The following is a 253,729-nucleotide window of genomic DNA, read 5'->3' on the forward strand; positions in this document are numbered from 1 at the left end:
AGTTTTCGCCCATTGAGTATGATGTTGGCTGTCGGTTTGTCATATATGGCTTTTATTATGTTGAGGTAGTTCCCTTCTATCCCCATTTTGTTCAGAGTTTTTATCATAAATGGCTGTTGGATCTTGCCAAATGCTTTCTCTGCATCTATTGAGATGATCATGTGGTTTTTATTCCTCAGTTTGTCGATGTGGTGTATCACGTTTATTGATTTGCGGATGTTGAACCATCCCTGTGTCCCTGGTATGAATCCCACTTGATCATGATGTATGATCCTTTTGATGAATTACTGCATTCAGGTTGCCAAAATTTTGTTGAGAATTTTTGCATCTATGTTCATCAGTGATATTGGCCTGGAGTTCTCCTTTTTCGTGCTGTCCTTGTCAGGCTTTGGTATCAGTGTGATGTTGGCCTCACAGAATGTGTTAGGAAGTGTTCCACACTCCCTAATTTTTTGGAATAGCTTGAAAAGGATAGATATTAAATCCTCTCTGAAAGTTGGTAGAATTCCCCAGGAAAGTCATCTGGTCCTGGGGTTTTATTCTTTGGGATGCTTTTGATTGCTGTTTCAATCTCTTTCCTTGTGATTGGTCTGTTGAAATTGTCTGCTTCCTCTTGACTAAGCTTTGGGAGATTGTAGGAGTCCAAGAATTTATCCATTTCCTCTAGGTTATCCATTTTGCTGGCATATAGTTTTTCGTAGATGCTCTTATAATCTGTTGTATTTCTGCGGAGTCTGTTGTTATTTCTCCTCTTTCCTGTCTGATTTTGTTTATTTGAGCTTTCTCTCTTTTTTTCTCTGTAAGTTTGGCTAGGGGTTTGTCAATTTTATTTATCTTCTCAAAGAAACATCTCTTTGTTTCATTGATCCTTTCTACCGCCTTTTTTGTTTCGATAGCATTTATTTCTGCTCTGATTTTTATTATTTCTCTCCTTCTGCTGACTTTGGGCTTTGTTTGTTCTTCTGTCTCTAATTCAATTAGGTGTAGTTTAAGATTGCTGATTTGGGATTTTTCTTGTTTGTTAAGATGTGTCTGTATTGCGATGAATTTTCCTCTTGATACAGCTTTTGCTGTATCCCATATGAGTTGGTATGGCGTGTTATCATTTTCATTTGTCTCCAGGTATTTTTTGATTTCTTCTTTAATTTCTTCAATGATCCATTGCTTGTTCAATAGCGTATTGTTTAGTCTCCACATCCTTGCGCCTTTTTCAGCTTTTTTCTTGTAATTAATTTCTAGCTTTATAGCATTATGATTGGAGAAGATGCCTGGTATTATTTAAATTTTTTTAAATTTGTAGAAGCTTGCCTTGTTTCCCAACATATGGTCTATCCTTGAGAATGTTTCATGTGTGCTTGAGAAGAACGTGTATTCTGCTGTTTTTGGATGGAGTGTTCTATATATGTCTATTAAGTCCAACTGTTTTAGCTTTTCATTGAGCTCCACTGTTTCCTTGTTGATTTTCTGTCTGGATGATCTGTCCATTGATGTGAGTGGGGTGTTGAGGTCCCCTAGTATTATTGTGCTATTTTTGATATCTTCTTTTAGGTTTGTTAATAGTTGCTTTATGAACTTTGGTGCTCCTGTGTTGGTTGCATAGATATTTATAAGCATTATATCTTCTTGATGAAGTGTCCCTTTGATCATTATATATTGGCCCTCTATGTCTCTCTTTACCTGCCTTATCTTGAAGTCTGTTTTTTCTGATATAAGTATTGCAACTCCGGCTTTCTTTTGTTTGCTATTAGCTTGGAGTATTGTCTTCCACCCCTTCACTCTGAGCCTGTGTTTGTCCTTGGAGCTAGGTGTGTTTCCTGGAGGCAGCAAATTGTTGGATCTTGTTCTTTAATCCATTTTGCCACTCCGTGTGTTTTTATTGAAGAGTTCAATCCGTTTACATTGAGGGTGAGTATTGATGCATAGGGGCTTAATGATGTCATTCTGTTGCTCGTTTTCCTGTTTTCCTGTGTTTCCTTTGTTTCTCGTCCTGTGTGTTTTAGCCTACCCATTGACTTCTGCAGTTTCTTATGCTGGGTTTCTTAGATTTTTCCTTATTTATGTTTTGTGTCTCTGTTCTGTTTTTTAGTTTAGTGGTTACCCTGAAGTTTGTATTCAGAATCTCGTGTATAACATAGTCCATTTTCTGGTGGTCTCTTACTTCCTTAGCCTAGACTGATTCAGTACCTTTCCTCCTCCCCTCCTAAATTATTATTTTCATCTCTTGTTGCAACTTGTGTTGTGAGTATGTGGTTAGAGTGATAAGATTGTCTTTGCTTTGTTGATTTCCTTCCCTTTATCCTAATGCTATAGTTGAATATTTGCTATCTTATTCTGATTCTATGTATTTGTCTCCCTACTCTGTGTTTTGTGACTCCTTTCTCCCTTTTTTTCTTTTTTCAGGTATGAGAGCCTTCTTGAGGATTTCTTGTAGTGGAGGTCTTGTGGCTATGAAGTACCTTAGCTTTTGTTTGTGTGGAAAAGATTTAATTTCTCCCTCATATCTGAAGGATATTTTTGCTGGATAGAGTATTCATGGCTGATGATTTTTATCCTTTAAAGTTTTGAATATGTCATTCCAAGCTCTCTTAGCTTGTAAGGTTTCTGTAGAGAAATCCACTGAAAGTCTGATAGGGGTTCCTTTTTAGGTTATTTTCTTCTGCCTTGCTGCCCTGAGCATTCTTTCTTTGTTATTCATTTTTGCCATTTTTACTACTATATGCCTTGCAGTAGGTCTTTTTACATTGACAAATCTAGGAGATCTGAAAGCTTCCTCCGCACACATTTCTCTCTCAATCCCCAGATTTGGGAATTTCTCTTCTATTATTTCGTTGAGCACACTTTCTGCTCCATTTTCCTTTTCCACACCCTCAGGGATTCTGATAATTCTCAAGTTGCATTTTCTCATTGAGTCTACTATTTCTCTGAGATTTTCTTCAGTTTTTTAAATTCTTAGTTCTCTTTCTTCCTCTGTCTGGAGCCATTCAGCCTGTCTCTCTTCGATTATGCTAATTTGCTCCTCTATGGTGTCTACATGGGCATTCAGGAAATATGTATTCTGTTTTATCTGATCTGTTGTACTTTTCATCTCTAGTATTTCTGATTGATTCTTCTTTATAGTTTCAATCTCTTTTTTGAAGTTACTCCAGAACTCACTGACTTGTTTCTCTATATTTCCCTTTACCTCATTGAGTTTTTTGATTATAGCTATTCTGAACTCATTTTCACTTAGTTTACCTATTTCCAAGTCCTCAGGACATACTTTTGTGTTTTTATTGTTTTCTTTTTGGACTGGAGCTTTTATAAATTGCTGGATGGTAGAGGAGCGGTTTTTGCGCATGATGCTATCATTCAGTTGCAGTTACAGCCTGTCGCCACTAGATGGGGGTTGAGAGCCGTGCATTCTGAGCCCACTGCCTTCAGCTGTGATGGTGGCCCACAGCGTGGGTTGGGGGAGGAGGGGCACTTTCTCTCTTGTGCAGACCTTGAATCCGATTTTCTCTCACTCTCTGGTTTCCCTGGGCCCTGGCTTGATGGGGTTCCCCCACGTGAAAGATTTCTCCTGTTAGAGGGTTTCCACTGCATGGGCGGTGGGAGTCCTGGACCATCCTGTGGACGGGTGGCCCCTTCCCCGCTCCTTCCTCAGTCTCTAGGGGAGGGAGCGAATTCTCTCTTACCCTGTTCCCACTCCTCTGAGGCCGGCTCCAGCCTCTCCGCCCTCTGTCGTTTGGCTGCTGTGGGTCTCTGACGATTTCTGTTATTAGGATTTTTTTTTTTTGGTTGGAAAGCCTTTGCTCTTTTTGGTTGTAATTTAGAGGGGAGAGAGTCCCAGGTGAGCTCACTCTGCCATGTTGCTGACGTCACTCTTGTGCAGAAGCTTTTTAGTTTAATATAGTCCCATTTGTTTATTTTTTCTCTTGTTTCCCTTGCCTGGTCAGACATCGTACTTGAAAATATGCTGCTAAGACCCATGTCAAAGAGCATACTGCCTATGTTTTCTTCTAGAAGTTCCATGATTTCATGTCTTACATTAAAGTCTTTAATCCATTTTGAGTTAATTTTTGTATATGGTGTAAGATGATGATCTGCTTTCATTCTTTTGCATGTGGCTGTCCAGTTCTCCCAACACCACTTATTGAAGGCACATTCCTTTCTCCATTGCATGTTCTTGGCTCCCTTGTTGAAAATTAGCTGTCCACAGATGTGTGGGTTTATTTCTGGGCTCCTAATTCTGTTCCATTGATCTGCATGTCTGTTTTTGTGCCAGTACCATTTTGTTGTGACTATTATAACTTTGTAGTATATTTTGAATTCCGGGAGTGTGATACTTCCAGCTTTGTTCTTTTTTCTCAGGATTCCTCTGGCTATTCGGCGTCTTCTGTTGTTCCATACAAATTTTAGGATTCTTTGTTCTATTTCTGTGAAAAATGTCATTGAAACTTTGATAGGGATTGCATTGAATCTGTAGATTGCTTAAGGAAGTATGGACGTTTTAACTATGTTAATTCTTCCAATCCAAGAGCATGGAATATCTTTCCATATCTTTATGTCTTCTTCAATTTCTTTCAACAATGTTTTATGGTTTTCAGTGTACAGATCTTTCACCTCTTTGGTTAGATTTATTCCTAAGTATTTTTTTCTTTTTGTTGCAATTGTAAATAGGATTGTATTCTTAATTTCTGCTACATTATCATTAGTGTACAGAAATGCAACTGATTTTTGTATGTTGATTTTGTATCCTACAACTTTGCTGCATTCATTTATTATTTCTAAAAGTTTTTTTGGTGGCTTCTTTAGGATTTTCTATATATAAAATCATGTCATCTGCAAATAGTCACAGTTTCACTTCTTCCTTTCCAATTTGGATCCCTTTTATTTCTTTTTCTTGCTTGATTGCTCTGACTAGGACTTCCAATACTGTGTTAAATAGGTGTGGAGAAAGTGGACATCCTTGTCTGGTCCCTGTTCTTAGAAGGATAATTTTCAGTTTTTCTCCATTGAGTATGATATTAGCTGTGGGGTTTTCTTATATGGCCTTTATTATGTTGAGGTACTTTCCTTCTAGCACACTTTGTAAACATTATCCTTATTGTTATTGCTATGCTAACCTAATTTGAGCTGAATTTTCTGCCACTTGCAGAAATATTTAATATTTTGAGGAACTTCTACACTGTTTTCCATAGTGGGTGCACCAATTTACATTCCCACCAGCAGTGCACAAAGGTTCCCTTTTCTCCACATCTTCCCAACACTTATCTCTTGTCTTTTGATGATAGCCATTCTAACAGGTGTGAGGTGATATCTAATTGTGGGTTTTTTTATTATGATTATGATAGTTTACAACCTTGTGAAATTTCAGTTGTACGTTATTGTTAGTCATGTTGTAGGTACACCACTTCACCCTTTGCGTCCTCCCCCGACTCCCCCTCTAACTGTGGTTTTGATGTGCATTTCCCTGATCATTAGTGATGGTGAGCATCTTCTCATGTATGTGTTTGCCATTTGTATGTCTTCTTTGGAAAACTGTCTATTCAGGTCCTCTGCCTGTTTTTAATTGAATTGTTTGGTTTTTGCTATTGAGTTGTATGAGTTCTTTATATATTTTCAATGTTCACCTGTTTTCAGATAAATGGTTTGCAAATGTTTTCTCCCATTTGTAGGTTGCCTTTTCATTATTAATTCCCTTGCTGGGCAGGAGCTTTTTAGTGTGATGTACTCCTATTTTTTTGTTGTTGTTGTTGTTGCCTGTGCGTTGGTATCATATCCAATGTAGCATATTTCGAAAACACCACTTTAACTGGCTCAAACATTTTGTTTGGTGGTGGAGCCAAATTCTTGGAGCTTTGATTTTCACTGCTTGGTGTGAGTAGGCTATCCATATAAAGAAACAGGTGCTATGCTAAAATTCATTTCAGATGGCCACATATTTACTAATTGATAGGGCTGGAAGGGAACTTGATAGAATATTTATTTAGCTCCTGTCTCCAAGCAGACTCATGCTAGACAAACAGGTAGCAGAACTTTTTCTTAAAAAAAAATACTATTTTTGAATTTTTATTGTAGTAAATGCACATACCTTAAAATATACCATTTTATCCATTTTTAAGTGTAGAGTTCAAAGACATCAAATACATTCACGTTATTGTTCAACCATGACTAAAATCAACAAAGAACATTTTCATCTTGCCCAACTGAAACTGCGTACCCATTAAACATTAACTCCCTATTTGTTCCAACTCCCAGCTCCTGACAACCACCCTTCCACTTTCATATCTATGAATCTGGCCACTCTGAATAACTCATGTGTGGAATTATGTGTATGGCTTGTCATGACTGGCTTATTTCACTTAGGATAACACCTGCACGAATCATCCATGTTGTAGTATGTAGCAAAATTTCCTCCCTTTTTTAGACTGATTAGTATCCCATTGTATATGTATACCATATTTTGGTTATCCATTAATCTGTCAATGGACACTTGTGTTGCTTCTACCTTTCAAGTGTGATAGCAGGCCTTTTAAAGGAACTAGTAGAATTATTTTAAAGAAGCTATGGCATAATGGTTAGGAGCACAGGCCTGGGTTTAAGTCTGCACTCTATCATGAACTGTCTGGACTTTCCTTGTATCTCACTCTCCTCATCTGTAAAGTGGGAATGATGATAGCACCTACCTCACGACCTCATAGCTTATAATAAAACTAAGTGAGCTAACACAAACAAAGGACACAGTAAACACTCAGTAAATATTTACTATATGAGTAAATCACTCCAGTGTTTAATCACATCTTCAGTATCAAAAGCTTCCCTATACTTTTCAATATGTGTTTCTAAACTCATATTAAAGCGGATTAAAAAAGAAGAGCACCTAAGGAAGAATATCATTTGTATTTTACCTGAGGCCATGGAGATAACAGTCTGTTTTCATCCAACAAGTATGTATTGAGCATCTAGAATGCGTCAGGCTCTGCGTGGGGTGAACAAGACAGACAACGTTCCTGATCTCAAAGCTTGTATTTTAGCGTCATGAGAGAGACAAAAACACACAAATAAGCCAAACCAAGATAGCAATAGATTGTTAAACTGCTGAGAAAGCATTAAACAGGGCACTGTAATAGCAAGTAGCTGGCAGGAGGAGGTGAATTTAGACTGGGTGGCCAGGAAAGGGCTCTTTGTGGGGATGACATGTAACCTGAAACTTGGAGGACAAGAATTAGCCAGACACAAGGGGCAGGTGAAGAGACAACTGGTAAGGCATTTCAAGGAAAGGGAGCAGCATGTGCAAAGTCCCAGGTGCAAGCCCTGAAAGAGGGAAGACATTACCTCTACTATATTTCTGTGCAACTTAAAAACAAAGTAAAAGTTATCTCTTGCTAGAGTAACTGAAATCTGCTACCCAGAGGTATCTTTTCCACTATTTCTGTTGTTTTATTTCATTCATGAGCAGATAGCAGTGTTTCATGATTACAGCAAACTATAAAGACTGTGCATGAACAGCAAGAGTTTAGAACTGCAGCAGAGATTAATCTAAATACATTTCATGACATGATCCGGTCAAATGGATCATCAGCACTACTCCTCACACTCATCTTCCAAATGATGCCACCAATCTCTTCATTGCCCAAGTCGGAGCCAGAGAACACATTCAATCACCAAGCCTGATCACCTCCCAAGTCAGTCTTTCATCCATCCCCATTGTCATTAATTTGGTTTGGCTCTTATCATTTATTTCCTTCTGAATTACAAAAAGTTACCTCTTAGCTGGTGTGGTGGGTTGCAGAAACGGCCGCAAATAATTGCAGCTCCTTCCCTCGAGAGATGGAATCTCTTTCTTCAGTCCTTGACTCTGGGCCAGCCTGGAGACTTGCTTTGCAGTCAAAGCAAGATTGTGTGAATTTCAAGTGTGAGGCTCAAGGGACTTCGTGTGCTTCCACTCTTGCTCTGGGAACCCCTACCACCACTGCCATGTGGGCAAACCCGGACTAGCATGCTAGAGGATGAAGGAATGTATGGAACAGAGGTGAACCATCCCATCTGAGCTTTCCTAGACCAGCCAGTCCCCAGCTGACCCAGCCTCTGACAGCAAATGCATGAGCCCAGCCATGTTCAGACAAGCTTGGCCCAGATCAGCAGAATTGCCCATCTGAGCCCAGCCCAAATTGCCAAACTACAAAATTATGAGATAAATGCGTATGTTCCTTCCACAGCAAAAAGCTAACTGATAAAACTGATTTCCTGACTTCTGTTGTTGGCCCCACCACAATCAGTGGCCTTTCTAAAACATGACCTAATCACGATGCTCCCCAACATTTTCCCATTGCCTTTGTGTGAAACCCACACTTCTCGGTCATGTCTCATTTTTTGCCACTCAGCCACAGGCTGTACCAATTTCCTGCAATTGCCCAAGTACACAATATAGCCTTTCACCTTCAGGCTTTTGTGAATGGTTGTTATGGACCGAATCGTGTCCCCTTCCCCCCAAATTCATGTGTTGAAGTCCTAACACCCAGTCCCTCAGAATATGACTGTATTTGGAGATGGAGCCTTTAAAGAGGTAATTAAGGTAAAATGAGGTCATATGGGTGGGCCCTAATCCAATATGAACGGTGTCCCTATAAGAAGAGGAGGTTAGGACACAGACACACAGACAGAGGGACGACCATGTGAGGACGCAGTGAGAAGGTGTCCATCTGTAAACCAAGAAGAGAGGCCTCAGGAGAAACCAACCCTCTGACACTTTGATCCTGTACTTCCAGCCTCCAGTACTGTGGGATAATAAATGTCTGATGTTTAAGCCACCCAGTCTGTGATATTTTGTTATGGCAGCCCTAGAAAACTAATACAATGCTATTCCTTCTCTCAGGAAGTTCCTCCCAATCTCAGTACACCGACACCTGCTACTCTATCACCTGGCTAATTCTGACTTGTCCTTCACACTGAGCCCACCACCCCGAGGGAAGACTGCCCTAATTTCCTTCAGGCTGGTTAAGTGACCCTGGTCTGTGATTCCTCCCCTGTATTAGACTTCTTATTTGGGTGTATTACAATTTTTGTGTGTGTGGTAAGAACACTTAACATGAAATCTACCCATTTAACAAATTTTTAACTGTACAATACAGGAATTTTAACTATAGGCACCAAGCTGCACGGCAGACTTGTAGAACTTAATCATCTTACATAACTGGAATTTTATATCCATTGAAGGGCACCTCCTCATTTTCCCCTCCCCCCAGCCCCTGGCAATCACCGTTCTACTCTCTGCTTCTACGTGTTTGACTATTTTAGAACTTCACGTAGGTGATATCATGCAGTATTGTCCTTCTGTGACTGGCTTTTTTCACTTAGCCTAATGTTCTACAGGTTCACCCGTATTGTCGAATATGGCAGGATTTAATTCTCTTTAAAGCTGAATAATATTCCATTGTGTGTATATGCCACATTTTCTTTATCCATTCATCTGTAAATGGACATTTGGGTTGTTTCCACATCTTGGCTATTGTGAATAATGCTGCAATGAACATGGGAGTGCAGACATCTCTTCAAGATCCTGATTTAAATTCTTTTGGAAAAATACCCAGAAGTAGGATTGCTGGATCATATGCTGCTTCTATTTTTAATTATTTTAGGAACCTCCTTACTGTTTTTCATAGTGTCTGTGCCATTTTGTATTCCCATCAACAGGGTACAAGGGTTCCAATTTCCCCACATCCTCACCAATACTCGTTAACTTTTGTTGTTGTTGCTAATGGCCACCCTAAGAGTTGTGAGGTGATATCTCATTGTGGTTTTGATTTGCATTTCCCTGATAATTAGTGATGTTGAGCATCTTTTCATATACCTGTTGGCCATTTGTATGTTTTCTTTGGAGAAATGTTCATTAAGTCCTTTGCCCATTTTTTAATTGAGTTATTTGTTTCTTTGCTATTGAGTTGAAGGAGTTCCTTATGTATTTTGGATATCGACCACTTATTAGACAGACAGTTTGAGAATATTTCCTCCCATTCTGTAGGTTGCCTTTTCACTTTGTTGATGGTTTCTTTTCTGTGCAGAAGCTTTGGAGTTTGATACGGTCTCAGCCCACTAGACTCTGAACCTCTAAGGCTGAAGAGTGTGCCTTTTATGTCTTAGTCCCCAGTGCTGAAGAGAGTGCCTGGCATGCAGCATATGTTTAATAAATGCTTGTTGGAATAAAATTCTGTCATTTCCTGCTTCCACATCTTCCCAGCTCTGTGTATTTATTTGCTCATGCTGTCCCCTCACTTGTAATGTTCTTCTCCACATCTTCCCAAATCCAAATCATACCATCCTATGAGATTCACCCTAAAAATTATCTTTTAGAGAAAATGTTCTCTGATTGCACCAGCTAGACATAATCTTCCCTTCCTTTGAATGCCCATTGTGCTTTATATGTAGCTCACTTAGGTTTTTGGTTGTCACATTGCCCAATATCTGAACCCCTTACCTCTGTTGCTCATCCTGTAAATTTTTGACAGATCCCACCTTCCACTGCAAAATCTGAAAAGTTGGTGCTTACCTGCCTGATTTCCTTGCAACCAGGGGGCTGGCACATGACTTAGGCTGAGCCAACGAAACACATCTGCCTGGTACTTCATATTGAAAGCTGGAGAGGTAAAGAATGAACAGTGGGGAACCTGTCTGGTGATGGTGGCAGCATCATCCAGTGTCCAGGGCAGTAGTGTCAATGTGCTGCCAGGACCCCATGGTCACAGTCTAAACTGCAGCCTCCAGGAATCACAGGAAGCAGCAGAATGGTTTGTGGGCACAGTTTGCCTTGTTCTTCTGGCTGCCTTGCTTCTCTCAGTGCCTTTCCATTTTCTGAGTGTGACATTCCAGCCTTCCCAATGGCTCTATGAAGAGCTGACGTCCATGGCTAGAGCAGAAGAGCTCTGATTTGTAAAGAATGGTAAGGTCTCTGAGGGTGGAGCTCTGACTTCGTGAAGTCACTAACTCAGTCACAAAGCTCTGTACACAGGAGAAATTCATTAAATATTTCATGGGTCAATGAAAAAATAATTAGTGATTATTATACATAGGGAAACCAATTGTCTAAAGCTTTCTTTTCCATTTGTTAGCTTTTGGTGTTTTTAGTCAATGTCAGTTTTCCTTCATATATGGACACTTACTTTCAACACATTCCATATTTAGAGAAGAGACTTTAATTACTGAAGTTGATTCCATTAAACTATAATGCCTACTATAAATTATAGCACATATATAGGATTGACCCCAGATATTTCACTATTTGATGAAATGGAGGGTGGAGAGAAGTACTTTGATAACAGTTATTCCATGATCTGTGTGGCTGAATATGAGGAAGGAAGAAAGTTGGGCAGAAGACACACCTTTTCCAAGGCTGATCTTTTGTTTCTCCACGCAGAAGCAAATAGAAGGCTACACATGAAGAAGTAATGTTGTATATAAACTCGTGTGCATGCATTTGATTGTAAGCATGGATTTATGCTTCTTAGAGAATATACACTGATTTTAATGCACAGATGGTAAAAGAGGAAGTTTATCTTGGTCAATTTAAACAAAACTGAAGAAAAGACTCAAATAAGAACTTGGATATGAGATTTCCTGGTTTGTTCTCATTTTTATTTTTACAATACTGTAGTAAGAGAAAAAAATGATCCAGGGGGCTGGCCTGGTGGCATAGTGGTTAAATTCGCATGCTCTGCTCCGCTGCCCTGGGGTTCGCTGGTTCAGATCCTGGGCGTGGACCTATACACTGCTCATCAAGCCATGCTGTGGCAGGTGTCCCACGTACAAAATAGAGGAAGATGGGCACAGATGTTAGCTCAGGGCCAATCTTCCTCACTAAAAAGCATACCTTTAAAAAAAAATGAAAAGAAAAAAACATTCAGATGATGCTCATAAAAATGCAAAGCTACAGCAGTTAATTGTGTTGGCCTATGCCTATTATGCAGAAAACTCTGTGAGGCATCTAAGCTATAAAAATCCTCCAGTTATCTGGTTCCACATGAAATCAGGTGGGTCCGAAAGCCCATTATATGCCACTCAATGATAGTTATTAGAAAATAGACTAGAGAGCATCTCTGCTTTGTTCTGGCTCATTAGTTTCTGTTTGTCACTTGCACCTGTGCAGCACTCCCCTCTGTTTCCAGGGCTGGCTATTGCTTCAAACAATTGCAGAAGCATTTTTCTTTCTTGGCTTTGAGAGATCATGGAAGAAGGTTGGTTTGGGAGAATGCAGCATGGTTTTAGTCCCATTGTTTGCTTTTGGCAAAAAAGAGGCATAGAATAAAACCCTCTAGCTTCAATTTTAGTCAGAAACAAACCTAGCTCTTGTCAGGAAATGCATACAATTTTGCCTTTGGAAGATGTTTTAAAAACCACTCCTTTCTTTTCTGAGCTCTTTTCAAAACACACCGTATCAGTTAGGGATACTTTAGACCAGCGCTGTCAAGTAGAGCTTTCTCGAAAATGGATATGTTCTAAAATTCTGGCTGTTCAATACTTTAGCCACTAGCTACATGTGGCTACTGAGGACTTGAAATTTGGCTGGTGCAATCGAGGACTGAGAATTTAATTTTATTTACTTTTAATTAATTAACATTAAAATTTAAATAGCCACATATGGCTACTATATCATATAACTAGGAGCCAGCTCAGGACTGATAAAGCTATCTGGTTATATGATCAAGATGCAATCGTTCCAACATTTCTGCCCTGGTAGCCTTAGCATGCAAGCCTCCATTCTCATGCTCCTTGCTTTGTGGCTATAAATGACTGCTGCACCTCCAACCATCGTATCTGCATTCCAGCAGGAAAAAGGAGGAAAAGGAAGAAGAGACAACTAGAAATTGTCTGTATATTTCACGTGACTACTCTTTGCTGTAGCGGAGATTGGGAAATAGACTCTAGTTTTTACAGCCTTTATAGTAGAGGTAGGCAAAGAGAAAACAGAGGTTGGCTCGGCTAATCTACAACGTCTCAACACCAAAACTTATTAGACTTTCATCCGTTACTGAGAAACTAAATTCATGCTTAAAGAAAAACCTGATTAGGCATCTGCCTGGCACCGGAAGTGACTCAGGTGATCCCAGTATAAAAGTGATTATGCCCATTTTCAGTTTATGAAATCCAAGAGAGTTAAGTGCAGAAAAATGAAGTGGTATGTTTAAGATCATACAGATACGACCTTAAGGAGTAGGAGTTCTCAACCGCGGTTTCAAAGTGGAATTCCCTGGGGAGGTTTTAAAAATCCCAGTGCCCAGGCTGCACCCCTGACCAATTAATTCATTCTCAAGGGGGAGTGGGTGGGTAGAACACAGCTAAGTTTGAGAGCTGTGTTGTGGTTACCTGTTGCTGCATTACAAAGTACTCCAAGACTTTGTGCCTTAAAACAACCCCCGTTTTCTTATGGTTTACTGTGGTGATTCTTCTCTTCCATGGTGCTGACAGCAATCATGCTGTGATGTTCAGAGAGCAGATGGGGTGGTCTGAAGGGTCTCAGATGGACCCACCCATATGCCTGGTACCCTGATGGAAATGATTCTTCAGAGGCTGGGCACAGCCGAGACTATTGACTAGAGCATCTACATGTGGGCTCTCCAGCATTGGGGCCTCAAGATTGTTGGACTTCTTCCATGGCAGCTCAGGTCTCTAAGAGAGAAAATTCCAGTGAATAAGGTAGAATATGACCTAGCCTTGGAAACTGCACAGCGTCACTTGTGCCATACTCTATTGGTCAAAACAGTCATCAGCTCACCCAGCTTCAAGGGGAAGGACATAGACAACTCCTGTCTTAGTCCATTCAGGCTGCTATAACAAAGTATCACAGACTGGGTAGCTTATAAAAATAGAGATTTATTTCTCACAGTTCTGGAAGCTGGAAGTCCACGATCAAGGTGCCAGCATAGTCAAATTCTGGCAAGGGCCCACTTCCTGGTTCATAGCTAGTGCCTTCTCCTTGCATCCTCACATGGTAGAAGGGGCGAGGGATCTCTCTGGGGTCTCTTTTAGAAGGCATTAATCCCATCCATGAGGGCTTTACCCTCATGACGTAAGCACCTCCCAAAGGTCCCATCTCCTAATACCATAGTTTTTAGAGATTAGGATTTTAACATATGAACTTTGGGGGCACACAAACATTCAGACCATAGCACTTCCCAACTCTCAATGGGAGGAAAGTCAAAGTAATTTGTGGCCATGTTTTAAAAACATTGTAGACTGTTACAGAGCAGTGGTTCTCCAACTTTAACATGTATTTGAATGCCCTGGGGTTCCTGTTGAAATGCACATTCTGATTCAGGTCTGGGACAGAGCCCCAGATTCCACAGGAGGAGGATGCCAATGCTGCTGGTCCTCGGACCACACTTTGAACAGCAAGGGTGTAAGAGGATTCAAACCTCGAGCTGGTCAGCTGTGTCTTTCTGACTGGCGTGCCCCACACCAAGCATAGTCACTCAGGATCCTGTCCTTGCTGCCATTGTGAGTGCGTGTGTAATAAGTAATAAGGGTTGTTAGCAAGGAAGCTCTTGCCCCCTCCAATAAAAAGATCAAGATATCAAATTAAGCTTAAATGGTGAGCAAAGAAACAGCAATTGAGTTATCAGCAAGAACCTAATGTTTTCTTAAGTAGTCTCTATTGTTTAGCTGAATGCTTTCCCTGGACAGTCTGGGACCTGGATCAGGTAGTGAAACCTGGGTCCTAATTCTGACTTTTCCACTAATTACCTGTGCAAACATAAGTAAATTACTTTTATCCCTCAGTTTTCTTATCTGTAAAATTAGGTAAATACTGGTCTTCCCTAAGGTCTCTTCTAGCTCAAACGAGCTCAATCCACAGTTTCAGAGAGTGGTTACTCTTGTTTTACTGAAAGGGTAAGTTTGTCTCAAAAATGTAACTAAAGAGACAAAATAGCATATTCTGAGGGAATTTGTTCTGGTTTACCCTCCTGTTGCAAGTGTGCTCCTTGCCTCAGTTGGAAGCACCTGCTGTAGCCTCAGTTCTGGCCAGAACCCTTCAAGGTCAGCCTTAATCCTCTCCCACCACAGCCTCTCACCATGATAGTATAGCCAGAGGTCTCTCAGATACTGAATTAGGGCACTAAATTTTGGTAAGGACAACCATTTCTTCAATCAAAATATTTAACCTCTATGACAGAGTTAATATGAAGGGTAATTAGGTTTCCGCTGTGGTAATGCTGTGTAACAAACAATCCCAAAGTTCAGTAGCTTGCACAAACGTTTATTTCTCACTCACAGGCCTCAGGGTTTGTTTGGGCAGTTCTGCCTCAGGCTGCAGGTCAAGTTCAGATCTGCTCTTTAATCCTCATAACAGCAGCTACACAAGTCATCTTTTCATGGTGATGGCAGAGGCACAAGATATCAAGCTAAACCAAGCAAGCACATTTAAAACCTCTGCTCATGTCATGTCTGTCCACTGTTGTCCCACCGAGCAAAGCAAGTCATGACCAAGGCCAAAGCCCACGGGGCAAGGAAGTCTACTCTACCTACTTTACTGGAGGTTCCTGCAAAATCATATAGCAAAAGTTGTAGAGAGAGAATTTCAATAAGGGAAGGGAGGGGCCGGCCCCGTGGCCCTGTGGCCAAGTGGTTAAGTTCTCATGCTCTGCTTCAGCGGCCCAGGGTTTCACCAGTTCGGATCCTGGGCGTGGACATGGCACCGCTCATCAGGCCATGCTGAGGTGGTGTCCTGCATTCCACAACTAGAAGGACCCACAACTAAAAATATGCAACTATGTATGGGGGGGCATTTGTGGAGAAAAAGCAGAAAAAAAAAAAGATTGGCAACAATTGTTAGCTCAGGAGCCAATCTTTAAAAAAAAAATAAGGGAAGGGAGTAAAGAGTGGGGACAATAATCCAATCTGCTACAATGGGGTATATATAGCTTTTTCTCCCCAAAGTTTTATTATGAAAAATTTCAAACACAGAAAATTTGAAAGAATTTTACAGTGAACACCCCTATACTCTCCACCTAGATTCTATAATTGATATTTAATTACAATTGATTTATCACATTATCCATCTCTCTCTTTATCCATTCATCAATTAATTTTATTTTTGATGTGTTTCAACATAACTTGCACACATCAGTGCATTTCCTCTTAAATACGTAAGCATGCATAAAGTTAACTGAAGTTTAATATTGTTTATGATTATCTTTTTCCTTTGAGGTAACATCTACATCAGTGAAATGCACAGATCTTAAGTGGACTGCTCCACAAATTTTGACAAATGCATACACCTGTGTAACCCAAACTTGCCTCGTGATATAGAACATTATTATCACCCCAGAAAGTTTCCTTGGGACATAGCTTTTCAGTAGTTTTTTTATTTCATAAATTTATCAACTGCAGATCCACATAATGTAGTCAAAAATTGCCCCACTGCTAAGCAGAATACATAGGAATGAGCAGAAACACGATGCTGAGAGGACACGATGCTGTCCTCCCTGGGGCCGCCTGGGGCTGCAGCCGGAGTTACAGAGCACTCACAGAGGGAGGGCGTTTATTTGTTTCACGATGATCTTTGACAGCCCGCAGAGCTGCTGCCACTCTATAAGGAACTCTGTGTGAATTACAAAAATGGTCACCCTCTGGGGAAGTGTAACTCTTCTCATTCAGCTTGGGGAGCTCAGAGGAACTTTGTGCCAATTAGAAAAAGGCCCCCTTTCCCAAACGGAAGCAGCTTCCACCACGGTGCAGGCTTGGGGAGCAGGAGGGCCTGGATTTTAGTTCTGGCTAACCTACTGTCCCCTTGGCGTGCACTCTTGAAAACAACCTGCACAACCATACATGAAACCCGGGGAACCACTCTGTGCCAGGCCTTGTGTGCTAGGTACTGGTGAGCCTGCAGCGAGGAAAGCAGATATGATTTCCAGCCTCAAAGAGCTTACATTCAAGTGGGACCGACTTATACCCTAGAGATGAACGATCTATCCAGCAGCAACTGGGAAATAACAATAGTTAGGAATCTGAACATGTAGTTGATATGCGAGCTGTTTACAGTTGACAAAGACAGACTGAAAATCTTCGAAGTTCAGATACAAGAAAACACTGACTCTGACACTGTTGGAATGGAAATCCAACAGCACTAAGACAGAAACACTTCCCTCATCACATCCTAAGGCTTTCTCTTAACGGAGAGAAATTGGAAATTAACATCTGAGCCACAGGGTGTATTATGTATCGTCTGTTATGAATACATGCATACTTTGGGTCATTGCTAGTAAATCATTTCATAGTGCAAGCTGAGATTCTTGGCTAATTCTCTCCACTCACTTTATTTGTAAAGTCCCAAGTTGAAAGAATCATTTCCAGGGGTAGTTCTCATTAATGCCTTTAGGAGCCCAGTAGGTTCTGTACACACGTGAAGCTCTTAGTGTGAGAAAATACAGAGTGGGGGGATCATGGGAAACTGGAGAGTGCATTCCCCCTAACCATTTTCAAGTACAATAAAGAAATAATAAAAAATAATGACAATAGTATTAATAATAAAATAAACAAATGTGATGGCCAAACAAAACATGCGTATGGAATGGGTTTGGCCAAACTGGGACCTCTGTGGTATATTGATAGAAATGTGCACTATTGCACCTATCAGGCAGACCAGGTAAGTGGCAGCAGCACCTGTTCTGGAACAGGTTATAACCCTGTAGGTAGGTCTGTTCTTACCTCGGAGTGGAATATGTTACTCATGCTCTGGGCTGTACTATCTTAAATACGTTAAAGAACGAAGAATTGTCTGAAGGAGGTTATACTGCTGTATCAATTACAATTAAGTTTGGCTACAAACAATAAGCGCCTCCCCCTAACAAATAGAAAGAGACAATTTTCTCTTCTATTTCTCTCAGGTAAAGGAAATCTGGAGGTAGTCTGTCCACAAATGGTAGAGTATCTTCTGGTTGTCATTAGGGACTCAGTCTCTCCTCTTTTTGCCCTACTATAGTCAGCTCATGGCTTCCATCTTCAAGGTCACCTCACGATCCAAGTTGGTAGATGAGGCGCCAGCCATTAAGCCTGTTTTGCAGGCTGGAAGAAAGGCAAAAAAAGAGGAAAGACAAAAGGTCATACTTTGTTAAGGATCCTACCTGGAAGACCCACCCAACGCTTCCATTCACATTTCACTAAACAGAACTTAGTCCCAGGGTCATACCTTGCTGCCAGGGAGGCCAGGAAATGTAGTTTTTTTGTTTTCTCTTTTTAGCTGGAAACATTGACTAGATTTCAGTTACTAAGGAAGAAAAGGATAAAAGAAGGGGGTATTGAAGGCTGACTAGTTATCTCTGCCTCTGTTGCAAATAAGTGGCTCTTATTAAAACTATTACCGCCAAGGTGGGTTTGTAGGAGCTGAAGAATAAATGCTCTACAAAGATTCTCTGCATAAAGCTGGTCTTAATTTTTCAGCAGAAGGCAAGAGAATACCCTTTTTGGTTGAGTGAAATTCATATAACATAAAATTAACGATTTCAAAGTGAACAATTCAGTGGCATATAGTACATTCACAATGCTGTGCAACCATCACCTCTATCTAATTCCCAAACATTTTCATCACCCCAAATGGAAACCCCAAGCCCATTAAAAAGTTGCCCCCCCTCATTCCCCATTTCCCCCAGCCCCTGGTCACCACCATTCTGCCTTCTGTCTCTATGGATTTACCTATTCTGGATATTCTATATGAATGGAATCATACGATGTGACTTTTTGTGTCTGGCTTCCTTCACTTAGCAAAATGTTTTCAGAGTTCATCCACATGGCAGCATGTGTCAATACCTTGTTTTTATGGCTGAATACAGGAGGAGAATCCTCACAGCAGGTGTAGTACCCTCCTCCATGCCACATTCTAAACAAAGGCCCCAGAAAAAATCAGTTGCCTTATAATGGGGTATAATGTTCCTGAACAGTCTTGCCGAGGCAGACATTAGTCTAAGTACCAAGACCTTGGTATAAGTACCCTCTTTGTAGCTAATGCACCCTCGATTTTCTATGAAGCAGCAGGCTCACAATTGCACTAAACCAATCATGCCAAACCTGTTCCTTGTTTTCCCAGCGTCTTTTGCAGCCAGAGGTGGCCACTTAAGCTCTAGGCAATGTGATCCAAGCAGAAGTGTGCTGGGCCCCAGGGAGAGAGGTCTGGAAAAACTTCTGCCTTCTTGATAAAAGGAGAGAGGCTGCAGGGGCCCTTCCTCTATCTTCCTGCTCTGAACCTAGACCTGATGGTTGGAGCTGCAGTACTGTACTTGTCTCTCCCTCCTAAGGGCCCAGCTATGTGCACACGCACTCCTTACATGCTTGAGGCGCTGAACCCACGCTAGCAGCTTCCTATGGAGAGAATGCCTGTTATAAGAGCAAGATAAATTCCTGTTTGCTTCAGCCATTGGGAGACAGGTTTTCTGCCACTTATAGCAAAAGTATTTCTAATAAACCTGTTGTGTTCCTTCTAAGTGATCAGTTTTCCCGTACATGTCAGGCAGAAGTTTACAGCTGCCCTGGGCAGAAGGATGATGTCTGTGGAGGGGACTCCTAAGGTATAGTGTGGCTAACCTCTGACTGGAGGCTGACACAGCACTTTCGTAACATGGCTACTGAGTCACAAACACAGAGACCCTGTGATTTTGTGCAGGCATGAAGGCAACAGCATCTAGGTCTTCCCCGTGTCTTTTTGCCCATCTTGCATTAAGAAAAGGATCATCTAGTTATACCTGTAGTAGTCAACACATCCACGAAGGTTCCCCAGGGGCTGTTCGACCTTAGCTGTCATCGACTCACAGAATGGTGCACTGCAGTGGGAGCCCTGGACGGAAGCCCAAATTTGGAGGATGCTAAAAGGAGCTTAAAAAAATGCAATACCTACATTTCGCTTACTGCTGTGAGACAGGAGCAGGCAGATGGAAGGGACAAACCTGAACTGTTAATAAAAGCTTTAAGGAGAATCTTGAGCTCGTAATAAGCTCTTCTTTATTTTAAAACATCTTGCTAATAAGGGCATTCTCTCAAGCATTTGCATAAATATTTTCAGATTACTTTAAGATAACCAAAAAGGAATCTGGAGGTTTCCCAAGGCTTTGCTTAAATGACTCACATTTAGAGGAATCTCAATGTCTATAATGAGAAGCATAAAACAAAACTATAAGTGCCTAGAAATGACTTTGCTTTTTTTCTAGAGAATCTGAATTGAGATTGTATTTTGAAATTGAACTGGGACAGATTTTAGGTCTTTAGAAATAGAATAAAGAATGAAGTGCTCTGATTTGGGGATGATAAAATACTGAAAAAAAACCCTAAACCTTTTTTTTAATATTTAAAAGTAACTTTTATTTAATTTGAAACATGTTATAGGGTTATTATAACATTAAATATACAAAAGAAATTGAGAATCTTTTAGCTTCCCAGGACTCCACTGAATTTTAACTATACATATTTACCAACACAGATCAAGTAAGTGAATGTTGCCAGCTAATATTCCATAGAAATACAGCAACAAAAGTAAGAAAGGGACAGAAAATATATTAGACAAAAGCAAATGATAACTTAGAAGATAGGAACTCTAAATGAAGTAGCTGATCAAGAATTCATATGAGGTACCTTGGAAAAATACAGAATTCACAAAATGACTTCCAATTAAATTGCATTATGCGTACATAGCTAAATATTTTAAAAACACATTCTCTGCTTTATTTATATATGCTTAATTATTTATGCAACAAATATTTCTTGAACACTTACTGTGTACCAGGCATTGTGCTCAATGCATTGTTTAGCTAGAGCTAAACAAATAAACAAAAAGCAACAATAAAAAAATACGACAACAACAAAATTCAATCTGTGCCTCCAGAGAGTTTAATGTAAAGTAGGGATGTCAACAAATAATCAGATAATGTGATACAATGTGGGAAGGGTCATGTTACAAGTAAACACAGGCATTAGTAGCAAATATAGGAAACATACCTAACCCAGATTAAGGAGGCTTCCTGGAGTAGGAGGCATCCGAACTGGGCTTTCAACAACTAGCAGCAGGTGCCAGGTCAAAATGATTGATAAAGTAAAAACAGGACCATGTGCAACAGCCCAGAGGTGTAAGATGTGTTGACACTCTTAGGAAAGAGTGAGAGAGTAGGGGCTGTAGCTAGAGATGAATCTAGAGAGGTAGGCGGGGGGCAAGTCACAAATCTATTAGGACAGGCTAGGTTTTACTGTGGTAACAACCCCAAAGTAAAAAAATAAATAAACTCTGCTCCCAGACTACATGTCATACATGGGCTTTTCCACCTTGTAATGCCCCCATCTCAACCTGAGGCTTGGGGATTCACCACTGCAGGGGAGGAGCGCACAGAGAATCCTGCACCTGCTCCTTAGTGCTCTTCCCGGAAGAGACGCTCATCGTTTCTGGTCTCATTTCATTGGCCAAAGTGAGTCATAAAGCCGCCACAAACTACAAGGAGGGGAAAACTGCAACCCTCCCTGTGTTCAGAAGGAGAAGGAGATCAGATATATTGGGGACCAGCAGCAAAGTCTACCGTAGACCTTATGCACCACGCTTAGGAATTTTGATTTTATCCTCAAGTGCAGGCACAATTCCAAGCAGAGGCAAAACAAACACAAAGAATTCAGGGTCACCCGTACCATTGGTTGCCCTCTGACTTTATACTGTGAGTCTCCAGATACTTGAGTCAGAGTCCAGTCAGGAAAACAGAAGCAGTAGCTGTTTCAACAGAGGAGGTATAATGAAGGGAATCAGCTACATAGGTATTGGAGAATTGAGAGAGCAAAAAGACAACTGTGGGATACCCCAGAGAGAATCAGTGCAAGAAGCAGCCACTATCCCCAGGGTGGGGAGTGCAACAGGAAAGGGGTAGGGTTCCCAGAACCTGGGGTTCAGAGGAGAGGCCCTACGGAATTAACATTCGGGCCTCCTAGGAGGCCTGGTTGCTGCTGCTGAGGCTGGTTCTGGAAGCTCTGAAGGAAGCTGGAGTCTGGAGCAAATTACTGCTGCTGGGGCAAAGCAGTCAGGAACAGCAGGAAGCAGGAAGGAAGCCCTCCACCCCTCTTGATGACTTCCATTCTCCCCTGAGGACCTCCCGTTGGCAGGACCTAACAGCACAGCCTGCCATGGTTCCAGCTTCTCTCATGTGCCCCTGACCCCTGGTCGTCGATCAAACTCCCTCCTTTCTTTGTCTCCCCAGTCTAGGGTCTTCCACTTGCTATTCTCTTGGAGTCCATCATGTTCCCTAGATGGTGTCCCAGCTCTCCTATCACCTGTATCACCAATTATCTTCAATAAATTTCCTCTGTTGTAAGTACTCAAAGTGGTTTTTGTTTTTCTTATTAAAGCCTGAGTAAATTAGTAACTCTCCACTTTATTTGCGAAAACTGATCACAGAGCTAATTTTGGACACTTGATTTCCAATTCTAGAAAAACAGTCCCCTAACCGTGATGCTAAGATTTATGCCTGTAGACTTCATAGTACCCTGCGGCTGTGCCTGAACTCAAGGTTTCAGTTTTCCTTTCCTGCCACATCCTGCCACATTTCAGGGTAACTGAAGTCAGGCCGTAGCTCTAGGGGACTTCTTGAGGCCTTAACCACCTCCTTAAACTAACGAATTGGACAAACAAACTAAACCAAACAAACTAAAATTGGAGAATGTCTAAGGCTAACCAAAGGGTTTGTTAACACACGACAGGTAGGAACTATTCAAATTAATGTCCAGTAAAATGTATTTTTTAATGCATGGTTGTATAAATTTAACACATGAACAGATTCCTGGGACCACCACCATAATCAGGATACAGAACAGTTCCATTGCCTCAAAAACCTCCCTTGTGTGGTCCCTTTATAGTCACACCTTCCCTCTCCTACCAACCCCTGGCGACTACTAATCTGTTCTCCATAAGTGTAGTTTTGCCTTTTCAAGAATGTCATAGAAAAGGAATCATACGGTATACAACTTTTGAGACTGACTTCCACTCAGCATAATGCCTTTGAGACTCTTTCACGTTATTAGGTATATCAGTTGTTCATTCCTTTTTATTTTTTATTGTTTTTTAATTAATTTTTTATTGAGATAACATTGGTTTATAACATATAAGCATCATTATATTTCGATTTCTGTGTAGACTACATCGTGTTCACTACTCAAAGTCTAGTTGCCATCCGTCACCGTACACGTGTGCCCAGTCACCCCTTTCACCTTCCCGCCCCTTCCCCTCTGGTAACCACCAGTCTATTCTTTGTATCTATGTGTTTGTTTGTTGTCGTTGTTATTTTTATCTTCCACATATGAGTGAAATCATACAGTATTTGGCTTTCTCTGTCTGACTTATTTCGCTTAGCATAATACCCTCAAGATCCATCCGTATTGTTGAAAATGGCAAGATTTCATCTTTTTTAATGGCTGAGTAGTATTCCATTGTATATATATACCACATCTTCTTTATCCATTCATCCATGGATGGGTACTTATGTTGTTTCCATATCTTGGTTGTTGTGAGTAATGCTGCAATGATCATGGGTGTGTGGATAGCTCTTCAAGATCCTGTTTTCATTTCCTTTGGATATATGCCCAGAAGTGGGATTGCTGGATCATATATTCCTATGGGTTCCCTTTTCTCCACATCCTCTCCAACACTTGATACTTCTTGTCTCTTTAGTAGTAGCCATTCTGATGGGCATTAGGTGATATCTCATTGTGGTTTTGATTTGCATTTCCCTCATGTGCCTGTTGGCCACCTGTATCTCTTCTTTCGAAAAATGTTTGTTCAGATCCTCTGCCTATTTTAAATTAGGTTGTTTGTTTTTTTGTTGTTGAGTTGTAGTTAACTCCTTTTTAATGTTGAGTAGTATTCCATTGTATGGATGTACTAGAGGTTGTTTATCCTTCCACCCACTGAAGGACATTTGAGTTTTTTCCAGTTTGGGGCTATAGTAAATGAAGCTGCTATTAACATTCGTATGCAGGTTTTTGTATGAACATGTTTTCATTTCTCTTGGATATATACCTAGGAGTTGGATCGCTTACTCTTATTGGTAAATGCATGTTAAGTTTATGAGGAACCACCAAACTGTTTTCCCAAGTGGCTGTACCAGTCTGCATTCTTACCTTCACATGGTATTATCAGTACTTTTTATTTAGGCCATTCTAATAGGTGGTAACCACAGCATCAATCTTCATTTCCCTAATGGCTAATGATGTTAAAATATTTTCACATCATTTCTCATCCACATATCCTCTCCTGTGAAGTGTCTGTTGAAGTCTTTTGCCCATTTTTCAATTGAGTTGATTTTTTTGCATATGGATGTCCAATTATTCCAAACCATTTGTTGAAAGGAACGTACTCTCCCCATTGAATTCCTTTTGCAATTTTGTCAAAAATCAGTTGACCATATTTATGTGTGGATCTATTTCTGGACTCTATTCTGTTACATTGATCTATATATCTATTCCTTCACCAATATCACCCTTCCTTGATTGCTTTCTACTTTACTTCATGTAGTAGCTTTATAGTGTCTTAAATTGAGTAATATGAGGTCTCCAATTTTATTCTTCTTTTTAAAAATTGTTTTGGCTATTCTAGTTACTTTGACTTTCCTATTAATTTTAGATTTATCTTGTCTAGATTTCCAAAAATCTTGCTGAGATTTTGATAGGAATTACATTAAATCTGTATACCAGTTTGGAGAGAATTAACATCTTTGCTAGGTTTAGTCATCCAATCAGTGAACACAGTATGTCTCTCCATTTATTTAGGTCTTCTTTGATCTCTTCATCAGCGTTTTGTAGGTTTCAGCATATAGGTCCTGAATATATTTTGTTAAATTTACATCTAAGTATTTCCGTTTCTTTTCTACTACTATGAATGATATATTCAAAAAGTTTTCCTCTCAAATTGTACATTGCTAGTGTATAGAAACATGATTGATTTTTGTGTGCTGACCTGGTATCCTGAGACCTTGCTTAACTCTCTCATTTGGTTCTAGGATTTTGTAGATTCCTCGGCATTTTCTAAGTAGACAATAATGTCGTCTGTGAATAGGAGAAATTTTCTAATACCCTTTGAGAATTCCTCTTTTTTCTTTGCTTTTCTTTTTGTTCCTTCTGGGTTTTTTGTTAGTCTGTTTTCTCAGTATTTTGTTTAAATTTATATATTGTGATTTTGTCATATCTGTATGACTTTTATTTCTTTTTTCTGCCTTATTGCACTGACTAGGAGTTGTGCAATGTTGAATAGTAGTGGTGATAGCGGACATTTCTGCCTTTTTCCTCATCTTAGGGGAAAGGAATTCAGTCTTTAACCTTAAGAGTGATGTTAGCTGTAGTGGGTTATCTTGTACATGCTCTTTATCAGGTCAAGGAAGTTCCCTCTTACTCTTATTTTGCTGAAAGTTGTTACCATGAATGGATGCTGAATTTTGCCAGATCCTTTCTCTGCATCCACATGATCATGTGGGGTTTTTTCTTTAAACAGTTAACATGGTAGATTGCATTGATTGAATATCTCATGTTGAACCAGCCCTGAAATTCCAGGACAAACACCACTTGGTTATGGTATATACTTCTTTTAATACATTGTTAGATTCAATTTGCTAATACTTTGTTGAAGATTTTAATGTCTAACTTCCTGAGATATTGGTCTGTAGTTTTATTTTCTCAAACTGTCTGTCTGGTTTTGGTATCATGGTAACGTTGGCCTCATAAAATGAGAAATGTTCATTCCTCTTATATTTTCTGGAAAGGATCGTGTAGTATTGGTGTCATTGCTTCTTAAAATCTTTGATGGAATTCACCAGTGAAACCACATGGGACAGGTGAGTTCTTTTGTGGAATGTTTTTACTACAAGTTCAATTTCTTCAATAAGTATATATGTTATGCTGAATTATGGCCTCCCAAAAGAAACTATGTCTTAATTTCCAGAACTTGTGAGTATATTACCTTACTGGCAAAAGGGACCTTGCAAATATGATTAAGCTAAGAATCTTGAGATGGGGAGATTACTTGGATTGTCTGAGTGGGCCCTAAATGTAATCACAAGAGTCCTTAAAAGAAGGAGGCAAGAAGGTCAAAAGAGGAAGTAGGAGATGTGACAATAGAAGCAAGATGCTACACTGCTAGCTTTGAAGATGGAGGAAGGGCCATGAGGCAAGCAATGCAGCTCCATAAGCTGGAGATGATTCTCCTCTAGAGCCTCCAAAGGGAACCAGCCCTACCGACACCTTAACTTTAGCCCGGTGGAACTGATTTCAGGCTTTTGTTCCACGTGCACTTAACGACAAGTGTATTCTACTGTTGTTTGGTGGAGTGCTTTATAAATGTCATTTAGATCCAGTTGGTTGATGGTGTTGTTAAGATCGTCTACGTCCTTGTTGATTTTCTGTCTATTAGTTCTGTCTCTTACTGAGAGAGGAGTATTGAAGTCTCCAACTCTAATTGTGGACATGTCTATTTCTCCTTTCAGTTCTGTCAGCTTTTGCTTCATGTATTTTAAAGCTCTGTCGTTAGATGCATACATATCTAGGATTGTGTGGTAGGCAGTCCCTAAGAAAGTGTGTCCCAGTGAACTCACCTCTTGATGTTCGTGCCTTTGTGTAATCCCCTCCCATTAAGTGAGGTCAGGACCTAAGACTTGCTTCAAACCAATAGAATATGGCAAAAGTGATGGGATGTCACTCTCTTGATTAAGTTATATTATACGGCAAAGGTGATGAGATGTCACTCCCGTAATTATGTAGTTTTATGTAAGACTTGTCCCGGAAGACTGGAGTGAGAGATTTCTTTGTTATACTGAGGAAGTAAGCAGCCATGTTAAGGAAACCCATGTGGCAAGGAACTAAAGGCAGCCTCTAGGGACTTCAGATGGCCTCTTATACCTGAGGGTGGCCTCCAGTGGACAGCCAGCGAGAATTCAGGGCCCTTAGTCATACCGCTGCAAAGAAATGAATTCTGCCAAAAACCCAAATGAGTTTGGAAGTGGATCTCTCCTCAGTCAAGCTTATGATGAGACTGCAGCCTTAGCAGACACCTGGATTGCACACACCCTGAAGAAGAGAACCCAATTAAGCTGTGCCCTCACTTCTGACCTACAGAAACTGTGAGATAATAAATGTGTGTTAAGTCCCTGAGTTTGTGGTAATTTGTCATGCAGCAATAGAAAACCAATACAGATTGTAATGTCTTCTTGGTGGATAGATCAGTTATTATTATGTAATGTCCCTCTTCATTCATTTATTCTTTGCTGGAAAGTCTAACCTGTCTGATATTAATAAAGCCACCCCAGGTCTCTATTATTACTGTTCACATGATATATATATTTCCATTCTTTTACTTGAAACTTACCTATGTCAAGATATTTGAAGTGAGTTTCTTGTAGGCACTCATTTTGGGGTCCTGTCTTTAAACCATTATAACAATCTCTCTTTCAACTGATTTGTTTAGACCATTTACACTTAATGCAGTTATTGATACGTTTGGATTTAGATCTACCATCTTATTACTTGTTTTCTGTTTGTTCCCTTTGTTTTTTGATCCTCTGTTTCCCCTTTCCTGCTTCTTTTTGGGTTTCTTTGAACAATTTTTAGTATTCCGTTTCATTTATCTATTGCGTTTTTTACTTTGTCTTTTTGTATATTCTAGTTAATACAATATATATGTTTAAGTTTTTATTATCTACCTAGAATCAATATTTTGCCAGTTCAAGTGGAATATACAAACCATACTAACACATAGGCCCCTTTATCCTCCTCTCTTTATGTTGTGGCTGTTTGTGAATTACATCTATAGTAGTCCTCCCTTATCCACGGGGCATACATTCCAAGGCCCCCAGGGAATAGCTGAAACCGCAGATAGTACCAAACCCTACATATACTATGCTTTTTCCTATACATACATACCTATGATAAAGTTTAACTTACAAATTAGGCACAGGAAGAGATTAACAGCGATAACTTCTCTTTGGCATATCCAAATCACTAGCATCACTACTCGTATGCTTTGGAGCCATTATTAAGTAAAACAGGGGTTCCTGGAACACAAGCACTGCAATACCATGACAATTGATCTGACAACCAAGACGGCTATTAAGTGACAAATGGGTGGGTACTGCACACAGCCTGGATATGCTAGACAAAGGGATGATTCATGTTCCGGGTGGGATGAAGGGGGATGGAGCAAGATTGCATCACACTACTCAGAATGGTGCCCAATTTAAAACTCATGAATGTTTATTTCTGGAATTTTCTATGTAATATTTTCCAACTGTGGTTGACCATGGGTAACTGAAAGTATGGGTAACTGAAACCATGAAAAGTGAAACCTCGGATAAGGAGAGACTACTGTACATACATTGAAAATCCCATTAGACCATGCTGTCATTTTTGTTTTCAGCCAAAGAGCATATATTAAAGAACTGGTGAAGAGAATAACTTCTCAGCCATCTTTTTATAGTAGGTCTGTTGGCAATGGATTCTCTGGTTTCCTTCTTTGGAGAATTTTTTTTTTTGAGGAAGATTAGCCCTGAGCTAACATCCGTGCCCATTTTCCTCTATTTTATATGTGGGACACCTGCCACAGCATGGCTTGATAAACAGCGCACAGGTCCGCACCCAGGATCCAAACTGGTGAACCTGGGCTGCTGAAATGGAACGTGTGAACTCAACTGCTGCACTACTGGGCTGGCCCCTGGAGAATGTCTTTATTTCTCTGTCATCCCTGAAACCTATTTTTGCTGGATATGTTATCTTAGGTTGACAGTTCTTTCAGCACTTTAAAAATGTTGTGTGCTTCTTTATGACCTCCTTGGTTTCTGATAAGAAATCCATAGCCATTTGAATTGTTATGAGCCTATATATAATATGTCATTTTTCTTTCTGCTTTAAATGTATTTTCTTTCTTTTTTTTCAACAGTTTGAATATAACATGTCTGGGCATTGATTCTTTCGAGTTTATCCTGTTTGGAGTTTGCTGAGTTTCTTGAATGTGCAGGTTTATGTCTTTTGCTAAGCTTGGAATGTTTTCAGTTATTATAGCTTCATATATTTTTTCTGCATCACACTCTTTCTCCTGTCCTGGGACTCCACATACATGAATCTTAGACCTTTTGTTATTATCCTACAGCTCTTGTGGCAATGGTCATTTATTGCTCAATTTTTACTCTCTACTGTTCAGATTAGATAACTTCTATTGCTCTATCTTCAAATTTACTGACTCTTTCATCTTCATTCTGCTATTGAGCCTATTCGGTCACTTCTAAAATTTCAGTTATTGTATTTTTCATTTACAAAATTTCAATTTGGTTCTTCGTTATCTTTTGCTCCTTTGCTGAGACTATCTTTCATGCTCTTATTTGTTGAAGCATTTTAATAAAACCTGCTCTAAAGTCTTTTTAAAAATAATTCCAACATCTGTGTTATGTGTCATCTCAGTATTGTTGTCTATTGATCGCCTTTTCCCACTTGAGATTTTCATGGTTCTTCATAAGCTGAGTAATTTTGGTTGCATCTTGGACATTTTTTAAAAAGTAAATGATCCTGATAGTTACTCCATTAACTGGACTTTTTATTTATTTATTTACTTATTTCTGGTTGGGAAAGATTTGCCCTGAGCTAACATCTGTTGTCAATCTTCCTCTTTTTTTTCTCCCCAAAGCCCCCAGTACATAGTTGTATATTTTAGTTGCAAGTCCTTCTAGTTCTTCTGTGTGAGCTGCCACCACAGCATGGCTACTGACAGAAGAGTAGTGTGGTTCTGCACCCGGGAACTGAACCAGGCCACCGAAGCAGAGCATGCCAAACTTTAACCACTAGGTCATCAGGGCTGGCTCTGGACATTTTAAATATCATATTATGGGATCTTGTTTTAACTCTATGGAGGGATATTTATATTTTTGTCTTAGCTTGTAGTCACCATGGTTGGGTTCAGATTACAAGTTCTGACCTGTCTTTTGTGGATCATGGCTCCAAAGTCAATCCAGTTTTAAGAACTTTTGAAGTGCTATTCAGACCTGTCCCACATGTGTTTTATCCAGCGGTTAGCTTGAGATCTGGGTGGTGATCTGTTTCTTAGTTCAGTTATCACAGTCTTTGGTATACTGTTCAGGATCAGATCCACACACTGGTCATGGTGAACCTAGGAATTCATAAATAACTTTATAGGGTTATTTTCCTGAGCTCCTCTCTCTCCACAACCACCTTGGTACTTTGCAGCTCCTTGGACTCCCCCCTTTTCAATCTTTTAGCAAGAAATATGAGTCTTTATTTACTCCTCTCTGCCATGTACTTCCTGCAAATTTGCACATAACTGAGGCCAAGCAGCAGGCGGACAGAGAGAGACAAAAATATATCAGTGGGTGTTTGCCTCCACTATCTTGGGATCATAGCTGTTCCAACCAGAGAGGAAAGTTTCCCCCTGTCTCAACATTTTAGGCACTTGAGAACACTGCTCCCTCCATTGTCACTGTTGACTCAGCTGTCACAGGGGGATTGTCTATTGGCTACTGTGTGAGGGAATGCAGAAAAGAAAAATGGCGTACTTCCCTACTTCCTCTGAACACTAGGAGATCTATTTCTTGCTCCTCTTGGTGCTCTCTCTGTCCACGTCCATGCCCTCTTCTGGGTTTTGGGTTGCCTTGAGTCCAGTCCAGTGGATACTGGAGGGAAAAAATGGTAAATTCACTGCCAGTCCATTTTTACTTCAAATTCTGGTGCTCTTCCTCTTTACTTGGTACAATTTATTTTTTAGAGTCCTCAATAGTTGATCCATGCATTCTGTTCAGGTTTTATAGTTGCATTCAGTGGGAAAGAATGAGTTGAGTGTGATTATTCTGCATTAACTGGAATCAGAACCCCTGTATTGTATAGGTTAGTTTCCATATATAAAGATACATAGATAACGGAGTGTTTTCTTTGGTGTATATTTGTGAATAGTTGGGACTAGTATTTTCATACTCTACCTGAGGCAACTACTTTATACTATAAATACTCTTCTGGTTATCTATTGGTATGGGAGAAATCACCCTCAAACTTAGTAGCTTAAAAAATCAATCATTTTATTATTATCTCACAGTTTCAGGCATTGATTAGTCTCAGCTAGGTGGTTCTTCCTTGGGGGTCCCTCATATGTTTACAGTAAGATGGTGGCTGTGAATGAAATAATTTGAAGGCCCACTCATTCATGTGTAAGGCATTTGAGTTGGGAACATTGAAAATGCTGGGGCTCCTGTGGTTTCTGTCTCTATTGCTACGTGGTCTCTATGTGGTTTCTCTAGCATGGCAGCTTCAAGGTAGCTAGATTTCTTTTTAAAAATTTTTCCAGCTTTTTTGAGATATACTTGACACATTATAACATTGTGTAACTTTAAGGTGTACAATGCATCAATTTGATACACTTATATATTGCAATATGATGACCATTGTAGTGTTAGCTAACATCTCCATCATGTCACATAATTACCATTTCTTTTTTTGTAGTGAGAACACTTAAGACTTACTGTCTCAGCAACTTTCAAGTGTATAGTACAATATTTTTGTCTATAATCACAATGCTGTGCATTAGGTCCCCAGAACTTATTTATCTAATAACTGGAAGTTTGTACTCTTTGACCAACATCTTCCCATTTCCTCACCCCCAAGCCCCTGGTAACCACCATTCTAGTCTGTTTCTACAAGTTGAGCTTTTTTAGATCCCACGTATTAGTGAGATCATGCAGTACCTGTCTTTTTCTGTCTGACTTATTTCACTTAGCTTAATGCCCTCAAGGTCCATCAATGCTGTTGCAAATGGCAGGATTTCTTTCTTTCTCATGGTTTAAAAATATTCCTCTGTGTGTGTGTGTGTGTGTGTGTGTGTGTATCTAAAGTCACATCTTCTTTTTCCATTCATCCGTTGACAGGCACTTAAATTGTTTCCATATCTTGGTTATTGTGAATAAGGCTGCAATAAACACAGGAGTGCAGATATCTCTTAATATCCTATTTTCATTTCCTTTGAATATATATCCAGAAGTGGAACTGCTGGATCATAGGGTAGTTCTAATTTTAGTTTTTTGAGGAACCTCCATACTGTTTTCCATAGTGGTTGTACCAATTTACATTCCCACCAACAGTGCACAAGGGTTCCCTTTTCTCCACATCCTTGCCAGCGTTTGTTCTCTCTTGTCTTTTTGATATGGCCATTCAAACTGGTGTGACGTAGTATCTCATGTGGTCTAGATTTCTTACACGGAAGTTCAGGGCTCCAAAGTGAGTGGAGAGCAAGAGCAAGAGAAAGAGCCAGGCAGGAACTAGATTGCCTTTATGACCTAGCTTCAAAAGTCGCGCAATCTCCATTGCCACATTCTACTCTTTGAGGCAGTCACAAGGGTCCACGAAGGTTCAAGGGGGAGGGAACATAGATGCTACCTCTTGATGGGGGAGTGGCAAGGTCTAGAAGAGCATGTGGAGTTGAAAATATGGTTGTGGGCATTTTTGGAAAATCTGCCACACGTACTAAGAAGTCTGTCCTTTTAAGGTAGCTCCTGAGTTGTCCTCAGTGTGAGCTATAGACGGAAGTTCTGTCTTTGACTTTTGGGAACCCAAGAGGGTATAATATTAAATATAGTGGTCAATATGGCCAGTTTCCAGCAAACATGGATTTTAGTGCGTCCCCAGAAAGTAGATCAAGTCTTCCCATTGTTGTATAACTTTCTCTGTGGTTAATCAAGTTTTCGGTGTTTGCAATTTCATTAGGAACCTGCCTGGAACGTCAAGGTATATGGATTTTTGCAGGGGCTGAGAGACGACAGTCTAGAGAAATAGGGAAAGACGGTAGTTAAAATCCAGATGAAGACATTCGCCTGTAAAGAAGTACTAAGCAGGCTTGGCAGAGTGTTCACCCAGATGGGAACAAGGAAGGCTGCAGTGCTCCGAATATCTTTCCTACCTAATGCCATCTATAACCTACTATCACTCCTTTTAGAGAAGCATTGCTTCCTTCAATGGATCCTCTTAAAAAGGCAAACTCTTCTGGGAGAGAAAACACGGACAGTTGGTACGGATTTCAGAGTGGCTCAATAAACACTTATGAGCACAATGCTAGGCACTGGGAAGTCAGCGATTAATAATTTGCTCTCTCTTTTCTTCCTTGACCAGAAGAACAAGGTTAATTGAAAATTCTAGTCCCTGAGGATTTGTTTCAAGGGGCTTTATCCTCCAGAGTCCACTTTATAATTTGTTTTCCAGAGCTGGGCCTGGTCCTAAGAATCCTTCAAAGATTCTTGATTCCCTGGGCTACCAGAAGGTCAACATAAAAGGGCCACCAGAGTTATCCATCCCCAGGACCACTTGGTGCTCATCTACCTGGAATGGCAAGTCTTCAGTTCCTTCTGGTTCTTCCCCAAGAAGGTTAGTCACACAGCCCAGAATAAGAAGTCAGTCCATTCTCCAAGTGGTAAAGGAGCTATTTTAACCTTCTCCCCTCATTCCAACCCCTTATCGGTCCTCTTTTTGGGTCAGACTAGAGCAGAGGTTTGAATGAAGCCTGGCAGATTCTGGGAAGCCCTGAGAGCTGGAAGACGCTGTGAGGGATGTGGAAAGAGAGGTGTAGGGAGTAAGGTGGCTTCGCGGCTCCTCGCTTCCCCCAGAGCCCCCATTTCCCTGGGCCTAGGGCCGCTACACACTGGTCTGAGATCAAACACTTCCCGGTGGCCCCAGAGACAGGACTTCAGACGGCACCGCGCGGCAATCCAAGCTGATGCTCCTGCCAGGCGCGGGCGACCTCTGGCGTCCCGTTCAGCAAGCCAGGCGGCGGCTGCCCAGCAACCGGCCCCGGGACCCCAGACGGCCTGGCCAGGTAGGCCAGGAGCGGGCGAGGCGCGGGCGGCTGCGGCACACGCTCGGGCGGCGGGGCGAACAGGTGCGCTGGCGAGGGGCGGCGCTTGGGGATCCTGCGCACGGCACGCGCCCCGCCCCCGAGGCCCGCGCAGCCCCCGCCCCGGCGCGAGCGGGGGAGGAGCTGCGGCGGCCGCGGCCACTCGGGCAGGTTGGCGGCGCCGCGGGAACCCACCGACGGCGCGGGCGACTGGTCCCCGCGCTGCGGAGGCGCGGGCGGCCCTGGGGCCATGGAGCCTGGTGACGCGGCGCGCCTCGGCCTGGGGCGCGCGGCCCGCGCGCTGCCACCGCGGCTGCTGCTGCTGCCGCTGCTGCCGCTGCTGCTGGGTCGGGGGCTGCGAACGGCGGCCGCGGCCTCCTCCTCTGGGGCGGCGGCCGAGGACAGCAGCGCCATGGAGGAGCTCGCCACCGAGAAGGAGGCGGAGGAGAGCCACCGGCAAGACAGCGTGAGCCTGCTCACCTTCATCCTGCTGCTCACGCTCACCATCCTCACCATCTGGCTCTTCAAGCACCGCCGGGTGCGCTTCCTGCACGAGACCGGGCTGGCCATGATCTACGGTGAGCGCCTCCCGCCCGCGCCCCCGCCCCGCTCCGCTCCCCTCGGGCGGCCCGGCCGCTGCGCTGCCCCTGCGCTGCGCCCTGCTCCTCCTTCGATTGCCAACGTGTTTCTTTTCCGTTTCCCGTTGCGACGCTGTTGGTTCCCAAGGTCAACTGTCTGCATTTTCTGCCTTTCTATTACCGTTAAAAAGAATTCCACCCCATTTCGATGTTTCTTTATTGGGGAACCGGGAAAATGAAAGGCACGGAGGTGGCCCGCTTCTGTCTCCGTTTCGCCCCCCATCGCGCCCCCGGCTTCCCCGCCCCTGTTCAGCTCAACAGAGTGTGTGCACCGTGGCGGGAGGTGGGTGACTTCCTAGGGGACTGCGCCACCCCAGAAGGCAGGCCACAGCGAGGTTGGGGGCGAGGGCTGAGGGTTTCTCCGCTTGGGGATGGGCTGGCGGGGCCTGGTGGATGTCACATCCATGGTCAACCTCGGTGGGTACCCACTTCTGAGATCTGTGTTCTCAGGTCTCTTTGTTAATAAAGTCGGAGCCTGAAGCGCTGTGAAAGGTGAGCATGGTCCAGGGCCCGTAGTGGAGCGCTGCCGAGTCGGGCCTAGTCGTGGAGAAGGGCACGCCTCCCACCCTTGGGTCCAGGTGGGAAGGTTCACCCAGTTACTTCCATCTCTGAGCGAAGAGGAGCTTTTGTATTCCTCAGATCATAACGTGGACGCGACTTTGGAGATAGATTTATGAGTGCATGAAGAGGAAACGTAGTGGTTTTAATTCTAGAGTCAGCCTTCTTTCGTTGTGATGGATGGGCTGATGCCACCGTCCTTTTCTGGATTTAATGATACACATGTGTTACATGCACCGTGGTCAGCACAAATCTTGTGATTACATGGATGTCAGTTAGCCATAATCTGAATCAACACTCTCCCCTCCCCCACCAAGGCTCTTTGACCCCTGCTTCCCACCATGACTCCAAACTGGAGCCGAGTACTTTGTTTCTGAATTTAATTCAGTGGAGTTAGGGCCCAGGTTGACATCCAAATGTGAAATAAGTGAGCCCACTTCATGACTGTTCCCAAAAGGGAACATTTTACCTCATCACTGATGCTGGAGAGATCTCTCCACTCAGTTTCCGTTCAGGGTTCCCTGATAGAGAATGGAAAGCAGATACCTTAATCTTTAATGTGAAAATTACCTTTGGCTCTGGGCCTTACTTCTCATGGCTCTTGATGGATTGTTGACAGCCTGGGCTCATGGCCACCAAGGTTAGGAAATGCTCAAGAGCCTTCTAGTTTTAAAGACGTAGTGACCTAAACAGATCTTGAATTGAAACAGGACCAGGTCTGAAACTGAGTTTGGTTGTTGCAAATTACAGGTGTGAACACAGACTTTGGCCTCAATACCCAGTCATTCTTGAGCTCTGTGGTATGTGTCAGTCCGTGACAAATGACTGATACCAGGGCTGCAGGTAAGCTAGGAGATTTCCTAAGCAGATAGCAGAGTGGGGAGTTGAAGTACGTGGTCATTTCAGACATTTGACTCTGAGCCGTAATGTAAATGAAGATTGCCTTTATGTGTATATAGATGGCCGTGAAAATATTTTTATTTTATAGCCCCTTACAATGTAAAATACTTTTAGAAGGTAAATTTGACAGGCTCATAAATACATGCTCTAGTGCATGGAAAATAAATGGGGATTTAAAAATATATTTTCTGGGGGTACTCCATGTTCTTAGGAGCTTAGTCACCTTTATCTTAAGGTTTAAAAACAACAGTGGAATTTTCCTACGCTGATATATACTTTTAAAACTCATCTCAATCTTTTAGTCATCGGGGCCATGATACAGTGTACTGTTACTGAAATCTGCTTTAATTGATGGTTGTTCAAAAAGGCAACATCATCTCGTAGCTTTCCATGTAATTTCATTCTATGTCTTTGGGTTTTAGTGTTACTTTGAAATGTATTAAGAAATTTAGTTCGTCAATATGTGATGTCCTAGGTTATGCCAAATATTAATATTTTAATGTTGATTGCCTGTAATTGTGAGAAAACCTTTCTTTCTCTGAGGGATATTTCTCTTCTGTTTCAATCCCCCCCAAATCTGAATTCTAATGTCACTCGATTAGGTAATCATTCATTGTTTTCTGAAGACTATCGGGATAGGGATTCTGATAAATTCAGTGTGAAAATCTTTGAACACTTAAGTGGGTGAAGTACAGATTTTCAAGACTTCTCTTTTTTCATGGTAAGAAACGAGATTTCATTTCTCGATATCAAATAGAGGAAGTGAGTAATTGCCCTGTTGCCTCTGAGTAATGAAGGACAAAAAGACCCAGGGAAACATTTGTTAAGTATCTGCTGTGTGCTGGGTGCCCAGCTTAATTTCTGGAGGTAAACAATTGAACTTTTCAAATGTTGGCAAATTTTTATGAGTGAAAGAGTTCAACTGTGAATTTCAGAACTCTTTAAAATTAAAAAAGATGTAACTTCTGCCACTTTTTAGATATGTAAGTGGCACTTTAATCTGAGAGGGAAGTCTTTAATATTTAAAATAAGTTGTGATGTATATATTAATGTAAATAGTAATATATTAAAATGTTATTGTATATATTTGCTGGTATAGTCATAAAATATCTCTGGAAGGACATGCAATAGACTGGTAACCTTGCTTTCCTTGAGGGAGGAGAGCTAGGTGGCTGTGACATGGGAGTGGGAGGGAGACATCACTGTCTACCCTCTTGTGCGTTTCAATTTTTGAACTACAGAGGTGGAATCACCCAATAGTGTGTCCGTGCCTCCATTCTCTGGTATTGGTGATGGCATTTTAAGATGCTCCTCAAATCATCCAGTTCGACGCCCACTTCTCCCTATTTAAATCGCATAATGTTAGCAATTTTCTGTGACCTTTCAGTTGTTGACTATACCCATGGAACTTCTGGAGCCCTGTGCCTGGAATGGAGAGAAAATGGGCAAAGGGGAAGAGATTTTCCTTCCTCTCCCTCTCTCCTCCTTTTTATTCTGTTATCCCCAAAGAAAGGTTGATGTTACATCAGGAGTAATGTGCACAAATAGATCCCATAATAAGCACTTGCTTGGGTGCAAAGGACCTAGCGACAATAAGAGACACTGTGAATGCTTAACATTTAAGTTGGAAGGAACTTCCCCTCCCACTAAAGGACACTTCTAAGCATTCCTCCCTGCCAGCAAGCCCAGGCAGCTACAAGGGAAGGTGACCACAGACCTGAGTGTCCAGGGCAGTTGAAAGCAGCCCCTAGACCCTGCGATGGGAGCTGCACCACAGCAGGCAAGGCGCTTGTCTGGCACCAGCCTAACCTGTTTTGTCAGGGCAGGGAGCTCCCTGCTGTCTGCCTCTGTAAGTGATTAAGTGCTGTCCTGAAGTTACTGGACCTAGCATGTCTGTGCAGCAGAAATAGCAAGCGTTTGAGGCAGGGAAAGGTGGTATAAACAGACTGTGTCAGTTAGTTGTGGTTCTCTCATGTGTACAGTAGTTCCGCTTCCCCCATAATATTTTTGTGACAACTGATATGAGTCCAAAATATCTAACTTGGCCAGGCTAGCCTACCACCTGCTTCTTGCTCCACCCTCCTCCCAGCCTATCAACTTTCCAAGTGCGTGTTGGTCAGCCCCTCCAGGTTCTGTGCACTGGGAGCGCAGTGTTGCTTGGAGCTGGATTGCTAAGCACAGCCTGAGAGTGGGTTCATCGGCCGAGTCTGTAAGGGGAAAAGATGACTTTTTGCAGTAGCATGAAATTAACATTTTAGCCTGTTTGCAAACATTTCAGAAGTACCCTCTTCCTGATTAATCAAGAGCCCTCATTTTTTTAAGAGCCCCTCACTTTGGCTCCAGTTTGGGGCAGCCCCATATGGTCTCATTTTGGTATCAGATCCCCTGGGTTCAAATGCTGGCCTTTGTTGCTTCTATAGTTGTATAAGGTTGGGTAAGCTCTCTGAGCCTTAGTTTCCTCTTTTCAAAAATGGAGACAATGTCACTCACCTCACAGGCTTACTGTATTACTGAGGTATTATAAAGGTCAAGTGCAGTGTCTGGTACTTCAACACTTGGTAAATATTGGTTCTCATTCTCACTTTAGACTTTGTGGTTCTTTGGCCAGCTTTGCTGCTTGCGGCTCGTTCAGTAGAGGCGTCTGTAACTTTAAGATGCATTAGGATACAGTTAGTGGGGATGAGGAGAATTGTAATTTTTTTGGTGGGCCATTTGTTAATACCTAGAAAAACGTACAATGTATCTATCCTACTCTTTTATCCAGCAGTCTCAATTCTTGGACTTTCTCCTTCAGAAGTACTTGCACTAGCATGCTACATTATATAGATAGCAATATTTCTTGCAGCAGAAACAAGTTGCAATACTCATCAAAAAGGGACTGGTTAAATTACAGCACATTCCCGCTAAGGAGTACTATGCAGCTGGTAAAAAGAGAAGTTTTGAGTTGTCCTTTAAGGCAGCTATCCACTCAGTTTTATGGGAAAAAACAAGGCACAGGGAAGTATGTATAGTATTATCTCATTTATTCTTTAAAAAATTATATACTGTATGTATATAAACATGATGTATATACATTTATGTATGACGTGTGTGCTTTCTGGAAGGATATAGAAACTTAGCAGTGGTTATCCTTTGGGAGTGGGACCAGTTGTTGGGGGAGAGAGAGGAGAGACGTACTCTTCTGAATGGCCTGACATTTCTGTGACAGTGACACATTACTTTTGTAGTTGAAACATTGTTTAAAAATAAAGCAAGCAACTTTTAGGTAGCAAAAAATGCTTTAGAAATAGGAGATTATAATTATGTGGTTAGGTGGCATCAGTTATTTAAAAGTTATAAATGGAAGTAAAATGTGTCATAAAATTAGAAAAATGACTTTTCCTGAAAACGTTTCTTAGAAGTTTTGGAAGTTAACTTTTTTGGAATGATGTAATTAGAAAATCACCGTTTCACAACCTCCAGTGATAATTGATTTGGACAAGGATTTTCAATGGATTCCAGAGCCATAGTTGAGAGGTGGTTGGGGAACATGGTCCTTGCTTCGTGCTGAGTATTACCCCACAGATTGCTTACTTATTGCAAAGGAAAGAAGGTACCTTGACAGTGGGGAGTTCTGGCCGTCACCGTCTTATAACCAAGTCATCAAATTTATCCTTGCTCCCTGCGGCACTATGTGGTATTGTGTGCCTCCTGATATGATGCAATAGGAAGTGTACAGCTTTACCTGTGTGGTATTCCAGATGTTTCATCTGAATCTAATGCAAGGTTTTAGGCACGTCTTCCAGTTTACAGGAAACATACGGGTTAGAGAAACAAGATAGAAAATGCCTTGTGAAAACAATTAGACATAGCCAAAATATGGGACAGTCTACAAGACAATTGTCCTGGTTTCTTCAGAAAGTCCTTCAAGGGAAACAAGAAGGCAGGATAAGTATTTGTTATGGACTGAATTGTGTCCCCTCCAATTTATACAGTGAAGGCTGATCCCCAGTGTGATGGTGTTTGGAGGTGGGGCCTTTGGGAGGTAATTAGGGTTGGATGAGGGCGTGAGGGTGGCACCTCCATGATGAGATTAGTGCCCTTATAAGAAGAGGAAGAGACCAGAGCTCCCTCTCTCTACCGTGTGAGGATACAGAAAGAAGGCCGCTGTCTCCGAGCCAGGAAGAGAGGGCCCTCACCAGACACCGAATCTGCCGGCACCTTGATCTTGGACATCCCAGCCTCCAGAACTGTGAGAAGTAAATGTTTGTTGTTTAAGCTGCCCAGTCTGTGGTCTTTTGTTCTAGAAGCCTGAGCTGACACAGACAGTGTTCTAAGTTAATGGAGACCAATGAGACATAACTAAATGCTCCCCAGGAAACTTGATTGACTCCTGGTTCATGAAAATGAGCTGTAAAAATGTTTTGGGGACAATTAGGGATATTTGAGTGTAGACTTGATATTAGAAGATATTAGAGAACTCCTGTTATTTTTCTCAGGTGTGATAATTGAGGTTATATAGGAGAATGTGCTTATTCTTTGGAGGTGGAGGATGAAGTATTTGGAAGTGAAGCGTATGAGCCCTGATGTTTGCAACTTACTTTCAAAAGTTCATTAAGAAATACATGCACCACATATATAGAGACAACAACTATGGCAAAATACTAGCAATTGTTAAATCTGGGTGGTGGGTAAAATGGCGTGCTTTCTACTCTTCTTTCAACTTTTTTGTATGTTTTGAAATTTTTATTAAAATAGAAGATTGGGGAAGATGTTAACTTCCTCGTTAACCTATTAGCTGGTAACCTGTTAACCTTCCTGTCTGAAAGGTTACACAGGTGAGGCTGTATACAACCCATCTGTTACTCTCATTGAACTCTTTCTGACACTGACTAATGCTGTTTGATATTAGTGTGCATGAGGTGATGTTAGGCTTATATGAGAATCAATAACTTCTAATTTCATTTCTTTGTTTGATTTTTAAGTTCACACATCTTTTGAAAAATTGCCTGTGTTCCACTTACAAGACAATGTATGTTAGGAGGCTTTTCTCTTTTGGTTAGAGAGTGCTATCTGGCTTTGAGTTAATGTGCGATGTTTGTATTAGGGTAATAAGAGCTGTTACAACAGGCCAACCCCAAATTTCAGTGGCCTAAAGTAAGAAAAGTTCAGTTTTTACTTATGTTGGGCCAGTGCAAGGGTCTGGCAGGTGGCTCTCCATGTGGCGATTCAGGGACCAGGTGCCTTCCATCTTGTGGCTACCCCATCCCAAGGGGGCCTTGGAATCCTCCCCCTTCAGCCAATGAAGGAAGAGAGAAAAGAGGATCATGTGGGGAAGACATACGTGCTAAGCCCCAAAGTGTTGCACGTCGCTTTGCCCACTTCTCTTGGGCAGAACTTGGTCACGAGGCCACATCTGACTGGAAGGGAGGCAGGAATGTAGTCTAGATGGAGGAAGAGGGACAGGTCTGGAAAGCAGCTAGCCAATCTCTGATGCAGTATTTGATGAGTACTTCGTCTTACATAATCCAGAAAAGAGAAGCGGTAGGATTTGCGTGTGGGCTTTTGTTGTTGTTGTTGTTGACAAACTACATTTTTTATTGTAAGTAATCTAGTTTGAAGAGGCCATTCGTCTTGAGTTTATGAAGTTGTTTCAGTAGACCTATCAGCATCACCTGGGAGCCTGTTAGAGCTAGCAGGTCTGGCCCCAGACTGACTCAGAGGGTCTCAGAGTGGGGCCCAGAAATCTGTGTTTCAATACATTATTAGGGGTTTGTTTGTAAGTTGAAACACACTGCTAGAGAATGTTTTCACCCTTTAAATACATTCACTATGTTGCTTGTAATTAAGTAATTGTAGAAAAATAGGAACCGTTTATTGAGCACCTGCTATAGTGGCTAGGCCCCTGTTAAGTATTTTGCATACTTTAAGCCATTTACCCTTCACATCAAATGTGTGACAACTGTATTATTGGTCCCATTTTGCCAGTTGAAGAAATTGAAAGTTAGGCCCAGTACCTCATTTGTTTAGGGGTCACATGTTTGAGATTGGTACGTGGGGCTCTATTAAAGGATGAGATCAATATGGTTGAGGATGTGTTTGACCAGGATAGAGCAGAACCTGAATCCTGCCCTGATTACCTGGTTCCAGGGCGTCTCCGAGGGACATGTACGCCTGGAGGATAAAGCAAAGGAAAGTGACCCTTTATTATTAGCTGGGGCTTTGGCCCCAAACTCCCGCGTACCACTGCAAGGGGTGAGGCTGGCCAATTTGGAAGACTCGATTTTCCTATGCTAGATGGGCCTGAGGCCCTTGAATCTAAGTGGAGCCAAAAATGCCTGCTCATTTCCACCCCAAAGGCCACACTCCAGGTGTTACTTCATAGATATGCATTAAGGACTAAATATTTGTGTCCCCTGAAAATTCACATGTTGAAATCCTAATCCCCAATGTGATGATATTGGGAGGTATGGCCTTTGGGAGGTAGTTAAGTCATGAAGGTGGAGCCCTCATGAATGGGATTCGTGCCCTTATAAGAGACCCCAGAGAACTCTCTCCACCACCTTGAGGATACAGCAAGCAGTTGGCAGTCTGCAACCCAGAAAAGGACTCTCACCAGAACCTGACCATGCTAGTACCCTGATCTTGGACTTCCAGTCTCCAGAACTGTGAGAAAAATAAAATGTGTGTGGTTTATAAGCCCCCCAGTCTGTGGTACTTTGTTATAGCAGCCTGAGCTGACTGAGACAGCATGACAGAAGGCTACCAGTTGTTGTAGAGGAAAAGCTGTCAGGGATGCTCAGAGTGGCCGCCCCAGCCCTTCTCAGGTGGGAGCAGTTGCTTAAAAGCTTTCTCATCTCTAGACATCACTATCACTGAGGTTGGGAAGCAGATAGAGCTGGGTCTGTTGGGCTGTCGGGTCTCTCCACTCTTATGTCCTAGTTGTCACCGGCACATCATAGTCTCCTGGAGAGCTTTTCCAGAATACTTTAGAATATAAGCCCTGTGTAGGCAGGAATGTCAGTCTTTTGTTTGCTGCTCTCTCCTCTGCGCCTGGAACAGTGCCTGACAGAGAGTAGGTGCTATGGAAATACTTTTTTAGTGCATTCTGTTTTGTCTAACAAAAAATAAGATGCTGTAACACTGCTTAGCATTAAAGGTCCTTCCTTCAGGTTCTCGTGCCTCAGATTCACACTGACGGTGAAGGTTCTGAGAAGGAAGCCTTTGTGTGTGAAAACATCTGCCTGAATCGCAGCAAACTGCTTAAGGAAGAAGGAAGGGATAGGTGAGTATGTGTTTGCAGAAAATTGTGTATTTGGCTGATAAGCCACATGGTGGGGTTTTTTCTTTTTTTATTGTTAAAATATATATAACGTAAAATTTGCTATTTTAATCATTTTTTAACTTTACAATTCACTAGCATTAATAACATTCATAAACTTGTGTGACCAGCACCACTATTTCCAAAATTTTTTCATCACCCCAGACAAGAACTCTGTACTCATTAAGCAATAATGCCCCGTTCCTCCCTCCCCTCAGCCCCTGGTAACCTCTAATCTACTTTCTGTCTCTATGAATTTGCCTATTCTAGGTATTTCATATATATGTATTCATACAATATTTGCCCTGGCTTACGTGTATCTGACTTATTTCACTTAGCATAAGGTTCAGGGTTCATCCATGTTGTAGCATGTATATGAACTTCACTCCTTTCTGTGGCTGGATAGGACTCTCTTGTGTATATACACTATCCTTTCATCACTTCACAGACATTTGGGTTGTTTCCACCTTTTGTCTATTGTGAATAATGTTGCTGTGAACATTCACATACAAGTATCTGTTTGCGTCCCTGTTTTCAATTCTTTTGAGTATATACCTAGAAATGGAATTGCTGAGTCATGTGGTAATTCCGTGTTTAGCTGTTTGAGGAGCTGCCATCCTGTTTTCCACAGCAGCTGCAGCATTTTACATTCCCACCACAATGCACAAGGGTTCCAGTTTCTCCACATCCTCTCCAATACTTGTTATTTTCTGTTTTCTTTTAATAGCCACCCTAGTCATTGTGAAGTGGTAGCTCATTATGGTTTTGATTTGCATTTCCCTAATGACTAATGATGTTGATCATCTTTTCATGTGCTTATTGGCCATTTGTACATCTTCTTTGGAGAAATGTTCATTCAAGTCCTCTACTCATTTTTAAATTGGGTTGTTTATTTTTTTTGTCGTTGTTGTAGGAGTTTTTTATATACTTTGGATATTAATCTCTTATCAGATATATGACTTGCAAATATTTTCTCCTATTCCATGGGTTTCCTTTTCACTCTATGATAGTGTCCTTTTATGCACAAAAGCTTTTGATTTTGATGAAGTTCAATTTGCTTATTTTTTCTTTTGTTGCCTGTGCTTTTGGTATCATATCCAAAAAGTCATTGCCAAATCCAGTGCCGTGAAGCTTTCCCCCTATGTTTTCTTTGAAGAGTTTTATAGTTTTAGCTCTTAAATTTAGATCTTTGATCTGTTTTGAGTTAACTTTTGTATATGGTGTAAGGTAAGGGTCCAAATTCATTCTTTTGTATGTCGATATCCACTTATTCCAGCACCATTTACAGAAGAAACTCTTTTCCTCATTGAATGGTCTTGGCACCCTTGTCACAAATCAGTAGACCATAGATGTGTTAATTATTCTTTAAATGTTTAGTAGAATCTACTAGTGAAGCCATGTGATCCTGGGCTTTTCTTTGTTGGGAGATTTTTTTTTTTTTTATTAATGTTATGATAGATTACAACCTTGTGAGGTTTCAGTTGTACATTTTTGTTAGTCATGTTGTGGGTACACCACTTCCCCCTCTGTGCCCTCCCCCCACCCCCCTTTTCCCTGGTAACCACCGATCAGATCTCCTTATCATTATACTAATTTCCACCTATGAGTGGAGTCATATAGAGTTCGTCTTTCTCTGACTGGCTTATTTCGCTTAACATAATACCCTCGAGGTCCATCCACGTTGTTGTGAATGGGCCAATTTTGTCTTTTTTTATGGCTGAGTAGTATTCCATTGTGTATATATACCACATCTTCTTTATCCAATCATCAGTTTCTGGGCATGTAGGCTGGTTCCACGTCTTGGCTATTGTAAATAATGCTGCGATGAACATAGGGGTGCAACGGACTCTTGAGATTTCTGATATCAGGTTCTTAGGATAGATACCCAGTAATGGGATGGCTGGGTCATAGGGTATTTCTATTTTTAACTTTTTGAGAAATCTCCATACTGTTTTCCATAGTGGCTGTACCAGTTTGCATTCCCACCAACAGTGTATGAGGGTTCCTTTTTCTCCACAACCTCTCCAACATTTGTCACTCTTGGTTTTGGATGTTTTTGCCAATCTAACGGGTGTAAGGTGATATCTTAGTGTAGTTTTGATTTGCATTTCCCTGATGATTAGCGATGATGAACATCTTTTCATGTGTCTATTGGCCATATTCGTATCTTCTTTGGAGAAATGTCTGTTCATGTCCTCTGCCCATTTTTTGATCGGGTTGTTTGTTTTTTTGTTGTTAAGCCGTGTGAGTTCTTTGTATATTATGGAGATTAACCCTTTGTCGGATAAGTGGCTTGTAAATATTTTTTCCCAATTAGTGAGCTGTTTTTTTGTTTCAATCCTGTTTTCCCTTGCCTTGAAGAAGCTCTTTAGTCTGATGAAGTCCCATTTATTTATTCTTTCTATTGTTTCCCTCAACTGAGGAGTTACAGTGTCCGAAAAGATTCTTTTGAAACTGATGTCAAAGAGTGTACTGCCTATATTCTCTTCCAAAAGACTTATTGTCTCAGGCCTAATCTTTAGGTCTTTGATCCATTTTGAGTTTATTTTGGTGTGTGGTGAAAAAGACTGGTCAATTTTCAATCTTTTGCATGTGGCTGTCCAGTTTTCCCAGCACCATTTGTTGAAGAGACTTTCTTTTCTCCATTGTAGGCCCTCTGCTCCTTTGTGGAAGATTAGCTGTCCATAGATGTGTGGTTTTATCTCTGGGCTTTCAATTCTGTTCCATTGATCTGTGGACCTGTTTTTGTACCAGTACCATGCTGTTTTGATCACTGTAGCTTTGTAGTATGTTTTGAAATCGGGGATTGTGATTCCGCCGGCTTTGTTTTTCTTGCTCAGGATTGCTTTAGCAATTCGCGGTCTTTTGTTGCCCCATATGAATTTTAGGATTGTTTGTTCAATATCTGTGAAGAATGTTCTTGGGATTCTGATTGGGATAGCATTGAATCTGTATATTGCTTTAGGTAGTATGGACATTTTAACTATGTTTATCCTTCCAATCCATGTGCAAGGAATGTCTTTCCATCTCTTTATGTCATTGTCAATTTCTTTCAAGAAAGTCTTGTAGTTTTCATTGTATAGATCCTTCACTTCCTTGGTTAAGTTGATCCCAAGGTATTTTATTCTTTTCGTTGTGATTGTGAATGGGATTGAGTTCTTGAGTTCTTTTTCTGTTAGTTCATTGTTAGTGTATAGAAATGCTACTGATTTATGTACGTTAATTTTATACCCTGCTACTTTGCTGTAGTTGTTGATTATTTCTAATAGTTTTTCTGTGGATTCTTTGGGGTTTTCTATATATAAGATCATGTCGTCTGCAAACAACGAGAGTTTTACTTCTTCGTTACCTATTTGGATTCCTTTTATTTCTTTTTCCTGCCTAATTGCTCTGGCCAGCACCTCCAGTACTATGTTGAATAGGAGTGGTGAAAGTGGGCACCCTTGTCTTGTTCCTGTCCTCAGAGGGATGGCTTTCAGTTTTTGTCCATTGAGTATGATGTTGGCTGTGGGTCTATCATATATGGCCTTTATTATGTTGAGGTACTTTCCTTCTATACCCATTTTTCTGAGGGTTTTTATCATAAATGGGTGTTGGATCTTGTCGAATGCTTTCTCAGCATCTATTGAGATGATCATGTGGTTTTTGTTTTTCATTTTGTTGATGTAGTGTATCACGTTGATTGACTTGCGGATGTTGAACCATCCCTGTGTCCCTGGTATAAATCCCACTTGATCATGGTGTATAATCTTTTTGATGTATTGCTGTAATCGGTTTGCCAAAATTTTGTTGAGGATTTTTGCATCTATGTTCATCAGTGATATCGGCTTGTAGTTCTCCTTCTTTGTGTTGTCCTTGTCAGGTTTGGGGATCAGAGTGATGTTGGCTTCATAGAATGTGTTAGGGAGTTCTCCATCTTTCTCAATTTTCTGGAACAGTTTGAGGAGAATAGGTATTAAGTCTTCTTTGAATGTTTGGTAGAATTCTCCAGAGAAGCCGTCTGGTCCTGGACTCTTATTTTTGGGGAGGTTTTTGATTACCGTTTCTATTTCCTTACTTGTGATTGGCCTATTCAGATTCTTGTTGGGAGATTTTTGATTACTGATTCAATCTCCTTACTTCTTATAGATCTATTCAGATTTTCTGTTTCTTCTTGAGTCAGTTTTGATAGTTTGTGTGTTTTTAGGATTGTGTCCATTTCATCTAGATTACCTAATTGGTTGGTGTACAGTTGTTCATAGTATTCTCTTATAATCCTTTTTACTTCTATAAAGTTGATAGTAATGTCTCCTTTTTAATTTCTGATTTTAGTAATTTGAGCCTTGTCTCTTTCTTTTTTAGTTATCCTAGCTACAGTTTGTCAATTTGTTGGTCTTTTCAAAGAACCAACTTTTGGTTTTGTTAATTTTTTTCTTCTATTTTTTATTTCATTTATCTCCTCTCTAATCTTTATATTTACTTCCTTCTCCTGGCTTTGGGTTTGGTTTGCTCTTCTTTTCCTAGTTTCTTAAGATGTACAGTTAAGTTACTGATTTGAGATCTTTTTTTTTTTAATGTAGGCATTTACAGCTATGAATTCCTCTCTGAGTACTGCTTTAGCTGATTCTCATAAATTTTGGTATGTTGGTTTTATTTTCATTTGCCCCAAAGTATTTTCTAATTTTCCTTGTGATTTCTTCTTTGACCCTTGGTTGTTTAAGAGTGTGTTGTTTAATTTCCACATATTTGTGAATTTTCCATCTGTTATTGATTCCTAGTTCATTCTATTGTGGTTGGAAAAGATACTTTGTATAATTTCAGTCTTTTAAAATTTATTAAGACGTATTTTTTGACCTAACTTATGGTCTGTCCTGGAGATTCTTCCATATGTACTTGAGAAGAATAGCAGAAGAATATTCTGCTATTGTTGGGTGGAGTGCTCTGTATGTGTCTATTAGGTCTATTTGGTGTATAGTGTTGTTCAAGTCCTCCAATTCTTTATTGATCTTCTGTCTGGTGGTTTTATACATTATTGATAATAGGTTATTTTTTATTTTTATTATTTTTTAGTGAGTTAATGATAGGTTACAATCTTGTGAAATTTCAGTTGTACATTATTGTCTGTCAGTCGTGTTGTAGGTGCACCACTTCACGTTTTGTGCCCAGCCCCCACCCCACCTTTCCCCTGGTAGCCACTAATCTGTTCTCTTTGTCCGCGTGTTTAAATTCCTCATTTGAGTGGAGTCATACAGAGATTGTCCTTCTCTATCTGGCTTATTTCACTTAACATAATTCCCTCAAGGTCTATCCATGTTGTTGCAAATGGGACGATTTTGTTCTTTTTTATGGCTGAGTAGTATTCCTTTGTATATATATACCATATCTTCTTTATCCAGTCATCTGTTGATGGGCACTTAGGTTGCGTCCATGTCTTGGCTGTTGTAAATAATGCTGCAATGAACATTGGGGCGCATGGGACTTTTGGAATTGCTGACTTCAAGCTCTTTGGATAGATACCCAGTAGTGGGGTAGCTGGATCGTATGGTAGTTCTATTTTTGACTTTTTGAGGAATCTCCATATTGTTTTCCATAGTGACTGCACCAGTTTGCATTCCCACCAGCAGTGTATGAGGGTTCCTATTTCTCCACAACCTCTCCAACATTTATTGCTATTTGTTTTAGTTATTTTTGTCATTCTAATGGATGTAAGGTGATATCTTAGTGTAGTTTTGATTTGCATTTCCCTGATGCACAGCGATGATGAACATCTTTTCATGTGCCTATTGGCCATCCGTAATCATCTTTGGAGAAATGTCTGTTCATGTGTCCTGCCCATTCTTTGATTGGGTTGTTTGATTTTTTGTTGTTGAGTTGTGTGAGTTCTTTATATATTATGGAGATTAACCCTTTGTCGGATAAGTAACTTGTAAATATTTTTTCCCAATCAGTGGGCTGTTTTTTTGTTTCAATCCTGTTTTCCCTTGCCTTGAAGAAGCTCTTTAGTCTGATGAAGTCCCATTTGTTTATTCTTTCTGTTGTTTCCCTTGTCTGAGAAGATATGGTGTCCGAAAAGATCCTATTAATACTGATGTCAAAGAGTGTACTGCCTACATTTTTTTCTAGAAGCCTTCTGGTTTCAGGTCTCAGCTTTAGGTCTTTGATCCATTTTGAGTTTATTTTGGTGAATGGTGAAAAAGAAGGGTCAATTTTCATTCTTTTACATGTGGCTTTCCAGTTTTCCCAGCACCATTTGTTGAAAAGACTTTCTTTTCTCCATTGTATGCCCTCAGCTCCTTTGTCGAATATTAGCTGTCCATAGATGTGCGGTTTTATTTCTGGGCTCTCGATTCTGTTCCATTGACCTGTCTGTCTGTCTGTTTTTGTGCCAGTACTATCCTGTTTTGGTTACTATGGCTTTGTAGTATATTTTGGAATCAGGGAGTGTGATCCCTCCAGCTTTGTTCTTTTTTTCTCAGGTATCCTTTGGCTATTCAGGGTCTTTTGTTGTTTGTATAAATTTTAGGATTATTTGTTCTATTTTTGTGAAAAATGTTGTTGGAACTTTGATAGGGATTGCACTGAATCTATAGATTGCTTTGGAAAGTATGAACATTTTAACGATGTTCATTCTTCCAATCCAAGAGCACGGAATATCTTTCCATTTCTTTGTGTTCTCTTCCAACAATGTTTTATAGTTTTCAGTGTACAGATCTTTCAGCTACTTGGTTAAGTTTATTCCTAGGTATTTTATTCTTTTTGTTGCAATTGTAAATGGGATTGTATTCTTAATTTGTCTTTCTGCTACTTCGTTGTTAGTGTATACAAATGCAACCGATTTTTGTATGTTGATTTTGTATCCTGTGACTTGACTATATTCCTTTATTGTTTCTAAAAGTTTTTTAGTGGATTCTTATGGTTTTCTATATATAAAATCATGTCGTCTGCAAAGAGTGACAGTGTCACTTCTTTTCCAATATGGATCCTTTTATTTCTTTTTCTTGCCTGATTGCTCTGGCTAGGACTTCCAATACTATGTTAAATATGAGTGGTGACAGTGGGCATCCTTGTCTGGTTCCTGTTCATAGAGGGATAGCTTTCAGTTTTTCTCCATTGAGTATGATATTAGCTGTGGGTTTGTCATATATGGCCTTTATTATGTTGAGGTATTTTTCCTTCTATACCTATTTTTTTAATAGAGTTCTTATCATAAATGGATGCTGTATCTTGTCAAATGATTTCTCTGCATCTATTGAGATAATCATGTGATTTCTATTCTTCATTTTGTTAACGTGGTGTATCATGTTGATAGATTTGCAGATGTTGAACCATCCCTGCATCCCTGGAATGAAACCCACTTGATCATGATGTATGATCTTTTTAATGTATTGTTGTATTCGATTTGCTAGTATTTTGTTGAGGATTTTTGCATTGATGTTCATCAGTGATTTTGGCCTGTAATTTTCTTTTTTTTTCTGTTGTCCTTGTCTGGTTTTCATATCAGGATAATGTTGGCTTCCTAGAATGAGGTAGGATGCCTCCCCTCCTCTTCAATTTTCTGGAACATTTGGAGAAGGATAGGTATTAAGTCTTCTTTGAATGTTTGGTAGAATTCACCAGGGATGCCGTCTGGTCCTGGACTTTTATTTTTTGGGAGGTTTTTGATTGCTGTTTCGATCTCCTTACTGGTGATCGGTCTATTCAAATTTTCTACTTCTTGGTCCAGTTTTGGAAGGTTGTATGTTTCTAAGAATTTATCCATTTCTTCTAGATTATCCAATTTGTTGGCGTATAGCTTTTCATAGTATTCTCTTATTATCTTTTGTATTTCTGAGGTGTCCATTGTAATCTCTCCTCTTTCATTTCTGATTTTATTTATTTGAGCCTTCTCTCTTTTTTTTCTTGGTGAGTGTAGCTAAGGGTTTGTCAATTTTGTTTATCTTTTCAAAGAATCAGCTCTTGGTTTCATTAATTTTTTCTATTGTTTTTTAAGTCTCTGTTTTGTTTATTTCTGCTCTGATTTTTATTATTTCCTTCCTTCTGCTGATTTTGGGCTTTTTTTGTTGTTCTTTTTCCAGTACCTTTAGATGTGCTTTTAGATTGTCTATTTGGGATTTTTCTTCTTTGTTGAGGTAGGCCTGAATTGCTATCAACTTCCCTCATAGAGCCGCTTTTGCTGTGTCCCACAGATTTTGGCATGTCGTGTTTTCATTTTCATTTGTCTCCAGGAATCTTTTGATTTCTCGTTTGATTTCTTCATTGAGCAAATCATTGTTCAGTAGCATTTTCTTTAATTGCCACAGTTTTGTGGCTTTTGTGGTTTTCTTCCTGTAATTGATTTCTAGTTTCATACCTTTGTGGTCAGAAAAGATGGATGGTATTATTTCGATCTTCTTAAATTTATTGAGACTTGTTTTGTGGCCTAATATGTGATCAGTCCTGGAGAATGTTCCACATGCATTTGAGAAGAATGTGTATTCTGTGATTTTTGGATGGACTATTCTGTGTATATCTACTAAGTGCATCTGGTCTAATGTGTCCTTTAAGGCCAGTGTTTCCTTATTGATCTTCTGTTTGGCTGATCTATCCATTGGTGTAAATGGAGTGTTAAAGTCCCCTGCTATTATTGTGTTACTGTCTATTTCTCCTCTTACGTCTGTTAATAATTGCTTTGTATATTTAGGTGCTCCTATGTTGGGTGTATAGATATTTACAAGTGCTATATTTTCTTGTCGGATTGTTCCCTTTATCATTATGTAGTGTCCATCTCTGTCTCTTCTTAAAGTTTTTGTTTTAAAGTCTATTTTGTCTGATATAAGTATTGCTACCCCAGCTTTCTTTTCTTTGCCATTTGCATGGAATATCTTTTTCCATCCCTCACTTTCAGTTTGTGAGTGACTTTAGGTCTGAAGTGTGTCTTTTATGCAGCATATACATGGGTCTGGTTTTCTTATCCAGTTGGCCACCCTATGGCATTTGATTGGAGCATTTAGTCCATTGATGTTTAAAGTAGCTATTGATAAATGTGTATTTATTGCCATTTTGTTACTTTTTTCTTCTGGGTGTTTTAGTAGTTCTTCTCTCTTGCTTTCTTTTTCTCTTGCTGTCTTCCCTTGTGGTTTGATGGCTTTCTTTAGTAATATGATTTCTTTTGTCTTAGTTTTTCCTTACTTGTTATAGGTTTCTGATTTGTGATTACCATGAGGATCCTATTTAATATTCTATGTATATAACAGTCTATATTGAGTTGATAGACTCTTTAGCTTGACCTCTTTCTAAAGACTGTACTTTTTCACTCCCCTCCTCCTACATTTTATGTTTTTGAAATCATATATAGTATCTTGTTTAGTGTGTCTATCCATTACCGTCTTATCATTGAAATAGGTGATTTTAGTACATTTGTCTTTTAACCTTCAGATTATCTTCACACGTAGTTGACCTGCTATCTTTACTATATTTTCACCTTTACAAGTGATTTTATTGCCTGTTTTTTTTTAATCATTTTTTAAATCTCTATTTGTGGTCATCGCTTTCCCACTTAAATAAGTCCCTTCAGCATTTCTTGTAGAACTGGTTTCTTGGTGATAAGCTCCTTTAATTTTTGCTTGTCTGGGAAGCTCTTTATCTCTCCTTCCTTTCTGAATGACAACCTTGATGGATAGAGTATTCTTGGCTGTAGGTTTTCTCCTTTTAGCACTTTAAATACGTTGTGCTATTCTCTTCTTGCCTGTGGGGTCTCGGCTGAGAAGTCTGCTGATATGGGCTTTCCTTTGTATGTCACTTGTGGCCTTTCTCTTGCTGCTTTTAGGATTCTCTCTTTATCTTTAATTTTGGACATTTTAATTATAATATGTCTTGGTGTGGGCCTCTTTGGGCTTATCTTGTTTGGAGCTCTCTGTGCTTCCTGTACTTGGATGTCTGTTTCCTTCCTTAGGTTAGGAAAATTTTCATCTATTATTTCTCCTTTTTTTATTATTCTACTTGTCATATTAACTTATGGACATTTTCAAACACACGTGAAATAGAACAGTGAGCCCTCAAATACCCATCACCCACCTCAATGTCCATTAACTTTCTGCATTTTTTTTTTTGAGTAAGATTAGCCCTGAGCTAACATCTGCTGCCCATCCTCCTCTTTTTTTGCTGAGGAAGACTGGCCCTGAGCTAACATCCATGCCTATCTTCCTCTACTTTATATGTGGGACGCCTACCACAGCATGGTTTGCTGAGCAGTGCCATGTCCACACCCAGGATCCGAACCGGTGAACCCAGGGCCGCCAAAGTGGAACATGCGAACTTAACTGCTGTGCCACCGGGCAGGCCCCTCTTACTTCTTCAAATGAATTTTCTGCCCCTTTCTCTCTCTCTTCTCCTTCTGGGACTCCTATAATCCGGATATTAGCGTGTTTGATATTGTCCCAGAGTTCCCTTAGACTGTTCTCATTCTGTCTAATTCTTTTTTCTTTTTTCTGTTCAGCTTGGGTGATTTCCTCTAGTCTTTCATCTAGCTTGCTGATCCGTTCTTCTGCATCCTCTACTCTGCTTTTGAGTCCCTCTAGTGAATTTTTCATTTCCAGTATTGTATTCTTCATTTCTGATTGGTTCTTTTTTATATTTTCCAGTTCTTTGCTGATGAGCTCACTGTGTTCATCCAGTCTTCTCCCAATATCTGTGAGCATCCTTATGAGATTTTGTTTGAACTCTTTGTCGAGTAGGTCACTTATTTCTGTTTCATTTAGTCCTTTTTCTGGGGTTTTGACAGTTTTTCCTTTCAGCACTTCAAATATATTCCACTTTCTTTCTGGCCTCCAAGGTTTCTGCTGAGAAATCAGATTTAATCTTATTGAGGATTCCTTGTTGTGACAAGTCACTTCTCTTTGCTGCTTCAAGATTCTCTCTTTGTCTTTCACCAGTTTGATTATAATGTGTCTCAGTGTGGATCTCTTTGAGTTTATCATGCTTGGAGATTGTTGAATGTTTTGGGTGTATAGATTATGTATTTCATCAAATTTGGGAAGTTTTCAGCCATTATTTTTTCAAATATTCTTCCTAACACTTTCTCTCTTCTTCTGGCCCTTCCATCATGTGTATGTTGGTCCTCTTGATGGTGTTTCACAGGTCCTTAGCCTCTGTTCACTTTTCTTCATTATTTTTTTTCCTGCTCTTCAGATTTGATCAATTTAATCACCCTAGTCTCACATTTGCTAATTCTTTCTTCTGCCTGCTCAAATATGCTGTTGAGTCCCTCTAGTCAATTTTGTATTTCAGTTATTGAACTTTTCAGCTCCAGAATTCTAGTGCTTCCTTTTTATAATTTGAATGTCTTTATTGATATTCTCACTTGGTCATACGTCATTTTCCTGGCTTCCTTTATTTCTTTGTCTATGGCTTCTTTTAGCTCTTTATGCATATTTAAGATAGTTGGCTTAAAGTTTTGTCTAATATGTCCAGTATCTCAGCCTCTTCAGGGAGGAATGTTTGCTTGTTTGCTGTAAACCTTGGACTTTTTTCCAGAGTTCTGACAAAATTGGTTCTGACAGTTTCTGCTTATTTTTTGATGCTTCTGTGGCAGGATGGGAGTTTGAAGCTGCCTACTCCATCATTTTGCTGATGTTCCTCACCACATTGTGTTTCTAAAAATTAAAATTCTGTGTATTTTCAGACACACTACAATCTCTGGGGAAAGACAGCATTAAGCCTTGTGTTCTGTTAAACTTGTTTACCATGTTACTAAGGTAGTAAAAGTCCTGGGGGTAGTCTTTTAAATTTTAATGTGGGCTCCTATCACATGTTTTTGCTGAGAAGCTGGAAAGTGAGAAAATTCTAATTAGGGTGTAAGTGATCATATTTAGAGTTTAAATTTATACTCAACAAATCTATTCTTACCCCCCTCCCATATCTACCTCTAAAACACATTTTAGGTAAAAACACATTAACCTCAAATTGTCTTGTGTTATTAAAAAAGTTGATTCACAGATTACTGTGTGTTGAGTGTAGAACTAACTAGGTGTAGCAGAGACTTCAGTTAGCTCTCAGTATCCAATCTCCCTTTCATCCTTCTAATAGAACCCTGATTTTTAGCTCAGAATATTTCTGTGCAATGAAAACACTGCGTTTCCTGGCCTCTCTTGCACTTAGGTGTGCTCATATGACCAAGTTCTGGTTAAAGAGTAGAAGAAATGTTGTGTGGCATTTGTGCAAGGTATTGTTAAAAGGAAGGGAACATGCCCTTTTGCCATACCTCCTGTCTTCTTGAACGTGGTGTTATGTCTAGAGCTCCAACAGCCGTATTGGATCAAGAGGTAACTTTGGGAATAGAAGGCACTTCTGGCAATACAATAAGATAGATGGAGCTAGGGGCTCTGATAGATGCAGCTGCCATGCCAGGCTTGAACTGCATACTGCTGGACTCCTTATAAGTGAAGGAAAAATGGGCCTTTGTTATTTACTGCAGAACCTGCCTGTAACTTTCACACCAGGCTCTGAGCCCCACTTGGAACTTGGATGTGACATATGGGACTGTTTCGAGGACTTGATGCAGATGTTCATGACTACAGTGGATATGGTACTGCTTGAGATTCTAGGGGAGGCTGAATGAACAGTAGGCAGTACAGGTCCAGAGAAAGGGTTTGAGGAGAAGGTTAAGATTTAAAGTACTACTTATATTTGGTAACTGTTTGGGGCATCGGGTGACCAACCCACACATTTGGTGATTTGCTAAAAAGACTCATGGAATTCAGAGACATTTGTAGTCACAGCTATGATTTATTATAGTGAAAGGATATACAGCAGGATCAGCAAGGGAAAAAGATGTAATGAGTAGAGTCTGGAAGAGTCTAGATGTGGCCTTCCAGAGTTCTACCTTAGGGGACCAGGGGTGGGGTTTCACAGAACAAGCTTCTTCCTCTGGCAATTAAATACAGCAACACATGCACAGTGTTTCTGCCTGGGGAAGCTTGCCTAAGACTCAGACTTTTTTATTGGGAGCTGATCAGGCACTCTTAGTGAAATTTCTGACTCCCAGAAGGAAAGCAGGTGTTGACCATACATCACATTTGCAAAAACAATCTAGCCAGCACGATATGGCAGAATTCAGTGTACTAAGCACACAAAACAACCTTATCGGTTAGTAGCATAGGGAGTATTTTACAGGCCAAGTTCCCAGGAGCTGTTTCAAGGATCACTTATGCAAGCATGCCCTCCTAGAGGAGTGACATCGGGCCTATTATGTTAACTGTTTCCTGCAAAGTAACATGTGGTGTCAACTGTTAGCTTTTTGTGTTCCTGAGGCTTCTTCATCCATACTCTTATTTTTAAAATTATTACTTTTTTAGATTTATTTTACTTTTTAAATTATCACAAGTAAAATTGACTTTTGATGTACAGTTTTATAAATTTTAAACATATATACAGATATGTACAACCACAACCACCATCAAGATGAACACTAGTTCCATCACCCTAAAAAACTCTCTCATGCGACCACCCCACTCTGACAACCACTCATCTGTTCTCCATCACTCTAGTTTTGTGTTTTCAAATATGTCTAAATGAAATCGTTCAGTATGTCACCTTTTGAGATTAGCTTTTTCACTCAGGATGCCATGTTGTTGCATGCATCTATAGTTAACTTGTTTTTATTACTAAGTCAGATTCCATTTTATGGATATACCACAGTTTGTTTATTTGTTTGCCAGTTGAAGGACGTTTGGGTTGTTTGCAGTTTTTTGTGATTATGAATAAAGCTGCTATAAATATTAGTGTACAGGTTTTTGTGTGAAGGTAAGTTTTCATTTTTCTATGGAAAATACCCAGGAATGGGATTGCTGGGTCATTGGGTAAGCGTTTGCTTAACATTATAGGGAAACCGCCAGACTCTTTTCTCCAGTGGCTGTACACTCCAGCTAGCATGTGTAAGAGTTCTAGTTGCTCCACATTCTCTTCAGCACTTAGTATTGTATTTTTATCTTAACCATTCTAATAGCAGTGTAGTGGTATCTCCTTGTGATTTTAATTTGCATTTCCCCTAATGTTGAACGTCTTTTCATGTGCTTATTTGCCATGCATATATCCTTTTTGCTGAAGTGACTGTTCAGGTCTTCTGCCCATTTTCTAATTGCGTTGTTTGTTTTCTTACTTTGAATTTGAGAGTCCTTTATATATTCTGGATGCAAGTCCTTTGGTAGATATGTAATTTGCAAATATTCTTTCCCAGTTTGTAGCTTGTTTCTTCATTATCTTAACAGTGTCTTTTGCAGAGGAAAACTTTTAAATTTTGATGCAATGCAATTTATCAACTTTTCCTTTTTATTGATTGTGCTTTTGGTGTCATATTTAAAAATTTTGCTTACCTCAGGTCAAGGAGTTTTTCTCCTAAAAGTTTATGGTTTTGCATTTTCTATTTAGATCTGTGATTTATTTTGAGTTAAGTTTTTGTTGTCGTTTTTGTTTGTTCTGTTTTTGTGAGGAAGATTCACCCTAAGCTAACATCCGTTGCCAATCCTCCTCTTGTTTTTGCTTAAGGAAGATTAGCCCTGAGCTAACATCTGTGCCAATCTTCCTCCACTTTGTATGTGGGATGCCTCCACAGCATGGCTGATGAGCGGAATAGATCTGCACCTGGGATCCAAACCTGTGACCCTGGGCCGCCAAAGTGGAGCGTGTGGAACTTTAACCACTCGGCCATGGGGCCGGCCCCTATTTTGAGTTAGTTTTTGTATAAGGTATGAGGTGTAGGTTGAGGTTCTTTTTTTTTCTTTTTTTACATATGGATGTTTAATTGTTCCAACATTTTTGTTGAAAAGATGTTCTTTTCTTCATGGAATTACTTTTGCAGCTTTGTCCAAAATAGTAACTCATATTTGTGTGGATATATTTCTGGACTTTCTGTTGTGTTTCACTGATCTCTGTATCTAGCTTTTTGCCAATATCACACTGTCTTGCTTACTACAGCTTTATAGTGAGTCTTAAAATTGGGTAGTATGAGTCATCCAACCTTATTCTTTTTCAAAGTTGTTTTAGCTGTTCTAGTTCAAATCTATATTCTTACTGATTTTCTATGTAGTTCTATCAATTATTTATCACAGTCAATTTTAGAATATTTTCATCACCCCAAGAAGAAACCCTGTACCCATTAGCAGTCAAACCCCATTTTCCCCCAACCCCTCCAACCCTAGACAACTACCAGTCTACTTTCTGTCTCTATAGATTTGCCTATTTTGGACATTTCATATGAATGGAATTATACACTATGTGGTCCTTTGTGACTGGCTTCTTTCACCTAGCTTAATGTTTTCAAGATTCATTCATGTTGTAGCATGTATCACTACTTCATTTTATTTTATAGCTGAATACTGTTCCACTATATGAATATACTATATCCCTTAAATTGATGGAAATTTGGGTTATTTTCACTTTTGGCTATTATGCATAATATTTCTGCAAACATTTGTGTACAAGTTTTTGTGTGGATGTATGTTTTCTTTTTCTTTGGACGTATATTTTCATTTCTCTTGGGCGTATATCTATGAGTTCAATTGCTGGGCATTCTTTTACTTTTGATTCATTTATGTCTTTCTATTTAAAGTGATTTTTTTGTAGACAGCATGTAATTGGGTCTTGCTTTTTTAAAAAAATCATCTAATCTGATAATCTCTGCCTTTCATTGGGATGTTTTGTTCTTTTACATTTGCTGTGATTATTGATAAAGTTATTTTGCATTTGTGATCTTGCTATTTGTTTTCATTTTGTCCCTTTTGTTCTTTGTTCCCTTTTCCTGCCGCCTTTTTGATTACTCAAGTATTTTTTAAAATGTACTTTACTTCCTTGCAGCTTATTAACTGTAACTCATTTTTCTATTTTAGTTATTGTTTCAAGATTTATAGTATACACCTTTAACTTATCACAGTCTACCTTGAAGTGATATTATACCACTTCACATTTAGTATAAGGATTTTACAGTACTATACTTCTGTTTCTTCCCTCAAAGCCTTTATGTTATTTTTCCTATGCATTTTACTTTCACATGTTGTAAACCCCACAATCCATTGTTATTACTTTTGTTTAAACAATGACCTTTAAAACATTTAAATAATAAGAGAAAACTCATATATTTACATATATGAGTAATATTTACATATATGTATATGCCATTTCCAGTGCTCTTCATTCCAGTGCTTCTTATTTCCATCTGTTACCATGTTTCTTCTGCCAGAAGGATATGCTTTAACATTTCTTGTAGTGTGGGTGACGAGTTCTTTCAGCTTTTGTACGTGTGAATGTCTTCACTTCACCTTCATTCTGAAAGATATTTTTGCTGGGTATAGAATTATAGGTTGATTTTTTCCCGCTTTCTCCATCGTCTTTTTGTTTATGTTGTTTCTGGTGAGAAATCTGATGTCATCCTTGTCTTTGTTCCTCTGTGTGTAACATATCTTTCTCCTCGGGCTACTTTTAAGATTTTTCTGTTTATCACCAGTTTTGAGCAGTTTGATTATAATTTACCTTGGTGTAGTTTTCTTCTGTTTCTTGTGCTTGTGGTTTGGTTTCTTGGGTCTGTGGTTTTATAGTTTTCATTAAGTTTGGAAAAATTTTGGCCATTATTTCTTCAGGTAGTCTTTCTCTCCTTTCCTTTTCTCCTTCAGGGACTCCAGTTACCTGGATATTAGACCACTTCAAGTTGTTTCACAGCTCACTGGTGCCTTTTCATATTTTTAGATTATTTTTTCTCCATGTGTCTATTTTGGATGGTTTCTTTTGCTTTCTATACTCTTAAGTTAACTCATCTTTTTTCCTGCAATATCTAATCTGCCATTAATCACATCTAGTTTATTTTTCATCTCAGACGTTGTAGTTTTTATGCTCAGAGGTTCTATTTGGGCCTTTTATATATTTTCCACATCTCTGTTTAACTTTTTGAACATATGGAATATGTTATAATAATTGTTTTAATGCCCTTCTCTGTTACTTCTAAAATTTGGATCAATTTCACTTGATTGATTGATTATCCTCCTTCTTAGGGGCTGCATTTTCCTGCCTCTTTGTATGCCTGCTAATTTTCAGTTGGATGTCAGACATTGTGAATTTTACCTTGTTAGGTGCTAGACGTTTTTATATTCCTATAAATCATCTTGGGCTTTGTTTCTAGATGCAGTTAATTTACTTGGAAACAGTTTGATCTTTTGGAGTCTTGCTTTTATGATTTCTTAGGTAGGTCTGGAGTGGTGCTCATCTTAGGGCTAATTATTCCCACTACTGAGGCAGGGCCATCCTGACTATTCTACCCAATGCCTTGTGAATTGTGAGTTTTTCTAGTCTGGCTGGTGGAGACAAGTGCTATCCCAGTAGCCAGATGTTGTTCTCCCTAATCCTTTAAGATTATTCTTGCCCCTCACATACCTATGGAGATCTCTCCTGAATCCCTGATGTAGAGACCTCTGTGAATCTCCAGGTTTCTCTCTCTGTTCAGGTTTCCTTTCTGGTACTCTGTCCTATGAACTTTAGCTGCCTTTGTATCCAGACTCTCAGGTTTGTCAATTTAGGAAGTCGGCTAGATTTTGTCTCAGTTTCTCTTTGTTTTCTGGCTTGGAAACCCTCTTAAGGCAGTAAACTGGAGCAGTCATAGGGCTCACCTCATTTTTGCTCATCTCTCAGGGATCACTGTTCTTCATTGCCTGATGTCTAGTGTCTTGAAAACCATTATCTCGTGTATTTTTTTTTGTTTTAGGCGTGAAGATAAATCCAGTCCCTGTTTTTCTGTCTTGTCTGGAAGTGGAAGCCTTAATTCCATCAATGAGTTTTGGGTTTTTTTGGGTCATTGTAAACCCCCCCCCCACACACACACACTGTCTCTTGGTATTTATTTTTCTTGAACTGTGGGTTTCATGTGAGAGTCTGTGTGTTTGTTCAGTTACACATGTTTATATACACACAGACACACATTTAAAAGAAGCCTACTGTGGACTATCTGATTCTAGTCTAGGAATCTGTTGGCTACTGGACATTTTTGCTGCTGAGAGAACTGGGGAAAGAAACTATTACATTCATTAACAGAGTAGGCTACGAGTGAGCCAGAGTGATTCTCTTCAGTGGTATGAATGAGAGAATTGTCTGTTTTCAATAGCGGTGTTGTGCAGAGTGTTTATGATGGCACTGAAGAGAGACGCAGACAAGACGGTGATACTGTAGTGGTTTTTACTCATCGTGGGGAAATCTGGTAAAGGGTGGAGCTCTGATGTGGCAGATGAAGTCCTCCCCAGTCCACTCAGGAAAAAAGAGGCAAGTAGTTCAGTAGGAGGCAACTGTGAACCAAGGCATTGAAAGAGCTGAGAAGCCAAACAGTGCATTGAAGCAACCTAGAGATAAGCAATAGCGGGAAGCCACTGTTGCCTCTAGGGCTGACATAGGGAGAATGTAGTATTACCAGAGCCCAGGAATGAGGTTGACTAGCAGGAAGTGGAACCGCTGTTGGAGCTGCCTAGTGAGACATAGGATCTGGAGCGAGGGCTGTCTGGTGGGAGCTTCAGCCATGAAGATCACATAGCCATTACCTGAGAGAGAATGAGGGACAGGAGAGAGGGAAGGAGCATGAGTGTGTGTACACACAGCTGAGAGGTAAAGATGCTCTGGCTTCTTCTTTTCTCTCACCCTCTAGTCTCTTACCTGTTCTGCCCATTGGATGAATCTAACTGGAAGCCACTTGCAAGGGGGCCTGGAAGTATAGATTACAGGGGTCACCCCTCACCTCTTCCGTCCCTGCCCCCCAAAACATGTAACAGAGCAAGAAAGGGCAGAAAATGGATCTGAGGGCACATAATCCCAGGACTGGCATGATGTCCTTCCTCAAATTGAATGCCTATTCTAGTGTGTAATATATCAAACACCTAGATAAATTCCAGAATGGAGGAGAAAAACTGCATGATCAGGGCCAAAACACCCAATATCCCTATCAGTAGGCTCTGGGGGAAAGGAAGCTAGGTGTTGAGACACAAGCTGGATTTGCTGTGATAATATGTGCCCAAAGGGTGGGACGAGGTAATTATGATAAACAGTTGTTCGTTCACTGCTGGTGGCAGTGCAAACTGGTGCAGCCACTATGGAAAGCAGTTTGGAGTTTCCTCAGAAAATTAAGGATAGATCTACCATATGATCCAGCTATTCCACTGCTGGGTATTTATCCAAAGAACTTGAAAACACAAAGGCATAAAGATACTTGCACCCCTCTGTTCATTGCAGCATTATACACAATAGCCAAGACTTGGAAGCAACCTAGGTGCCCATCAGGGATGAATGGATAAAGAAGATGTGGTATTTATACACGATGGACTACTACTCGGCCATAAGAAATGATGAAATCCGGTCGTTTGTGACAACATGGATGGACCTTGAGGGTATTATGCTGAGTGAAATAAGTCAGAGGGAGAAAGTCAAATACCATATGATCTCACTCATAAGTAGAAGATAAAAATGACAAAAAAAAAACACACCACATAGCATTGGAGATTGGACTGGTGGTTACCATTGGGGAAGGGGGGAGGGGGGAGGGCAAAAGGGGTGGTTAGGGTCACATGTGAGGGGATGCACTATAATTAGTGTTCACGTGGTGAACATGATGTAATGTATCCAGAATTTGAAATATGTACATCCGAAAAAAATAAAAATTAAAAAAAAAATTTAGAAAAATGAAAACAGTTGTTCACGTTGGAATGTTAAGTATATGCATTAAAAAACTCCACATAAACCATTTTGTAAGTCTATCTATCAATGCTGTTTTATTGAATTATCATATATTATTTAGGGAAAAGGAAGTGGTGGTATATCTGAGGAGAGAAGGAAGGACCCTTTTTATAGTATAACTAACATAATTTAATGTACACAACAATCTTTGTAAGCAAAGTGGTAGATATTTCTGTAACAATGTCTTCTTTTCATAGGGCCACCTTAACAGTGATAGCCAGTATCTCTAAGCCCTTTTCTGATGAGTTCAGCCAGGGAAACTGTGCCTGTGGACACTAATCTCTCTGAATCCATGTTATTTAGTTTTACAGTGATGTTTCTTCAATTTCTACAATTCAGGCAGTGTATGGAAAATTCCTGATTAGAGTTGGTTTTCTTAAAGAGGGCATCTCCAGGGGAGTAGGTCAGTTAAGCACTTGCTGTGTTCTCAGTCTCCCCCACTGGTGTGGAGGGCCTAGTTGGGCGAGTGACACAGGTCAAAGGTATGATGCAAGTTTGAGTAGTTTCTTCTACTTCAAAACGCCAAATGGACATCAAGCATTATGTGTTACAAGGACGTATAAGTTAATGAAAACAAATTCTTTCTCATAATTGCTATTATAGCAACTCAAGTAAGAATACCAGTTATTTCAAGCTGATCAGAATCCTTGATTAGATATTAATACTGTAGGAATTTCCAATCTTTCTGTGTTTGATTTACACAATGTTCAGCAAATTGTTATTTAGTACGTTGTAATTTGCTTGACACAGTCTTTCAGTGTTTCCAATATCTAGTGTTTGTGGAAAAAGGCTGCATATAAGATATAAGTACACTTGAAAAACTAATTAACAGCCTTCTGGTTTCAGCTCAGAAATGTCAACTGTAGAGCTTCCATCCTTACAACAAGAAAAAAGCTGGACAGCTTGCAAATTAGTGACTTTTGAACCCAACAGAAAACTGAGGTTTCAGGGCACACAGCTAACCCCAAATCAGGAGAGATACAGGTCCCACTGCAAGGAGAAACAGGACCTGAGCATTTGCTTAACTGGGACAGACACTGTTGAATGTCATAAGCTGGTAAAATTAAACTAGAAATTTTTTTTGTGTGTGAGGAAGATTGACCCTGAGCTAACATCTGTTGCCAGTCTTCCTTTTTGCTTGAGGAACAGTTGCCCTGAGTTAACATCTGTGCCAATCCTCCTCCATTTTATGTGGGATGCTGCCACAGTGTAGCTTGATGAACCATGCTAGGTCCGTGCCTGGGATCCGAATCTGCGAACCCCAGGCCGCTGAAGTGGAGCGCACGAACTTAATCACTATGCCACCGGGCCGGCCCGTAAACTAGAAATTTTTAATGAATTGCTAAAGGTTGGGGGCCACAGGTATAGGAGGTTCTCACCCTCTTGCAGACTTTTTCTTCAGGATCCCCACCAGGTGCTCACAGGGAAGATCAGGGAGTGTCTTGAGAAAGTTTCTCCCATGTGCTGGCTGGGATAGGGGAACAACAGCCACTGCCAGCATCTGCCCAGACATGTCTCCCCATCTCCCTAAGGCAAAAGTCTTAATCTGGGGGAAGAAGGGTACCAAAAACTGAGGGCAGTGTGGAAACGCACTGCATCTGGGCAAGGAGAGCAGGAAAAAGAAAGCAGCTCTGCTCTGGGGGAGGAAAGGAGCACCTGCTGGCCCAGAAGTGTGTTTGGCGGAGGATTGTGCTTATGAAGGCTGCAAGCCTAAGACCCGGAGTCACAGTGCCTGCCTGATACTGAGGATTAACTGGAGCATAAGAGGGTGCCCCCATCTCCCACCTCCCCACTACCAAGCTAACAAACGTGAAGTAAAGATAGCAATAGAAGTGATAAAATGGAATCATGAAAAATGCTCAGGAAAACTTAGAGAAAGCAGAAAGAGCGGAAAAAAGAAACAAAGAACAAACAAAAAGTAGCTAGGAAGGTAGTAGATTTTAATCCCACCATATTAGTAATCACTTTAAGTATGAAAAGGTCTAAAAGACTGATTGTCAGATTGGATAAAAAAGGAATACACAACTGTGTGCTGTTTACAAGAAAACCACTTTAGATATAAAGACATAGATTCAAAGTAAAAGGAAGGATAAAGATATGCTAACACTAAACAAAAGAAAGCTGGAATAGCTGTATCAATTTCAAATGAAGTAGACTTCATAACAAGGAAGATCAGAGACTTGATGTCTGCAAAATCATTTCACCTTTGCCATATAATGTAGCACAATTACGGAAATGCTATTTCATCACCTTTGCCATATTCTTTTGTTAGAAGCATGTTAGAAGTCCCACCCACCCAAAATACAGGTAGTCCTCACTTTACATCAGTCTAATACGTACAGATTTCAGGTACCATGGTTTAGTTAAATAACACCAGTTTCCTAAGAACATGGTTCAAATTTCTAGTACCATGGTATATTAACTGTGAGTAATTGCACAAAGTACAAAATTTATTGGTAACTTTGTTCTAGAAATCACTTGGTAAATAATAAATGCACATCAAGATCAGTGACCAATCATGTCATGTCATTCATCGTCTGTGATTTCTCGCTGTCCATTGCTCACTGTTACTCAGTTCACACACAGCAGAGCATATAGTTGTGTTCCTCCTTGTCCCCCAGTGATAAATTTTACAAAAATGGATGAGCGAAAAAGGGAATTGGCTAACAAAGATGAAAGTGCAGCAAAAAAAATGAAAAGTGATAACTGGAAGAGAAATTTGTAGTGAACATAAATGGAGTTATAGAAGAAATAGCTGACAGCAGAATGTCGGCACTGCTGCCATGTGAGAAACTCTAGATATACAGCCAGAAGAACTTAGTGAAGGGAACTTATGATGTAAATGGGCAAGGTGGCTGTGATGAAAAGGATGACGATATCCCGGAGGAAGTCATACCAGCAAAAACCCTTCAGATTGAAGGAATGCTTGGAGATATTTCAAGACATTGGAGATCCTAACCTAGAAAGGAGAGGGACAGTTTGCCAAGGCGTAGAGAGGATGCTCACTCTATGTTGTGAGAAAAGGAAAGCAAGTACTGTTCAAACTACTCTTAATAAGCTTTTTACGAAGAAATTCAGAAACTTTAATTCTCAATATTTCTGATATTTTAAATTAGTGTACTAAATGAATAGTAAGTTTTACTATTTTTTCATTTCCCTTTATATTTATAGCCAAGAGTAAGAATCTTTAATGTTTTGACAAAATTTTTTAAAGATCATGGAACAATTATATTTTTCCCCATTAAGACTATTGGGATTACTTTTCATGCTTTCAGCGTCCACAGTCATTTTTGCAGTTCCCATTACCATACAGGACTGTCTATCCTATTCAGCAATTAAAAAGATGAAGTACTGATTCGTGCTAAAACGTTGATGAACCTCAAAATCATATCAAAGAAGTCATGCACAAAAGACCATCTACTGTGTGATTCCATTTATATGAAATATTTAGAAAGGCAGACATATAGAAACAGAAAGTAGATAAATGGTCACTGGGCATGGGAGTCGAAACAGGGATTAACTGTAAGTGGGTACAAGGGATCTTATTGGGGCGATGGTGGTGATCGTTGCATAATTTGGTAAATTTACTAAAAAATGTTGAATTGTACACTTAAATTGGGTGAATTTTATGGAATCTAAATTATAACAAAGTTTTTTCCTTAAAAATGAAGGTGAAATCATGATATTCCTACAGTCTTACCAACAGGGCATGTCGTCAAACTTTGGGATTTTTGTCAATCTGAGATATAAGAATGGTGTCCCAGTGTGGCTTTAATTTGCATTTCTCTTACAAGTAACGAGTATCTTTTCAAAAACTTAAGAGCAATTTGTATTTTTTTTCCTGTGAATTGCCTATTTATATCCTTTGCCAATTTTTTTTTCTACAGACTTTTTCTTGATTCTAGGAGCTTTTTATACATTAGGGAGACTAAGCCTTTATCTCTGATAAGTTGCAAATATTTTTTTCAGTTTGTCTTTTTTTTTTACTTTTGATTGTGTTTTTCCCCTGTTACAAGTTTGTTGTTGTTCCTATCAAGTAGTTGAAGTTTTCGGTTTTTTCTTTTAAGATGTCTGGACTCCATCTTTAGAAAAGTGCTCCCCAAATGTACCCCGTTGTCCCACCACCAGTTCCTAAAAAGTCCATGTTGACCCTGCTAATTGGAGATGACTTCTCTGTCATTGCTGAAGACCTCTGTATTTCTGGACTTTATATTCTGGTCCATTCGTATGTCTCTATTCATGAATTAATGCTTCCAATATTAATATTGTACCAATATTAATTAGTACCAATGGTTGAGGCCCTTAGGGTATTTTAAAATCTAGTATGGATAATGCCCCCTCATTGCCCATTTTTTCCCCCCTGAGTTTTCCTGGTTCTTCTTAACTGTTTAGTTGTGCATATGCCTCTAGAATCAACTTGTCTTGTTTGTGTCCAGATACCTATTGGTATTTTTATTGAGATAGCATTGACTTTATGAATCAATGTGGAAAGAATCATTTTTACAATGTTTATCCTTCCTGTTCAAGGACCTCCTATGCCTTTCCACTTTTCAAGACTTTTGTGTTCTTCAGAAGTGAGTTTGAGGGGCCAGCCTGGTGGTGTAGTGAGGAAGTTCGCATGCTCCACTTCAGCGGCCTAAGGGTTCGCGAGTTCAGATCCCGGCTGTGGACCTAGCACCACTTGTCAAGCCATGCTGTGGCGATATCCCACATAAAATGGAGGAAGATTGGCACAGATGTTAGCTCAGGGCCAATCTTCCTCACACACACACAAAGAAGTGTTTTTGAGTTTTCCGCTGAAGTTTTGCACATTTCTTGTTAACCTTTTCCCTAGATATTTATGTATATTTTTGTTACTATTATAAATGGGGTCTTCTTGTCCATTATATCTTTAAACCATATCGTTGTTCTGGATTTCTTTTCTTTTAAATTTGCTTAGCCATGTTATTTTTCATTTTCTTTACTCTCACTTTAATAGCCCAGGATATTTCCTGAAAATTGTAAAATGCTTTTTACTGTATTTCTGCTTTGTAATGAAGCCTCATGAAAATTAATGTAAAAAAATGAAAGTACTGAAAATGGATTAGGGTTTCTAGTGTAAAAGTTGGTAGTGGTGGATTTACCATAAGTGCTTGAAGGCAGAGAAGGGTGAACCCGGAGTGTATTTTGACCTCGGTTTTGTGGAGGCTGGCTGAAGATGAACCAGAGCTTGAAGTCCTGAAAGTTAACAGACTGGTCGCTTGTATTAGGGATACACAAAATAACTATTTTGGCTAATTGTTGAGTGGCAAGTGTTAAAAATCAGTATTTGGCCAAGACCAAACCAAAATATCACCAACTTAGAATGAATCTCTGAGTTAAAGAAATCTGAAATTTTATTCAGGAATACATTATTATTGCAATTTTATTAAAAGTGTCAGTAGTCATATTTTTAAAGTTTGACATTGCGGAGTGTGATTTCTTAGCACTGTCAGCTGCTAGACTGCATGGGTGTTCATTAGGTCCTGTGTGTGACACCGAAGAGATAACTAGGAATTAAGTGCAACTCTAAAAGTGTGTTTTGTAATGTTATGAATGCTAATGCACCAAATAATTCTACTCTTTGTAGAATTACTTTAGAATCTTAATATCTATTATCTTGTATTGTTACTTAAAGTTTTAGATATTTGTTGACTTAACCATATATATTGTTTTTCCTTAAGTTATTTAGTGATTGCACTGTTCATTAATTAATTCATTCAACAAATATTCACTGTTTACCTATCATTTCTTAACATATTCCTTTTTAAAAGCCAGGTTTATTGAGGTATAATTTACATAGAATAAAACTCATTCCTTTTAAGTATACAGTTCAATGAGTTTTGACATATGTATACACTTGTGTAACCACCACCAAAATCAAGATGCAGAATGTTTCTGTCTCCCTGAAAAGTCCTCATGCACGTTTGCAGACCATGCCCTCCTCCTACCCCAGCCCTTGGCAACTGCTGATCTGTTTTCTGTCCCTATAGTTTGCCTTTTCTGGAGCTTCATGTAAAATCACATATTAGGTAACCTTTTGTGTCCAGCGTCTGTCACTTAGCATAATACTTTAGTGATTCGTCCATGTTGTTGGGCGTATCAACGGTTTGTTCCTTTTTTATTGCTGAGTGGTACTCCATTGCATGGGTGTATCACAGTTTACTTACACAGTCACCATTCGTTGAACATTTGAGTTGTTTTCAGTTTGGGGTATTATAAATAAAGCTACTATGAGCATTTGCCTACACGTCTTTGTGTGGGCATGTGTTTTCATTTCTGTTGAATAAATACCCAAGAGTGAGATTTCTGGGTTGCGTGGTAAGTGTATGTTTAACTTTACAAAAACCTGGCAACCTTTTTCAAAGGGCCTGAACATTTTGCTTTCCCAGCAGCAGTGTAGAAGATTTCCAGTTGCTCCAAATCCTTACCAGCTTTTGTTATTTAGAAATTTTTAGTTTTAGACGTTCTAGTGTGAAGTAATATCTGTTTTTTTTAGTTTGCATTTCTCTAATGACGAATGATGTGGAACATCTTTTCTTGTGCTTATTTGCATCCATATACCTTCTTTGGTACTCTTTTCATATTTTTGGCCCATTTAAATTTTTTTTTTAGTCAGTTTTGTTTTTTTAGATTTTATGGGTACAAATCTATCAGATAAGTGGTTTGCAATATTTTCTCCCTGTCTGTGGCTTGTCTTTTCTTTTTCTTAATAGTATCTTTTGAAGAGTAAAAGTTTTAGATTTTGATAAAATCCAGTTTATCAGTTTTTTCCTTGATGGTTTGTATTTTTTGTGTCCATCTTAATACATCCTTAAGAAGTTAACTGTTTTTTATGGAAAAATTAACAGCTCTCTCAGTCAATAACCAAAAGCCAGGTCACAGTGTGTGGCTGAGGTTAGGGCATATGGGGATCAATTGTAGGACATAATAGAGGAAACATATTCAAGGAACAAATTGTGGGCCTCAGTTGCCCTTGTGGGGCTCTGAGGCTCTGTCCTATTAGAAAATGGGTTGGCGTTTGTGAGTGAAGGCTTGGGTTGATTAGGCTTGCCTGAGAATGACGTTGGTCTCCCATACTCTGTGTCCTTGAAAACAGTAGAGTTAAGATAATTGGAGGATATTGTGTCTGCCTTGGTGCTTGTATGGAGCTGCACCTGGCTTGGGGAGCTGTGAATTGGCATGTGGACCTTTGGCCTGCATGAGGGTGGTATAAAAGACTAGTGGGAAAGGGGCTGTGGTTTCTCTGTATCAGCAAGACCCACAAACATCTTGGCTCTCACCGGGGCAGTCACACACCACCCGTGTGGGTGAGGAGACAGAAGCAGCTGTGTACTTGGGTGGCTACTGGGCAGCAGATGGAGCTGCTGTCCCTGATGTATTTTCTGCCCTCTATCCTTCTCTAGAGCTAAGTAAATGTATTAACTGAAAACGTGCTTGGGTCTTGGGAGTCTGGTTGCCAGCTTGAACCCGTCACTGCAGCTGCGCTGCTGCACTGAGCCCTTGGACTGAAAAGTTAGCAGGAGGAACTGGGGAGACGCCGTGAGAGCACTTGTGTCGGGGATGAGGGGGACCCGAGCCATGGTTATAGCAATGAGAAGGTGCGGATCGTGAACATCTGCACGCATGACAAGCGCTGAGACTCCTGTGAGCAGTTCCTGCGGATGGTCTGGAGCAGAAGGGAGACCAGAACTCTAACCGCAGCTCTGGTGAGAGGTCTGAACGGGGCCGAGGCTCTTCTTAGTTGTGTACACATTTTTATTTTATTTTAAGTTTTAAAAATTTAACAAAGTGCTTGATATGTGCCAAGTACCGTTCTGGGCACTTTATAAATATTAAGTCATTTAACTCCTCGTAACAACTCAATACCGTTTACGGTTTACTGGTGAGAAAATTGAGGCACAAAGAAGGAGCTTAGTAAGTGGTGAAGCTGAGATTTGAACCCAGGCAGGCTGGCTCCAAATCCCTGCTCGGAACCCTTGCACTTGCTCTAGCTTCTCTTCCACATTCTTCCTCATAGGAAATGAGTGGAATCGTCTTTTGTTTTTAACGTCATTGTTGACTACTGAGTCGGAACATTCATTCAGGTGACAGCTGCACAGGGTTATGTCATTGGGCAGTTTCTGGGGAGCATGGATTCCTTACATGGTGCACAGGTGAGGATGGCACCTACCCTTTGGCTTGTATCCATCCTACCACCAGGGAAGTCCTGTACTACGGTTGTAGGGCCTCAATTCACATCCGGAGACCGCTTTTCTCTTGCGACAGCCCGTTCCTCAAGCTTCTTGGGATCAGAAGGTATATTTCCCTCCTCTCGGCATCCTTTGCAGGGCTTGCAGCCTTGATGACCCTGCAGGCTCCTGCTTTGCCTCTTCATAGAGGAGTGAGTGAGTTTGCTTTGGCAGGAAATCCAGGCAAGGTTTGAGTAATCAGTGTGCACTTGGGGCTCACTCAGTGCTTCAGACATTGCTTGGTTGTAGTTTTTCGCCTTTTCTTTGAAGAAATCTCACTAATCCATGGGCTGCCCCATCCAGGCCCTTTAGTCATAGCAGAGAAATCAAATTGTTCCTTTTCCAAGATAGCCTTATATTGCATGAATTATTATATTACCTCTTATCTTAAGTCCACCACTTACGTGTGGTGGTGATTTATCTATTTTATTCATCTTTTTTTGACTAGGTGGGTGGATCAAACGGGGCTTTTTCATCATGATTTTTATTCTTTGCTACAAAGCAGTGATTTGGTTTCTAGGTCAACCTTGTAAGCAGCCTCATATTTTCCACAGCGCTCCAGCTTCCTCACGCCGCTGGCTGAGCAGAGGCTGCTGAAGGATGTTGATCAAGTTGCTGGTATTTTCATTGTTGTATTTTGTACCGAATGAAGCATGACACATTCCGCTCTGTGACGGAAGCTGAGAGTGACAGTTATTTCTGTGTGGTGGCTTAAAATGGCAGAAGGTTACCTGCTTACTAAGGAAGAATCTTCAGGAGGTTCCCCCCACACTTCTGCTTTGAGCCCACAACAGGACTCGTGTATGGCATCTAGTAAATTGCAGTCTCATTGTTACAAGGACCCACAGGCACAAAGAAGGAATAACTTTGTCATGTAAAGTTTTGGAGCTCTCAAATCACCTATTTAATATTATTTTTAATGCTTTTATTGGTAACGTGCCTGTGAAAAGACTGTGATCAGCGTCCACCTCTCATTTGGTTACTTTCTTTAATATTCCAATTCTTTATGTGTAATGCTTAAATTAAACATTATAAAGGGGGTTGATAAAACTCTTTTCTTGCCTCACTGAATTTTAGTTTTTCCAAGTAGAAGAATAACTCAAGTAACGGGTTTGGGGAGGAAGCAGCTCTTACTTGTACATGAAAAGCTCTCCATTACTCTCTATCATGCTCCATTTTTCTGCAAATAACTCTCTTAACTAGATTAACAAACATTGTCACGGAAACAAAGTGTCTTTTTCTTAAAACCATAAATCACTGCATTTATATTTACAAAAGCCATAAACAGGCCTTTCTCCCCTAACAGGAGGACTTAAACAGATGTTTAATCATCAGAGCAGTGACGATTCTGAAACATAAGGATGCTCTAAGGCTTTATGTGTGTTTTGTAACCTATATTCATAGGCTCCTTATATGTGGAACACCTTTACATTTTGGGGCAAAGTGCTGTCGAGGCTATTGTTGACCCCGGTACCCGCCTCCACAAAAAACCAGAGGCAGATTTTAATTAGAGCCACAGGATCATCAAAGTAGGTTTTTGGTTTGTCAACCCTCAGACTAGAATAGGAAACCTATGTTTATTCTAGTGTTTGTGCAATTAATAGTTCAAACCATGTAGTTATATGTTGATTGAGGATGTAGGAAACAAGATGGGAAAAAATGCCTCTTGCTGGTGAATGTCACCAACTGCCTTCACTAACTGCACTTAGCGCCGTACGTGCTCATCTCTTTTCGTTTACTTATTTATTGCCTGCTCCTCCCTACCTGCCTTAGACCGTAAGGTCCATAAAGGCAAGGCCCTTGACTGCCTTACTCATGATTGCTCAAGTATTGCTTGCCTGAGAGTCTCTAGTCTTTGGTGTGTTGGTGGTGATGCATGGAGGGGAGAATCTTTTCTCACTCCTGGGCCTTCGCTTCGGAAGCCAAGCTGTGTTGTGATAATTATAATAATTTAAAACTGCAGCATCTGAAGATGATGACTCTCTGGGAGATTGAATTTCGAAGCAAACTTACTTATTTCTTGGAAGCTTAATGGATGAATTAAAAAAAGAGAATCATTTGCTTCTAGCTTTGGAAGCCAGAGAAACCAGAGGCTGAGGGGGTGTGCCCTTTTCCCTCAGTCTCCTATCCTCCTGCAGCTCTGATTTCTATCCAGGGTAACATGACCCAGGGGACTTGTTTGCATCTTTGAAAATTCCACTCTTCTGGCTGATTAGAGTAGTAATGTGGAAACACATCTTGTGTGCTCTCTACCATTCTAGAGAATTATTAATAAAGTCTCTGGCAATTCTCATTAAATGATAATTTTAAAAGTGGAAAGAGCCTTATGTATTGGAGCACTTGAATCTAAGTAGACTATTTTATTAAACTCTGTTAAAAATAATTATTTCCTGGAATTTTGTAAGATCAACTCAAAGTTAAATCAAATTATTTCTTCAAATAGGATCACAAAGATAACACAGTCAGAAAAAATATTTTTAAACTATTATTAATATCATTGACATCACTAATCATCAGGGAAATGCAAATCAAAACCACAATGAGATATCACCTCACATTTGTTAGAATGGCTATCATCAAAAAGACAAGAAAAAACAAGTGTTGGCAAGAGTGGAGAAAACACAAGAAACACAAGAAAACCTTGTGCGCTGTTGGTAGGAATGTAAATTGGTGCAGTCACTATGGAAAACAGTGTGGAGGTTCCCCAAAAAATTCAAAATAGAAATACCATATGATCCAGCTATTCCACTTCTGAGTATTTATCCAAAGAAAACGAAAACACTAATTCAAAAAGATATATATAGCCCCATGTTCATTGCAGCATTATTTGAAATAACCAAGATATGGAATCAACCTAAGTGTCCATCAGTGTATGAATGGATAAAGAAAATGTGGTGTGTATATACATATGTGTGTGTGTTTATGTATATTACACGCAGACACACACAATGGAATATTATTCAACCATAAAAAAGAATGAAGTCTTGCCATTTGTGACAACCTGAATGAACCTTGAAGGCATTATGTTAAGTGAAATAAGTCAGAGAAAGACAAATACTGTATGATCTCACTTATATGTGGAATCTGAAAAAAAAAAAACCCCAACCTCATAGATACAGAGAACAGATTAGTGGTTGCCAGAGGCGGGAAGTGAGGGGTGGGCAAAGTGGGTGAAGGGAGTCAAGAGGTACAGACTTCCAGTTGTGAACTAAATAAGTCATGGGGATGTAATGTACAGTGTGGTGACTATAGTTAACAATACTGTACTGCATATTTGAAAGTTGCTAAGGGAGAGGATCTTAAAAGTCTTCATCACGCTTTTCTTTTGGGGAACTATGTATGGTGATGGGCGTTAACTAGACTTATTTTAGTGATCATTTCACAGTAGATACACGTATTGAATACTTATGTTCTACACCTGAAATTAATATCATGTTATGTGTCAATTATACCTCAATAAAAAATATCATTGTATGTATTTGGACCAGAGGTGATCATCTTACGGGAATGCTGATTTGAAGTCCTTTGTTCAGTCCATGTGTTCTTAAGTTTGGATTTCCTTGTACTGGGAGACCTCAACTTTAACATCCACTTAGGTGAAGCTTTATCACTTTTTTGAGAGATTTTGCTCTGGGAATTCAGGAGGTAGTCTTGGCAGTCTAAATGTGCCGGTGGTTTTGCTTTGATATGTCATCTCAGAGATCCCCAGGGTTTATTTGGATGATAGGCCCCATTGGCTGAGGTCTCCTCCTTTTCCTTTTTCTTGTCTTTTCTTCTTTTTTTCTTTTCTCTTCTCTGCTGATGCTGTGAGACAGGTCTTGGAGGACAGTATTGCCAGGATGATAGCAAGATGTGTGCAGGCAACTCTGAGGTGTTGAATATGACGAGTGTTTGTGTGCGATGGGCAGGTGGTGGTAGGAAGTGGAATTGGAGAGGCGGCGGATGCCAGGTCTTTGTGGGCCTTGAATGCCATGTTAGGGAGCTTAGATTTCTTTTTCAATGGGAGATGAAGTCACTAAAGAATTTTAAGCAGGGCTGTGGCATGACTAGCCATATTTGTGATTCAGAGAAATTAGTCTGGGGGTCGTTGGAGAATGGATAATTAGGGAACCAGGTGAGAAGCAGGGAGGATACTTGAGAAATTATTGTGTCAAGTCCAGGCTGGAGACTTGAAGCAGAGTAATGGTAGGAAGTTGAACTGGGGCCAAGCAGGCAGAATGCTGGAGAAGTAGGGTTGGCAGGACTGGGAAAGGACAGGGTGTGGGAGTGATGGAGTGCTGCTCAGTGGTACCATGTTTTTTTCTTGAATCAAGTAATCACTCAAGTGCTTGAACCAGAGTTGCTTTCTGAGAAAAATCTTGTTTGTGATTTTAGAACCTCTCTTCAGCAGGCAAGAATATACAAATCAAGATCTTTGATTTTTTTTATAACAAGTATCTTTATAACCAACACACCTTGAAACTGTAGCTTATAGACCTTTTAAATTACCAGCTATTGAGGTCCTCAGTAATGACCATAGTCATGTTTGTCATTCGTCCTTCTCATGTCAGAAGCCTGGCTGAAAATTTTGGTATTTGAGAAAGGAATGTTCTTAAGGAATATATAACTTATTAATTCTTAGAAAAATAATTTTAGCCAAAAACATCAGGAAATGACAAATTGGACCATATTATCTTGTCCTGCAATATTCCACCCCCAGAATTGCCCTTACAGAACCAAAGTAACATTATGTCTTTAGTTTTCTCTGAGCGCTACTTATATGTGGAATGCCTTTGCATTTTGGAGAAAAATGTTATTAAGGCTATTGTTGATCTTAGTGTCCCCTCCCCCAATTTCCACAAAAACCCTGAGACAGATTCTTCTTAGAGCACAGGACCAACTAAATGGTTTTTTTAATCTGTCAGCCCTTAGGCTAGAATAGGAAGCTCGTGTTTATTCTTGTTTTCCATTTTATTCTTGGCAAAAAGCACAGAGTTTTAAGCTTATTTTCTATGGTTTTCCTCATAAACTTTTTTTTTTGATTATGACTTTTCTTTTGTCCTTTTTCTTATTTTGTTCATTGATGTTTTAACTGGATTTGCGCTTTTACTTTTACTCATGTTAATTGGTTGGATAAATATTTAAAGTATGTTTCTAAGGAGAATGAAGATTTTAGATGACCCTATCCTATTTATTAGGATATTTAAGGAAAGGACTGCTTAGACTTCCTTGGACAGTATTTTTTTCTTAATGACTTTAAAATAACACCTTAGTACCCAAACATAATATACGTCAACAAAAGAAATATTAGGATGGTTTTTGTGGTACTAAGTGGCATTTCTACTCACTTGACCCCTTGTATAATTAATGTCTATAATATATATGTCCATTTTATAAGACTTGGAGCACCTTTTGAGTATTTTCCAGGAGTGTAGACTGTAGTTGCAACTTCACTTTTTATGACACAGCTCCTGTCTGCAGTGTTCAAGAATGTGACATCCCCATCCCAATTATTTCGTTATTTCTTTGGGAAGAGCAATTGGATTCTTCTGGTGATTGCGTTTTGGTGTAACTCATGTGACCAGATTTCCAAGATTGAGAACCAGGCCTAGGGTTTTTGTTTTGTTTTTGTCCTGGGCAGCCCTTATCCTTTCGGTGAGACTTCTGGCTTTATCCAGAAGCCGACTGACTTCAGGACAGGGTGGTTCCCCTGTTCCCAAAACAGGAAGGAACTGGAATGAGAAACAGAAAAACAGAAAAATAAATTAAGAAAAACTAAATTATGGTCAAAATAGCTTCAAATAGGGTTTTAAAGTCGCTTGGAAATTATTTGCCCATTAATATCGGAGCCATCCCTTCCTGTTTGGGTGTAAATCAGCGAGACCTCCAATTTGCTGCTGCTGCTGATGGATGTTTTGAACCAGAACAGTTAATACCTTCACGATAGGCTTAGACTCCTCACAGTTCTATATTTCAAGTGTTTTTCAAGGTGAGTCGGTGGGGAGTTTGAGAGCAGATGTGGGCAATGTAATTACTTCCCCTCCTCTGTGCTTCTGTCGCACTTGCCTCTGCTGCAGCACTCCTGCTCTGTGCTAGAGCTTCTTGTCATTCTGAGTAGGATCCTACCTTAGTCATCTCAGGGCCCTTAGCATTTAGTGGCTGAGTAAGGCAGGCAACAGGGAGTCCTTTCCTGGTTGATTTTCATTTGTTATAAGCCTGGGTACTCTAAAATTCAGTGTATCTTTACCAGATTTTACTAGAAGGCAGAGCCCTCTGAGGCCCTGCGAATGTGCACTTTCCCGGCTAGCCACTTGAAGATGTGTTGTGCATCTAGTTCTGTGCTTATGAGCACTGGCTTAGGAGTTAGAAGTCTTGGGTCTGAGTCACTGCTTCACTCTTCAGTACCCATCTGCGCTTGAGCAGACCGCTTACTATCTCTAGATTTCAGTATCTTGATTTACAAAATAAGACCAATATGTGTACTGCCTACCTTAGAGGGCTTTTGCCAGGAGCAAAATTAAGTGTTGTGTGTATAAAGACTTCTAAAGACTGAAAAATACCCTATACGTGACATTTGTCATTCTTACATAACCAGGGATGATGATACCTTCACAAAAATTTGATTAGATCTAGAACTTTATATCACTGGACTCATATTTTAATTTGAGATCAGTGGATCATAATATAGGTATTAACAGTGTTGTATGACCATTTCTAAGAGCTAACTGTTCTTGAGCCATTATAGAGGAAAAAGCTCTTCAGTTATAAATATACCAAACCAGTCAAGTGGTTTTGTTTTATTTTATTTTTCTTGCTTATAAACAATAGAAGTTTATTTCTTACGGTTCTAGAGGCTGGAAGTCAGATCAGGATGCCAGCAGGGTCAGATGAGGGTTCTCTTCTGGGTTGCAGACTTCTTGTATCTCACATGGTGGAAGGGCGAGCAGCTGTCTGGATCCTCTTTTGTAAAGCACTTAACCAGTTCATCCACCCTCATGACACAAGCACCTCCCAAAGCCCCCATCTCCTATACTGTCACCTTTGGGGTTCTGATTTCAACATATGAATTTGGGGGAGGGTGGGACACAGACAATCAGTCCATAGCAATCACTATTTTAAAAACTATCTTAACAATCTTTTTTCAGTGTTCTTTCTTCCATTGACTATATATCCTGGTCCTTGGAACCACTTTTACCATTCTGCTTGTTCCCTAATTAAGCAGTTAAATATCATTGACATTTGCTCACTATTTATTTTTTTGAGAATCTTGTTTTTAACACTTTGAAATTCATATTTTGACATAAATGAGAACCTAGAAATAATATATACTGTGGTTAAGCCCCAACCATTCTCCAAATTTAGTCCATGATGTACCTGGTATAATATACAATTTAATTTTAGAAAATTAAACTGTTGTAATGACAGTAATTAAAAGATAATGTTAAGGAATTTTATCTTAATTGCCTTTTTGATGACAGGTAGGTTTGATTAGAAGATGAGAAGAAAGTAGATAGTGGGAGGCATTTGTAGTTATCTGTTCTGATAGAACATTTTACACATGCTCAATACTTTCAGACACTTCATCCCATTTGTTCTTTATTGTCTACACTTAGCTCAGAACTTCTTCTGGTGTTTGTTTCCTTGATGTGAGTGTATTCTGGGCATGACTGTTACATTTTCAGTCATAAGCAGTGCCCTTGGTTACAAATACTAACTCAACATTTTGAGGCAGGTACTCTTATTAACATACCTGCTTTTCAAATGAGGAAACTGAGGTATGAAAAGTTAAGTTATTCACCCATAGCCATCAAACTGGTAGTTGAGAAGCAGAGATTTGAACTCAGGCAGGTTGAGGCCAGAATTCACTTATGTAACCTCACTTAAGCAGAACTGACTGCCAATTTTGGCTTTGCAAATAGAGTTCACTTAACCTTGGCTGCCAGGAGGGAAAATTGAGTTCCAGGAGGGTTCAAGCAATTTGCCCAAGGTTAACTAGCTAATCAGTAATGATTAAGACAGTCAAGTGTTTGTTTGATGCCCACTCTATGCCTGGTACTGTGCTGTTCCATGTGGGAGATATAAAAGAAATCTTATCTATAGACCCAGTCCTCAAGGAGTTTACAGTCTAGTTAGGGATATGGAATAATTTAAGAACTGAGCTAATCTGTGATACAAATACATATTTATTGTTTTAAAATGGTATGTAGGGTAGTTGTTTAGAGAAGTAAGATATCAATGTGAACAAGGAACTTTGTTAGGTTTTAGAGAGTTGAGGTTAAACCTGGGAATGTAATCCAAGTGAAAAGAAAATTTGTGAAGGTACAAAGGTGGAGTAACTGCATCTAGTACAATGTCTGATATGTAGTAAATGCTCAACAAATATTAATTTGCTTGATGAATGAATCTCTTTCGACAAATTTGTCTTCCAGTTTGTCACTTCTCTCTTTCATTGTGTCTAGTCTGCTGTTGAACTTGAAAGTGGAATAAAATTCTAAGATCATGTTTATCTGGTCTAGAGTTTCTATTGCTTCTTTCTAAAATTGCAACCTTCTACCCTACACTACTCTCCTTAACCCTTTCTCTGCTATATTTTTTGCCTAGCACTTACCATGGTTTTTACTTATGTAATTCACTTATTTTATTTTTTGTGTTTCTCCCTCTACTAGAATGTAAAGAAGTTTCATGAAAGCAGGAATTTCTGTTTGTTTTGTTCACTGATGTATATCCCCAAAGACTAGAACAGTGCCTGGGGCAAACAAAGTAGGAGCTCAAAAAAAATTTGTGGAATAAATGTGTGGAGGCACACTTATGGAAGTGTGGAGGCAATAATGAAACCTGTCATATCAGATTGAGGGGGGCGTCCTTGTAGAGCATAATAGGAAATAAGATGGGGAGGTGTTCATTATGGACAGATTATAGAGAGTAGCCTGTGTTGAGGGGAGATTTAGTTCAATACAGTAAGCACATACATTATTTATAGAGCTGAGCAAAAATTTTATGTAGTAATTACTTGTCATCTAGGAGGTATCAGGAAATACTAGAAAGAACTCTGGCTTTGGAATTGAAGTATATGAGTTTGAATCATGGTTCTACAGTTTTTTTGACCAGGACCAGCTAAGTGACCTTAGGCAAGTTATTTACTCTTGAAGACCTAGTTTTGTCTTAACTGTAAACTAGTGTTAATAATCGCTACCTCATAAAGTTATGGTGAAAATTAAAGACATAATGTTGTAAGTAAAACCCATAGTGCAAAGTGGGTATTCAATAAGTATTTCTTATCCTGCACTGATTAATTTGAAACTATTAACTCTTAACATACTAAAATATACTTTTTCTCTTTGGGGAAAGAAGCAAACATCATTAGGGTAGTGTATTGTAACTGTGGTTTAGAAAAAATAGCTACTGAATATGAGTAAAAATGAAAAGGAGATACTGTATTTTGATGTTTTGCAGTCTTGAAAAAAACTCACAGAAATAACCAGTATATTTTCACTTCTCCAAAATGGTTTGAAACCTTGAGTTAATTAGAGGAGAGAGGAAAATCCCCTAACAATACCAGAGTCACTAATAGTATGGTCTCCAAAAGTACCAAACCACAGGGAAGCCACCAGGCTCTAGGGGAGAATTGGCCTTTCCTGACCCATCAGGTCCTCATGGATGTGCCTTTCCTGGCAGGAATCCCACGTTGACGTGATACTGGGGCACCAACCTGACTCTCTGAAAAAAAAGTTTTAATGTAAGTCCTCTTCTTTTTAAAGGTCAACCAAGGAGAACATTCTCTTGGTGCAGCCTTGTGCATTTTCTATAAAACTGATTGTTAAAGACATTAAAGTTTCTTGCTAATTAAGCCTTCTATAAGGGCTCATGTGACAGATTTGTTTAGAATTAGGATTAAACAAACATTTGTCTCTTCTTTTAGGACTTTAATTTTTTAGATCAGTATTCAGTTCACAATAAAATTGAGAGGAAGATACAGAGATTTCCCATATGCCCCCACATATGTATAGCCTCCCCTATTATCAACACTCTCCACTAGAGCTGAGCATTTGTTACAGTTGATGACCCAAAGTCCATGGTTTACATTAGAGTTTACTGTTGGTGGTGTACGTTCTATGGGTTTTGAAAAAAATGTATAATAACATGTATCCGTCATTATAGTATCACACAGAATATTTTTACTGCCCTAAAAATCCTCTGTGCTTCACCTATTCATCTCCTCTCCCCTTCTTCCTGGCAACCACTGATCTTTTTACTATCTCCATAGTTTTATTTTTTCCAGAATATCGCATGGTTGGAATCATACAGTATGTAGCCTTTTCAGACTGGCTTTTTTCACTTAGTACTATGTATTTAAGGTTCCTCTGTGTCTTTTTATGGCTTAATAGTAAATCCTTTTGTCATTGATTAATAGTCCATTGTCTGGATGTATCACAATTTATTTATCCATTCACCTCCAGAAGGACATGTTGGTTTCTTCCAGGTTTGGCAATTATGAATAAAGCTGCTATAAACATCTGGTCCTGGGCTTTTGTTTGTTGGGAGGTTTTTGATTACCGAATTCAATCTCCTTACTAGTAATTGGTCTATTCACATTTTCTATTTCTTCCTTATTCTGTCTTGGTAAGTTGTGTGTTTCTAAGAACTTTTCCATTTCTTTTAGGTTGTCCAGTTTGTTGGTGTATAGTTTTCATGGTAGCCTCTTATAATCCTTTGAGTTTCTGTGGTATCAGTTGTAATGTCTTGTTTTTCATTTATAATTTTATTGATTTGGGTCCTTTCTCCTTTTTCCTTGGTTAGTATAGCCAAGGGTTTGTCAGTTTTGTTTTATCTTTCCTAAGAGCCAACTCTTAATTTGGTTATTCTTGTCTATTGTTTTTCTGTTCTTTATTTCATTTATTTCTGCTCTAATCTTTATTATTTCCTTTCTTCTGCTAACTTTGGGCTCAGTTTGTTCTTCTTTTTTCTAGTTCCTTAAGGTGTAAAATTAGGTTGTTTATTTGGGATCTTTCCTGCTTCTTAATGTAGGCATTTATTATTATGAACTTCCCTCTTAGAACTTCTTTCTCTGCATCCTACAAGTTACGGTATATTATGTTTCCATTTTCATCTCAGGAAACTTTTTTATTTCTGCTAATTTCTCTTTTGAGCCATTGGTTGTTCAGGAGAGTCTTGTTTAGTTTCTATCTGTTCATGAATTTTCCAGTTTTCCTCTTGTTACTGATTTCTACACCATTGTGGTCAGAGAAGATGCTCAGTATGATTTCAATCTTAAATTTTCTAAGACTTGTTTTGTGGCTTAACATATGGTCTATCCTAGAAAATGTTCCATGTGCACTTGAGAAGAAGGTCTATTCTATTGTTGTTGGACAGAATGTTCTATATATGTCTTTTAGGTCCATTTGGTCTATAGTGGTGTTCAAATTTGCTGTTTCCTTATTGATTCTCTGTCTGGATGACTTACTCATTGTTGAGAGTTGGGTGTTAAAGTCCCCAACTATTATTGTATAACTGTTTATTTCTCCTTTTAGCTCTGTTAGTTTTTGCTTTATATATTTAGGTGCTCCAATGTTGGGCATACAAATATTTACAATTGTTATATCTTCTTGATATATTGACCCCTTCACATTATATAATGACCTCCTTTGTTCCTTTTTTACCATTTTTAAAGTCTCTTTTGTCTAATATGTGTATAGCTACCCCTGTTTTTTTGTTACTGTTTGCTTGAACTGTCTTTTTCCATACCTTCATCCTTAGTCTATGTGTCTCTGTGCATCTTTAAGGCTAAAGTGAGTCTCCTGTAGGCAGCATATTGTTGAATCTTGTTTTTTTAATCCATTCAGCCATTCTGTGTCTTTTAATTGGAGAATTTAACCCATTTACGTTTAAAGTAATTATTGATAGGTAAGGATTTACTATTGCCATTTTTTTAATTGTTTTCTGGTTGTTTTGTAGATTCATTGTTCCTTGTTTCTTATCCTGCTGTCTTTTTTTGTGTGCTTTGTTGTCTCTTGGTATCGATATGCTTTGACTTCTTTATTGCCTTCTTTTATGTAAATATTACAGGATTTTCCCATGTAGTTACCATGAGGCTTACATAAAATATCTTAAACTTGTAACACCCTGTTTTAAACTGATAACAGAGTTCATAAACTTTACACTTTTACTTCTCCCTCTGACATTTTAGGTTATTGCTGTTACAATTTACATGCTTTTGATATTGTGTAACTAATAACAGATGATTATAGTTATGGTTATTTTTACTATTTTTAAAATAATTTTCAAACTAGAGTTATAAATGAATTATGCACCACAGTTAGCATATTGCAGACTCTAACTATGACTATATATTTACCATTATCACTGATATTTATACTACCTGTCTTTGTTTTTATGATGTTAATTAGTGTTCTTTTACTTCCACTGAAAGAACTCCCATTAGCATTTCTTGTAAGGCAGGTCTGGTGGTAATGAGCTTTCTCAGCTTTTGTCTGTTCGGGAAAGTCTTTATCCCTCCTTTATTTCTGAAGGACAGCTTTGCCGGGTATAGAATTTTTGGTTAACAGTTATTTTATTTCAATATTTTGAATACATCATCCTGTTTTCTCCTGGCCTGAAAAGTTTCTGTTGAGAAATCTGCTTATAGTCTTATGGGAGTTCTTTTGTATGTAACTTCTCTCTTTTCTCTTGATGCTCTTAAAACTCTTTCTTTGTCTTTGATTTTGACAATTTGATTATAATGTGTTTTGGTATAGCCCTATTTGGGTCCAACCTATTTGAGGTCCTTTGGGCCTCATGGATCTGAATGTCCATTTCTCTCCCCAGGTTCAGGAAGTTTTCAGCCATTATTGCTTTAAATATACTTTCTGTCCCTTTCTCTTTCTCTTCTCTTTCTGGAATTCCCAAAATGCAAATATTGGTTTTTTTCATTGCATTCCATAATTCCCATAGGCTTTCATCACTCTTTTTTATTCTTTTTTCTTTTTGCTCCTCTGACTGGGTAATTTCCAATGTCTTATCCTCTAGGTAACTGATCCTTTCTTTTGCGTGGTTGCGTCTACTTTTGAAGCTCTCTATTGAATTCTTTAGTTAAGTTATTGTATCTTTTAACTCTAGGATTTCCGTTTGTTTTTTTGTTGTTGTTGGTTGCTATTTCCTCGTTGAACTTTTAATTTTGTTCCTGCATTATTTTCCTAATTTTGTTTAGTTATCTGTGTTTTCTTGTCATTCACTAAACTTCCTTAAGAGGATTATTCTGAATTCTTTGTCTGACAGTTCCTAGATCTCCATTTCTTTAGGGTCAGTCATTGGGGCTTTGTTAGTTTCCTTTGGTGGTGTGATGTTTACCTGATTTTTTGTGGTCCTTGATTCCTTGTGCTGGTGTCTGCACATTTGAGTAATGAGGCTTCTCTTCTAGACTCTCCAGGTTTGCTTTGGTAGAGACAGTTCTTCGCTCAGCTCGGGTTTCTGGGGGTGTCTGCTGGTAATGTCCTTGGGCAGGTGGGTCCTGCTATTGTGGTCTGCTTTTTGGTGAGGCGGCTGTTTGAACTCTGAGGATGGGGATGTGGGCATGTGCCACTGGCTGAGAACAGTTGGATAGGACTACTGGCTTGGTTCTCTACCCAAGTGAGGCTGTAGGATGTGCTTCATGGTTGCCTAGATTCTCTGGTCAGCCTTACTAGATGACTGGGACTGGGTACTATATTCAGTAGAAGATGGGATTATGAATTAGCTTCCCTGCCCTGGCTGGGCAGCAGGACAGGACCCAGGGCCTGTATAGCTCATTGTTTGGGGACCCAAATCAGGACAGACTGTGCATTAAATTCCATGATCAGATGAGGCCACCAGTTTTGCTCTGCAGACAGGCAAAGCCATGGGCTGTCCTCTGTGTTCAAGTGCCACTGTGCATAGGGCTGTTGAATGGGCTATGCAGCTTCCCATGTGCTCTGGTTGGGTTCCCTGGTTTGACAGGCTGAAGGCTGTATTCAGCGGGGCTATGAATTAGATTCCCTGCCTGGGTGTAGTGAGAAAAGCAGCTCTAAAGCTGGTAAAACTCTTTGTTTGTTGGCTTAACTCAAGCCCAAGTTCCCTGACCGAACAGGGCCACTGGCTTTTTTCTACAAACTATTGGCTCTGCCTCTCAGCTTGAGTGCTGCTGGTCTGCCAACCTTTATGGTCAGATGGGGCCGGAAGACATTCTGCACAGTGAGTGGGGCTGTGATTCAGTTCCTTGCCTGAGTGTGGGCGTACTGGGCTCTGGGGCTGGCAAGACTCCTCATTTGAGGATCCAAATCAGGCGGATCTACGCCCTGCCAAGTTCCCTGGTCAGATTGTACCCCTGATTTGGTTTAGCAGATGTGCAAAGCTGCTGGTTGGAATTACTTCGTGGGCACTGCAGGTATGAACTTGGTCTGCCAAGATCTGTGTGCTGGTTTTTACAAGCCCCTCCCCACTTCTCTGTCACAGTCAGATTCCCAGTGGTTGAGTCCTTCAGATTCCCCTGCAGTCCTTCTGGGGTGAGACCAGAGTAGGGGCTCCTGCAAAGTGACCTACAGTGCTGAGGAGGGGCTGGTTGTGCCCCCGGGTTCTCTTTTCCCACTGGAGGAACTGGAGGCTCAGGAGAGACTCCTGCACATGGTGCTCTGCTGGCCTGGGGGAGGGCCAATGAGATCAATATGTAGACACTTCTCTGACCTTCCTGCTGCAGTCTGTCCTGGCCTCTGTGGCGCAGAGGGGTGCTTCAACCTCACCCCCAGGATTCTCTCAGTGGTGTCTTGTTCTTGAATAGTAGTTAATTGTTCTTCTTGTGAAGGGGAGCGAAGTCAGGAGCAACCTATGTCGCCATCTTGGTGATGTCATTCCTCCAAACATTTATCTCTCTCAACTGATTTATTTCCTTTTATCAGATAGTGTGAATCAAATGGTATACAATGTTTCCTTTTTGTTTCGGTAGTGGAGAAACCCAGAGCACCATGTAATGCTTTGTTACAATAACAGAAAGTCAAGGAGGACCATTAATTTAATTCCTCCTTCTATACACTTTAGTATTATCAGTTTCCATTTTAATTGGCTTGCTGTAGGGTACCTTAAAGGCTTTACAAAACAACCAGATTGTACCTGAGACTGATCCATATAGTTAACTAGCATTTAACTAATTTAATATTTTGCCTGATGTGATCCAGACACTTTGTAAATATGGTGTGTTTAAAAGACCCAGGTGTCTAGCAATAGGGGAATGGTTTAATAAATGTGTATTCGTGCGCTTCTCTGTCACATGAGCCCTTAGAAGATGCACAGCATACAACTGAACAGCAATGAAGTGCATGAACTTACGTGTTTCAAACATGAGTAACTCTCAAAAAGGTAATGTTGAGTGGGGAAAAAAGGGAGATGTGGCAGAATACATCCAGTAAATGTAGCAGAGAATGCTACTTGTCCTCACTATCTGCTTTCCATTTCTTCCATAGTAATGGACTTTTAGAAGGAGAAATGGCTTCCCAGAAAGAAGACTTTCTTTTCTAGCATCTCTTGCAGCCAGATTCACCCATGTGACCAGGTCCTGGCCAGTGGGGTGTGAGTGGGAATAGTGTGCACAGTTTAGAGGCTGTCCCCATAGGGAAAGGTAGAGCCTTTCCTTGTCCTGTACTCAATTCTCTCTCCCTAAAATGTGGGCCTGATGACGAGGGCAACGCCCCAGGGATGGTAGAGCAGTAAGACAGGGGAGCCACCATTTCACCCCAGGAGTATTTATGCTCTGACTCTTACGTGAGAGAAAAATAAACTGCTGTCTCATTTAAGCCACTATTATTTTGGTCTTTGTTCCAGCAGCCGAACCTGTTTCCTAAATCTATATGATACTATTTATGTAAGTAGAAAGAAGTAAAAGACTATTCTGTATTTGTGGCTATGTATATTTGGTAAACCTTGGACTGGATGTAGACTAAAATGAGTGATGCTTGCCTCGGAGGCAGAAGGGAGGGAATGGGACTAGGGAGGGGAAGAATACTTCCTCTCTGGAACTAAGCCATAAGAGGTTCTCTCTTCTGTGTGGGGTGCTCCGTTAGCTGTGTCAGAGTAGGACGGTTAATTCAGCAATGAATGACGAAGAGTCTGTATGTTTGGTATTTTTGTGATTGCTTTATGCCAACTGGTTTTTGATGGCTTTTAATGGTGACTTTTACCCCTGTATGAAGTAACTGGATTAACAGAAAAAATTGGTATTATCTGGTTACCCTTAAAACAGACAGGGAGGACACAGCCATAGTTGTCATTATAGGAGTGAGCTGTGAAATAGAACTGGGAAAACAGGGGCTGGCCTGGTGGCGCAGCGGTTAAGTTCGCACGTTCCGCTTCGGTGGCCTGGGGTTTGCCGGTTCAGATCCCGGGTGCAGACATGGCACCACTTGGCAAAAGCCATGCTGTGGTAGGCGTTCCACATATAAAGTGGAGGAAGATGGGCACGGATGTTAGCTCAGGGCCAGTCATCCTCAGCGAAAAGAGGAGGACTGGCAGCAATTAGCTCAGGGCTAATCTTCCTCAACGACAACAACAAAAAAACCTGGGAAAACAGGAGCTTTTGCAGTTTGCTGTTAAGGCCTGTGGCACAGATGTTACCAGGAGCAGGCTGGCAGGTTGCAAGAGGCACACAGGTAGCATGTACCTTGGTCCAGACTCTAGACAATGACATTGCCCACTCCAAAGCTGAAATTGTCAGCAGCCTGAGTGACTGTCTCTCAGGGCCAGGCTCGTGTTAATCAGGCTGAGAGAGCCCGAAGCTAAAGCAGAGTCCCAATTTATTAACGTATAATAACAGAGTTGAGTGTTCAGCATAGCAGAATGTATGTTCAGGCAGAGCAGAGTGTTTTCTCTGTGTAGACAAGCAACAGGAGACTCCAGGTTGTTGTCATAAGGTTCCTTAGAGAGGACAGAAGAAGAACAGAGGCAGTTGGTTATGATATGCTTATATAGAGACTGGAAAAGCCTGATGCGTCCTTCTCCTTGGTAGGGCTAGCCTTTTCCCCTCGCCCTGCTGGTCCTGGTCAGGCACTGTATGCTTTCCTCCAGCCAGTGGTCGCACGGATGGTTTCACCAGCTGACTCTTAGAGGTTTGCTTTTCTTCCTCTTTTTTACAGTATGTTTCCAAACTGGATACCACACAATGGACTAAATTTTGCCCACATGGATCTCAGGTACATTCCAGGTGGGTCATCTTGTGGTTTAGGGATTCCCAAGCTCTTCAGGGCACACGAACAGCTAGTTTCTTGGTTCACTCCCAGAATTTGCCAGTCACTTCCAACGTATGGCAATTTTGCTGGCTATCTGAGGAAAACCTTCACTCTCTTCTCTTTGAATCTATGGGAACCCTCGCTTCTGTTCCCCTATTCCAGTGTATGTGAAGACATAGTTAGCACCTTCCATTTTTAAAACCAGCTTCCCTACTGGACATTCTCACTTCTGTAAATGGTATCCACATCATACCAGCCCCCTAAGCTCAAAGCCTTGGTGTTTTCTTTTACTTCTCTTTGTCCTTTTGCCCATTCATGTCTTCTTAATCACCATCTTCCACTGACTTATTCTTCACGATATATTTTGCAGCAGACTTTTCCTTTCTGTTACACTAGACTGCCATCAGCACCCTGCTAGATGGTGAGGTGACCTCCCTGCCCACACAGCTTTCGACTGCCTGGCGAGTCCCCTGGGAACTGTGAGCATCCCACTGCTGTAATAGAACTAGGAGGATGGTGGATGTGTTCTCTAGCCAGTGCTTTCTCTCTTTTCTACAGTTCTCCTTCAATTGGATTATGGGCTCTCAGAGGACGGGAATCATTGTGCACTATTTCTTATGTATCCCCTTTAGTGCTTTACACGGTCTTACACATAGAGTGGGTTCTCAATATATATTTGTCAACTGGTGAGATGAACACTGTTTTTTGTTAGTTTAAGTAATTAAGGTGTGGGCATTTTGATTTAAAAAACATGGACATAAATAACTGGCAGAGAATATAACGGCGAGAAGATGAGCAGATGACCTGCTTTTCTTTTCATTGAAACCTTCTCTTTCCTTGCTCTAATATTGCACCACTGTCCCACCCCAGGCCTCCCACAACACTACTGTGCTCCTTCCCACCTTTATTTTCCTCTTCAGTACTTATAACGTACTATTTAACTTGTTTTTCTTGTTTTTAAAACGTTCTTTCCCATGCTACAATGTAAGCCCTACGAGGGCAGGCTTTTTGTCACTCTTGTTGACTGCTCTGTTCCCAGTGCCTGACGTGCGGTAAGCTGTGCAATAAATATTTGTTGAATGTCTAGCCTGGTGAGGTACCAATTGTGTGTGTTGTCATTAAATTGAGTACTATCACCAATCCTAGATCTCCCTTCATTCTGTTCACTGTTACTTAATATCAATGCTTTGAGGCCAGGGAGACATTTTTCATCTCTCTGCAAACAAGAGCTATCGTTTGGGGCTGAGTGACCGAGAGGCATGTGGAAGGAAGAAATAAACAACATAGTCGATGGTGCTGGAAAAAGACATGTTGGGCTCCACTCTCCCGTGGCTGGCATATTGTCCAAATACTCCCTACTTGTATTTTGCCAACCTATTTTGAGTACCTTTAATAAAGATGATTCATGTCCCTATTTGTTATTCTTACCACAGAGTATGTCCTTTTTCGTGGCTTAATTTCTCCTCCTTTTATGGCTAATACCTCTTTGGATTCCTTTCCTTAGGTGCTGTCACCCTGATATTAAGGAGGAAAATTCTATTTTTCTGGCTACATTTTGCCCATCCAGTCAGCCAGCCACTGTGAATATATAAGCCTTGGGTCCCATCTCCTGTGGGAGCAGTCAGGTAGGACCTGGCATGAATACAGAACTGAAAGGATGCTGGCTGACTGGACCCTGGCTTACCAGCAAGGGCTGCCTCGCCACCCCTCCCCAGGAGATCCCCTACTGGGACTGAAGACGTCAGATGTGAGCTGGCTGTGCCACTCACCGCTCAGATCATTAGCTCTGAAACGGGTTTTGTGTCCTTTGTGAGAACTGGATTTACTAAGATGGTATCAGGAAAACCTCAGGACCTTATAAATGCAAAGAGATCAACAGATTGTGCTTTATTAAGGAGTGGAGGTTTTGTCCTATAGATGGCAGGGAGCCATTGGAAGACTTTAAGCCAGGCAGAGATGTTTATTTTAGAATTACTATCCTTGCGGCGGTTTTGAGGTAGACTGCTTAGGAGCATGAGATGGATTCAGGGAAGCTAGGAGGCTGTTAAAAAAGTTCCTGTGAGGAGAATGGTTGCCACTGTGCAGAACTAGATGGCTGCCTTGGGGGGCAGATGAGATGAGGATGACTCATAGGTGTCTGGCGCTCAAAGGGACAAGGAATGGGGAAGAGAAACAATGTTTATGGGGAGGAGTGAGAGTTACCTCTTAGGCCTGTTAAGTTAGAGGTGTTAGGGAGCTGTCGAGCGGAAATTTGGATGTAGCATTTCAGAGCACGGGGAGGAGACTGTGCTGGACCTGCAGTTACTAAAGCTTCATCTTGGGGGGATGACTTATTTTTTTATTGTGATTTATAATCAGAAATATATATTTCGTCTTGGTTTCTGGCATAGAGCTCCTAAAAGCCTTGGAATTTTCTAAGTGTTAAGAGCGATAAAGGTATCTCGATATTCATAACAAACACCTTTCAACCACACGTGACTTTTGGAAAGCACCTAAGGATGGGGGCTGGTTGCTAGGGGAACCACCTATGTAATTAGAGGGTTGGAACTTTCAGTTCCCCCAACAATCCGGGAAGGGAGAGGGACTAGAGATTGAATTCAGTTTCCAATGGGCGATGATTTCATCCATCATGCCCATGTGATGAAGCCTCCATCAAACCCAAAAGGACGGGGTTCGGAGAACTTCCAGGTTGGTGACCACGTGGAGATTTGGGAGAGTGGTCCGCTCAGAGAGCATGGAAGCTCAGCGCCCTTTCTCCACACCTTGCCCAGTGCATCTCTTTCATCTGGCTGTTCCTGAGTCATATCCTTTTATAATAAACCAGTAATCTAGTAAGTGAAATGTTTCTCTGAGTTCTGTGAGTCACTCTAGCAAATTAATAGAACCCAAGGAGGGGGTTGTAGGAACCTCCAATCTATACTCAGTTGATCAGAAGCACAGTTGACAACCTGCACTTGTGATTGACTTCTGAAATGGAGGAGTGGGGACAGTCTAGTAGGACTGAACCCTTAACCTGTGGGATCTGATCCTATCTCCGGGTAGATAGTGTCAGAATTGAGTTGAATAGGACACCCAGCTGGTGTCGGAGAATCACTTGGTGGTGTGAAACCACACACACACACAGAAGTAATAAACCAAATGCCATGTACCCATTACCCAGCTTTGTTATAAGCTCATGGTCAATCTTGTTTCATCTATACCCCCCACAGCTACTGCTCCCCATGTCATTGACACAAAATCTAAAATTTTATTTGTAAATATTTCAGTATTTATCTTCAAAAGATGAGAAATCTTTAGAAAATATAGCCACAATACATCATCACCCCTCAAAAGTAACAATAATTTAATAATATTTGTCAAATATCCAGTAAGTTCACATTTCCCCAATTGACTCTTTTTTTTCAGTTTTATTTAAGATGCAAATAAGGTCCCTACAACTGCATTTGGTCCATATGACTCTGTCTCATAAATCTGTCTTATTTTATAGATTTGGGTGGGTAACTTTTCAGAGCATTCTGGATCCTATTTGTGTGAACCTGAGATATATCTAGCACTTGAACAAAAGAAAGAGGTGGAGAAATGTGGAATAATGTAGGGATGCTCTTAATTGGAGGAATGATTCTGATTTTTTCCCCCTTAGAGGCATGATGCTTTTAGGAAAACTTGATAAAGTTCTTGGACTTGTAGTCTCTCTTTCCTGCAGTTAATTCTCTCTACTGCTGCTATGGTATCTTTAGGCCTGATTATGCCCCTTCTTATCCCAGAAGTCTCTGAGGCCTCCGTTTCCTATGGGATAGAGTCTCCTCTTGTGAACTTGGCTTAAAGAGAGGGCTCGCCATCTTCCTTGTGCCAGTCTCACTCCTTGACACTGGTGTCTACCCTTCCCCTTTCTCTCAGCACGGGCTACACTCCAGCCATGCTGCTCTAGTTAACGTTCACTTTCCCACCTCATGCTGAGGGCTTTCTCTGAAATATAGTTCACGTCCACTCTTCTTTCATCCATAAGTCTGACTCATCTTGAAAGGCCCAACTGGGAAGTCACCTTTTCTGTAAGATTTTCCTCAACTACTTTTTCACCTGAAAGAATTATTCATTCTGTTCCCCACTGTGCTGCCTTTTTATGCCTCTGTTTTGTGGTGCTTGTCACAGCTTGACTGGTTTTATCATTAGTTATGTGTTCCTAGGCGGGCAAGTGTGTGTGTGTGTGGTGCTGGTGAGGGGCTCAGGAGGGCACGTGCTGTGTCCCAGCAAGCTCCACGTCTCCTCAGCCCCCAGCCCAGAGCCTCCTCCCCCTGGAATGCAGGGTATACGTGTTTGGTACCAACTCCCAGAAGGACAAACAACAGATTTTCTATTGTAGCTTCTCTACTGTATATTTTGTTTTAACACAATTTATCAAATAGACTGTTAAGTATGATACCGTTTTGAGCTGGGCTGAACTAAAACCAGAGAGTAATTGTATTATATTCTGCCCTCATAAACGCATAAAGTATTTTGCTGGGTATGTGGTGTGAAGTGTTTCTTATTGTGTCATTAATGTTGACTCTGGTTGTTGACTTTGGATACTTCCCAGACACCAATTTCATGGCTTAAGAAATTGCAACAAAAAGACAAAACTTGGATCTTGCCAGATACTGTTTTGTTGCCTGCCAAAACCCAGACATAAATTGCAGGGGGAGAAAAGGCATTATGTTAATAATTTCGGGAACTGATGCTTCCATATGTGTATAATCTGTTAATAATTGTAGTCGAATTACAGTTTTTTGTTTTCATTATTTCATTCTTTCAGCAAACATTTATTGAGTGATGACCACATTCCAGATACTGTGCTGGGTTCGGTGGCGCTTGCAGTCTCGTGGGGGAGGACAGACATTCAGGAACAGTTGTGTGGGCACCGACAGCACGAAGGAAGGAGTGGTTCACTTTGTGACAAAGGCAGTGCTGTTTCAGCTGAGTCCTGCAGGTGAACAGAACTGACCAGGTAGACAGGGGAGTGCACGGAGGGCCTGGGAGGCAGACCTGACAGCGTGGACAGCATGTGCCAAGAGCAGAGAGGTAGGAAATGGGCTGATTTGCTTCAATATGTAGCTATCATTTTCATTTTTAATAGGAAATATATATTGCACACGGTATAAAATTCAAATGGCTCAACAATGAAAATTAAGTTCTATCTTTCCTCTGACCTCCAGCCGCCCAAGTCCCCTTCCTAGGGAAAGCCACTGTTACACTTTCTTGTGTATACCCTTGCAGAGAGTTTTGCTGCATTTACAAACCTGAGATAGATTTTCTTTTTATCTCTCATGCAAAAGGAAGCATGCTGTTCAACTTGTTCTGCACCTTGCTTTTTTTCACTTAATGCATTGGATGTAGTGCTGCTGCATTCTTTTTAATATAATGCCTGTAGACTCTGTTATGTGAGGGGATCACTATTTATTTAGCCAGTACCCTTTGGAGGAGACATTTAGGCCTTTTATAATAATGTATTGTTATCCATTCCATGAAGTAGATTGGAATAAGTGAGCAGTAGCCACAGAGTGCAGAGCTGAGGGTTGTAAATATATTCAACACTCAGTTCATATTCTGTTAACAAGCAAAAGGTCAGGCAGATTTGGAAAAGAACCAAATAGAATTTCAAGAAGTGAACGATAGTCATTGAAGTTGCAAACTCAGTGGCTAGGGTAAAGAGGTAAAGAGAGAATTGTCGAACCAAGGTGATGGATCAGAAGCAGTTATCCAGGAAGTGGCACAGAGAGGCAGAAGGGAAATAGATGCCCGTACTGAAATGCTACACAGCAGTGAACCCGCATGAACCAGAGCTACGTGTCAACGTGGACGATGCTCACAAGCATATTTAGGGGTGGAAAAAAGCAAATTACAGAATAATTCACACTATACATAATTCAAAGACATGCTAAATTAAACAACATATATCTGCGATAAAACTCTAGGGGCATAATTAACACCAAATTCATTCTAGTAGTTTCTGGGATGAGGTGAAGGGAAGTGGGGGTCTTGATTGGGAAGGGCGCAAAGGGTGCTTAGCTCTCTTGATAATGCACTGTTGATTAAGCTGCATGATAGCCACATAGAGGTCTGCTCGACCATTCTGATCCTGATAAATTCTTGTGCAATATGTTAAATATATAAAATACTATATATAACTTATATACAGATAAAATAATGGAATAAACGCCTCTGCATTCGCTGTCCTGCTTAAGAAACAGGAAATTACCAGTACCTTTGAATCCCCTGTATATTCCTTCCCAATTATATTATTCTTTATTCTTGTATGTGCTATATCTCTGCTATTATGTTTCTGATGTATTTCATAATAAAGTTTTTAAAAGGGATGCTCTATAGCCTTCTTATGGTTATCTTATAGTCCTATAGTATATGTAATAATCAATTTGAATTTAAATTTTTGTCCCCCTTTTTTAGAATTATTGTATTTGTCATCTAAGTAGAAATTATGTACTGTGTGCATCTGACTAAATTTCTGAACGCAACGCATTTTCAACATTTTCCCAAGTATGTGATGTTTTAAAAGCATTAATGAAAATTACTCTTTCATCCGGCCCCATCAGTTTTGATCAGAGAGAACAGAGGTGCGGTGGTTTCTTGGTTAGTGCCATAGGATAATGCTTTCTACAAAAGTAGGAGTTCATGCCAGGAGGTCAATATGACAAAAGTCTCCTTTGGAGGATTAAGAAAACTCATTGTGATGGTGGTATGGGAAAAGGAAAAACAAACAAAAAACATCTCTGGAGTAGGGGCTAGGGGCCGTGTATTAGAGCAGTGGGACCTTAGCTGTTCATCTGTAAAAGAAACGTTTCCTAGTTGGGAGGGAGAGTGTGAGTTAGCTGGAGGGATATTGTCAATGGTCTAGAGAAGCCAGCGGCAATTTCTCAGAAAGCTAGTGTAGTAGTCAGCCAGGGCTCCCATAACAAAATACCGCAGACTGTGTGGCTTAAATAACAGAAATGTATTTTCTTATACTTCTGGAGGCTGGAAGTCTGAGATCAAGGTGCCAGTGTGGCCAGGTTCTGAGGAGGCCTCTCTTCCTGGCTTGCAGATGGCCACCTTCTCACGGTGTCCTCACACTGCCTCTCCTCTGTGTGTAAGTCCTTTTCTTATAAGGCCACTGATTCTCTTGGATTAGACCCCACCCTTATGACCTCATTTAACCCTAATTACCTCCTAAAAGCCCTATGTCCAAATACAGTCACATTGAGGGTTAGGGCTTTAACTTACGAAGTTTGAGAGGACATAATTCACTCCATAGCAGATAAGTTATTTTGGTTGACAGTCTTTGAATTCAGGTGAATTCTTGAATAGGTTTTGTTTTCTTTAATTTTTAAAAATATACCATCATAAATTAAAATTGGGGTAAGTACAAGCTCTGTTTTGTTCATTTATTTTACCATGTGTTCTCAAAACCCTCCCTTTTCACTTGTGTGTACTCTATATTTGCATTTATTTCAGTTTAAGACTCAGCCATCCCTTAGTGATTTGAGCGACAAGAGCATTGCGTGTCGTTGCTGTTGTGTGTTCCAGTTTCACGCTCTCTAATGGTGATGTGTTTTTGTTTCTTTGCAATGTTACATAACCTCAGAGTTTCTAGGAAAGTAGATTCTGTAATATGCCTCCTAAAACCATTGGAAAGTTTTTAACCTGTGAGAGTACTTGAATTGTGTTCATTAATTTGGGCTAAATTCCAAAGGCTGATAAATGTGAGTATCCTGGGATTTTTATGGCAGATAAGAGGTTGAAAATATGTAGTTGCTTCCTTAGGGGTCAGAACTAAGGCTCTTTTCCTATAACTCATAAGAGGTAATTCTTTGTTAACAGATGGCTACTGGCTAACGTCCCCATGGTCTGCTGTCATTTATTGAGTGTCTAAGGTGGCTCAGATGCAGGGATAGCTGGCCAGTACTCATTGAGCATTGCCAGCAGGAAAATCAGCTCTGGGGGTGAGGGGCAGGCAATTAAACGGCAGTCACAGTGCAGTGCAATCACTATCAGAGACTGTTCCAGAGGTGCACCATGAGCAGAGCTGCCACATAAGGTTGCGTAGGTTGTGCCCTAAACAATTCCAGGGAGCATCTTTCCTGTTGAATCCTCTGACGGCAGCCCTGATTGTGAGGAATCCAATCCAGTCGTGAGGTATTATCAGGAAGGGCTTCCTGGAAGCCCTTCCACTGCCTGGAAGAAGTGATATCTATACTGTGACTTGAAGGATGAGTAGGAGTTAGTTAGCCCAGTGAAGACGGTTAGGAAGGAGAGAGTGGGAAGAGGGTTCCAGGTAGAGGCTCAGAGGAAAGACTACTTTATTTCAAAGGGTAGGTGGTGTTTAGCTGAAAGTCTTGGCCTGGGGCTTTAAGGAGTGGCAAACAGGTCAGGAAAGTGAGTCATAATCTGCTGTAGTAACCATTGTAGTCCAGTCCTTTGGCAATTGACTTGAATTTGATTAATGTGCTTAACTAAATGGGAAATACACAAAACAGCAATTAAAATATGTTGAATGATGACTCAGCCACAGGTACACTGTCCTTGATTTTGGGAAATATCAGAGTATGAGGCAGAAACAAAGAAATATCCACATATCTGATCTAAAAGAAAACTAATGCTATAATTTGAAAAGTCCTTAGACCTAATCCAGTAATCTGCTGGCCTCCCATTATCTTCTGCTCAAACATATCTGTGAATTTTATTTTAAAGTATTTTAAAGAAAATGTATTTAAGAATATGATTGGTCGTCTATATTGTTTGGGTTCAGGAGATTAAATTAGTGATACTTTGTTCCCTATCAAAATTTGGAACCAATTGGGAGATAACGGAGCCAGGTGGATAGAAATAAAAATGTCTCGTTTATTAGCAGCAGAGCTTAGAGAATGGGGTTTAGGCAGGTGGCAACAGTGGGCTTCCTGAGACTAGCCCAGAGTTAGGCAGAAATAATCCCTCCAGGCCCTGGAGGTGTTGAGCCAGCATAGACCCCACCTAGAATGAGGCAAGTGCAGTCAACCTACACTTGGGTACCATCTTGGACTCTTCTAGGTAAAAGTGGAGTCATTGAGCCCAAGTCTGCCTCCTTGGCCCTAGTTTTCAATGAAAGACTCTTCTGCTCTTCCATTCTACACTAGAGTGGGCATCTTCATTTTGTAAAGACTGTCAGAAGGTATGTGGTATGTGGTCACCCATAGAGAAATGCTGTGCTGCCCAGCAATGATGGGAAGTTTTTCCGGTGTCTCACCCAAGAGCTTCATGGACAGTAATGATTTGTCCATGTCTAGTTTTCCCAAGTAGATATCTAAGACCTAAAATAATTTTTCCCTCTTGTTCCTATTACATTCCATATTTGAGGAAACTACTTAGAGTTGATAGTGTTTTTGAATCACATAAACTTATTCCCTCTTGGTTTTAATAAAATCTTTGAAATTTCAGGTATTGAAGAAGAGGGGCGTTGGATTGGAGGTTGAACTCTAAGCTGACGGGCTTGATTTTTACTATTTTACTGTCTCATATGCTAATGGAAGCAAGACAGAACTTTTGTCTTGAAGAGCTAAAGACTCACTTTGTTTCTTTAAAGTCAACCTCTATCAGAGCAGCATTACTCCCAGGCTGGTCGTTTGGAGTCACAAGTTTCCTGTGGTATTGTCAAGAGTTGTCAGAATCAGAACAATTAGAACTCTCCTACATTGCTGGGGGGAGAAGGGGGGATTGTTGCAAAATGGTATAGTAACTCTGTGAAATGTTTGGCAGATTCTTATAAAATTAAGCACACATTGCCTTATGGCTGAGCAGGCCCACTCTGGGTGTTTACCCTAGAGAAATGAAAACACGTTCACATGAAACCCTGTTCATGGATGTTTGTAGCATCTTTATTTGTGATAGCCAAAAGTGGAAAACCAGCCAAATGTCCCTCAACAGGTGAATGGGTATACCAACTCTGGTATATTCATACAATGGAGTACTACTCACCAGTAAAAAGGAATAAAGTGTTATTTCACACACTGCTTGGGTGAATATCAAAGGCAGTGTGCTGAGTGAGAGAAGCCAGTCTCAAAAGGTCACATACTATATCCTTCCCTTTAGTTAACCTTGAAAAGACAAAACTCTAGTAATGGGAAACAAATCAGTGGTTGGTGAGGTTATCTAGGGTGAGGGTGTAACTGGCAAGGGACAGGAGAAGGGAGTTTTCTTGGGAGTGATAGAACTGTTTGGTATCCTCATCGTGGTGGTGCTCACAGAATCGATGCGTAGTTAAAGTTCTTACAACTGTTCACCAAGAGGAAAAAAAATCAATTTTATTGTTAAGACAATTTTAAAAATTTAAGAAAAGACAGGATCAAGAAAGTTTAAAAAAGAAAGAAAAGAGAAAACAAGCCTCAAACTGGGAGAAAATATTTTCAAATCATATATTCAATAAGAAACTTGTGTCAGAATATGTAAATATCTCTTCCAATTCAATGACAACCTGATTTAAACATGGTAAAAGATTGGAATTAATGGACATTTCACCAAAGAAGATATATGAAGGGCCAATAAGCACGTAAAAAGATACTCGATATCATTAGGCATTAGGGAAGTGAAAAGTAAAACCACAATGAGACCACTTAATGTTCTCTAAAATAGATGCAATCAGAAGACAGTAACAAGTGTTGTTGAGCATGTAAACAAATATAACTCTCATGCATTGAGGGTGGGGATATAAAGTGGTACACAGTTTCCCAGATGGAAAACAGTTCAGCAGTTTCTTAAAAGAGTAGACATAGATTTACCATATGACACAGCACTTCCACTCCTAGGTATCTACCCTAGAGAAATGAAAACATATGTCCACACAGACTTGTATGAGAATGTTCATAGCAGCATTATTCATAATAGCAAAAAAGTGGAAACAAACCAAATGCTCATCAACTGGTGAATGGATAAACAAAATATAGTATATCCATACAATGGAATACTATTTGGCAATAAAAAGTAGTGAAGTACTGATACCTTCCTTCCACCTGGATGAACCTTGAAAACATTATGCTGAGTGAAAGATGCCAGACACAAAAGACTACATATTGTACGAGTCCATTTATATGAAGTGTCCAGAAAAGGTAAATCTATGGAGACAGAAAGTAGATCAGTAGTTGCCTGGGGCTGGGAATGGGAAACAGAGAGTGACTGCAAATGGAAATGTTCCCAAATTAGATTGGGCTGATGGTTGCACAACCCTGTGAATATACTAAAAGTCATTCAACTGTACACTTTAAACAGGTGAATTTTCTGGTATGTAAATTGTACTTCAATAAAACTTTTTTAAAAATATTTCACTATGTGTTCAAAACAGCTAACAAAAGTGTTTTGAATGAATTCTCCTTGAAACTAATGTATCAGATGAATAACACAGATGCATAGTAAGTAGCAGAACAAGTAGAAAAAGCTGTTGGAAAAGACTGTAACAGTCATTCTCAACCGGAGTCACTTATATGACCCCCAGACCTGAAAAGTCATCGTCGCTGCTGGGATCCATTCATTCTCTTTATTCTCTGAATTGGAACTAGTTTTCACTATCTTCAGACACTGTAAATAGATGTGCAATGGAATGCTTTCTTTTCTCAGGATTTCAGGTGAGCTTTAGAACTTAGATCAACCCCTACAGTGCTGTAAACAACCCCACAGTGGTGGTCAAACCGAACTGGTGATCATTACTCATATAAGGGCAGGTGAGGTCTCATTAGAGGAGAACAGTGCATCCACGCACCTGTTCCGCAACTCCTTAACAAAGGCTCAGTAACAGAGATATCTAAATGTTGCAGCTGGTGGATGGCTGTATAGAATTACAGCTAACTGTGCCCACCTGTTCAACTATCCTCCCAACATCCTCAGTCACAAAAGCGGGGACTGGCACTAGACCAATAGAGGCGGGTTTCTTTAATGACCTCATGAGATTGTTGAACCACACTTTGTCCATAAATAAATTCCTTCTTCATATGACCAATTTTTGGATGGGCACATACATAAACTGTCTATAGGATTTTGGGGGGTTATGTCTTTCTTTTAAAAATTAGAACAGTTGGCAGTTGTATACCATGAGCACAATATGTAAATACAGTCATGAAGCGAGGTTTTTTTCATACCCACAAGTTGAAATAGTCTTGAATTTTTTAAATTGAAAAAGTCTTGAATTTTTGCGCTTTTGGAGTTCACCACCTTGTTTTAAGCCACATAAAATGTCAAAGTAATTTCATCCATATTAGCTTTCTGTAAAAGTTCAGAACTAAATTTTTTCCTGATATTAGTCATCTACCTATGAAATCAGTGATTCTTTCTTCATCAGCTGACATCTTATGTGCTATTTTTTCTGGTCCACATACATTGTAGATTGTTTCTCTTTGTAATCTGGAACACTATGATGTTGATACAGTAAAATCTTCAATGCCTCTGTCGCTCTCCATTGTTTTTTTGTGAATACTGAACTTTCAAAAAAAATCTAATGTTGTGTTTTAATTCCTTGTAGTTATGACCTCTTTACAGTTTCTTGTCAAAGAATGTCTTCCAGATCTGGTAGATGAAAATAGGCCATTCAATTTTTTCCAAGTATTTATCATTTTCTCACCAGAATACCCCTCGGTAGTCCTAATATCTTATTCTTTCTTGAAGTGAAAGATGCTAAATGTGAACTTAATATCATAGCAATGACTCTGTCCTTTGGCACTGTGGACTACAGTAGGAGTAAGTATGAATCTGAAATGTTTGAGGAGTTACTCAAACTTTACCTTGCGTTAGCAGTGTATACTGTTGCTTGGTATATTTTTCATCAAAACTATCAGGACTGTGTTGACCTTGGATTTCTGCTGTGGTGTTTGATGTTGCCACGTTTTCCACGAGGGGGCAGCATTATCACCTTCACTGTCTCCCTTCCATCTGGAATATGGGTTCATGGGGCCCAGGGAGGGAGGGAAAAGTTTTAGAAGTATATAAAAACAATGTTGATCATCTAATAACACTTCAAATTTGATGATGATTACTGGGAGAGAGTGTAAGGGCATTTCTTGTAATTGAAGAATTTGTCTGCAAATATAAACCTCCTGTAAGGAAAAAATTCCTCTGTTTCCCCTTTACTCAATATTCATACTGAACACCTCTGTGACCAGGTATGTGGGAGTTTTTCCCACACCAAACAATTCTCCAGCTCTCTGGTGGATACTGCCTGGGTGTCCTACAGTTCAACTCAATTCTGATGGTCTCTACCTGGAGATAGCCTCAGATCCCACAGGTTAAGGGCTCAGTCCCACAAGAATGCTACCACCCCACTTCAAATGCCAATCACAAGGCCCAGGTTGTCACCTGTGCTTCTGACTGAACATACATCAGAGGTTCTCATGGCTCTCTCCTGGGGTTCAATCATTTGCTAGAATGGCTCAAAGAGCTCAGGAAAACAGTTTACTTATTATATTACTGGTTTCTTATAAAAGGATATAACTCAGGAACAGCCAGATGGAAGAGATGCATAGGGCAAGGTATGTAGGAGGGGATGTGGAGGTTCGATGCCCTCTCTGGGTGTGCCACCCTCCCCGTACCTCCAGTGTTTACCACCCAGAAGCTCTCTGCACCCCCATACTTCGGGGGTTTTTATGGAGGCTCCATTACATAGGAATGGTTCATTGAGTCATTGGCCATTAGTGATTAACTCAATCTCTAACCCCTCACCCCTCCCTGGAGGCTGGGGGTGGGATGGAGTTGAAAGTTCCAACTCTCTAATCACAAGGTTGGTTCCCCTGGCAACCAGCCCCCATCCTGAGGCTAATCCAGGAGCCCCCAGCCGCCACTCTTCTCATTAGCATACAAAAAGACACTTAGTACTTTGAAGACGCCAAGGGTTTTAAGAGCCAGGGAACTGGGACGAAGACCAAATATATTTCTTATTATAAATCACAATATCACACCCTCTTTTGTTAAAGTAGTATTCATTGTGAGGACCCTGTGCTAGTATGGTTTAATTTTGTAGGTAGCTCTGCTGATAATGAGGTGAGAACTGTAAAGAGACATTGAGTTGTGTGAAGCAGCTATCGATTGGGGAGAAGGATAGTTTTCTGTAAATGACTTATTTTGGTTTCCTGATGAGGACATTTAAGTTAAATCATGACAGGTAGCTTCCACCAGACTACAGATTATCCTGTATTACGATGAGTATTGAGGGACCACAGAATCATCTATGTCATGTAAAACTTCATCAGAAAATAACTGCCTAACCAGGGAGTGAAAGAAGAATTAAAAAAAATACTGAGTTCCATCTGGAGCAGACAGCAGCCCCAGAGAACCCTGAGCAGGCCCCTGCCTCCAGCGGCCTCATTTCCATCACTCGGACCAGCTGGCCCCAGTCACCATGCCCATTGCTGCAACCATGAGCATCAGGGCTGAGAGCCGGCAGCCTCCTGCCACCCCTCCTCAGTAGTAGCCCACCAGCAGGGAGAAGGTCAGAGCAACGCAAGTTTGGGGGTTAGTAAAATGGTTCTATGTAAGAAACAGATATGGTTTCATCCAAAGGAATGACATCAAGCAATATATATTTGTACGCTAGACTGCCGTAAAGAAGAATGACCCCCATGAACCACCTTTGCAGTACTGGGAGTAGAGAAACTGTGGAGTTCGATGTGGTTGAAGGAGAAGAGGGTACGAAGGCAGCAAATGTTGCAAGCCCTGGTGGATTTCCAGTGCCAGGCAGTAACTGTGCAGCAGAGTGAAACCATCATAGACGTTATGGATGTCCTCCATGTGCTCACCAGCAATATTACCAGAAGAATGAGAATGGGAAAAAGAAGGAGGGTTCATAGAGTGCCCCCAAACTCCGGGCCCGACAGCCCACTGGCCCAACAGCGCACACCTTACTCCACGAGGAGACCCTGTGAGTGACCTTCATGTGCAGCGACAAGTCATGCGAGTGCTGACAACCAGGGTGAAGGAAAACAAGGTAGACCAGGGAGACAGATTATCTCTTGGGATTATAGACCACAATTCTCTAGGCCCCCTCCTCACCTAGGGTGGCAATGAAGAGGAGCAGGAAAGTCAAGGAGAAGAGACCCAAGGTCAGCATCCACCTCAATGTGGGTACCCCTACAACTTTACTTACCAACACATCCAGAAAACCCTCAACTGTTACCGAACCAAGTGGGTTCACCTCCTGGCAGAGTTAAAATCAGACTCTTGACCAGAAGTAGTTGTCACACAAAGTAGAACTAATTTGTAGTGGACAGGAGGCCACACGGAATCATTTCCAAAGTTGTAGCTGTCCCCAAACATGAGAAAGCAGGGGCCTTTTATTTTGGACTGGGAATGAATATTCGAAAGAGAGAGGAGGGTATTTACTCAGGCTCAGTTGGAAAACATGCTTCCACTTACACTGCAGGTTATGCTAATAAGGCCCAGAGAGGAGATGATAGCATTAAAAATGAGGCAAAGGTCATAGGGTTTGCTCTTGTGGTGGGGCTTGGTCTGGTTCAGAGTGTTTGGTGATTGCATCTCTTAAATAGTTAAATACTTCCGAACCCACCCTTGAGTTCCTTGGGGCAGTTAGTTGGTGACACAACCCTAACATGGTAGAGAGACCACAGCTGGGAAGTCTGCTCCAAGGCTGAGCAGAGAGAGGCTAAGTGCTGGCTTACCATCTCTACCATCATCCAGGTTAGTCACCCACCAAGAAGAAATGAGCATGAAATTCCAGAAGTCAGACCTGAACAGAGGATTGGTGCTAAAGACCTTAAGTGTTTGCTTTTTGCCCATTGCCCAGATAACTAGAACTATCTGCGTTATGGGATTTTTATTATTTTTCCCTACAGACGTCATCTTCTTTTGGTAATGACCAACATGGTTTTCATTCATTCATTCATTCATTTATTTTTGAGGAAGATTAGTCCTGAGCTAACTGCTGCCAATCCTCCTCTTTTTGCTGAGGAAGACTGGCCCTGAGCTAACATCCTTGCCCATCTTCCTCTACTTTCTATGTGGGACGCCTACCATGGTTTGCCAAGCAGTACCATGTCTGCACCCGGGATCCGAACTGGCGAACCCTGGGCAGCCGAAGTGGAACATGCGAACTTAACCACTGCACCACCGGGCCGGCCCCCATGTTTTTCTTTTAAAATGTCTGTTTTTTATCATATACCTCTAAAAGTTTTAAAATTGTTTCATATCTGATCAATTTGAGATTATTAAGAACCTCATTTTTAATTTTTAGTAAAATTTGTAACTTGATTTTTTCACAAAAGTTAATGAACTGCAAGGTTCTGTTAATACAAGTCTTTAATAATAATAATAAAGCAATAGACACAGAGTTTGACTTAACTATATTTTCTAGATTTTATATATTATTTGTTCAACAATATCTTGTGAGTTCTCATATGTCTTAATGATAAGAGACTTTGAAGAACATTGTACATAGAATATAGTAAACATTGTTTTTCTCACGTAACTTTCTCCATTAATGGCAAAATAAGATGGAGGAGCATTTTACCATTCTCTGTTTTAATATTGCCAGCAAAGAACTGAATATAGAGAAAAGTCTGAAGTTTTCCTCCTATGAGAGCTTTGTAGAAAGTGTCTGGTAGTTACGGTGTTTTTTTCCACACTTCCCTCGCTTTTACTTGGGCATGTGTGACTCATGGTCAGGTCCAGGGGAGCAACACGTCCTGTTCACTCGTGGAGTTGAATGCTTATACACGATTTTGCTGGGTTTTTCCTAATAGGAAAACCCTACTAAGAATGGAATGAGACTTAACGACTTGCTGCTAATTATCTTAGCTGTGTCATAGCCACAGCCCCGAGAAGCCAGCCTATAGTCCCTGAATCATTTTGCACTGTGGTGTTAGCTCCCCAAGGGGTGTAATTATTTTCTCCATGATACCAAGTACTTGAAATGACCTAAGTAAAAGCATTTCTCCTGCCCCCCTCCTCTGATGTGTGGCAAATCAAGTTGTATTTGTAGCAACTAGAAATTCCTGTGGCCTGGTCCTTGCTGGCAGGTGGCAGCAGAAGTGGCCTGAAGGCTACTGCTGGTGCAAATCAGAGTTCAGTGGTTCTGCTTTGTGCTGTGCTGTCCTTGGCAGAAAAAACTTTGCTGCCTACCACCTCATCTTCCTCCACCAAAAGCCTGAGGAATGAGACACGATGAGTTGTTAGAAGTAGTCAGAGTACTGGAATAACCACGACAGGTAGTGTCCTACCGATGGCTGAATAGACAGATGCTTGACCCTTCTGAAGGACTGTGCAGGTGCTCCACCCTATTCCTGGTCTCTAAGATGACTTCTGAGTTTCTTAGTTCTTGCAAATCGACCGTGCCATTATTTTCCATGCTCTCTCTGTCATTCCGCAGGACTGATGTTTTCTTCTACTTTGTTTCAGGGCTCATCGTCGGGGTGATCCTGAGGTACGGCACCCCTGCCACCAGCGGCCATGACAAGTCACTCAGCTGCACTCAGGAAGACAGGGCCTTCAGCACCTTATTAGTGAATGTCAGTGGGAAGTTCTTCGAATACACCCTGAAAGGAGAAATCAGCCCTGGCAAGATCAACAGTGTAGAGCAGAATGACATGCTGAGGAAGGTGAGCTGGGGACGCTCAGCCATTGTTGTCCTGACACAGTGTTTGGTTTTCTGACTTCATCTTGACCTTGTGGAGAGAAATCCTTTCAAACTCCTGGAGCATCGGTAGCATTCCTGGCTCTCTATTGCTAGGAAGCTTTTGGGCTATGATGAGGAGAAGGAGGAACCCGATTTGGACTTGAGCCTTTTAGCTTTGTTAGGATCAGTAGCTGACGTGGGCCATTGATTGTGCAGTGGGTTGTACATCCTCGCTCAGCTCGTGTCTCCAGCACCCATCTCTTCTTTACTATGTCTCTTGCTAGGGTTTAGGAATGAGGTTGTTTCTTTCTTAAGATTGGTTTCCCTTTTAGTTTATTTATTCAGTGTTCAAAAGTATAATTCTTAGTTCTTCATGGTTCTTTTGCCATATTCTATAAATACTTATTGAGTGCCCACTCTCACTGGTGATTGACGCCAAAGGCTTAATGAATCTTTGGAGGAAGAATGTCTTATTGTCTTAGAATTTGAGTCCAAACATTGTTTTTTATTTGATGTTGGGGATTGTAAAATGCTCCACAGGAAAAGAGATTATGTAATCTCCTCACTAAGGCGATTTCCAGGATAAGCAAGAGATCTGCAATTATCCTCATACGTTCTGTTATCTTAAAGACTCAGCTTATCAGCAGGAAGCCGTCTGTCTAAGGTCAGGGGGATCCAGGTTGCGGGGAGCTCTCTTTAATATAGAATAAGGCTAATGTGTGTGAAGGCTTACAGTCAAAGGCAGAATGTAGCCTGTGCTCCAAAAATCAAATTATAATTGTTCTTAGGATCTACCCTAATCCTTAAAGAAAACTATTCTCCACCCAGAGCCTTAAACATGCCCATCTTCTCTGTGTCCCTAGTGGCAGTCCTAGTGAGCTCTTTGCTCTCAACCCTTCATAAGAATGCATGAGATTTCCATAAACTTGTGTGAAATTAAATGTAACTGAGAAAGATGCCCAATGTAAATACCACACTAATGGCTGTTTTGAAATGGCAGCTTGAGTCCTTCATACTAGATAGGATAGAGGAAAAAGGGAAAAAATTCCAACCCATTTCCATCTTTTAGATCATAATAGAAGATAAAGCTGACTTTTGCTCTGTTATCTTTGGAAAAATGTTTATTCAAATCCCCTCTGTTTAAGCTTTTGCCACACAAAGCAAAGGTGGGAGAACAAACAAGGTTGAGATGATTATTGTTAGCTGAGGGGAGAAGAGGCATGTTGAGGCAGCTTGGTTGATGCAAAGAGTATTGGAATGGGTGTCAGGAAACTCTTGTGCTGGTTCCTACATTACTGGGTTTGGTGACTTCCAGCAGGTCCCACCTTCTTTGACCCCAGTGTCCTCATACTGGGTAGATATTGCCCAAGGCCCCTTCTCATTCTGACATTCCCTGCTTTTCAGACTACTCTTATCTTCAGCAAGAAGATAGAATAAAACATAATTTGAGAGAACCATTCTACTTTTAATTAGACTGATTAACATTTACAGTTTCTAAAGAGAAATGCTAACTTTACTTTTAATAATTAGGATGAAGATTGAAAATAATTAATTTGAAATAAAAGGCAATTAGTCTATCATCGTGAACAGATCCTTTACAAAGTTTAGGAGGTTTATAGAATGCTTAATTCTTTTCTGGATGTGATAAGACTTTGCTGTCTGATAGTTTCAGAGTGATTTCTCTGTAAAACCTACAGGTAATTTCAGTCCTCTTGAGCTGATGAATTTAAGCTGATGTTCAGGAAGCCGCTAGCTGCATGCAGACTTTGATCTAGGCTGCATCACGGGCCATATAAGGCTGGTCCCTCAAAAGAGACTTGAATTCGATAGAATTATGTCTATAAATGATTCTGTGGGAGGACCCAGAAAATTAATAAAGAATCATGACTGCATCTTTTATTGCAGTTAAGCCTTTATAAAGGTTTGATAAAAATCAGGATGTTTTTATTTCTTGTTTAAAAACATTGACCAGAAGATTTCTGTGGTCTTCATATGAATTAAAGAACGTACCAAGAGCAGAAGTCAGAAGTGCTGTGTGGAGAAGATGCCAGTCCACTGGGGAACTGCGGTTTCTCTCCTGTGTTGAGTCCATGATTTTTCACATTTATGTTACTTGCTTTAAATATTCAAACTTTAGACAATGGCTTAAGATATTAAGCAAATACTATGGCACAATTGGTATTAAAATAATAATTGGCTTTTTTCTTTTTAAACTTTTAGGTAACATTTGATCCAGAGGTCTTTTTCAACATTCTGCTGCCTCCAATTATTTTCCATGCTGGATACAGTTTAAAGAAGGTAAGAGGTTTTTGCTGGTATTTCTTAAAGCATGGGAATCTCTATGTTAATTTACGTACATAATTTTCTAGTTTTTTCCTTTTGGCAGATTGCTTATTACTGTGATCTTCACCCACTCAGAGATTATAGTTGACTCATCATCAGTGATTCATTTCTGTTTTAAAATCTGCAGCTCTCATACATTGCAAGTGGGAATGTAAAATGGTACAGCCACTCTGGAAAACAGTTTTGCAGTTTCTTATAAAACTAAAGTTGCAATTACCATATGACCCAGCAGTTATATTCCTGAAGATTTATTCCAGAGAAATCAAAACTTATGTTCCCATAAAAACCTGTACGTGATCATTCATAGCAACTTTATATGTAATAGCACCAAATTGGAAACAACCAAAATGCCCTACGGTAGGTGAATGGTTAAACAAACGTCCATACCATGGAATACTACTCAGCAATAAAATGGGACAAACTATTGATACACACAGCGACCTGGATGGATCTCAAAGACATTATGCTGAGTGAAAAAACCCAATCTCAAAAGGTCACCACCTGTGTGATTTCATTTATATAGCATTCTAGAAATGACAAAATTATAGAGATGGAGAACAGATTAGTGGTTGCCAGGGGTTAGGGATGGTGAGTGGGAGGGAAGTGAGTGTGACTATAAAGGGATAGCATGAGGGAAGTCTTTGTGGCAATGGAACGATTCTGTATTTTGATGATGGTGGTGGTGGTTGTGGTTACATGAAACTACACATGTAAAATGACATAGAACTACACACACACTTTGTGCCAATGTCAGTTTCCTGGTTTTGATATTATGCTACAGTTACATAAGATGTAACCAGTGGAGGAAAATGAGTGAAGATACAAAAGACCTCTCTGTACTATGTTTGCAACTTCTGTGAATGTATAATTACTCTAAAATAAAAAGTTTAAAAAAATCTGTTCTTATTATTGAGAGTCATTATGCTTGGCAGCCAGGGTGGGCCCAAGCCCCTAGTTATTTAAAATTCCAAATACTTTTACAAACAGTGCAAGTAGCTCCCTCCCTTTCCCACTGTAGGAATATTCTGTGGAAATTTAGCCTCCAAAAAGGCTTCCCTTAGCTAACAGCCAAGGAGCTTGTTTCAGCTCTCTTTCTGAACGGGACCTAGAAGAGACCTTTTCATTGAGCCTAGAGAAGAGAGATCTTGGCTGCCAATAAAACTCAACAACATTCTTAGGAACTAGAGGACGTTTCCAAACTGATAGACCTCTAGATAGATCAATCAAGAAAAAAAAGAGGAAGGAAATAAATTACCTGTATCAGGAACGAAAGAGGGGACATCACTATTGACCCTTCAGACATTAAAAGGACAAGAAGGGGATATTATGAACAACTTTGTGTCAATAAATTTGACAACTCAGGAAAAATGGACAAATTCCTTGAAAGATACAAATTACAAAAACTGACCCGAGAAGAGGTAGAAAACTTGAACAGCCCTATATTAATTAAAGAAATTTAGTTCATAATTAAAAACCCCACAAGCCCATATTGCTTCACTAGTGAATTCTATCTAGCATTTAAGAAATAATACAAGTCCTACACAAACTCTTTGAGAACACAGAGGAGGGAACACTTCCAAACTCATTTTATGAGAGGCATGCCTGCTCATCAGACTGGTTCTTCTGTCAAAGCAACTCTGCAGTTTTCAGAGGGTTCTTAAACTGTTTCCAGCTAACCTAAATATAGTTTATGGAGCATCTGATATGTATTAGGAACTTCACATATATTCTTTTTTTTTCTTGGTGAGGAAGATTAACCCTGAGCTAACATCTGTGCCCATCTTGCTCTATTTTTTGTATGTGGGATGTCGCCACAGCATGGCTTGACAAGCAGCGCCTAGGTCTGTACCCGGGATCCGAACCTGCAAATCCTCGGCTGCTGAAGTAGAGTGTATGAACTTAACCACTACACCACTGAGCCAGGCCCAATTCTTTTATTAAAAAATTAATTATTTATTTATTTATTTTAAAATTTTTCCTTCTTCTCCCCAAAGCTCCCTAGTACATAGTTGTGTATTTTAGTTCTGGGTCCTTCTAGTTGTGGCATGTGGGATGCCACCTCAGCATGGCTTGATGAGCAGTGCCATGTCTGCACCCAGGATCTGAACTGGGGAAACCCTGGGCTGCTGAAGCAGAGCGTGTGAACCTAACCACTCAGCCATGGGGCTGGCCCCTCCAATTCTTTATTTCTGTTTTTACATACAGTTTCTGTGATGATTAGAAATAATGTAAGAATGTGAGAGTGGAAGGAGATTAGCTCAAATCCCTTCTCCCCCAGGGTTCCAACTCACTGATAAACATACACAGAGCTAACTGGCAATTGAGTGAGTGATTTATCACCCGAAGGCCCTGGTAATGCATGTTGGACAATGTAGCTTAGCCTTTAACAGTGAGACTCCTTACTACCTGCCTCATGAATTGAAGACAGATGCCCTTTAGCTACCAGGTCGCTCACAGCCACAGTAGGGAGGGTGAAAGGGAGAGATCCTAGAAATTGCTGGGCCTGCCAAAGGCTGCCTCTTTTGCTCACAGCCTTGAAGCTAGAGGAGCAAGAGTAATCCCCCACATTGCACAGGAGAGTTAAGACTACAAGTCAGCGTCAAGCCAATCTCCCCCTTCAGAGATCAAATGACCCCTCCTTACTGCCTCACCGTTGGGGGAGGAGGGGTGGAACATAGGTTCCCTCTTCAGGATGGATGCTTGAGAGCAGGAGGCTGTGTTTCTGCACACGCATTTACGCACTCACAGACGTGCAGAGTGTCCTCTGTGCTACGCTCCCTCTGGATTTTGGTTTTCCATACAAAAATGTATCCTTCTTCTGACTAATGTGTGGGGTTGCCAAAGTCACCTGAATCTGTATGTTAGTTGACACATAACAGGAGATGGTTTTATGGGTATGTAATGTTATTCTTTACCTAAATGGAGGACTTGGGAACTCCTCTTCAGATCAAATGAGTGATGAATAGTTTGATTTTTTAAATAACAAATTTTAATATATAATCAAGGTCATAGTTGTTTTAAAATGAACCAAATTATTGGTTGTGAAAGCCACTCTAATGGCTGAAAAACACTTTAGTTTTTGTAGAGACTTCTCTTTTCAGCCTCATTTTGTCAGAAGAAAAACAAATAACTGGCTTTACCAGTTACCAATTTAAGTTGTTTTAGAAATGCTAGTCTTTCAGGTTATCAGCTATTAATTTAGTCTCTCTCCTATTTAATTAGTCCTTATAAAGGCACTTAAGTAGTTGGTTGTTAAATGGTTGTCGTCATTGATTAAACCTGTTGTCAATTAAATGTGTACTAAATGTTTCCCCATTTAATTGCAGGTATGTAAACAGATATAGATATATGTATATTCAGACCCTTTGACCTGTGCACATATAGTTGTCATGCATACATGGGCCTGTTTTTTCTAACTTGGAAAAAATATTGGAATTAGCTTTGATTTTGTGCTACCACTCACAGTTTGCTTACAGGGCATTAGCAGGGGAAGAATTGACTTACAGAAACCTTCATTTTTGGTGAACTTCCTCCACCAAACACACACAGACACCACACATACGCACTCTAACATGTTAACATTTGTCAGTGGGGAATGGGAGAAGGAGTGGGAATGTCAGACTTAAAGTGGTCCAGCTAGGAATTGGAATGTCGGGTGGATTTTCATTCAAAGCGAACCTTCTCATCCTAATCTGTTTTAGGATTATATTCTTGAAGCTTTTACCAGGGCACGTCATCTTCTGTTGTCTCTTTTTGCCATTCTGTACTAGAGAGGGAAAAGTAAGGGAGACTCTGAACCAGTCATGGCCACGTGAACCAAACATGACTGTGAACCGTCATGGCCGAGTAGGAAGAGGACAAAAGATATAGAATTCCACCAGAATCTAGTACTAGGACTAGAGGGTCCTGTACTTTCTTCCCTAAAAGAATGTGATGGGAGTCAAGAAGGGCAGCTTGTGCAGTGGGAGGGCAATGCCCTGGGGTCAGAAGACCTGCTTTCCAGCTCTGGAGCTGCGCTTTGGTGGGCATGTGATTTTGGGCAGCTCGCATCACACCTTTGGGCTTTAGATCTCTCTCGTGTGAAGTGGTCCAAATAACACCTTCATGATGGGGTTGTTGTGAGAATTGGATGGGCTAATATATGTGAAAATACTTTGTAAACTACGAAATATACGGTTAAGTATATGAAGTGTAATACACAAGTAAATGGCATGTTATACCTTTTCAAGGTGCTGTAAAATTGCAGTTCATATCAGCAGATATGAATGGGGATGGGTAATTGTGTGTGTGTGTGTGTCTGTGTCATTTTAGAATATATTGTGAGTGTACTTTTAGTGGAAGATTTACATTCCAATTCTTTTGCTTTGGCTAATGTCATGAATATGAATTTACTTCATATTCAATGTATTCAAACTAACCAGAGGGATGGTCACCCAAAAGAAAGCTGAGCAGAAAGGGAAAGGTCAGCTGGGATTAAAATTTGTTCCTGGCTACTTCCCATGAGGTTCACTGGGCTCATGTCTCATCCTTGATGCACTCCTAGCCCTCCAGGTTTTAAGCCCTTGATGGAGCTTTTAAAGGCAGGTAGGCCCACAGTTGTTGATTTTTTTAAATCTATTTTTTCAAAACATTGGTATATAAATGCATTAACTTTAAAAAAAGGCTGAGAACAATGACTGATTTAAGAGGTAAACATAATGTGTCCGTAGTGTGTACAGGTAGCAGCACGTGGATTTGGTGACTGATGGTGTGACAAGCCCTTGAAAAATTCTCTTCTGAGCACGTGGCTTTGGGGCACTAGGCATTCCTTGACACCTTCTTCACAGCCTCAGAGAGGGGCAAGCACTGGGGAAGGCCGAAGCCTAGGCCTCTGATCCTCTGTCTGGAATGCAGGCCAGAGGACGCCCGCAGCCCTTTGTCTGGTCACACTTCATGGTGGCTGCTTGATCCGGGCGGAGTTCTTCTTCCTCTGCCCTGTCTTTCCCTGATGTTGCTCAGCTGGCACACTGGGCTCTCCTGCCTTTTTAATTTTTTAGATAAGATGTTTCTGGCCCCTGTTTAATTAGGGTGTTTTGGGGATTTTACTTGTCTATTTTTGTTAAGTAGTTCTGATTGTCCAATGAGAACAGTTTATGCCTTGAGGAGTATAAGAACCATGGCTCAGGGTCCCAAGAATAGGAATTTTCCCCATCAGAATACCCACAGACCTAACGACTTAGGAGAGGTAAATCCTTGTGTGTGTGTGTGTTTTTTAAGGTAACCAGTGAATATACAGAAGCAGTGAGAGGGCTGCGGTTTTGCCACCTCTTTCTGAATAGTTGTTAGCTCTTATATTGGTATAAATGTATCAACTTATATACATATACATAACTTATAAACATACATATAAACTTATAAACGTGCCCATCTTAAGTAGAACCACCTGTTTCTTGTTTCCCCACATCTATCTCTATTGTCCCTCCCAGGCTCCAAAGATTAATCGAGGTGAATGTCAGGAGACACGTCAGATCCCATGAGCAGATACTTAGGACACTCTGTTTTCTGATACTGAATTAAGCGGAAAGCTCCTTAGGTAACACTTTCATACTTTATTAGTTGCAAACTTATATCTTTAGTGATCTTCTCAAGCACCACCAGATCTGGAAGTGACTAGCTGAATCACTAGAGTGAAATAAATAAATCTATGAAAATGATTGGTCTACTTGCCCATGTGTGTGCACACACACGCACTCTTAACATAATTTAATATAATCAGCTGGAGTAGTTTTCTCTGAAATTTGCTAAGCCCCTGCTTGCTCGCTCAGTGATTGGCGGGACTAAGGAATTTTAAAACCATGATGTTCAAGGCTAAATAGTATTATTCAGGAGGAATTTCAGCTATTACTTGACGTAATGGGAGCAGTAAGTCTCACTTTGTAGAGAATTTTAACGTGTTTCTAATGCTCACTGGCAAAGATCACAATGTGATTCCTGCTTTTTTGTTTTATTCAGAGACACTTTTTCAGAAATCTTGGGTCTATTCTGGCCTATGCCTTCTTGGGGACTGCTGTTTCTTGCTTCATTATCGGGTAAGTGACTCTTTGTCATATAACCAAATTAACACACTTTCCAAAGAGATGAGATCCACATGGGTTCACAGGGTCCAGTATTTTTTCCTCAGCTTTATTTGGAGATAATTGACATATACCATTGTGTAAGTTTAGGGTGCACAATGTGTCGATTTGATACATTTATAAATTGCAAAATGATCACCACCATAGTATCAGCTGCCACCTCCATCCCGTCCCATAATGACCACGTCTTTGTTGTGGTGAGAACATTTAGGGTCTTCTCTCTAGGCAACAGTCAAGTATATGATCCAGTATCATTGGCTAGAATCACCATGCTGTACCTTAGATCTCTAGGACTTGTTCATCTTACAACTGGAAGTTTGCGCCCTTTGAGCACTATCTTCCCCTTTCCCCCACCCCCCAACTCCTGGCAGCCACCAGAGCCCAGTATTTTGATATTTGTGATGATGGCAGTTAAAATCTAGAGCTACATTGTCCAGTATGGTAGCTATTAGCTAGGTGGCTATTTAAATTGATTGTATGCATAAATAAATGGGGAGAAAAGTGACACATCTCCTGTGCAGATTTCCAAATAATTTGTATAGATATACTCCCCCTCAAGGAGATGGAGCTTAGCACTTTGATTGTGGGCTGTGCATAGTGACTTCCTTCCAAAGAGTACAGCGTGCACAGGGGGAAAACAGAGTAGCCTTACAGTGGAGAAACCTGACAAACGCTGCCTCAGCCACGTGATCCAGATTAACACCGCTAGTGGTAAATCGTGTTGATACTCCGAACCCGTGATATTTGTGATGTGAATGGCACTTTACCTTTATGTCTTCCTCCCAAAAACATGTTGCCTCAGGTTAATCATGAGAAAAAATCAGGCAAGTTCCAGTTGAGGGACATTCCACAAAATACCTGACCAGTACTCCTCAAAACTGCCAAGGACATCAAAAACAAGCAGTCTGAGAAACTGTCATAGCCAAGAGGAGACTAAAGAGACATGACAGCTAAATGTAATTTTACCCTGGATGAGACCCTGGAACAGGAAAACGGGCATTAGATAAAAAGTTAAGGAAATCTGAGTGAAGTATGGACTTCAGTTAAAAAAATTAGCTGGAAAGCTAGAGATAAAGGCAGGGGCCTTTTATGCCACCAAAAAAGGAGGAGCTTAGACTTTGTCCTTTAAGAGACAAGCCATTGAAGAGTGACAAGTTAGATAACTGGCACTGGTGACGATGGGAGGCAAGCTGGGGAAAAGGCTGCCAGGGAGAAGTCGACTGCCCGGGTCTCAGCTTGTGGTAGAAGGAAGTGGAGAGGAAGGTCTCGTTTCAGGAAATATATCAAAGATGAAAGAAGCCTTTGATAAGCAGCAAAGGGCAAATCAAATTGGTAGCATAGAGTTACTGTGAATTGAAATAGAACTGTTGAAGAGTCTGGAACAGTGCCTGGCGCACAGTAGGCAAGCATTAAGTTATAGCTCTTTATTCTCGAAAGGGTTCAATTCTGCAGATAGTTCTTGAGTTACTAACGTAGTCAATCTACTGTTCTAGGCGCCCAGGATACAAAGGTGAGCAGTGACATGGTCCTTACCATCAAGAATCTTATTATTATATTATTAGAGTCTTGGTTGTAGCGTACAGTGAGTTTATTCTGTGATTATTTTTTTGTTAAATTTATTCCTAAGTATTTTATTCTTTTGATGCAATTGTAAATGGGATTGTTTTCTTAATTTCTCTATTCGGTGGTTATTTTTGCTCCTCTAACGCCTACAGCTGCTGCCGCCACCACACACACACACACACACACACACACACACACTCACACTCACACACACACACACACTCACACACACTCTCACACACACACTCACACACTCACACTCACACACACACTCACACTCACATACACACACTCACACACACACACACACACTCACACACACACACACCCTTAGTAACAGGTACTAGGCCTTTTAACACTCCTCACCCAATATGTAAGCTGTCCTGTAGGAAATGTGCCCTGGCCCAGTTGAAATATTTAGCTTGGTGGTCCCTCTTGGGCCATGTCACATTCTGCACAGCAGAAAGAGGGCTATGATGGCCTGCCTGACCCATGCAGCGTGTGAGGCAAGATATGGTGACGGGTACACTGATATTATAATAGGATGTGTAGAGAGTTTTGCCTCTTTTACATTCTTTGAAATAATTCTTGGCAGAGAAGGTCGATCCCTCGGATCTTTGTGACCAACTCATTTTTTTTTTCTCTTCAGCTTCATCCAGTCCGCTCATTTCCATGACTTTAAAGTACTATCTTAGAATCCTGTGACTTTTGTCACAATTTATGACACGTGATGCAGGGTTCTTTCTCTTCTTTTCTTCTCTATTACCCAGTCATTTAAGATGCCTTAACTAATTGTTGCCAATTGAAGACCATACTTAATAGTTGTAAGTAAGCAGAACTTTTAAAAATGGAATGCTTAGATGTTTCAACAAGATGACATTAACTGCAAACTATCACTTGGTGCCAAAGACTTATTGCACATGTTCCTGGTAAGTGTCTACCCACAGCAGCTGCCTGGTGTTTGCACAAAACTCCCCTGCACTACAGTGTTCCAGTACCGCTCTGCCTGCACGTGTGCTCTGTTGCTTGATTAAGAGGGTTCTTTTCCTTCCTCCTTCTCACATAGTTTGCCTTGCCTTCTTGCAGAAATCTCATGTATGGTGTGGTGAAGCTCATGAAGATTGTGGGGCAGCTCTCAGATAAATTTTACTACACAGATTGTCTCTTTTTTGGAGCAATTATCTCTGCTACTGACCCAGGTATTTACATATCTGACTTTACCATCATGATATTCCATTATTCAAGTCTTACAAAGTTCAGAGCCATCACTAACTTTTGTTGCGATAGGGAGACTGTAGTGTTAACATGGGATCGTGGAGGAAGAGACCAGTAAGTGGCCTAACAAACTTAGAGAACTTTTCTCAAAAGGGCATACGTTTCCCTTTTACAATTATTATTGTTTATTGTGGTAAAAACGCATAACATAAAATTTCCCATCTTAACCATTTTTAAGTGTACACTTCAGCAGTGTTAAGTACATTCACATTGTTGTGCAACCGACCTTCAGAACTTTTTCATCGCTCAAAGCTGAAACTCTATACCCATTAGACAGTAACTCCCCATTTTTCCCTCCCCTCGGTCTCTGGAAACCACCATTCTACTTTCTGTTTCTTGAATTTCACTACCGTGGATACCTCATAAGTGGAATCATACAGTATTTGTCTTTTTGTGACTGACTTATTTCACGTAGCCTAATGTCCTCAAGGTCCATCCATGTTGTAGCATGTGTCAGAATTTCCTTCATTTTTAAGTCTGAATAATATTCCATTCTACGAATATGCCACATTTTGTTTCTCCGTCCATCTACCTGTGGATACTTGGGTTGCTTCCACTTGTATTTCCCTTTGTCTTTCATTTTGGAATGTCTAATTTGGTTATAATTTTTACACTTAGACTGTCTTCTTACTCAGTGTTGTTCTTTTGACTTCCTGTAGGAAACATATCATTTGGTTTAAAATAATACCTTTTCTTAGTGGAAATGCACACTGGTACCTGTAGTGAAGGTAATTTAATTTGTAATCTCCTTTTGTGCAATGTTCCTGTATAACTGCGCACTGTGACATGGTTCCTATTCATGAATCTCTTACCTTGTATTTTTCAAGTGTTAGTTGAACCAGTTCTTAAAAGTGGAATTATTATATGCCCCTCCTCCCCTGCAGCTCAAAAACAAACAAAAAAGCTCTTCTCTCCAAGTTGAGACCTATAATTAAATCAATTCACATAAACTAGTTACAGCTGTTCCTTCCTCTAATGTCAACTATTAAGAGTACATCTTAGGGAAAGAATTCATGGGGAAAGAGCTGATCCCGTCCTAATAGCGGAGATGGAAAGGTCTTCTCAAGGTCTCTGATGCCCTCCAACGTTCTGGGCAGTAATGATCTTAAAGATACTAAGATTCCCCCCAACTTCACCATGACTCTTGGGGGTCCTCTAGATCAGAGCTATCCCATAGACCTTTCTGTGATGATAGAAACGTTCTATAATCTCCCCAGTCCATCATGGTAGCCAGTAGCCACATGTAGCTGTTGAGCACTTGAAATGTGGGGTAGTGCGACCGAGGAACTGAATTTTAAATTTTATTTTATGTTAAGTTATTTAAATTTAAATAGCCACCTGTGGCTAGTGGCTACTACATTGGGTAGCACAGCTCTAGACAGTTGTGTGGTTGTGAAAAATCTCGATGTCCCCAAAATGATTGACCTCTCTTACCCCCATATTTTATTACAAACACTAAGTAAATTGATATTGAAGACTTGACTGTTTGAAGGAGCCTGGTTTGGGAAAAGAATGTGGGATGTGGAGTTGCAGACAGAGGTTTAAGTTCTAGCCTTGTTAGTCACTGACCAGGTGGCCTGGGCACACTTTGTCTCCTCCTCGTCAGTTTCCTCATTTATGAAGCAGGAACAATGGTACCTATTTCCTAGGGCTATTGTGAAGATTAAATGAAATAAGGCATGTTAAGCATTGAGCATAGCATCTGCTAGTTATGTTGGTCTCTATGCACATCTGACTTAGGCAGAGAGTTCTCTGTTTTCCCCATGTTTTTTAAAAATATATACCAAGTCATCACTTAACTCAAGCATGTTTCTAAAGAACACTCAGAAAAGTAACTTTATTGTTTTAATACTATGATGTCTGTGACTGTCTCCAAATGTGTGTCTGTTTGAGAAATAGATCCTTCATAAGTCTAAGAAAGGTGTTTAGTCTCTCCAAAAATATATTAGTAACTATACTTGCCTATAACTTTATTACTAATTTCTTACTAGTACCACCAACAAGCATTAGGGGAGGTTAGTGTAACAGAAAGATTACTGATATTGTTTTCTGAGCTGTTAGTGCTATATCATTTAGTTGGATAGAAAGGCTTATTTTTCCAGATTATCTTCGTAATTGTTTACTTCACTTTAATGTGTCTGTGCTGTGGCAGAAAATAATGGAAGGCATTACCATGGTATACCGTTTTTATTTGGACTGTGAATATTGGCACAGTAAAGGTTTTATATAAATGAAAGTTCTAGAAAATTGAAAGTTTAGACTTATTAAATATCAGGACATTAACTTTCACTGCTTTTTAATGGAAATCTTTCTGAAGTGTAGAATGTCTTTGTAAATTAAAAGTGTTTTACCAACTTCCTAAAAATCTGTTTGAAAACTTGGACCATAAAAGTGATAAAAACTTAAGTGCAGAGTAAGACCAAGTAGACTTCTTGTGCCTGGTGCATCAAACAGGAGTTCTGGTATTGGGATATGTAGTGGTGTTGACTGATAGGGAAGAATAAGTGTCCTTGTCCCTGATGATACTATGCTTAGCTCAAGACACCAGTCTTTGGTCTTCCCGTTGAAGGGGACACCATATGTGGGAGGTGGGGTAGGCTGCTCTGTGACCAGGAGCCCTCTCCGTTCTGTGGTTATGTGTCATGGGTGCCATATGCCATCTTTGTGGACTGTTACTTTAGATGGAGCAGGGAAGAACATGTAAGTTTGCAGCCTGTGGTGCGCTGTTAGGCAGCTACAGGAGAAAATGAGTGCTGTTCCTTCCTGTGAACCATCATGAAGTGATTCTTCTCGTGTTAATTCTGTCACTTTTGTATCCCTTGAGTCAATCAGACCTACTCACAGGTTTCAAAATCTGTGGCGTGTGTTGTCAGACAGTAATTCTCTAGTTGCGTCACCCAGGCTGGTCGGTCTTTCGCTTACCCTGTGAAACTCAGTTCAAATCAGCCACCTGCCTAGTTATTCTTTCCTTACTCCTTCAGCTACTTGCTCCCACAGCTCTCGAGTCAAGTCTATTCGTACATACTAACACTGGCCGCTTTGTATTGAGTGTTTGCAAGGGCTAAGTGCTCTTTAGTACACAGATGCAGTGTTCGAGAATAGTTAGTTGAATGAGCAAATTCAGGTTCTTGACTTTTCCTTCTTCCTATATCTGCTATTCTTTTATTTTTCCCGCCACTTTTAGATACCTGTGCCAGTGGTCTTCAGTCAGTTCATTGTCATTTCTCAGTTCATGTCCATTCGGAAACAGCTGTTGTGACCCTGCTCTCTGATTTCAAGGGTCCTGCTGTGGAAGGAGCAGTCTATTTACTCCCCACCTTTAGAAGCCACTCACCCAGCCTGTCACCAGCCCCTCATCATCTTCCGGTTGTCAGGACCAGTATTCCTCATCTTGGTCAGGCACAGGCCTGCTCAGGAGGGGCATGGCAGGGTTCCTGCCCTGCTTTATAAGGTGATAGGCAGGGAGAATGAGAAACTGAAATTCAGAGCAGCCAAATTCAGACTAGTGCTGTGTTAATTGTTATTACTATTAATTATGCAAGCTAGCTTTTATTGTCATGGATAAATGAGTTAACGTACATTATTTTTTTTACTATATAGCTGTAGTATTTTAGGAAAACAGTGTTTAAAAGTCAGAAGGGCTTTCAAAAATCATGTGGCTCAAACCTTCACTTCGCTAAATCTTCGGACTTTGCTGTGTGCCAAGTTCTCATAGCCAGTTGGATGGCTTCTGTTTGTCCCTCCAGATTTACTCGTCACCCTTCTCTACCCTCCTCTCAGTGCCAGGAGGCTGACTTGTATGGAAGATTTCAAAGATTCCGTTGCCTCTGGTTTCCCATTGGATTTGTCCACAGGGGAGCACCAGCGGGAGACTGTAAGGAGGGTGGAGATGGAGGGTCCCTGTGGGCTGACTGTGTCCCTTGATCGAAGGTCGCGGCTCCTGTTAGGCAACCCTCTGCACACAGCTCCTGGTTCTGGTTGTCACGCCTTCCGTGGGCCCTCTGAGCCTTGGCATGGTATAAAAGCTCCCTGTTTCCAGTGCAAGTACTGCCCTCTCCTTTGTGGTTTTCCTGTGCTCTGCCCACACTTCTATAAATAACCCTTTATTAAACACTCCTCAGATTGCTCAATTTGAGGGTGCCATCTGTTTCCTGCCAGGACCCTGACTGATAAAGTCCTGGTGCCCAGGTCTCCTGGGCTGCCAGCCCTGTGCTCTGTTCGTTGAGATTAGCCCCCACTAGTCTTGAGTCCCTGAGTGACTGAAGTGAACAGAGGCCTCCTGTGCCAACCCGCAGTGGACGTGTTGCATGAGTAACAGATAAAACTTCTCTTGGGTTCAACTTCTGAGATTTTAGGAATTTTGATACTGCAGCAGAAAGCAGCCCATCATACAGGGCCTGTTTTCTCATATCTAAATTGGGGGAATGACAGTGCTACCCACCTAGGGTTTTATGAGGACTAAATGAGATTGTAAAACGATTAGCAATGCCTGCTTCATGTTGAGTCCTTAATAATTATTGTTGTTTTTATTATCGTTGTTAGTTTTTCTTCAACATTGGGTTAAAAACAAGACAATTCTTTTGTCATATAATGATAAACTACTAGAGTAAAGGTTATGTATTAATTAGGGTTCTTCAGAGAAACAGAACAAATAGGAGGGGTGTGTGTGTGTGTGGAGAGAGAGAGAGAGAGAGATTGATTGATTGATTATAAGGAATTGGCACCTGAGATCATAGCGCTGAGCAGTCCCCAACTCTGTAGTCCAAAGGCTTGAGAACCAGGAAAGCCAGTGGCGTAGCTCCAGTTCAGGTCGAAAGGCGGGAGGAGACTGACTGCCAGCTCAAAGACAGGCAGGCCGAGAGGGAATTCTGCCTTCCTCTGCCCTTTTGTTCTGCTCAGGCCTCCAGTGGGTTGGATGAACCAACCCACGTTAGGGAGAGCAGTCTGCTTTACTCAGTCTGATTCAAGTGCTAATCTCATCCAGAACCTCACAGCTACGTCCAGAATAATGTCTAATGAAATATCTGGGCACCCCATGGCCCGGTGAAGTTGACACATAAAAACATCACAGGTTCTTTGTAAGGAGCCCCAAATCTTGTTCATGTAATAATCCAGAAAATAAGAACTTTCTTTTAACCTAATCCTGAAGATTTTTCCTGTTGTGTGACCTGATGAACTGTATTTAAGGGTGGAGGAAAGCGGTTGATTTTGTGTCATGAAGATGACATGTCCTTTAGGAACCATAGCTGCTGGCAGTGCCCCCGTTGATGTCTGGTTAGTGTCTGAATGCACAGAGTAGTAATTTTAGGGCCTAAATTTGTGATTATCTGGAGCAGCCTCATGATATAGTTGACATTTTTCAAATCCAAATTATTCTTTGCTTATTCTCAATAAATGAATTAAACTTTTTGAAAAGGAAGGCATAATGAGAGCAGTGTAGTTTTGCAATCTCCCTTAATCGCTAACATAAACAGAGAAAGCAGGACAGCAAAAGAAAAAGACACAGAGACACAACTAGCCGATAGAGCATCCCCGTGAATGCCCACATATCGACTGGCGGAGTCAAACCGGCAGCAGCACTGCGACTTTGGAGAGGAACAGCAGCCGGGCGGGAGGAAGCGGAGCAGGGAAGAGGCAGCTGCTCATCACTTTGACTGTCAGGGAGCCCAGAAACTTCCCACAAGTGTTCACACTCAAAAGGAGGGGTCCCCACTGGCAGTAAAGAACTTTGTTGGCACCTCAGATAACAACAGTTAAAGCTTGGGAGCGGGGGCTTTATGGGCTTCAATTTATGGGTGAGGGCCAGGAGACTGGAGGGGGTGTGAGGCTGCTGGAGTGAGCGGGGCCCTCAGGGCTCTCAGAAAATACTCAGCAAAGATCTCTCTGGAAGGACAGAGCCGCTCTCTAAAAATGAACTGCTAGGACCACAGACCCTGAGTGATGGGGCATTAAAGGAGAAAGATAACTCAGATACACATGGAGGAGGAGACCAAAGGAAGTGGATTTCAGAGAGTATTGGGGAGGTGGCTATACCCAGAGGCCGTATTTTTAATACTTCAATGTAAAACCAGAAGGGGGAGCCCTAGACCCACGAAACTGGGATAGCTGCTCTGGGCCTTCTCCCCACTACCCACCTCACTTAATGTGAGCAGCAGAAATGGATTGAAGTTGAGCTTCATGCAAACATATTGTAAGGAAAAATGAGGGTAACCCCTATGAATAGTAAAGTTACAAATAGTAAAGTCATATCAGAAAAATAGGGTCCCAATGAAACTTTATTACTGTTCCAGCAGAAGCTAAAGGAAATTAAGAAAATGATAGAAGTTATGAAAGAACTGTATAATCAGGATTGGAAAATTCAGAAATGAGAGGACCAAACAATAGGCATTATGAAAAGAGAGCCAACAGAAAGGAATGGAGGGGGAACCCATGGAGTAAGAGAGGTATAAAATATTTTTTAAAATAAATTTTAAAAATGGGCAAAACCAAATGATAGTGTCAGGGAATATGCATTGGATGATCAAACTATAAGGAACTGCAAAGAAATGATTACTATAAAATGACGTTAGTGGTTACTTTTGAGTGAAGGAAGGGGTTTAAGATTGGGATGGAACATATGAAGGGACTTCCAGGGGGGCTGGCAAAGTTCCATTTCTTGAACTGGATGATGGTTACAAGAGTGGTTGGCTTATAATAACTCACTAAGCTAAGTATTTGTTTGGTTTGGTTTTCTATTTGTATCAGTTAGTAATGCCTAATACTAGGTTAACCAAATAGCTGTTTATCTTGACTAATGGTCCTGAGCAGGTGTCCAGGCACTCGGTTTTTCTAATGCACAACCCTGGGGTTTCAGACGCGCGTTAGTTGCCCCATGGAGGCAAGATGACTGCACTGTGTCCAGCCTCTCCGCCTCTTCCAAGCAAGAAGAGCTGGCACTCACTGCAAGGGAAGCTGGGGAAGTGGGTTTTTAGTTTTTAAAGTCCTTATGGTGGAAATTAACAGAGTAGAAGGCGATTCGGTGTGAGTGTTGAGAGAGAACCCTGCCTGCATGTGTGTATCGAGAGCAGCAGTTCTTAACTAGGTGTGATTTTGCCCCCCAGGAGACATTTGGCAACGTCTGTAGACATTTTTCTTGTCTTGGGGGCCAGTGTGCAGTGCTACTGGTATCTTGTGGGTAGAGGCCAGGGATGCTGCTATAGCCCTAAAGTGTGCAGGACAGCCCACCACAATAAAGAATGATCTGGCCCAAAATGTCAGTAGAACTGAAATTGAGAAACTCCAAAACCCTTTCAGTGGGTCCATAAGGTCAAAACTGATTTAATAATGATAGTAATACATTATTTGTCTCTTTCACTTTCATTCTTTCACAAGTGTACAGTGGAGTGGAGTTTTCCAGAGGCTGCATAACATGTGATATTGACTGTTGATTGAATGCAGAAACAAATATGAGAACCATCTGTCTTCCAGTAATCCAGATGTTAAAAAGATTTGAAAAAATGTGAAACCAATGGCTCTCCTCTCACTAATTTTTTTTGTTCTGGAAAATGTAGTCATTTTTCATGAAAAATATGTTAATGTATAATGGGTATATTAGTAATTATAAATGAATAAATATTTAATTTTTTTCTGTTTTATTTAATACAGTAAATATTGATAGCTATAGCCCACAAGACTAAAGTTCTTTGGGGGCGTCAGTAATTTTTAAGAGTGTAGAGGAGTCCTGAGACCAAAAGTTTAAGAACTGCTGATCTAGAGAATGGCTGATTTTCGAATGCCTAGGAAATGTGAAGACTACAAGAAGTATAATTATGTAGTCTGTCATAAATGAAGACCTTCCTTTTTTCTCAAGCCTTCATTAAAGCCTTCTCTGTGCCTAGACCCTATGCTGGGTTTTGGGAGCACACTGGTCAACAAAATAGGGTGTCTGCCTTCAAAGAGATTTCAATTCACCGATGGAGCCAAATCACATGAATGTGGTTATTTTTTTAAGTTCTGTAGTAGAGATATTTTCAAAGTGTGTTGGGATTACAGTGGGAAGCGCAGTGTTTCGGGGCAGCGTTATTAGATCAAGCATCATATCACACCTCATTCCCATTGGGAAGATTGCCACTTTCCTTTCTGCCGTACACAGACAACCCGTCTTTGACTCCCTTACTGTCTCCCAAACCACCCTATCCCGCCAAAGATAGGATTGGCCTCTAGAAATTTGTCATCAGTGGCTTAAAGTTAGAAACTGAAACTAATTTGATATGTTTTTGGCCCACTTTTTAGTGACTGTACTGGCGATATTTAATGAATTGCATGCAGATGTGGACCTTTATGCACTTCTGTTTGGAGAAAGCGTCCTGAATGATGCTGTTGCCATTGTCCTCTCCTCGTAAGTAACAATATTTCTCCCCGGGAAGAGAGACTCTGGCTTCCTGAATGCTCTGGGCTAGATTCAGAGGCCTGTCTTAAAAGTGTTAAGTATTGAATCGGGTGTTTTTCTAAATGATGTTTATCAACTTTGTTGGTAAAGTTATGCTGCTTTGTCCAGTTGGCGGCAATCTGAATGCTGATATCAGATTCAGAGTAAATTACATGAATACACCATGGAGAGTGCTCGGCAGACTGTAGATACCTGTGGTTGTCGATATTTTTAGGTACCATGGTGTAAAACAGCACAGTCCTTTTTAACTCTCTCTTCTTTTTAAACTCCAGGTCTATTGTTGCCTACCAGCCAGCGGGGCTGAACACTCACGCCTTTGATGCTGCGGCCTTTTTCAAGTCTGTTGGCATCTTTCTAGGTATATTTAGTGGCTCTTTTACCATGGGAGCTGTGACTGGTGTTGTAACTGCTCTAATATCCTTTTTGCAGTTTCTGCCCCTGCCTGGGTATAATTATGTGGCATGAGACTTATAAAGAGAAAGTTCTCAGTTCTTCCTTTCAGGTCAGAATCTTGAAGAGGTTGTTCCACTGGGGTCTGGAGGCTCCTGAAGTGTGTCCCTTTGGTGAAAGATGGCAGTCGAGTACCTAGCTAAGGGTCTGAGAAAATGTTTGGGAGTGTAACTCTAGGCTTAGCCCTGTCTCACCTTTGTGTTTTCTCTCCTCCTATGAACCAGTTGGAGACAGGAGCTCTGGGAAAGCATCAGTTTTAGGGGAGTGAAAAGAGCTGAAAAGCCAGGAGGAGGCTGGGAATCAGGGACCACCTCACGGGAGGCCGGGAGGAAGCAGGCTGAGAAGTACTTTAGCCTCAAGCTCGCGGCTACTGTCTGCTGGGCTAACGTGGCCCTAACTAGCCGGGGGCTGTCAGTGGGAATACTGTAAGGTGGTCTTCCTTAAGCAAAGGACTGTGCACAATATTTAGTCAAAAACCAACCAAGCAACCAACAAACATAAAAGCGAAGTGTGGAATGAGCAGGCAACCCCTCCACAGGTGTGCTGAGCCATTCATCCTCTCTTCGTGGGCATTTGGATCACTACTGTCCAATACAAATGTAGTGGGAGCCACAAATGTGAGTCACATCATTTCAGCCTGCAGTCACTACACAAATTGTTAACAAAACTCATACAAATTATTACTGAGATTTTGTGCATTCAATTTGTGTACTAAATCTTTGAGATATGGTGTGTATTTTGCTCTTAGAGTACATCTCAATTCAGACTATCCACACTTTAAGTGTTCAGTAGCCACCCGTGACTGGCGGCTATCATACTGGACAGCGCAGATTTAGATGGCTTTCTTCACAGAAGCCCTTTTGATGCCCTGGGGACTCATATTGCTCAGTGAAACCACTCCTGAGATGGTTCCAGGCTGGCCCACCATGGAATGGCAGTGTTAGGAGGGGAATCTCTGGTCCCAAAAGGTGACACCAGCACCTGGTAGTTGCCCCAAGAGTTGTGCATTTCTTTCTTTCTTTCTCATGCATTCATTAGGCACCTGCTGTGGACTCAGGCTCTAATGACCCATAGATGTCCAAGTGTCACCACTTTGTCTTCCCAGGCCTGCCTGAGGCACTCCCGGCGCTTCCAAAATTACCCTGCCAGTCACACCTCAGGCCAACACTGTGCCCCTCAGAACTGTGGACATTGTAAGGAGCACAGAAAGCCCATTTCCAGTTTCTTTAGAAAACTTAAATTTTTTTAAACAGCTTTATTGAAATAAAACTCGTGTACTAGACAATTCACCCATTTGAAGTGTACGATTCAGTGGTTTTTGGTGTATTACATTACTAATTTTTTTAAATTGCGGTAAAATATATATAACATGAAATTTGCCATTTTAGCCATTTTTAAGTATACAATTCAGTGGCATTAAGTACAACCACAATGTTGTTTAACCATCCCCACTATCTGTTTCCAGAACTTTTTCATCATCCTAAACAGAAACTGTGTACCCATTAAACAAGATCGCCTCTTTCCTCCTTCTCCCAGCCCTTGGTAACCTCTGTTCTACTAGAAAGCTTAATTTTTGTTACTTTAAATCCAAGCAGAAGCTTTGGGGCCCCAGAAGAAGAGTTGAAGGGAGAGGCTAGCCCCTAGGGAGGGGGTCCTGGGCCAGTAGAGTGTGGTTCTTGGTGACCCTGCTACTTGCTCCTGGAGACGAGTTCCTTGACAGGGGCCGACGTGACCAAGTTTACCAAGCTGCATTGCTTCCCCCTGCTGGAGACGGCACTCTTCTTCTTGATGTCCTGGAGCACGTTCCTTTTGGCAGAGGCCTGTGGGTTTACAGGTGGGTTTTCTCTACCCTTGGGCCACCCTTCTCCCCACAGTAGCGGGGTCTGTGGGAGCTGGAGGGGAGGGAAGAATTCTTAAATAGCAGCTGCATGGAGTTGATTAACTGTTCACTGAGTGTCCATATGGAGGATTGCTGAGCAAGGCTGGTGTTCTGCCTTATGGATAATTTAGTCTCCCAAAGCTACGTATTTTTAAAGGATAAAATTTATTGTTTCAAACTCAGTTATGTCTTTGAGTACTTATTCTAACTAGAAGTAGATGTTTAGCTGCAAAGCTTACTGAATATATTAACATTATTTGTAGCCTTCTCTAGATTGCTTTGTAATTTTACAAATAGTAGCAATAACAAGCAAAATATGTGTCCTTTTAAGGATAATTTTGCATCTACTCAGATGAGTGTGAACACAGTTTTTCCTTGTTTTGTCTCTGGTCTGTTTAATCATTGTTTTTCAATACTTTGTTTTTATGGTGCCAGTTTTATATATTAGTGTGAGTGATCATGTGGTTTTAGTTCCTCACATTCTCTTATTAGAAAAAAAAATCACTGAATTTTTCCATTAGAAAACTCAAGTACAATTGCTATACATAAATCCAGGTAGCTAGGAAGTCTTTTTATCATGTTTTCAAAATACTGCAACATCTTTATATGCAGCATTATAAAATGTCTCACTTCCTTAAAACTTGGCAATTATCTGTAAATGTGTAGGCAGAGTCCCAGGTGTGTCAATTGTTTTGCACAACAAAATGGTTACCATCAACCAGAAATCTGGATCATCAGGGCTTGCATAAATGATATAGTACTCTGGATCCATTTTGTCTGAAGCCCTAGACCATGCAAAAATACAAAGCATTGGTCTGCAGTTAAATTCATTCATTCTAAGATCAGAGAGGAATATGACAAAAGTGTCTGATCGGCGCTCACGGTCTCTTTGAGGGAATGAATGCTAAATGCCAAATACATGATAAATTCAGTAGGAATTTAGAGGAAGGGAGAGAATGCCCTTAAAGCTGGAGCACGGCGGAAGTCAGGGGCCTTGGCTCTGAAGGAAGGCAGGATTGGGAGAAAGAAAGGTTGATATGAGTGGTGAGGGCAGGGGGAGCTTTCAATACAGTAGTCCCCCCTTATTTGTGGTTTTACTTTCCACGGCTTCAGTTACCTGCAGTCAAGTGAAATATGGTCTGAAAATATTAAATGGAAAATTCCAGGAATAATTCACAAGTTTTAAATTGCACGCCGTTCTGAGTAGCGTGATGAAATCTCACACCGTCTGTTCCATCCCGCCCGGGACGTGAATCCTCCCTTTGTCCAGCATATCCATGCTGTGCTATATAGGAAAAAGCATAGTATCTACAGGGTTTGGTACTATCCATGGTTTCAGGCATCCACTGGGCTCTTGGAATGCATCCCCGGCGGATAAAGGGGGGATTGCTGTAATAGGAAACTTTCAGAAATATTCAGGAAGTTACATATGCCGGGCTTGCCTACCTTAACTTTTTGTTTCAGCAAGGATTTTTCCTACTTCTTTTTTTCCATTGATTTTTTTTTTTAACTCTCTCACCAGGCGTTGTAGCTGTGCTTTTCTGTGGAATCACACAAGCTCATTACACATACAACAATCTGTCGGTGGAATCAAGAAGTCGAACAAAGCAGGTGAGAGTGAGCTCTGGGTCCTTAGGAGTTACCTGCAAACGCAAGGGAGGGGACCCGCAGGGTTTACAGAGGCTTCCTTTTCCCTTTCTGTGCAGCTCTTTGAGGTGTTACACTTCCTGGCAGAGAACTTCATCTTCTCCTACATGGGCCTGGCGCTGTTTACCTTCCAGAAGCACGTTTTCAGCCCCGTTTTCATCATTGGAGCTTTTGTATCCTTTTTTGGTTCCACCGTTTTCTACGTGGAGAGGCGACCCCCGCTGGGGAAGCTATAATAATTTCTGTCTGGGAGGGTGACTGAGCCAGCGCTAGTTCATGGTATTTTTATGATGAGAAAAAGAAGGCTTAAGTGGTTCATAAAGCGAAATGTATTTGATTTAAAGATGGTGATTCTGAGATTGTCCTTTCTGCATTTTCTGTGTAAGGTGGCCTTTCCGTTGTGCTGGTGCTTCGCAGGTGGTAGTTTGTTTTGTAAAGCGCCCTTCTTAGCAGATCTAAAAGTCAGCAACCGTGTCAGTCCCCCAGATTATTTTTATTTCATTGCCTTGTGAATTGCAATCCAGGAGGTTCCCCGTCTGGAAGACCTGAAGGTTCTGTTCCTCCTGCTTGTGACTGCACACCCGGTGCAGGCAGCCCTTCCTTCCGCTGCCCAGGGGAACCTGCAGGCCATGAGCGCGCCTGGCCCGAGCTCTCCTGTTTTTACAGATCACCGTGGAAGAGACTCTTGTTTTTTAAAAAAAAAAAAGAGAGGAAGAAAAGATAAAATGGAAAAGTACTTGGTTCTTTGATGTGGTCCTGTTGTGAGCACAGAGTTTGGGAAAGAGAGTTTTGGGGGTTGGCGTCTGTCAGGTGAGGAGGGTTATGAATGCCCAGCCATGGATCGACAGCTGAGGGTTTTGCTCGCTTGGCCTCAGATCCTATTGTTTTTGTTTAAAGTGAACTTTTCTGGGGCTTGGAACAGTAGCAGTCCAGCTCAGCCTGGATTTCAGAATATTGAGCAGGCCTCCCCTATGGCTGGGCATTCACTTTTGCCTTTTGTAAGGCCTCATGGCTATCCTTAGATCTTGGGATGCTGGTAAAAAAGGAGCGTTTTTGTCTTCTGGGCTTTTCATTTATTGTGCAGGAATAACTGATACTCACTAAGCAGCTATATAGCAATAGTGGCCTAATGCCATGCCAGAAGCCTTCCACTCAGGGTGTTATGTGCTTCAGCTGGGGCTCATTTCTTGGATTTAATGCTCAATGGACGGACAGCTAAAAATCAGAGGAGTCAGTGTTTTTGTTCTTGATTAAGAAAGACCTTGCATGTCGTTCGATTTGTATTCCCAGCACGGCATCCTGTGAGAGAGAGTGAAAGCGCAGACCTTGTTTACAGTTGAGGCCTCATGGAGGGCGGGCTGGGTCCTCTGAATCCTGAAGGCCGGTGACCACTTGAGGACTTTTGCATGGCTTCTGGGATAGAATGTGCTTTATAAGCACTACCTGTTTCCTTCTGTTAAAAACAAAGCAAAATCAAACCAAAGAAAAAGATAAAAGAAGAAGGAGAGTCAGTTCTTAACCCCGGAGAAGGCAGAAGATAGTTCCGCCCTCGCTTCTGTCTGAAACAGCTGCAGCTCTGGCAGCTGGTGCTTTGCCGAAACGGAAACTCCCTGTTCCTCTGGCTTGCACAGTGGTTTCCTTCTGTGACCAGTGCAGTGTGCATCTCTCTGTTGGGCTCTGTTCTAAACTCGGCAAATGATGAATGACTGGCTTCCCTGAATTCTTTGGTTTCCACAGTGGAGTTCCTCTTCCACACTCCTCCTTTTCCATTTCTTACATCTCCAAAAGACACTCCAGCCACTTAGGTAGAGAAATCGCCCCAGGTCAATTCTTGCAAGGACTATGAATGTGTTAGGAATACTTTCAGTTTCCCCACATCTTATTTGTAGGATCTTCTGGTTATTGGAGCCCCTCATGTTTACTTCACCCTGAAGCTTGCGTGCGAGCTCTTACCCGGCAAACTTTCTCTTTATAGTTTGACTCAGGGGTTAGTAATTTTTTCTGCTTGTGATTTTTCTCCCAATAGAGCCCAACACACTGTTTGCTTCTCTCAACTCCCCACCCCTGCCCTTCACTTGTTTCTGGACTCGTTTTTAGATAGATCGGAGACTTGGTCCATACCAGTTTAATTAAGTCAAGAAGTTACAAGAGGGTGTTTAACAGGCAGGAAAGTATCTCTATGAGCCAGAAGGTTGGGAAAGTTGGCCAGTTGAATCCCACTTGTTGTTGAGACTTGTTCAGAGGGAAACTAGACAGCCTGGCTTCTTTGTGCAACTCTCCTGATCATAACGAGGCGTTACGGCATTCCTGAAATCCTCTGCTCAATCAGAGGTTGTGTGAAAGTGCCATTCTGGAAACTGTTCGGCCCTTAACCTCCACCTGGTGGTCAGGTTGCCATCTTCCTGGGCAGAGCTGCACATATCTACCCGCTCTCCTTCTTCCTCAACTTGGGCAGAAGGCATAAGATTGGCTGGAATTTTCAACACATGATGATGTTTTCAGGTAAAAAAAAATTAATGTAAAGAAAACAGTTTTATTCAGCAGTTGTTTTTAGTGCCTTTGAGTTGATTCTGATTCCTAGTGACCCTGCGTACACCAGATGCCAGGCCTTTTTGTGCCATCCTCTCACCTTTTAGTGCTCTATCATCAGACAACGGTCCGCTGCTGTTCATAGGGTTTTCATGGCCAGTTTTTCAGAAGTGCGTGGCCAGGCCCTTCTTCCTAGTCTGTCTTAGTCTGGAAGCTCCACTGAAACCTGTCCACCACAGGTGACCCTGCTGGCATTTGAAATACTGGTGGCACAGCTTTCAGCGTCGCAGCAACACGCAGCCACCACAGTATGACAGCCGACACATGGGTGGTGAGGTTCCCTGACCGGGAAATGAACCTGGGCTGCGGTGGTGAGAGTGCTGAATCTTAACCACTGGACCACCAGGGCTGGCTTTATTCACCAGGCAGTGTTAGTATGATTAAAATATAATCAGTAAGGCTCATAAAAAGCCAAATTCAAGTTTCTGGTTCTTTTGTATCCCCTGCAGTGCTGAATAGACAGATGTACACGTTAAATCGGGTTAGTATTGATTTTGCAAACCATGCTACCAAATGTGAACATTCTCCCCTAAAGTATTTGCATCTTTATTTTCTCTCTACCAGCCAAGGGACCTGGAGATATATACGTATTTAAAGTGCTTGATTGTTTCCTAGTAGATGTTCATAACTGTTAATCTTTCAGAAGGGCTCCAGGCCTAAAATTAGAAGGAAAAATAGGTCTTTAATGAGAAAAAATATGGGCCAAGTCACTCAACACCTCTTAGCTGCAGTGTCCTCTCTTGTAAAATAATGAAATTGAGCTAATTAGTTGAGGTCCCTCCTAGCTCTAACTTTGATGGAGCAAAAGAAATAAATATACTCATATAAGCAGAATGAACCGCCCACGAGAAGACTACAGCTGTGATCGTTTTGCTTGATTTACACTGTCTCCCAGATGCCCCCTTCTCCACTATAAAGCTGAGAAGTGTGGAGAAGCCACTGAGGGGACAAAGGACAACAAATAAATATGTGGAGGTAAAGAAACGAAAAAGCAATTGGCATGAGTAGATGGTGCAGTGAGAGTGGTAAGCGTCAGATGAGACCCAAGTTCCAGCCTTTCTGCAGAGCAGAGGAGGATATGTTGAGACAAAAGGCCACTGGGACCCTTAAAGTTCCCTCTGTCCTGTGTGGGGGAGGAGGGACTGTACAAGAGGCAGAGGAGCAGCTCTTGACTGTCATGCAGTCATTCTTGGGGGCCTCAGAGAGTCACACTGAAATCACACCAACAGGCACGGCTCAGCAGAGCAGTCACTTGGTCTAGTACCCACTCGCATCTGCACGTAAATATACAGCCTGCCATAATGATCTGCTTTCACTCTGACAAGCGTTTGTTGAGCATCCTCTTGTTAGAAGCCACAGTTCTAGGTTGTGCAGGATACAGAGCCCAGCTTCCTTCAAGGAGCTCACAGTCCACTGGAGGGAGACAGGTGTACAAAGAGCTAACTTTTTCCAAAGAGAGGGTGGTGAATTGCACAAAAGAGGAATGGAATAAATGTGGAGAAGAGGAGGGCCCAGGGCCATCTTCACAAAGCGGGTAACCTTCGAACTGGGCTTGGAAGAAATGGAGTTTAGGAGGCAGCAGGTTGGAAAGCTAAGGAAGCATTGCCATGTGTGGCTTGTTAGGAAAGGGTAGAGTCTAGTTCAAATATAAGGAACATGGAAGAATGCAAAAAGAGGGTGTGCCTGGAAAGGAAGATCACATGCAAACTGGTGCGAACCTTTAGGTTGCATAGGAATCACCTGTTGGGCTGGTCAAAGCAGGTTGCTGGGCCCCATGGCCAGAGTGTGATTCTGAGGGTATGGGGTGGGCCCTGTGAATTTACGCTTCTAATGTATTCTCTGCTGCTGCTGGTTTGAGAACCACCGCTGGAGTCTAGGCCATGGAGAAGCTCCAGTGCTGTGCCAAAGAGTTTGGGCTTTACTCAGGAGCAGCTGGGGAACATTGGAGGTTTCTGAGGAGGGCAGTGTCAAGATCCCCCTTAATATTAGGAAAATGCTGGTGGAAAAGAGAAAGATGAATTGGAGATAACTCGGTCACCTAGATAAACTTAAAATATGTTTGTTATCTTCTGTACTAAAAGACTGAAAAGTACACAGTGCTGTTTAAAGATGTCTTCTAGAAAAATTATTTCTTGCTGGGAGAAATCCAGCTATGAAAAGGAACTCACACTTCAAGGCTATGAAATACCAGAGGTTTCGCTCTCATATTGCTTACAATGTTTACCTAATAAAGAAAAATGTAGCACACGTTGTCTCTCTCTGACCCCCAAGTTTTCTTCTTTGAGACAACATCCCTTTAAAGGTTTAAATATTGGTCGATGACATAGTTAGCTGTAGGGTGATCTAGATATATATAAATATTTCACTAGGACAAGTTAATAGGAAATATTAACTTTGCTTTTTGTATAACTTATTGAGTCACTCTTTAGTGAATTATAGTAAAATTCTCAGATTAATGAGATTTTGAAATTATCGAGAGTGGTGGGAAAATGTGCAAACAGATATAGTGGGTATAACTTCATTCTCTCATATAATATACATACAGTCATGTCCTTGATGAATAGGAATTTATACTAGATATCTATTAAAGACCATGGATTCAGTCTTTACTATAGAATAAATTATGAGTATGAGGAAGGAACAAAAGGACTTAGAACGATAAACTCTAAAACATTCAAATGATGGTACTTAATCTTAATACCCATTAATGTAGATCAGGGTCAGCAAACCATGGCCCCGGGGCCAAATCTGGCTGCTGCCTGTTTTCATGTACCTCGAGGGTTAAGAATGGCTTTTACAGATGAATATTTACAATCCGTTTCACGATCATGGACACTAACTTTGAAACCCAGTTAAGTGAAATATGCCCCCCAAAAGAATTCCATTCTTTTCTTTGGTAGACCTGTATTACAACAAATTATACCCAGTTATTATATTCTCAGTTTTTGTTAATAAGATTTTGTGGAAATTTGTTTTCTCTCTTTTATATAAGTACCTACATAATATCCTTGATTCTTCCTCTTGGCCCACAAAGCCTAAAATATTTAATATCTGGGCCTTTACCAAAAAAATTGTCAACCACTGACATAGATCAGGTTATAACGTTACTTCTCTGCGTGGCTTTGCTAAGGAAATGATGAACTGTTTTGTGGTTCATGGTACGCGGCCACAGATCTGCATTTGACATACTGATCCCTAGCTTGTTTCTGAAGTTAATAATGACTAAGCCATGCTTGGGTGGTGCTTGGATCACAGACTTAGAGAGCTTAGATTATTATTTCTTATTTATCTTTCTTTGTACTTCATGTGACTAGCAGGAGAATTATTTCAGTAATAAAAGAGTGTTGTTATTCTAAAGTGTGCTGTACAAAGTAGTGCAGTTTTTCTTATTGCATTTGGGCATTTTGGAAAAGAAAACTTCAAATGGGAGAAAATCATATTCCTTTGAGGTTCTTCTTTCTGAATAAAATTCAACTTGACTCCCAAAGCACAAGTGGATACAGTTTATTAGCTCGGGTGGCAGCAGTGGATTTGAGGACACACTGTCGTTGTCCTTATAACCAGGAGATCTTGCTCTTTGGTCCCTGTAGGCCTCAGGGGAGCGATGGCATTTGCGCTGGCCATCCGAGACACGGCATCCTACGCTCGCCAGATGATGTTCACGACCACTCTCCTCATTGTCTTCTTCACCGTCTGGATCATTGGTGGAGGCACAACGCCCATGTTGTCATGGCTTAATATAAGGTTGGTTTGAAACCAAGGCCAGTTTTGTGTCTAACTATGTCACGATGCCCATGCAGGGTGTGATACAGCTTAGTGCATGGAAGGTTTTCATTTTGCTTTGGGGAGAGATTAAAAATAAAAAACGATAAGTAAAAATTCAGAGTATTGAATTTTCCAGGAGAAAAAAATGTTGTCATTAAAATTTTTGTATAAAAACAAGGAATTAGAAACACCTGGACCTTGCTAGAGCAGCGACATTAGGGCAAGATTTCAGAAAGTCTTAAAGCTGCAGGAGGGAGAGTAGACACAGCTGCTGGCGATGTCTGATAGTTCATATTCCTTCGAAATCAAACCTAAGGCCTTAAAAATAATCTCATTAACCAGAAATAAAAAGAGGCAATTAGAGTTTTGTTTTAAGAGGAAGCTATATGCTGTGTCTCTTGTTGCTTGAGTGCACAAAAGAGGCGACATTTCCTGCATAACCCTCATTTGTTGCAGCCTCGTGGGCGTCCCCTGCCTGTGGTTTTGTAGCTGTGTCAGGATGCAGGGGCAGTGACCTGAGTTTGAGTTTTTAAGAACATTTGAATTCCAAACTGTGCTTGTGAGCTCTAGTACCTTACAGTAACGAGGATACTGGGACAGGGGTCAAGAGACCCACAGGCCAACTCTGGCTCTGGTTTAAAGCAAGCCACTCATGTCTTTGGGCCTCGGTTTCCCTCAGTGTTAAATGAAAGGACACTGTCAGATTTCCTCTAGGTCCCTTCAGCTCGAAGTGTGCGCTCTGCATCATTGGTGCGAAGTGCTCTCGCCGCCTGCCTCAGTTTCAGATCTGCAGAGGGTGAATGTTGACCGAGAACAAGAAGACACTTGGGTAGTGCATAGATGTGAAGAAGAATTCTCTGAAAAGCCACAAGGTGGCAATGTTTTTTTCTTTGCTGGCTTTTAGTTTGTTCCCTTCTCTAGAAGATCGAATGCATGGGACTGACAGTGCAGAGCATGCCTATCTTGGAGGAGAGAAGAGGAACAAGGATCTCACAGTCATCCTTGGAGTCAGGGAGAAGACTGGAATTTGAGAATGGTCTCCTCCATCAGGGACTTCTTAGACTGGTGGCAGGCAGGGATTCCTGGGCTTGGCCACTGCCAGCTGCACCATTTCTGGGCTAGTGTGTCTCAGCCTTAGATCCGGGGGTGTCTGCAGAACCTAGGTGGGGCTTGTCAGTGACAGTCATATAATAGCTAACACTTGTGCTGCAGGCGTTGTTCGAGATGCCATGCGTATGTTAAGATAATCCTCCTAACATTCCTATAGAGCAGCTACTACTATTCATCTTTGTTTTGGAGCTGGAGAAACTGAGGCACAGAGCAATAACTTGCCCAAGGTCACAAAGCTTTAAGTGAACGAACTGGGATTTGAACCCAAGCAGTCTTGCCACAGAGTCTACACTCTGTACTGTGCTGTACCACCTGTAAGGCTTGCTGTATTAGGGACTGTTTTTATGTTGTAAAGTTTGGGACGATTAGAATTTCGGTTTCCTGGCATGAATCTCAAGAGTTGTAGTAAGGAAGATAATTCCTCTGTGGGAATAGAATCCTGAAGAAGAAAAATTACAGATTTTTGGCTTTAAACTCAAGGCATAAGATGGTACCATCTTTGTTCTGTGTAACAGAATAAGAGCAAGAAAGGAGGTTTGCCCTGCGCAGAGGTGAGAGTCTTTGCCTTCGGTGACCTCTGAGCTTACTGCCTGCTCCTGTTTGTCGGGTCACCCAGTAGGTGCCCTGGATGCTCAGAGCCTGGTTAAATCATGTTTGTCTTTCATCTTATTTTATAAATCCTTTTCTGTAACACCCCTCAACATATACAAGACCAAATAATTTTCCACTGAGAGTAGAAAGTTGACTTGTGACATTTTGCCCTTCTCATAACTTTTTTCCTCAAGTAGGCCGTTATTAAAGCAGTCCTACCCTGAGCCGAGAGCGTGGGCAGCTCTCTCCGAGGTGAACAAGCCGTATATGTACAAATATAATAATGGGATTGTTGTGAAAGTATTAATGTAATGCCTAGATAGCACTTCGAACATAGCAGCTAGTAAGATGATTGTGTATATAAAAGATCCAGTTTCTCTACGTCCTTGCCAGCATTTGGTGGGGTCACTATTTTCATTTCAGCTCTTCTAATAGGTGTGTGGGATAGCTCACTGTGGTCTTAATTTGCGTTTCTCTCATGGCTAATGATGTTGAACATCTCTTCATTTGCTTGTTTGCCATTGGTCTATCTTCTTCGGTGAATATCTGTTCTTATCTTTTGTCCATTTTCTAATTGGATTTTTTATTGCGTTTTGAGAGTTCTTTATTCTAGATACTAGTCTTTTGTCAGATATATGGTTCACAAATATTTGCTTCTCTTCTGTAGCCAATCCTTTTAACAGAGTGTCATAGAGCAGAAGTTTTAATTTTGATGAAGTACAATTTGTCGTTTTTTCTTTTATGGATTGTACTTTGATGTCATGTCTAAGGACTCTTCATCAAGCCAAAGATTTTTTCTGTGTTATCTTCTAAAAGTTTTTTAGTTTTACACTTTACATTTATGTCTGTGATCCATTTTGAGTTAATTTTTATATAAGATGTGAGGTTTAGGTCAAGGTTTCATTTTATTTGCCTATGGCTATCCAGTTGTTCCAGCACAATTTGTTAAAAAGACTGTCCTTACTCTGTTGAATTACTTTGCTCCTTTGCCAAAAATCAGTTAGCTGTACGCATGTGGTTCTGTTTTTGTTCTGCTCAATTAATTTATGTGTCTATCCCTCCACCAGTACCACGGTGTCCTGATAACTAGAGTTATATAGAAAGCCTTAGCATGAGGTAGAGCGGTCCTCCCACTTTATTCTTCTTTTTCAAAATTGTCGTAGCTCTTCTAGTCCTTTCCATATACATTTTAGAATAAGCTTGTCCATATCTTAAAAAAAAATCCTCCTGGGATTTTCATAGGAATTGTGTTACACCTGTATGTCAATTTGGGGAGAATTGACATCTTTACTCTGTTGAGTCTTCAAATTCATAGACATGGCGTATTTCTCCATTTATTTAGATCTTCTTTGATTTCTTTTATTAGTATTTTATAGTTTTCAGCATACGTCTCTGCATGTTTTGTTAGATTTACATCTAAGTATTTCTTCTTTTTTGAGCAATTTTAAATGTTATTCCGTCTTCAATCTCAGTTTCCGTGTGTTCATTGCTAGGATATAGAAGTACAATCAGATTTTGTATGTTGATCTTGTATACTGCGACCTTGCTGAACTCACTTATTAGTTCTAGGAGGGTTTGGTTTTGTTTTTTGTAGACTCTTTGGGATTTTCTACATAGACCATCATATCATTTGCAAGTAGAGACAGATTTACTTTTTCCTTTCCAACCAGTGTGACTTGTATTTCCTTTTTTTGACTTGTTGCTCTGGCTAGGACTTTCAGTACTATGTTGATTAAGAGTGATATGAGTGGACATCCTTGCCTTGTTCTCGATCTTAAGGGGAAAGCATTCAGTCTTTCACCAATAAGTATGATGTTAGCTGGAGGGTTTTTGTAGATATTCCTCATCAAGTGGGGGAAGTTCCTATCTATTGCTAGTTTTCTGAGAGTTTTTATCATCAACAGATGTTGAATTTTATCAAATGCTTTTTCTGTATCAATTGATATCATATGATTCTTCTTATTTAGCCTACTAAGATGGTGGACTACATTGATTAATTTTCAAATGTCGAACCAGCCTTGCTTCTCTAAAATAAACCCCACTTAGTTGTGGTGTATAAATTTTTTACGTATTGCTGAATTCTATTAGCTCATATTTTGTTAAGGATTTTTGTGTCTATGTTTTCTTTTTTCATGCTGACTTTGTCTGATTTGGTATCAGGGTAATGTCTGATCAAATTTTATGGAATTCTCCAGTGAAACCATCTGGTTCTGGAGACTTTCTCAGGAATTTTTAAATTATGAAGCCAATTTCTTTAATAGTTATAGGGCTATTAAGATTATCTATTTCGTATTGGGTGAGTTATGATAGTTTGTGAAATTGGTCCATTTCATCTAAGTTGTCACATTTATGTTGTTTGTAGCATTGCCTTATTATTCTTTTGCTGTCTGTGAGATCTATAGTGATATCCCCTGTTTCATTCCTGATATCGGTAATTTGTATTTTCTCCCTTTTTTTTTCTTTCCGTCTTGCTAGAGGTTTGTCAATTTTATTGATCTTTTCAAGGAACTACCTTTTTATTTCTTTGATTTTCTATATTGTTTTTCTGTTTTCAATTTCACTGATTTCTGCTCCTATCTTTATTATTTCCTTCTTTCTGTTCAACTCTACCCAGACAGCATAATGAAGTGAAGTGTGCCATTGGTGAAAAATACTTATGGTGTTAGTTCATCACATTTTTTCAGATGTGTATAAATAGTGATTATGTAAGTGTAGAAACTGACATTTACAGAGATTACAGCAAAAGAAATTCCCTCAGAAATAAGGTAATGAGACTGATTGGTTTTTCTGGGTTGTGGCTTGTGGTGGTATTTAACGGCCACGAATCATTTATGCGAACCAGGTTCTTATTCAAAATTGATTCAGAAACCCCCTGAAGTTCTGTGTGGTGTTTTGAGCCCTGTGACCTCAGTAAGATCAATACCTAGCTTCTCCAGGCTGCTGACAGGAGGCTCTGATGAGCTGTTAAGTGGCTGCTCAGAAGGCAGAAGCCCAGGGTGGGACTTGGCGTTCCACCATGAATAATTAGGAGTTAGCTGTGATTTCTAACCATGGCTAATTTCTAGTCTGTGTATAAAATAAGAATGAATATAACCACAAATCCAAAGCCAGGTCACTGCCTTCCAAAGTCCAACTTTTCTTTTTAAATTGGTATTTTGTGATTGATATTTTAAAACATAATGGCAAAATGCTTAAATTGTTTTCTGAAACAAACTACGTAATATTTTTCTTAGTCTCTTGAGCAAGTGTTGTTATTCACAAAGGACATAATTTTAGCAACTTAAAAAAATGATCGCAGGATCAGCAGGTGAGCCTCGTACGGACCCTGAGCCCATTTTGGTGGCACCGGTGGCTGTCCTCTTGGAGCCTCCAGCTTCAAGTGACATACATATGAAGTGATGGTGATGGCGGGGATTGGAATGGCACACACCGAGGCAGCCAAATGAACAGGTAGCCTTCATACTGCAGAGTACAGCAATACAATCACTCAAGGACAAATAAGGACATTCTGCTCAGTATAATCCTGTTAGACTAAGAATTCACGATAAAGCTCTTTGTAAGATAACTTAAGGAATAAAGGCAGGGAGAAACCCTGAGCTCTTTATGTAATAGCATTTGTAACTGGGTATTTTAAAAGAGTTTAGAGATGCTACCTTGTGAAGAGCTGGGGCTCTGGGTCTAACGGCCTCCGTTGCAATCTTGGTTCCACCATTTTCTACCTTTGTGACCTTGGGCAACTTATTTAACCTAACTCTCAGTTTCATCACCAATTAAATGGAGGTGACAATAGTGTGAGGATAAAATGCAATAATAAATAAATATGATGAAGAATTCTCTCATTAAATGTACGATATGGCACATGGTAAGCATTTAGTATATTTTGGCTATTATGTTATCATTACTAATTATAGCATTAGTACTGCTACTGTTACTATTATTATTACTAGTGAATCTTACAGTAATGGAATCCAGCTTGCTTTTCTGGAATTTGTTATAATTTTTTAATACTAGAGTAATGTCTCAAGTCTGGTTTGAGTCACATCCTGAACATGTGACTAATTAAAAGTACCACCTTAGGAAGCATCATGTTCTCACTTGCATATTTCAGGGGATGTTAGCAGCATAAGAATTCGGGCATTGTCTAGCAATGTGTCTCTCCACCTTCTTTTCATTATTGTCCCCCTAAGGAGCCTTTAAAAATGTTTTTTCCAATGACCTCTCCCCTTGAAATTTTAATACCACAGATCTATTATATATCTGTTTAGGTACTATAGTGCTTTAGAGGACTACAAAGCATTGTAATATCTATAAAATTTTGTCCTGTAAGAACCAATTTTCACACCCCTGGGGGCAGTATCACCCCCCATTGAGAAAGCATGATTTAGTGCAGCAGTTCTCGGCCAAGGGCAGTTTTGCTCCCCACCCCACCCCCGCCAGGGGACATTTGGCAATGTCTGGAGACATTTTTGGTTCCCTCAACTGGAAGTGGGGCTGCTACTGGTATCTTGTAGGTAGAGGCCAGGGCCCAAAATGTCAGTAGTGCCAAGGTTGTGAAACCCTGCTCTTAGTATGATGGTGAAGTTCAAACACACTCTGAATAACCCGCAGTTATTAAGGAAGGTGAAAATGGACCATGTCAACTCTAAGGTCACAAGGTAAAGACAACAGCAGAAGTTGGGTTCCTGACCTTCAGGTTGAACCTGTGGACAATATGGTTTACTTGTCTAGAAAAAAAGGCCATCTTTGTTTTCTTAAGTATTGTTGCTGTTTTCAATAATATAATGTTCTTTGCTCTTTCTGTCATATATGTGTAAAAATATGTGTAAACACTTCAAATATGTGTTTAGTAAAAACTTTCTGTTTTCTGTTTTTTGTATGGATGTGTCTTGCTTTATGAAACAGATGAATTCCTGAAAAATTGTATAAAGTCATTTTCTGTGAGTTGCATTTATTCCTCTGATTTCATTACCTTGTATTTTGAGAGGCTTATCTTCATTCCTAATCAATCCTTATTTGATCTGGCTCCTAACAGATCCGATTTGTTGCTTTAAATGTGAATTTAGCAGCCTTCCTGCCTCTCTGGGTTTTAGAGAATGGGGCCAGTTTAAGAGAGAGTACAGATTTATATTCAAAGTGAGACAGCTAATTCTTTGCTGGACGTGGTCCAGGTCATGTGCCCAGAGCTCCTGGCTCCCCTGTTGTCCCCGTCACACTCACGTTCCCTTCTTCTGCTGCCCAGAGTTGGCGTCGAGGAGCCCACCGAAGAGGACCAGAACGAACACCGCTGGCAGTACTTCAGGTGACACAAGGGCATCCTCAGAAACAAATTAACCGGGCCTAGCTTTTCTTCTTTTTCTAACCTGAGATGTTCCTCTTTATGCTGTTTGTCTCTTTCCTCCTTCCTGCGTGTGCCAACCCTCTGCCCCTTTTAAGAAAGGGGCAAAAGGTCAGGTCAAGTCTAATCATCTTTCCACCCTTTCTCTGGGTTGACTGATGTGTCGGTGTTCCTGAGATTCTGTCCCTTTTCCCTGTGTTTTGGACAGTGGGTGTCAACACCAAAGCTGGAGTTGACGAGTGTCTCCTTGTACAACTGAACTTGTGTTGAGAGCAGCCCATTTTCAGAGCCACGAATGATCTCGTAAACAAGGCTTTTTTTATAAGTATAAAGAGAACTAGAATTTTATATTTCAGCCGTGAGTGGAGTATGGCTTATACCGTCTTAATTAAGCACCAATGCTGTTTTAGTTTTTTAAGTATTTTTTGTGTACTTGTACCTTATCATAGTGAATCAGAAGAGACAAAAACTAGATTTTTTTTTAACCAGAAGATAATTAAAGACTCTTCTAATGCGATTTATTTCTCAGTGTCCATCCAGGTTTATGATTTGATTATGCCTAAGAGTGGTGATATTGGGCAATCTGAGTAAAGACTTTAACGTTTCTTCTTTCCTTTCTGTATCTTTGATCAGCATGCTTTCTTCCTGATCTGATTCTCAGTGCTGGTAGATAAATCAAATGCAAAATAGGCTTGAATTCTGTTCTTGGCATCGTGAGAGTGTTTCACTCTCTGAGGGCAGTGGTAAAGGCAGCGTTACCTGTCACTGGGCATAGATCTTGGGGTGTCATGGGGCCCCAGGTGCGTAGTGTAATGCCATGCATACAACTAATTGAAGCATTAAGTTCCCTGAGTTTACACTTTTTTCTGCTGTTTTAAGTACTCACACACACACATGCACACACACAAGTTCGTTTTTGAAGACCGGACTTTAAATATAAGTTAAGTCACAGAGGAAACCCTTTCCTTCGAAATATTCCACCTTCCAGAGGGAAGGTCCGTCAGGCAAAGTGCAAGTTATTACACTTGGGACACGAGAGAATTCAGATTATGACCTGTTGTTCAAGGTTTGATAGAAAGGTGTGTGTCTCAGATTCCTCAAATTATTTAGGACCTTAGCCCTTCAAATTAAAAAAAAACCTATTGACTAAAGTAGAACACTTCTAAAATTTCTGAGGTTTCATGGCATTTTATATGGCAGATAATCAGAATGTATATGTTATACCAGAAAGAAAATTATTCATTTTCTGTATTTATTCATTCCAGAATGAGCACATCACTTTGATTGCTTTATTTTCTCATTTGGTCTAAGATTTCCACGTTTCTTTCATTCTTAATGAAATAATTCAGTTCATTCTGGAAGAAACGACTGTTGTATGTGCTCTGATGAGCTCCACCCTGATGCATCAGGGGAATGCTAAAATATGATAACATAAAACAGCACAAAAAGTTCCAGATTTATAAAGTATCCTCGATCAAAAGCATTACAGCAGGTCAGGAGAGAAATAGATATTATGGACAGTTGCCTAAAACTAGGAACTTCAGAAAGTCCCCCAAGTCTTCTGAGGCATCACAGTACCTGGTCTCGCTGCCCAGCATGCCACCAAACCCCCTGGCCCATTGTTCAGCCTCCTCTCCCCAGAGACCAGGTTGGTTCTGGGCTCTGCCCCAAGGGTGAGGCGCTTTGTAGGGGTCCAGTGTCATCCTTGGGGAGTGGTCCAAGGGGCCCTCAACCCTGCCAGAAAAGTAATTATTAACTCGTCCTAAAGTAGACAGCCTTGAACGGAGAAAGAAATCGCATAGGAACACCATCTGAGTCTCGCAGCCCCTGGTCTGTTTTCTTTTGGCATTTAGAAAGCAGTAGCAATCTGGGAAGCTCGTCTTGGTTTCTTTCTCCTTTCTCAGGAATCTCCCGTTCAGCACTTCGACCAGTAGCAGGGACCTCCAAGACACCCCGAGGGGTCCTCCCACGGTCCTCTGTCTGTGGGAGGGCCCAGGGGATCCTTTCAGGTTCGGTACTGTCAGGAGTTTGGGCTGCCTCTTGGGCAGGTGGTTGATAGCAAGTAGTTACAGCAAGGATCAGAACTTCCATGGCAGAGGGGGGTCAAAGCAAGGGAAGGAGGAGCTGGGTAGGACTGTCGTCAGAACCGCAGACTTCCAGGGCATGTGCACAGCCAGATCTGAAGATGGCTGCGTTGGTTGGAATTTGATTAACCACATGTTTCAATTAACTAGTGTTTTTCTCTTTGCCCTTCACTTTTAGGAGAAGGAGAATGTGAACAAAATATTCCAGAATTTATCTGGAAAAGAAAACCACGTAATTACTAGAATCTGTCTCTCTCCATTTACCTGTTACCTATATTTACCTATTAGAGCACGCTATGTTCACGACTCTTTACAATTTGTGGTTTTCAGACCCTGAAATAATACAAGATCCTGAATCATCAATATCAGTAGATTAGATTAAATTAGAGACAGTAAAATATACTGATGTGTTTTCAAAACATTTTCATCAAGGATAGAATTATTCTTTTTAAATTGTGAAAATTTTTAAATCTGCAAAAAAATTGAAAGAATGGAGCAATGAATAGCCAAGTTCTAACCTGGATACACCAATTGTTAACATTTTATCATGGTTTTGTTTTTACTCCTTTTTACTCTCTCTCTCTCTCAACCATTTCAGAGTACTTCAGAGTACATTGCAGACATCGTGACTTTCTATCCATAAATACTTCAGCATGTATCTCCCAGGAGTCTAGTCTCCTACACGATCACAGTACCTTTATCACACCTGAGAAAAGGGACATGACTTTTACACACACACACACACATACAGATATACACACATACACACACTGGATCCAGGATCTAATCAGAGTTTACTTTGGTTTTCATGTCTCTTTAGTCTCTTTTAATCTAGAACAATCCTCCTCCTGTACTTTTTGTCTTTTATTACATTGAGGTTTTTTTTCTTTAGGTATTCAGGATAGTTAGCTTGCAGACTGTCCCACAGTCTGGATTTTTCTGAGTTGTTTTCCTCATGACTAGAGAGAGAGAATCATTTTTGCCAAAAATACTGTAAAAGTGACAGTATACATTTTTTATCAGGTGGTGCATATTGTCAGGCTGTCCCTTTTTTGTTGTTAGTGCTGTCAAGTCGATTCTAACTCCTAGCGACCTTGTGTCCAGCAGAGTGGAACCCTGCCCGGCCTTTTGCGCCATCTTCTCACCTTCCCGTGCTCTATCAGGCAGTGTTTTGCTGCTGTTCATAGAGTTTTCATGGCCAGTTTTTTCAGAAGTGGGTGGTCAGGTCCTTCGTCCTAGTCTGTCTTAGTCTGGACGCTCCACTGAAACCTGTCCACCACGGGTGACCCTGCTAGTATTTGAAATACTGGTGACATAGCTTTCAGCAACAAGCAGCCACCACAGTATGACAACTAACAGTCCCTTTATTAGTGATGTTAAATTTGGTCACTGTAGACCCCAGGTCTCTCCACTGTAAAGGTATCATTTTCCCTTTGTAACTAAAAACTAATTTGTAGAGTGATCCTATGACATCATATGAATAGTCAGATTCCCAACAACCTTTTACCCACTAGTAAAATAATCCACTGATGGCCCTTGCTTGAAGCAGTTGTTACACTGGGAGTGGAAAATGGTGATTTTCTAATTCTGTCATTCCTTTCACGTTTATAAGATAACATTTATCTGTAAGGAGCTTTGAGAGGGTTTTATAACTTATTTTATATACTGATGAAGTGAGGAATCTCTCCATTGTCTAAGTAGTCAGTTCAAGCAAAATTTTACCTAATATTTACGGAACTTGGGGTTGCATCTCTCAGGACCCCAGCAGGAGTGTTGGGTGTTATCATTGAGAAGGCAAGAGGTAGCAGACAGTTGTTACTTTTTTAGTTGAGAAAAAAGTGATGCTAGAGAGACATGGCTGGAATTAGTACTTTCTAGAATCTTCGCTGTCCAATTCAATAGCCACTAGTCAGGTGTGGCTATTTAAATTTAAATTTTAATTCATTAAAATGAAATAAAATTTAAAATGCGGTTCCTCAGTCGTCCTAGCCACATTTCAAGTGCTCAGTGGCCACATGTGGCTTGTGGCTACCACGTTGGACAGCGCAGATCTAGGACGCTGCCATCATTGCAGAAAGTTCTGTGGGACAGTGTGGATCTAGAATGACTCGCAAGTTCCCCCAAACAAAATGTCAAACATCACGAGTTTGGAATGAGGTTAGAGTGGCCCAAATTTCATGAGTTTATCAAGTTGTTGCAATGTTTTGTGCTTTATTGGTTTGAATTCTGGCCCGGCCATGTGGGCCTGGGGTAAATAGATGAGTTCCACTGACATTGCCAGGGCTTGAATGAAAATAGTCCAAACCTAGTGTTTCTAAGCAGTTCTTGTTAATCAGAATTTATTTTAATTCTTGTTTGATAATTTTTTTTCTCCTGGTAGAGATTAGTTAAAAGAATAGAGGGGGCTAAATTTCGTTTGATGGCTTTTATTATATTTGAATTTATTTTCTTCGTTGTACTACAGGGCACACTTAAGCCTTTTCTCCTACCCATAGGCTTCCTGTTTCATTAGACTGATGAAGTTAATTTGTTTTATCTTTACTGACATGGAAGCCACTTGCAAAGGCTAATATACCCATTTCAGAATTCACAGTCCAGAAAGGAGGGATGATTAGTGGCGGATCTGAACTGCCACGTTCTTGTCACGCTGCACTTCATGCCCTTCAGATCATATAATCTTGCTGCTGCCGCTTCCACAATAGCTTTTGTGTGGTTGGGGCTGAGGGCTGCATGTCACCTGGCATTCTGGTAGGCTGTCTGGGAAACGCTGGGGTAACAGGTGCTCTGCCCCTCTGTGTCTGCACTGGGGAGCCCATCTAAGTAAATGGGTCTGGCATGAGGTGGTTTGTGCTGCTATAGAGTCTACAGAACCAGGCCTAATGTTGTATTCCTAGCTGTCGATCTTACAAACGCTGACAAAACCACATACAGAGGACTTTTCTCTATGTAATATACACTAAGAGACTCTCAAAACAGCTGAGGGTTCAAGATCAACAGCTAGAATTCCCCATGTGACCTGTCCTCCACACTTTGGTACGTTAGACACGTTGTGTGCACTGAGGCTCTGGTGTGACTTTGTGGGCAGCCCTGAGACCCCTGAATTGGATGGATTTCATGTCAACAAATCCCTTTGAGATTTGTTGCTTGGAGGTCCCCAGTAATGTCCAGTTGTGAGGACAGGCCTCCAGCTCTCAGAAACCCCTGCCTGGAAGCAGCCTCTAGGCACATAGCAAAGTCCATCGAATTCCCTACAAAGATCCCATCAGACCTCAGGCCCGTGGGGAGGAAACTGGGCGCCAGGTACACTATAGGTTTTAACTAAGTGCTCAGCACAGTGCTTGGCATAGTAGGCACTCAATAAATATTTGCTGAATACATGAATTCATCTTGTGGTTTTAAACTTTGGCTTCTACAAAATATGGGGAAACTGTTCCCTTTCCTTCTGTATCCCCCCTTTCTAGGGCGCGTTCCTCTGGTTAGTGCTCAGCAAGCCTGGAATAAGACAGAGTAGAAGTTGGCTTTAAGAGAGGGGGTACATCTCTGTTGTCTTCTATTTCCCTTGTCCATTAGTCTCTTTTCTCAAGAAATATCCTGGGCATCACGGGGGGAAAGAGGGAAGGAGAAGAGGAAAGGAAGCCATACACACAGGGGACTTTCTGTGTCCACTGTCTATTCCTTGGAGTCAGCACCCTGGTGCCACACTGAAAATCACACCCGTGGTCAAGACCATTCAGCACCTCTTTTCAAGCTCAATTCAGAGCTGCTGAAAGCTGTGTTCTTAGTTTACCTTCTTCTTCTTCTTTTTTTTTTTGGTGAGGAAGATCAGCCCTGAGCTAACATCTGTTGCCAATCTTCCTCTTTTTGCTTGAGGAAGATTGTCACTGAGCTAACATCTGTGCCAGTCTTCCTCTATCTTGTATGTGGGACACTGCCACAGCATGGCTTGATGAGCGGTGTGTAGGTCTGTGCCCAGGATCTAAACCCGTGAACCATGGGTCACCGAAGTGGACTGCACACACTTAACCACTACGCCACCGGGCTGGCCCCTCAGTTTCCCCTTTATGATACCATCCATTCTTTACAACACTGGAGGGAGTGAGGGAAGATAGAGAATTTTCCTATCATCTTTGTTTTTCCCCCATTGCCCCATGTTATCCACGTCATTGATGTCCCAGCTCTCTGCCTTGGAATGAGGAAGGTACATGGATAAAGAATGAACAGATGCATAGAGCAACAGTTGTTATGTTACTAAGCCAGGACAACTACCCTAGTACTTCTATGGAATTTTGTATAAGTGGATTTTGCTACTTTGCTTTTTCTTTCTGCCTTCTGTTGTTGATCTTAAATGTGTGAGTTCTCAGGTCATCTCTGCTGTGGGAGGATGTGGGACACCAGGATCAAAAGTTAATGATATGCACGCTGGAGTGTTTAGGGAAAGTATACTGATGTCTGCAGCTTGATTTGAATTCATCCAAAAATTAAGATGGATGATAGAGAGATGGATAGATATGTAATAAAGAAAATACAGCAAAATGTTAATGGTAGAATCTAGGTGGTGGGTATATAGGTGTTCACTATAAATTCTCTCATCATTTCCCGGGATATATGAAAAATTTCATAACAAAAAGTTCAGGAAGTAAAAGCAGGTCGGGGCGGAAGTGAGGGAGCCACAGAGAGGAAAAGGCCTGGTGCAGTGGGACCCGCCTTTTGAGAGCTCGGACTGTCTGGTGCAGGAAGGCAGATGGACAGTTGCCAGGCGGTACCATTTCCAAGAGGCCTTGCTTAGGGTGTCAGCACGCAGGATTTATTGCCCTTCCTGCCCCCTGGGGTCTGATGTAGTAGGCGACCTCTTTCTCACTACTTTTGCATGACAGCCTTCCTCTTCTTTTAGCTAACCACTCCTTCCACCTCGGGAAGACGGTCAGCCTCTTGGCTCCTTTCAGTCAGCATGGCTGCCATGGTCCAAGCTAATACTCTCCATTTTTCTCCTTGTCTTTCTCCTGGTGACTTATAGAGTTGGTGTTGACCCAGATCAAGATCCACCACCCAACAACGACAGCTTTCAAGTCTTACAAGGGGTAAGTCACAAGAGATGCTTCTTCCTAGGGAAGACATTGTCAAAAATAGCTGAAATTTATCGAGCAATTACTACATGCCAGGCACTTTACATGGATTCCCTCATTGTGATCTTGACAACAACCTTATGAGGTAGGTACTGTTATCCCCATTTTACAGACTGGAAGCTGGAGTGAGAGTTTAAGTTAGTCATCTAAGGTCCGAGAATTAGAAAGTGGTGGAGCCAGGATTTGACCTCAGAGTCTCTGTTCTTAAACGACATGTTAAGGGGGTGGGCCAGCCAGAAAGAGTATTTAAGCTAGGTCGCTGGCTCCCTACCTTCCAGGAGTGGATATATTGGGTACATTGGTGACTGGCTCATTGTAACTGGTTCTGAGTCTCTCTGTGGTGTCCAGGCAGCAGAAAGAGAGGGATGTGAGCCAACTCTCTAACCCAGGGAATCTGAGGAAGAGGGGAGGGACATGGGGTGATTGCAGGCCTTCCCGTTCCCCCAGGGCCTGGGACCCTCTACAGCTCTCTGAGTTCCCCTCTAGCCCAGCAACGGCAGAGCAGCAGCCCTCAGCCAGTGAGGGGCTGAAGATCACAGCAAGGCTGACAGTTAAGGCTCAGGCAGGGTGGTGTGGACAGTGACCGCCTGGAGCAGAGTGCCGGGGAGGGACGCTGTTAGAGGCAGCAAGTGGAAGATCCCTATGGCAGCATCTAGTGTGACAGCAGGGAAAAGTTCCTGCTGCTGCAGAGAATCCTGATGGACACTGTGTTGGGGAGAGGAATGTGCTGGCCTTTGGTTTTGCCACCTGCTCCAGTTACTATGCTGGATAACAAACTCCCCAAACATGGGAAAGTAAGCAACGATTTCTTGTACTCATGGGTTCTCTAGGTCAGGAATTTGGAAAGGGCATAGTAGGGATGGCTTGCCTGTGCTCCATGAAGAAGGCTGGGGGTAACTGGAGGTTGGGGGCTGAAATCATCCAAAGGCTCGTTCGCTCATGGGTCTGGCACCTGGGCTGGGAGGGCTCAAAGACTAGAACTTACGGCTGGAATGCCTACACAGGGCTTCTCCACATGGCCTCGGGGTGCTGGACTTCTTACGTGATGGCTCACGGTTCCAAAAGCCAGTGTCCCAGCAAGCAAGGTGGAAGCTACGTCGCCTTTCTGACCTAACCTTGGAAGTCTCACAGCATCACTTCTCTGGCTTTCTATTGGTTGCAGTGAGTTGCTTGGGCCAGCCCAGATTCAACAGGAGGGGATAGAGACCATAAGCTCTGGGTGAGAAGAGTGTCAACATGTTTTGACAAGATGGCAGACATGTTTTAAAGCTGTTCTGGGGTTGATGGGATGATTTTGTCTCTAGGCTTTTCTCCTTCCCCAGGCTGACATTTCCTGGGCAGGATAGTTATGAAAGAAGCAGAAATTTGTTTCCAGAATGTGATTATCTGGCCTTGGGAGTCAAGAACTATTTTGTTGAGCATTGAGTACCCAGTGCTGAGCACAGTGCCTGGCACACGGGGGCTCGATAGGCATTTGATGGGTAGGTGGGGGAGCGAGAGATGCAACAGTGAGATAGGAAGCTTTACCGACCACCTGCGTGTGTGTCCATGAAACTGTCAGGTATTAGTTTTCCTTCCAGTCAGCTTTGAATTGCACTCAGCATTGCACTTAATCCTAAATCCAGTCTACATATTTCAGATTCCATAGGATCTTCTAAATAATTCCATCTACCGAATCAGATTTATCAAGTCTCACAAAATGTGGTGCTGCGACGGCTTATTCTCATTTCTCTCTCTTTGAAGGTGGCCGCAGCCTGATAAGGCCTTCGTGGTGTTGATGCCCCTTAAAGGACACAAAGTCATGACCTCTGAAAGTCCTGGAGATTTTGGGCAGAGCTTTCAATGAGCTTCATTGGGGATTTGCTGCCCACTTCAGTGGTGCTCCAGAAGACCTTTAGACTACATTAGCATTGGCCATTGGGCCAGTTGGGAACTTGTGGTTTCAATGAGTTCTTTTTGAAAAGTTGCTATTTGACTCTAGCTTTGATTAAGGACCTTAGAAAACAGGGGTTCAGGAGTTGTACACCTGGAAGCTAACTTAGAGTATAATAGTTCGGGAGATCTTGAAACTCACCCTGAGAAAACCTGGGTGAAAAGCATGATGGATGTCTTGATTTCACTGAAAGGAAAATAATGACTAGTAGGGTCTGACTGCCCTATTCCAGAGTATCCTCCACTGACCTGCTGCCAGGCAAGACTAATTTTGTAAGAAAAACAAGCTACTACCAGTTGGATAGCCGGGGTTTAGAGAGATTTTATCTTGACAGTTCCAGACCAGCCAAAACACTCCCAGCCCTTCTGCTGTTTTCCATTGCTCCTGCCTCTGGACTCAAGCATCTGTGAAAGGAAATATGTGAAATGGTTTGGTTGGTTTCATGTAGCTGAACTTACCATACATGTTAGAAGACCTGCACATTGGAGACACTGGGCTTGTAACTAAGTAACGAACCTGCTGTCACTTTTCCATGGAAATGTTTGAGGAAGCAGTGGGTCCTAAGTGCTAAGGGTTCTGGCAGTGCGTTTAACCTAGGCAGTGACAGCTAAAAGAGAGCCCCCTGCCCCAGGCGGAGTGAGCCTCAGAAACCTAGCTGTATGGGCCTGGAGGGGTCAACCCAGTGTTCCTGACAGCTCCCTTGGGGGGCCCTTTGAGCCAATTGTGACTAGCAGATTGCAGTGACTTCCCTTGCACTCCCAATGGCACTCAGTTGGCTGGTCCTGGCCCGGGGCTGTGTCACAGCTTCCTTTTAACCTCCTTCCTTCCAGGCCTGGCAGTCATGCAGAGGGCCCTCAAAGTCAGTTCTGTTGGCATTTTGAAAGTCTTTCAAGATTGCTGTCAGACTGGGAAAAAAAAACAAACTTAAGGCTTGGTTCCCCAGGACACCTTCTTAAAAATGACTCATGCCCTCGTGCAGAAAGGGCCTTATTTTTCTAAATCCTCCTGGCCTGACCTTCTCGGTCCAGTGAGCCACTAACAGCAGGACTGGGAGCACTCAGTGGTCACGAGAAACAGTAAAACAGAGAAATAAATGGGCTTCTCATTTTTGGGTGAAACCCTCTGTTCTTGCAGTTTCCCCTGAAATGGATCCAGGTCACATGCTCAATGTTGTCATGAAACTGAAATCAGAGGTGGGGAAAGTCCAGATGTTTGTTCCCCATTAGAAAAGAAAGGGCAGTTCTCTTTACCTCATTTTCTAAATTATCTTCCTAAAAACAAACAAAAAAGTGGTATTTGATGGAAAAGCATTTCTGAGAACAAGCATGATTTTCTTCACTGGTTTTAGAAGTCCAAGGTTATAAACAGAGTCATGGCTACAGAGCTACAGAATATTAGCTCATGTGAGCGAAGGAGAGGAGCTGTTGGCTAGGACTTTTGGCTGTATGTGAGGGAAGCATAAGAATATTGTGGGCAGACTTCAGCTTCATGTCCCTGGCAAATTTGACTCATTAGAACAAAACAAAAACCTCAGTTGCTTTGTTTCTCCCGAGGTCTTGGTGACTTTGCAACCAAAACAAAAACAAGCCCAGCTGGAGGCAAGCCGCCCAGGCCTGGGGGTGGCCTCCCACCCCATTCAAGGGGAGACGTTTCATGCCAGACACAGCTGAGATTTATGTTGGCCCGACATGCAGACACATCATTCACTTCCTGCCCCAAGTTTACGGAAGAGCACTCATTGATGAGGCTGCTTTGGAGTAGCACAAATCTGAATTTATCCTGGCTTTATCATCTCAGCAGGACAAGGTCACAAGCAGGATATTAGTGGAATGTGGAGGAAAGGAAACCACTGTGCTTGCATGTGCACGCACGTGCAAAGTGCAGAAAATCAGCTGTTTATAGTTGCGCTGACATATACCTTTCTGGGCAAGTTGGATTTGTTTCTGGGGCCGCCCCCAGTTTTCCTCCAGGCTGAAACCTGATACCCAGTCACTTCAATTTTTAACTTCAAACAGTTGCTGAAGTGCCTTTCCTCGAATTACTGCTCTCTTACGCCCCTCCCCGCCACACTTTTTTTTGTTCTTCTCACTGCCTCCCTTGGCCCCTGATTTCCCCTTCTGCGATTCTTTTTTTCCTTAGAAGTTCAAAATTAACATTAACTTATTCATTCGACAAATATTTAGAGCACCTATTATATTTCAGATATTCTTTCAGACTCTGGGAACACATCTGCAAACGAGGCAGATGAATCTCCGTCCTTCAGGGCTTGGTGACAGTGAGATGGAGGGAAGCATGGAGGGTGGCTGAGGTGAGATCGTGGAGGGCCTTGTTTGCTTTTCCGTTAGGGACCGTGCACCTGTCCCTGCTGCTCTGAGTGTCCTTGTGGACCAGCAGCCTGGGCATCACTGGAGAGCTTGTTAGAGATGCGGACTCTCAGCCCCCATCTAGACCCACTGAATCAGAACCTTCATTTTCACAGCATTCCCAGGAGGGTTGTGTGGCCTTTACAATTTGAGAAGCCCTGGAGTAGGCAATGTGGAGCTCTTGATTCCTTGTTTTTAAACCCTGTTATTACCCTCTTCTGAGAAATCTTGGTCCCATTATCCCAGGGACATGAAAAAGGCCCAAATTGGGCTGCATCATCTATTTACTCTTTTGCTCTGCATTAGTTTTCTATGGCTGCTGTAACAAATCACTGTTACCAAAACCGAAGTGGGTTCCCTCCTGGTGAGTTACATCAGACTTTCCACCAGAAGCAGTTGTCTCACAAAGGAAAGTACATTTGCGGCAAATAGGAGACCACGCAGAATCATTTCCAGAGTCATGGCGTCCCCGAACAACAGGAAGCAGGGACGTTTTTCGGATGGGGATGAATATTCAAAAGGGAGGAGAGGGTATTGGCTTGTGCAGGCTCAGATGGAAAACAAGCTTCCACATACACTGCAGGCTATGGCAAAGGTCACAGGCGGAGCTCCCTGACGAGGCTTGGTCTGGTTCAGGGAGGTTGGTGACTGCATCTCCTTAACATAACGAAAAAAAACAATTTGGAAAAACAGTTAAATGCTTCCAAACCCACACTTGTTTTCCTTGGGGCAATTAGTCGGTGACAGGTCCACAAACTTAGCAGCTTAAAACAACACAGTCTTACAGTCCTGTAGGTCAGAAGTCTGGTGGGCTCCGCTGGTTTCTCTGTTTCAGGTCTCTCAAGTCTGAAATCAGTGTGTTGGCAGGGTTGGGCTCTGGGGGAGAAGTCACTTCCAGGCTCATTCAGGTTGTTGGTAGAATTCAGTTCCATGTGGTCGTGGGACTGAGGTCCTGTTTCCTTGCTGGCCCTTGGCCGGGGGCCAAGCTCAGCTCCTGGGAGCACCCGCATTTCCTGTCTCGTAGCCCCCTCCATCTTCAAAGCCAATGACAGCAGTCCCTGTCATACTTTGAATCTCTCCTGCCTCTTCTTCCACCACATCTCTGGCTCTTTTGCCCTCCTCATCCACGTTTAAGGGCCCGTGTGATGACGTCGGGCCCACCTGGAAACCCTTCGGTCCATCGACAAAGCCCCTTTGCTGTGTAACGTCACATACTCCCAGGCTCCAGGGAGTAAGACATAGAAAGCTTTGGGAGGCCAGGTTCCATCTGAACAAAAAATAAGCTGTTCGCATGATTGTAATGACCTTAACTGAAAAAAAAATATGTCTTTTAACAGTAAGAATGGAATGAAATACGTCTCTACCCAGAAATCCTTATTCATTACTTCTAGAACAATTATTTCAAAAATAGGACATTTTGCTACTCCTCAGTTCTTTAATCTGATTTCCTTTTCTTCATCACACGTGTCACCATATATGTGTCAGTCTGTCTGTCTCCTCCTCTGGAAATGTGCTTCTCAGAGGGCAGGCGCTGAATCTCATTCTTTGTATTTCCAGCACCCAGCCTGGTGCCTGGCACACAGTAGGTATTTAATAAATCCAGAAGAAATAGACACTCATTGTTATATGCTCAAAAAATGGTGATAAGCAGAGTTGGTAGTATTTATTTTCTTGAAGGGGTTTCTCTGTTAGTAAGGTTAGTAAAAGGTTTTGAAATCCCTCATGTAACTCATAAGAACAGAGAGTAGAATGGTGGTTACCAGGGGTGGGGGGTGTGGTGAGAGAATTGGGGAGATGTTGTTTAAAGGTACCAATTTTCAACTAGTAGATGAGTAAGTCCTGGAGATCTAATGCACAGCATAGTAAATATAGTCAACAATACTGTCTTATAAACTATAAAGTTGCTTAGACACTAGATCTTAATTGTTCTCACCACAAAGAAGCAATGATAATTGTGTGACTTGTTCGAGGTGTTAGCTAATGAATAGGGATTGGCCGGGTGGGTGTTGTGGGTGGGAGAAGGTGAGGGTATGAAAGGGTGTTCCAGGTTCTCGAAGCAGCCTGAGCTAAAGACAAGAGAGGGTGTGAGCCCTCCTGCTGGGAATGCAGGTTTTGAGGAGGGGCATGGTGAGAGAGCAAGTCCTCCCACTTTTTCTGTGGGCAGCACTTGAATGGAAGTCCACGGGTCTGTCCGCGCAGCCCGGGCAGGAACCTGCCTGTTATTGGATCAGCCTGCGCCCGCACTGAGCCCCACTCTGCCCTGTTCTGCTCGGAGCCCACAGGAAGGGCTCCACGGGCTTGTCTGGGATAGCAGCCCAGATCATGTCATGGAGTAGTGCTTGGTTGTCCTCCGGGTCAGCTGAAAAAACTAGTCCTGTTCCACACACCCACCCTAATTTCCCCAAAGCCACTGTATGTGGATTTATCTAAATTCTTCCTTTACCTAATCATGTTTCTGGCACCGTTACTTGGAACAAGAAGGTTTTTAACCCCCCTGTTACAAAGTTGCACTTTTTTGGGTTCTGAATTTACCCCTTATAACCTTTCAGGGTTGTTTCTTACATTTCTGAGGTCACTTTATCTTACTTGTGGACTACAGGTATATGTCTTTGCAGCCTGAGAAGATGTTTTGTTAGTTTGCCTTCTAAAAGAAGTCTTTCCCTTGCTTCACTCATTTTAGTTGTCCCTTTAGTAGCTTCCTTGAGATGAGATGGCCAGAGCTTAGGTGTTCCGGCTGATGATGATGCATCGTGGGTTTGCAGAGGTTAGGATGACAGAGTAGGGTGCTGTGATTTTTATTGTTGTTTTAGGGGAGGAGCGGATGAAATTTACATGGGGGGACTTGTCTTGTGCTTGATGGTTCATAGTATCCTTCCTGGTGATGTTTATCATCTTGTTGGTTTTTTCTGTAATAGGATTCCACAGCCACTTAGCATTGAGAGCTTAGAGCCGATCAGTTTATAAAGAATCATTTAATTTTTCCGTAAAGATATTTGCCTCTCAGAACAGTCATCTACCACTTTTCCACTCCGTCATGTGGCATTTTGAAATCTCCCTAGAGTTGTCATCAGGCTAGCAATTAATTACCTGAAGGAATGATTGTTAGCTGCAAATGGAGACATTTCTGTGCCCTCTTCTTCCACATGATTTATAAAAATGTGAAATAAAGTTGCTCTCTGGGATCTCTCGTTTTTATTTTCTCATCCACAGAAGAGCCCATTTAACTAAGCCATTTCCATATCTGTCACTAAACATTCCTCCAGTACCATGGGGACTCCGTTTTTAAAAATAGTCTTTGCCATTGGAAATGTTAGGAATTTAAATCGTGCTTGCTAATTTCTCTCCCTCTCCTTGTCTGTGTGCTTACCTTCTGAGAGATCTCTGACTAATCCTTGGTGTGTCTATTACAGGGGGAATTGACACGCACTGCAATTTAGAACTACTTGTAATTGTGGCTCAACATTTATTTGCTTATCGTTGATTGTCTCTCACTTGTAGAGTTGTCTCTCTATATAACGTTTGTTAACTGAAATGAAGAGCTTTACGAGGCAAAAATGAAATTTTAAAAACAAAAGAGGCTTTATTAAAAGGGTTGCAAACTGAGGAAGTACACCCTGACCCACAAGTTGATAGGTGACCCCCCACTTGGGTCTTGGGGTGGCTGGTTTTTTAAAGGCAGAAGGTGCAGAGTTTGCAAGGGTAAGGCTGAGTCCAATTCTGATTGGTCGCCCCTTCCAGCCACACTTTCTCTTGGGCCCAGGGCTTTCTAAATGTCCTAACTGCAGGGGAAGACTACTGTGTTGTTCTCTGGCCATCTCGTGACAGTCAAGGTTAAAATGTACTTTTTTATTTCTGCCCATAGCTAGGCCTTGAGGTGGTCATGGTAACCGTCATGTCAGCTCTGCCCTTGTTCTTATCTCTTTGTCATTTTCCTCCTCTTGATCATAGGTTTGCCAGGGTGACATGTTTGATCAATTCGGGGAGTATTCAGGTCCCTCAATACCCAAGTGCCCCCTCGGCTGCTTGGGTTCCATGGGCTGAACGCAGGTGGCAACCCCAGCCAGCATCATGGGAGTTGCCAGAGGCAGGGTAGCATCCAGACACAGCTTAAAACGAGCAAAAATAAATTTAAAGAGGAGCCAAATGCTGAGTCCTAGGATCATAAGAATCATAACAACTTGGAGGCCTGATCGTAAGACAAGCCTATTCCCTCGGGAAGCCAACTGAAAAGATCTCCTAACATTCCCATCCGTTCCAGGGGTCTGGTTCAGTTGTTTCCAGTATTTTAATGTTCCTTCTAAGTGTTTCTAGATCCTGGGTAACTTGGCCTGAGGCATTTACGTAAAAGTGACAGCAGTCTTCTCCTAACAGGGCACAAGTCCTACCTGCTTCAGCTATGCGTGTGTCAAGGGCTTTGCGGTTCTGGAGGGCTGCCTCAGCTAGAGAGTCTGTCATTGCTTGTCGATGGGCTATAGCAGAGCTGGTGGCCTTCCAAGATTGCTGAACCAAAATAGAAATATTTCTTGTTGATTTTTCCCATTCTGGGATGCCTTTGAACCAAAAGAGTACCTTGCAGAGGGTGTATCCTAGGCTGCTTCTATCTATGATTGGGTTAGATGTGGACAAGATTTCCAAATTTAAGGTCTTTCTTTCTCTTGTTACGTCGCTATTTAGTTAGGGCCATGGAGAGAAAAGATCCCAAATTAGGGATGCAGGCTGAGGGTCCAAGGGTCCATGCTTTGGGGAGCAGTGAGATGACAGTTCCCCCTCCATCTCTTTGGAAGAACTGTGTAAATGTTAGTGCCACATAGAAAGAAATAACCTGATCCCCGTAGAGATATGGCTGTGGTCAATCCTTGGGCCCAAACCTTTGTGTGAGTAGTATTAATTTCGACAGAAGCAAGAAGAATAGTGGGGTCCTAAGGTTGCCATGGGTCAATTATCCAGAAAGGTTTTTAGGTGGGCATATATAGAAGGGTGAGAAGGTTTGGGGAATGTAACATGGTGGTGGAGTTGTAAGGTTATATAGGAGACTTTGGTTGAATTGACCATCAGCCAGGGGATTCCTGAGTGTTGGTATAGTCCCCAGCTTCCATTATTATTTGCAGCTGTAAAGGTTAATAGCTCAGGCATCCAGGAGCATTCATTAACGTTTCCCCAAAGAAGGGTAACAATTGAATCCAATTCAGTGACTTCATAGTTGGTCTGATTATTTACAGGAATAAAGATACGTTCTGTGGCGTTGTATTCAATGGTGTTATTACAAAGCAAGGTATGGTTGAGAAAACCCAGGAGTAGCCCACAGCCATATACATTGCAAAGGCATAATGAAGCTTTATAAGGTAAAGTATGTTCTTGGCCTAAAACCTCAGGGTGGGAAGCAGCAGGGTCAGCCAGATTCCAATTGGCATATCTGTCTTCCATTCGTGGCCTTGGTCCCTAACCACTGTCATGTGTGATTGTATAAGCTGCATAATCAAACCCAGTATATTTGCCAGAGACCTTAAGCAAGGTGGAGAGCAACAAGGGTACCATTTTGGGGTCTTCTAGGGAATGATTTCGATGTATACAGATCCAGCAGGAGGAGAGATTAATCTTGAAAGCAATGTTCTATATAGTAGGAAGGTAAGGATGGATGAAAGACAAGTGTGGTGGGGGAGAGATGGGGGTTAGAGAGGGAGTCAGAAGTCTAGAGCAAATGCAGGTGAAAAGGGTAATCAAGAATGCCACTTTAAGGGAGGCCATCATTAAGGAAGTCGAACCAAGGAAGATACCAGAGGTCCCGAACGATCTTGGGGAGCTCTTGTTCTAGTAAAGACAGATCCTGCTGTAGCCTGTCTACAGTATCAGGATTGTTTCTAAAGTAATCTTGAATGACTAAGAGCAACAGTAAGACAAATAGCATCATCAAGCCGACCTTGGAAAACAGTGAAGAAAGGTAGTACCAGGAGGGCACAAGAAGATGAGAACAACAGCTGGAATGAAAAGCAATAGGAAGAGCGGTATGAACAGATGAAGCTGTTTTTTTGTATGGGGTCATGAGGATTGGGGGTTATAGGCCTAGTCCAGAATCTTGGGTAAGCTGTCTCCTTCAGATGTCGTCTGCTTCTGCTCCAATGGCAGGTCTGTGGCAGGGGTCTTGGCATGGGAGAGTCAGAGCCAGGTGTTGGATAAGGGGGTTGATTCTCACTGGAGTGGGGATCCTGGCACCTTTTTAAAATGAGAAACGTGGATCCATGGGTCACTACCTTCTAATTTGGGAGCACATGGATTAGTCAGCAGTACCTGGTAGGGCCCCTTCCATCAGGGCTGTAATGAGTCCTTAAGCTGATGTCTTTTCCAGTAGATCAAGTGTCCTGGTTCATTTGGGTTTTCTAGATCTTCATCTCCTGGGAGCTCACCATAAAGAGAATCTTTGACTAATCTAGCTCTAATATTTTGTATTAGGTTCTTGCAATAATGTTGTATCTCCCCTTTCAGGAGGGAGGGTGAATACAGGCTCTCAATCAGTCTCATAGGCCCTCCTGTGATAATTTCAAAAGGGGACAAATGATATTTTCCTTTGGGAGTAATCTGAGGTTAAGAAGAACCAGAGGCGAGGCCTGAGGCCAGGCGAGACCAAAGGTGGTCATGAGTTTAGCCATTTGGGCTTTGATGATGCTGTTGGTCCTTTCAACTAACCCGGAACACTGGGGATGATCGGCACAATGGAAATGTTGGTAGATTGGCCAGATCGTACATATTTCTTTAACAATGAGTCCCATGAAATAGGTTCCCTGATCACTATGTAATTCTTTGAGGAGCCCCCACCTGGGAATAATTTTTTCCAATAAAATTTTTGCTACCACCTCTGCTGTTGCCTGACAGCAAGGAAATGCCTCGGTCCAATGTGAGAACATGCAAATCATAGCTAGTATATGTTTGTACCCCATAAAAGGGAGGAGTTAGACGAAGTCCAGTTGCCAGATTTCAAAAGAGCGTTAAGGTAAGGGAAAATGGCCTGCTGCTGTGTGTAGGCATTTTCCTGGATTATACTGCGGACATACAGTGCACTTCTGATGTATCTTATGGTCTGTTGTAGGGGAGGTTTCCAAAAATAATGTCTGGCCCAAGAGACCATTTTGCCAGTATTCTGATGTGTTAGACTGTGCATATAGTGCAGAGTGGTCTCTGCATGCTTTGCAGGAGCACTGGTTTAGAATTAGGGCCCACCAAAATAGATTTACCCCTAGGGTCCATCTGGTAGCCTTGCCTGATCCATTTCCCCCTTTCTTTAGATGACATGGCCTGTTGTGCTTCACGTATAGCGTCCAAAGAAGTAAGTTCTCCTTTTTCTGTTAGGTGAGCATAAAGAACTGGGGAGGACTGTGAGGATGCCACCAGTTTGGCTGCCATGTCGGCAAGGTAATTGCCTTTGCCTTCTAAGGTAGAGGTGGTTTGGTAGGTTGGGGTTTTAACAATTGCTAAAGCCTTAGGCAAGAGGGTAGAGTCAATAAGGTCAAGAATATATATGCTTGTTTTTGGTGGGTTTGCCAAATAGAGGTTAGGAAACCACGTTGTTTCCAAAGCATACCAAAGTCGTGGGCTACCCCACAGGCATACCTGCTATCTGTATACACAGTTAGGGTTTTACCCAAGGCTGGGATGCAAGCCTGAGTGAGGCCATGCAGTTCTGCCTGTTGAGCCGAGTGGACCTGGGGTAACGGTCCGGACTTGATAATTTCCGCCAGGAAGACCACAGCATAGCCTCTGTGGAGTGTCCTGTCTGGTCCTCAGAGGTAAGAGCTGTCCATGAACCAGACGTAGTCAGGGTTTTTGAGAGGGGTCTCCTGTAAGTCTGGTCAGGCGGTTAGGAGTAAGGCAGTGACAACAATGTGGTCATGGTTTTCTGTTTCCCCCTCTGGAAGGGGCATAAGAGGGGCCGGATTCAGAGGGCCACCTCGAGCTAATGAAATGTGACAGGAAGAAAGGAACTCCCCGTTCAAAGGTGGCTGGCTGGCTAGCAGAGAGATGGGGGTGTGATGAGAATCCAGAAGTGTTTTGACCACACGTGAGATGAAGACTATTAAGGAGGAGTCAAGAACGCTTTTTCAGTTGCAGAGAGAAAGGCTGAAGAGGCAGCTAGTGCTCGAAGACAGGACAGTAGACCTCTTGCAACTGAGTCAAGCTGAGAGCTGTAATAACTGATAGATCATTTCTGTCCTCCATGTTGTTAGACTAGCACCCCCAAGGCATTTCCTTGTGTCTCATGGACAAAAAAGAAAAAGGGAAGATGATAATTGGGATGACCAAGAGTTGAGGGTGAGATCACCTGTTGTTTGAGACTGTCAGAGGCGTGTTGTGCCTCTGGGGTCCAAGGCAAAGGTTCAGCAGTTTCCTTTGTTAAGAGTGAGTAAAGGGGTTGAGTGATCAATGAGAAATTAGGGATCCAAGTCCTGCAATAGCCTATTAGACCTAAGAAGCTGCATAGCTGGCGTTTGGTGGTGGGGACGGGAAAATGAGATATCCCTTGGATACGGGCTGGGTCTATCTGAAGTCCATCTGGGGTTAGCTTGTGCCTCAAGAGTTTGACCGTGGGGGAACAAAGTTGTAGCTTGTCTTTGGAGACTTTATGTCCCTTTTCTGCCAGCTGATGTAAGAGGTATAGGGTGTCAGAAACAAAGAGGATTGAGTTAAAGCAAAGTACAAGATCATCTATATATTGAAGGACAGTAGAGCTTCTGGGGAAGACAGGGATTGAAGACCCAAATGTAAGACCTGAGAAAAATAAGTGGGGCTGTTTGTATACCCCTGAGGAAGGACAGTCCAGGTATATTAGCACTTGTCCCATGTAAAGGCAAACAGATATTGGCTTTCTTTAGCTACTGGAATGCTGAAAAATGCACTGCCGAGATCAATAGCCTAAAAGAACAGGGTATCAGAGGAAATAGGAGGGAGCAAGGTGTGGGGATCAGGGGCTACTGGACGTGGTGTTACAGTGTTGTTAATAGCACATAGGTCTTGGGCAAAACACCATCCTCTACCATTTGGTTTTTTAACAGGTAGGATTGGTGCATTACAGGGACTAGCAGTGGGTACAATGAGCCCTCTTTCTGTGAAATCCTGAACAATAGGCCTCATTCCTCAGGTGGCAGCGGGACTTAAAGGAATATTGCTTGATGTTTGGGAGAGGCTTGGAGGGATCTGCGCTTATGGTTATAGGAGCAGCAGAGATTATACGGCCTACATCAGTGGAAGAGGAAGCCCAAAGTTGACTGGGAAGGCTGGACAAATCAGTGAGACTATTGGTAGAAGGTGCAGTCAGGGAACAAACAGGGATGAGCCGCGAGGACATAGAAGGTTTGTCTGAGAGTGGGGAGGATGGGATGTCCAAGAGTAGTTCCCATTTACACTTAAAAGAGATATGGGCTTGAGTGGCCTGAAGGAAGTCACACCCTAGGAGCTGAGCCTGGGAAGAAGGGACTGACAAGAAAGGGTGGCACCCTTGAAGAGGGCCTAACTGGAAACAGAGGGGTTGAGACATAGGCACTGTGAGCACCTGATTTGATACCCCACCCATGTTAAATGTCTGTACTCTGGGGAAGGGGCCTAGAAAACTTGTTGGGGTTGAGGACAGAGTAAGTGGCTCCAGTCTCAATTAGAGCCATCAATGGCTGTCCTTCTATAGTCAAATGGCTGTCCTGCTCTTAGGAGGGGATAGACCCCTTGTTGTTTCCCAGAGCAGCACTACTCTAGGTGGAGACAATGGGTCTTTTGGGTGGGTGGCCTTTGGGACTGTGGATGATTCTGAAGCCATTTTTATAGATATATTCTGAAGCCATTTTTTTGTATTCAAAACAACCCTTTTTGAAGTGTCCTGGCTTCTTACAAAAGTACCAAGTCTTATCTGAAGGGGGGCCTAGAGACCTGGTTCAGCTGAGACGATTGCAAGGCCATCAATTTGGCCATTTTTTCCTGGCATGCCAAGAGCCTGGTGGCTCGATGTTCTTTGTCCTTCTCTAAAGTTTTGGCTGGACGATTTGCCGTGGCTGCCAGGGTATTGGAGTTCCTGGCTGCCCAATCAGGGTCATGCCGTTTGACTAGGCTTGAAACTGGATTGGCTAGTCCATCCAAAAACATGGAATTAAGTAATTTACTAATTTATGCACACAATTTTTGTATGCCTGACTTCTGAGAGAAGATTTTCTCAAAGTGATCATAAAATTTAAGGACTGATTCATCCCTTTTCTGTGTGTATCTTTGAATTGGTTTCCAATTTGTCTGAGGAGGCCACAGTTGTTATTAAATTGGCAGCAATTTTATTTGCCTTTTCAAAAGCCTCATTATAAGGAAGCCCAGGCTCTGTGGAGGATCCTCCCAGTGGCCTTCGTTGTCCATTCCTGGGCCTGAATGGGTCCTACCAGCATGCGGATCAAGTGGTAAGGGTTTGGGAGTCAGGGCTGTAAACACCAACGGTCGGAGTAAGGTGCCTCTGAAATTCTTGGGAGTTTTCCTTCGGGTTTGGGAACTCCTTACATGAACTCAAAAGTTCCATTTTTGACCAGGGGTTAAAGTTTAGAACCCAGTTTTCAGGAGCCAGTCCATGAATTTCTACTCTGAAGGGAGTTATCAGAGAAGCGGGTGCGGAAAGCGTGGAAGGCTTAGTCAGGGAGAACGGCGGCAGAATTTCGGGGGAGGAGAAAAAAGGAAGTTCTGACAGGGTAAAGTGGTGGGGGGCAAGAGGTGGTGGTGGGAGAAGAGGTAGGAGAAGAAGTGGGGGGAGGAGAAGAAACGGGAGGGCTTTTAGATTCTCTGATTCTGTCCAGTCGCTGGAATTTGAAGCTTCTACTAGATTTAAGTCTTTCTTCTACTTTAGAATGCTTTACTTTTAGGGAAGCAATAACAGATCCGTTTCCCCTTTTGGAAGCTTGTAGGTACCAATTAAAAAAGGCTTCCCATTGCTTTTGAGAGGAGCGATATCCTCTTTTTTCCAATTGAGCGCACGAATAAACCAATTTGGAAATATCAAAGGAGCCCCATTGTGGCCAATGTAATCTTAGATCATCTCTACTGATTGGACCCAGATAATAAGGAACGTGCAAGTATTTGGTCCACAATTTTTGTACATAAAAGCCACAGGAGTGGTGGCAGGCAGCTGGCCATTCGCTGCTTCCTTAGAACAATCTTTAGAATAAAAGGCACCCATCCTGAAGGTAGAAACCCCCTGTATTGGAGAAACGTCCCTGTAAAGCAGCTGCAGCTGAACCTTATGAGGGCTTCCCCTCCTTAAAGAGTCTCTAGCCCTCTACCAAAGCATGGGAGGTCGAGGATGCGAAAGGGCCTACCTTGATCGTCCCTCTGAGGCCATTGGAGATGCAGAGGAGCAGTCAAGGGGCTCTGGGTTGTGCCGGCATGCAGTGTCCACTTGTCCCCCAGGAGGAGATCAGACGGCTGCTTCACGTCCCATCCTCGTCAACCAGAGATGTTAACCGAAATGAACAGCTTTACAAGGCAAAAATGGGATTTTAAAGACAAAAGAGGCCTTATTAAAAAGGGTTGCAAACCCTGGGAATTACACCCTAACCCACAAGTTGATAGGTGACCACCCCCTCCGGTCTTGGGGTGGCTGGTCTTTTAAAGGCAGAAGGTGCAGAGTTTGCAAGGTTAAGGCTGAGTCCAGTTCTGATTGGTCGCCCCTTCCAGCCACACTTTCTCTTGGGCCCAGGGCTTTCTAAATGTCCTAACTGCAGGGGAAGACTACTGTGTTGTTCTCTGGCCATCTCGTGACAGTCAAGGTTAAAATGTACTTTTTTATTTCTGCCCATAGCTAGGCCTTGAGGTGGTCATGGTAACCGTCATGTCAGCTCTGCCCTTGTTCTTCTCTCTTTCTTTATCACATTCGAGAGGGTGGTGAGAAAATGGCTGTGCTTCACATGCAGTCTGTACTTTCAGGGCTTGTCATCCAGCAGCATAGAGCCCCAGCAGTGCCCCCAAATTGCAGCAGTCAGCCCACTTTTTAACATTAACTATGCTGCTTATAATGCTTGCACAGAACAGATTTCCTAAACCTCAAATGAACATTTGATTTTGCAAGTTATTTTGAAACTTAAATGATGGAGATGTTTGCGTTGGAAAGGCATTAGAGAAGTAGTAAAGGAATTTACTACTCAAGGGTAGATAAAATAACAGAAATGCTAGTTCTGGCTGTGTTTCCCCTGCCTACCGCCCCCACCTTCCTGAAGCTGGTACGACAAGTTACTGCCCTGCCTAGAGCACAGTGCGGGTGCCTGGGTAAAGACTACCAAGAGCCCTCGGCTGGTTTGTCAGGAAGCTCAACCAAGCAGGATTTCCCCAGGCCAGCTTTGGGGGGCCTGGAAAGTTGGTTTTACAGAAACTTTCTTTACTATTCTCTATAAATCAATTTTTGCCTGTTGGAATCTAAACTACTTTAGAGTAATTAATCTGCTGAAAGGCACTTTGAGGAAATAAGAGTGCCAAAGGAAATTTTGTGCTATATTGAGTTGATCTACCCACAGACATGACCAAGCCTTTTTACTTTGAGGATTGATTTGTCTACCTTTTGGATTTCTTCAATTTCTTTTAAAATATTACCTCCGAATATGTCTTTGAAACTAGTGGTACAGGATGTTTGACTCTGAGCAAAATTTCCAAAAGTTATGGTTAAAAAAGTCCCGCCCCCCCTTATTTCAATCCCTTTTCTGCAACTAAGCATCTCTCCTCTTGTTTGTTCCTAGGATGGTCCAGATTCTGCCACAGGAAACCGGACAAAGCAGGAGAGTGCGTGGCTGTTCAGGCTGTGGTACAGCTTTGACCACAAGTATCCTTTTAAAGTGGCTTCCCTGTGTTCGTGAAACATTGATGATGATGTTGAGCTGTCAGTGAATGACTTCTAATGAGTAAGGAAAGATGTGTGCTTGCTACAGATGTATTCAGTCGTCTCTTGGGACACATGCAATGATCATTCACACACAGGTAGTCCTGGTGAGCATCTCTCTGGCTAAGATGAGTGTTTGCACATCATTATGGTAGCCAGCCCACAGCCTGGTAGACTCATGTGGCTCTTCAGAGCTTTGTATCCAAGGGAAATATGCCTGTGTAGGTGAATTAGTTAAAATTACACGATGAACCATGCTGTGGTCAGGAAGGAAAGTGGGGCTTGGGCAGTTAACTCATGTGGGGAAGATAATTCCTAGTGGCTGAACCAAATCTAGCCAAGTCTCATCCAGGCCTTAACCAGGCGACATGCAGCATGGACTCTGTTCTAGTAGATTCATTTGGTTCCAGGTGAAAATTAAAAACCAAAAAGTTAAATTTTCATGGTTTCTTAAGTGGACATAGTGATCAAGTGGGCAGGTAGCTTATATAGGGTCTTTGGAGACTTTGAAAATGTTTTTAAAATTTTCTATTGAAGTATAAGGTATGTATAGAAAAATACACAAATGGTAAGTGCTCAGTGAATTACCACAAAATAAATACACTTATATAACACCAAACAGATCAAGAAACACAAAATTACCAGTTCCCCTTGTGCCACAACCCAATTACTACTCCTTTCTCCTCCCCAAATGTAACCGTTCTCCTGACTTCTAGCAACACTTAATAGTTTTACCTGTTTTTGAACTTTGTATAAATGGGATTGTAGAGTATATATATTTCAGTGTCTGGTTTATCTGGCTTGACATCATTTGTGTGAGTCATCCGTGTTGTCACATGTAGCTCTAGTTCATCTATTTTCATTGCTGTGTAGTGTTTCATTGTATGAATATACCATAATTTATTTATCATTCTGTTGTTTATGAACACATAGATTGTTTCTAATTTGGAGCTACTATGAAAGATACTGCTAATGAACATTCTTGTACATATCTTTTGGTGCATGTTTATATATTTTTTTCTTGGGAATATACCCAGGAGTGAAATTGCTGGGTCATAGGACATGCGTAGGTTCAACTTTAGAGATAGTGCCAAACACCTTTACAAAATGGTAGTACCACTTTACACACTCATCTCTAGTGTATGAGAGTTCCAGTTGCTCCACATCCTCACTGACTGTTGGTGTTGTCAGTCTTGGTAATTTTAGCAATTTTAGTGGGTTGGTAGTGGCATTTCATTGTGGTTTTCATTTGAATTTATCTGACTAGTAAGATTGAACTCTTTTCCATGTATTTACTGGCCGTTTGGTATGTTCCTTTATGATGCGCCTGTTCAAGTCTCTTGCTTATATTTCTATTGGGTTGTCTGCCTTTTCTTACCAGTTTATAAGCATTCCTTATGTAATCTAGATATGAATATTTTGCTAGTTATATGTGATAAAAATATCTTCTCTATTGTGACATGCTTTTTCACTTTTAAATAGAATCTTTTGATGAACAAAAGGACTTAATGCAATATATTGATCTTTTCTGTTCTCGTTAGTATTTTTTGTGTCCTGTTATGGAAATCTTTGTCTACCCCAAAGTCATGAAGGCAATTTCCTATGTTATCTTCTGGAAGCTTTATTGTTTATTTTCTGTGCATCTTTTTTTTTTTTTTTTTTTTTTTTTTTACTGAGTGACAGACATGGACAATGAAAAAGAGATAATTTGAAATGTTCTAGATGAGGTTACGATCCTTCAAAGTTGATTTACCTTACATCTGGTCAGTTGATATGCTAGGGGCATTAGCAATTCCAGGTCACTTAAATCCAGTCAGGAATAAAGGTGATTTGAAGCTGGGCTTCAGTTCCTTTGAGGGTTAGTCTGTTTTCTATCTGCCCTTTTTTCTAGAGTTCCAACCTAGAGCCTAGGGTGTTTACATAGTCTTCCTCAGGAGGCCCTTGGCTCCAGTTTTTGTCACATTCACTCTATCTTTGTGAGTCTGCTAGTTGCTCTGCTCAGCTTCTCAGGTGCCTTTAGGGAAAACATGGTTTCACCAAGCGCCAGGCTCACCTCTTGGGTTTCCTCCTCCAGATTCTGCCCTCTTCACTGCTATGGTAGCTTTCTGATGCTATTAAGCAGAAGATTCTGTTGTGTTTTATCTTGTTTTATTTTGCCCAGTTCTTCTAATTCTTCTCAGTGGAAAGGATGGTTCAAATTACCTTATTTGCTATTAACTGAAATAGAACCCCCAGGGATTTTTTTAAGCCATAAGAACTTTGTCTGCATTGTAATTCAAAATGCAGGTGAGTCATTGGGCTTGGAAAGGATGCAGAGAAAATTGGACAGAGTTCACAGGAGAGTGACAAAATGCTAAAGCAATAAGAAATGGATTCTTATCAGCATTCAGCACTCCACTTTCAACAATGGATAGATCATCTAGACAGAAAATCAATGAGGAAACATTGGACTTGACCTACATTTTAGACCAAATGGACTCAACAGACATATACAGAACATTCCATCCAACAGCAGCAGAATATACATTCTTCTCAAGTGCAGATGGAACATTCTCTGGGATAGGTCATATGTTAGGTCACAAAACAAGTGTTAGCAAATTTAAGAAGATTGAAATCATATCAAGTATCTTTTCTGACCACAGTGGTGTGAAACTAGAAATCAATAACAGGAGGAAAACTGGAAAGGTCACAAATATGTGTACCTTAAACAACACACTCCCGAACAACCAGTGGGTCAACGAAGAAATCAGAAGGGAAATCAAAAAATATCTTGAGACAAAGGAAAATGGAAACACAACATAACAAAACTTCTGGGATATAGCAAAAGCAGTTCTAAGAGGGAAGTTTATAGTGATAAATGCCTACGTTAAGAAAAAAGAAAGATCTCAAATATACAACCTAACTTTACACCTCAAGAAACTAGAAAAAGAAGAAAAAACTAAGCCCAAAGTTAGCAGAAGAAGGGAAATAACAAAGGTCAGAGCAGAAATAAATAAAATAGAAACTAGAAAAACAATAGAAAAGACCAAAAAAACTAAGAGTTGGTGTTTTGAAAAGATAAACAAAATTGACAAACCTTAAGTTGGACTAAGAAAAAAGAGAAAAGACTCAAAATCAGAAATGAAAGAGGAGACATTACAACTGATACTGTGGAAATACAAGCGGTCATAAGAGACTGCTATGAAGAATTATAAACCAAAAATTGGATAACCTAGAAGAAATGGATAAATCCTAGAAACATACAACTTACAAAGACTGAATCATGAAGACACAGAAAATCTGAACAGACCAGTAACAAGTAAGGAGATTGAATCAATAATCAAAAACCTCCCAACAAAGAAAAGCCTGGGACCAGATGGCTTCACTGGTGAATTCTACCAAACATTTAAAGAAGAATTAATACGTCCTCAAACTCTTCCAAAAATTGTAGAGGAGGAAACACTCCCAAACTAATTTTACAAGGCCAGTATTGCTCTGATATCAAAGCCCAAAAGGACACTACAAGAAAATTACAGGCCAGTATCCCTAATGAACATAGCTGTCAAAATCCTCAACAAAATACTAACAAAGTGAATTCAACAGCACATTAAAAGAATTGTACACCATTATCAAGTGGGATTTATCCCTGGGATGCAAGGATGGTCCAACATAAGCAAATCAATAAATGTGATTCACCACATTAACAAAATGAAAAATAAAAATCATATGATCTCAATAGATGCAGAAGAAGAATTTGACAAAATTCAACATCCTTTCATGATAAAAACTCTCAACAAATTAGGTATAGATGGAATGTACCTCAACATAGTAAAGGCCATATATGACAAGCCCAAAGCTAACATCATACTCAGTGGTGAAAAGCTGAAAGCTTTTCCTCTCAGATCTAGAACAAGGTAAGGATGCCCACTCTTGCCACTTCTATTTAACACAATACTGGAAGTCCTAGCCAGAGCAGTTAGGCAAGAAAAAGTAAAAGGCATCCAAATCAGAAAGGAAGAAGTTAAAATTGTCTCTTCAGATGATATGATCTTACATATAGAAAACCTTAAAGACGTCACCAAAAAAACTGTTTAAAACTAGTAAATGAATTCAGTAAAGTTGCAGGATATAAAATCAACATACGAAAATGAGTTACATTTCTATACATTAACAATGAACTATCCAAAAAAGAAATTAAGAAAACAATCCCATTACGATAGTATCAAAAACAATAAAAATACTTAGGAATAGATATCTGTACAACAAATATCTGTACACTGAAAACTAAAAAACATTGATGAAAGAATTGAAATAAATGGAAAGATATCTGGTTCATGGATTGAAAGAATTAATATGGTTAAAATGTCCATACCACCCAAAGCAATCTACAGATTCAATGCAATCTCCATAAAAATTCTAATTACATTTTTCACATGAAAAGAAAAAACAATCTTAAAATTCATATGGAACCACCAAAGATCCTGAATAGCTAAAGCAATCTTGAGGAAAAAGAACAAAGCTGGAGACATCACATTTCCTGATTTCAAATTATATTACAAAGGTATATTGTATTCCATACAAATGGTATGGTATTGGCATAAAAACAGACACACAGACCAATGCAACAGGATAAGGAGCCCAGAAATAAACCCTCACATATAGGGTCAGCTAATCTTCGACCAAAGTGCTAAGAATATACAATGGGTAACAGACAGTCTCTTTAATAAATAGTGTTGAGAACACTAGATATCCGCACGCAAAAGAATGAAACCAGACACCTATCTTACATCACTCACAGAAATCAACTCAAAATGGATTAAAGCCTAAAATGTAAGACCTGAAACCATAAAACCCCTAGAAGAAAACATAGGGGAAAGGTCCTTGACATTGGTCTTGGCAGTGATTTTTTGGACTTGACACCAAATGCACAGGCAACAAAAGCAAAAGTAAACAAGTGGAACTACATCAAACTAAAAAATTTCTGCACAGCAAAGGAAACCATCAACAAAATGAAAAGGCAGCCTGTGGAATGGGAGAAAATATTTGGAAACCGCATCTCTGATAAGGGGCTAATATCCAAAATATATAAAGAACTCAGAATTTAATAGCAAAAATCCAAATAACCTCATTAAAAATGAGCAAAAGACCTGAATAGACATTTTTTCCAAAGAAGACGTGCACGTGGCCAACAGGTATGGAAAGATGCTCAACATCACTAATCATCAGGGAAATGCAAGTCAAAACCACAATAAGATATCACCTCACACCTATTAGGATGGCTGTTGTCAAAAAGCCAAAAGATTACAAGTCTTGGGAGGATGTAGAAAAAAGGGAACGCTGTGCACTGTTGGTGGGAATGTAACCTGGTACAACCACTGTGGAAAGCGGTATGGAGAGTTCCTCAGAAAATTAAAAATAGAATTACCATATGATCCAGCAGTTCCACTTCTGGGTATATATCCAGAGGAAATAGTATCAGTATCTCGATGAGATATTTGCACTCCCATGTTTATAGCAGCATTATTCACAGTAGTCAAGACATGGAAAAAAGCTAAGTGTCAGTCAATGCATGAATGGATAAAGAAAATGGGTATGTATACAATGGAATATTATTCAGTCTTAAAAGCAAAGAAAATTCTGCCGTTTGAGACAACATGGATGAACCTGGAGGACATTATGCTGTGAGATAAGCCAAGCACAGAAAGACAAATACTGCATGATCTCACTTATATTTAGAATCTATAAAAGTTGAACTCTTGGTAACAGAGAGTAGAATGGTGGTTGCCAAGGACTGGAGGGTGAGGGAAATGGAGAGTTGTTGGTCAGAGGGTACAAACTTTTAGTTATTAGATAAGTAAGTTCTGGAGACCTAATGTACAACATGGTGACTATAGTTAATAATACTGTATTGTATACTGGAAATTTTCTAGGAGAGTAGATTTGTTTTATTGAGGTCATAATAGTTTATAACATTGCGAAATTTCAGTTGTACATTGTTATTTGTCCATCACCATATATATGTGACCCTTTACCCCTCATGCCCACCCCCCAACCCTCTTCCCCTCGGTAACCACTAGTCTGATCTCTTTGTCCATGTATTTGTTTATCTTCCACATATGAGTGAAATCATATGGTGTTTGTCTTTCTCTGTCTGGCTTATCTTGCTTAAGATAATACCCTCAAATTCCATCTATGCTGTTGTAAATGAGACGATTGTGTCTTTTTTATGGCTGTGTAGTATTCCATTGTGTGTGTGTGTGTGTGTGTGTGTGTTTGTATGTATACACACACACATACCACATTTTCTTTATCCATCCATCTGTAGCAGGGCACTTGGGTTCTTGGGTTGCTTCCACATCTTGGCTATCATGAATAATGCTGCGATGAACATAGCAGTGCATAAGTGAGAGAGTAGATTTTAAGTGTTCTCACCACATACACAAAAAATGGTAACTATGTGAGGTGATGGATATGTTAATTAGCTTGAATGTGGTAATCATCTCACAATGTATATGTATATCAGAACATCTCATTGTATACCTTAAATATATACAATTTTTATTTGTCAATCATACTTCAATAAAGCTGGGGGGAGAAGAGGTCGATTCTTTAATGAATAACAGGAGTAATCTCTAAAGTCTCACCTGAATGTAAATTTTAGTGACTTTGAGATTTCCACTCTTTTGGTTTGGAGGAGAGAAGCTAAGATCATCAGCAGACACAAGTGTCTGGAGTATTAGATGAGGAAGGTGCCCGTGATTCATTCTATAGCTCCATAGATGATCAGGCAAGACAAAGTGGGCTTTGGCTGCATCAGAGGAGAGTTCAGCTGGGTATGAATGACTCCCACAGGCCAGCAAGAATGGAGTGTGGTACCTCCTTCTTTGAACAAGACTGAAAATGGCATGGATGGGATTCCACCTTAAGATGAGAGGCTCAACGCACACATATACCTCCCTTCTCTTTCCAGGGCTCACTGGAATCACAGGAGAGAGATTTTTGACTACTTGGAGGACCAAAGGTAGAGGGAATTGTAGCAGAGAAAACTGTAGCCCAAGACAAAAGTGAGTCTTCAGCCAGGTGATTTATTAAAGAATGTTGTTAAGAGCAGCTGCAACAAGTATCTCCTGTGTCAACAGGTCAACTAGCAGCTGTTAATTTTCTCTTCAGGCCATAGTTCTCTAAAGAAAGTAGAGACACCGCCTGGGGAGGGTTTGGTAGAGAAGCAGATCTTGAGGCCACCAAAGATTTTTCTCCCCAGAGTTACCCCCCTCCACTTTAGTGTGGTAGGAGTCCCCACCTGTCTGATGAACTGAGAAACTGAGTAAAGACATGAGGGTGGAGGGAGCCGAAGTAATTAAACAGTTCCAAATATGTATTTTTAAATTTTTCTAATAAAATCCTTAGAGTTGAGAGATTTTTCCGGTCGTGATGTAAGAACAGGTTATTAGAAAAAGGAGCAATCCAGATGGCAACTAGACTTTTGGTGGTGAACATGATGTAATCTATACAGAAGTCAAAATATAGTGATGTACACCTGAAATTTACACAATGTTATAAACCAGTGTTACCTTAATAAAAAAAATTAAAGAAAAAGGAGCAATCAAATAAGAAGAAACTCTTGGAAATTAAAGTTTTTGAAATTAACCCAAAAATGGAATGGATAGTTTCATTACATGGTGAAGACCAAATTGTGGATCTGAAAGATAAAGTTGAGGAAAAAATCTCTAAGAATTCAAGCAAAAAATCAGAGCTATGTAAGAGTTCAAGATGTGGAGGTTAGACCCAGATGGTCCACAGTCATTTAACAGGACCTGAAAGGAGAGGATAGAGACTGTGGAAGAAAAGAAGTACCAGGACCGGCTCCAGGGCCGGGTGGTTAAGTTTGTGCGCTGCACTGCGGCAGCCTAGGGTTCGGATCCTGGGTGCGGACATGGCACCGCTCGTCAGGCCACGTTGGGGTGGCGTCCCACATCCCACAACTAGAGGGACCTGCAACTAAGATATACAACTATGCACCGTGGGGGGCGGGGGCGGGTTTGGGAAATTAATGCAGGAAAAAAAAAAAAGATTGGCAACAGTTGTTAGCCCAGGTGCCAATCTTTAAAAAAAAAAAAGTAATACCAAAGAAGTGATGGAAGAAAGAATCCCTTAGCTAAGGGAAGTGACTTGTCTCCAGAGTGCAAGGGCCCACCTAGCGTGACTAGGATGGATGTACTCGTTATAGCATTCCACAAGTACAGGAGGAAAAACAGGACTCTTCAAGGTTCCAAAGAGAAAAACTGGCAGCCTCCAAAGGGGCAAGAATCAGACGTGAAATCACCAAAATTGAATGTTAGAGTACTGTCGAGCACTATCTGAGTTCCAGGATGAAAAGGAAAAGTCTGAGCCTAGAATTCTACACCTGAACTTTTCATCAAAAATGAGCGAAAAAAAGGAGGGTGGCTTTTAGATATGCAAGAATTCAGAAAGTTTGGCACCGTGCAGACTCTATGAGAAGGAGTAAAAACCGTAAGGATCAAACAAAACAAAATCCAACTAAGGGGACAACGTTGAAGAAGCAGTGATTTGTTATAACCCAGAAGTGAACAAGATTAAAAAAAAATTTAAAAAGATCCTTTATTTAGCAAGACACTCACGTGTTCTCTTCTGACTAACAGAGTTTAAATGACATTGTATTACATGTCTTTTTAATAGTGTTCCAACCACTGCTTGGTTACGGTGAATAATATTCGTATAATAACATTATTACAAATGCTGCTTATTGCTTTTTAACAGTTAGACTCAATCTATAGTCTAGAAGTATAGAAGGTTTATTATAAAATAGAATGCAAATGTTATATATCTACAGTGTAAAATAAATTATAATAAAAATTGGAAAGGAAAAAGATTGGAAAGAGGAGGCAGGAGCATAAGGGAATTAAATTTACCATCCTTCATAGGAGGGAGTTAGAAGCCTTTGACTAAAGTTTATCAATGAAGAAATGGAAGAAGAAAATGTTGTATAAAGTTATAATGGTAGTTACCTGCAAAACTGGGTGGAGAAGAGAGACTTGATATTTCATTTTTGCCTTTCCGACAATTTGAATATTTTAAAATCTATGTGTATGCATATATATATTTTTTCTCTTTTAGAGAAGTTGTTAGAGGGCCTTCTGTATTTGGGGAAGAGGGAGCTTTCTTTGAACTGCCTGAGGCAGGGAACTGAAAGGTAGCCTCTGGTCCCCTGGTGACTTTTTTGTATTAATCATTCCACACATCCAGCCCCTGTCAGCTTGTGAGCTAAAGACACAACATAGCTGATAGGCCTGTAGGGGCTGTTCCCAGGAAGGCCGTTAGAGGACAGCGGTCAAAGGAGGCTCATTCTGTTGGTAAAGAGCTCCAGCAGAGTCCGCACACCCTCCTTTGTTGGGTAATTCCCAACTAGAAGTCTGCCCAGTCTCCCCGTGCCATCTCCTCCTCCTCCTGTAGAGAGGCTTCTTTCTCGTGCTGCTGTAAGTGAAGACAGGAAGTGGTGGGGCTTGGAGAGAGCAGTCATCCTCTTGAGTACAGATGGCTGCGACACCGTGTGACCTTCTTTTAAACTCTCTTGGCCATTCCTGCATTTGGGGTACCCATGTGAGTCTCCCCCTTTTCCATTGCTGGTTAGGCTATGGGTATCAGAAATGGTCCGACTCTATCATAATGTGACACGTGCTTCATGGTGCGTCCAACACAGGGTTGTCCATTTGGCAGCACAGATATCCACAGGATGACAAACCCTGAGCTCTCCATGTAACAGCTGACCTTCGTGTTAGACCAGTGGTCTTAACCGAGGGCGAGTTTGCTTCTCAGGGGACGTTTGGCAATGTCTGGAGACATTTCTGTTGTCACACCAAGGGGAGGGGTTGGGGGTACTACTGGCATCTAGTGGGTGGAGACCAGAGATGCTGCTAGACACCCTACAATGCAGGACAGCCCCCCACAACAAAGAATGATCTGGCCCAAAATGTCAGTAGTAACCAGGTTGAGAAATGCCGTGTCGGAGAGTCTGGGAGAGAGGCAGCAGGCAGAGTGAAGAACAGCCCTGTACGGGAGGTGGGGAGATCTGCGGCCTGAGTGACTTTGGTGGAGTCACTTCACCTCACCAGGTCTCAATTTCCTCCTTTGTCATAGCCCTAGGTTACCTCTAAGCCTCTGTCCCCCTCAAACATTGCCACCATGTGCCCTCTGGGTAGAGTGGTTTAATAAGAATACTTACAGACACCCAGTGGCCGCAACATCTCCACTCCAGGTCCATTACCTCCTGTCTCCAAGACATGAGCTGGTTGTGTGTCAAAAGCTGGAATGCTGATTGAAACCAGAATTCTCACTCAACATAGCAAAGTGTTCTAGTTAATCAAATATTCTTTTAAACTGAAAATTGGGAAGCACCAACCTAAGAGTTAACAGTTAACACTGAAGGCTGATGGGGCATAGTTTAATCTTTGATTCAGACTGTTGCAGACTACAAGTGTTTTCTGTATTGTACTGGTAAAATGGAGGAAAGAGGCTTTTTGTGGGTAGAATGTCGGATGATTTACTCTTTGGGATTTCTAAACACATTTTTGTTAGGTGTGTGATTTCTTTGCAGACATTTTTCCTTAATTCTCTTTTTAAAGTTACTTGAAGCCCATCCTCACACACAGTGGCCCCCCGTTAACGACCACTCTCCCGGCCTGGTGTGGCTTGCTCGCTCGATGTCTGACCAGTCCCCAGGTGTACGACGTAAGTGCCGCGCGCTGGGGCTGCGTTCCTGCTAACCATGCTGGCATGGTCTCTTGCCCAGGAAGAGGGAACCTATTGCACTCAAGTCTCCAAATTCAGATCTTGCTTCTCTAATAAGATGATTAGAAACGGCCAACTTACGTATGTTTATATATTTTGCACATTAACAGAGAAACTTCTTACCAGGGTTGTGGGGCTCCACAACATCAGCAGCTGTGGCATAGTTGAAAGAACACTGGACTTGGAATCGGAACAACTGGATTCAAATCCAAGCCCTGAGGCCATTTAAGTGCTCTGTGCCTCAGTTTTCTTATGTGTAAAACGGGCCTAGTAGCACAGGCGTGCTGTGAGAATTAAAGGATAAGGTTCGCTGTGAACTACAAAGCATTTCTCAAATGTAAGGATTCTTTTTATAAGTTGTTTATTTATGTTGACATGGGCAGGTCCTTTCCATTTTCAGATTCTAGAAAGAGACTCAGCACAGTATGAAAAGGATATCCACACCAGTGGACGTCTTAGATTTAGGACTGACTCTTGAGCTCCTCACGTATGTTGCCGGGCAGAGATGGAGAGAGAGGTGGGTAGCAAGCAGCTGCCACATGGAGGGACTGGAGGAGAGGGAAAGACCTTCCTTCTTCCTCATCTCTCCTCCACCATCCTAATCATCTTGTCACTGGCACAACCATTACAGCCCAGGAGAAAAGAAGTCCTCAAATTCGTGAAGAGACTTACAGTTCCCAAAGGCGAAGTTTATTCTCCTGGCTGTACAGTGACTAAGCAGGTCCTGCAGTTACAGATAAGGGACGTGCCAAGGTCCCACAGTTAGTAACTGGCAGAGCTAAGACCCTAATGCCGCTTTCCAATAATTAGTAAGTAACGTACAGTTTACTTGATTAGTAAATTAGTAATTAGTAAATTAGTAATACATCTAATTAGTAATTAGATGAAAAGCAGAACGCAAAGCCCAGATCTGAAAGAGAAGGGCCCTAACCCGCTAAGTTCTAACGGGGCGGGGCAGCTGGCTTGGGAGCAGTTGTGTGCATTCAGGTGTACAGAGGGGAAACGGATGTTGACACCTGGACACCGTAGCTGGGCAGCAGGCGCTGGGGCAGAGAGGGATCGGCAGTCTGGAGTGCTGACGGGCAGCCCGATCAGAGCCCCCAGGATCCGAGGGTGCAGCTCCTTAAATGGCCGGCTCTTCCTTCAAGAACAGGTTACAACTGCCAGGTCGCCCTGTGTCCTGCCCCTGCTGCTGCTGCGCAGAGAGTGAGCTCTGTGTGGTCCTCAGGGCTCCTCCTTGGCTCCCTCAGGAGGAAGGCAGCAGTTGAAAAGGCCTGGGGCAGGCACAGAGCTACACCTGCAAACCTCGCTGGTGGGCGGCGTCGACCTCCCTGGGAGAGCGTGTTGGGCCTCGTAGAACTGCACTTCTGCAGGGCCTCTGCTTCGAGTCTCCGCCAGCCGTGACAGAGCAGCGTCAGTGTCTCCTTCCCTTTAAGGGGACAGTTGAGCCTTCCAGCCTCCCAGCTCCTCCTCACATAAAAATGAAATTCCTGTATCACCTCTGATAAACTGTCTTTAAATTACAAAACATGAGTAGGATGGTGAGAGCAGCATTTCCCCGGAACTACTCCCAGTGTGTAAAGTGATTTTAGCGCTTGTGGTGAGTGTTTAATGTAACATCTCTGAGCCTGGATAATAATGCTGAGTGCCTTTTATGTTGGAAGGACACAGACCAATAGATTAAAAAGCTTTATAATTTCCCGTCCTGTTGACAGCCTATTTAGTAAAAGCTGTCTTTTTCTGAATGCTGAGTAGTTTGCTCAGTTGGGACCTCTGTCTAAGGTGACAGTGTGGGCCATTTGGATGTGTTTTATCATCGGAGACAAAGGGTGCTGACCCGGCATCACCACTTGTCCCACTAATGAAGCTCCAGCTGATTACATCAGGTTTATGTGTTTCTTTGCTTTCTAGCTCTAGTCTCTTTTAAACAATTTCTAAAGCCTCCCATCTTAATTGGGTTTTATAAGAGTCACTTTTCATGTCTATGTAATAGTAAAATGACTAGCCCACTCCCAACGCTTTATAAAAACCTTATCTAATCCGAAGCGTACCGACTCTTGCCCTGCTCATCGATTAGGGTATCTGGACTAGTTTGAACTCAGCATAAACTCAGTAAACTGCCAGGCACTGACACTGAAAGCACTTCCCTCACCAGTTCGAGAGACTGCTCAGGCTTTGCTCCGAGAGGTAACGTTTGGCTGTGGACTCCTCACAGCCAACCCAAGATGGGGTGACGGGCTACAGGCAAGATCACCCTCCATACTGCCGCTGCTGCTCTGGGCTGAGGTCCCGCCCGGGCTCCCGGTCAGCTCCAGACATGGGGCGCCTGCTGCTGAGAGAGCGCGAGCAAAGAGTCTGAAAAATTAACCGAGGACCCCAAAGGTGAGGGAGCGGAGGGGGTCCCTGCGGAGTCTAGTGCCGGCTGAGGGTCTCAGGCTGGCGGCTCTCGTGGCTGTTGGACTCACGGTTGTGTGGTCCTCGCCCATCACCTATAGGGCGTTTTGTACTTCACCAAGTTTATTTGGGAGATATCTAAGGTGTTCATTATTCACTGTTTCCACTACCTCTAAACCACTGAGGTTTGATATCTACCTAGAAAACAGTATTCTTCCACTTATGACAATGACCCCTGGTTATTTCAAATGTGCACGTTCCCACAGCACACTTGTTTGCAGGTGTTTGCAAGGTGATTTCACTGCTTTTTCATAGCAGCCTTCAGTGGCCAGCTAGTTGTATAATTAAGGAAACCTTTAGCTTAACAGAACTATCGTCGGTCCCGTCATCTAGAGCTCGAGGGAGTGGATCGGTTTCCTCGCCTGCGTATAGCATTCATTAAGCTCTGACTTGGAAATCCCTCTGCACTGCGTTTTACTGTGTCCTCGTTTCTGGAAAGGAATGAGCTTTCCTTGGGTGCTATTTGTCTGGGCTTGTGTTTTGTAATGGAATGGGTCAACGTCCACTCTTGTTTTCTCCTGGCGGGGAATTTTGGCCCTGCTTTCCACTGCGAGGGGTCAGAGCAGGCCACGCCGGGGCTCGTGTCTGGGTCCCCCTGTGCTGCTGTGGGGGGCGCTTGGCTACATTTGCACAATTCCCTCACATGCTCTTGTTTCACATTCCTCTCTGTCCCTCTGAGGCTCCAAACCTTTAAAAGAGTAAAATCTGTGCCAGGAGAGTCTCCCCCTGAAAACTGGGAGCTAAGAGCCCTGGGAGAAGTATTTTGATGGAGAGGAACAAAACATTTCTTAGCACATGTGTGAAGGGAGAAATGGAACGGGCTAAAACGGGATACATGATGTCATTTGTTGTTAAAACTGTCACAGAGCAGATTGAGTTTCAGGACTTTCTAAACACTAATGGAGAGGAGGAAATTTGGGAGTTTCACGATTACCCTCTGCCTGAGTAGAGGATTTTTATTGAATTGTACACTTGCACCCTGCCTCATTCCAGTGAGGATTTGAGGCAGCAAGCAAGAGGAGTTGCGTGCTTGCCTGGAGAAAGGCTGGAGCATTGGTTAAGTGGAGTCCCAGTGTGGACTGTGGAGCAGTCAACGTCACTGAGAAACAATGCAGAAAACAAGCATGTGCTTGTCACCAGTGAATGCACAGAGATTGGCTGGGACAGAAGGGAGATAGACAGAACCCACGGGTCCTCTGTAGGTCAGTGCACTTAACTGGCCTCCATCTAGCACCTACTATAAGTTAAGCACCTTAAGGAAGGGTGCCAAGAAGAGCAGAAGAAGGTCACTACCCTTTGGTGGTTGCTCATCTAGACGGAGAGTCCAGACACAGGTACAGGAGAATCCGCCCGTGGCCTCGGGCAGCGTGGCTGGACGGGGACCACGAGGCTGTCAGGGAGGCTGGTTCGGCGTCCTGGACTGAGGAGACTCTGTTGTGTAGAGGACGCCGGGCTTCAGGTGCACTTTGAAGGGTAGATGAGAAAGAGCAGTTTCCCTGGAGTGTTTTGAAACCATGTGTTTGCCATTCAAGACAGAAGTTCACAGTGTTTGACAGATGTGCGGTGGGGAGCAGGGGAGCACACCGCCCCTTGTTTTGCTTGTTAAACCTGCCGGAGGGTGAAAGGTTGTGTCTGACCTCAGCTGCTTCCTGAGCCTCTCCCTGCCTGCCTTCTTGGAGTTTCCAGTGGCTGAAGCTTGGCTAACACCTGCCTTGCTCAGCCTTGTCTGTTTTGCTACACCTGCTGCTTAGCATGCGATGCCATGCCAGTCCTCTTCCTGCCAGAGTGATTTCTCACATCCTTTATGTGGGTAAAACCAGTCTGGAGGCACCGTAAATCCTAACTCTGATTCCTACCAGCTGGACAACCTCCAGCAAATTTCATAGGCTCTCTTTAGCTCAGATCTTCTCTTTAACCTGAGTGCATCCTGCACGGGGCTGGGGTGGGGGCGGGGGGAGGAGGATCAAATGAGAGCTTATGTGATGTTCCTGACAGGCATGTATAGATGCCCAAGAAAATGCGCCCTCCCTCTCTATCACTCCCTTCATCTACCTGAGGGCTTCCCATCAGGGTTTTTCTGGGGAGAGAGGAAGGAAATCCCCATTCTGGTTTGTCCTCTTCCCTCAATTGCTGTAGCTCAGCTGTAGAGCAGGTGGATTTAGGATGGTTTGTGTGGGGCAGGAGGCCCACCCGGAAGATCTCCCCAGAGAAGAGAGGACCCAAAACCTATTTGCAGGTTTTCCGAGTTACCTCACCCCTTCCTTTCTTCGTGGGTTGGGAAGCTGCAAATCCAGGCTGGTCTCCCTTTCTTCCCTTTTGTCACCAACCCTGAGCTGTCAGGCGTTTAAAATCAGAACTGCTTTCTGGTGTTCGAAGTTCTGGTTCAGGCAACAGTGCCTTACACTGAATAGCACTCTACAGTTTACATCTGGTGACCACCCTAGAGGCTCAAGGCAGGCAAGTCTCACGATCCTTAGTTTTCAGATGAGGAGTCGAGGTTGGGGTTGGCTCCAGCCCTGGAAGATAGCAATCCCCCATTTGTTGTTTCTCTTCCTTGCACTTTTCAGAACCAAGAGCCACTGAGAGAGGAAGACTCCGATTTCATCCTGACTGAGGGTGACCTCACCTTGACCTACGGGGACAGCACAGTGACTGCGAATGGCTCCTCAGGCTCCCACACAGCCTCCACAAGCCTCGAGGGTGGTCGGAGAACAAAGAGCAGCTCCGAGGAGGTGCTGGAACGAGACCTGGGAATGGGAGACCAGAAGGTTTCCAGCCGGGGCACCCGCCTGGTGTTCCCCCTGGATGATAATGCATGACGCCCCCCAAACCCTGAGGCGAAGGGGTCGGCCCACCCAGGTGGGGTGAGGAGGGTTGCTAGCCCCAGTGTTGTGTGAGGCGGGGCATTGACTGAATGGAACTAACGCTCCTGTTTTATTGAGGTCTGAAGATATCTTAACATTTAAAACTTAACCCAAGATGCAGCTGGTGGGGCTGAAGTGTCCCTAAGTCAAGACAAATGCAGACCTATTCCTACTTTTCCACATAGTAGTGCACTGTTCAGAGTTAAACACCACAACGATAGCATGCTTTACCGGTCTCTCCCTTCAGTCGCCTGCAGCATCTGAACAAGGTGTGGCAGGCGCTGGGACCTGCTCCCAGGAGAGGCTTCCTATCCATACGCAGCAGTGCAAGCCTAGCTGGCTGTGGAAATGGCAAGTTCGGGGAGAACAGGCTAGAGGAAAGATGGTGAAGGAAGGCAATTGAGATTGGCCCTCCAAGGATTATGGGAAGCCGGTCTTACATGGGACAGAAAACACGAACAAGCAATTTGAGTGGAGGCTCCGGGCCCGAGGGCTGCGTGACCGCAGCCTCAGGTCAGGATTCCTGACTTCCGTTGCTCCCTGTGTCTGCTCTAGACTGAAGACTGGAAAATATATCCATGAACATTTCAACGTGGAGGCAAGAATTATAATTCCTTCTGGAAATCTCCATAAAGAACAAGTGACTGAAATGTTTTAAACCAAAGGCAAAATAGTGTTATATTGTTGTTTTTTAATTAACCTGAGGTCAGGAGAAACTGTTTAGACACTGATGATGATATCACTGCAAAAACCAGTCAATTCTTGAGGGCTACCATATGAGCTGACTGCCTGGGAACTGATTAATAGGACTGAGATATCTACTGTGGGTTTAGAGATAACACCAAAATTTGTGGGATACTTTTTTCTGGGGAAGAGAAGGCAGCAAGAAGCCTAAGAGGCAATAGGCTATTATTCAGAGGGAAGAAATCTCACTGTGAAAAAACTAACTGCAAAGAAAACACAAGATAGTATTCTAAAGACTGAGTGCAATTCTAAACATTGAGCTAATAAATGCATGAGGTTTCAGTGGCCACGTGAGGAAGCAGAAGTGAGTGAATGGAAGCTTAAGCGTTATTCACCCCAGTGGAAGGTCCCATCTGCTATAAGATTAATAATCTGATGTCTTCACACTGAGTGCCGTGTAGAGAAAGGTCATCTTCTTGGTACCTAGGGAGGCTTGTACCAGCTTGATGTGTGAATGTAGTTTGAAATTTAGGTTTTTAGTTTGGGTTCTTGGTGAGTGAGCTGTTCTACCTGCCCACACCTGTAGTAGGTGAAATACTGAGAGAATTCTTAGAAACCAAGTTTGAGATTCTCCCCATGTCTCTATGCTTCAGTGCTAGTATATTTGAAAACCAAGTTTCTAAAAAATGCTTTCATAAAATGTAGACATTTTTCTTAATTATGGCAGACAAAGTAGCGGCCCAGTCTAGTCCACCCATAATGAAATCAGCCATTTAATCTTCTTAACTCACAGTTTTAAATAAGACATTGCTTCACACTTTGTTTTTGAGTTAGATTTGTGCAAACCAGGAAAAATTTATTAGGTTGAGTCATATGAAATTGCTGATATTTAACCATTTTTAAAATACAGAAATGGCAATTTCTTATGCTTCAATATAATATAATTGAATGATTTTTATTCCCCTCCTTCCTTTCTCTCTACACTAAAGTCCATTTTGATTTTATGGCTATCCCTGGGCTCTGTGAGTTTGATAAAAAGCTAACCAACGGACCTAACCCCTGAGACACTCTGGGTTACCTCGGCTAGTGAGGGACTGGAGAAAACCTATGACCCACAACCAGAGAAGCAGCTTTCTTAGAGAGCCCTGGACGGGGGGCATTATGGTGTGGGGTCAGACTGCAGAGGGCAGCTGCCAGGCTTGGCAGAGGGCTGGCGATGTGTCTGTGCCCGTGCCCCGAACCAGCACAGGGGTTTTTATTCAGTAGCGTTATCTCAGCCATGGCCAGTCATGCCATATAAACTTAAAAGGCGAGGCTTTTGTGTGTGTTTTTTGCAGAGATGGAGAGATAGGCTGGTTGGGTCTATAAAAAAGCCTTGCTTGTCTCTTATGTTGCTTATTTACTTAATTTTGGAGGGAAGAAGCTAACAGAAAAAGCCTGACGATGGTTCTTGAAAAGAGCCAACCAAGTAGGACATACTCTGTCTTCATTAACCTCAAGGCTTTGTTGTCATTTTGGTTTTCCAGGAAGCTTGCAGCAAATTATAAGAAATTACCCTCATAGGGAGGGCAAATAACCACTGAGGTTCTCATCCTAGTCTTAGGTCAATCTGTAGATTATTGTGTTTTCCCCCAAAGGGTCTCATAGTCTTCGCTGCAAACATTTTATTCTGACCTACTTAAATATGAGTAAGTGGAGGTTTGCCGAGACCAGACCAAACTTTAGCTAGGGTTGTAGTTATTTGATTGGGTTTTTTTATTCAGTGGATCAGAGTAAGTCACTGACCCATGGTCCTGATTTTTGTTTGCAAGATGTGAAGAATAATCCTCACCTTACCAGGGGTCCCAGGAAGGGAGTCCATTCATTGAAATGCTTCCACCTCTAGAAGCTTATGCCTGTGCTGAGTGGAGAAGAGTGGGGTGCCACGAAGCCCAGAAATGATCTAACTCAAGGCCAACTGTTGGCTGCTAGTCTGGCATAAATCACACCAAAACTGCTGAGTAATGGTATATCCAACTGAACGGAGTTCCTCTGAGAGGGTAATCCCAAGTCATCTTACAAGCATATTTGTTCTGGGTTGGGGGGATGGCAGTTCAGCAGTCGAATGTTCTAGAGCAGAGGTTCTCAACCCAGGCTGCACATTAGGGTTACCTGGCCAGTTTTTAAAAAAAATACCAGTGTCAGAGCTCTGCCCCTCGGAGACTGAGGTTCAGTAGGTTTGGAGGGGGCCTCGCTTCCGGGCTTTGTTTTGGACCCTCAGGGATTCTGATGTGCAGCCAGGGTTGAGAGCCTTGAGTGTAGAACTCCCAGTGGACCATTTTTGGACCCTTAAAGAATGGCCTAGCAAATTAAGTTTTTTAAAAAATTGTTAGTCACGTGGACCAAACTGAGCAGTGGCCGACGATACAGCCGGGCAGCCGGGGATGCGCTTCATGTTCATCTTCGCTGACCTTGAGAACGTGCTCCGTAAGGACAGCTGCAAAGGCCACGCTTAAAAACCTCGGAGCGCGAAAGGGAGACATGAGGGTATTTCTGGGGCAGGGGATTAGAAACCTGTCAACTTTGTCCCCGTTTGTGGAAAAAAGCGGGTTTTGTCTTAACTGAGCTGCTGAGTAATCAAATGTGAAGGTTTCTAAGAAGCTGCCTTTCCAGTTTAACCTGGGGTTGAGTTAGTCATCCCCTTCGCAGTCAGGTGACCTTTCTTCCTCTTCACACTTTGCTTGTCCCCATGCCTGAATCCATGCTGGACCCCTCAGAATAAGGGGGGGCCCTTTCCTGCCCAAGCAGAGGCCCTGTGGTGATGAAGTCGGTAGCGGGTCATTCAGGAGATGCAAATTTTGGTATTGCACAGACAGAGGGAAAATAAAGTCTCCTGCCATACCTTTTAATACCGTTTTTGGGGGCTACAAGAAGACGTGAACTTTCTCTCCTAGAAAAGGAAATTTGGAATTTAAATAAGGCTGGATTTCTTCCTGGGAAACAAGTATAGGAAGGGAAGATGTGATTAAATGGACTCTCCCCATCCAGGGTTCTTACTCAGTGACCGGACAAATGAGCATGGAAGCCTGGAAGCCAGAATCACACTGTGACATCAGATGTTTCATCAAGCAAACAGCAGGGAGCTCTTTAGGCTGTGTTCTCTAGACTTGAAAATGTCCTCTGTGGTTTCGTTGACAAATAATCTCTTTGGAAAACATGAAAAATGATATCTCAGCTATCCATGAACATTTCGGTCTAAAGCAAAGAAGTAACAGCTCCTTCCAAAAGAGAGGTCTGGTTCACATCCCACCCCCCGTCTCTCTCCCTTTCTTTGTCCGCAGTGGAGTTAATGTAATCACGTCAGATATTTAACACGAACAACGTGATTTCTAAATGTAGAAACCCCACTGATGTACTGAGGGGAGATCAGTGGCGGGCCACTGAGCAACTCATCAGAGGGGAAAATCACCCACGGGGAAACCCACCTTCGTACCCACTGTGAGCTCTAAGAGGTGTGTCAGAAGCTGATTTTACCATCTGCTGTAAAATGCTATGTGGAATGAGGGCTGCTGGAAAGTCAGCTTGCTGATTTCATAAGCATGACTTCTTCCACTTGAGAAATGGGGAACTTGACAAGTTTCGTGCCTGCTGTTTGCTGTTGATTCTGTAGATGAGTTAGTGGGGGAGCTAGTCTGTCAAATGCATAAGGCTGCTATCATTGAATTCTGATCTCTTATCTTGTTTTTTAAGTGAGAACCTGGCCTGCCAGCGTCAGCTGCTGTGTGCTGACACAGGAGATTGAAGGAATCTGGTGGCCAAGAGTTAGAGTTTAGAAACAAACCCATGTGAATGCTGCTTTCACGGCTTTCACACCTGAAAAGACTTCCCCCCTTTCTAAACCCGAATGACCACAGTGTGCAGAGAAATGCTCTAGAAACCAATGCTAGTGTCTAATAGGAGAAGCAAGGAGGCTCTTTGACAATCCTTTCAAAGCAAGACCTAGAAATAAACCATTATTTTCCAGTTTCAATTTTTATAAGTAGTTTTTTTTAGTTAACAAACACATCTTGTCACCCAGTGCTAGCAGAAACTTTAAAGAGCAAAACCAAAGTTCTCGATATCAGTTTTATTTTGGTAAGCAGGGTATACTGTAACCACGGCCCACATGGAATGTACAGGCCGCCAGTTTTCAGCTCCACATGCCTTGGAGAAGATGAGAAGGCAGGCCTGCTTGTTCTACCTTTTGAAAAGGTCTGAGGTCACTTCTCATTTCTGATGGCCACCTTTTAAAAAGGGTTAACAGAATTACCCAATGTCACAGTCAGTTTGACTCTTGGCCGGTGGAAAATTATCTGGGCCTGTGTATGGTGGAGGAACTCAGAAAAGGACTTGTAAACAGCGTGAAGAACTCTACATCTGCTGTCTAAAGCACTTAAAAAAGTTCAGATGCCAGCGTTACTGGGGCGCTATCCAGCTGATGGGCATCTGGGGGCTGAGCCTCGCTGTGATTATTTATTCCAGTTGTGGGCTTTCGAGAAGCAGAGGAATGCTTTTCAGTTGTGTGGGTCTTAAGTCTGTGGATTTGGGATTTATCACTGAAATCGCTCAAAGTGTGACTTCATGGTAGCCTCACCTCCTCCTAGGTTGTCTTTTTATTTTTTACATAAAATACATCTGGTACTTCTTAGGAAGTTTTACTATGTCCATTAAAATGATTAAGTGAGAAGGCCACCAAGATTCATTTAATAGCTGAAAAGCAATTTTTTAAATAGGATGAATTTAACAGGGGATGATGTGATCTGGGGAACTTTTTATAGAGAGCTTACATACTGCAATTGGGAAGAACGTTGTCTTCTACTTGCATTCGACAGTAGCAAACTGGTGGTTTTATACAATTAACGTTATGTTATATAAATCATGTTAGATAAAATAATAGTAAAGTATGTTTAACTGTGAAAAAGTGAAGACTTGGAGTTATCAGCAATCTTTCTGTGCAATAAGGAAAACTGCAGTTAGGCCCCAACGTGCTACCTTTCCCTAGTATTTTACTTAATGTTCGCCTTTGTGTATATGTTTAGCTTGATAGCGTAAAGCTAGCCACATGTTTTCCTGCTCTTTACTGATATTTAACACATTTTTTCTCAAGGATTTTTTTTTTTTTTTTTTTTACAAAACTCAAAATAAAAAGATTAACTGGCTGAGCTAATCTTGTTTTGTATTTTAAAAGTATTGTCAGTTGGTAGAAGAGTGCGGTATGAGCCTACTCTTAGTCTGTTTCTTCCCCTCACTGAGAGGTTCTTCTCTGGGTGGAAGCTCTTCCTCTCCAACTTCCTTTAGACCGGGGGTTGACCAAATCCGGCCCACCGCCTGCTTTTGTAAATAAAGTCTTATTGGCATACACTTCACTCATTTGCATATTGTCCGTGACTGCTTTCATGCAGAGCTGAGGAGTTGCAAGAGAAGCAAGCAACTATTTGCTTGTAAAGCCTGAACTGTTACTGTTTGACTCTTTACAGAAAGGTTTTTGCTGACCCCTGATTTAGATGCTTGAAGAAATTTAGTTTTAAAATAGGGTCTAAAAATCACAGCAACAGATTTTTGAGATTTTAAAAATGTGCCTGTTGGGGCCGGCCTGGTGGCACAGCGGTTAAGTGCACACATTCCACTTCAGCGGCCCGGGGTTCGCCAGTTCAGATCCCGGGTGCGGACATGGCATTGCTTGGCACACCATGCTGTGGTAAGCATTCCCGCGTATAAAGTAGAGGAGGATGGGCACGGAGGTGACCTCAGGGCCAGTCTTCCTCAGCAAAAAGAGGAGGATTAGCAGCAGATGTTAGCTCAGGGCTAATCTTCCTCAAAAAAAAAAAAAGTGCCTGTTAAGGTTAAAAGAAACACTTTAAACCTGGTCTCTTGCCTGTGACTTCTGGCCTGCAACAGTCTTTAATAGGCTTTGAGTGTTGGATAATTGCTAAGATCCTTGAACCCAATATACAGTTTCCTTCATAGTCTTTGTATTCGTTTGTATGTAGACTAGTTTTTCTCTGAACCACACAGTTAAACTACATCATAAAATTTGCTTCCTGGCACAAATCCTGTCATTAACATGACTCCAGTGTTATTTAATAGTATAATTACAAAAACACCAGATAGAACAATTTAAAAGCAAAAATTTGTTTCAGCTCATTAGGATTCTCCCACCCCAGGGAGAGAAATTGCTTTCAATTTCTCAGTTCAGTGGGGCTAGCCTGGCAGTGTGGTGGTTAAGTTTGCACACTCCACTTCAGAGGCCCAGGGTTCGTGGGTTTGGATCCTGGGCACAGACCTACACACCATTCATCAGGCCATGCTATGGCAGTGTCCCACGTATAAAAGAGAGGAAGACTGGCATGGATGTTGGCTCAGGGACAACGTTCCTCAAGCGAAAAAGAGGAAGAGTGGCAACAGATGTTAGCTCAGGGCCAATCTTCCTCACCCCCAAAAAAAAAATCAGCTCAGGAATGGAGGGTGGGAGACAGCTATTTGAAGAAGAGCTGGATGAGTCAGGTTTGAAACAATACCACCCAGACCTTTTATTTAATATTAAGTAATTTAATCAAGATACACAGGACCACACTTGGCCCTTATTCACATTGATGTTTTGTCCAGACACCCGCTGATGGGAAATGGTACCAAATCACGTTTCTGTTCTGAGGATGCCTTGTTGAAATGGCTCCAGCAGAGGCAGGTTCAGGCTGGGAACTAAAGCTCTTCCTACTTTATGGCCATAATGATCCACGTTGCACTGTCACTTCCTTACTGGAGACTTCATTTCAACCAATGTGTTGGTCATTCTTTAACAACTCACGATATTCCTGTCCCATAGAACTGCACAATAGGTGGTACCAAATCAAGTCCCAGTCTCTGACAGTGTGACAGACTGCATCCACAGCGTGGCTTCTCCAGTGCTGGGGCGACATGCTGAGTGCCCCAGTTCATGCTGACTCACCTGAAAGGGAAGGAACAAAGGATGTTTGAACTACAGAACACAGAAATCCACAGACAGAAAGCCTGTTGGACCCCGCTGATGTAAGGCCTCTTAAATTTGAAACCCATAATCTGCCTTATCTAAGCTGCATTATCCAATGCTGGAAGTCCATACTGAATCAGTGTCTATCATTTCTATTTTGTGAAGACAGGCCAGGAGAAAATGTGACCCAAGAGACGTTTGGTGAGGATAAAGACAAGAAAAAGGTGGGGGCACCTCTGTCAGTAGGTCTGTGCTTTCTACAGCTGCTGCTGTGGGGCGCCTGTTGAGGAGATCAGAACCTTTGGAGACCTGCTGGGTAAAGCAGGGAGAAGAGCTGGGATTGAGGCTATACCTTTAGGCATCAACCATGTAACCATCCATGCTTCACATGGGTACTGGTCAACGTGCAAAATATATCATACCAACAACAATTGGCTGTTCTGTAAAACTGAGGCTGTATATAAGCAGTGAATCCAGCTTCCTACCTTTGTGGCATCTGAACTTTTTTCTTCTTTCATTAAAACTCACCGCGTCACTGTATGGGAGACGCACAGGATGGGCTGACTCTGGGTATGTTTGTACCAGTTCTGCCACCAGTTTCTTGCTTTCTTGTGAGCCTTCCTCTGATCCTGGATGTGTGCCAATTTGCCATTATTTTCTAATGTGGTGAAACTGCCCATCAGCTTAATAGAGCTACTGGTGCAGAGTTTGGGAAAGAAGCACTTTCTAGATGACTGAAACTCTGCAATAAAGATTCACATTAAGCATTAAGGAAAAGCTAACTTCATAAATGTCTTGAGGCCTTTCTATGAAGCTTCAGTATTCTGTTAGTAGAAGTTATTTACATAAAGAAAGAGTCACTGTGTCAAATTTCAGTATAGTTTAATAAAAACCAATTTCCACATGGGCTAACTCTGGTTCCAGATAAGATGGAGTCTACGCACTTCTCCTTATTCCCCCAAAAAAGTATAAATAAAATCTCCAAACGTGATATATAAAACAAAGACAAAAACTTAAAGGGTGGGGAAAAGAAGGCAGACTGACTAGGGATCTTGGGAATTGAGGAAAAACATAGCTGTGAGTTCCCTGGGCTTTCTTTTTGCTTCCTCTATATCCTGGAATGGCCACTGAAGAAGCCAGCAGGCCAGAAGTGCCAATGGTCACAGACCAAAAAGCCCCAAGAAAAGCCTGTTATCTCTAGCCAAAGGGCAGGTAAAGGGTCAGCCTAGAAAGAGAAACAATGCACCACAGAAAAAAAAAAAAACTCCTTCCTCATTAGCAGAGGCCTAGTGGGAAGCCAGGACTTCTGGACTACCATCCCCACCTGGCAGGATAACCAGGTGATGCGCCCCTTTCTCCACTAGTGCAGTGTCAGTGGAGGCCTGCTAAGATAGAAGATTCAATAAAAATCAGAGATTCATAACATATGATCAACTGTATCCCAAATGTGCAGGATACAATGAAAATTACTTATCAAACCAAAAACCAGGGAAATTTCAACTTGAATGAGAAAAAAAAGCTGACGGATACCAACACTGAAACAACACAGATACTGAAATTATCTGAAAAGGATTTCAAGCAGCTGTCATAAAAATGCTTCAATTAGCAATTATGAACACACTCGAAACAAAAGAAAAATAGAAATTCTTGGCAAAGAAATATAAAATAACAAATGGAAATTTTAGGAATTTAAATTTAAAAAGCTCACTGGATTGGGGCCAGCCCCGTGGCCGAGTGGTTAAGTTTGCATGCTCTGCTTTGGTGGCCCAGGGTTTCACTGGTTTGGATACTGGGTGCAGACCCAGCACTGCTCATCAAGCTATGCTGAAGTGGCATCCCACATAGCAGAACTAGAAGGACCTACAACTAGAATATACAACATGTACTCGGGGGCTCTGGGGAGAAGAAGGGAAAAAAGAAAAAAGATTGGCAATAGATGTTAGCTCAGGGCCAATCTTAAAAAAAAAACCTCACTGGATGGGCTCAATAGCAGAATAAAGATGACAAAATAAAGAGAATTAGTGAATCTGAAAACAGAACTATAGAAATTACCCAGTCTGAAGAGAGAGAAAATGGAATGAAAAAAGATGAACAAACCTCAGGGACCTGTGGTACTACAAGAAATGGTCTACTGTTCATTTCATCAGAGTTCTGGAAAGAGAGGGAAAAAGGATTGAGGCTGAAAAAGTACTTGGATAACTATGGCTGAATATTTCCCAAATTTGGCAAAAGATATAAACCTACAGGCTCAGGAAGCTGAGCAAACCCCACACAAAAATCCAAAGAAATCTACACCAGATAAAGCATAATCAAACTTCAGGAAGACAAAACAGCAAGGGAATTTGTTGCCAGCAGAACTGCTGTAAAAGAACTCTGCTAAAGGAAGTTCTTCCAACAGAAAGGAAATGACAAAAGAAGGAAACTTGAAGCATCACGAATAAAGAAAGAACAGAGAGAATAAAATGGAAGTAAATTTAATAGACTATTCTCGAGTTTGAAAAATTATGTTTGATAGTTGAGGCAAAAATTATAACAATGTATGATGTGGTTCTCAATGTATATGAGAAAATATTGTATGAGAATTAAATTATAAAAGGGACAGGATAAAGGAACCTAAATGGAGATAAGGTTTCTATACGGCACTTAAGGTTGTAAAATGTGGAGACCAGTAGGTTGTGATTAGTTACATATGTATAATCTAAAGAAATCACTAAAATAAGCATACAAAGATATACACTTAAAAATACTCCAATAAATCAAAACGAAATTCTAAAAAATGTTCAAGTAACCCATAGGAAGGCAAGAAAACGCAAAGAGGGGAACAAAAAGCAGAAGGAACAAACAGAAAGAGAGTTTTAAAACTAGTAAATGTAAGCCCTATGATATCAATAATTACATTAAATATAAATGGTCTAAATACACAAATGCACAAAAAGAGACCAGCAGAATGGATTTAAAAGCATGACCCAACTCTATGCTGTCTACAAGAAATTCATTTCAAATATGATATAGAGAGGTTGAAAGTAAAAGGATAAAAAAGATACATACATACAAACATTATATGTACATACAAACAAAAAAGGAAGAGTGGTTGTATTCATATCAGATAAAATAGACTTTGGAGCAAAGAAAATTGCCAGGGACAGAGAAAGACATTACATAATGGTAAAAGTCCAACCCACCAACAAAACATAGCAATCCTAAATGTGTATGTATGCATCAAGCAACAGAACTTTAAATTTCTTGAAGCAAAAACTGAAAGAATAGAAAGGAGAAATACACGTCTACATTTATAGTTGGAAACTTCAATACTTCTCTCAACAACTGATAGAATTACTAGACAGAAAATCAACAATGATGTAGAAGAACTGAAAAGCAGCATCAACCAAATAAGACTGAACTGAGATTTATAGAACACTCCACCTAATAACATAGAAACACATTCTTTTTAAGTATACATGGAACATTCACAGCATAGACCATATCTCAGTTCATAAAAAAAAAACCCAAACAAATTTAAAAGAATTGAAATAATATAGAGTGTATTCTCTAACCATGATGGAATCAAACTAGAAATCAATAATAGAAAGATAGCAGGAAATTCCCCACACTCTTAGAAATTAAAAAACACACTTCTAATTAATCTATTGGAAATTTAATAAAATATATTGAATGAAAATGAAAATGCAACATATCAAAATTTGTGAGACACAGCTAATGCAGTGCTGAGAGAGAAATTTATAGTATTAGATGCTTACATTAGAAAAGAGGAAAAGTCTCAAATCAATAATCTAAGCACCCACCTCAAGAAACTAGAGGAAGATCAAAATAAACACAAATCAAGCAGAAAGGAATAATTAAGAGCAGAAATCAGTAAAATTGGAAACAGGAAAACAATAGAGAAAATCAATGAAACAAACGGCTGATTCTTTGAAAAGATTAAAAATTTGATAAACTTCTATCAAGACTAACAATAAAAAAGAGAAGATACAAATTAGTAATATCAGCAATGAAATAGGGGATCTCACTACAGACCCCTACAGACATTAAAAGGATAAAAAAAATGCTAAGAACAGTTCTATTTGCATAAATTTGACCATTTAGATGAAATGGACCAATTCCTAAAAAAACACAAACTACTATAATTTACCCAATATGAAATAATTTTTTTTCCTGCTTTATCTCCCCAAATTCCCCCGGTACATAGTTGTATATCTTCGTTGCAGGTCCTTCTAGCTGTGGCATGCAGGATGCCACCTCAAAGTGGCCCAATGAGCGGTGCCATGTCTGTGCCCAGGATCCAAACCAGCGAAACCCTGGGCCGCTGCAGCGAAGCGCGCGAACTTAGCCACTCAGCCACAGGGCCGGCCCCTGAAATAGATAATTTAAAAAGTCATACAACTACTAAAAAATTGAATTAATCATTCAAAGACTCCTGAAAAAATCTCCAGGCCCAGGTACTTTCAATGGAGAATTCTCCCAAACATTTAAAGTAGAATTAACACCAATTCTACACAATCTCTTCCATAAAATTATAAGGCCACTATTACTCTGATACTAAAGCCAGACAAAGTACAAAAAAAGAAAACTACTGATCAATATCTCTCATGAGTTTAGCTGCAAAAATCCTCGAGCTAGCCCTGATGACCTAGTGGTTAAAGTTGGGCACACTACGCTTTGGCAGCTCGGCTTTGGTTCCTGGGCGTGTAACCATACTACTTGTCTGTCAGTAGCCATCCTGTGGCAGCAGCTCACATAGAAGAACTAGAAGGACCTACAACTAGAATGTACAACTATGTACTGGGGCTTTGCGGAGGGAAAAAAAGAGAAGATTGGCAACAGATGTTAGCTCAGGGTGAATCTTTCCCAGCAAAAAACAAAAAAACGAAACAAAACAAAAAACAAAGTAATTACTAACAAAAATGAAAAATAAGCGATTAAACCAAACTTCTAAAAAATCCTCAACAAAGTATTAGAAAATCAAATTCAACAATATATGAAAAGATTTCTATATATCACGACTAAGTGAGATTTATTCCAGGATACAAGGCTGGCTCAATATTCAATAATCAATCCAGGTAATCCACCATATTAACAAGCTAAGGAAGAAAAAAACCACATGATCGTATCAGTTGATGCAGAAAAGGTGTTTGTCAAAATTTAACACCCATTCAAGATAAAAATTCTCAGCAAACTAGTAATAGAAACTTTCTTAACTTGATTTAAAAAATCTACATAAACCTACATCTAACTGCATTTTTTATGGTGAAAGACTGAATTCTTTCTCCCTAAGATTGGGAAGAAGGCAAAACTGTCTGCACTCATCATTCTTAGTCAACATAGTACTAGAAGTCCTAGCCAACGAAATAAGGCAAGAAAAGGAAATAAAAGCCATACTAATTGGAAAGGATGAAATAAAACTGTCCCTATTTGTACATGATATTATATACATAAAAAATCCCAAGGAATGTACAAAAACACTCCTAGAACTGATAAGTGAATTCAGCAAGTTTGCAGGATACAAGATCAATATTAAAAAATCAATTTTATTTACATACACTAGAAATGAACATCTTGAAACCAAATTTTAAAACGTGTACTATTTACAATCACTCAAATTAAATACTTAGGTATACATCTAACAAAACAAGTAAAGGACTTGTATGCTAAAAACTACAAAACACCAATCAAAGAAATCAAACGATCTAAATCAACAGACATAATTTTGTTCACAGATCGGAAGACTCAACATAGTAAAGATGTCAATTTTCCCCAAATGGATCTATAGGTTTAACACAATTACTATCAAATTCCATCGATGCCTTTTGTAGATATAGACAAGCTTATTCAAAAATTTACATGGAAAGGCAAAGAAACTAGAATAGCTAAAACTTCTTTGGAAAGGAATAAAGTAGAAATAATCATTCCATTAAATATTAAGCTACATCTAACTATATTAATCAAAACAGTGTGGTATTGGTGGAGGGACAGAGTTATAGACCTATGGAGCAGAAAAAGCCAATAAACAGAGATACACATGTGTATGGCTAACTGATTTTTGACAAAAGTGTAAAAGCAATTCATTGAAGGAAGGATAATATTTTCAGTGAATGGTGCTAGGGCAGTTAGACATCAACAGACCAAAAAATAAACCATGACCCAAACCTCACACTTCATAGAAAAATTAACTCAGGATGAATCATAGAATTAAATGTAGATAACAGACAAATTTATCCTAAAATTTATAAGGAAAAGCAAAATAAAAAAATATAAAACTTTATAAGAAAATATAGGAGAAAATCTTCAGGATCCTAGGGCTAGGCAGAGTTCTTAAACATGACATCAAATGCACAGTCCACAAAAGAAAAAACTGATAAATTGGACTTCATCAGAATTTTAAAACTTTTGCCAGAGATCTTGTTAAGAGGATGAAAAGACAAGCTATAGAGTGGGAGAAATTATTTGCAACCACATATCTGACAAAGGGTTCTTATCTAGAATAAATAAATAACTCTCAAAATTCAACAGTGAAAAACAATCCACTTAGGAAATGTGCAAGACACCTGAACTGACATTTCATCAAAGAGGAGATATGGATGGCAAATAAGCTCATGAAAAGATGTTCAACATCACTAGCCATTAGGACAATGCAAACGAAAACTACGATGACATGCCAATACAGACCTATTAGAACAGCTAGAATACAACATAGTGACAATACCAAATGCCGGTGAGGCTGCACAGAAATTTGATCTCTCAGACATTGCTGGTGGGAATGTAAAATGGTACAGCCACTCTGAAAAACAGTTTGGTAGTTTCCTATAAAGTAAATATATATTTACCACACAATCCAGCAATTGCACTCCTGGGCATTCATCCTAGAGAAATGAAATTTTATGTCCATACAAAAACCTACACACAAATATTCATAGCAGCTTTATTTGTAATAGTCAAAAACCGGAAACAATCCAAACGTCCTTTGATGGGTGAATGGTTAAACAAAGTGTGGTACATCTATACCATGGAATACTACTCAGCAATAAAAAGGAATGAACTCTTGATACACGTGACAACCTGGATGAATCTCCAGAGAATTATAAATGAAAACAGACAATCTCAAAAGGTTACACAAAATAAAACAATTATAGAGATGGAGTTAGTGTTCACCAGGGAAAAGAGTGGGAAGGGGTGGGGTATGTGACTATAGAGGGGTAGCACGAGAGAGTCTCTCTGTGCTGATGGAACGGTTCTGTATCTTGATTGTGGTGATTTTTACACATATCTATATGTAATAAAATTACACAGATCTATACACACACAAACACACAAAATGAGTGCATGTAAAAAGTTGAAAACTGCGTAAGGTCTGTAAATTGTGCCAATGTCAATTTCCTGGTGTTGATATTGATCTACATCTAAGATGTGACTGGGAAAAGCTGGATGAAGGGTCCTCTCTGTACTGTTTTTGCAACATCTTATGAGTCTATATAATTATTTCAAAATAAAAAGTTTTCCTCTGTCACTATATCTTTGTGCAATGTGTTCAGCTCTCCACCTGCGTTGTTTTAAAGATCCAGAAACAACCTGGCAGTAACTCAGGGTGGTTTTCTGTCAATGACTAACCAAGTGCTACATGATGCCTGGTCACATCCCATGTCCCGACAAATCTTTATGGAGATCTACAAGCCCAACCTCTGGACCCATAAGCACTCTTTAAATCCTTTTATTAAAAATCTTTAAATTTTTTTTTAATCTACCTGAAAAGCTGCTTGTCATTCACGTCAAATTATTTATCAAATCACTGGCAGTACAAGGAGGGAGGAGAGGAGAGACAGGAAAGATCCATTCCTGCCTCTGGGGTGTCTGAAGAACCGTTCCAAAGTCCTGCTCATCCAGGCTGGGCAGCCCGCAGTGACGGGCAGCAACCTCACAGGCCCTTTCTTTCTTCGCACTAGAAATGGCTTCTCATCCTCCCATTATGGTCTCTAGTTCCTGAATGTCGCTGAACCAGAGCCCAGATGCTCATATACCTTCCAGTTCTGACTTAGGCCTCCTTGGGGCCTGTAGCCCCCAAGTAGACCCTTACAGACTATAAGGTAATTTCCTATCATTTTTCATTATTTTTGGTCGTTTAAAACATAAACACGTCCATGAATTCTTAGTGTGATGTTCTCCCAAATTCTTAAGCCCAGGATGTTAGATAGAGGATTAAGAATTTAATTCACTCTAGACCCCACTCTTAATACTGTGGGGCCCTATTCCTTTGTATTCGACTTCATGTGCATATTTAAAACTGAACACTCAGTTTATCAGCCAGCTCCAGTGCAAAGTAGCTAGCTTTGCCATTTTTTTCTAGCTGCTAGATGTTTGACAATGAAGAATTGATTTTAAGCTACTAAACTTCTTGGTTAAAACTATTTCCGCTTACCCAGAGTCCGGGGAGAATGAGCACGTTTGCCACGGCCCAGACCACCTGAAACGAGTGTAGGCCCTCCTGGTCGTTCCTAAGTCGAAACTATTTAAAGACCTGTCCTATATGATAACAGAAAATAGATAATAAAAAACTGTTTTAGTGTAATTAATTTCCAGAATTATAGACATTTTTGTATATCCTTGTTTTGTGAAGCATGTATAAAAGGTTTTTTACTATGTGGCATTGAAGTGGGAAGTCATTCCTTAGTACTCAAATAATTCACAAATTTGTTTGCACTTTTTAAAAACAAATTGTTTACTGAAAGTTTCAAGGTCATAGTCCAACGAGTGTATTTCATCTCCTTTGCCACAGTCCCCCTGGGTATTCAAATAACCAGCCGGGCCCGAGATGCAGCTGGCAGACCTACTAACAGCCTCACCCCACCGAAGGGCAGCTCCGTGCCACTTACGGAGCCTGCACTGTGCAGCCTGCAGTCGGCTTGGCTGAGGCTCCTCGGGCCGCGAGGGAACAACTCAGGAAGACACTCTGAGCATTTGAACCATACTTTTTTCAACCTTCGAAGCTAGGATGCGGCAGCCGGAAGAAGCAACTTCCTGCTGGCTTTAAAATTTGAGAACAGAAGATTCAACCAGATGAACGTGCTCTGCCTCTCAGTGGCCTTCCTGTCCCATTCAAGGCAGGTACGAGGCCTGGGCCTCCCAAGTGGATCTGGGAACTTGCCTGGGCACCTCGCTTCTCTCCTTGAATTGCACTTGTAGATTTTTCCCCTGCCCTTCTCTTTCCTTCAAGTTTTTCTTGCTTTCACCTCCGGAGGGACGCGCCTGTCCCTGCCCACTCACTTGTGCCAGGTGAGGTGCCCTGGATTCACCACCCAAAGCTGCTCCCCAGATGCTAAAAGTTGGTGCCGGGACTCAGTACTCAGGCTGAGGGAGCTGAGATTTCCGGGTATTCAGCGGCTCCCGTTAGCACGGGTGAATTGCTTTCCAGCCTATTGTAACGGCCTTCCTCCTGGACCTACTCCAGAACAAATGGGCTGAGGACCGGGTCAGCCTCCTGCTCAGTGGCGACGTGTTCTTGTGGGGTCTTCTCCCAATATGCGACCTGTCACCACCTTCTGTGGATGATGTTGCCATTTAAGCTGATCTGCTAACCTGGGTTAAGCTTTCTTAACCTTCCTGTTTTCATCTCAAATCAGCGAAATGCAGTGCCAAGGAAAACGGAAATGACTGACAGTGTTTATGACAACAGGACAACAGAGCCATTAAGTTTTTTTTTTAAGGGAGCTGCTTAAGGATAATGTTAACATAATACTTGAAATACCAGCAATGTCAACGTGCGAGCACTCCCTCACTGGGACTCCAAAGCACAATGTAATAGAAAACATTTCGTTTGCTAATATAACCGCACCTCCCCCAAAGAGCCTAGAAATATACTTTAAAACAGCATATATGCTATAAATCATTTCCAGACTTTCAATCGGAAAAATGAAGTGACAGTGGCAGGGGGTGCGAGTATACTTGTACTAGTCAATAATCGTTTCAGTCTGATTTAACACCTGAAACAACCCTTGATTTAGGTGAAAGCAGCGACTGAGTAAGAAAAAACACCACAAACAAAATTCTTGCCCGGGGAGGAGCGGGAGAAACCAGGGGAGGAGCCACTTGCCTGGACCCGGGCAGCCCTCCTCCCTGCTCCCTGCCCACAGCGGGGAAGAGGACCCACCTCTCTGCTCTGGAACTCAGAGCATCGCCTCAGGCCATGTGAGTCATTAGTCAAGCCCCAGAGTCAGCCCGTGTGAGAGTTAAATGGCACTTATAGTTCCCCAATAGAATAGAATAAAATAACACATTTCCAGTTTGATCATACCCACCCCTCAGCTAAAAATGTCCCCACCGGGGCCAGCCCGGTGGCGCAACGGTTACGTTCACACGTTCTGCTTCTGGGCGGCCCGGGGTTCGCGGGTTTGGATCCCGGGTGTGGACATGGCACCACTTGGCAAAGCCATGCTGTGGTAGGCGTCCCACATATAAAGTAGAGGAAGATGGGCACGATGTTAGCTCAGGGCCAGGCTTCCTCAGCAAAAAGAGGAGGACTGGCAGTAGTTAACTCAGGGCTAATCTTCTTCAAAAGAATAAAAAAAATAAAAAGTGTCTCCAGGTTTTGAGCTCACTTTACAACAAAATGAATGCGCTCCAAACCGGTATTCATAAAACTTGGGAACAGCTGAGTTTGCATGGTTGACTTTTGTTTTTTCCTCTCATTGAGCTCCTCCGAGATGTAATTTTAATTGGCATACATAATTGCTTTTGTCAGTAAAGTCGTTCCCAGCTCAAATAAAGGAACTGAGTCAGTGTTCTATAATATATATTTGACCGCCCACCTGCAGGTGTTTGTCATCCACCAAGTGGGGGTGGTGGGGGTTGGGGAGGGCACCAGGCTGGGAAGTGACCTGAGCTTGGACCTGCCATTCAGGTTGTCCTTTGGCCCCCGCAGGGGCTATCAGTCAATGGAGTGGCTGAAGGGGGGGGGCACTGGGGCTGCCTCTGATTAGCTCTAGGGTTCACAGTACAGAGTCTGCGCAGCAGCCCAACTAGCCCGTCACTTCAAGATTCTCTCCCTGCAGAGCGAGGCACTGTGTCTGGCCCGCCCTATCCTAGGCCTGTCCACAGTCCGGTGGGAATAACACGGCCCCATGGCCGAGAGCAGGTTCCTGTCGGCACAGGACATTGGAACGTGTACCAGTTCTCCCCCCACCCCCGCCCCGGGCCCACAGGATTGCCAAAACTATTTCTCTTCCTCTTTGACCGTTAAGAAATAAAAATAAAATAATCTAAATTTAAAAGGCATTCAATGATGCTGGGAGTTTTGTTACTCTTTGGGGGGGGGGGTGTGTGTGTTTATTTTCAGCCAACCATCTCCTTTTTGTGAAATAGTCTCCTTTTAGATTCCCAGCTGTGGGCGAGGCGGGGAGTGCACAGACAGGCAACAGAGTGTAACGTTTTTGTTGTTTGCAGAACCTGAAAAATGTGTTGTTTTCCTTTATTACATCTGTGTTGGTGATAGCCTTTATTAGAGCAAGAGACAGTATCTGCTTTTATTGCTTCTGAAATGTGTATATTTAACATTGTCAGCTCCAGGCTGTGTGAAAGGAAGTCCTATTTTTAAAACATTATTTTGACTGTAGTATTTTTTGCTTACTGTTCCCATAACCTCTCTGAGGCAGTAATGAGTCCTTTTTGATAAAGTCTGGTCTCAGACGTGGGGAAAGTGACCTCCAAGCTCTGGGACATCGGCCCCTGCTGTTCACCCTATCTGTATGTACACACGGACTGCTTCTCTCCGCCTCCCGGTCCACGCTGGGGCTGCTCATGACCTTCCTCAGTTCACTCCCTTGACAAAGGAACTCACAGTCTCGAGCCCCTGCCCCCGCCCTATACCCTACAAATGTTTCTGTAATGTTCCCCTTCAGACTTTCAGTTAGGCTGGTTTCTCTGCTTCCAGCCTGCTGGCTACCATGTCCGAATGATCTGAATGATCTGAATCATCTCTCCCAGCCGTCCCTCTGGGCATTCGGATTTCAGGCCAGATTTGAGGCTTCTTGCTGGCAGGGCTCAGAGACTGCCCTGCATCCTCACGACTCTCCCCCTGCGCCTTCTGGGGCTCCTTTTAACACTCCCGCCTGAGGGTAACAACAGAAAGGGCTTCCAATTCATGAATGAGAACATGTCTACCTCAGGGGCTATTTTCAGAGTGGGACCCCACTGCAAGCTCCTGGCTGCTCACGTCCATTTCAGGACAAGGGAATCTGCTCGCTCCGGACACGAGCATCATTGAAGTCAAACCTGGTGCTGGGCTCTCACAGCCTCTTGACCCCCTAATTTAAAAATATTCACTATCAGCTGATGCTCCAATTTCTTCTCAGCATCCAGCACGACGGTCTTTAACGTGAACAGGGCCAGCTGCAGAAAATGTCAGCCCTGCGGCTGGCTTGGTGCCTGTGGGCCGAGGGGCAGGGAGCACAGCTGAAGGATTCCAATTCTCATGAAGACATCACTGAGCTCTGCAACTTCTCCCCAATTGAAACTGCTTCCTGTTCGGCTCCCAAACAGTCCTCCACTTCCTTGTGTACTTGAACTCGGGCCAGAGCTGTTTCTTAGTCCCTACTGTTCTTATTCTGCACTGTACCTAGGCAGAAATGTTTCTTTCAATAGAGCAAGCTCCTTCGGTTCCGCTACGAAGCAAGAGGACGAGGAGCCAGGAGACCTCCCCGAGAGAGAGGGTCATTTTTGGTCACCTTGCTTCAACTGGAACGTTAGACACAAAAAAGCAAGGCCAGTTTAGCTTTGTTAGTGCCATTCTTCTCCATGCTGCTCATGCTGAGCGCAGGCTGAGAAGAAGCATACTGAGGAATTTTAAGCCAGCTGCTTATAAATGTTTTTTAAAAGCAGCACTCCCAACTATTTATATTACATTTGTATTCATGGGAAGAAAATCTCTGCCCAGACTAAAAAAACCTCTTTGAAAACCCTCTGAATCCTGCCTCAACCACTGCAAATGGGCACTTCTGCCCTCCGCCTGCCCGGACTACAGAGGGCTCTCAGGAGCAGAGAGAGAAGGTGTGAAGGGTTAAACCTTATTTCAAAGCAGCCTCATTTCCCCAGTGCTAGCGTCCCGAAATAGGTGAGGTTCAAGTCAACAGATACGATCCACTACCACAGTACCGGAAGAAGGCCACCTTAAAAAGATGCTTGGTCAAACCTGACGGCACGTGTAAGTGTGGTTTTATAAAGGGATGATAATTTTTACTTCAAAACGTATCCAGTCCTTGAAACGAATCACAGAAACGACACTTTCCAAATACACGTAGGCTGCAGGAGGGCTAAGAAGCATCCTGATTACCACCACCTGAAGCGTGAGGCAGTCATCACTCCGTGAGATGGCTGTACGGCCAGAGGGGGCCAGGGTCCTGGGAGAATGGATTTTCCCGATCATCAGATTAACCAAGATGAAAAAATTAGATAAAATCCACGTTGTAGAAAGTCTAGGAAACAGACACTCCATGCAACAGCTGGTGGGAGTGAAAGTTGGTGCAACTTTGAAGAACTTTACCTCTCAAACTGTGAAAGCATATACCTTTGCTACCTAAGGTCGCCATACTAGAGAAATTCTTCTCACAGATATACCTACATGTATGCAAAGGACACTATTAAAAATGTAGTGATGAAATGTGGGGACTAGCTAAATATGTTACAATGCATGCCTACAATGAAATACTATACAGCCGTTAAAAAGAAGAAGATATGGCAAGTTTTTTTTTTTTAGGTTTCATTAGTTTTACTTCTGTAACCTTTAAATCATACCTCACAAATTAGATTTTGTCACAAGTGGATTTAGTGGAAGCAGAGGAATCAAGTTCACTATTTTCTGAAACACTGACAACAAAAGGGAAGGGGACAATTACTTAGAAAAGATGATTCACAGAAGACCACCAGAAAACTCTCTAAACAAAAACTAAATAATCATTCAGTTTAGTTCTAATGGGTAAAGGATTTTGTTACAATTAGGAGGTGCTATTAAATGTCTTGCTTAAGTCCATAAATCTTTCCCTAAATTTTCCTTTGCTAAGGGATAAATGGATGAAGTCAGCAGCCCTTTAGGACCTAGCAGGCTGTTGGAACATTCCATAGAAAAAACAGAAAATATTTTGTCACGATGGTAACAATCAGCGGCCAATATTCTCAGACTTTCTAATTACCAAAAGCATATACAATTTTAATTTTGAAAAACAAGGCAATTTTATAAAATCAAGCTTTAGGATTGAAAGGCACCCCGCTTTATTAACAGGCACAGAGATACTGAAAAATAGTCCCTAAAAATCTCACTAAATAGTTGTGGGCCAGGATGGGTGGAGAGGAGGAGAGGAGGCTGCAAGTGGTGGACATGCTCCACGGGCATGTTCTCGCCATCGCCCAACTTCAAGTGTTTGTCCAAGATAGTGGTTCTCTCATCATGTAGGATCGGGAACTTGTGAATTCTCTCCACCATCTTCAAAGGCACATTTTTGATAATCTCATCTTTGCCATCAGGTTTCCTGGTAGCAGAAATCCAGTACAGCAAAGCGCTGCTGGTGCCCAAGAATGGTGGGAATGTAAATTGGTGCAGCCACTATGGAAAATAGTTTTGGAGGTTCCTCCAAAAATGAAACGTAGAACTACCACATGATCCAGCTATTCCATGCCTGGGTATTTATCTGAAGGAAATGAAAACACTAATTCAAAAAGCTATCTGTACCCCCATGTTCACTGCAGCATTATTTACAACAGCCAAGACATGGAAGCAACCTAAGTGTCCATCAACGGATGAATGGATAAAGGAGATGTGGTATATATATAAGAGAATATTATTCAGCCATAAAAAGGAACAGAATCTTGACATTTGCAACAATATGGATGGACCTTGAGGGCATTATGCTAAGTGAAATAAGTCAACAAAGACAAATACCGTATGACCTCACTTATATGTGGAATCTAAACAAACAAACCAAAAAACCCCAAACTCAGACATACAGAGAATGGATTGGTGGTTGCCAGAGGTGGGGGATGGGAGGTGGGCAAAATGGGTGAAGGGGGTCAAAAGGTACCAACTTCCAGTTATAAAATACATAAGTCATGGGGATGTAACGTACAGCATGGTGACTACGGTTAATAATACTGTAGTGCATATTTGAAAGTTGCTAAGAGAGTAGCTCCTAAAAGTTCTCATCACGAGAAAAAAAAATTGTAACTACACGTGGTAATGGATGTTAACTAGACTTACTGTGGTGATCATTTTGCAATACATATAAACATCGGATTGTTATGTTGTACGCCTGAAATTAATATAATGTTATGTCAATTATATCTCAATGTAAAAAATTTTAAGAAATTAAAAAAAATATTTAGCCACAAAAAAGCCTATGTATTTCTATTTGAATCTGCATAACACATTTCTAGACATATATCACGAGAAATGTACTAGTTGCTTCTAGGAAGCAACATTGGCAGGTATTTTATATCCTTTTATACTGTTGAACTCTTTTCACCACGTGCTTATATTATTTCTAAAAATTTAAAAAACACTAGTTTCAAAATAGAAAGCATCTGATTTTAGTCCTCCGGCTGTGTTATCCTTGACAATTACGCAACCTCTCTGAGCTTGTCTCACCATCATAAAATGGGGGATATTATGTACCTCATAAAGCTAAGATGAGGACTAACTCAGACAACATGCATTAAGCAAGTAACACAGTGCACAAAATAGCCACCCAACAAATGCCATCTCCCCTTCTCGCCAAGAAACCTTGGGAATCCTCTTAATTCAACCTCCTTTTCTTATTGGTAAGAAGACTAAGGCCAAAAAGGTTTAGTGACTTGCCCAAGGTCAAGCTTGTACTAACTAGGGGAGCCAGGCCTCGATGCCTGGGTTCCTGTGCCCTTACATGAAAACTGATTTCAGGGCCAGCCTTGGTGGCCTAGTGATTAAGTTTGGCATGCTCCACTTCAGCGGCTCAGGTTTGGTTCCTGGGTGCAGACCTACACCACTTATCTGTTAGTGGCCATGCTGTGGCAGCAGCTCACATAAAAAGAAAAAAAGAGGGAGACTGGCAACAGATGTTAGCTTAGGGCGAATCTTCCTCAGCAAAAAAAAAAAAAAAAAAATCTGATTTCATACGAGCCAAGGAATGATTCTGTTACTACCTTATGGTCACACCTCACTTTGCAGGACCGGCCTCCTCCTCCACTGCCTCACTCACCAGACTTGATGAGTCTTGATTTTTCCTAAATGCCAAATCCACCATCAACTGGGGGGGTCTTGCCTGGGAAGGCAGCCCCAAGGGGGAGCTCCAAGAACGTCTGGATCAGAGGCAGCACTAACCTCACAAGGGGGCAATAAAGATGGATGTGTGGATGTGTTTTAAAAAATCGCTTGCACCTTACTGCAGCCTTGGCACTCAGGTACCTATCTATGTGTAAACACACACCCCCCACACACATACACCATCCCAACTTCCAGCCCTCTGGTCTGAACACAGCACCCACATTCACTTACGATTGGGAGTTTAAACAAATTTTGTTGAATGAGAAACTCTATGTAGGAACAATGTTTAACAAATGCCCCCTCTTTAGCAGTCTGTGCTTAAGCCAGAGGTTCTCCTTTCAGTGATATTTATACATAAGCCATTTGGGGCACAGTATCCTGGTTAAAATGGAAGGACTTTCAAAATGCTTTGTTAGGGGGATTTGGTGATGGCTGGTCATTTCTTTTTCTTTTTGGATGATTTTCTTCAAAAGAAAGCTTTCCGATGGTTGCGGCTAAGGTTACAGTGCGCTTACCTCCTTTCCTAATTTCATTCAAAGCGTCCATCTATCTTGTCAAGAACAAAAACCAAGGTGTCTTAAACGCCTATAGGAATGATATCTTGGCTCCTACCAAGGGCAGAGGGCAAAGGGAGCCACGCCGAAAAGGATAAGACAGCGCGTCGGAACAGTGGGGGACGGTGTGCATTGACAAATTATTAGATAAGGAGCTTCGACAGCAAAGCATTGGAAGGAATGCGAGAGAGTGATAAACGGAGCCGTGAATCATTAAGACGTTTTCCCTTTCCGTATTCACGCCCTGCATCTGCTTGGAACTTCACAGCTCCAAGTTCTTTCACGTAAATCACAGTTCGCTGCTCATCAACAGCCTGTGAGTCCCCCTCCTGATCTTGTTCCAGTGGCAACAGCCGGCCCCGGGGATGAATCATGACTGGTCCAAGTAGGTGGTTCTCAACGTTGACCATACAATACAGTCACCTGGGGAGCTTTGCAAACATCCCAACGCTGCGACCCCACCCCAGACCAATTAAATCACACTCTCTGGGGGTGGAACTCATGTACTGACATTTAAAAAAAGCTCCTCAGGTGCATGCAATGTTCAGCCAGGGCTGGGAATCACTGGTCAAAGCCAAGCATGACGATCCCATTCCTTTTTGCCAATTACCGGGCTAGCGCAGGCCACGTGACCCAGTTCTAGCCAATGAGACACGGAGGGAGGTGGGCTGGGGTAGAGGTTCTGGGAAAGGTTTTATAACCAGATTGAAGGCCAGACATATGAGTGGAAACTCCTCCACCCCTTGCTCACTAACCAGCTTCCTTCCTTTGTGTGTTTTGACAACCCGGTGTAGTTGTTCGAGGAGGCTTGTCCCTGAGGCTACCCTCTTGTGACAGTGGGAAGATAAGCTGGTGAATGAAAGCCAAAAAGATGGAAAAGACCTGGGTCCTTGCTGACTTGGTTCAGGGTGTTGCAGTCCCCACCTAGCCCTGAAAGAAGTGCACTGACCCCCTCCCGCTAAATCCTGGCTGTCAGGTACGGACCATCCAGAAGTTACTCAAGTTAGTTCACGTGTAGCCCCTGAGCCAAGAGCGTGCTCAGGTGCCCCATGCGAAGAACAGCCGTGAGGAGGACGGCTGTAGGGTCCCCGGCTTCCCTGTGTAGGCGCTGTCTGCAGCTCAGGGATATCTTATTGATTTGTTCAGTGGTTGGAACATATTAGTAATAAAGCTAAGTGTGTTTCCCACCCCAGACTAGCCTCTAAGCCTGGCTGGGGTGCCAAAGGTACTGCCAGAGGGTGCTAAGGGGGGCCAGGTAAGGGCGTGTTATAACGGAGAAATTCTGAGCTTCAGGGTCTAACACCAATGCTGCTCCACCCTCACCAGCCCACGTGTGACTTTGGGCAAATTACTTGACTTCTCTGAGTCTCAGATTCCTCATCTGTAAAATTGATAATATGTCAAAATAATGATATATGTACAAAGCCTAATGCCATGCACGACACACGAGGATCCACCCCCTGCCCCTGCCTAGAGTGCGACAGACTTTTGGAAACTCATCAGCGGGTCAGTAATGGTGTCTTTCTAGGAACCAGCAATACAAGCACTTTAATAAACCCGCTGGTTGGTGGTGACATGGTAAGTGCCCAACAATTCCAGCAGAAATTTGGGAGGAAGGGCTCAGTCACCAAAGCATGGAAGAGTCTAAAGTCTGCTCCCAGACGTCCCTGCAGCCCTGCAAAGGAAGCCCCATTGCCTTCCAAACAGCAGCACCGGTGTCTTGCCCCATAGCCACGGTCACCCACACAGACTAACTTCCTGGAGGATGACGACCATGTCCTCTAACCCTCCTCTCTATTCTCTTTCTTGCTTCACCTCAGTCAGTGCTCAGTAGATGCCAGTACAAATGAAGGGGGAAAAGGGAAAAGTTTCTGGGAGATTGTCAGTTCTTCAAGTCATAAAATGCTGCAGCATTTGTCCCAAAGAGGCGTTCCCTCAGGCCTTTGAAGGAGGTTAGGGACCATTATGTTACTTACATCTGTAAATACAGGATTAGCAGATGAAAGGATGTTTTTGTTAAGATGTGACAAGTCACCCCGCGCCTTACCTTCCTTCACGCTGGAAAGCAGGAAAGAACACAGACTTCCTAGCAATTACAGAAACTGACCAAGAAAACCACTTGATCACTGGGAGAAAAATCAGTCAGCTTCCGAAATCACTCTGAAAGCCTGGCTCTACTAACAACAACAAAATCCATCTTCATTAACATCTTCGACTTTGTCCTCAGAGCTTCGGCCCAGGGGAATACTGAATTACAGTATAAAATAATGAATAGAAACTTTAGTCACTTCCGCCCTCCCGGCTCTGCTTTTCCTCCTCCTCTGGACTGCACAGTGCAGAAGGCTGCGCCCTTCCAACCCACACAGTTTGGGGAAATGCATTCCCATGCCACTAACTAGACTCCTAAGGTCAGTATCATGCAAAACAAACAATTCCCTCAGCCCAGCGTACAAGCCAGACACGGGCCCAGACACTGAACGCATTTTGAGATCATTTAAGCCCCATTTTGGCGTCTTAGGATATATGCTTCACAGAGAAAGAACAAAAAAAAAATTGGGGGGGATGTCTTTTCACCACAGCCAAAGTTGCCACTGCCAATCTAAGGTTCCAGCTCTCAAACGGATGGGGCGGAGTGGGGGAAGCCCCAAGGTCTTGTCGGGACTAGAGGAAGCTGACCAGGCAGCTTTTGTGACCTGATGTGAACGGGATATGGTCATATATCCTGCAAACGCCAGCCTTTTTGGGGGGTGGGGGGAGACGCCACGTGAGCCAGGGGAAAGCAAAGTTCATTCTACACCACTAGACCAGAGCCTGAGACACAGACGTGTAAAAACTGTTGCGAGAGAGGCCTGGCTATGCATTGTATGCTTGGTAACTCAGAAGGAAAGCCCCAGAGTCTGCGCGTCAGAGAGGCAGAGAAGAAATACGAAACAGATTAGAGGTAGGTAGGATAAGGGTCAATAACTTTCAACCAAGCCCTGCTTTTGGCTTTCTCCATGCCCGCAACCACGGCTGCAGAAAGTTTCCCCACAAAACACATTGGAGTCAAGATAAAGGCACCATCATCAACCTCAAATGGTCCCCGAAATCCTATACCTTTCATGTCAATTCCCAAATTCAAGTTTCATTATGACTTTCAAACCTTCTATACTCTCTCCAGACTTCTGACATCCCTCTTGCCTCTCCCGCCCGCATCGTTCTCAACAGATGACCCTACCTCCTACTCCATAGAGGGGCCTGGGAGCGAGAAGATCTGGGTTCCGCCTCAGCCATACTTAACCTCTCTCGTCTCCAGGTCCTCCTCTGACCAGGCAGGTGGCTAAGCTGGAGATCCTGATGACTCTCCCAAATTCTACCAGCAGCACTTTCCCACCTGCTCAGATCTATTCTGGACAGGGTGAGTTCTAGGACAGCATCCCCCCCATGCCCCTGCAGGCTGGTCCAAGCTCCCCGAAGACCCTTCCCTGTCTCCACTTTGCCGGGAGCCACCTTACCCGGATCCGCCCCGGGGTCGCGGGTCGGGGCTACGTGGCGCCGTCGGCCTCCGTCTCCAGTGGCGTCTCCTCGTCCACGGGCGGCTCGGCGTCGCCCTCCTCTCCGCTGCGAGGATAGGACAGCAGACGCATGGCTGGAGCACAGGCGGCCTCCACCTGGCGCACCTGCTCTCGGCTCAGGCGCTCGCGCCAGGCGTGCACGGCCTCGCGGGCGTCCCGCGCCGACAAGTGGAAGGGCCGGTCGGCGCCGTAGGCCGCGCCGCGCGTCATGTTGAGCGCGAAGGCGTCGAGCGCGGCGAGCGCGCGCAGCCCGGCGAAACGCAGCAGGCGGCGCAGCTGGGTGCGCGGCTGCCGCACCAGGTCCTCGTAGCGCAGCCTCAGGTAGCGGCGCCGCAGCCAGGCGGGCGCGCCGCGCGCGAAGAGCAGGTCGCGCAGCCAGGCTTCGCAGATCACCTCGAGCGCACCGGTCAGAAAGAAGTCGGCGCGCGGCGCGGCGGGTAGCGCGCGGGACGGGCCCCCGGGGCGGGCGCCCACGCCGTGCGCCAGCAGCACCCGGTGGAAGCGGTCGCCCCTCTGGCGGGTGCGCAGCACCTGGATGCTCTCGCGCAGCAGCCCCTGCCTAGACTTGAGGCGCGAGTTGTGCACAGCCCGCGGGTCGCGGAAAAGCTGCACCACCTTCAGGTTGAGGCCGGGGTCACGCAGCAGGGGCACCAGCACGCCCAGGTCGAGGAGGCGCACGTCCTTGATGACCACCACCGGGTACTTGCGGCACTCAGCCTCCAGGGCGCGCAGAGCCACCGGTGGGCAGCTGCGCTCGCAGGCGGCGTCCTCGACGAGGCCTACCTCGGCGCGGGCACGGGGCGCGCCAGGACACAGCGGTGGCGAGCAGATGACCTTGTTGGTCCGCCAGCGAAAGAGGGCGGCCGTGGTGAGATTGGCTGCATCCGAGGCGCGCGCGGCGGGGTCCCCCGGCGGCGCGTACAGCCGCAGCACCGAGAAGTCGCAGCGGAAGAGCGAGCGCAGCATGTCGCGCAGCGCGCCCTGCAGGCTCTCGGCGTCGCCCGGATACAGCGCCTGCCATAGATGCCACATGGGTTCGTACAAGTAGAAAACGTCCGGGTGCTGATTAAAGAGCTCGCCCAGGAACGACGAGCCAGTGCGCCAGGTGGCATGCACATAGATGTGCTGCTTCTCGCGAGACACCGCCTCCCCGACGGCGCCGCTGAGGTTGCCCGGGGACCTGGGGGACTGGCCCGCGCCCCCCTCAGCGGCGGCCCGCGCCTCCGCGCCCTGCTCGCGCTCCCCCGCCGCCGCCGCCTCCAGGCTCCATACTCCCAGGCTGCGCTGCAGGCCCCGGCAGTGCCCGGCGTCCTTGTCCCTGTCGCGGCCGCCGTCCAGTACGGAGGGGACGAGCAGCAGCACCAGCGTGTACAGCACCAACAGCAGCGCGAACTTGCAGTACTCCCGGCGCCGCCGCCGCCGGCCCTTCATCGTTCACTGACCCCCCAGAGCTGGGGTGGGGTGGGGCGCCCGTCCTCTCCCCTTCCTCACAAGTCCCGTCCCGAGTCCGCTCCTCCGGCCTCTTCGGGCCCCGCTGCGCCGGGAGGAGCGGAGCCACCGGGGCTGTGCATCCACAAGGGGAAACTTGGGAGGCGGCGGTGCTAGTGGCGGCGCCCCTGCCCTCTCTCGGCTCAGCCGCTGGAGAGCCGCCTATTGGCGGGCTTGGCAGCCGCCCGCCCCGCCTTCAACCCCGCAGCTTCTCCCCGCCTCTCTACCCGCCCGGGTTCGCCCACGGCTCGGCCAGATCTGGGCGGGGTTGCCGCGGGGTGGGAACGCCTGCTGGGGCTCCCGAAGCCCGACCCCACCTTTCCCCAACCCCTCCGTTATGAAGTCAAGTCTTCCTGAATTGGCTTCAGGCAAGGGAGGGGCTCGTGTGTACAGAGTGTACCCAGTGACGAGACGTGGACCCCACCCGGAGAACTCCACTGCCTCTTCTGTTTTATGTCCCCTGCCTGGCCATCTCTGTCGTAGGCAGACTTGCGTCCACAGTATTTAGAGCGGGGCCCCTGGTCACCATCTGCATCCAGCAACCCCATCAGCCTCGGGATGGGTGTTATGAGTTCTGGATGGAGAACTTCTCCACTAAGATGAAGACACTCGGGTGCGCATCGCATGGTGGTCCAGGGGCATTGGAGGCGGCATTCACTGCATTCACGCAGCGCATTTAACTGTTAATGTGTAGCCTTCGTGAAATTTTGAGTGTTGTGTTCCTTAGGGCTTCGCCCGCTGATGGCTGTGCACATTTTACAGACACCCTGAAGATCAGTTTACTCATCTGTAAAATGCGGATAATGTCTACTGCCTCCGTACCTCCTGGCGTTGTAAGATTTGGGGGTCATTTGTTGCCAAAGCATAACCTTGCCTGTTCTGACACGTAAGCCAAAGACGTTTACAGAATCAGAGTGGTGGGAAGGTGCAGTTTCTCAGGAGCTCAGTGTTTAGAGGAACCCACAAGGAGGGAGATGTACTCAAGGATGGATGAAAAAGTGACAGGAAGTCCAAGAGGCAGATTCAACTTGGAGTTCCTGAAATCTAAGAGAACTCGAAAGGACAATTTTTGCTCTATTTCAGCAGGGTAATGAACGAGAGAAGGAGAGCTTCCTCTCACCCCCTTGGGGAAGGTGTTGTAGGGTTCATGGAAGATAAAAACAAATCTACTCATCTCCACCAGGGGAAGGTGTTCAAAATGGAGAAGTGAGAACGTCTCCAAAGATCTTCTCCTCTGGTCTTTTTCATCACAGAAACTACTCCACCTCTGCAATCATCAGCTCCAGCATCCTGCTCTCTGTCCACAGCTCCCTTGCCCTTCAGCCACGTGTTCAAATCCTCTGTTCTCCAGCCCCTTGACCACCACCCCCACTTTCTTCTCAATTTTTCATATTCAGCTAAGAGACCTCAGACCGTTATTTGAATAACACTTCTGCCAATAACCTGAACTCCCTGGCCCTCTGTCTTTTCGCTACTCATTTAGCAAAACCCCCAACCCTGCTTTTGGCTTTCTCTGTGCCAAAACACTGTTGCAAAAGTTTCCCCACAGGACAGATTGGCATCAAGATAAAGTCATAATCCTCAGCCTCAAATGGTCCCCCAAATCCTACCCTTTTCATGTCAATTTCCAGTCTCAAGTTCAATTATGACTATTTCAAACCTTCTCTGAGGAGGGATCTCCTCTCAGATCTCTGATACCCCTATTTGCACTCCATCCCCCCTATTCTCAACAGATGACCTTACCTCCCACTTCATAGAGAAAATGAAACTATGTTAGCCAGTCTTTCGCTTTTCCTCTACCAGACCCATATACCCACTTACCTCTGTACCCATCTTCTCCTTTGTGGCAAGGACATTATTTTCCAATATTAATCTATGACTTTTTCCTTCCCTCTGGTTTTACTTTTCCCTCCTTTCCTCTTTTTTTTTTTTTTAAAGATTTTCTTTTTTTCCTTTTTCTCCCCAAAGCCCCCCGGTACATAGTTGTATATTCTTCGTTGTGGGTCCTTCTAGTTGTGGCATGTGGGACGCCGCCTCAGTGTGGTTTGATGAGCAGTGCCATGTCCGCGCCCAGGATTCGAACTGACGAAACAGTGGGCCGCCTGCGCGCGAACTTAACCACTGGGCCCGGGGCCAGCCCCCCTCCTTTCCTCTTTTAAGCAAATGAGTGGCTCTGCACTCACCTGAGAGGAGGGATATGGCTGGGCAGAATGCAAAAGGTCACTGGTTTTTCTTTCCAAAAGCCTAAACTTCAGTAGTAGAGGGTGTGGTAGGTTTTTAAAATAACCACAAAGTTTTGCCCTGTCTCTCCACGCCCTTTGGCATTGCCTACCCACACTGACTCTGGGGTGGCCTTGTGACTTGCACTGGTCAATGGGACAGTAGCAAACATGACACAGAGGCTTGAAAAATTTTTCCACTGTGGGGACTGTGATCTTGATGCCATTGGGAACCCTGAGGTTGTCATGTGAAGAAGCCTGGGCTAGCCACATGGATCAGAGCATAAGCCGGCCCAGCTGAGGCCCCCTGAGACCAACCAGCCCACCTACCGCCACACAGGTAAGAGAGGATATCCCAGACCAGTGCTTCTCAAACTTTCATGTATACATAAACCCCCTGGGGATCTTGTCAAAATGCAGAAACTGATTCGTTAGGCCTAGGGTGGGGCCAGAGAGTCTACATTTCTAATAAGCTCCTGGGTGTTGCTGATCTGAGGACCACACTTTTGAATAGAAAGATGCTACATGCTCCAGCCCAAATCGAAGAACCACCTACCTGACCCACAGAATTGTGAGAAATAACAGATGTGTGTTGTAAGATACCGGGGTTTTGGGGTGTTTTTGTTTGGGGTTTTTTTTTGGTGAGGAAGATTGGCCCTGAGCTAACATCTGTTTGGGGGGTTGTTATGCAGTAAAAGCTAGCTGATACAGAGAAGGAGTGAGGGCTTAGGCGAACTGTCTTGGAGAAGCAGGGAAAGGAACAGTGCTCCACTGGCCCCTCCACTAGGCTGGGGGTGGGTGAAGGGAGAGAGAAAGTCTATGGGCCCCACAGTAAAGAGCACCTTATTTCTTCTTCCTGGCAGTGTGTCAGGGAAGAGCAGGACTCAAGGAGGAGTGGCCGTATGGTTCATCTTTATAGAGATGATCAGAGGCACTGTCCCAAACCTTCCTGGGCCCCAGGCACAGCTTGGAGGCAGCAGAAAGGTCACAGAGACAATGATGGTGACATCTCAGGGGCAACTATGTGGACAAAACCCAATGATTCTAAGACCCCAGATCAACAGTACAGCCCTGAGAGTAGAGGAACCCTAGGAATTGCCTGGGTAAATCATCACCCCCACAGAAAGAGAGCTTGTCCAGAAATAAAGTTGTTTTCTGTAAGGTGATTTCCATCACATCTAAGTTAGTGAAACTGCTACCCCCTTTTTTCTTTCTGGTACAGTAGAGCAGGCCTCAGTGCCCCAGTCAATCACCACTCCTCCCTCCTGTTAATTCAACCACACCCTCTCAACCAGATTATTCTCACCAATGTGAGAATTAAACATAGTTAAATCTCTCTCTCTCTCTCTTTTTTTTAAGTCCCATTGATTCACATCCTCCTCTAGCACAGCTGCTGCTGACACAGCACCTTTATGGGAATCAGAAGGTTCCCGCTTCCAGACAGATGAGTTGCAAAAAGGGGGTTGACTACATTGAAAAGAGTACTCCTTCCTTCAGGCCACAGCCCCAGGCCAAAGTGTACAGCTGGAATGCGGAGCCTGGCTCGGTTCCAGCCTGTGCTTGCATCCTTCTGCCAGGCGCCCCCGCCACACCCATGTCCTGCTGCCACTGGTTTCTCCGCCCGTTCCTCTCAGCCCGGCTCCTGGGTGGAGTTGTCCATACTTGTTCTCTCCCAGCTCTCATCTGCTCATTCATCAGCATGCTCCAGTCTGGATCCCACCCCCACGCTGCTACATAAACAGCTCTTTCTAAGCTTATCAATGGCTTCCACATCATTGAATCCAGAGGACATTTTCATGTCTCACTTTATTTGATCTTTCAATAGCATTTAACGCTGATGACACTTCCCACCTTCGAACTCTCTCTTCTTTCAACTTCTGTGACATCACACCTGCCCGGTTCTCCTCCCATTTCATAGCTGCACCTTCAAAGCACAGCGTCCGGGAGACTGGGCTCTGTAAAACAGTGATCCTAAAAATACCTCCCTGCAGGGTTATTGTAAGAAGTAAATTTTATAATATAGATAGATAAATAGATAGATACAACAACAGTGCATGACATGGAGTAAGCTTCGAGTATTAGGAGTTAGAGTCATTGTTGCTGTTGTGTGAAGCTCATCCTCCTCCGCCTGGTCATTCCGTGTTAGAATGTTCGAATTCCTTCAGGCTCAGCCATAGGCCCTCTTTCTTCTCACTCTATGGTCTCTTCAATAGCCCCAGATCAACATTTCCAGCCCAGACCTCTCCAGACCTAGAAATCCAGTTGCCTACTTGACATGCCCTCTTGGTTGTCTCAAGGTCGTCTCAGTGTTAGTATGTGAATGGGAAAACCACCTGTTCTATGATGCAATCAGAAATTTAGGAGTTGGTCTCGGCGCTTCCCTCTTCCTCAGCCCTCCTTCCTCAATCTGATCCATTGCCAAGCTGGGTGAGTTTTACCTCATCATATCCCTTTATTCCATTCACTTCTCCTCATTGCCACAGCTGCCACCCTAGCCCAGGTCACTCTCTGTCCCCTGGAACACTGTAAAAACTGATTAGCTGGTCTCTGTTTCCACTCTGCCCTCCTCTGATTTTGAATCAGTGATTTATTCCAGTCATGTCACTCCTCTGCGTGGAATCTGTCATGGCTTCCAATTGGTTTTTGGATAAAGACTCAAATCCTTATGGCTTGTAAAATGTGTTGTTAGGGGTCTTGAATGCCAGAGCTTATCATGGTGTCAAGCACATGGTAGATGGTCAGTAAGTATCTGCTGTCTGATCGACTGCTGGCAGGAAGTACTTTTACATTTAGTCTATGAGAGCAAACGACTGGCTATTTTTACTGAGGGCGTAAGTAATATTAGCAGAAGTGACTTTCTAAAAATAGTCTTGCTGGAGTCCAGTGGATTGAGATGGAGGCAGGAAGACCTTTTGGGACAGAAGGAGAGGAGAATGTGAAGTAGATGGCAGGAGGAAAGGAAGGGATGGAGAGAGGCTGGGAGGGCAAAGTCTGCAGGCTTGGCTGAAGACAAAATGAGACCAGGAGTTTGGGCTGGGAAAAAGAAAAAGATTATTCCTTTTGATTCATTTCTTCTGGCACCTTTTCTCTTTTTCATGAGGTTTCTAACATTATAAACAGGGATGCTAAAATCGCATCTCTCGTACTTTCAAAACCCTGGGTCTGGAGACCAAATTTCCTCAAAAATGACTAGAACTGCCCTTTGTGTTTGTTTTCATATTTTGATATTTATTCAAAAATGTTTATCAAATGCAATCAGGTGCCTTGGGTTGTGCTAGGCTGAGGAGACACATGGTAAGAAACAGTCCTGTCCCTGTTCTCATGACCTTTCCAGCCTCAGAGAGGAGACCAGCTTGAACCAAATCTCCCAGCGTGCGAATAACCCCAAACTGAGCCAGGTGCTGTGGAGGAGAGGCACACAGTTCAGTGAGACTGTGAAACCAAAAGGCCTGCCTTAGACTCTGTGTGTGTGTGTGTGTGTGTGTGTGTGTGTGTGTGTGTGTAGTAAAGGCTTCCCAGAAGGGACACTCAAGCGAGATCTGAAGGTGGAGAAGGGCTCGATTAAATGAGGTGGGAATGGAGTAGCAGAAGAGAACGTGGCCAGTTCAAGAAACTGAGAGAGACCATTTAGCTATCGCAAACTTATTTTTCTATATAAACTTTAGTATCAACTTATCTAGGTCCAGAATAAAAGCTTATTGGTCTTTTTATTGAGAGTGTGGTAAATTTTTTAAATTACTTGGGAGGAGAATTATCTTTATGATATTGACTCGTCCTATCCAAGATAAAGGAATTGTCTTTCCATGTGGTCAAGACTACGTCTCAGTCTTTCAGGAGTGTTTTACAATTTTCATTGTCTAGATGAGCATATTTCTTGTGAAACTGATTCTGAAGTATTTTATCTTCTTTGTTGCTATTGTAAATGGATTTTTCTCTAAGGTTACATCTGCTTCCTGGTTATCGTGTACATGAAGCAGTCGATTCCTATATGTTAATTTTATATCCTAACTGAATTCTTGCATTGTTTGAGTTAGTTTTTATTATTGACTCTGTAGGGATCTCTAGGTTTACTATCATGTCATCTGCAAAAGAAGTAGTTTTACTTCTCATTTTCAAACTCTTAGGCCTCTGATTAATTTCTCCTGTCTAATTCTATTGGTCAGTATCTTCAGTTTAATGTTAAACGGTTGTGGAGATAGTGAGTATCCTTACCTTGTTCCTGATCTTAGCAGGAATTCCTCTAGTGTTTCCCATTAAGTAAGATGCTGGGTGTAGGATTAAGGTGTATACACTCACACATGCAGCCACACATATATCATCATGTAAAGGAAGTGTCTATCAATTCTATTGTCTTGAGTGTTTTTGAAATTAGGGAAGAAAGCTCAATTTTGCTTAAGGCTTTTTAAGGCATCAATGGAGATAATCATATGATTTTTTTCCTGATGTATTAACATGGTATATTGTATTAATGAATTTCATAATATTGAACCGACCTTCCATTTCAGGAGTAAATCCCAATTAAACTTGGAGTATTACTTACTTGATGGCATGTTGGATTCTGTTTGCTTATTTTTTATTTAGTATTTTGCACCAATTCTCACATGTGATTTAGTTTGTATTCTTTAATACAAAAGTATTAAAGAATACAAGTATTAAAGTGCTGTCTTTATAAGGTTAATCATCAAGACTGTACTTGCTTCATAAAAAGAAAGTAAAGGTTTTCTTTCAGTTTCCGTGCTATGAAATAATTTATGTAGTATTTGGACAGTCTTGTCTGTGAATGTTTGGCAAAATTCTCCTATAAAACCATCTGGGCCAACTGCTTTTTTGTGGGATAGTTCTTTTATAACTTTAATGACATTGCTTTGTTTCAGCTTTGTCTATCTAATGTGGTCAATTTTAGCAAATATGTTTTCCTAGGAAATTATCCATTGCATCTATGTTTTTGAATTTATTTGCATAGAGTCCTACAAAAGGTCTCATGATTTTAAAAAATTTCTTCTATTTCAATGGTTATTTCCCTCATGTCATTTTTAATTTTGTATATGTCTCTCACTCTTTTTCTTTCTTGAAACATTAGAGGGATTTCTGCTAAGATCAGGAACAAGGTAAGGATATCCATCTCCACAACTATTTAACATTAAACTGGAGGTATTAGTCAATTAGTGGTTTGTCTATTTTATTAATTTTTTCTAGAAAATAGGATTTTGATTTACTAATTAGATGTAGGGGCCGGCCCTGTGACCGAGTGGTTAAGTTCGTGCACTCCGCTTCAGTGGCCTGGGGGTTTGCTGGTTCGGATCCTGGGCGGGGACATGGCACCGCTCATCAGGTCATGTTGAGGCGGCGTGCCATATAGCACAACCAGAGGTGCTCACAACTAGAATATACAGCTATGTACCGGGGGCCTTTGAGTAGAAGAAGGAAAAAAAATCAGCAACAGATGTTAGTGCAGGTGCCAATCTTAAACTGAAGTAAAATAGATGTAAAAAATGTACTGTTTTTCTAGTTTTCATCTCATTAATTTCTGCTTTTATCTTTATTCTTTCCTCCCTGTGCTTTTGTTTACTTTGTTGTTCTTTTTTTAGTGTTTTGAGTTGGGAGTTTAATTTATACATTTTTATTGATATTGATATTATGTATTTGTTGATATTTATTGATATTGTTTAAAGGTATGGAGTTTCCCCTGTTCACTTCTTTAATTATATCTAATAATGTCTGATATGTAGTATTTTCATTAGCATTATTTTTAAAAAGTCCATTTTTTAAATTTCCCTTCCTCCCAAGAATTATTTAATAGAAGATTTTTAAATTTCCAGGTAGAATTTCTGGTTTTGTTGCATTGTGATCAGAGAATGATGTTTATAATAGTTCTATTACATGGAACTTACTGATAATCCCTTTCTGACTTAGCATATGATCAATGTTTATGACTGGTTCATGTGCATTGAGAAGAAGGTGTATTCTCAGTTATCATGGTGTAAAGCATGATATATCAATAATATATACCTTATTAATTTGTCATTTAGGTTTTCTATATTCTTATTTACTTTCTGGCCATTTGATCTGTCTTGTATTGAATGTGGTATGTCAAAAGCTTTCTATCCTTAGTGAGTTTATATCAATTTCTCCTTGCGCCTCCTGCAATTTTTGCTTTATAAAAGGGATTTCTGTAGTTACTCACTTTTTAAAGAGTGTGGTGGATGTAATAAGGAACCACTCAGATCTCCCTTCAGGCCACTTTTTACTTCAGCTGCTAGGAGTTCCTTTGGCAAACAGCCCTCAGCTATCAGCTGTCTTTGAGATTGCCTAAACTGAAGAGACCTGCTTTGCCTAAGGTCATGCCTCCGCTAGGGTAGCCCACATCCAAAGACTGATTAATGCTGGATTATAAGACCCTAGCCCTCTCACTCCAGCTTTAGACGGATCTAAATGGCCATGCCGTCTTCAGAGCTCCCAGTAGGATCAGCTGAGGCATCTGTCGAGTCTGCATCATAGCTCCACCTGTCTCTTGGCCCAATTCTGCTTCCTTCCTGTCCCTTTCCTTCCACAGGTGTGGATCCTAAGAGTGTTCCTTTATAAAATTCCTGCAGGATAATAGCCATTTCAGAGTCTGCCAGATGACCATCTGCAATAAAGAGTCCAAAGGACTATTAATGCATAGGATTATCACAGCACTGGCCCCACGTTACTACTTTTAGAAAGTAAACGCTCAAGCCAATGCTCAGCCCTTAGAGCAGTTGTCCTGGGAAAATTGTTACTTACCAAAGACCATAGCCGAGAGTGGCTATTTGCACTGTGTCTTGCCTAGGTCTAGGGAAGATTTTCCCTCATACATATCGCGAGTCCAGCGCCCCTGTTATCTGAAGATGCCGAGGGAATCCCCATATTTTTTCTCTCTCTTTTCTTACACCAAAGAGAGAAGGCAACCCCAACCATGTGGGATTGCTGGACAATACAGGAAGCTAAAACTCTGAGAGAACTCCATCTTTTGGGGAGCCCATGAGAGCCAGAGAGTGTGGGAGAAATCCCAAAAAGAAGAGAGCTGGAGAAAGGAATCTCCTAATTCTGTTTATAAACCCCGTAAGTCCTAGGCTCACCACCAAGCTGCACACACATGGAACAGACCAAAAAAGCACGGCAAAGCCTTTGAAAACTGAACTGATAGTGAATCCACCGCCTACAGAAGGCCAGACACATTCCCTCGAGAGGATCTAGGGGGAATCTGTTGTTTGTCTCTTCTGGCTTCCCGTGGCTGTTGAGCTTCCTTGTCTTGTGGCTGCATCTTTCTCTGCTCTGTCTTCACATTGCCTTCCTGTATGTGTGTACGTCTAATCTCCCTCTTTCTTTCTATAAGGATGTCATTTAGGTCCCACCCAAATAATCCAGGATAATCTTCTCGTCTCAAGCTCCTTAATTACACCTGCAAACACTTTATCACATAAACTAACATTCACTGGTTCCGGGGATCAGGATACGGATATCTTTAGTGGCCTACCACAAGTACTATCTATAATAACACCAAAAAATTAAATATTTAGGTGTAAATTTAACAAATATGTACTGGATCTGTGTGCTGAAAACTACAAAACAATGAAAAAAATCAAAGAGATCTGAATGAATGAAAAGGTATACTGTGTGCATGGATTGGAAGACTCAATGTTGTTAAGATGTTAATACTCCACAAATTTATCTGTAGATGCAGCCTAATTCCAATCCAAGTCCCCGCAGGATTCTTTGGAGGTATCGGCAAGGTGATTTTAAAATTTATTTGGAAAGGCAACATAATTAGAATATTCAAAACAATTTTTTAAAAGAACAAAATTGGAAGATTTACATTACTTGATTTTGAGACTTACTATAATGCTACAGTGGTCAAGACAGTGTGGTATATTGATGAAAGGATAAACACAAAGATCACTGTAATAGAATAGAGTCCAGAAATTGACCCACACAAATATGATCAACAGATTTTTGACAAAGTTACAAAGGTAATTTAATGAAGAAAAGATCATCTTCTCGACAAATGGTACTGAAACAATTGGACACCCATATGTAAAAAATGGACCTCGACACATACCTCACACTTTGTAGAAAAATTCACTCAAAATCAATCATAGACATAAATGTAAGACATAAAACTTTTACAGGAAAACAAGAAATCTTTGTGCCCTAGGGTTAGGCAAAAAATTCTTAGATATGACACCAAAAGCACTGACTAGAAAAGAAAAAAAATGGTAAGTTGGAGCTCATGAAGAGTAAAAATCTTTGCTTAGCAAAAGATGCTGCTAAGAGGATAAAAATACAGGCTATGTACTGGGAGAAAATATAAATAACATCTGACAAACGACTTGTATCTAAAATATACAAAAACTCTCAAAACTCAATAATAAGGAAACAAGCAACCTAATATGAAAATGGGCAAAAGATTTGAACATACTGCACCAAAGAAGATATGTCACTGCACTCCCTATAAGAAAAGATGATCAATATCAATAGTAAAATGCAAATTAAAACCACAATGAGATACCACTGGACACCTATTAAAATGGCTTTAAAAAACCTGACGACATCAACAAAATGAAAAGACAACCCACCAGCTGGGAGAAAATATTTGCAAATTATATGTCTGACAGGGGGTTAATTTCTAAAATATATAAAGAACCCAACAACAAAAGAATGAACAACCCAATCAAAAAATCTGCAGAGGATATGAACAGACATTTTTCCAAAGAAGACATACAGACGGCCAACAGGCACATGAAAAGATGTTCAACATCACTAATTATTAGGGAAACGCAAATCAAAACCACAATGGGATATCACTTTGTACCTGTCAGAATGGCTATAATTAAGACAAGAAGTAACAAGTATTGGAGAGGATGTGGAGAAAAGGGATCCCTCATACACTGCTGGTGGGAATACAAACTGGTGCAGCCACTATGGAAAACAGTTTGGCGATTTCCCAAAAAACTAAAAATAGAAATACTATATGATCCAGCTATTGCTACTGGATATTTACCCAAAGAATATGAAATCAACAATTAAAAAGTTTTTTTCATTGCAGTAACGTTGGATTATAACATTATATAACTTTCAGGTGTACATCCTAATATATGTCAAATTCTGTGTAGATTACATCATGTTCACCACCCAAAAACTAATTATAATCCATCATCACACACGTGCCTAATCACCCCTTTCGCTCTCCCCTCTCCTCTCATTCCCTATGGTAGCCACCAATCCAATCTCTGTTGCTATGTGTTTGTTTGTTGTGTATGTGTATGTCGTTGTTTTTATCTTCTACTTATGAGTGAAATCATATGGTATTTGACTTTCTCCCTCTGACTTATTTCACTTAGCATAATACCCTCAAGATCCATCCATGTTGTCACAAATGGCCAGATTTCATCATTTCTTATGGCTGAGTAGTATTCCATTGTGTATATATGCCACATCTTCTTTATCCATTTGTCCCTTGATGGGCATCTAGGTTGCTTCCAAGTTTTGGCTATTGTGAATAATGCTGCAATGAACATAGGGGTGCATGTATCTTTATGCATTTGTGTTTTCAAGTTCTTTGGATAAATACCCAGCAGTGGAATATCTGGATCATATGGTAGATCTATTCTTAATTTTCTGAAGATACTCCATACTGCTTTCTATAGTGGCTGCACCAGTTTGCACTCCTACCAGTAGTATACGAGAGTTCCCTTCTCTCCACATCCTCTCCAACACTTGTTATTTCCTGTCTTGTTAATTATAGCCATTCTGATGGGAGTGAGGTGATATCTCATTGTAGTTTTGATTTGTATTTCCCTGATAGCTAATGAGGTTGAACATCTTTTCATGTGCCTGTTGGCCATCTGTATATCTTCTTTGGAGAAATCTCTGTTCAGATCTTTTGCCCATTTTTTAATTGGGTTGTTGGTTTTTTTGTTGTTGAGATGTATGAGTTCTTTGTATATTTTGGATATTAACCCCTTATCTGATATATGGTTTGCAAATATCTTCCCCCAATTGTTAGGTTGTCTTTTCATTTTGTTGATGGTTTCCTCTGCTGTGCAGAAGCTTTTTAGTTTGATGCAGTCCCATTTGTTCATTTTTTCTTTTGTTTCCCTTGCCCAGTCAGACATGGGACTTGAAAATAAGCTGCTAAGACCGATGTCAAAGAGCGTGCTGCCTATGTTTTCTTCTAGAAGTTTAGTATCTTATATTCAAGTCTTTAATCCATTTTGAGTTGATTTTTGTGCACGGTGTAAGATAATGGTCTACTTTCATTCTTTTGCATGTGGCTGTCCAGTTTTCCCAACACCATTTATTGAAGAGACTCTCCTTTCTCCATTGTATGCTCTTGGCTCCCTTGTCAAATTAAAATCAATAATTTAAAAAGATTTATGCATCCCTATGTTCATCACAGCATTATTCACAATAGCCAAGATGTGGAAGCAACTCAAGTGCCCATCAATAGATGAATGGCTAAAGAAGACATGGTATATATATATATATATATATATATATATATATACACAATGGAATACTACTAAGAATCATCCCATATGCAACAACATGGATGGACCTTGATGGTATTATGTTAAGCGAAATAAGCCAGACAGAGAAAGACAAACACTGTATGATTTCACTCATATGTGGAAGATAAACAAGCACATGGACAAAGAGAACAGATTAGTGGTTACCAGGGGGAAGGGGAGTGGGGAATGGGTGAAAGGGGTAAAGGGTCACATGTGTATGTGATAGATAAATACTAGACTATTGGTGGTGAACACGCAGTCTATACAGAAACTGAAATATCATAATGTACCTGAAATTTACACAATGTTAAAAGCCAATATGACCTCAATTAGAAAGAAACCTGACAATACCAACTGCTGGCAAGGTTGTAGCACAAATGGAACACTAATACATTGCTGGTGGGAATGTAAAAATGGTTCAGCCACTTTGGAAAAACAGTTTGGCAGTTTCCTATAAAGTTAAAAGTACATTTACCACATGACCCATCAATTCCATGCCTACATATTTACCTGAAAGAAATGAAAACTGATGTTCAAACAAAATCCTATATGTGAATGTTTGTGGCAGCTTTTTTATAATTGCTAAAAATTGGAAACAACCTAGATGTCAGTCAACGGGTGTATGGAGAAACAAACTGTGGTGATCTATACAATGAAATACTACTCAGCAATAAAAAGAAATACACCATTGGTACACACAATGTGGATGAATCTCAAACGCATTATTCTGTGTGAAAGAAACCAGGCTCAAAAGTCCACATTCTGTATGATTTCATTTATATGACATCTGGGGATGTGCATATGTATATTGACAAAGAACAGATGAGTGGTTGCCAGGGGTTAAAGATAGAGCATAGGAACTGACTATAAAGGGACAGAATGAGAGATTTTTTTTTGGAGGGTAGGTAATTATAACTATTCTGTATCTCGACTATGGTGGTAGTTACATGACTTGATGCATTTGTCAAAACTCATAGAACTGTACAGCAAAAAGAGTGAATTTTACTGTAGGTTAATTAATAAATAAAATGTAAAAATCCTGATATTCCTGGCCCTACTTTCGTCCAATGGTCACTGTTTTGAGCTCCTGAGCTCAAATGGATGAAAAGGTGGACATAGGGTTTGCCTGCAACCCATTTCTAAGCTCTGTGAGTTAACCTCTGTTATAAGTTGAGTTCTCTGTGGAAGCAAACTCTGAGATGGAGATTAGCACACAGACGGCCCTTGGGATCAACACCCGTTGAAGGGAAGGGAAGAATGCAGGATTGGGCAGAGGGAGAAGCTGGGTTGCAATAGGAGCCCAACAACTCTTTTGGTGTACCACACGATGACCTTTGAAGATGGAATGGCAATTCAGAGTTGTCCCAAGTTGAGGGAACGGGCCCCATGTCATTCAGTTATTAGACACAGGCTGACCCACAGAAGGATGTGACTTTGGGTAAGGCAGCTCTCTTCAGCCAAGGCAATCCCTGATGACACTGACAGCTGAGGGCTTTCTGTGGGCACCACTCTCAGCAGCTGGGGAACATTTTCTTTATTCCTGAAGGAGAATCTGGACAGCATCCACCATACTCTCTGGCATCTTGAAAGGAGGAGGTATTTCAATCCTCTTTACTACCTCCTGAAGGGCAGAAATGATGGTTTCCTGTTGAAATCCAATTACAATTCACCAGATCCCCTTGTATTTTCTAACAGAAACATAAATCAGCAAACATACATATTTTCTGGGCAAAAAGTGTCTTCTCACAGGAGTTTTTCCAATTTTACACATTTTCCTTTCTTGTTGTAATATGTATAATTTATCTTGTGAGAAGTCAAACATACATCTTAATGGAACTTAGTTAAGCTTGTTAATTTCAACTTTTTTTCTCATCCGAAAGGAAAAAATTAATTAATTACATGGTGTAGGTCAGGGCACCTTTCATAATACTCTCACTTCTTCACATCCTTGAGATGTTGATGTTTTAGCATAGTAAGGACTGGATAGACTTTCAAGCTCTGGCCAAAGTGAAGCAGGGATTATTCTAGAAAGATTGGTAGGATATCACTGTATACCACTCCATCTCCCACAAATATCGAGGTTACACTGTGAGAGGAGGGTTTCTAATCATTTTTCCTCTTCAGACATGACTCCATTTCCTGTGGTTCCCTTGCCACCTCTCAAGCTGCTCCTTTTTTTTATTTTTGAGGAAGATTAGCCCTGAGCTAACTGCTGCCAATCCTCCTCTTCTTGCTCAGGAAGACTGATCCTGAGCTAATATCCATGCCCATCTTCCTCTACTTTATATGTAGGACGCCTACCACAGCATGGCTTTTGCCAAGCGGTGCCATGTCTGCACCTGGGATCTGAACGGGTGAAGCCCGGGCGGCTGAGAAGCGGAACGTGTGCACTTAACTGCTGCGCCATTAGGCTGGCCCGAACTGCTCCTTCTTAATCTCCTTCATAGTCTCTACCTAACCCAAAATGTTGGGAATCCCATAGCTCCATCCTTGGGCCCCTCTTCCCATTGTACACAACCACCTAAGACTCAATTACCGTGGCCTCTGCTAGCAAGTTTACATTGTTCACTCAAATACCATTTCCAGATTTCTCTCTTGAACTCCAGTTAGTCTCATATTTCCACTTCTGTCTCAGCGCCTCCACACGGATGCCCCCCAGGCACCTCAAATTTATTTCATCTCAAACAAAATACAATCCTCTACAAATCTGCTATTCCTCATGAATTTCCTGTTTTGAATAATGCTATCATTACACACCAAGATGCCAGAATCAGAAACCTCACAGTCGTCTTTGTGCACACCTCCCCTTTTCTCAGGCACCACGCTCAGCCATTCACCTAAACCCATAAAGTCCACCATGTGAATGTCTCTTAAATATGTCTCCTTCATGAACTCTTTTCCCTGTGAGGTGTCACCCTTTATCAATCCATACTGTGTTTTTCCTCTCTAGCTTTGTGTGATCAATCATCTCTTAATTGGTCCCTCTGCTTCCATCCTTCACTGCCTCCACACCTTTATAAGACAGCTGTCTGTCTGAGGCTCATAAGATCAAGTCCACACTGCTTAGCACACCTCATAAGGTTTTTCATAGTGCTTTCCTTACTCCTTGGCACATCTTCTAGGAGTTCCACAGTCTGGCCCCAATCTGCCTCTACAGTCTCACTTCTTACTATTTCCTTCCTCTTCCACCCTCCATTCCAGCTCTGTTGGCACACTGTGTGTTTTATGTTGTGTGTTCTAGCCAGACTGTTCTGGGTTTGGCAAAAATACTGAAGTTTGATGCTTCTAATCTGAGCTGAAGTTGTTCCCTCTGCCTGAAATGCCCTTTGCCCACATCTCAGTCTATGCTGTCCCACTCAGATTGGAAGCTGACATATAAAGCTCCTTCACCAGAGTTAATGATTCATTTTCTAGGTTCCCATGGAATCTTGTGCACACCTGCATTAAAATACCTCTTACATACTGTTTGAATTTGTTTCCCTTACTAGATGGAGTCTGAGCTCTGCAAGAAAACTTGAAATATAATAAATGTTCAATTTATATTTGGTTTGAACTGGTGAATTTAATACCCCTAGTATAGTTAGCACATTAAGTTGAGACTACTAATTACATACATCTAAGGATGAATTTTAATTAGATGCTCTATTCTAGGTTAGAAACTAGGGAAGCCAACAGTAATGTGTTGAGCTTAAAGGAAGGGAGAAGTAATTCTAAAGAACAAATTTGGGAAACAGGGGAATTAGAGTCCTGCATGGAAGAAAGAGATGAGAAATCAGAGGCAGACATTATTTAAAGACAAATTTGCCCACTTTAGCATTTTGTCCTTGGTGTTCTATTTTTGTATATAGGCAGCCTGATGTGACCTGATGCCAAATGAGAAAATATCTGGTAAAAACACTATGTAACTAGGCGTTGAAGAAGTTGAAAATTTGTACTGTCTGTATTAGTAATGATTTTTTATTCTTAGTCTCCTTTTATATAAATGTAACTTCTTGATGACTGCTTTTTTGTAAATGAATTCAAGCTGTGGATAAAGGAGAAATGAAATACAGACAATTCTATTTTAGTCACTTAGCTTGCCGGTCCATCTGGACAATATATCTATACTCTATAAAATGTCACCATCTACTGGAAGAAGGAAATATGTACACTTCAACTTTGTTGTGTGAAGTGCTATTTCTAGTCAACATGATTAACTGCTATACAACTTTTCTTTTAGCAAGATGATTACGCTAGTTTAGCCAGTGAAGGACTACCAGATCACACAGGCAAACATTACTTACCACTCTGCTTTGTTTGAGGATATGCTTTCTCCAATGGGCAATTCAGATCAAGTATCCTTTAAAATGTTTTAACAAGCAGCTATTTCTCAGGACCACTGGCCTTCTGTTTTCAGCTGTTTGCAGTTAGTACTTGGTATGGAAGTATTAGGTATTCAAATCAGCTACCATAGAGGTGGAACTTCCAAAATGGCTTAGTGAGAAGCTCAACAAATCCCTTCCTCAAAAAGCAAGGATAAAACTGACAAAATTGCAAAAACAACCACTTCAGGACTCTGGAAATTGACCAGAAAGAGAGGAAAGAGAGAAAGGGGCAGAAAAATCATTTCAAAATAATGGATAAAATCATCCCAAATTTGATGAAAAACGTTAACCTACACACACAATAAGTTCAATGAATTCCCTGTAGGATATACACAAAGAGCTCTATACCTAAACGCATCATATTCAAATTGTTGAAAACCAAAGAGAAAAATCTTGAAAGCCACAAGCGAAATATGACTCATCAGGTACAAGGGAACCACATCACACACAAGGGAATCACAGTGACTTCTCATCAGCAAAAACGGAGGCCAGAAAGCAGTGGTATGGTATATTCAAAGTACCAGAGGAAAAAAACATGTCAACGAGAATTCTATATCCAGTGAAACTATCTTTCAAACATAAAGGCAATGGATAAAGGATCTGAATAGACATTTCTCCAAAGAAGATATAGAAATTTCCAATAAGCACATGAAAAAATGCTTAACATCATTATCCCTCAGGAAAATGCAAAAAGAAATTTCACAATGAGGTACCAATTCACACCCACTAGGATGGCTATTTTCAAAGTCACATAGTAACAAGCATTGGTGAGGATATGGATAAATCAGAAGCTACATACACTGCTGGTGGGAATGTAAAATGGTGCAGCCACTTTGGAAAACATTTTGGCAGTTCTTCAAAAATGTTAATATAGAGTTAACATTTGACTCAGCAATTCCACTTTTAAGTAGATATCTAAGAGAAATAAAGACATGTCCACATAAAAATTTGTACAAGAAATTCGTAGCAGCGGGGCTGGCCTCATGGCTGAGTGGTTAAGTTTGTATGCTCTGTTTTGGTGGCCAAGCATTTCATTGGTTTGGATCCCCAGTGTGGACATGGCACTGCTCATCAAACCATGCTGAGGCAGCGTCCCACATAGCACAACTAGAAGGACCTGCAACTAGAATATACAACTATGTACTGGGAGGCTTTGGAGAGGAGAAGGAAAAAAAAAGATTGACAGATGTTAGCTCAAGTGCCAATCTTAACAAAAAAATTCATAACAGTATTATTCATACTAGCCTCAAATGGAAACAACTCAAATGTCCATCAACTAATGAATGGATAAACAGAATGTGATATATCCATACAATGGAATATTATTCAGCCATAAAAAATGATTTGCTGATGCATGCTACAACAGGGATGAACTTTGAAAACATTATGCTAAGTGAAAGAAGCCAGTCACAGAAGACCACATATTACACGATTCCATTTTTATGAAATGTCCAGAATTGGCAAGGCTATATAGACAGAAAGCAGATTAGTGGCTGCCTAGGGCTGAGGAGGGGAGTAGGGTATTGGGAGGGCGTCAGCTAAAGGGTGCAAGATTTCTTTCTGTGTTTATAACAACATTATAAAATTGATTGTGAGTGATAGTTGTACAACTCTGTGAATATAATCAAAACCATTGAATTGCATGGTATGTAAATTATATCTCAATAAAGCTATTATAAAAAAAAGAAGTATGATTAAAGGTTATGATGATAAAGGCTCTAATGGAAAAATTACACAACAGTGAGACCAGATGTGTAATATCACCACAGAGATGGAAACTAAAAGAATTTTTTAAAAATGCTAGAGGGAGAAACATCATTGAAAATGGTGAAGTAGGGAGCTCCAACGATTCATTCCTCCACAGAAGCAATGATTAAGCTGGCAAAAATGATTCAGATTAACTCTTTTGGAACTCTGGAACCTCATCAAAAACTTACAACAACCAGAGTGGTGATTAATGAGAAAAGAGGCTGCTAAATTTTGGTAAGAGATCATTGTGACATCTTTGTTTACTCACCTACCATCTCTCATTCCCAAGCTCAGTGGTGGTCATGGGGACAGGGCCCTACTGCTGTGGATTGCTGGTACCAAAGGGGGTAGTAAAAATGTTATTCTTAAAGAATCATTGTTGTGTATTTTGACCTATCTGGTGGCTCCCTGAGGGATCAGCTTAGAGGCTTCCCTTTGTTTCACCTCCCTCAGAGATCTCTCAGGACTGAAGTGACTCCTGGGTTGCATCTGTCAAAATCATTTAAAGACATATACTTCCCACAGCCACCTGGGACAAGGGATGGTGGAAGGGGCAAGCAGCAGGCAGACTAAAAAGCCTGAGAGAAGATACATAGGAGAATGAGGGCTTTGAAGGGCTCCTGCATATAATAGTGAATCTGCATGGTCACACCCATGTCCAAGATTGGACACGTGCTCAGAAAAGACCTGAGAGGACAACAGACTTTCATCTCTGACTGGACTTTGGACTCCATATACAGGAGGTGACAGCTAAGGCAGAGTTGTAGGTAGCCTGACTAAATATTAAAGGAGGGTCTCAGCTCAGAGCCAATCTGCAAAGACCAAGAGAACTTTTTTAAAGCTCCACGCATTTAGAGAAGTCTCTTTCAGGTCACTGGCCAACTGCTGAGAAAATGGAATGGAGACCCCAGTGACCACACATGACAAGAAATACAGTCTTTGCAAAAGAAAAATAGTGGAAAAGTCATTAAATGAATGAAACCCACAACAGCCCACAACAACAAGAGCAAACTGTGGAGAGAGCTTATCCAAGTAGGATAAACTCAAAAAGATCTACACTGAAACAGATTATAATCAAATTGTTGAAGAACATAGACAAAAGCAACAAAATAACAAGAGATAAATGATGTGTCACATATAAGGGATGCTCAATAAGGTAAAGAGCCAATTTCTCATAAAAAAAACTTTGGAGGCCAGAATGTAGTGGGATGACATATTTAAAGTGCTGAAAGAAGAAACTGTTAATGAAGAATTCTATATCTGGCAAAAATATCCTTAAAAATGAAAGAGAAATTAAGAGATTCCCTGATAAACAAAAGCTGAAGAAGTTTTTCTCTAGTAGACCTGCCCTAAGAGAAATACTAAAGGGAGTCCTTCAGGGTGAAATGAAAGGGCTCTAGACAGTAACTTGAGGCCATATGAAGAAATAAAGAATAGCTGTGAAAGTAAATACACAGGCAAATATAAAAGCCAGTACGATTGCATTTTTGGTTTGGAACTCTTCTTATTTTTCCTGCATGATTTAAAATCCAAATGCATAAGAAATTATTATGTGTGTTAATGAGCACACAATATTTAAAGATGTAATTTGTGACAGTAGCAACATAAAATGGGAAGGGATGGATCTATACAGGTGCAGAGTTTTGTATGGTATTGAAGCTAAGTTGGTATCAATTCAAACTGGATTGTTACAGATTTAGAATGCTAATTGTAATCTCCAAGATAACCACTAAGAAAATAACTTTAAAAATATACAGAAAAGGAAATGAGGAAGTAATCAAAACGGTACACTAGGAGAAAAAAAATCAATGAAATACAAAAGAAGGCAGTAATGAAGGAATTGAAGAACAAAACGTGATATATAGAAAACAAATAGTAATGTGATAGAAGAAAGTCCTTCTTCATCAGTAATCACTTTAGATATAAAGCTATCCAATTGGATTAAGCTATCCAATTAAAAGTCAGATGTTGGCAGAATGTATTTTAAAAAGCCCAACAACATGACTCAGCAATATGCTGTCTACTGGAGACTCAATTTAGATTAAATAAACCTACATATACAGGGAAAGTAAAAGGATGGGAAATGATATTCCATGCAAATAGTAACCAGAAGATGTGAGATGGCTATGTTAACATCAGACAAAATAAACTTTGAGTTAAAAATTGTTGCAAGAGACAAGAAGGACATTATATATTGATAAAATGTCAATCAATCAAGATGATATAAAAATTACAAACATATGCACAGTTAGAAACAGGGCACCAAAATATGTATCAAAAGTTGAAAGCGTGGAAAGGAGAAACGGATATATTATTGAAAGGACAAATAACAGTTGGAGACTTCAATACCCCACTTTTGATAATGGCTAGAACAACTAAACAGAAGATCAGCAAGGAAATAGAGGACTTGAAGAACACCGTAAACCAACTAGACCTAACAGACATATATAGAACAGTACACCCAACAATAACACATTATATATTCTTCTCAAGTGTACATGAAATATTTTTCAGGATAGACTGCATGTTAGGCCATGAAACAAGTCTCAAAAGATTTTAAAAGATTAAAATCATACAAAGTATCTTTTGCAACCACAATGGAATGAACCTAGAAATTAATAACAGAAGCTAAACTGAAAAATTCACAAATATGTGGAAATTAAACAACCAGTGAGTCAAAGAAGAAATAACAAAGAAGAAATTGAGCTGAATGAAAATAAAAACACAGCATATCAAACCTCATGGGATGCAGCAAAAGCAGTGCTCAGAGGGAAATTAATATCTGTAAATGACTGCATTAAAAAGAAAGATCTTAAATCAATAACCTAACTTCGCACCTTAAGAAACTAGAAAAAGAAAAGCAAGATAAATCCAAAACTAGTAGAAAGAAGGAAATAATAAATTAGAGGACAGATAAATAAAATAGAGAATAGAAAAACAGTATAGAATATCAACCAAACTAAAAACTGATTCATTGAAAATAGCAACAAAATTGACAAACCTTTAGCTGGACTTTAACAAAGAGAAAGAAAACACAAACAACTAAAATGCTGACCTTACAGAAATAAAAAGGCTTATAAGAGAATACTATGAACAATTGTACACCAAAAAAAAAGATAACCTAGATGAAATGGACAAATTCCTAGAGACATATAAATTACCAAAACTGTTTCAAGAAAAAATTAAAAATCTGAACAGATATATAACGAGTAAAGTGATTGAATCAGTAATCGAAAACTTCCATCAAAGAAAAGTCTAGGAGCAGATGGTGTCATTGGTGAATTCTACCAAAGATTTAAAGAATTAACACCAGTCCTTCTCCAACTTTCCCAAAAAGTAGAAGAGGACGTAACACTTCCTAACTCACTCTATGAGATAACTTTCTAACTCACTCTGATACCAAACGTGGACAAAGAAACTCCAGGAAATGAAAATTAAAGGCCATTATCCTTTATGAATATAGATGAAAAAACTCCTCAGCAAAATACTAGTGAACCGGGGCCGGCTCAGTGGCCGAGTGGTTAAGTTCACGTGCTCTGCTGCGGCGGCCCAGGGTTCAGATCCTGGGCGTGGACATGGCACCGCTTGTCAGGCCACGTTGAGGTGGCGTCCCACATCCCACAACTAGAAGGGCCTGCAGCTAAGATATACAACTGTGTACGGGGGGGGTTGGGGAGATAAAGCAGAAAAAAAAATACTAGTGAACCAAATCCAGTAGCATGTTAAAAGGGTTATACACCATGGCTAAGTGGGATTTATCCCAGGGATGTGAGAGTGGTTCAACATATGAAAACCAATCAGTGTAATACACCACATTTATAGAATAAAGGAAAAACCACATGACAATCTCAATGGATGCAGAAAAAGCATTTGACATAATCTAACACCATTTTATGATAAAAAAAATTAGTAAACTAGGAATAGATGGCAACTTCCTTAACATAATCAAGGGCATTTATGAAAAACCCACAGCTAATGTCATAATAAATGGTGAAATACTAAAAGCTTTCCCTCTAAGATTAGGAACAAGACAAGGATGTCTGCTTTTGCCACTGCTATTCATCATTGTCCTGGAAATTCTAGCCAGAGCAACTAAGCAAGAAAAAGAAATAAAAGGCATCCAATTTGGAAAGGAAAAACTGTAACTATCTCTAATCACAGATGACATCATCCTTTACATAGAAAATCCTAAGAATCCACGCACACAAAAACACTATTAAAGCTAATAACCAAACTGAGCAAAGTTGCAGGGTACATTATCAACATGCAAAAATCAGTTGTATTTCTATATACTAGCAATGAAAAATCCAAAAAGAAATTTAAAAATTTCATTTACAGTAACATCAAAAGGAATAAAATATTTAAGAATAAATGTAATCAAGAAGGTGGAAGACTTACACACTGAAAACTATAAAACATCATTGAAAGAAATTAAAGAAGACCTACATAAATGGAAAAATATCTCTTGTCCATGGATTGAAAGATTTAATATTGTTAAGATGGCAATAGTCAACTAAAGCAATTTACAGATTCAATACAATCCCTATCAAAATGCCAATGGCCATTTTTTCTTTTTTTGCAGAAATGAGGATGCTGACCCTAAAATTCTTATGGAATTTCAAGGGACCCGGAATAGCTAAAATGGTCTTGAAAAAGAGAAACAATTTAGGATGACTAACACTTGCTGATTTCAAAACTTACTATAAAGCCACAGTAATAAAAACAGTGTGGTACTGGCATAAGGATAGATATACAGATCAATGAAATAGAACTGTGAGTCCAAAATAAATCCATACATCTATGGCCAATTGATTTCTGACAAGCATGCCAAGACAATTCAATAGGGGAAAGAATAGATTTTTCAATAAGCGGTGCTGTGACAACTGGATATACACATGCAAAAGAATGAAGTTGTGCCCTACCTCACACCATATACAAAAATTAACTCAAAATGTATTAAAAGAAAACTAAATATTAGAGCTAAAACCATAAAACTCTTAGAAGTAAACATAGGGGCAAATCCTCATGACTTCAGGTTTGGCAGTGGTCTCTTACAATATAACGCCAAGGCACAGCAACAAAAGAAAAAATAGATAAATTGGACTTAATCAAAATTAAAAACCTTTGTGCAACAAAGGATGCAATCAAGAAAATGAAAAGACAACCCACAGAACGGGAGAACATATTTTCAAATCGTATATCTGATAAAGGTCTTCTATCTATAATATATTAAAAAAAAAACTCTCACGACTTCACAAAAAAGAGACAACTCAATTAACAATGGGCAAAGGACTTGAATAGACATTTCTCCAGAGGAGATATGTAAATTGCCCATAAGCAAGTGAATAGATGCCAACATGATTAGTCATTAGGGAAATGCCAATAAATACCACAATAAGATACCACTTAGCACCCACTAAGATGGCTAAAATTAAAAAAAAACATAGCAAGTGTTGGTGAGGATGTGGAGAAATTGGAACCCTCATACACTGCTGGAGGAATGTAAAATGGTGCAGCTGCTGTGGAAAACAGTTTGGTGGTTCCTCAATAAGTTAAACATAGAATTACCATATGACCCAGCGATTCTACCCTTGGGTATTGTTATGGACTGAATGTTTGTGTGCTCCCTCAAATTCCTATGTCGAAGTCCTAACCCCCCTGTGACTATATTTGGAGATGAGGCCTCTAGGGAAGTAATTAACGTTAAAAGAGGTCATAAGGGTGCAGCCCTGATCTGGTAGGATTAGTGTCCTTATAAGAAGAAATACCAGAGAGCTCACTTTCTCTCACTCTCCCCATGCATGCACTGAGGAAAGGTCATGTGAAGATATCGCAGGAAGGCAGCTACCTACAATCCAGAAAGAGAACTTTCACCAGAAACTGACCGTCTGGCACCTTGATCTCAGGCTTCCAGCCTCCCAGAACTGTGAGAAAATAAAGTTCTGTTGCTTAAGCCATCTAGTCTGTGGTATTTTGTTATGGCAGCCTGAGCAGACTAAAACAGGTATATATCCAAAAGAACTGCAAATTGATGTTCAGATAAAACTTCTACAGGAACATTCATAGCAGCACTATTCACGATAGTCAAAAGGAGGAAATAACCCAAACATCCATCATCTAATGAATGGATAAACAAAATGTGATATATCCATACAGTGGAATATTATTCAGCCATAAAAAGGAATAAGTACTGATAAATTGTACCACATAGATGAACCTTGAAAACATGCTAAGTGAAAGAAGCCAGACACAAAAATGCCACATATTATATGATTCAATTTATATGAAATATTCAGAATAGGCAAATCCATAGAGACAGAAAGCAGATTAGTGGTTGCCAGGGGCTGGGGAAAGGCTGGAATGGGGCCTGACTAATTAATGTGTATAGAGTTTCCTTTTGGGGTGATGGAAATGTTCTGGAAGTAGATAGTGGTGATGTTTGGACAACATTGTGAATGTGCTAAAGGTTACTTACCTATACACTTTTAAATGGTTAAAATGTTATGTGTTATATGTATTTTACCACAATAAAATATTTCTAAAAAATAAAGGGATGGAGAAATATATACCATGCTAATGGTAATTAAAAGAAAGCTGGGGTAGCTATATTAATTTTATTCAAAGTGGACTTCAGAACGAGGAGAAGACATAACAATCCTTAATGTGTATGCACCTAAAAACGCAGCATCAAAATACCTGAGGCAAAAAATGGTAGAACTGCAAGGAGGAGTAGACAACTACACTATTGTAGTTGAACGTTACAACACTCCTCTATCAATAATTGATAGATCCAGCCAGCAGAAAATCGGCAAGGATATAGTTGAAATAAAAGGCACCATCAATCAACTGAATCTAATTTACATGTAAAGAATACTTCATCCAACAACAGCAGAATACATATTCTTTTCAAGCTCACATGGAACATACACCAAGATAGACTACATACTGGGCCATGGACACACCTTAACATATATGAAAGAATAGAAATCATACCAAGTATGCTTTCTGACTACAATGGAATTAAACTAGAAACCAATAACAGAGATAGCTGGAAAATCCCAAAATATTTGAAGATTAAACTACACACTTCTAAATAACACATGGGTCAGAGAAGAAGTCGCCAGAGAAATGTCAAATCAACAACCTAAGCTTCCACCTTAAGAAACTAGAAAAAAGAAGAGCACACAAAACTCAAAGCAAGCAGAAGTAAGGAAATAATAAATATTAATGAGGAAATACATAAAATGGGGATTAGAAAAACATCATAGAAAATCAACAAAACCAAAAGTTAGTTTGTTGAAATGATCAACAAAATTGACAAATCCTTAGGTAGGAAAAAAGAGAGGGGCTGGCCCGTGGCCCAGTGGTTAAGTCCATGCACTCTGCTGTGGTGGCCCAGGGTTTTGCCGGTTCGGATCCTGGGTGCAGACATGGCACCGCTCATCAGGCCATGCTGAGGCGGTGTCTCACATAGCACAACCAGAAAGACCTACAACTAGAATATACAACTATGTACTGGGGGGTTTGGGGGAGAAAAAGAAGGCAAAAAAAAGAAGATTGTCGACTGATGTTAGCTCAGGTGGCAATCTTAAAAAGAAAAAAGAAAAAAAGAGAAAACTCAAATTATTGAATAAGGAATGAAAGAGGGGACTTTACGACTGACCTTAAAGAAATAGGGTTATAAAGGAATACTATGAACAATTGTATGCCAACAAATTAGATAACTGAGTCGAAATGGACAAATTCTTAGAAAGACACAAACTTCTGAAAGTTTTTCAAGAAGAAATGGAAATGTGAATGGACCTATACAAAGTAAAGAGAGTGAATTAGTAATATAAAAACAAAAAGCTTCTCACAAAGAAAAGCCCAGGACCAGATGGCTTCTCTGGTGAATTCCACCAAACATTTACAGAATTAACACCTCACAAACTCTTCCAAAAATAGAAGAGTAAGTTATACTTCCAAACTTATTTTATGGGGCTAGTGTTACCCTAATACCAAAACCAGACAAAGACATCACAAGAAAAGAAAACTACAGACCAATATACTTTATAAGTACAGACACGCAAAAAAAAAAAAAACCTGAAACAAAATACTAGCAAACCAAATCAAGCAATATGTAAAAAGTATTACACGTCGGACCAAGTGGAATTTATCCCAGAAATGCAAGGTTGTGTTTTAAGATACAAAACTCAATCAGTATAATACACCATATAAACAGAATAAAGGCCCCAAACCACATAATTATCTCAATAGATGTAGAAAAAAATTGACAAAAGCTAACACCATTTTGTGTTAAAACCATTCAACACACTAGGGATAGAAAATATCTTTTCTCAACCTGGTAGAGGGTGTCTATGAGAAACCCCCAGCTAACACCATGTTAACGGTGGAAGACTAAAAATTCTCTTCCTAAGCAGGAACAAGACAAGGACGTTCACTCTTGCCACTTCCATTCCACATCGTACTGCTTGTTTTAGCCAGCGCAATTAGACAAGAAAAAGAAAGAAATGGCATATTGATTGGAAAGGAAGAAGTACGCTTTAAACAGGTAAATTTTATAGTAGTATGTAAATTATACCTCAATAAAGCTACTTAAAAAGTTTTTGCTGCTGCAATGATAACACTTGGACTTTTGAGTCAAAGTTGTTTCAGTCAAAGGTAGGTACAGCCCAGGAAGCACAAGTTATCACGTGGGTTGACTGTAGACTATTTATTCACTAGACAGCAGTGAACAAGTATTACATGTCTAAATGCAGCCTCCTAATCTTTTCAAATGGAGAAAGGGAGTGAAAATCTGCCGGCATAGAACTTCTGAGCCTGAGGGCTCCTCTCTGTGTTCAGATGGTTTTGGTCCAGATTTTATTGTGTCAAATCCGGAGCATGGCCATTTCATCCTGGCAGAAGTCTTGGTGTCAAGTCGCTCTCCATACCCACACTATTGCTAGTTTAACTTTTTTATTGTGGTAAAATATACATAACATAAAATTTACCATTTTAACCATTTTTAAGTGTGCAGTTCAGAGGCATTAAGTACATTAACATTGTTATACAATCATCACCACCATCCATATCCAGAACATTTTCATCTCCCCAAACTGAAACTCCGTACCCTTTAACCAATAACTTCTCATTTCCCCCTCCCCCAGCCTCTGGAAACCACAGTTCTACTTTCTGTCTCTATGACTTTGACTACTCTAGGTCCCTCATGTAGGTGGAATCATACAGCATTTATCCTTTTGTGTCTGGCTTATTCCATTTAACATAATGTCCTCAAGTTTCATCGATGTTGTGGCATGTGTCAGAATTTCATTATTTTTTAAGGCTGAATAATATTCCATTGTGTGTATATACCACATTTTGTTTATCCATTCATCCATTGATGGATATTTGGGTTGTTTCCACATTTTGGCTATTGTTAACGATGCTGTCATGAACAATGGTGTACAAATATCTGTTTGAGCCTCTGCTTTCAATTCTTTTGTATATATTCCCAGAAGTGGGATTGCTGGACCACATGGTAATTCTATGTTTAATTTTTTTTAAGAAGTTGCCATACTGTTTTCCACAGCAGCTGCATCACTTTACATTCCCACCTGCAATGCACAAGGGTTCTGATTTCTCCACATGCTTGGCCAACACTTGTTATTTTCTGTTTTTTGGATAATAGCCATCCTAGTGAGTGTGAAGTGGTATCTCATTGTGGTTTTGATTTGTATTTACCTGATGATTAGCAATATTGAACATCTTTTCGTGTGCTTATTGACAATCTGTATATCCTCTTTGGAGAAATGTCTCTTCAAGTTCCTTGTCCATTTTTTAATTGGGTTGTTTGTTTTGTTGTTGTTGTTGTTGGGTTGTAGGAGTTTTTGTATATTCTGGGTATTATTCCCTTATCAGATATATGATTTGCAAATGTTTTCACCATTCTGTGGGTTGCCTTTTTACTCTGTTAATAGTATCCTTTGATGCACAGAGGTTTTTTAAATTTTGCTGTAGTCTCATTGATCTGTTTTTTCTTTTGTTGCCTGTGCTTTTGATGTCATATTCAAAAATCGTTGCCAAATACAATGTCATGAAGCTTTCCCCCTATGTTTTCTTCCAAGAATTTTGTAGTTTTAGCTCTTACGTTTAGGTATTTGATCCATTGTGAGTTCATTTTTGGTTGTAGTATAAGGTACGAGTCCCACTTCATTCTTTTACATGTGGATATCCAGTTTTCCTAACACTGTTGAAAATACTTTCCTTTCCCCATTGACTTGTCTTGGCACCCTTGTCAACGATCAATTGACATAAATGTGAAAATTTATTTCCGGTCTCTCTATTCTAGTCCATTGGTCTATACTTCAGCTGGTTAAGTTTTTAAAGTGCAACACTCATCCCGGCTTGGCCTCTCTCTTAATCCTTCAGTTGTAGCCAATGTCTGAAAACCCAAATCCAACTAAGTCTGGCATTTAAGCACTGTCAGGTCTGGTCAAAGCCATCTTTCTACCCTCTCTCTCCATTCCTTTCATGCCAACTCACTCTTTCCTACACATATGCCCTTCACTCATTTTCCACCTCTGTCCTTTATTCAAACTATTTCCTTTGTCTGTAATATCCTTCTCTCCTCTCACTGCCATTCCCATATCTGCATGATAAACCCCAGCCATTCTTCAATGCCCTGCTCAAATGCCACCTCTTCTGTGATGCTTTCTCCAATTTTCTGTTGGAAGCTCTCTCTTGTTCTTCCAAAGTCCCCCTAAAACATTTGTTATCCTCCTGCATACGTAGCATTGTTAAACTTAGACAAGTTCCAGCCCCTCTGCTTTACTGGAAGCCTCTCTGTGCCAACAGAATTGTCTTATGCCCAACAGCTCATTGTCTGTTTTACACTTGTCATAGTCCCTGGCACAGTAGTGTAGTAGAGGTGAATGCTCACTCAATAAATATTAATTCATTACCCTGAGCTACTCATCAAGAAAATGTAGCAAAATCCCCCTTCTCCCACTGCAGCTGTGAGTGTCAATTCTACTAGGACTCTGGCGAGATTCAAGATAGCACACAGGGGACTTTCAACAGCTCTGCAGAAAATCCTCATTTCCAAAGGAACATTCCAAGAAAGGACATGGGTATGGGGATCTTTGCTTGTTTTTTGAGTTAACATTTGTTCAGGCCTTGAGACATGCATTCCTACCCTCGCTCATTTGGTTTTCTCACCCTGGAGAGAAATCTCGAGGACAGTCAGTGACCCAGTCAGTGTGACTTAGTTCCTGTTGGCTTGAGCTGGAACTGCAGCCAGGAGTTCACGATACCAAAAGCTACCATGCCTACCTGTCATTCTTGCAAATGAACTTCCTGAGTGGGATTTTTGGTTTTGCTTTGTTTTTGCCAAGCGTAACACCCTGCACCAGTTACCAATCCCAGGGGAGGATTCTAAACACTTCTACCCATTGCATCTTGGTATCGGAGTTGCTGAGGAAAATACAACATAGTCAAGTGCTGGATGGAATAGTGATTTACTTGCATAGAGAAGAGACAAAGCAAGATCAATTTCAACAGTGGGTGTTGGTGCCCCATGGCCAGCAGGTCTCTCCCTGTAGCTGACACAGGGCAAGTCACCTATGTGCACTCCTCTTGTGCTCTAGTGGAAGGACCCATCCTCTCCTCTCATTGGACAGATATAGCAATGCAGTTGGCCAGGTGCTATATGACACGTACTCTTAAGAGGCACAAAGGAGAATACATTCAGCTTGCGACAGGGAAAGATATTCACACAAGCACAGGCTGTGTGGGCTCTTTATCTCTTGGTAAGGAAGTGTTGCAGGCCCAAGGCCCATTCTTATATGTGCAAGTGGGGGTTGAAAGACTGCACGATGACACTGCAACAGTTTTGTTTTTGACAGGGGACAGGGAAGGCAAAAGAAAGGTTTACTATGAAGAAAAAAAAGGACTGGAAAACGTCAGTGAATATCACAGGCAGATGAAGAGGCTGGTGAAGGACATCAACACTGAATTCAAAAGGATCTCAGTTACACTGAAATAATGACAGTAATAGCTAACACTTATATGGTGCTTACTCTGTATCAGGGACTGTTCTAATTACTTTACGAATATTAACTCCATCTAGTCTCCACAACAGCCCTAAGAAGTAGGTACACTCATTATTCCTGTAATAATATAGATGAAAAAAACAAGGCACAGAGAGTTTGGGTAACTTGCCTAAGACCACACAGCTAGTAAGTGGCAGAGCCAGGCTTCAAACTCAGACAGTTTGGCTCCAAAGCACATGCTTTTAATCACTGTGCCATGGTGACTCTCAGGAAGACAAGGAACTCTCTGCAGTTTGACCAAGACAGGACCAGGTCACCAAGATGGAAGAATGCCCTTTGGGTCTGAGAAATATAGAGACCGTGATGCCAAGACAAAGATGAATACAACCATTAGCTATATACCAGTGAGGCCAATAGTTGGACTAGACATTGTCAGTGTCATGAATAAGCATTGTTAATATGTTCATATTTCCTTATAAATGCTTTATTTACTGATTATATAAATGTAATAGAAAACAGAGTGTAGGTCAGATAGGTCTTTTTTTAAAACCCAGTCAAAAGTATTTCCTACTTTTTATGTATTGGTTTTGAGAAAATTAATTCAGAGTGAAGCATTTAACTAGCCTTCCCTTTTCAAGAGTCTGGTTGTCGTGTAAATCTAGAGATAGGTACACTGTGTTGATCTAAGAGCTTTAGAACTGGGCAAGAGACATGCAGTTGCTTTGAGGTAAAACAGCAAGGATGTCGGGAAATCCTGGAAGGAAAACGTAAGACTTGAGTGCTGCAACCCAGGCAACTGGATTAATTATAAATAAAGAAAAGTCTAGACCAATATCCCTCATGAACAAGGGATGCAAAAATCCCCAACACAATATTAAATTGAATCCAGCAATAAGTAAGGAAATAATGCACCGTGACTGTGTGGGTTTATTCCAGGAATGCAAAGAATGTTTGATATTTGAAAATCTATCAACGTAATACACTATATTAACAATCAAAAGAAAAAAATGACCTGATAGGATCAATTTATTCAAAACAAATTTGAAAATATTCAACACCCATTCATGATAAAAATCCTTAGCAAACTAGGAATTAATCCTTTTGACCAGGGCTTGACTTGTGCTAGATGAAGCAGACATTCAACAATGGTATGATACAGGCTGTTGAGAAAAGAACAAAACAAAACCTGCCTTAGGAAAACTTTTCTCCTCAAGATCCTTTTGATAGGCTTTTCTTCTTGTCTGCCTACCTGGGCTCACAACAGAGCCTCAGTCCTCCAGTGAAGGATATGAAGTCACACCATTTTCACTCATAGGAGGTTACTGTAAGGGAAAGATCTCATCAATCACTGAAAATCTAAAGAACCAGTCACTTGTTCTTCAGTCTTTAATTCTCCTTGCCTTTCTTTTCCATCATTCCCTTGGCCTTCACTCAGGCTCCGGTTTCATTGTTTCCAACCATCATCCACTTTCTCCATCTCAGAAGTATCATATGGCCTTCATGAGTAATGTAATAAACTGTAGCATATGCAGTAGTGTGCCTCTCAGATGTCTCCCCCTTCAGGACTAAGTTACTCATTCTCTCAGCTGCTTGGAGAGTTGGCAGCCAACAACTTTCAGCTGAGTCCTTTCTCCAGGCATTGCCTGTGGCTGGAGAAAGTCACCTAACTCAAAGTCATGCCTCATCCATAGGGGCAGCCCACATCCAATGACTGGTAGATGTGGGCTTCAAGGCCAGACACCTTTGCCTCAATGAGGGATAACACTGAAGGGCTTCTCCAACTCCATGAAGACTTAGTACAATTCACCAATGAACATAGGGTTTCAAATCTTGACAACTCTATTAATCAGAAAATTTATCCCTTCATGTCTGTGCTGGATATTCTCCTTTGTTTCTGCAGATCCACTTACCACTCTTCTCTACCTTGCTCTGTGTGTCTTAGGAGGCTGGCCTCTGCATCCACTAGGCTCCCTTGCCTTCTGGCTTCTAGTAGGATTCAGCCAATGAGGGAACCATTTAGAGAGGCTACAATGAAAGGCAAGAGAGCAGCTGAGAAAATGGGAATCCAAAGGCAAGTGTTAACAGAGTAGGAACATGCGAGAAGTCAAGGAGTCTGTCTGAGAGAAACTTTTTTAGGGATGATGAGTTCTGCTACTTTCCTCTTATTTTCAGTTAAAAAGCTCTCTGAGCAGTTATGACCCTGAATTATACCCTGTCATCTCTCTCTTCTAAGGCCGCGATGAGAAGACTTCTGCAATGGAAGACTCCGAGGCACTGGTTTGACCCAAGGATTTTCAAGGGCTGGGATGGGGGGGCCAGTGAACTGCTTTGAGCTGACACTGGCTCCAAGTCCACCCTAGTCAGGTTCGCTTCTGGAGGAAAGTACTAGGGGCTTCTAAACAGGGATAAGGTGGTAAGGTCATCAAATGTTGTTTGTAGGAACAGTCTCTAGTAACAAAAAGAATGTAATTCTTACCCTTACGTCTGCCTAAATGTACACATTGTGTAAGCATAGAGTAGTATGTGATTGTTAAATTTTTGGAATAGATCAGTGATCCCTGGATCTTCTTCAAATACTGGCCCTGTTTGTAGATCACCAAATACCAAATAAATTAGGAAATAATGCTAATTGTTACTAAAATGGAGGAAACTCTTCTGTAAGACTAGGCCCTGACTGTAGTATTTAAAACCAGATTAATTTTTTAAAAATTAATTTTGTTGAGGTCACACTGGTTTATAACTTTGTGTAAATTTCAGGTGTACATCATTATATTTCAGCTTCTGTACAGACTGCATCACGTTCCACCAAAAGTCTAATTTCCATCCTTTGCCGTACACATGTGCCCCTTTACCCCTTATGACCTCCCATCTGGGAAATCTGTTCTTTGTAATATGTGCTTGTTTATCTTCCACATATGAGTGAAATCATGTGGTGTTTGTCTTTCTCTGTCTGACTTATTTCACTTAGCATAATACCCTCAAGGTCCATCCATGTTGTCACAAATGGCATGGTTGCATCTTTTTTTATGGAAGAGAAGTATGCCTTTGTATATATATACCACATCTTCTTTATCCATTCATCCGTTGATGCACACTTGGGTTGCTTCCAAGTCTTGGCTATTGTGAATAATGCTGCAATGAACATAGGCATGCATATATCTTTTCAAATTAGTAAAACTAGATTAATTTTAAGGGTTACATATTTAAGATATTTTATTTCTCAAACACACAAATTTAAGACAAGGTATAAAATCTCCCATTTGTTTATTCCTCCCTTCAACAAATACTTATTGATCATCTATTATGTTCCCAGCAGTATTCTAGGCACTGAGGGACAAAATACACAAAGATCCCTGTCCTCACGGGAGCTTATATTCTACAACAGTGGTGGGGAATAACTTTGTACCCAAGCTTGAAAAAGTTGACCTTGCCAGAGGGTTTAAAGTATTTTTTTGGTAATTTTTAATTTAAGTTTAATTCACCTAAAATTCACCATTACAAGTGCTCAATTTAGTGGTTTTTAGCATATTCACAACGTTGTGCAACCATCATCACTTTCTAATTCCCAGAACATTTCCATCACCCCCAAAAGAAACTCCATACCCATTTGTTACAGGTTGAATTGTGTCTGTCCCCGAAATTCATATGTTGAAGCCCCAACCACCAGCACTTCAGAATGCAGGCCTATTTGGAAACAGATGGAGATGGATGCAGATGGAATTAGTTAAGATGAGGTCATACTGGAGGAGGGTGGGTCCGTACTCCAAGATGACTGGTGTCATAAAAAGGGGAAATTTGGACACAGAAACAGACACACACAGGGAGAACACCATGTGAAGATTAGATTTATGCTGCCACAAGCCAAGGAACTACCAGAAGCTAGGAGAGAGGCCTGGACCAGATCCTTCCCTCGTGCCTTCAGAGAGAGTGTGGGCTCTGCCAACACCTTGATCTCAGACGTCAAGTCTCCAGAACTGTAAGACAATAAATTTCTGTCATTGAAGTCGCCCAGTTGTGGTACTTTGTTACAGCAGCCCTAGCAATCTAATAAACCATTAACAGTCACTCTCCATTCCTCCCTCCCCTCAGCCACTGGCAACCACTAATCTACTTTATATCTCTAGGGATTTGTCTATTCTGCATATTTCATATAAATGGAATCATAGAATATGTGGCTTTTTGTGTCTGGCGTCTTCCACTTATAATGTTTTCAAGGTTCATCCATGTTATACATTGTGTCGGTACATCATTTCCTTTTTATAGTTAAGTAATATTTCATTGTATGGATATACCACGTTTTGTTTATCTATTCATCGGTTGATTGACATTCAGTTTGCTTCCACTTTTTGGTTATCAAAACTTATTCAGCATTAGAAAATTCATACTGGATAGAAACTTTATTAAAGTAAGGAACAAGGAAAGACCTTAGCCAATATTCACACCTTACTCAATATTAGAGAATTCACATTGGAGAGAAATCCTGCAAATGTGTTCAATTAACCGACCCTCATATCTTATTCAACATCATAGTGTTCATACTGAAGTGAAACTCTATAAATGATATGAATGAGGAAAGGCCTTGGGACATGACTTCATCCTTGCCGATATGAGATAATTATTGCTGGAAAAACTCCTACAAATGTATTAAATTTAGGAAATCCTTTAGACATGGCTGCACTATTGCCAAGCATGAAAGAATTCGTACCGGAGAAGCTTCTATGAATGTAGTGAATGTGGATAGGGAGGAATGTGTTCATTTCTTACTCAACATCAGAGAATCCATAGAAAACAGAAATAATATGAATCTAGTTTATATTCTTTTCACCATAGCTCATACTTTATTCGTCATCAGATAATTTATTATAGACAATAAAACAAAATTTAAATAATTATAATTCATAGGTTATCCCTGGCTTAACATCTGAAATTCACACTGGAGACAGACATTAAGAATTCTGTTTTGTGCTTTAACATTATTAACCAACAGGAAAGTCACACAGAGATAACTGAAGCAGGCAGAAATGTAAAAATACATTTTACTATAGGCAATAATTTTATTACACTAACCAGTGTTACAGCAAGTTACCTTTTGAAAAGATATCTGGCAAAAAACAACTGTTAAATTCAGTTGAGACAGTGACTTCAACATAGGAGGTGACAGTAGAGCAAAAATGACTGAAGACACTGGCACAAGAGGAAAGGACCTTCACTTCTGATTATAGCAGCTCCACTCGCTCTGGATCCTTTCCTGCCTGTGGAATCTGCAGGGGCAGCTGCAGAGAGAGCAATGCAGTCCAGCCAGATGAACGCTTGCAACTGGCCTTCCCTTCTTTACAGGAACTCATGCAGTTTAGAGTGGAACTTCATCAAGGCATTGCCTGATGGGCCTGCCACCACAGTCATGGCAGGGAAGGCCTCCAGGAAGAGGCAGGGACCAGGGACCCTCGGCAGAATACTACACCACAGCGAGAAAGCAAGCTCACTCAGCTCCTGCCCACTGCAAGTACTCAGGACCTCTGCTCCTTGGAGGGGGAAAAAGCACAGCGATGCCCTCGGGGTGCTGCTGCTAGGTCAGCAACTTCCTGACAAACACCAAGCAAGAGTATTACTGAGGGCAGTGTCAAACTGGGTTCCGAAGGTTCCCCCACTGAGATGGTTGAAACAATCTGACTGAGAATCTGTAGCGACAGTGTGTTGGGGTCCCCAAGACCACCCTCTGCTTGATGATTCCCTAGAAAGACTAGGGACTCAGAAAAGCTATTACACTTTCAGAGTCGTGTGGGTCCTTCGGAGCTGTTATCTACAGGGTCATGATTTGTTAGACAAAAAGTGTACAGAGACAAATCAGCAGAGGGAAGAGGTGCACGGGTGAAGTCCAGTGGAAACCACTCGTGAGAAACCAGCTGTCCTCTCCCAAAGGAGTCACACAGACAAGGCTTAATTCTCCCAGAAACGATGTGCGATGACACTGGCAAAGTGTTGCCACCTGGGGAAGCTCACCCAAGCCTTGGAGGCCAGATTTTTTATTGGAGGTCACTCCGGCATTCAGCGTCCATGTGACTGACTTCAGCAAACTAACATAGCTTGGCCCAGGTCCTCAGGCTTATAAAAATGCAACTTCACCATAAGTCACACTGTTAACATAAACTATCGGGTCAAACTGGAACAATGATACCTGGAATACAAAAACACTCGTATTAGGCAAAATATCCCAGGGGCATAGCGGCAGTCTCCCAAGAGCCAGACAAAGACTAGTCCTCCTGACAAAGATATTTCTTTGGAAGGTAAGGACTTGAGTAACCCAGGCCTGCTGACTTAATACTTTATAATGAATTTTAACTTAATTAGAAGCCTAATTGCCACCTAAAAAATGTTTTCAGTAGGATATGGGTGGTGATTCTGGGCAAGGCAGGTGTCAGGCACAGGCACAATTGTGCAAGGAGATGGCGAAGGGGAAGCCCATAGTACGGGAAGGTGCAGCATGTTCCCTAGTGTGTGTAAGAGGACAATGGAAACTGCCACCACTTAACAGGTGTCTGCTGTGGGGAAGTCCTGGCCTTGGGGCTCTAGAGATGTTCTCTTGAATAATCACGGCAGCCGTTTGGACAGGTGGTCCTCAGCTATGACACAGAAGAGGGGACTGAGGCCCAAGGGGCCAGTAAGTGGTGAATCCAAAACCTCTCTTCTATTGATCAGTAGATCTCAACAACTCGGGCAGAGCATGGGCTGCAACAACACCTCAGCGTGCTTCTTGGTTGCCAGGTACCAAAGTCACTACCAGGAAATGCTGGCATTGCATGAGCAATAACAGTGCTTCCTCCAGCAGGCCCCATCTGAAGCATCAGTCCCTTCTCTTTCCGTGTAAGCACTTGTCCCTGTAGAAGCACGATGCGGGAAGAGTCTGACCAGGGCAAAGACCACGTCTTTCTGCAGCTGGGGGTTTCTCCACTGTCCTCAGGACACTGTCATACTGACTCTCTTAACTTTTCCTGCCTCGTGATAGTGATGCCTGAAAAGAAGGTTATCACGTCACCTCTCCTCTAGAAATAATACATAAGTATCTCTAAACCTGGCCATCATTTACAAACGCACCAAGAATTCACAGAGGGGGACAATTCCCTGCTCACACGCCTGACAGCAAGCAGACTCTTCTCCAGGGACTTCCACACAGGCTTGGACAGAGCCACTACCTAGGAGAACGCTGGTTCTAGATTCGGGCTATGATTCATCCGAACCACCCGGGAATGTTAGTTAACTCCTAGAGAGGAAAGGGAGAGAGGGAGAAAGCAGCACGAGCAGATGGAAGATTAAATAAATGCACGACGGATTCCATGAGTTTGTGTCACACGCTTCTCTCAGCAGTGCCTGGCGTGTGCTGGCTCTAGCAGAGAAGGAACGGGGTGTATCTGAGCTGAGACCTCTCCAGGCCCCACCCAAGCAGCTCGGCTTGGTCACCTGACAGGTACAAGACACACAGCGCACAAACTTGGCCTCTTTCCCCCAGACTCTGACAGGAAACAGAAATGTCCTCAAAGGCACTACAGGCCTTTATAGCAGGCCATGTTGCCACTGGCTGGCACTGTCAGAGAGACCGGCTCTCTGCTACTTGACGCTCTGTTTGCAAAAGAGCAAAAACCAGATTCTCCCAGGACCCCAGGGTCCCAGAAACTGGAGATCTTCGATTCATTTCAGGAGAACAGGCGTCAAGAGGGTTTCTCTCTCATATGTGCAGGGCGCTGACCCTCCAGCTCACCTCCCAAAACAATTCCCCCACGGAGCCTGACCCCTGCCCTTTGACCCCTGCGCCTGAGACCACAACCCGGGTGGGATGGGGAGGCCCCGCCCCAAAATGGCCGCGCCCAAGTGCGGCCGTTGCCGGCAGCACGGCCACCGGCGTTTTCTCACTCTGGGGATCTAAAAGAAGCGGAAAGTGTGGCCTGGGGGACGGAGGGGCGCGAAGCCCCCAGGCTGCGCAGCGACGACAGGGCCGGCCGCGCAGGAGGACGACCGGGGAGAGGGCGCTCCGGCCTCGGAGGCGGCGGGGAGCCGGACCCTGCGACCGGCCGCGAGGAGCCCACTCGCCTCTCGGCGCCCTCAGCCTTTCGTGCGACTCGTCCCGGAAAACGGTCGCACGTTCCTGTCGTTCTCATCTCGCCTCAAAGGGAAGCACGTCAGAATCATCGTGCCGGCCAGGCGCCATGTTCGCCATTGGCAGCGGCGGCCTCGACTCCCATCCCCGCCCCCACCAAACGGCTGCTGCGCCTGCGCCGCGCCCCGACCTCGGGCCCCCGGGCTGCCGGGGAGCGGAAGTGCTCTGCTGACCCCGAGGGCGGCGCGAGTTCACGCTGCCTGTTGTTATCCGCCCAGGGACGTCGGACTGCTGGTGTCGCTGTGAGGGAGGCGGGGTTGGGGATACGCCGCGATGCGGGGGTCGGAGGGGCCAGGGTTAACGGGCTCGCGTCCCCGAAGGTGGAGTGGCAGGACCGTGGAGGTCAGCGAGTGATTCATTGATTCATTCATTGATTCATGCAGCGAGTGCTCACTGAGTGCCTAGTAAATACGAGGCCCCGTTGGGTTGCACCCTAATGTCCACAGTAGCCCTGTGAGGGAGGTGCTACGCGTCTCTTCATTTTAGAGAGAGAAAGCAAGAGGGGAAAGGCTCGGAACCTGTCCAAAGGCGCACAGCTAGGAAAGCGGGGCATCCTTTTTCTTTGTGCTTTTTTCCTCCTGGCACTGATCCCTTTCGAACGCACCCTGTGATTTCTTTATCATGTTTGTTGCTGACTGTCTCCCCAGCTAGAATCTTGCTCCGCAAGATCGGGGAGCTCCTACACTTTGTTCACTGAGGTCTCTGCAACACGTAGAGCAGTGGAACAGGCACACAGTAGGCGCTCACCTCTTTATCGAGTGACTAAAGGCCCAGAGGAGGCAGGCAGTTGGTTCCAGAGCCCGGGCTCTGAGGAAGTCAGACAGTGCCTAGCTCCTCGTCTGGCGATAGTTGAGCTCTCGATAAATGTTAACTCCTAAAACGAGGACGAGGCACTGCGCCTCCTCGTGTCCAGGAAAACATTTGGGTTTTCCTCCACTTCCCTGCATCATCGGGGTTGCTGATTGCATCTCCTGTGTGGTCATTGTCTTTCCAGGGTCGGGGTGCGTAGCTGAGACCAGTGCTCGCCTTCACGCTCCAGCTTATGTGCCCTGGGCTCCGATTGTCAGTCTCCGGAACAGCAGGTGTGAGGCCTCAGGAGGAGGTGAGTTCCCCGGCCCGAGGGAGACCTCTGGTGCTGAAGTGAGGGTCCCAGCTGAGAGGCCCTTGGCTCTGAATGCTTTGGTCCTGGCTCCTGAGGAGCAAGAGAGCTCCTCTGAGGGGAGTTGGAGGAGAAGCCTCAGCCCAGAGCCCAGACGCAGAGGCTCAGGGCAGAGGCAGGAGGCTCACAGGAACGAGGTGGTAGAAGAGCTGTCCGTGCAGTGGCCTCTGTCCCTCCGGCCAGCAGACACAGAGCAAGGCGGCCATGCTGGCTCAACTTCCAGCACCATCAAGGGTGGTGTGATGGTGAGCGGTCGGACCCCTATTGCAGGAGACAGCTGAAGGGCGCAGCTGGATGGAGGGACGCTGCCCTGAGGACAGGTGCCCTGCTCTAGTGCCTGCAAGGGGGGGGGGGCGTGATGAGGCGGGGAAGGATCGCTGCCAGCCTCACAGGACTTCTGTC

The 253,729-nt window shown here is 41.7% G+C and overlaps 2 protein-coding genes across 4 annotated transcripts; one reads left to right on the top strand and one right to left on the bottom strand.

Moving 5' to 3' along the window:
- Positions 1–33,949: 33,949 nt before the first annotated feature.
- Positions 33,950–184,598, top strand: SLC9A7 (solute carrier family 9 member A7). Of its 3 annotated transcripts, none has more exons than XM_014867610.3 (17): positions 33,950–34,416; positions 105,783–105,982; positions 108,220–108,297; positions 114,334–114,410; positions 117,105–117,217; positions 125,565–125,670; positions 125,994–126,135; positions 127,900–128,005; positions 129,573–129,661; positions 129,757–129,870; positions 132,088–132,199; positions 135,877–136,030; positions 142,992–143,051; positions 150,186–150,249; positions 167,325–167,407; positions 178,084–178,189; positions 183,271–184,598. In XM_014867610.3, the coding sequence occupies exons 1-17, from the start codon at positions 34,089–34,091 to the stop codon at positions 183,520–183,522; spliced, it is 2,184 nt and encodes a 727-aa protein (XP_014723096.2). In that variant the 5' UTR covers positions 33,950–34,088; the 3' UTR covers positions 183,523–184,598. The 3 variants fall into 3 exon arrangements, with proteins under 3 accessions (XP_014723096.2, XP_070358840.1, XP_044619350.1); XM_070502739.1 differs by having other exon boundaries at positions 33,958–34,416; positions 125,994–126,123; positions 127,876–128,005; XM_044763415.2 differs by lacking the exon at positions 142,992–143,051 and having other exon boundaries at positions 33,959–34,416.
- Positions 184,599–190,774: 6,176 nt separating this feature from the next.
- On the bottom strand, positions 190,775–213,206 carry CHST7 (carbohydrate sulfotransferase 7). Its single transcript, XM_044763425.2, has 2 exons — positions 211,576–213,206; positions 190,775–191,215 (listed from the first exon to the last, which is right to left on the bottom strand). Exon 1 carries the CDS (start codon positions 213,064–213,066, stop codon positions 211,606–211,608), a length of 1,461 nt encoding a protein of 486 aa, XP_044619360.1. The 5' UTR covers positions 213,067–213,206; the 3' UTR covers positions 190,775–191,215; positions 211,576–211,605.
- Between the last annotated feature and the right edge of the window lie 40,523 nt (positions 213,207–253,729).

The sequence above is a fragment of the Equus asinus genome, chromosome X (assembly GCF_041296235.1).
Source record: "Equus asinus isolate D_3611 breed Donkey chromosome X, EquAss-T2T_v2, whole genome shotgun sequence".
Classification (NCBI taxonomy): Eukaryota; Metazoa; Chordata; class Mammalia; order Perissodactyla; family Equidae; genus Equus; species Equus asinus.

Coding starts and splice junctions, on each gene's coding strand:
- SLC9A7 (XM_070502739.1), top strand. CDS start 34,089: ATGGAGCCTGGTGACGCGGCGCGCCTCGGCCTGGGGCGCGCGGCCCGC. Junction 34,417..105,782: donor CGGGCTGGCCATGATCTACG/GTGAGCGCCTCC, acceptor ACTTTGTTTCAG/GGCTCATCGTCGGGGTGATC. Junction 136,031..142,991: donor TTGTCATGGCTTAATATAAG/GTTGGTTTGAAA, acceptor TCTGCTGCCCAG/AGTTGGCGTCGAGGAGCCCA.
- CHST7 (XM_044763425.2), bottom strand. CDS start 213,066: ATGAAGGGCCGGCGGCGGCGGCGCCGGGAGTACTGCAAGTTCGCGCTG.